Below are 285,514 nucleotides of genomic sequence, written 5' to 3' on the forward strand. Positions count from 1 at the left end.
CGACACAATTTCGTTCAGAAAGTAAAAACGGCGTAAAATTATGTGTAGCATTTCAATAAAGTTTGTTACTTTTCCTTGTTTGGACCTTTTATACCTCAGAGAATTTGATCGACGCGCAACACACTGGCAACACAATGTAGTGCTTGATGAACACTGGAGTCCTCGTTATTGACAGTAAACTCTTGCTTCCTTTGACTTCCACAAGGCGTATGAGGTTTAGCAGCTCTATTTCTTCGGATCTTCCATCGAACTTTTATCATCTTTCACAATTTCCCAGAATAAAGACGGCTTTAGAGGAGATTCTGCGGGGAATATTTCGCAAGTAAACTCCATCTCGCTGTTTCATTCAATTCAAAAAGTGAACACGCGCCAAAAATTTTCCCGCCTTTTCATATCATGACTTCGTTTAGATCAAACTGAAATGACCTCATCATCCACTGTGCTCCCATAACGATTGCCACATACCTTCTAATGAGGACCCCCTGAGGACCGCGATTCGGAAAATCTTTAATCCGTAAACGAGATCACAAAAGACTAAGAGATGTTTCAAATGCATTGCGATAAGCGAAGATAAACAAAAAGCGAAGGATACTCTTTTGATATTTATCAACTGAAGTGGAATATAAATATTATAAATATCAAATAAGGGACCATTTTGATTTTTCAATTGGGTGCCATAAAGCCAAAACCAAAGCACCAGACATCACCCAGGCCTCAGACAATCATGGACACCCGTGGACTCAGGCAATCCAGTGAACCAATCAAAACCTGAAGCAAATACGCGTAGCTGACACGAAGCACGGGAAGACGTGAGGGAATTAGTCACGATTGGCTTTGGTTTTACTTCTGATTAGATGAAAAAGGGGCGCGAGATTTGTAAGCTAATCTCTGAACATAGTAATGCTTAATCAAATGCGAACATCGACATGCAGCCAAGTGAAAGCTGGCATGATTTATTTTTTCTGGCTTTTTTAAACTATAAGAAGAGTTAGATACCAGACAAGGTCTAACAAGAGTGAGAAATAGAAAGAACGCCGATTTACAAAGGAGCAGAAACAAACTTTGAAAAGAATCCATACTTCCATTGGCTAATCAGGGCAAAAATAACGTATCGTAGATATATCGATAGATATTGCGTGAGAGTGGTTTCCCTTTAAGGTTAATTAGATTTCCGACCAGATTATCCCAGACAGTTGTTCTCACCGCAGATTAGATTAACAGGATCAGTTGGTCTTTCTCGAGTAAAAAAGGGTTAAGTCTGCACACGAACCAAGTGACCCATCAGGCCGGCGCTTATCCCGGTTTCTGTAGCATGAGGCGACTAGGAGTTCTACTTTCCCTTGGAGGGGATACTAGTCCATCGCAAGGCTACCCCTAGCATTAAATTTGCCGGTACCCATTTTTACACCTGGGAGGAGAGAGGCACTGTGAGAGTAAAATGTCTTGCCCAAGAACCCTGACCGCTCGATCCGGAGTCGAGCGCACTAACTATGAGGCCATCGCGCCTCCCGGTCTTTCTAGTAACCAGCTTGGAATTAAAATGTTGTTTAGCTCATATAGTCTGTTTAATATAGGAAATTTAAAATGCCACAACAATTGAGGAGTGAGCTTTTGCAAGGAACTACAGTAACGCCAATTGCCTTTGAAGACTCCAAGCCTGTGAACAGGCTCTCTAGTCGAGGATGGGGGCGAAGAGAAAGTGGGAAGGAAGATGATCGACCCTAAACAACTTCACTCGCAGGGAGTTGCCCTTTCAGCCGCGGTCAGACACTTCCAGCTGGAGCCTGTTCACAGGCTTAAGGCTCCCAATGGCACATCACTAAGCCCTCTTTCTATCTCTTCCCCCAAACCCTGCCACAAGAGGACAGCTCAAGGCAATTTCGGCTAAGAAAAATGAATTATTTCGTTATGAAGTTTTCAGAATTAAACGTGACATCTTGTTCATCGTACTGTGGCTGAAATGTCGCATCAGCTAAACCAATTAAAACTCTATAAAGATGCGGTGAAAAACCAACATCATTGATGTTCATTGCCTTTCCGGCAGTTTAACACCGGAAATTCAAGGTATCATATGTTGAATTTCCCCTTTGTTCAGAACCGCCGGAACGGTCCCGCAAGTATGTTATCTTAAAGTGATTAAGCGTTCCAGAATCCTTAAGGTCGGCACACACGAGGCTAGGGGACAAGTCCCTGCGACTAGTCACCGCAACAAGTCGCGGGGACAAGTCCCATCTTGTGAACTGGCCATTTTTGCTCCTAGTCGCAGGGACCAAACTTTGGTCCCTGCGACTAGTCCCACGAATTCAAACCAGTTTGAATTTTTGGGACAAGTCCCTGCGACTTGTTTCTCAAAACGCTCCGTGTGAACTGTTCGTGGGACAAGTCCCTGCGACCAGTCCCCTCGTGTAAACTCTTCAGTGGACTAGTTGCAGGGACTAGTCGTAGTGACTAATGCCCTCGTGTGTGCCGACCTTAAAGATTTCAAGTGCTACCTTCAAAAGCAGTAGCAATCCGGTATGCAGTGATCTGCTTACCCCAGGGAGAGCGGTGTTATAAAGAAAACACACCACTTGAGTAATTTTGTAGGAACACTAACAATTGTGGACATTTGAAAGTAGCTTTGAAGCCAGATCCTTATAAAGCAATTTTGAAAGCTCGATTAACTATCTAGATTTTTCTTTAGTGCTCACTATTTTAAAAAATGCATGCTCTACCCACCTATATTTGGAAACGAATACGTCTCACTAAATTAGGTGGTGAATCTACCGCTAACTGGATGAGCTAAAAAAACATGACTAACGTATTTTTAGTTATAATTGAGCAAGATTAGGTTTCCTGAAAATTGAATTTAAAGTAGTTCTTAGGACGATGCACGTGTCAAAAGAGATTAGCAGTGTTATTAATGACTAAATGCTGACTATCCGCGCAGATTTAAGTAAGAAAAAGTATTGCTATCGAGTTAACTCTGCAAAGTTGGAAAAATATGGAAATAATTACATCGAGCACGAAATCTTAGAATTGAGACGTCATGGATAACAGGGCTACTCAGTGTTGTACTCCGGACCTTTTTTTCACCTTCTGTTCTCTTTAGATTGCAGAGGAAATCTTTTCTTAAGTTGTATGGTTGTGTGGTTTTATTTCAAACAGAGTCTGACAGACTCAGTCTGTATCTCTTACATAACAGAAGGAGTCTATTAACAGTGACCCAAGGAGATAACAAACCCAAGATTATGACCCTACGTATCGAAAAACACATCAATGCTGGCACTAGTATTAGACTGACTGACTGTTAATCTGCACTGTTATAATACAGTTGCAGCAGCAGCATCAAAGCTGCGAGTAAAATCCGCGCGTCTTATCAATCTGCAGTTGACGGTCTTGACGCCTTCAAGTCGAGGGTTTGGTAAGCGGTGTGGGAACAAGCATCGTGGTGTTTGCGTCACGACCTTCAGTGCGAGTTTGTAAACTTTAAAGTCAGCATCAAGGTAAGAAAAGTTGTTATAGTACTGTATAAATCCACTTTTATCGAACTACTCTCGGTGCTTTCGCCAGAAGACTGAAGTATCTCAGAAATCTGTGCCCTAAGGTTAGCGGCTAGCTGTCTATGCCAAGGTCTACTATTGTCAAAGAGTAAAAACTCTTTATTTGAAAAACGATGATTCCGCAATTAAGGTCCTGAAACTGTTACTTAATAACGTGTCAGTAAAATAGAGTTCGTTTGGTCGAAATCAGGAAGACCTCGTTGCTGATTGGGCTAACCAGGAGAAAAGTTTCAAAGTGTAATGTCCCTGTATTGCCATGTAATATGAATACGGTGGTAAAACATTGCCATTTGACAGTGATTTGATTGTGCTTATCGTTATTTCTGTCTCGCATATTAGCTCGTCATTTCAAAAACGTTGAAATTTTCGCCGAAGATCACTGAGCTTTTGTGGTTACAAAAATGTCGGTTGTGCACGTCCTTTTTATTCTGTTTTTTTTTTAATTGCGTGGAACATGTTAATGTTGTCTTACATAATGCCCATGTGAACTCTGATCAAGAAATGAAAGCGCTACATTTTCCATTTATTTTGGTCTTCCAAACAAAAGCATGAAAGATTTTTAAACGATTATCTTATTCAGTTAGACTTCTAGTGATGTTCTGTGATCGGTAGAAGGCGGTGACAGTCATAAAAGCATTTGTTCTTCGTCTCAAAAGGAAAATAAAAACGTTCTCAAGCTAGGGTATTTCACCGATCTAATTTCTCAGTTGCATGATATTTCACCGCTTTAAATTTAGAACAAAACCATGACTTGCGGTTTTTAAAACTTTCTAAGTATGCATTCCATGCGAAGCACTGTGGATTGACCGTTAGCACGTCGAGGAGAGGGTTACCAGAGGAGAGGTCAAAATTGGTATCTAGCCATCATACCTCGAGTTGCATTCTAATTGGGCGTGACATGTTACGGTCGCGTGCCTCTCGGCTTCATCCAGTGGCATGGTAGATAGCAGAATACTGTTTCTTTTTCTTCGAGAGAAAAATGTGGCGGGATACGCAAAGCAAAGTGATGATTGTCGCGAGTGAAGCCTTAGCCTGCGTAGCAGGCGTTTCCGAAAAAGCGCCCAGAGAGAACGAAACTGTCAGCGAGTGCAAAAAATAAGTAGCAGGGGGAAGGTGTGACCCGCTCGCTCATACCCTCCCCGCTTCTCCCCAATTTTTGCTCACCACACGCGCTCTTTCGCTCACTCACTTGCTCGCTCACTTGCTCGATCTCTCCGCCTGCTAAGCAGGCTAGTGAAGCTTGCGCATGAACGCCGTCGGAGCGCGGTTTCTTTGTAACTTCGATCAGGGGATTGAAAAAGAACTCCTGATCGCATTTTATGCTCTGTTAACTGAGTTATTTCAGTCTCGGAGGTCAATTTTTAGTGTGGAACGTTCGTGTCATGAAGGTGGGGAGGGTGCTAGTCTGTCATTTAAACTATTCTAATGATGGTAGCCTGCGTAACCACTGGTAACTGGCGGGATTCCGAGCGCGAGTGCTTTTGTGTTGGCCGCGAAGTCGTGCGTGAACGCGAGAGGCAAAAACGTGAGAGGATTGATGAAGAGTCGAGTGGTTCCGCCACTAAAAATCTCTCTCTCGGTCACGAATCCCGCCAGCTGCGCAAGCTATAATGATGGTTCCGATTAATTAACCAATCGATCGATATCGTTTGCTATCGATTATCGACTTCATCCATACCGTTCATATCCGTATTTATCTAAATGTCAGCGCATGATCGATGCTTGTCGTCCAGACCTAAACTAAACTACTCTCCCTCCCTTCTCCTCGTTAAAGCCATAAACCCTACAACCTCGACAAATGTTTTAGTCTGTCCACAGGCTCAACGAACTCAAGACAAAATAGGGAGTCTGTGAACAGACTACAAATGTTCGCCCACCAGAGTGCAATGCTTGCCAAGAAGCGCACTGTAGGCATGAAAGTACAATGCTTGCAAGCGGAATTTTGGCGCCATTTCTACTAGTAGCTGGTAGTGTCACACAGTGCAACAAACGCCACCAACTGTTTGAGCTTAGCTAAAGGTTAAAATATCATCTTTCTTGAAGATGAGTTGGCTTTCCCTCGAGAAAGTATCGTTCTCGCGGAAACGACCATTTTGCGATAAATTAACTCTCTTAAAATTCCCGCAACCGGTTTCTGTGGTCTGTGGTAACCCGTTTTGGTGTGAAATAAGGAAATTATCTTTTCCGGTTCAAGTCTGTAAAGAATTTTTGTTTTGTTTGCTATAAACTTCATGCTGATTTTTGAGCCTCTGATAAGCCGATAACGGAAACATCAACTTCCTCAAACATTTCAAATATGGGTGACTAAAATTAGCCTTGATATTATACAACCATCACTCTTTTCTTAGCAAAACCGCATTAGCAAAGATTAAAGGGAATGGAAACCATAAGATCATCTGAATTAAATTATATAATCTTTAACGCCTTTGATATCACCTTGATCACAGACTGTTAATTGTTTGTTTCCGAGTTGTTTATCCAAACCGACAAATGGCAATATCAATATTTATTCTTAAGCTGATTAAAAACCAGGTTTCGCGTCATGGAAATTTTGTAGAATTCTTTGGTCAAAGTTCTGATACTATACCAAAGCTGTCTCACTGCGGACAATTTTGATTTGTGTCTTGAATTTCTCTTTTAGTTTTGTTGTCTAAAAAGAAAATAAACTTTAAATCTTAAAAAAAAAAAAAAAATAGCAGTTTTAAATTATTCCATCAGTCCATTTTTGTACCGTTGCATCTGAAACACATATTGAGATATTTCCATACATGGGGCAAACTGATTAAAACTCGTGATTTACCAACCAAAACTTATATAATAATATGGCAATTACTCCTTCAGAAAGGTACCATAAACGCCTGGAAAAATACGAGCTACTGCCATCGATTGCGCGAATTTAAACACGGGCTAGAAGAGGGATAAAAAATTTTGCTTCAGATGCAATGCTATCACGTTTAAACAACAGTTTAGTCGCTTTTAGTTTGGGATATGCTCTGAACCATTGCTTTCATTTTATTTGGACGCCCTGCTGTCGAGCTGATTGTACTCCCGTGTAAGGCAAGGCAGCTCATTTGAAAGTCACTCAAGAATCACAACAAATTCCTCACAGCAGGCCCGAAACCAAAGCCACAAGCTAGGAACTAGAACTTGCGTGAAGGTGCTGCCGGTCGGTCGACTAAACGACTCTTGTTTCAAAAGCTTTTAAGTTGCTCTTGACGTTATTATCAGCGCCTAAAATATTGCCATTGAACAGGTAAATTACAGTTTCATAGCGGTTTTATGTAGCATAACGAAAAGTGGTTTATTTGAAAGCAAAGAGGCATTGTTTAACAGACACGTTTGTTTCGGGCTGCCGCGGTGACAGAACGGAAATTGTATGCACAAGCTGTTGGTGGGAACGTCTGGTTCGCCTAATTTTATTATCCTGTTTATGTGTGCAATACAGAAAGCTACGGTTCTAGACAATTTTTTTGTTTTATGACAGGGTAATCTACGTGGATTTGGTACAGTTTACAGCACTGCACACGAGGGCTCCTAAAGATCAAAGGTAAGGCTTTTTTTGTCATTGAAGTTGCAGTGCTTCATCGAGCATTACAATGTTTGATGGGATACACTTGCCGGCTGAAAGCAAGCGAAACAGAAGCGTTTATCCATCTCGTTTTATCTCCCCATTACATCTTACACTTTATACCTTAATTAATTTGAGGATAATAAACGATCAGACGATTACTGTATTGCCGGAAAAGAGATAAACGAGAATATCTTGAAGAAAGAAAAGCTTTCCCGTCGTTTCAGTCAACACTGTATTATAAAGTAAAAGTATTCCTTTTCTGCAACTGCTTGGTCTTTGTCGTGAAAAGCAGCGAACTTAGCCACAACCCCAAGAAAAATCTCGAGAAGATAGTGCCCTCGTTCAATGTTCTTTTTAGTTTGTTAAGTCCATGTAATAAAAGTGATAAGGAATTCAATAAGTGCCGATCGTTTACTTCGATGATGTTTAATGGTATTTAATAGACGCAAATATATTGCGGTTGTGGTGGTCTCTATCTGTCTGCATCAATTTCGCGCTGCTCGTATTTCGTGATACACTTACTGTCCGTATCTTGTAATGCACACGGATGATTTTGAGGTTTCATGGTGTATTTTAGCCTTCTTCCGTGAGAAACGAACGGTACAATTCTGAAGCTGGTGATCAGGCAAGTCGCCCGGATAGCACTGATAATCTAGAGGCATTTAGGTAAGTTAACGGCATTTGTTAAAACTGAATGAAAAAAAGGACGTTTTCGTTAAACCAGGTAAGATTTTCAAAAAGGCTTTTTGTGTGATCATAGCTCAGAAACAAAATGCTTCCTACCAAGTACAATTTATTTGTACTTGACACTTCGCTTGTACAGACCCTGTACAGTAGGAAGACCGGTTTGCAATGTCTTTATATTTCTAACTCGGGTACTTTCCAATTCTGTTTTTCGCTTGTTAACACTACTTAAGCACGTCTTTTTAATCAGACCGTCCGTTTCTGTTATGAGCTTGTGTGTGTAGTGTTTCCCACGGTGTAACCCACGCAGCAACTTGAACAATCTGAACTCAAACTAAAAACCAACTAAACGATAAAGAAAACTAGTGCAATGTGAGCACAAGTATTTCTTGACGTTTTCCAAGATATCACGGGGAAAAAAGGCCTAACCGATCATTAATTGGAAGCGTACCCGTCATCTACTGTACCTCGATCTGTTTCATCTCTTTTCTAATAGACTTGAAATAATTGAGCGTGTCTGGGCAAGATATCAGATCTAAATATATCTGAACACATCTGTCATAAAAGCAAAATTATCCTTCCAACGAAAACACGAGCTTTATTACTGACTGACTCTACTGCCTACTGTCCTTGGTGTGTCAATTCCATCCCAATACTCAGGCAGGGTTAGCCCTAATGTTGTTGCAGAAGTGCATCTCAGCTGCTCATTCATTTCAACCAGACCTCCCTGCTGTTCACAGGTAAAACTCCCACACACATGTACAATGAGTCCGTCATTTCAAGTCAAAATTTCGTAGCCGTTTCCATGGTTGCTTTAGTGGCGCACAACTAACTACGTTGGGACCATCAAGGCCTCAAAGACAAATAAGCATTTTTAAAACGTTTTTTCTAGTTGCTGGCAAATTCAAATCTGTCCTTTCTCCCAATAGCAATGCCTCAACTTCTACTTCACGGCGATTTCCGTGTAAAAATTTGCCAGCCGGCTGATTTATACACACAAAATATATTTGGGGTGTGGATCTAGGGCCATGTCAGCACTTCAGTATGGAAGTGAATGTGTTGTGGAGACGATGTGGATGTCGCTCGGTTGATTTATTTATACTTGAGCAAGCATGACTTTTTTTCGGCATTTCACTGTTAAGAAAACAAGGCTCTCCCTGCCAAAGGCGACCCAAGCGTTCAATGTTATCCTTTTTTTTTTTCACTTTGCGAACGGTCAGCCTAACGTGACATATGGCATATACTATTACATAACGACCGAATTTGACTACGCGAAACGTGACTCTGGCCTTGTAGCATATGGAGGTGTTGTGTTACAACGGTTTGAATTTATAAAGGTTTGTATGAGAATGCAACGGCTTTGCTTGAAAAGTCAATTATTCTTACATTTTGTGAGTAAAATCTACTTACCCTGTTACTGTGTTGTATTCTTTGTTGTTTGCCTGCTCCTCAGGCCGATCTAACGCGATTTCGGCGAGTTATCGTTCTGTGGGTTTCCACTACTAAAAGAAAGTCTTTCTTTTAGTAGTGGAGCTTGGGTCGCCTGCCCTGCCTGCTGAGAGGCTGTCTTGCTCATGTATTCTGTGGGTTGCTTATATGGATGCAACATGTAAAAGTGTTTGTAGAGAGAATGTGTCTTCGCAACGAAATTTCTTGTACACCGCGGGAAAATAAAGGGTTCTGAAACCGTCTTTAAGTTAATTTCGTCCGAAAAAAAAATTGATTCCCCACGAAAACAATACACCAGCTTTCCATTAGTGACGTTAAAATGTTGCTACTTACCGGGAATATTGGAAAAGAGTATAAAGTTCGTAACCTGTTTTGTTTACCCGATTGACGAAATTCCCGCCATTTTTTCAACCATGGAGCCTGGCGCACAGCCAAAAGTTGCGCATGCCTATTACGTTTTTCCGCTCTGATTTTCGAGATGCACTGCCTTGACCTCCTTGATGTGGTGATGAAAAGCTGCCTCGTCTCCAGTCGCCTGCGCCAAAGAAAATGAATTAAAAATTAAGGCCGTTATTATAACTGGACATGTTTGGAACATCTAAATGCGGGAGAGAAACGGCCTCTACCCAGACAAAACGCCATGAACAAGAAAACTATTTCTTCTTGTCAACGACTAAGAGGCGAAGCTACTTTTCATCGTATCTGCGAAGAAAGAAATAATCGTTTACACTTCCCTATTGGCGCGTGTTCATCTTTGAATTATCACTAAGAGAAAATTTAAGAAAATTTCTAATCGCGTTCTCCTAGCTTCCCGAATCAAGACAAGTCGATTTGTTGCGGTTAAGGGAGCTCAGACACGGTATTTTGAGTTATTTTGGCCACAAACAAAATTACTGTTAAATTGAGATTATGGTCCCATTCATATCATATTCTCTTGATTGAAGTAAACCTGAAAATAGTAGTTTACTAAGAAAATAAAACAAAGTGATAATAAAAAGCCATAAAGAAACAAGGATGGTTATGGATGGAGAAGATTAACACGGATTACAAACGAAGAACGTGAAAAATTTAAACTAAACTTTTCAAGCCGTGCAAACCGTGACTTAGCTACTGCACGCCGGAAACAGTCTCAATGGAAAATCCTCAGCATCCTCTCTGACACACACAGGGCCCCACTTCCAGGAGCGATTACATTGTGCAGGGGAGTAAAGACGACTTCCTGTTTGTTTTTCCTACCCATAAAACTATAATCCGGCCTGTTTAATTTGCTGGTTCAGCTCGGATCACTGCACTTTTCTGTGAAGCTTTAGGCGTGGCGCCCGCTTAACACATTTAACGGAAATGGTTATGTTTTCGATAGCGAGATAACACTCTTGATCGCAGCGTGACGAAACGACACTATCTGAAGAGAAACCCTGCTGTCTGAAAAAACTGTTAAACTGACCTCCTAAAATTTCGGAAGCAAAGCCAGCTTGCGCGTGCGTGTTACTCGTGCACGGCACCCGTTCTAACAAACACCCTCGCCAACGTGTGTCCGGCGAGAACTGAACGAAAGTAAACGGCAACTTATTGGTTTAATTAAGTGACCGAGTAATGGTACCATTCAGTCTGTGATCTTTACCTATTTGTCGTCAAGGTAAGCTTCAGCTAGGAATCTATGGGTTACATTCATTTCGTTTGATCAAGCTGATAAGCTACGCACCAAACTAAGCGTGGACACTGAGACGAAAATTCCTACTACTGGGATAAATAGGGTTGAAATTTCTTAGGGTGGTGTCGTGAATAAAAACAAATATCCAGGCAATCTCATGATCTTCAAGGCTGAAACACCGTTCATAAACCGCTGACTCAATAACAACTGCAGGAGTCCATTAGCGAGAGAATATTGCAGCGAGAATTCCAGATAGTCTATTTTTGGGGTATCATGTCCAGCGAAATGTAGGCGCTTTCCCCAGTTTACAGCATTGGCCTAACTTAGCTGTTTGATCTGAAACCTCTCCACAATGAAATCAGTCTTTACAAAGCCCTTCCGTGTGCAAAATCCCATTCAACCAACTTTAGCGACTGTTTGTTTGTAAACTGGCTTTACAGCTTTATTACCAAAAAAGAGTTAATTCTTCAGCTTAAAATTTCAACTTTAATCTTGGCTGAGAGCAAAAGAAGACAGTGTTAACGGCAAGCAGCGATAAGATAGTAGTCTTCATTGATTAGTTTTACCAGAACACCTGCGTGCTTTATGCTCGATTTTGCCCGCTATTAATCGTCTTTTGTTAGAAGATAAGAAATCCGATTAAAGAGGCCGGTTCATCAGCATTTAAGAATGAATAGCACACCACGCTTGGTTTGCTCTGTGGTCACCGTGTTTTGGTTTCAGGAGTCGTGGTGAGCTGGTTCCAGCTCGCAATACTTCTACCCACGGGACACCGTTTGTGTGAGTTAAACAATAATTGTATCTGTTTGCCAGAGAGGACGTCTTGGTTGAATTCCAGACTGTAGAAAAACAGCAAGCTTTGCCATAGAGCTGCGGTTATTAGTTGGAGAGCGGTACTGTTTCCAATTCCTTCGCAGCAAACTTTGTTCGACTCAACGCGCACTCGACGCCATCAAAGGTAACATTGAACTTTACGCATAGTTGACTTGCTTAGTTTATAATCAACTCTTTCAGAAAAGGGTTCAGCTAGGTTCGATTTCGAGAGCTCAGAAGAGAAAACTTTGACATTGCGTTTTCGTTCACTGTAACTAAGTTACCACTCTTAGGACCTAATAGTGCTGAACTGAGTTGTCGTGGAGTTTAGGCTGGAGTCATGCGACAATTTGATCACCCGTCAAAGTCACGTTATTCTTTAAGATTTATTGTCATTTTCTCACGCCTTATGTCAGTATGTTAGCATTAGCTCGTTGGCAATTTCCATGCTGAAGGTCTTACGGTCTCGTTAATGCGAACCACTAACATTCCGCAGTCCGACGAAAATAGTTGAAACTATTTTAAGCGTGGGTGCAAAATGGCCCACTTATTAAGAAAGAATCATGATTAAAATCAATGCCTTGGGGTCACACTTGCTCTTGAATTAGAAACAGCTATAATCAGTGTGTTACAGGCCAGGTTAAGGCTGTGTAGAAGAATGTAAACTTGAGAAAGACGCGCTGTTTCGTTTAGTTTTTGCCATTAAGCGTGAGTTTACATGTCCTTTTCAAACTCAGCTGTTTATCAGTGTGTAAATTAAGGGAGTTTGCGGTACACTTCATAATTCAGTTTGTTTACTTAATCAACTGTAAATGGCTATTATTCTTTTGCGGTTTGTTTTGTTGCTTTGTTATATTATATTTTTGGCAGGATTTAATCTTTAGCACGAATAAATTTTCCAGTTCTTTGCACAAGAGGTCATCAGAAAAAAATAAGGCTCAGTTCATTATGTTTGTAACTTTGCCATGATGAATCTCGAAAGCAAAGACGGATACTCTATGCATGTGTCATATTAACGTCAAATTGTTATACGCACATCAAATGTTTAGTCTCGGACTAATTAGGACACGAAAACTAATGGGGACTGATCTTAGCAGGCCCTCAGGCAATGCAAAACACGAAAAAAGAAAGGAACAGAAAAATGCCGGCGGAAATATCTGACACTCGCACGCTTCCAGTATGCAACTGAGCTGCATTAACTTAAAATTAACTTTTACAATTTGTCACAGTTCATTTTAGAAAGCTCACCATGTTAGGGAAGGAATGGTCTACCGTTTTACGGAAAAAAAATCGCAAAAGTGCCGCTAAAAAAATAAAGATTATTGAAATTTTATTGTAAACCACACTGTATATTGACGTTGTTTAACGAGCGCTAAATGAACTTGACATTCAATTGATCTCCTTTTAATTGTTTCTTTTGCTGCGCAGTGTTGCCGCAACCTCTAGGAAATTCAAAGTTTCATTGTAAAGGATGTCATTTACAAAAGAAAGAAAATTGTGAAGTCATTTGTGAAAATCAACTGTGTTTGAACGCGCCGTTTTGACAGCCCGTAATGGCCAATTGAGGATTGTAATCTTCGGTAATCAATCTGGTAATCAATTTTAAGCATAAAAGACGTACCCCATTGTCTTGTCCGAGATTTCTAGAACAAGAACTATGTAAAAAAATTGAAACTATTTCGAGGTTTTTAGAAGGTTGGTTGATAGCATTAGAGGTAGTAGCGTCTTTGGTAAAATCTGTAAATTTGTGAATGACTTCTTCAGATACTTCCAGCGTGTTGGTTCGATCCGTTTTGCACATGGAGTGAAAAGGTATCTATTTTTGATAACGGATAATTGCATGAACGAATCCTGCATTTTAACTAACTTGCAAGTAAAAGCAGATAGAATTAGAAACTCCCAGTTGCTGAACTGAAACTTCGATATCAAGTTTTCACTTTTCAGACTTTCTTTTTTTCTGATACATTAACTACCGTATTTTCTCGTGATGTTTAAAATCACTTTCAATTAGAGAGAAACCTCAAAATAACTACTTAAACAAATGATTAACCTAAAGGAACACTTGTAGTTAAGATGATCTTGAGAGGTATGAGTCAAATTTCGAGGGACATCAATTTTTGTCTTATTTTACCCTAGCAGTATAAAATTAATTAATTTTTTAAAAAACTTCAGTATAAATATTAAAACATTTCGATGTTTCTAACATAATTTTCGAGGCAAAAGTGAAAATATTGAGGTGACACAAGGATTTGAATAAATGAAAAGCATAATTTACAATTTTTTTTTGTTTTTGTGCATGTTATATAAATAACTTAGCGCGGATGGAATCTGCTTGCACGTTCAAAAATGATCTGCGTTTGAGTCTGAATTCGTTTATTATTTGTTTAGACTGAAATAACTTTGCGGTGAGTCAAGATAAGTTTCTATATTCTTATTACCTCCTGCTTGTCAATGTATCGGAATTAGAAGGAAAAAATTAGATTTTGATCATTTCCTCTTCGGTTTAAGTGACATTACCAATCGTGACTATGTGCTGAAGCGTTTTCTGTTTCAGTGTCTGAATTATTAAAACCACGCGTGGAATGTGCGAAGACTGAAACAGAAGTTGCAAAGTTCGCATCTATATTTAGCACAACCAACAACGGACTGTTGGCAAAGTCGCAATCTGATTGGCTACGATGGAAAGAAACGTCAATCATTACCGAGGTCTGTCAATATCACGCGCGCGTCTACAGACCAAAATAACCCAATGAACTCCGTGTGAAGAAAACAAAACTGCATTAGAGAGAGATCAAATCTTCTGCTCCGTGGCTTTCATGAAGCTTGAAGGCTACAACTTTCGCCAATCAAACAGCTGATAGGAAACTCGGGTTCAAAGTCTATTTTCTAAAACTTCTCACAAGGATTATTTCAGATTATCGAAGGGAAGAGCTAAATCTGGAAACATCCAAATCAATACGCCCAGCTGGAATATTGTTACAACCTTGTTCCGGTTCACGATACCTAGTGTATATTTTAAATAGTGAAAGAGTAAATTAAAGGTTCCACCCTCGTCTGTCATGATCAGACAGTACGTCAACATTAAGCCTTACCTCAACACCCCGGAAGACGCTTATCTACTTTCTAAATCGTATATCGGTTTCCACAATCTTCTGAAATAGCAGTGTTCCGCATTTCAGTCAAGAAGGAGACACAGACATGACAAGGCAATGACGAGAGATGACTTAGCTGTTACTGTCGATTGATAGAATCAGAAGTCAGTCTTTGATTTAAAAGAAATTTAACAGCAGTTTTATTTAAATTCAACTTTACCTTTTGGAGGCGCGGTGGCCTCATGGTTAGTTCACTCGACTCCGGATCGAACATTCCCTCGTGTTCTTGGGCAAGACACTTTACTCTCATAGAGCCCCTCTCCACCCAGGTGTATAAATGGGTACCAGCGAATTTAATACTGGGGGTAACCCTGCGATGGACTAGCATCCCATCCAGGGGGGAGTAGGAATACTCCTAGTCACTTCATGCTACAGAAACCAGGACAGGCTCCGGCCTGATGAGCCACTTGGCTCTTATGCAGACTTTACCTTAACTTAATAACCTGCTAAAGCTTCCAGTAGTTTTTTAGAATTACAAAACAAGACTACTCCTCCAAAAACCACTTCAGGTCATTACTAATGAAGAAATAATGACTGAAAATCTAATTACTGAAGTTAGTATTTAGCACTGGTGTTGATTTAAATATTTTAAAAACAACACAACCTTACTGAGTTCCAAGTTTAAAACGCTTGAATTTTTAATCATCTGATCAACCTCTAGACAGACTGCACTCTGGGCAGAATTAACCAATAGCAAGAAGATTAAATAGGTGTGTTATTGGAGTGTTGAAAAGAACTTCTAGCTATTTTGATTTGAATTTTCATCTTGTTATCGCTTTGTTTTTAATGAGCTTTGGCAGAAATGCCATGACAAGTCTGATCAATTGGTTTTAATACGATAATCAGCGACTTTCTAACTTTTAGGTCGCTTTGTTGGGGTCAGAAAAAAAATAAATGTCTCATTTTGCTTCTAATAATAACATTACTAAAGATTATTACGCTGATAAGAGTCGACTGGAAAAGAAAGAAAAACAACAACTTGATGTAGAAAAATTGTCTTGATATGCTATGGAATCCACATTACTGTCTTTAAGGAACTGTATTTTAATTGGTAAAGAGAATTACTAATAATAAAACTTTGGGCTCCGAAAGGGGAAAGAGGAGAGTGGCCGCTGTGGAGAGGTGGCCGTTATATATGTTATGTGGAGGTAGGGGTGTAATATGACACCTGTTTCGTCAGTCGTTGATTAACTGGAATTTGTCGAGAGGTTATTTTGGCAGTGGTGACGAGTTTTAGTAATTGTTGGCGTTGTCGAGAGGTGTGGCCGTTGTAGAGAGGTTAAAATAAGAGTGAATGTATGGACCGTCCACCGGGATGACAAAAAGTAGCCGTTGTAGAATTTCGACTGTAATTTTGATACACTCCGCCTCGTATTTGTTATTGCCTTTGTTTCTCATACGTCACAATAAGCCAAGTTGACTTTGAGTTCGCTAGCGCTACTCTCGGAATTCGCTGACAAAAAATTTGATCGCTTCTTTCAGATCGTTTCTTGTTTAGAGGGTACGGTTAACTTCGAAACTTAACACGGGTATTTGATTGAATGTTGATTAATTTGATAAGTCATTCTTAGATTAACCCACGTGTGCATTCAGTTGCAAGCTTCTTTATAGTGTAACGTCCGGGTAAAGAGATTACCTTGTAGATATTTGTATATGAAGTTTGCCATCGGATAACAAACGAAAATCTTGGTTGCGAAAAGCCACAACAAAAGCCACAACAATACAGTCAATTTGAAAGTGATTTTCACACTAAAAAGGTGGCCTTTGACTGGTTTCACATCAGGTGAATATTTTTAACAGCAAAAATTAGCATTGCAAACAAACAACATTTTGTGTTTAGACTGGTTGCGGTATTTTCACGAGCTTGCAGTAAACTTGGCTGAAGTTTAATAACACTTCAATGTTAGTTGCTGAGAGAACTCAACATGCGGTAGTTTGCTCTAAAATGGACTTTCGAAACGCAGTGAGAAGAGAACTAAGTATTTCATTTGTGAATTAAAAACATCTCTTGACTTGCAAATGCCGTTGACCTAATTCAACTTGAGATCATGTGGTTTAATACCGGTAACAAATTTTAATGGTGTCCTTCAGTGGAGAGACGTCTCGTCGCAGTAACTTTAGCATAGTATGTTGTTTGCATCCAAAAGCGCTAATTTAGAAATTTTCCTATGGGAAGAACATATTTGTTCACTGGGTAACCACATCAGAACTAAAAGAAATACACGTTCACTTATTGTTTGCCGCTTTCATGAGCCAATGCAACGCAGCTGGAAGAACCAGGAGCGCATAAAACACAGCTTCATGATTTAAATAAGAAAAGGAAAATCGCTACGAGGGCGAAAGGGTAACAGTGATATGAACTGCGGGATGTTCAAGATGTAAAAAACAGCTATTGAATGCAGATTACGTAGCGAGGTTTTGCTTCGAGCGGTGAACGTTTTGTTTCACAACCGCGTGTTGGCTTCGCCTGTCCGCAGAGAGACGTAAGTGTTGTGGAGAAACAAATTCGTTTCAAAGCTAAAGCAAATACTTCTGATCTTCTAAGACAGGTACAAATAAGTTTAAGTCATTTTGAACAAATGCAAATCAAATTTGTGTAAGTTTAAAAGATTTAGCATACTCCTCCAAACTCCGAAGCGTGCGATATTTAGTTGCAATTCAGTATTCTCGGCTATAGTATTTTCTTGAATTTGGATCAAGGAGGTCACAACTAAGAATGAGTGGGTACATTCTTGTTACTGTCTTCTCAAAACAGAGAGAAATCGTGTTCGAGAACAGAAATATCTGGTAATCGCCGGAATCAAATACTACCAAGCTCCAAATTAATTCAAGCAAAATATTGTTAGCAAATTACTAGCGTCAATTGAGTCATCACATGGACGAATCAATTCTCCATTTACTTGTGTTTTTTTTAGAAGTGGTTAAATTAAATAAATGATGCAAGGTTAAACAATTAGCCTTAAAATGTATTTCTTGAAAATCCATTATCGTTCTTTTGTGGTAAATCATACAATTGGGAGGAAAATTTTGTTACTCGCTGTTTGAATATAAATGTCGACCTCATATACGAGAGATCTGTTTTCTGTATTAGTTTAAACAACGCGCATTGAAAGTCGAGATCTGATGGAGCTATTAGCTCTTTGTTACCTAATACTTCGAAAAAACATTACTGGAAACATCTTTACAAATCCGCCATGTGCTTCATACAAATATCATTTGGGCCGCGCCCTAATATATCGACCGCTGTTTCAACATTTTATTCCCCCGTTTCTGTAGAGGAGAAAAATATTTAGCACTTACTAAAATGTTTACGCTATTATGGTCATCTAGTTAGCGCGTGCAAACTTATTTCTATTGCTCAGTAGTGTTTTAGCTTCATGTAATGATAAGTTAAGTTCTGAACTGACCACAATCACAATTTGCAAGGTCATTTGGAGTAACACTTCGAGCGTCCAACTTCAAAATCTTAGGCGCGAAATAGTAAGATACTCTGAGAATTCTTCAGCAGTTTGTTCTAATCTATATAAACTGATCTATGTAACTGATAAAACTGATTTATATAAAGTGAAATCCTGCTGATGGGACAGTTTTGGGCTTTTCTTTCGTTTCTAACTATTGCCGTATTCGAAGTTCCGCTGTGATTTAATTTTCAGATCATTTCGTCCGGCGAAGTCGTCTAGAAACTAGCATTATTATAAAACATTTCACAACTTTGCAAGACTTACGAAAGATTTTACACGTCGCTCGCTACCACTTTCACTTTATCGCGTGATTCAGTTCTCGCATAAAGATGAATACGCAGAACCGTAACAACTTTAGGCCTCAATAACTAATCCATTGCCATCTGTGTCTGGCCTGTGTTTAATTTTACAAATCTTCTCGACGTTCTTCTAGACTAAAGAGATATTTCCTGTGTATGAAACGGATATGTCAGTAAGCTCAAGATTGTTTTTTTTCTTTTGTCGGAATTTGGTCACTCACAAAGGGACGAGAACTGAAAATATCACAGCAAGCTATGCCGGCGGGAGTTTCTCTTTGCCAAAACCGCAAAAAGCTCACTGATTTTTTCAGTTTTACTGCAAATCTGCTATCCAGTTTGCACAGGATTACGCATTTTATCGGCAGAACTACTTTGAACGTGCATGCTAATTTTAAAAAACTCACAAGTTGTTTTTACTGCGCAAACTTTTCACAAAGGAAGTGCCTTTTACAAACCAATTAGTCGTTTGCGCTCTTTTACTTTCCATTATACAGATTATTAAAATCCGATAATCCGCACTTTTATTTGCTGGGATATTCTTAATCCTTAGCTAATAGGAATTTGATTGCTGACCTAATTATACTTCTTTGTTCAATTTTAATGGACGTTTGATGTTGTAATTTCGAAAAAAGGCAATGATTACATTTGAACTTATAATGTGATATAGAAAACTTGGCCTTTTGAAATCAGGTAGTCACATATTAAAGCTTGTACTCGATTCCAGCCGAAAGCAATTGATTTTCGCGAATAGCTGTAATTGTTTAGTGAATAAGTATAACTTTAGTGTTAGTAAATAGCTTTGTTTGTTGCTTGATATAATGCCGTCTTTAATAATAATAATAATAATAATAATAATAATAATACATTGTCATTAGAAATTCAGGAAGATTTTGAAAGTTCCGTGACGAATCTCATCATAAACCTATTTCTTCAGACATCCAAAATTTAAAAATGCCTGTGATTTTTTAGTGAATCGTCGTGGAATTTCCATCATTGGTCTGGCAACTGCTGTTTCTATTTATTGTCGGTATCTTTGGAAACACGACTCGGCACCGCTGTTGTTTTGGCCGAGTTATGATGCATCCATTCCTTCCAGCTGAGATTCATCGTGGCTTAAGAGGAAAATTACAACGCTATATGAATTGCTGTGGTTTGGTTATATATTTCCTACTGATTCAGTTATAACTGAAAGCGGCTTATAGCGAGATATGCCGAAAAATTATATATCTGTTAGCCCTTGAAAGACACGGAAATCCACATTTTCATATTTTCCCAGATATGTGACAGGAAGCTGTCATTCAGTCGCTTTTTTTAAAACTTTATCGTGAAGGGCTTAAAATTTTTTGGTTGTCTGACTACTGCATACATTCAATACTCTCTAGCATTTTCTATTTTTTGAAATTAGTTATAAAATTTCTCTTAAAAGCGTCTAACAGTATGAGTACCTGCAACATTTTCGTTTTCGATCATCTTCACATCCGCAATTTTTTTGCTTATCACGCGAAGCAACAGTCATATAACCAAATCGAACTTTGATTATGTTTGAGGACTGCGAAGCCGAATCTGCCACCAGAGTAATGTGGTTAAAGAAGGCGTAACTCTTACGAGAAATTCGAAAATTCGGCTAATATCTTAGCCGCAGCACTCGCTGATGCAAGTCACAAGTCGATTCGAGTAGAAGACTCGACCTATATTCTAGAGTGTTCTAAAAAGTACAAGAATGCTACAGGAAGTGTAACAAATTCTCTCCCACAAAAGGCTACAAAATGTATGTTTTGTAGACCGACTAGTAAACTATTTTTGTAGCCTTTTGTGGGAAAGTTCTTTCCTATCTCGTCGTTCCTGTATCCATCTCGCTGTAGACGGGTGTCTGAGTGACGCATTTGGGGAGTGTCCGTAGTATTTTAGAATCATCCCCGCTTCCTTCCCTGGATTGCGGAGGTTTCGGATCGTGTGAGCGCGAATGACAGACGATGGTAACGTAATTGAGCGCTGAAAACCGCATGTTATTGCATTGGCATCATAACAAAATAATTTTTTTTGTTGAAAAAAAAAAAAAAAAAATGCATGAGCTAAATAGAATTTTTGACGGCTTAGGTTGAAGTTGAGAATCAATTGACCTTCGTTCGTAAATAGTCAATTATTTCATGTTTTTGAAGAAAACCGGTAGAATTGTTTGCTTTTCATCAGCTCTTGAATATTTGTCGAAGGACTTCGGAAGACCATTTCGTGTTTTTAAGAAAAGAGAAAAAACAGTAAAATTTGTTACTTTTCACCAATTCTTGAATATTCGAAGGACTAAGCCTTTCTTATAGTTCACCAGCTCTAAACAGTTTATATTCAGCGCTCTTTTTGAAGTACACTAAGTTGTTCTTTTAATTTCAGAGGTATTCTGATAAACCCGTCGGACTGCGGTTTTGCTGAGTGTGTACAGCACCGCAAAATACCTTAATGCTCAGCTTAACTCACGTACTCAAATTTTTAAGGAAATATTTACACCGCGGATAGTAGCACACAACAGACAGGAGACGAACAATGAGGATTAGCCTACGTTTTTCTTAAACGAAGCACGTTCCTGAAATAAGGAGTTTTTATTTCTAGAGAAAAATTCCCTTTGAGAAAAGAGGCCATCGTAGCTTGCTTACAGCTCGTTTAAAACGAAAAGTGCTTACTGGACTTTCTTTGGCGCGGTCGAATGCAACGCTAACACTGGTTTCATTGAACATGCGTTAATAAGCTTAAATTCGGCCGTTTTCCTTTTCGTAAACGCCGTCTAATCGGAATTTTCATAATGAGCGATTTCCTGTTAATAGCCGTGTTTTTCTTTAAGAGCGCGATGTTCTTAAAGCAAAATTACGTAACATAAATCTCATGTTGCCCTCTTATATTTAGCAACTTGTTATCTACATGATCAAAAGCCTTCTTGAATCTCGCTTCGTGTTTCCAAGAGTGCTCTCTCCTACGGCGGTGTACGGTACGTGGCCGGAAAAACTCACATGGGCAACGAGTACTTAAGAAAATTTATCCTCCCTCGACGGAGCTTTTTCCTTGGAGACGACAAGCTTTTCTTCCAATCGTAACTGACTCCAGGAAGCTCAGAAAATGTTGGAGAAATACCAAAGAAACTTAAATAGGTTTATCAATCGATTCGAGTTACAATATTAAAGCTCGAGTGCGTGTCGTACTTAAAACTTTAAGCCTACCGAACTCGGGCTACTCAGCAATCTGGCCAAAACATCGATTTGTTAACCTGTATTTACCTCGATTTGATTGTTATCTTTGAATGAAAAAAATAATGAAATTACGGTATATTTAGAGTCATTGAAGAACAGTTTAAAGAAGAGCCGAAGACAGAAAAAGATCAGTTCGTTTAGCGGGGGGAGGGGGGAGGGCTTAAGTGGATCGTTTTCAAACTTGCATGGTTATCGTTTCAAAGGACAGATGAATGAAAAATCTTTGATGGCTGCGTTAATGAGGGGTGCACTATCAGGAAATGTTCGATACAGCTTTATCTAGAAGCACACACACTTATAACGAAAGGAAGGCGCGGAAGACGCGGAAGACGCACAGACAAACAACTAGAACATATAGAGCAATCAAGTCATTTAAGATACTCCATTTGAACAAATCAAAACATTGTTGACGGCGCAAATAAAAGCAATCGTTGGCTTATTAACTTAGCAGTCATACGTTCCATATATATTCAATGTTCGATATTTTTACATATCGTGACCTATTTATGTCGAACTGCACGCAATTCGTGTGGAAACAGTCTTAGCACATTATCATACATCCTCGATTTCGCACCCGTGTAGTTCTTAAACTGTTTTTTAATTAGAAGCAAATAAATTGTGGTACTTGTGTGCTCTGTTACAACAAGGCTCGGGTCAAGCTCTATGTGACATTCTCGAACATTCAGCTTTATAAAACCGCCTCAAAAGTCAGAAGAGAATTTTTAAAAAAATCAGTGCTAATTCGCGACAAGAAGTCAAGACCAGTTGAAATATGTTGATCAGTGACCTCCCAGTTTTCACTGCATGATCTCTTTACGCTAGCCCGACAAAGCGAATAGGTATCTGTTCCTTTCATCAAAAGCTGGTCCCGTTTCCTCGGGGCTTTGCTGCAGTGTCTCTACGAGTTAATCAATTCTTGATTGTCCATAGCCCTAGAGTTCTCTTCAGCGATATTTACCGATCCTCTCGTAGAAGAACCTCAAATACATTTGCTGTCAACAAACGTGCTTTGCTTTGTACTTTTTCCCGATTACATTTGGTGAGAATTCTTGCAGTCGTTAAGTGGTTTAATTTTTTTTCCAATTAACAGCTTCTTAAGCCCGTCCATACAGCCGTCCGTGCGTTCTTTACTGTGAATAATTTTCTCTCAGCACGTCGTACAAGATCTCACCTGCCTTTCATCGCGCGATGTCATGCAAAGAGGCCTGGCCGGCAGGGAAACAAAATCCGTATTGACTCTCTAATCCACTTTATCTATTAAATTTCACGGCCCTTTTGTGACACCCGAGGACTCTTTCTTATCCAAAGAGTTGATCAAACGCTCAACAGAGTCTTATTGCAGCGAGGTTTTCAAGCACAACTGTAGAAACGCGCGCGCGCGCGTGCGCGGCAAACTTGAATTTAGGGCTGTGCTGGGGAGACGGAAAGGCGTTTACTCGTTAAAGATGTCAGACAACCGCACAAGATGAAAAGCGCGGTTATTTCGAAGTGTGGTCTTTCCTGATCATGCCTTCGTCGATTCCGTCTGAATAGTGTAGGTGGTAGACGTACATACACACGACATTGTTGTCATACTCTCGAGATTTAGCTCGTCGCCGTATCCCTGACCCCCCCCCCCCCCCTACCCCCAGCGGAAAACAAAGCAAGGTAAAACTCAACTCAAGGCTGTTGAAAACGATTTAAAAACAGCTACTGACACTCGGCAGGGCGGGGCGGGTAGGGAAGTGAAATGCGTAGTTAATTACTCGTGCACCTTTAGCTATAAAACGCTTGACGACCGGCCGCCATGCGATCATTAAACAACATCTTCGTTCCGATTGTGAACACCGACGCACTGACGCTCTGAGCTATTTAAGTCAAGACTGAAGTATTTGACCATTCTTCGACAAGCTGTGTCCTATTTGGGCTTCAACCATACCGCGTGCCAAAATTATCGAGTATGTGTGTTTGTCATAGAGCTTGGTAGTTATTTTCGACGCTTTGGTATGGGTCACGACCGCATCGATGTAACCCAACTCGAGGAGTCATCGGGAAATTTTTTATCACTTGATATGAAAAGTACCCTCTGCATGCTATTAATTAGCTTAGCTTATTTATACTCGTGCTCTGTTACTTGGCAGGTCCAAGAGTAATCGCTCTGTGAACTAATCAGTTGGCTGTTTGCGTGAACGGACCTTACACGGCAACATGCAGAATCTGTTTCGCGCCGCTGCCATTCTGCTCGTGTTGAGCGTGTTTGCACAAAGGCTACATGGAATTAGATGGCTGTAAGTAGGCTGAATTGCTTTGCCAACCCTGTTTGACCTCTTGGTGTTTACTGTATTCGTTTTGCCAACTTGCATATCTAAGTTCTGCGCTTTTAGCAAAAGGGAACATGCAATTGGTGCCTCACTCAATTAATGTTCACTTTGTTATTTATTGTGTAGGGCCATAGGACTTCCCTCGGAGCATAACTGGAACAGGTCCGATTGCAACAAATACCAAGGATTTGTTGGCGATCAGTATAAAATGTGCAGAAGAAAACTCCCGATAATGAAATACGTCGCAGAAGCTGTCGAAATGACCAAGTCGGAGTGTAAGTCACAGTTGACGAACAGGCGTTGGAATTGTTCGACCATCGACAAAGCTCCTTCGTTTTACAACGACCTGAAGAGAGGTAGGGATTTATAAAACGTAATCTGCTGTTATTATTTGTTAGAGGTTCAGCGTTCAACGGGTATTTTTGTAAAGATCGGTTTATTTGTGGAATTGATTGAGCTTAATTGGGCAAGGGGTAGCTTTATGTACACATTCTAGCTGACATATGATTGTTTGATTGTGATTTGTGAGTTCTATGGTCAGTGCTGTAACCCGAAATGGCCTCGAGGCTCGAAATCGAAACCCAGCCATCTTGGTGCGTTATCTCGAACCTTGTCTTCAAAGTTATGAGAAAAAAAAATTAATAACAAAAACCAGGAACTGTACTTCAGCAAATAATTTACGACAGACAACGTGACAACATCAGCGTGTTCTGTAATCCATGCAATTGATGTGCACTTCCATGTTCAAAGTAATAGATCTTTTGTTCTGGTAATCAAAATTGTTTTTGCTTTGTTTTAATTCTCGCTTATCGGAAGTCACAGTTTTATTATTTAAGAAAACCAGACGGATAATTCAATTGGACGGTAAACGAATGAGTTCAACATTTATGCACCGCCCTGTCAGTTTTCGCCGACCAGCTTTTGCCCTCCTTGTCCAATATTAGACTAAACATTTTTTCGCAGACGCGCCGGGTATTTTGGAGCTTTGAATTACAGGGGACACCTTTGCCGTTTACAGACTAATCAGCCTTAAATATTTCATCCCCTTAATCACTTTGACGTAGAAAACAAGACGTTTACGTGATGTAGGGCCCACCGGATTATCGAAAATGCGTCTTGCGTTCTGTCGTTTAAACGTTTAAAGCCACTCTAGAGCCGTAGATGGCTTTTTTAAGGAAGCTATATCGGGAACAGGATAAATGATAAATATGTTGTGACTTGTCTTTCCGTTCACATTTACGATAAAAAAGGCGACCCTGGGTTTCACTCAGGAAATGACCAAATTAGAGAGGGGTTTTGCGGAAATCTCACGGTTTACCACGTTGTCAAAGAGATAGTTTGTTACTAGACTTAAAACACGTTTATGAACAACAGATCCTAAATTTCCCGCCATGCCAAGGGTTTCAACCTGAGAAACGAGTTAACTTTGGAAAAGCTCACCTTACACCAGGGATATTTTAATTTCCTCAGAAAAGGAAATATTTTTGCTGCGGCAGGCGTTAATGGCCGCTAAGTAAACAAATAAATAATGAACGAGAACTCAGACACTCGAGATTATCTATAATCAATGCGTATCTCACCGCCAAACGCGTTCTCGTTTTGTACACAGGAACTAAAGAATCGGCGTATGTTTACTCGCTCTCTTCGGCCGCCGTGGTTTACAGCGTGACGCAGGCGTGTAGCATAGGACGGCTGGAGCTCTGCGGTTGTGGGCGAACGCCTAAGATGAAACTAGAAAACAAAAACTGGCTCTGGGGAGGTTGCAGTGACAATATCGCCTACGGTGTGAGGTTTAGCAAAAATTTCACAGACGCTGTTGAGAAAAAACGCATGAAGGGTCAAGAAGCCTCCGCGACCAGCCGCGCGCTCATGAATCTGCACAACAACGAGGCTGGAAGAACGGTAAGACGGTCTTGATATTTTGCCGTATTGACCTATAAGCGTCATAATACCCTTTCATAAAAGGATTTTGTAAAAAGTCAAGGCTAGATTGAAAGAGCTAATCTGGTTTTGGGGACTGAAGTGTGTTCGCTTCCGATTCGATGTAAAGCCTCTTTTAACTCCTTTTGTGGAGCGTGTTTACAACACAACAAATATGCACCACAGATGCTATATATAACTCATTAATCCTCGACTTGATTAATTTGTCAGTTCTCTAAATGTGCTTGAAACAAATTCAAACAGACGACTTATGAGAATAAATGAAGTGATACAAAAGAGCACTGATGTAATTCCCCAAGGATAACTATACTCAGCGACCTTAAACGTTGAGGGCAAGTATTCCCAGTAGCTCTACGAAGCAAAGAAAAGGGGAATTGTCTTGCTTTACATCACTAAAATCAGTGACAGAAAGCGCTTTGAAAACTTTGAAATTATCGTTGTTGTTTCAGGCGACTAAGAGATCAAATCTCGATTGCATTTAATAGCTAGAGTAATGTGGAAAACAGATTTTAGCCAGGCTCGCAACAAGTTGCCTTGTTCTATTTGACCCTGCCGGCCACAAGTGTGGTTCGAAGTTTCTCCTAAAATAGAGATCAAGAGAAAGATAGCCTATCGAGAAGACGACTCGAAGTATTTCATATCGTAATCTAGCGCATATGACAGAGTGACAGTCCTGGAAATCTGTGGTTTTGATTATCGCGCCATCACGTTCGAAGAATTCCACTGTCTCCCTCAACATAAACACTCTGTATGCTTCAGACAGGATCTTTTGTCCAGTTGGGTATCTCACTGAGTTTATTACTGCTACTAATAGTATTCATGGGCCCAGTCGAGACAACTGACTGCGGAAAAGCTTATGAAAATAAACCTGTTCTCTTGTTTTCTATGCAAACAACAACTCTCTAAGTATTAATTATCATTAATGAAAACAGGTAAGCTTTTGTGTGATAACCTGAATGTCACAAAGCATCAACCACATTCCTTTTCATTGAGCAGTATTTGAGGAAATGTTCTTCAGAGCAGTTGAACAGAAATTAAAAGTCGTGTATAGTACTGATTTCAGCGGAAGGATTTGTCATCTAGTTCATCATAACAGAAGCCGCGATATGTCAGAAAACCATAAATTTCTATAGAATTTCCATGAGTTGTTTTAATATAAACCTTACAAACGAGAAACGACTTATTTGACAAGGTGAGTAGGCGACGACTAGAACTGTGTTTCTCAGTGCTCCGTTACCAAGTAAAACGATAAATAGACTGATCAGCTTAGCAGTTTTCGAATTCTCAGACTTGAAGGTAAATACTGGTCCAAAACAAGAAAAACTCCTTTGGCCCGTTTGCTCAGTTCTAAGCCTCCTCTAAGCCCTTTGTTTATTTGCTTTGTCGCAAAAACCACGGTAGCAATTTTTTTCAGGGCTCAAGCGCCAACAGCTCTTTCCATTTGGCGTTAATTTGTGGTAAACAAGAATAAATGTTTTCGAACTATGAAAAATAAACTGAAAAATTACTGACCTCCTGCGAAAGAAAACATGCTCAGCGGAAGTGCAACTCCACACTTGAGCTTATTAACCGTAGTGTCTTTGATAGCCCAATCAATTTTTGAGAGAAAATACGGCTAAAAGTATAATATGAGTACACGATAAACTCCCTTGAAATCAATACAAAAAGCTGGCAAAAAAAAACATGGGTTTATCACAGATTATAGTCTTTGGTGTATCATGATCAAAGCAAGACGTTCTCGACCACTCTACAAAGTCTGCGGAGCGTTTCTATCCCGTTTGTTTTTGAAAGGTTGCCAAATTTACCGTTCTAGTAGTAATGCATTACGTGCACGAAAAAAAAAAACAGTTTGGCGTGCAGGAATTTTTAACCCTTGCTGAGACTTTGGTACTAGATTTAAGAATAACAAAAAAAAAAAACCTTGAGAAACTCGGCGTATAAGATTTATTCCACCAAAGTTTGTTAGGTAAGCCGTTTGGATTTTTGAGGACCGTGTGCTAAGTCAACAGTGAAAGATTGCCTGCGTGGTTTTTGCTCGGTTTGACTTTGCTGGCATTGAAAGCGGATGCTCGGTGGAAAAGATCTTCGTTACATATCGGCAACATTCAGCAATGCCTTAGTTAAGAGGTGACAAAGATCACTTAGCCGAAGGAAATATATGTTTGGAAATATCTTTGTTAATAAAGCTTGCCGAATAAAATGCTTTTAGCCAGAAGTGTATTCATCTCGCTTTGCACCGTCGATATGTGGAGAGACTCAGTTTGACGGGTTGTTTATACAAATAAATACGTGAAAGTTTGCCTTGTCCAGAAGCCAAGATCATTATCGCTGTTAAGATAACATGACTGACTGTGAACATAGACCTTTTTTTCCTATTCATATCTTCTTAATCAGTGCCTCTGGGGTTTCGTGGAGTGAAATTATCATTAGAAAAATTTTAGCTGATTTGTTGGCCTCTTCACAATTGAAATGTTAAGAACAGAGCCGCAAGTTTTGAGATAATATAGTCACGAAATATGCTGTTGTTGACCGTGTTTATCAGTTTGGCGTGGGCTGTGATGGAAGTGCAGCCGGTAAAGAGTCTTAAATGATGAACTTTGCTGTATAAGTAACTTGAGTTGCCGCAAAATATGTCTGGTGTCAAGAGATGCCGACTAAACAGCTCTACATCAAAGTCTCTACAAAAAAAAATATATAGATATGGATCTTTTGTTCAAGTAATTAAGCAACTTTATCCACGAAGGACCATTCATAACTCGGTCTTGGAAGATACTTCTTCAACCTAGGAAAGCTTTAAACCGAAATTTTAACCGTTTTTTCATAGATTCTGGAAATAAAAAAACGGGTACGACGCTTTTTTTACAAGGTTAAGCTCCAGTTTTGAAAACCGGATTCTCCCAAGATTGAGGGTAACAAATTTGTAGATTGTTCTGCAGTTGGGGCTGATAACTGGCTTTAATAAATATGTACAGGGTCATTCAAATCATCGTGTGTCTCACACACGCTGTTAAGCCATTTCGCAGAATGCTACACGAAAGTGAACTACGTCATACTAAGCAATATGTTTATGTTGATTACATTACTTGAAGGAGCTCTTATAATCAATCACTATAAAAACTGTTCCTATTGCTGAAAACTATTCTTAATACGAAATGCCTAGCGCGAAAGGAAAACCTTCTTATACTGTTCCACAGCAAAACAGCAGATGAATATCACAACTCAAGATGTCTTTGTTCTGGATGGTGGGAGTCACTTTACCACAAAATTATCAATATTCTTTTCACAATTACAATGAACGAAACCCAAAAGACAGATATTTTACCTAATGAGCAATCTTCGTGGGGTACAAAGATGCGAGATCTGCTTCAGAGTGCTTGTCATCTGGAACACTTTGATAACTGAAAACATGTGGTCGTAAGCGAGAAACGTAAAGTGGGCTAATCCGACAAATACTGCGTGTTTTTAATCTTTTTAAAGATTACAGATGTAGATCAGAAAGTCTCCCAATACTGCTCTCCTACAAAGTGCCTGGGTACAAAGAATGTTTCCCTTTGCGAAAGGAAGCCAATAAAATGCAAATCATGTGTGAGATTGACATGTGATGTCACGTGTTTGTTGCGCTCAAAATTTTACAGTTTCCTGGTTTTGCATATGTTTCTTTGTCTTTCCTATGAATGTAAACGGAAACACCGAGGTCGAAGTAAAATGATTTCTGTTCGTTCTAACAGGTCTATTTATTGTACAATTCATTAAATCTCATTTAAATCTTTCGAGCAACTCAGCTCTTCGAGTCTGGAGTAGCGTGCTAAAAACTGTACAATTTTATAGACAAAATCTTTACTCGACAATATTCTGCAATTTTGCAGTTTTACAACGTTTTTTCTTTTCGCGGTTCTTTATTTCATTTAACTTGTCTCGTAGTTTTCGAGAAAGTTTCGTGAAATGTTTTTCTCAGTTTCGCGTCAATAATTATTTCGGTTTTCTCGAATTAAAATTTTACCTGAAAAAAACTTTTCTAGAAAATGCAGGTTCGTGAAATATGCCTTTGGCAACTGTGTCTTGGTGATGGCAAACTGTGAACAATAGAAAATGTGGATTTCCTTTGAGAAAATTACTTTCGATTGATGATTTAAATTCGTACCAGCGAGAGCAAAAACGTGTTAAAGCAATTATCATCATTACTCCGCACAACGCACCTTCTTTGACTTTTGCCTAATTTCGGACATGCGTCTTTAAAGTGTGAAACGTCTATAGGGCACACTTACGACAGTAGTAACTCCTGATAATCGGGCTATAATTGCTTTATTTTCTTTAATTTTTTGCTAATGCGAATTTCTTCTGGCTTTTGACCGACCTTCAGATGCGGTTTGTTATCTACTGCATACCGTGCCTTGGTTTCGATCTCTGAATTTTTAATTGTTATATCGCCAGTGCAGAAGCTAAAAATAGTGTGAAACCTTTGACTTCCAAGAGCATAGGAGACACAGCTCTTGATAAACCTCCAAATTATCAATAACAAAATAAGAGAAATGTATGGACCTCAACAAAGATGATTGGCAGTTTCGACATATTTTTTCTAGTTTGCATCTTCGTTCAAAATACTACTTCGTCGCTTGGAATATTTCTGTGGTTCTGGTTCTTTAAGAAGGACTGACGGAAAGAACAAAGAAACAAGAGACTGCAGCTTCATTATTCAAAAGAAAAATAAGATCACACTCCTTTGCGATACGTCTTGTTCTTTCTTTCTTGGGACCTGTCGATAAACCACACTGGTTGCATTCTTGGGCTTTGTTTATGGTCGAATATGACATGCTCAGTTTGGACATTACAGGTCATTGGTCTGTCTGACCTTGACGTGGCGTCGCACAAGCCTTTTTTTCAATTTACAAGGAGAAATTCTAACATTGTTAGAAGTCTGTAGACTTCTGGAACTGTATAATATGCCAGATTAAAACCATCCCTTAGATTAAGAGCGAAAGAAGCTCGAACGGGTGTTTAATTGCGAGGCCTTCGTGCTGATAACCTTTACATAAAGCCCATTAAATGAATAAAAAATAAATAGGACTTTGCAGTGGCATATCCCACGGAGAGGCTTTTCGTCCAATGTTTCCAGATCGAATTGGAATTTAAAAGCCATTTTATTGTCCGACCTTTCATCTCTACACGTGCAGTGGAAAAAATACTTTTTGCGCAGCTCCAGCTCGCAAAATTGGCCAAATCGAAATTAATCAGATTCAATGCAGAACATTGGGTACGCCCCGTTCTTGTGCCATTTGTGGGTTTAATGGATACCGTCAAGTATTGATCAGTTTTAAAAAACCGAAACGAGCAAAATTTCTCGACTTTCTCAGGTGATTGACTTAGCGTAATATTTGTAATACAAGTTGCTATTCCAGTAGAAACTGTGATTCTAAGTAATTTGCAAAGGACTGAAAGATCTCGGAATTCTTAAACTCTAAACTCTTCTGTCTGCACATTGTCGCCGCAAGCGATTTCACACTTTCCTTACTGACATGGAAGAATTATTTTACACCATAAAAAAATGAACTTGTAGTATATCTTTTCGTTTCAAGTTTAACTGATGACCTTTAAACTTCAAAAAGCTCGAATTGATTGAAAACATTTCACAACAGGGTGCCTTCGAAGTGTCAACCATTATTAACATTTAATAAGGGGACTTAAATGGATGGCTTGGATTCCTAGAGAGAGATCTAGAATGGTCGGCTTAATTTGAAAATTGAGAGGTTAAGCACTTGAAATTCCTGTTGAAAGGTCCGGGGGAAAATGTGCAATCCAACACGTTTTGACAGGAACAAGAGAGCACATGGCTTGAATTGTCTGGAAAAAAGATGAAAAACCAAAACACAGAGATTGTGCAAAACCATCAACACTCAGGAGGAAATACTCAGTCCAAACATGAACATTTGAATTCTTCCAACTGATTTTCATACATTCCTTGCAATGCTCCTGCAATGCTCACGTCACTATGGTCTTGTTGATTATTTGCTTTTTTCTCTTTACCTTTTATCTTGACAAGGAAGTCATGTTGTATAGAGAAATAATGCTTTGATCACTCTTGGAAAAGTGAAGGACACAGAGTACTTCGTCTTGTCTTTATTTCTTATATCAGCGTTTACATCGTCCACCGTTTTCAGCTCATCGCTAATTGTCGATTTATAACATTTTAAAAAAGCTAATGAGAAAGGCTAATCCTGCAGAGAAACAATACCGTCACATTATGTCGTTTCTACAGCGTAACTGAATGCTCACAAACCGTGGAAATAGTTCTGATCCAAGTCTGTTCAGTCTCGGGTCATTTGTCATCATCTTGCTGGGAAGCCTCAAATGTTGTAATCCTCACAGATACTTGTTGAAAGTTTACTGTTCCGGATAGTAAAGCCACACTGAAAGAGTAGCTTTTCGCTACGTTCCTGAGCTGTGGGAGGTTGAAGTTTTGAACACGTGCTCAGGCCACGCCTTTCAAGTTCATTCCCCGCGTTCCAACGTGTACTTTCCGGACTGGCTATTTCATCCGATGTCATAGTGCAGTGACTCGGGGTAAAGAGACCCAGTTACGAATGCGCCAGTGCTCATTAAGTTATCATCACTTTCAGAAATTTAAAGCAAATTAATGGAGTACCAGTAGGTTAATTTGAAATAAAATCTCGGGGAAATGCGGAAGGGGTAGGGGAGGGGGGGGGGGAGGGGTGGAAGGGGGCGCGCTGCGAAGGGAAGGGGAATGAATATAACGTGTTAGTGTAGTTGAACGCTATCAAACTTTTGCCCAAATTCTTACCTAAATTGCAAGTCCTGATTGGAAGGTAGTAAGTTCTTTACAAAGTATATTTAATCATGCTTGGTCAATTTAAGAGTAAGGGTGTTAGCTTTCATAGGGCGACTTTCAAATAATTGAAGCAAACTCGACATTCAGTCATACAAGGCATGGCTAGTGCTGGAAAACTAGTTAAGACGCGAAAACACACAACCGTCGAAAAACCCGGAAGAATGCGGATAAAGTAAGTCCAGATGGGTTTGGTTTTGCTCCATATTGGTCGTACAAACAGAACTTTTTATTAGTTTCAGAACAAATTATAGCAATGAAAAGGAAAGAAAAAGCAAGCACATAATGATTTCAAGTATGCAATTGAAGACCAACCTATCAATATTACGCGCGGAGTCCTGATCTTTCACTGACTCTCTTTTTTCAGGCTGTCCGAGACAAGATGGCAGTTGTCTGCAGATGTCATGGCGTGTCTGGCTCGTGCCAGACTAAAACGTGCTTCAGACGTTTGAGCGACTTCAAAGAGGTAGCAACGCTCCTGAAGAAAAAGTACGACAAAATCATCAACGTTGTCAGCAAGACTAAGGGCAGTAATAAGCACATGCTCAGACCGAGAAGAGGAAAACGATACACTCTCCGGGACCTCATCGCTCTGGCCGCTTCCCCAAACTACTGTAGGAAGAGTGAAAGTCGAGGAACTCTGGGTACTGTCGGGAGAGAGTGCAACCCCGAGACCAGTGGGAAGGGTAGCTGTGCGTACATGTGCTGCGGACGCGGCTACAAAACCTTTACGCGGGAAATAGTGGAGCGCTGTAACTGCCAATACGTGTGGTGCTGTTACGTGAAGTGTAAAAAATGCGCAAAGACAATCACTGTTAGCACGTGCAAGTAAGGGAGAGAAAAAACTAAAGAAAGCCTGTGAACTGAATCCTAATTTAAACAAGCAAAGAAGATGTACGAAAGTCAAGTTTATTGAATGGCATGCGATGAAATTTAGATGGAAGATATATGGAACAGAGATGATTCAGAAAGCTCGTCAAAAAAGTAAGAAAGTGGACATTTGTAAAAAGATTAGAATAGCGGACTACTGCAACAGATATTTCACTGTCGTTGTTATTCATTTGGCATTCGAGACTGCTGCTATATTAGCGGTGGACTCAGCCTTTGCTGTACAGATTCAAACCTCAAATATAGTAAAAGAACATTGTCTTTGGAGATAGATTAGCTTCGTATATGGCGTTGCACAGGAAGAACACCTTAAAGCATTCACGGACACAACAAACTTGCACACACGGACCCTCAGGGACTGTCTGTTCGGATCAAGCTACACGTGAGAAGAGTCATTGAGACCGAGAACTGTAAATGAAATGTACAGAGACACACCTAACTAAATGATTTTAGGAAAGAGGTTTCTGGACAATTTCTGATTGCGACTGTTGAGCATTTTCAATTTCTTAATATAACTCCTGGACATTAGTCTAGTTTGACTCTTGCGATCAACTTATATTTTTATTAATTAAGTTCCTTGTTCTAAGTAACAAAGTTCACCGAAGCAAATATGCAAATTTAACAGTATAGGATAATGTCAGTGAGGGAAAGCCCTCACGAGTTTAAGCTACCTTAACTTTATGAATATTTATTTATTGAGACACAACTATTTACACGTTTATAACACGGTCCTACAGTTACTACTTATAAATTCTTAAATAAATAACTCTTCGTGTCGAATGTCTCATAACTTTTATTTCTAGCGCTGGTTACTTATGAAAATTTGAAAAAAAAAAGAAACAATTCTGTCATACGTGTTGGCTTGCAGTCTCCCATCTCTTGCCCTTGCCCTTCCTTTCGTCCGTCTAGACTAAAACTAACAGGATCGCCGGATTTTTTTTGTTTTCAATCATAGAACATCCAACCTTTGCCAGAGCTCGAGTTACGCCACGGGCAAATGGATCGAGCGCATTAGCCAATCAGAACGCGCGCTTCGCTAAGGCTATGTTTTTAAGCTATTTAGAAAATTCCGAGCTATTTAGAAAGGTCTGGGATATTTTAAGCAGTTTAGAGCCTTCCTTTCAAACCTTTGCCAGAAATACACCAAATATCTTGTCCTAGGTTGCACGCTGACGTCAGTTTGTTTCATTTTTCTTGGCAATTTTTTTCATCGATGTTGACACTTTGTAAAACATAATTCCTACTTTTCTTCTCCTAAAATATGGAAAAATCTAATAATTTTTCCGGAGATGAGGATTTTTATTCCTGCGGGCTGGTCTGTATCAACCTTTCGAGGTTAGTGGTACATAGCCGGAATTTTAGAGAGAATATTTTCACTTAGCGATTTGACGACAATAAAATTCAGCACAAGCTTTCAGCGTAAAACTTTTCTGGCATCGCTAGCCATTTGCATGCTTTCGGCGAACAAAACATGAAAGCTTTAACTGAATCTCTGTTTGTGAAGTCTTACATACGAAATCCTATTGCTCACAAAACGTTAAAGGTAATAGTGTTTCTGAGCTTAATAAAGGAAGTTTTGTCAAATATCGGTAGATTCGGATGAATTATTTCAGTTCCCGGGTTTTAGTTTTGCTCGAACGCTCGTCGTCGTTCGATCGTGAATTGAACTCTTGAAGAAACAGCCGCTCGAAGGAAAGACTATATATGCTCAAATATAAGCTTACATTTCTGACAATTTCCTTTAGGCCTTAGTCTTCTGTTTATTTAGGCTTATTTTATCAAGTAACAAAAGTGACAGAGATCATTTTTAAAAGCCATTCATGTGTTCAAGTTCAGCCTTAGACGCGCAACTCATCAAATTTCAAACGAAGTGGAAAGGAAAACGAAACCCACAAACCTGCTATTGAAGTAGAGCATCTCAAACAGCTCAAAGCGAGGGGTGTTTGGTCGCTTTCTTCTCCACTCTCGCTTTTAAGAAATGTCTGGCTCCATATTGTTCTTTTCTTTTGCCGAAGAGGCCATATCCAAGAAAAGTTTTGATGTGTCGCTTTGTCATATTTCCGAGTGAATTTTCACGCGGTTTATCGCGCTTTTGACTTCATGAAAGCCCGACGAGATTCAATATATACTATCTCAAAGTCTCAATGTTTATAAAAGAAATGGTAAGCGTGCAGTGTGCAACTATCGAGTTTTTTTACAATAACTGTCTTATTTCTTGCGCGCTGATTGGCTCATTTTTATCATCAATAAGACTACAGACGGATAAAATTTTAATTTATGCCAGCTTTCAACAGTTCAACTTCAGCTGTCTAACTGTCAACTTTTTAACCAATTCGCCATTTCCACATCCCCCACAATACACCTTGTTTGCCCCCCCCCCCCCCCCCCAAATTTTGCATAAGCATTGTCTTCCAATTTCTCTTGGAATGACTGTAATACCCAGGAGAAATGGGAAACAAAGGTTATGCAGAATTCGGGGGGCGAACAAGGTGTATTATGGGGGATGTGGAAATGGCGAATGGGAATTGACTTTTTTAAATGGCTAATCAAAAAGCGAGAAAAGCTATTGACAGTGTCAAAGTTTACTGCGGAACCACTCGCCTGCGGTTCTACTGCCACTTTGACAATGTTATGACATTGCTTGCATCCTTAACTCGATAGTTGCACGCTGCACACCTACCATGACCAAAACACAGTGAAAAGCTTGGCGGGGTGAGAGAATTGAACGCTGAATATTAAATTTCTTACTCGTAATTTGTTTCCTATGGGCTCCCCAAAATAATTCAAGACCTATAAAAAGGGAAACTACACTCTAAAATGTCTAACGCTAATTTTTTGGCTCGCTTGCCATTAATTTTTGTCGAATTGTGTTCCTGCTGGGATTGTCTTCCAATCCTTTGCAGTGAGTTGATCTTTCAGTTTGCTCCCGACAAAGTTAAAAATTTCAAAATGTTAACTGCTGATCCTATAGAGCTGCACTTTTGAGATATCCTGGACAGCAGATTTTTTGCTCTTTTTTTCACCTCGAGCAGTCCTTTCTATGTTGGTAACACAAAGGGTAAGATTTAACTTCCTCTGACTACGTGGAAGGGAAAGGCAATTTTTTTATATTTTTATCGCTTCAGAACGATAATTTAGTTTCAAAACGAAAGCCAGCGAATTCATAACCAAATTCTGCTTAAGATATTGTGAAATTTTACGGCGATATTCATGGCAAGTGACTCGATGTACAATTATGTTTTAATTTCCCTCTAAGCCCTATGTATAACCGTGAACGTTTAATACTAAAAATTGTATTGGACATTTTATTTTACAATGTCACTTGATGTCTTTGCTCGTCATATGTTTCCTCTGGGCTCAACAAAATACGGCAAAACTTGTAAATATAGAGAGAAAAAATAGAGAGACCACGTTCTAAAATGTCTAAAATGTGTTTTTTTTTTTTTTTTTTTTTTTTTTCATGTGTTTTGGCTCGATTGCCATTTGGTTTCGTATTACGTTTTTGGCGAGTGTTTCATTTCTTTTTAATAGATGAGTCATATTACAGGTGCACAGACGGTGACACAGAATGGGGGTAAAAATAAACGTTCTTTGTTCAAAACCATTTTTAAATGAGGAATAATAATCAAATAATTTATTTACTTGTTTCATTTGACGTTCATGCGTTCAGTATTTCGTGCTTTTAATCACGAACTAATCTAGAGTTTGAAAAAGGTCACAGTTGACGCTCGAATTTCATTTTTGACGCACCGGAAAAAAACTGATCTAGATGCTTATTTCGTACATGAAAATTCCTAGAAAATTTAAAGAGTTTTTCTTGAGCGAGAGCTGCAAGAACAGATGTCCATCACATGAATGCAATTCGCGAAAGTTGAGAATTCAGGGCACGGGCTGTAGACCGCTTGACAGCTGCTAATAATCATACCCTATCTTACTATGCTTCCAACAAGGATTTTAAAGAAGCTAGGGAAAGTAATTAAGAGTTCACTTCGCCGTGTTCTGTTAGTCAAAATTTTTCACAGTAAAAGAGATCCATTTTAAACATCCGTCAGTAATAGCCTTGCATTTCTAATTATTTTATACGTGTAATAAGAAAATTATGATGCATGCAAAGTATAACAATTTTCCAATATGACATTTTACCATTAAGTTGCAATTAGAAAATTGTCACGTAATATAAGGTTTTATTATTATTATTTTTTGCCACGCAGTCACAATATACTTGCGGTGTAAAACACGTTAATGGAATTTGGGGCGAAAAGATGCGACACCCCTTAATTAATTGAAAGGAGCATGAGACAGCTATGAAAACTTTATAACATCGCAATTCTCATATTCAACCATTGGCTGCATCAACCTCACATTTAGCTTGAAAAACGACAAACCCTTATGAGAAAATACCTGTCCAGCTCTTTAAACCAAAGAAAGTAAAATTCCTTTGCTGGTAATTCCTTCCTTGGGATGTTGCGCGAATCATGTTTTACAGTGTCAATTAAGAATTAATATTCAAATACACCGTATACCACTTATATTTACCTTCCTGTCAGTCGTTTAAGGCGTTGTTTTATTGTTATTAGAAGACGCTGTTTTAATAGCGCTTTCAATGCTATCAAAATAGCGCAGAACTTTCTGAAAGGGGCCCACAAAAGAATTTACAAGCCTTTCTCAGCTTGCAGCCATACCGGATGCTGCGTGGACATTCTTTTGTAAATATAACCTTTATTATAGAGAAGAATCTTTAACTTTGTTTTGTTTTTCAATACATCAAGCAAACCCTCAGAAAGCGGGCTATATGTTTTATCAATCATTAATTTATATCATCAGACTACACTTTGTTTTTACGGTGTTGTTTCGTTTATTAAAAATGAAAACCATTACAATTAAACACAGCGTGCAATTGAGAACGTGTTACATGTACAAAATATACAATGTTCTTCACAGTTCATACTGTTCAGATGAGTCCTGATATACCGAAAATAAAAGCGTTCAGGCGTTTCCTTCTCCGTCTTACTAGAACAGAAGCTTAAAAATGCTAATATGAAAATAGATGAATGACGACCTCTTTTTGCTCGGGGCAATTGTTTTTTCATCCATTTTAGATCACTTATCGCAATATAAACCAGAACACTGATAGGAAAACAAAAATAAAGAAATAATTTGAATTCGGATAAAAAAAAACTTTTTCAGTATAGAAACTTATCTGTTTTTTTTTTTTCAACGCCAAATCTGTTTACCACTTTGACGTATCTCAAACGCATTGACGTACTTAGATCGATATATTGAGCACAACATGCGGTGAAGTAAAACCAAAACGCTTGAGGTCTAACTTATCTTGCAGCAAAAGCGCGTCACTTATTCCTTATCTGGATGTAAATTTGGTTTTAATTAAACATTGCGGACTGGAAGATATTTTCACCTAACTTAAAAGCCAGGGCCGTGGCCAGAAAAAAATTATGACTGAGGTAGCGTCCATGGTTCAATTCTTTCCCAGGTATTTAGCAGTGCTTCACTTTCCCCTTCAAAAAAGGAACAACAGAAACGAAAAAAAGCAACTGCCTCGGTTTGCCTCATACTGGCATCGGCCCTGAAAGCATTGTACAAATAGTATTCTGGAAGGATCATGAAGGTAATTCAAACTCACAGAGTTTATTTCCTGGCTTTCAGCGATGTTTGCAAATCATTTGCTAAAATAGGTCGGCCCTGGGTACGTTGCACTATAGTTCTATTTCACTTAGGTTGCTGGTTACTTTTCAGAAACATCTGCATTTGAATCGCAATGAGTTGTTAGTTATAATTCCTTTTTCTTTCCCCGATTTAGGGGTGTTATAAAGAATATGTCGTTTGTAAATTCCAAACATTGAGGTTTTCTTTTCTATCTTTATGCAAGTTCTGTACACGCCTTACAGCAAAAGCGCTCGCCGCAGGCTTTGGAGCCTTTCTCAGAAAACAGCTTCTAAAATCGTTCTAGCCAAATAGATAACCAAAAGTAAGGTTTTAATGAGTGCACACGAAACAACTTGATATGTCCGTAACGCCTCCCAATATAGGCACGACATATTGGAATAATAAATGACGTATACCAAATTATTTTACGACCTTTATGCTCTCAGCGAGATGAAGTTGGTACTTTGACATCGGCGTTAAAAAACTCGAGCAAACGGCGTTCGCAAAATACTGAACTTTTTAGAAAATTATCTAACTTGTGTATTTGCTGCACCAGGAATTAAGATTCATCTAGGGAAACAAAAACACGGTTCGATCTAGTTCTTAAATGCATTCTTAATTTATTCAACTCCTTGCCGGATGGCGAGGGCTTAAAACAATGGTAGAATAGTCACTTAAATTAAAAATCGCAAATGAAAAGTGATATATTAATATATAAAAGAAAGGGGCACGAAATTATCCCGCCAAACAAAAACAGTACGATTTGTCGCGACTAGAAATCGCCAAAATAACAGCATAGAAAGTTTCATTTAGTGAAGTTCCAATTTTATAGATCTTTGAAATTTTTGGTCTGAATTTTTTTTTATCCAGGTCAAGGGCTGTTTCATATTGTCAATCAAACAGAGAGGGTATCTTCAGCTTGCATGTTCGCCATTAATTTATGCTGAGTATCTGAAAGGCTGTTGTTTTCAGTTTCCGTGGCCCATTTCTACCACCGCATAAGTGCATGACTCCGTGGTCGCTGGTGAATATAGTATTTGTATAACGGTTTATAAGAATTCCCAGTCGGTTTCCCGGTGCACATAAACAGAAACCCCGTCACGTCAGGAGCCTTGCCTTTTTGATGTAATTGGACCATGTCATGACCAGCTTTTGATTTGGCTCCGATAGGAGGCCGGTGAAAATAATTGTTGTTAATGCGATAGCAAATGCAGCCGTGCATCTGGATGCTCGCTGGTCGCCGCACGGTCACACCGAGAAACGAACGCTGAACAACGACCTTAGCAGTCACAGAGTCAACCTATCAAGTTCCGCTTGGGAGCAGAAGTGAAACGGCGCACGCCATCTTGGTTTAACTGCCTTGACTTGGGCGCGGCGCTCCATTTTGCTCGCTCTCGATTCGTTGCTGATTATTCCAGCTTGAGCTTCGGTATGGGGAAAAAACAGAGTAAGAAGCTAGATCCCGAAGTCTTAGGCGACCTTCTAAAGCACACGAACTTCGACGAGAAAGAACTCAAGTCGTGGTATAAAGGTTTCCTTAAGGATTGCCCAAGCGGATATCTAACAAAGCAACAATTTATAGAGATGTACAAGAAAGTTTTCGACAAAGGGGATGCTTCGAGGCTCGCCGCTTGCGTTTTTCGACGGTTTGATGTCAATGGAGATGGAAAAATAGGTAAGTCAGGCGAATTTTGATATTTTAAGGTGATTTTCGATTAATCTTAAAAAGAAAGAGATTCACAGTGTTATTTGATCCAATTGCTTTTCTGGCCAACTTTCTTCACTTCGATGAGAATACCCTCCACGCCTGAAAACACGAATAATCTTTTACACGACAAGTCAAATTAAAAACAGCACATCGAGGATGTAAAGGCCGGCGAGATTATTCTATTGTCATATTAGATCAGGAGAAACGATATAAACGGGTTTTATTGATTACAACCTTTGTGAATTGTCGCCAACTTTTCCGCTTTAGTGTTGCGAGGAAAACCATTTCTTCCCCTAGCACATTTTTCGGCATTCTTCGCCGCGAGAAAACTTTTTTCGCACTGAAACAATCGAGGGGAAAAAAGTCTCCTGTTTACAGTGTATGTCAAAGTGTTATGAATAATTAAACACAAGTCAGTAATTGGATTTTCGAGTCGCTTATTGAAGAGGTTTCTTTCATTGGAGAAGTTTTCTGTCCTGTAAAGTCAATGTTTCAGAAATGTTCACTCATAAAGGATACAGGGACGGGACAAGAAACAAAAGTGTTTATTGTATTCAAAACAGCACGAGAATTAAAATCAGAATATTAAAAGTTCTGTACGAAATATATTCGCGCGGAAATGGCAATGAAAACATTTTATCTCTGTGCAATACGTAGCTCAGATGAGTTATCTAGCGCGCGCAACAAACGTACCGCCCTTGTTGTCAACTGCCTAATTTTCATAAAGAAATTTTGTAAATATGCATTTGGCTGACGTGCGAACAAAATGAATGAAACTCGATAACTTCTGAAAGCATTGATGTTCGTTTCTGAAACAGGTGCAAAAGTGAAGCGAAAGTTTTTGTCGCTTAAGTTTTCCCAAAGTGAGGAAACTAGTATGTTCTGTGGAAAGCAAAACAGCGCGCGCCTGCGGGTTTTGTCTAAAGTCCTAATTTAGAATTGTAGATGTCTTATTTTACCATGGAAATTCACCGTCCGTATGATCCCGATATGATTTGATACGGTTTTCTTTGGACGTTTTCTTTTAATTCTTCGTTTGGTTTTGTTTCTGATTGTGATTCTTAACACATCCGAACGCCAACGCCGCTTTATGTCGCCAAATAAATTCCGTGCACGATTATAAGCGTGTTCTTCATTAGCCGCTTGCATTTTCAATGAAAAATGCAAAGTAGAACGTAGCCATAATACAAACAATCGCGCTTTACGGCGACACATTGTCGTTTTAATTTGACGCTATTTTGCAAGATGGCAAACTCACTTTGTACCAAATCGAATACTTGATGTAAAAAAATACACTTTTATTCCTTAATTGACTGCCGGATTTAAAAGGAGTGCATCTTGTTACTTTATTTTGGCTTATTTTCAGCTTTAACGAAAAAAGGAAAAGGATTAACACGGAGAAGAAAAAAAAATTATAACCTCGAGCCACGTTATGTAATATTTATTTTTACCATCATTGTTCCTATTGAAAGCAAGGTTTCTAATTCCATATGCATATGTTTGAGGGCGTTTAGTAGAAACTGCATTCGGTCAAGATGTAAAATATAAAAGCAAGGGTTTTAATAGTGTAGGTTGCAATTGTTATTAATGTTAAGAGAAGTAATTTACAAGCGCACTTAAAATTAAGATTGGCAAGCTTTTAGCCTGCACCCAAACACACAGGGACGTCCGTCTGCAAAGCTGAAACGTGAGTGGAGACAATTCTTTTTCGCATTTCGGCGTGTAAAGATTTCGTCATTTTCATCGAGCAAAAACGAAACTGTACAAGCCACTTTACGGCATATCACATAGGAACATTAACGAAAAGTTTGAGTTATTTTAAGTCACAAGACGTTTGTATCGTATACAACTTTAAACAGCTGAATATTTGCTCTCGCTTACAATCACTTTGTATGCAGCACAACCATTCTCAGGTTTTTTCGTTGATGCTTTGAACATCAAAAGAAACTGTAATTAATTATAAAAGAAACAAGAACCGAATTGCAAATTAACACAACCGTACTTAAATGTTCGTTCTATTATTAAGAAGCACCTTGTTAACGATTAAGTTTAAGTGCTTCGCCGCTCGCACACCGCACCAGAGAATTCTCGAGAAAGATTTAGTACCAAAACATGCAAATAAAGAATCATGGAAAAGTGAAAATGTCTATTGCAATAATTACACTTTTATCGTAGTTCGCTAGTTGCGAGTACAACCTGTTATCTGCCCCATTATCAAGGATTTAAACACACATAACGAGGTCTATTCGTCGATTTCAAATACTGTTTCAGTTTTCACGAGTTAAAGTGAACATGGTAAGATAAGATGTTTGTTCGAGGCAGATAAGTTATGCTTGGAAATTGTTGGCCAATGTCAACCGATTCAGAGTACAAAGCACAGAGCATAGACGTTTCTCTCTAGATATGTCTTGTCAACCAAAAAAGCGTTGTTCTTTTTCTTAAAAACAAGACAGCCCATTCACTCAGCCTCACTCAGTGAAAGCTAGATACCCGGGAGGTACTCTACGGACGCTCCGCCCCGAGGTCTAATCCCTTACCCTTTTGTACACCATTTTCACAGAAAAAGGAACCCCTTTCACATACATCTACAACTAAATTATAAAATATAATACCTTCATAACTAGCACGTATTATGAAAAACCTGCCAAACTGAAAAAAGGAAGTCTTCTTACTATTTTCATGTAGTGCCAGGAGCCATAATCGGGGACGGAGACCGTAAGCGCGCGCCATTTCAAGTATTGGGGTTGTCCCCATGATATGGGACAATAATTCTATTTTTAGAACAAATTGCGCCATCACCTGCGGCACACACGCGTGCATGCTAGTTTGAGTTCCGCTTGAATTGTAAGCAACGCTTGATGTTTCATCGAGGCTTAATAACTTTACGTCCGTAGATACCGCTCAGTTTTATTCGTGTAAAAATCCAGTAAATTCTCTGTTGTCGATGAATGAGAGCGCCCGCCGATGCGTGTTTTGTACAGTCAGTAAACATGACAAATTGTACTTCCACCGCACTTTCGTGTGAAAGCGTACATCGAACTCAAACAATAACTCTATAGTTTTTAAATATGTTTAAGATTGGTAAATGTTTGAGAACATATTAAAAGCTAAGCTGAAAATATGTGAATAAAGCAGAAACAATCAGCAAAGTTACGATGACGCTTTCTTTAATCAACTTGGAATAACGATTTCGATTTTGTTGATCGAGTTATAAAAACTCCTTGTCTATTTTCATTTTCGCAGTGTAAAACTTCACTATGTTTATGTTGAAGAAACACACATGATGTTAGTAGCCTTTTTGGCATTCGTGAAATTTGTTGCAGCATCTCAACACAAAAGATAACGAAAGAAATCTTTGTCAAGATTTGTTGACAATTGAAAACACCGACTCGGACTTGAAAGTGCACGAGCTGCACTATGCAAATGAGCTAATTGTACGCGTCAGACTTTCCTTTCAAAAACCTTTGCAAACTCACCAAACAAGCAGAGACAATAAGAAACCATCAAAACAGGTTTTGGTTATGATTAAACATTGTCTGAGAAACTCACAAATTAACTCGATACCAGAGTAGAGAGTTTTCTTGCTATATTCTTAAGCATACGCGTGAGCTTACAACTAGCGTGCGCAGATCTTATTATTCATTCCCAGCGCGAGATTGAAGTCTTGTTTTCGACCCTGAAAAACTCACCTTTTCCGTTAGCTCAGAGCATTAAACTACATATAAGCGCCCTGGTTCGTATTCCCTGCCTTATTCCCTGCCATCGCTGTGAAAAATACGCAAGAGAATCTCTAACTCTCACCATTTGATCACGCAACGTGACAAAATCCACGCGAGGGCCCCTGACATGTGCGTGAATGCGCGCGGATGTATGACGTCAGGATGGCGCAATTTGTTCTAAAAATAGAAAAATTGTCCCATATCATAGGTGCGCGCGAATCCCGAGACTTACGGTCTCCGTCCCCGATTATGGCTCCTGGTAGTGCTTAATAAATTAAATGATGCAGCCATGATATTTTAATCAAATGCTCTTTAAATAACCAAATGAGAGATTTCCTTACCCTTTGATATGCAACAACTTGTCAAGTCCCTACCCTTTTATATACCCGAAGCCTGAAAAAGTACCCCTTTCGGGTGGAGCCTTCTCGTATGGGAGTAGCCCCCAGGATTTGAAGATCTTATTTTCGAAAAGGGAACGGTGCTCCCTGACGATGAATTTTAAATGTTTTTTTTTTTTTTTTTTTTTTTCTGTTCGCAGACTTTCGTGAATTCATGTGCTCCCTCTCTGTGTCGACTCGAGGTACAATGGAGCAAAAACTCCGCTGGGCGTTCAGCATTTACGACGTCAATGGCGACGGATTTATCACAAAGCAAGAAATGTTTCGAATAGTGGACGCGTTGTACAAGACAATGGGCGACAATCCGGAAGAAACCGAAGGCATTCCGAACTGGGACGAACTCACACCCGAAGAACGCACGCTGAAGGTTTTCCATACCTTCGATTCCAATAAAGACGGTGTTTTATCGTTGTCGGAATTCATCGAAGGAGCGATGAAGGACAAAACTCTTGCGCTTATTCTAGAGCAAGGGGCGGAGAAGACATGAGAGGACTGTGTAGGCTTTCTGTTGGAAAGACGAGCGGCCGGTTGAGGAGGATACGTAGGTCAGGTCATTTTAAATTAGTTAAGTGACATTGAATTTTAATATGGATAGCTTGAAATACGTGTTTATTGTATTAGGCACCCAATTTCTTTATCGAAATGGACAATTTGATGCGAAGGAATCCCTCTTCCATTTTAAAAATAGTCCATGGTATAGGTCACTAACTAGTTTTCTATAATTATAAATCACTTAGGCTCGGACCATTGTGGTAGTATCTGCTGTAAAAAGACTTTTACGGTGCGGCGATATAAGCGTTTCTTTTGTCATTGGCACCATAAGCACCAATTTTGACTTAGTTTTTCCAAGCCGATCAATGGCGATTGCGACGAACATTTTTGACTGATATAAGCTTGTGTTAACTTCTAATCTGAGAAGGTTAGTATTGAGTATCTCCCGCACAGAGTAGGTCTAAACGCGACGAACATTTTTGTCCTTCATTTATGCCCTTGACTAATCCCCCAACTACAGCTTTATGAAAATTTGCAGCTTCCATTAGCAAGACAAGGATAAGTTTGTGTTTAACTATTGATTTTAGAAAGTTAGTATTGAGTATTTCACGCGCGGAGTAGATTTAAAGCTGGCTTGTTAATTGCCGGACATAAAGAAAGCATTGCAGTTTATTGCTCTCTTCTCTCCCAAGCGCCCTTGAATAGGACGCTGGCCAAAATAGCAGTTGATAAAAAAGAAAGATCTGAAAAGGCATCGAGTACTGTCGTGGTGTTCAAGTCCACGCAAGGCAGATTATTGATTCCTGCTCAAATTACCAAGGCCCCGTTCACACTACGCCAGGGGAGTTTGAAATCGCAGCGTCATTTCTACGGTCAGGCGTACCTTCCTAACCGTAATCCGTCACAAAAACGGAGCTCTTCAAATCGGAGGAATTTGAAAACGCCAGCTTTGCGTTTGAGTGTGGACGGAAAACATTTTGAAAACGGAGCTTTTCCAAAACGATGACGTCACGATAATAAAGTGATTTCCCCGCCTGAGTTTTCGGCAACCACGAATCCAAAATGAACGGTGATTGCTGCGTTTTCAAATTTCTCCGGCGTAGTGTGGATGGAAAACATTTGATGCGTTTTCAAAGTGAAATCTCCGTTTTCAAATTCCTCCGACGTAGTGTGGATGGAAAACATTTGATGCTTTTTCAGAGTGAAATCTCCGTTTTCAAATTTCTCCGGCGTAGTGTGGACGGAGCCTAAACCAAATTACGTCACGTTCGAGCATGCCAACAAGTTGTCGAGATACATCATCAAATTCTCCTACCTAACGTCATTAGAAATGCTTCGAGACCAATAAGGAGAATTTGTATGCTGGGGACTCCCATATAAAAAGGAAGGGGGTGCTGGTCGTACCTTTTAGGGGTTAAAAAAGCGGTTTTGGTAACTCTAAGGGTGTGTATCCTCGAAAGGTCGACAGCGGAAACTTTCGCGGTATCTTTTAGGGTACTGATTTAGCGGAAAAAACATGACAGGAGATAAAGTGTTGTTTTAGAATTGGTGCCTCTTAGGGGTGAAAAAAATTTCAAGCCACGCCCACAAAACAGGATCTTGGTTCCTCTTAGGGGTTCTTGTCAAAATTTCCGACGAGCACCCACGTCCTGTTTATATGGGAGTCCCTACCTCCCCCCGCCCTCCGGGGTGTCTGTAAAGAAATAGCTGAGTTTAAAACCGGGTATATTGATACAAAATAACCTCAACCCAAAACTGACTTAAAACAGGCCGATGGTTGGTCACAATTTTACAGGATAAAGATCAGGAGTTTGCTAAACTTCAGTTGATTTACGTTTAGCTTAATTTATACGTAAAACGAGTGCTAATACGACTCAAAACAACTTTTTGGCTCTCTATGCGACTAGAATTCCAAAAAAAAAATTATCACGATTAGTTATTGTAGTGCTTTACAATTAACAAAAAGGCTCTATTAAACCCCCTTAGGCAACTTTAATTCTTTTAGTAAATTTCACTCCCTATTTAGTGAAGTTTGGAATAATAATGTAATCCCCAGGGGCTTAATAGAGTATTTTAGTTCTTTAATAAATTTCGATTTTGTTGAATAAATTGTCAAAATTTAATTCAGGACAACTCACACGACACAATCGTGCTGTTGTCTTTTTAGAATATCAGTTGATTTTCTTGAAGGTGAGGATGACCTTTGTTAATGCTCACTGATTCTAACCAGTGTTTGTATAATAAAAAATCGAAAAGAATCATGTTTCTGTTTGTCTTTTTTGAAGTAAGTAAGATCACAGCGACCTCCTCTAGAGTATTTACATCCCCCTCCCCTACTATTTATCCGTATTTCCGATGGAAGACCTGACGCCCATTTGAAGGCTATGAATATTTCTAAATAACCCTAAATTTTCTAAATATCTTGGAAACTTCTAAATATCCTAAAAGATATCTGAATATTTGTGAAAGGCCCACTTAGAGGCAACACAGTGGTTCTTTCGTTTTGCAATAGATTCCTTGCGCGGTTCAAAGAAGTAAACTTACGTCTCTCATAAAGTGACAAAACTGTTTTTGGAAACTGACTCACCAAAAAGACTCTCAGGTGTTGCGAAGGGTAATCGGTGACAAGGAAACTTCCCAAACTCTGCAGAGTTCATGGCATCTTATAAAATTTATACAGTTTTTCGTTTGTTTGGTTTTTCAAGTCTCAAGTCAGGTAACGTGTTTACATGCTGAACGCACCCAAATCGCAGTAAAAACAAAAACGTCCACAATTCTCACGTCTGATGAAACTGTTATTATTCCGAAAGTAGTTCCGTAGTTTGAAACCTCGCATACTCTATGACCTCGATCGACAGCCTAGTAAAATCAGAAACTTATAAAAGAAACTTATTATATGGCTGTGTCTCACAAGGACTGGGAACTACCGAATTCACGAATTTGATTGGCTGAAATCGATATTGATCGCGGTCTAGATTTTCCCATCTAGACCGTCATCTAGACCGGTTTCATTTTGCGTTGACAAAGTAGCAAACTAAAATACAAATATGTGCACTATTTTCTTTTATTTTCTTCTCAATCATTTATGGAAGTGCCAAAAAGCCTGATGACAAAAAAAGGTAAAGAGGACGAGCAAATTTCGGTCGTGTGTACAGACCTCACTGCGTTCGGTCTGTACTCAAGACCTCGGTCAAGATTCTCCCATACAGACCTTTAGCTCGGTTAATAAGAGCTAAATAATTCTTTCTCGTACGAAAAGTTCTGTGGAGCCATTTAAAAAGGCTCCTTTCAGAGCCACCACAAAAACAAAAGTAGACATTTATAATTCAAGACTAAAGCCAAAAATGTTAACAGAGATGATAGGTTTGAGACGACTGGGTGTAAAAGCGAATGCAAAAAAATTTATAAAACAACTGGAAGTGTAAAACAATGAAAATGCAAGCAAGATATAAATTTCCAACCATATTTATTCGTTGTAATAATGGGTAAAAAGTTAATGGTAATGTTTTAAGAAATAGGTGATGAGTCATTCGAAATATAATATTGGAATATTTTAGGTGTTTAAAAAAATGTTGCCTTTCTTATCGCTGTTGATGTGTAAGCAGGTGCTGCGTTTCCTAGGAACTAGTTCTTCAGCGAAATATTTGTAAATTACTTGACTGTTGTTACACTGGAAATAGTGCCATGTCATCTAACTATTTTGAATGTAGTATCTACTTAAATAATTTGTTAGCCGATTCTTTGTAGGATGCCTTGGTACATTCATGTTCTGCGAGCACCACGCGAGAGCCCCCGACATGTGCGTGGATCCGCGCGGATATATGACGTCAGGATGGCGCAATTTGTTCTAAAAATAGAAAAATTGTCCCATATCATAGGTGCGCGCGGATCCCAGGGATTACGGTCTCCGTCCCCGATTATGGCTCCTGATGGTACGCGATATTCGTTTAAGCAATTCTTTAGTTCGTTCAAAGGCACAAGGTAAGGCTCCTCGGCTTAGCAATTAAAAATTAAACTTATGACAAATGAAGGCGAAGACATAAAAAAGTAAAGGCTTTCGAGCACAAGTGTCAAGGAGTTTGGCTACTACCCGCCCGCCCCTACTGGATGGGATACAGGTCCATTGCAGGGCTCCCCTCAGCGTTCTGTAAGGTTGCTCCGATAATTAGGTCTGCATCAGACCATTGGCTCATACAACCGGAACTTATTCAGTGGCATGAACTGACTAGGACTATTTCTACTCCCCTCTGGATGGGATCCTAGCCCACCAGCGGGTTACCCCCATTACCTGGGTGGAGAGAGGGATTCCGAGATTTAGGTGTCCTACCCTAGAACACATCACAATCAACAGATAAATGTCATAAAGAAATCACAGTTACGGTATGATATTCAGCGTACAGGTTGCTATTCATTGATGAAGCGAGCGCGAAGCACGCGGGGGTGGGGGTGGGGCTTGCGAGTGAAGCAAGATTTGCGCTGGCGTCCATCCGCGCGTTCAACGATCGAATAAAAAATTATGACAAAATAGAGGGCTGTGAACAGTCTATAATTATTATTTGAGAATTCTGACTTCCAACGGGCTTTCCAAAAGACTATTTGAAGACAAAAGGTGTCTAAAAATAATTATCCACGTAAAATACGTTCAATCATCAATGGGTGATCAACCACTCCCGAAAGTAAAACGCTTGCCTCGGAAATCAACGGAACGTTTCCGACAGTACTTGGAAGGCCGGAAACCTCTCAAATCCACAGAAACTATTTACTTAAAATACGATACTCTATAATATTTCGGATTTATCAAGTATGAATACACGAGGTTGCGTTCAGAGGGTGCTCGCGCTTGATTATTTCAGTTTCCTTGTAATTTAAATTAATTCTATATTTATTGTTCGAGATAGTTTCCCCACGTGGGACAAACTTGTCTCCGTCAAAAAGTACCCGAGCCTTCGTTCCCCTAAACCAGCGGTCCGTTGATGAAACAAGGCTTACCATGCTCACCTCCCTTTATCAATTCATCGCACCCCTGACAAATGTGGGGTACGTATTTCCACGACTTCCAAGCGTTTGAGACGGATTCTTACGAAACTTTGCATGTTCACAAAATTCGGCATGATAAATTGACGGTGGGGCTTGGTGTTTTGTTTGAATGAAAATCTCGGAAAAGTGTTACTTCATTGAAGAGGTCCACTGCGTTCTTTTGGCAATCAGGAACTGTTTTGTGTACAAATTCTTTTAGTGAGTTAAACTTGATTTGATTGGCCACAAACCACTGAAATCCTTTTGATAAATAAATATGGTTGTAAACAATTACAGTTCAGCGGCTTAATGAGTCCTTAACCCCCTCCCCCTTTAAAGACCAAACGTCCAGACCAATTCATTTTAAGAAACTTCGTTGCACAAACACGAAGTGTCTTAATATTTGCACAAACACATTTGCCGTCAACGCAAAATGTTGTTAGATTTGTGTTTTCTCCGTTTGACAACAAATGTTGTGTGAGTATAAGTGGAAACAGTTAGGGCGACAACTCTTCCACATGGGACGTTAACAGTATTACTGAATGAAGCTAAGGGTGATAGGAAGAATTACCAAGGTGGAGGTTTAAAGTCATATGAAACTGCATCCAGGATTTTCTATATCCTCTGATGACATCATTTCCTGGTTGTTTGCACTAACAGTCAGTAAAAATGATGAGTGATAGATAATAGAGAAAATGACATGGTGACTTAAAGATATGAATTTTATTTCTTGCATTAGAAACAATATTTTACACACTCCCTGCACTCAATCATAAAATATTGTTTTTACCACTCAAAATAAAATTCATATCTTTGTGCTGCCATGTAAGTTCCTCTATCTCTGTAGACATGAAATCACAATTCACCACCAACCTAAATAAGCTGTATGCCCTTGACAAAAGACAACAGACAGGAAAGATAATGATTTCTACACATTTATTCATTATCAAAAACTACTGCTTTGTAACGTACCAAAAAGAACAACTATAAGATAATAATGAACATCACCTTTAATGTGACAACTTATTTACAGGAATTTTGAGGGGAAAGGCATCTATTGAAGAAAGAACAATGAATGGGAAAAAAGGAGAAAAAATAGGAGAAGATTTAGGACTTCTATATGGTATTCAGTGCTTGAAAACTAGAGTAGAAAGCACGAAGGGGAGAGAATTAATTTAAGAGCATAAAAATAGAAGTGAGAAAGAGGGATTAACCAATTAAAAATACCATGGCCTGCATTAGGCTGTTTTTCCCATGGACAGTGTGGACCTCCAGCATCTGGTAGACCAAACCACCATCATTTTTCAACCCTAGATAATGACCTCTGGGAAATTCATTTTACCAAAGCTGACTGTAGTAAGGCTGGTTAGCAAATTACATGGCTGCTTTGCTCTTGAATCCAAAAGTAAGTTTCTGTCGATTGTTCCTGTTTTTGTTCAGAATGAGGTCTTGTGCAGCTTTTTCCTGCTTTTTGATTTCCCGTTCCAGGGACATTTTCTGCTCAGTTAGCGTTCTCCTTTCTTCGACCATTGCCAAACGCTCTTCTGCCTGCATGACGAAGGGAAAGAAAAGAATGAAAATAATAAAAATGTGTTCTATGAAATGATTTAATCATCCTGCCCATTTTAATCCTGATGGCAAGCAGGCCAGTTGATTAGCATACATGTATGGTAGAACAGGGATTTCACACTCTCTTGAACAAAGACACCTTACTTGTTACACAAACAGATTGCTATATTCATGGTCACTGACAATCTAAGAGATGCTCATCCAAAAAAAAAAACCAACAACAACAACAACAAAAAAAACAACATAACATTTGAAATTTCACTGGAAACTTGGGGATAAATATTGCAAATGGAGATCAACAAGAAACAGGAACAATGAAAATTTCCCCCAAATGTTGTAATTCCATTTTCTACAGCCTTAATTCTCTCCCGCCCCTCCCACCAAAAGTTGAAAGTAACAAAAATAATTAATATCTCTTTCTGACCATTATAAAATGTTAGAGGATTTTGTAACCATGGCAACTTTATTAACCCCTTTGCTGCAGACCTTTGTTTATACCAAAGTTCAGGTGTATGCGTTTGGTCTACTTTCTTCATGCATATGACCGAACTTTTGTTTCTATGCTGGACATTTTCAATAGGCCCTCCAAGTAGTAAAAGGGTCAACTAACAGACATCTCCAGGGTAAAATCTGCCATTAAGAAAATGGAGCACACCTGGTGCAAGATCAGTGATTGTGGGGGAAACTGAATTTCTTAACTTCCTCTAACTCTTTTCATTGGTACATTTTTGCTGTCTGTCAAGAAACACTATGTACTGTAGATGTTCTGGAAGCAGTTGTAGTTAAAGTGTTTCAAGTGTTTTTGAAACATTATGGTGTCGTTTAGTGTCATGAAAATTTTCAGTTAGGCTGTGGCTGGAGTAATAATTACTCCAGCCACAGCCTAACTCTATATGTCCCAGCTTTTATCACTGAAATCAGTTTCAATATATTCAGTTAAGTTATAGATATTGCAGGACACTGAATTCCCACACAACACTATAAATTGAGCCACATTTGCGCCATTTTCAATATGGTGGATTTTACTTTAGAAAGGTCTACAAGTGTAGATCAGTAAAAACAAACCAAACTTGACCACTGATGCAAGATTATTTCTTCCTGCAGTGTGATGAAATAGAAGTACAATTTCTTTTAGTTTTCAAAAGACTAAAGCTAAAGTAAATATAGATAGAACTGATTACTAAATACATTATGCACAACTCAATGTATTCATGTTCAAAACCCAGAAGCAAATGGATTCAATTTAGCCAGTATTAAGGCCGTTTTGCCTCAGGGTTCACTAATGGCAAGCTCACTTACATCTGTAGACCAGATAGAAGATCTGTTACTTTTTACTCGCTTACAGAATGTGAAATAGTGTTTTCAGTCCCTAGTGTTCTAATTCTACTAATATGAGACATTAGCAAACTTGTCATTAGTGAAAAAACTTGTTGGCAAAACGACTGGTTACCCTTAGCCAACATGAAACAAAACCCAAGCAATCAAAAGTAATGTCAATTATGATGTAATGTAAATAAATGCCAAATATCAAGGAGGAAAAAAATCTTTGAACAGGTTTGAATTGTATGTACTCTAAAGCCTTACTTTCAGTAGGATTGAATGCTAACCTAGAATGGTTACAATTTTGCAGAACTGGCCAATCAAAGACTCAACAGAAAAGTGCAGTGCTTTCAGGAAGATTTAAATTAGGTGCCAGCCCTGGTGCAAAAACTGTCAGAGGGCAATAAGAGATGTGCATGACAACTTCATCTAGAGGGCTAATTTCTGAAAACTGCTAACATTATAGCTAGCGATTTAAAACCTTCAGAAAATGTTGTTTGTACCAGGTATACTGGATTACAAAGGACACTAAAACTTCCATTTGTGTTCCAGTGCACTGTGACTTTGCATTTTTTTTGTGATGAAAACTTTTGTAGTAAGGTTTCATTTCAAAATCCTGTGAAATCCATTATGAAGGTAAGGCTTAGAGTTCACAGAAAGTTAAGTCATTACATGGAACTATCCAATAACCTGACACAGTGATTTGCATGAATCTACGAACATCTCACAACTAGTAGGAAACGTACCAGTTTTTGATTGGCATCATCAAGTTGTTTTTGAAGTTCATCAACTTTGTTCTCAAGAAGATGAATCTTACGACGCTCTTCTTCCTAGAAAGGAAAATAGTTACCATTCAAGATATGTCTTTCAACATATTTTCACCTTTTTAGCATGGTACTGTACCACACCAAATACATCACTTACAAGGATGCTATCTGGTTTATTCTACCACCACCATCAAATAAGTTTTAGTAAGAACAAGATGGAATGGCACCAAAATTCAGAACTTTTATTGTTCCCTCTTATGGAAAATTGTCGCTAAAATGTAAAGGTAATGATACTTTTCCAACAACAACGACATACTGCACTAAAATACAAGCCAGTCCAGTGACAACAGAAAATGCAAGGCAAAACAACAAATGCCAAGAAATTTTGGTGCCCTCCCTGTTTGCATTAGCCATGATTATAACAATTCTTTCTCCGATAATATACCACATTGTGATACATGTACAAGTTCAGTTTTTCAATCAAAGCAAATTGAAACAGCATCTTACCAGTTAACACAACACAGTCACAAATCTTGCATAAATGTACATTTGTACACTTAGAAAATGTATGCCTACAAATTGCTTCATGAAGCACATAAACCGCGGTTTGATACCAGTCATACATACACATTTCCGCCTAACAATTCCTATGAAATGCTCCAAGCAAAGGCTCTGCGAAGAAATCCTTCAGAGTCTGTGAAGACTTGAACTCTCCCAGAAAGTTTCACTTATTAGAGGTGGCTCAAGGTGGAATGTTCCTACGAGAGGTGCGCTAAATAATTTTTCCATTAGATGAAAGTTCCTAAACTTTGAGCAATTTCAAAAATTGCGCAGTTCTTGAAAGATTGCAGTCTTTTGTAAAACTCTGAATGTTTGAATGTCAAGTTCAAGTTCAAGGATTTATCGGCACAAGAGAGAGTTAAGAAGGTTTAAATCCAAATGCTTGGAAAGACTGACTGTTCTTGACAATGTTTTCCTTCTGAACTGAATCGCCACCGGAATCTGTGGAAATAATCTGAGTGTTTGCAGAAAAACGACACACATTCACAAGCAAAAAAAGACCTCTGGACAACAAAAGGCAGAATTGAAGGGAATCTGTGACTGTTGGTTATAGAACCCCTCTACATAGCACCAATTTTATTCCTGTGCAAGTGAATCATATAAACAGTTTACATGGAAATTTTACAATCAGAGGGAAAAAAATACAAGACCTTTTTCGTTCTCAGTCACACCCCTTTGCCATCAGTCTAGAACTTGAACTTCCAGACATAAGATAATAATTAAATTCTTCACCTCTTTCATCTGCTGTTCTTCAAGTTGCTCCTGTTGTCGTTTTTCAAACTCTTCAACCATCTGTTTCTCCATAACACTCTTGGCTTCTTCGACTCTTTTCATAACTTCAGCATCAATTTCATCTTTCCTCTTTGCAAGTTGCTCCTCAACTCTCTTAGCAACAAGTTCTTCAACTCGCTTTTGTGTTTCTTCCTCAATGATCATCTTTTCTTTCTCTGTAGCTCGACTAACAAGGGCAAAAGATCATAAGTTTCAAACCTTGTACAGGGTTCTCATTAATTTTATTGTGACAACTTCAAATTTCTTTAGTTTTTGCAATGTGATTGGCATGGTACATGACCAATGTTGACAGGCAGGGTAGGGTGGGGAACATTTTGTTAATGTGATATTACATCACAACACAAACTCAACAACATTTTTAACCTGGATTTTCAAGAAAAAACACCTTAAATTAAGTCAATTTTCAGTACCAGAATTAAACCAATCAAATTATACAAAAGCAGACCTTCGCACACAGACAAAAAGAACTGAAAGAGGTCTAACAATGGAATAATTAATGCCAAAGAAACAAGTTCGTTTAAGAAAAAAAAAAACCTTCACAATAAAGGACTATAAGACCTTAACACATTTTAAAACAATTCGACACACGTTAACTAAGTCTTAAATTGCACATCCTCAAGCTTGCTCTTACATTTTTCTTTGCCGTTCCATTTCTTGCAGTCTCTCTTCCTCAAGTTCCTTTCGTTTAGCGGGGTCATCGTCTTTTCTCTTCACTATCGATCGGCCAAATCTATCAACACTAGGAGAACGACTCCTACTCCTAGAATATCGCTTTTTCCTTCTCGGTGATCTCGAGCGTCGGCGAGGCGAACGATCGCGACTTTTCTTCGACGAAGATGGCGTCGAGCTCGGCGATCTACTCCGCGTTTTCCGACGATAACTGCGATCTTTCTTGTGTTTTCGACGCGGACTTCCACTCTTGCTTCTTGAGCGGGATTTTGACTCGCTCTTGGGCATTATGAAAGACGGAAAAATGGGTTTTAGACGCTGAAATTAACTTCTGTTATACTCATACCACGGTGAAGTAAAATTTATTCTTCATGCTCTGCTTAGTCACCGGGCCCCTGCTACAGGAGAGGGCCACCCCTATCGGGCTCATCTAGGGCTGATCGAAAAGAAAAGTGATTTTACGACTGGAAAAATTACGCATATTCCATAAAAAAAACAGAAGCAATTCTTGATACCTTTCCAGAATTATTGTCTATTTTTTAGATACAAGTTTGGACTTCGTCTCAAAGTCCTCTTGTTAGAAACAAGTTATCCTAACAATGCCCACTCTCGATTTTTTGCTCGCCCCAATCTCTACAACACACGTAAGCCTCCAGTGGTGGATCTAGGGGAGGGGCCCCCGGGGGCCCGACCCCTCTCTCCTTATTTTGGGTAAAAAAGAAGTAATCACAGAGGTGCAATCACCATTGTCACGATGTCTTGTATTTTTAATTATTATATTTTTAGTCCAGGGCCCCTCTGGCTAAAAGCGTGAATTTTTTTTAGCATATTTCCGACGGAAGTGGAAAGAAATTTACCTTATGAACTGGTTTGTGACTTCAGTCTGAACTTCTCTAGAGTATTGTATGTTTCTTTTCCGGAAATGACAAGCGATTCTTAAAGTCAGTTTGGTTTTCTAGTTGACGAATTACCCGAGCTTGGGCATACTATGAAATCGCCTTGTTCTCAATACTAACAAGTTAAAAATTGTCTATTCTCTGAGTCTGGAAGGGCGGTTAGCTGGGACGTGAGGAAATAAACGCTGAAAAAATTGAAGCGTCGAAAGTTTTATACAAGTAAGCCGGGAGCTTTTCCCACCTTACTTGTAAATTTTCGAGGCTTCAATTTTTTTGCCGGATTTATTTCCTCCCGCCCTAACTAACTGCCCTTTCCGACTCCGAGCTAGGATGCTTAGTTTGGAAGATGCTTGACAGGTCGACGAGTACTGGACACCAGTTCGGTATTTAGCTCACGTCCTACCCCACGCTACAAGGGAGCTTTTCTCAGCACCTGAATGAGGCAATTGTTGCTATGACAGTGATTGGATAAAAATGGCGGACTTCTTCACGAAAACATAGAAGTGATCTACACAAAAGACCAAAAAAGAAGATCACTGCTTGCTGAATGAGGTAATCGCAAAGAAATTCAAGAAGTCAATACCGTAAGGAATGCCTCTGAAATCATTTCAAGATATACAGCTTAGATTTTAAGAATTTGCAAGTGTTTTTCTCAAGTTAAATTTGACAGCGTTTGTGGACCAGTTGATCAAAATCTTGCGCATAAACAATGGATTTGGACCGCGAAGACGCAACGAGTTTGCAAGCAGGTTCTACAGATGTTGCATCTCAGGCGGCGGGAGCAGTTACAGTGGCGGATTCCAACTTAACAGTTCCAGATGAGAATAAAAATGGCGGATCTAACTCATCGTCGGAGAGTGGTTTGGAGGTCGACAGAGCCTCAGTTGGACATGGTAGCGCTGGTTCCGATGGAGAGCGAGAAATTGAACCAACAGAAATGGTGAGTTCTGACATTTTGCGTATCAGTGCATACCTTTTAATTAATGGGCAGGCTATTAATAAAAGTTCTTGCACTTTTTTAACTTTACACTTCGCATGATCAGCTGAGTTTACCATGTACTGTCTTCTTACTCTTATAGGAATGCGTATAAGCTTGAGATTTAGCAGATTTAAAAACAATGTTCAAGGTTGCTCTAAAATGTTTTTAGATGTCGGAGTAAATTCTGTTTTCAGTTTAAAGTTTGATAGCACAAATGCTATTATTTTTTCTTGTTTTGATAATCAAAAGTACGAGAGCGGGTAAACGATTTTATCTATCTTCTTATATGGCCTTCCCGCGCTAAGTATAAGCATATTTTTTAAATTTATGGTTAAGTTTTTAGGCGTATGTAATTCCAGATCCTTTCAATTGAGCTTGTAGCACACCAGTATCTGTACAACGGTGTGATGTTATTATTATGAGGCAGAAACTGGAGGTTCCGTGAACAGCTTCCAGCAGATAATCTAAAGTAAAAGAACAAAAACAACAACAAGGATTAATTCATTAAGCAAAAGTCTAAACCAATGATAAACCTATTTTACATTATTTGGCTACTAAGGTAGCCTTCAGAATATGGCAGTAAAATGATATCCTGCTTGTGCAGAGGTACTGGCATAATTGTAATGTAGAGATACTTTGTGCTAACACATTGATAAATGTCTTATTTTTTAAGGTACCTTTGATTAAGGAAAGAGTCACATTAAGCAGCCTGAAATCCGATATGTGGACCGCTGAACATGATGCAACCATCCTCAGGTTTCTGAAAGATTCCACCCTCAGACTACTTGTGGTTTACGTTGACAAGCTCTTGGGACTGCAAGTTGCACTGTCTGTCCCTCCTCACCCAGCGGAAGAAATGACATACATGATCAGGTTTGAGGATGCCGTGCTCAACCCTGACAATATCGAACAGAAGCTTCAGTTTGGTACAATCAGGGCAAACCACATTGAAAGTCTTCTGAGGACCATGACAAATGTCTATGCACCCTTGTTCTTTGGAAATAGATCTTGGCCAGATAGTATCCTTGAAAAATACAATAGATTTAGATGCAGTCCTTAGGTAGAGGTTTCCTTACACTATAGTTTAAAACAAATGAAGTAGTGCTCCAGAAAGGTGAGGGGTCTCGGGTCAAAAACCCGACAAGGTCATGTACATGACCTGACAAATTAATTGGAAATTTATAATGAACTTGGGAATTAGCCCATTGGAATTCCCTATTGACACCCTGCCTTGAAAACTTATCTAGAACCCTGATGAAGTCAGTTTGTCTTCTGTTATTTATGCTATCCAGAGTTTGGCAGGTGCACGAAAAAGGCAAGCAAATAATTGTATTGGAAATGGGAGCTTGAGTGGAATCCAACACAAAAGTTAAGGTGGGATTAAGTGTGCCACAGGGTTTTCAAGGGGAGGGGGTGGATCATGCAAAAGCTTAGGGTTTTTTGAAGCTTGCCAGATCCATTGCATTGAGAAGACAAGCAAATCAATGCATTTGACAAGGGAAATCTACTGGATGCAATCAGAAAAGTTTTCATGAGGTTCTAAAACAGACTCAGGTGTAGCACAGTGTATAAACTTGAACAGAATTTGACTAATTAATTCTAAAATCATTTGTATGAGGTAATACCGTTAAAGGTCTTTAACTATAAACCAGGCATAAAAAACGACTTCTCAGCTCAGCTACACAAGTTCATGGCTAACCTGACAGACACTCGCTATAAGATGCAAGGAAAGACTGTCCTTTATGTGCCAAATGAAGGAACAAGACTGTCTGTTGAGGAGGCTGCGAAGAGTAAAGAATTTGTGCAGCGTCTTGAAAGTGAGTTTACTCAGCAGCAATAGATGATGAGTGCAAGGAAGGTGCCTGTAAGGCTGGTGGAGCAAGGTCCTACAAGCTGACGTTGCAGGGCAACCATGACAACCCTGCGAGCAGCAATCACCAGGCACTGCTATACTGCAACACTTTGACAGTGGAAATTAATGCTTACGCTGTACTTACCTAAGGGAGATGGATGGGGTGGGAGCAAAGCCTTTGAAAGCAACATGAAGGTTCAGAAGGGAAATAGCCTGACGTGAATAACAGAGCTGTGAATTCCCGGGCCTCCTTGCAGAACCCGCAGAATGCCTGAATTAAGGAGGGACACCCTGGCCAACAACTGCTTCAAGTTTAACTTGGCCTAAGTTGCATTTAATCTTCAGTCATGGACAAAAGCAGGCGAGACACTCCCTGAAAAAGACCTGTTTCATTGAATGCGCGAGTTTTTCAATCTCTGATTTTCACATTTTGACCCCCTCTGCCCTTTTCAATGTTGTAACCACGTGACAGTGTCCATGGCACGTATTTCAACATTGGAAAGGGGGAGAGGGGGGTTTGGCTATCGACGAACAAGATGTTTTCTGAAATTACAGAAGGACGCTGATAGAAAGCGTTTGTTTTGCTCTAATGTGTCAACACTTTTGTCCATGACTGTTGCTTAAACTTCACTGCATTACATGCATTACATGTATGATGAACAACTGTTTTTACAACTTTTAACTCTCTTCTGTCTTAAACTAAAGATTTTTAAAATTCTTGTTATGGTTGAAGTTCCTTGAAGTTTTGTGTTACTTGAAGAAAATGTACCCTTGTTGATGCATGTAGTTAAATGTCAGCTTTTTTCTTAATATTACTGGTAATTTTATTATTTTTTAATAATTTTATTAATTATTTTTTAATAATTTTATTATAATTGCTGCCTTGACTACATGTAGCATCTTATGAATATTACATTATACAATGTAGGTGTCAAATTATTTTTCTAGTCTCCAAATTTCTGTAGACGTTCTCACCTGGTATCCAACCAACTACATGAATTTGTGAAATTACATTTTTTTTTTTTAGCTGCCATGATCCACTGGACAAGACAAATTAAAGAAGTTCTTAGTAGTCAAGACACATTTGAGGCAGCAGAGAATTCAGGCCCACTAGAAGAGATTGAGTTTTGGCGCAGTCGTTGTGCTGATCTGTCAGGAATCAGTGACCAACTGGACAAGCCAGGAGTGAAAAGAATACAATCCATTCTGGAGCACTCCAAGAGTTCTTATGTGGCTCCATTTCTGAAGCTTTCAAAGCTTATTCAGGTTTGTTTGTGACTTCTGCAGCCTAATTATAGGCCTTTTCTAAAAATACAGTGTACCATGTGCAGGTTTAGCCTCGCATGGACGGAGTAATTATTGAGTCTCATTGTTCTAGTGAGGCAATGGAATTGAGATTACCTGAATTTTTTTTTAACTAGCAACTAACTTTTCACGCTTTTCACTAAAATACTTTTGCTGGCAACTAAATCTGAAAACTTAGGGGACAAGTGGCCCCATTTTTTTTCCTGAAAGTCGAGCCTTGTAAAGAATGCCAGAATCTTAGAAGTTTTTGAAGCCAGTGGAAATTATGTTACAGATTCATTGCAAGCAAAGAAAAAGCCAATGTATACCATCTAAGAGGTACATGTACTGTAAGAAGTTGTTGCATTGCATGTGCAGCTTGTGTCAAGGACAAAGAACATGGTAAATCCTTGGATCCTGAATATGAGGCTTTATGTGCAGCTCGAAAAATATTATGGTAATTTTATGCCTAGCTACCCCCAGTTTTCCTTGGGGATTCCAATAGCCCTTTCTTAAATCTTCATTTTCAACATAGTCCTAATTTGGGCAAAAGGTCATTGCTTTTTATAGGCACCATCCTTAATCGAGTAAATACATGTAGGAAGCGAATTATTAAAAGCAACATGGATTGTGGACCTGAGTTACTCCAATTTGTTTTGTTGACAGGATGGATCTGCCCAAGCTCAGAGCAACCTGAAATTCCTGTCCACACTGAAACAACCTTGCGAAGAATTGGCTCAAGCACAACCCAAAGACATCCCAGCAATGCTACCTAAAATCCTGAACATCATTCGCATTATCTGGATGAACTCAGAACATTACAGGAGTAGAGAGAGACTCACTGGGCTGCTCAGAAAGGTAGGTTTTACAGTTAAATGTCATTGTACATAACATTCCAAGGACTATAGGAAACATGCATGTTACTGATGTGTTAAATTTCACTTTTTAGAGACAAGGTCTAAGCTACATGTCAATACCAAAAGTACTACCTGTGACACAATAATTTGTAACTAGGTGTCTTTGTTAGAGCGGTTTTCAATTGAGTGTTGAAAGTAATCAGACAAGTACTTTGGTTTTGGCTTTGGTTTTACTTCGGTTTGAAATTGGCTGAGTAGTCTAATTGGCAATTAAATTGGTTTGGTTTTGGTTTTATGACAGTCAATTGAAAACCACTCTAAGCAGGTGTCCCTAAAGTGGGGTTTGACTGTACTTAGCTGATCTCTGTTGATAGCATCTGTGCTAACTCTCTGGGATAATCAGAGAGTCTCCTGGATACAGATTGAATCTTCCAGTCTACCATATGGCTCACCAAATCTCCCGGACAATACGAAGGAAAGCCCATAAAATACAGTTTTCAGACATATTTTTGCCAACTTTTCGCATTTTTGTTGGAAACATTTTTTGATGTGTGATGCATTTTTGTGGTTGAATTGTCGATGTTCTGCTTCAAACAAATTTTTTTAGGGCCAAGGAGGTAAAACTGGTGATCTCCCAGATTTCGATTTTTTTCTACTGTAATTTGTAAAAGAAAGTGAACTAAATAAAAGAAATATATTTAGTTATATACACTACTAAATAAATGTACATGGAATCCTTATTTGTACTCATAATTGAAGAAAAACTGTACATTTTACAAAAACAGTAATATTAAAATTTAAAAGGTTAGTACATGGCTGCCTGAAATAACAATAATGAGATAAGGAGAGACTGGACAGCTATTCCTTGTGATTATATCATATTTATCATAGGGTACAAATACATTCAACACCATACAAATAAAGACTAAGTTACTTACAGATTTACGGTGACAATTACATGGAAACTACTGTGTAACGACAGATTGGGAGACATAAGTAGAGATTTCTTCTTCATGGACAGAGGTATAAATATTCACAAAGTACAGATGTACTGTCCTGCAGCCTCATCCAAACTTGTAAACTTGTCTATTAACTGCAGTTTAGAAGTTTGACATTTGTGTACTTGACTTTGCAGGTGAGTAATGAGATTATCAAGAGGTGCAGCACCAAAATCTCTCTGGAGGACATCTTTGAGGGTCGGATCAAGACAAGTATGCAGGGCTTGCAGGAGAGTATTGAGTGCTGTGAGTCATGGAAACACACTTACAGTAAGGTAAGGCATTCAAGTAGGTTCAAAATCTGAACATAACAGAGCTATTTGTAGGATGGTTGTGGAATGATCGCAAGAGGTTAAGGTTAAAGTTTGTTCCAGTTCAAAGGATCACACAAGCCAGGTGACTTGTGTCATTGAGGTGTCATGCAGTGGACAGGAACACCACGACTCCAAGTGATCAAGAGATGCCTTTAAGCTAAATCTAAGAACTCTTTCAATTGATTTTTACAACAGACTAACAAACAGAGTTGTATACCTAATACATTACCATGTTCAATTGTTTTTTTTTCATCAGATCAAGCTTGTTTTGCTTTTTAGATCAGTAGAATGCATTCTAAGCTGTCAAATGAGAAGTGGATTCTTGACCAGAGCAGCATCTTTGCCCAAGTGGATGCCTTTGTGCAACGATGCAAAGATCTTCTTGAGGTACTGTAATTGTTATAAGTTCTTATTTTGCCATGCATGATCACAATGTATTATTTAATTATGTGTTCCAGAACACTGCGAAGATACGAGACAAGTATTATCTGACATGAATTCAAAGTATAATTCATATATTTGCATACATGTACAGATCTTCAGGATTGCTGGGTTGCATATCAACTTTTTCAATTTTAATAACCTTATCATGTGCTGAGGGCTTGACATGTACAGATCTAGACTATAGTTGCATTCTGCTGGGGAAGCTCTGCCTGCTGGCTGGTTATGTTCAATAACCAATCAAACTGTGCAGCTAGGACTGACAGGATTCAACCATGAAAAAATTCAACTCTTGCTCCCTTAACGTGTCAAGGGACCACCCAAACACCACATACTCCTGCCTTCAACACCTAATGCATGCAGTCAGCACAGCGTAAGCCATGACATCAATACCCACTCAAGTTTCTGCGACCATAGAGGCAGAAATCAGGATGTGACAATTTTTATAATCAAGCAATAGTCAGTGGACATATAAATATTATTTCTAAAATCTTGCCGATTTATGATTTGTGAATTTTCACTTACAGGTGTGTGAGGGACAAATCCACTTTGCTAGAATGTATGATGGAGAGAAGCGACCACTGCCATGCTTCCATGGTGTGCGAGGTCCAGAGGTTGTAAGGAGTCTTCTGGAGATTGAAGCAACATTTGAAAAGAATCTGCAGATACTCAAGGATGTTAAGAAAACTATCCTGGATGTCAAGGTAAAGGAGATCATAGCATAACCAGCAGCAGTTCGTTTGGTTGTCTTAAACAAGAAAATTTAGGCTCCTTACCTTTACAGTACCTGGTTAGGGAGAGGCACAGTGACAGTAAATTAGAAAAATGTTTTGATCAAGATCCCAATCAGAGACCCTGGCCAGCACTTGAACTCAGATCTTTTGATCAGACGTCCAAATAGAACAATTAATTAAACTATGGCATCCCCTGATGGAAAGCTGCTATGTTAAGGTTAAGAAAGACAACATTTTTTGTCAAAATTCCCTTACTGCTGTACCACCTTGTTCACAGGACTTCTCTACAATACAGAGGAAGAGTCTTATCAAAGACTGCTATGTTATTATTAATAGAGCATTTTGTTTTCTTTTTTTTGTATTTTGAATTACAATACTTGTGGTTGTCAGTCTCATGCTTCTTCTTGGGCAAAGTCCTCTTACAGTATTTCCTGTTTGATAACACTGTGATTATCTAATTTACTGTCAGTGATAATGTCATAGACAAGTCCTCCTTCTTACTGAAATCATGTTTTGCTCAACAGGCAACGACGTGGCATGATGATTACAACAGATTCCGTGCTGGGGTGAAGGACTTGGAAGTCATGGTTCAGAATTTGATGTCCTCTGCTTTTGAGACGATAACCACTGTCCAGGAAGGTGTAGAAATATTGGACATCTTCCAGCATTTGTCATCTAGAGAGGTGAAACATTTTAAAGTTACATTGTAAAATCTCAAAGAATGGCGATATACATACTGGTTATACATGTACATGTATGCATTTTGTGGTAGTTGTAACTGGATTATTTACTGTGTTTTGCCAGGCTGAATGTACTATTCACTTGCAAAGAACTCACTCTCAAAAGAGAAATAAGTAAAACCATAAAGAATTGCTGGCCCAGTTGTGTGGGAAATTAAGGTTCAAGTCTTTTAGTTTGGTCTGGACTTTTCCTAGCCCAATTTTTGGTAATCCTTGTATCAGGAGAAGGTTTGTAGAACTTCAATTAACCACCTTTTCATTGACTCATGTTTGCAGGCTATCCGACGCACAATTGACAAGAAAACAGTGGAAGTGTACCAACTGTTCAATGAAGAATTGAACCTGGTGAAGAAAGAATTCAACACCAAAACTGTGGACTTACCGCCCATGTATCCACATTATGCAGGATCTGCCGCCTGGGCAAGGATGCTCAAGAGGCGCATTGACCGGCCAATGAATGTAAGAATTTGATCAACATCAGTTCAAACCCAGTGCTGTCAAAAAGGGTTATAACCCATAACACCTTTTACGGTTGAACATGCTTGATGGGCCCTTGATGTTACGGGTGAACTTGCCTGTAGTTGATATGTGCAATTTACCTACATGTTTATAAATTAGCAAGTTTTTTACGGGTGTGAAGATCAAGGCTACAGTTGAATCAAAACTTAACGACAGCCCTGCAAACCTACTTTGTAGACTAAGCACAAGTTATTATGCTGAATATGCACATCTAGCTTGTTTATGCAGATGTTTTTCCTGTGTCATAGGTTTTGAAAAAATCCTTCTTTTTGCCATTGATTGGAACTGGAGAGGAAATCAGATCACAATATCAACAACTGGCCCAGGTATCTGTTATTTATTTTTAGAGGTGATGGCTAGAATTCACACTTCATCTGCCAAGTTTGTTGCACAATTTCCAGAGAAAGTCCTCAATTTTAAAGGAAATGGGGGCACTGATCAGTGGTGTACATACTTAATGCAGATTTCTCTTGTATGCATTAGCTATGTAGAATTTTGCAGTATCGCTTTGTTGATTAAATGGGGTAGAACTTACATACAACTCTTTATTGGTGACATTTATCTCTTGCAATTCTGTCAGGTTGTTCCTACAATGTCCTAGTAGCAATTTAAACACCTGGGTGTAGAGAATGCCTGTGATGTTGTTAAGTATCAGCCCTTAGAATACAGGACCAGCTTTTTCAAAGCCCGATCAAGTTAACCCAGCGAGAATTTCGATTTCAGTTTTGTAACTTTTCGGTGAGGTTTCCAGTTTGTATTGTTTGTTCTTCTGTTTTGAGTTTGAATAATCTCAAACTACACAAAACATTAGCAGTGAAAAAAAAAAAAAAAAAAAAAAAAAAAAAATTACAAGAAAAATTAATACTTTGGGTAACTTTTAATCCTGGGTTAGTGCTAACTGGCTTTCAAACAACCCAGCCCAGGATGACATGACAAGGCTGGAAATAGTATCAGTGATTTTTGAATGAAGATAAATTTAATAATATTGAATGTGCTAAACATCCAGCCCAAGGTGTTTACATCCCTATTGATAAATGGCTTCCTTCTATCTTCTAATTTATGGTTTTTGATGTTAAATTTACAATTAAAGAACAGCTGTGCTGAACTGATGATTTCTCAGATTTGCAGTCATAGAAGCACTGTAAGTATTTCACATTTTTGACCATTTTGTTATTCTGCAGGCCCTTGATGAGTTTGTGAGAAAGACTTTCAATGAATGGACATCAACTGTTGACAAAGAGGCTACTAGGCTACTAGAAATTCCTCTGATGCGACGCAGCCTTGACAGATCTGGGACTCTTGATCTCAATTTTGACAGGTGAATTTTCCATTTGCTGTTTTGTTACTTCTTATAAATCTATTTATTCAGAAGAGGAGTTGATACTGATCCTGGCTGCATAACTTGTTTTTAGGTGTATAAATTAATGTAGTATCACTATTCACTGTCACTGCTTTCAGTGACAAGTCTTTTCCAATCTCTCCAGTCTTACCGGCCAGTTGTCACCCTCAAAATCTCTTGTTTTCTTTATCCTAAACTAAGTCTGTTTCAAGAATGAATATGCTACACCATTGTATGAAGTTGAAGTCATGGGGGATTGCTTGCCATCAGAACAATGATTCATCTCTCTTCATGCTACCTTTCACGCTCCGCCAACTTCCTTTGGCATCAGTGATAACAGTGACTGCATGCAGAACTTATCAGTTTCTTAAATACGAAAATACTACAGAAAATTTAGCTTTGTGCTATGTTTATTATTGAAAATTATAGTAATGTAACTTTCGAGTTAACTATACAGTGGAACCCTGCCTTGGGGCCACCCCTTTACTATGGCTACTTTATTATTAAGGTCACTGTATTCTCACTCAAACAAAAGCTCAGTCGGTCACTTTCTTATTTAAGGAACCCCTTTAATATGGCCACCCTGTTAATATGGCCAGATTTTTGTGACCCATTGGTGACGGTATTAATGGGGTTCCATTGTAGTTAAATTATTCTAATGATCTATTTTATGCTTTTTTTATACCCTTAGGACCCTTCTTAAGTTATTTAACGAAATTCACTACTGGGAGAAGTTGATGTTTGAGACACCTCACTATGTGTCGGATCTGTACATGAAGAAGGAAGATCTAAGAATACTCCGAGAAAATGTGCTGCTTGTTGTCCGAGATTACAACAGGTTTGTTCCTTAGATAACAAGGTTGAAAATAAAAGCCAGAGGATAGCATTTAATTGTGGAATCTTTAGTATGAAGCAACTTGGAGTATCAGTGAATCTATTGTTAGTGTCTGTCAGGGGGTAATTATTTCCCAGAAGTTTTGACTGGTTGCCTTTAGGCTCATGATTTGTTGGTGGACAGACCTTCTATGAAAGTTAAGTGATTTAATGCAATTTGCTCACAGTAGCGAAATTGAATTGTGTGTCCAGCCCTGAAATTGTTCAATAATACCCAATGTGGGGTAAGTACTGCCGAGAAAAGTTGTCGATTAACCTTACATTATTTTGTTGTTTTCTGTTTTCAGAATCATAGCTGTTTTGTCCCCGGAAGAGCGTGGATTGTTCAGAGAAAGAATCAGGTCCTTGGACAAAAAGATCCACCCTGGCCTGACCAAGCTCACTTGGGCGTCAAAAGGAATCTCTGATTACTTCATTGGAGAGTGCAGGAATAACTGCAGCAAGGTAAGAGGAAGGTTCAAATTTGTGGATTTTGTAGTAAAGGTACGGACGTTAGTTGGAGTCAGTACACGTGTGTTAGCCCAAATTCCTTGCCCATCAGCCTGTTTTCATGTGTGGACTAAAAGAGATTGTGGCACTTACATGTACAGGTTTGTAAAATGCGTGTAAGGAGCGTGTCATTATAGCGTTTAAAATTTATTGATCATGTAATCACACGCATATGGAGAAAAAATTCACGCGTATGCATGTATTGTCTGTATTTAAATTGGAGGAAGAAATTCTGTGTTATTCATTGACACATCTGCGTCTCATTTACTGGTAACTTGTATTTGAAAGACGTGACTTTTAATATTCACTTGAAAAGAAGTATAGTCAAAACAGCGAATAATTACATGTAGCAGACTCGCGCGAGTACGATCAAGCAAATACTGTCGCTTGCTTGCCCACTGCAGTGAGTGTTCTTTAACTATGCCAGCCTTGCAGAAAATCCATTTATTCCACGCTTTCAGACAGGATTTTCTTTGCATCTTGACATATCCTGCAGGGAACTATATCAAGGTCAGGGCTTTCATTAAGGGCTGTAACCCGTAACACCTGTTACGGCTGAGTGTGCTTGATTTTTCCTTGATGCTACGCGTGAAATTGCCTGTTGTTGATGGACTTCACCCACGAACTAGTAAGTATGCGTACAGGTGTGGAGAACAAGGCTACAGGTGACTCAAAACTTAATGACAGCCCTGAAGGTCGCACATGTCAGGTTACAAAATTGTATTTTTTTATTTGCAGGTGCAAGATATCGTGGATGACTACAAGAATGCAAACTTGACCATTTCCAAGAACTGCAAGAAGATCAGTGAGATGTTACTTGTCAAGATTGATGGCAAGAGGGTCTATGACAACCTGGAATTTGAAGAGGAACAGGTAATGCACTGGTGAACGAGCCTGGACATTTATTTGAATTACTCTCATAACTGCTGTTTTAAGAACTTTCTGGCAGGTTGTCAGGCGATTTTGTAGTTTTGAACTTGTGAGTGAAAATGCAATCAATTTGACGATGACCTTTATTTAATCCATACAACTGTGAAGTCTCTGGACTTGTGAGGTCGTGTAAAATTTAATACTAAAAATGCAAGAAATGTAAATCTAAAAATCCTAAAATCTAGACTAAACTCTGTATGCAGATAGGCATACTCTCTGTGGTTGTAAGATTTTGGATGGGGAAATTAATGCAATGTATTTTGTTTTGCAGAAAAATCACCGCAGCCTTGTACAGACAAGACTTCAAGTCACTCATGTGGAGATTGTTGGCATCATGAAACAGACATATGAGGTTTTCAAGCATGATGGGCAAGAGGTAAATGTTGCTTAAATGTAGATTGCAGTTCTTTCCTGATGGCACCGCCTGAAAACCTGAGATAGCATTTAAAAATGTATTTGTAACATTCAGCAGTTGATCTCATGGTATAAGATGGTTTAAACGTGGGAATATATCAATTTAGTAGATGGTCTATATAGGGTGAACATTATTACATGTATTTTTGCACAAAGCAGTTTTCATTTGAGTGTCAAAAAGTAAATGTTAAATACTACGCTACACTATTGGCTCGAAAAACTCGCTCTAGTTTTCATGCAATCAGGAGGAGTAAAACCAAAACCAATCGTGAATCGCTTGCGCAGGTTTTCCCGCGCTTTGCGTCAGCTACGCGTAAGTACCTGGAGTTTTGATTGGTTCACTTGATTGTGTGAGTCTTTTGTGATTGGATATAGTGATTACCTTGGTTTTGGTTTTACGTCTCTCAGTTGAAAACCGCTCCAATAGTAGTCAACCTCATGACTATATCATTGCAGGTACATTAGTAAGCCTAATGGTAACAATAGCACAAAAGAAAGCTATGTCAATTTGTGGATTTGAAACTGGTTTCCGTTTCTTTTGCTTAGTCTTCTTTTGTTTGTACTCCAGGTTCAAGCTCATTGGCTTCGTTACACAGAGAAAATGGATCGCATGGTGGAAGAGGCCTTCAGATTGAATGTCAAGTGGTCATTACAGGAGCTATCTAGAGCCATCAACGGTGATGGAAAGAGTGTTCCAAACCCTCTACTGAGAGTCAAGGTCGTGTTGGAGGGAGATAAGGTTAGTTCCCATGGGGGTACTTCATAGTAATAGGCTAATGGGGAATGACCATAATGGGGCTGCATTTACAATAGAGTTACTAGAATGGGGTCGCTCATTTTTAGGGATTTTGGGGGTAAGAAAATTCTGGCAAGCAGGGATTTAAAAATGGGAAGATTTGCGGTGAAACTGTTGTTACTGTTCTACATTCAGGTTAACAAATATGTCAATTCATTTTAGGATGAAAGCGACTTAGTTGGGGTCGCGGAAATTACATTTGCCCCAAAGTAACTAAAATGGGGTTTATAATTGGCAACAGAATAGACTATAATAGGAAAGGGGTTTTTAGAGGCCAGCGGCACATACCCAACCTAAAATGGACCCAGGTACTACCTAAAGGAGGTTAGTTGTGGGAATGGCAGATGCCTGTTTTGACCAATGTTTAGTGGATTCTGGCTCATCTTGATTGTTTTTTACTTTGAACAGGTTGAATTTTCACCAACACTAAAGAAACTTGCCAGTATGATGGACCAAATAGCTCTGCAGCTAACAACGTGCCTGTCAATCTTCCAGCGACTACCAGATATCCTCACCAAGAAAAGGTCTACTAAAGAGGTAACCACAAATCGATTTAAGCAAGGAATGTAGACGGAATATATCACACACGAAAGACCGTGTTCGACCACATTTCCAAACACCGAGGAGGGAGTTGAAAATACGACGCGCCGCGGAGTATTTTTGACGATCTTTGTGGTGTTTGGAAATCTTGAGTGTTTGATATATCTCAACACCAACACAGTCATGATTTGCTTTCTTCAACCTTGATGAATTATTAATGAGTATTACACATTTACTTGGAGCTGCGCATAAAAAATTACAGACTTATCTTTCAATCAGAGTTTTAGTTGCTTATAAGTGCTTCTAGTATCAATGCACTGAATTATCTTGCGCATAAAATACTATAAAATTGGGATACAAATCGCGCTCAGTGAATAGATGCAAAAATCTCCCCAATAATAAGCTCTTCTGAATTAAACCCACAGGCTTACATTTGGTTTAAGCCTTCCAATCTTCCAAGCCTTCCGACACTCCTATAAATGTTTGATCAAGGCCATGTTCTTAAGGACGTTCGCGCTTATTGTTTCTGCGCATCCTTATTGCGCATGCAAATTCACACGCTACGTCATGCATGAGAGCGCGCGCTAAGTAATAAAATGAACAACGATAGGGCAGATGGCCATTGCTATAGCTTTAACTGGATGGAACGATCTTGGACGTTCGGTGACCCCTACTTTTCTTTCTAGAGACAGATTTTATTTACAATTATCTCCACATTGTCCAAAATGAACAAAAAATCAATGTGGGAAGTTAAAAAAAAATTCAAGATTTCTGTCCACGGAACATGGAACAATCCTGCCATCTTGCGGCTGCAAGTCGTGTGAAACTATGGTCACTAAATGCGACCATGTATTAATTGTTCTTTAAGGAACCTCACCAGTTGACTAAATTCACTTAATAGGTCCACTTTAACATTATTTGGCAGAGAGCATTTCACTTCAAAGATCTAATGGCAATATTTCTGGGCTTACAGACACTGTGGCCTTATTCGTTAACGAAGCCCGATTTTTTCAGACTTAGGGTGTTCTTCCGGGCATGTTCACTCCAAAACAAAGTCGGTGACCCCCCATTTTTTTACATTTCTGACATAACTAACTCATCATCTTACAGTGGTAAAAGTCTCAGAAAAAAAATCAATGTTGGAAAATTTTCGCGCGAACCTCCTTAAGTCAAGGTTTTCAACTAACAGGAATTAGACAAGACTTATGAATATTATTTGTGTTTCCTTCTAGCCTGTGTATGTGATTATTGAAAGGGATGAAGAGACAAAGAAGATTCAAGCGAGTATCAAGGCTGGCATGTCAGCTAACGCCTCTCATCTGCAGTCCTACCTTAGCACCTGGGATAGGTATGAATCATGCACAATTAATGTTCAGTGCTGAAAAAACACACACAGATTAGCCGCTGTTCTGGACAAGCTATGTAAAATGTACAGTCAAGTTGAAAAAAGATATAAGACAATGAAGATTAAGTTGTTTGGTTAACAAACATATGCACTAAATGTTATGGTTGTTTTAACACCTTTTAGACACCTGAACTGTTTAGAAGCAGGATTTTAAATACACTTCCTTTATACCCTTGTATTAGATGTGGTGTGCAAATGGCATCTGTTACTTTATGTGAAATTTTTTTATTAATTTTATGAAACTGCTCATCGATGTAGGCTTACAACTTACCCTTAATAGCTAAAAGTCAGTAAGATTTGAGCTTTAGATGTAAGGTGCTTTGCGTTTCATCCTAAATAGTACTAGTATCTAATGAAACCTCTTACTGTTTAGCTACCGAGAAATCTGGGAGATACAGAAAGATGCCTTCATCAGAAGATACCAAAGACTTAACCCACCAGTGTCTTCCTTTGATGCAGATATTTACAGGTTTGTGAGTCATAATCATTTAATCATAAAATGTTAATTCTCGTTACTGATTGCTAGGCATTGTTGAAGCATTGGTTCTGAGAATTCACAGTAGTGGCTTCATACATGCTAAAAATAGGGAGGTAGGATTTGGTTACGATGTGACTTTATTACATGGCTAGCTCCGTAAGCGGGAAAGATGAACGGAATCCTGTGCCGTGATTGGCTACCTGAGCGGGCAAGATGTCACTCGGGAGTACCCGTTGTGTCCCGCAAGAAAATAGCGTTCTTTTTCGACCAAGCTTGTTCAGTCAAGATGGCAGGATATTGGCAAGTTCTTTTTTTGCGTGTTCATGGACCTCGACTCCATCTCGGTCCATAAGATTTCAGATTTCAGATTTTTTAGTCTATCTATAACACGCATAAAAAAGAACTTGGCCAGTTTGGAGCCATCTTGACCTCACACTTGGTCAATAACCTATATTTCATTAATGAAATTTAAAGAATAGTGTTTACATTTTATCAGAAAAAGGGAAGGGGTGCATCCCCTTGATTTACCACAAAAATAAATGGTTTACACTCCTACGTCGTTCATTTTCCAGGTATACAGAAATTGCCAACAACTTTCAGAAAGAGGAAACGGTGCTAAACATTGATTTTGTGCTGCTGGACAACTCACCATTGAAGTTCGCTCTTTTAGGCCATTGTAACGAATGGCAAAACAAGTTTACTACCCTCCTGCGTGAAATGGGCAGTCAGAAACTGCTGGAACTGCACAACTTCCTAAAGGACAATGCCAAGAAGTAAGTATTGTACAGTTAGAAAAAATCGATTTGTACTTTCAGGTTGTGGTTCTCTCAACCCAGCTACACGATCTTACAAGACATGATGACATAACGACTCAATCGCTTATGTAGATAATGTGAACATCGACACGAAGACTTCAGGAAGACATCATTTCTTTCCTTATGTCGTTATGTTCGTGCCGTTATGTTGCTATTAAGTCATCACGAGAGCATGTTCACACTGCAAGCAAAACGACATAACGTCCTTTTCTAGGTCTAGTTCACACTAGCGGCTTAACGACATTAGGACTTAAGAAAGGTCGCTATGTCACTATGTTTGCAGTGTGAACATCCTGACATAATGACATAATAGCCACATAACAGCATGAACATAGCGGCTAAAGCAAAAAACACTGATCTCACCTTACGTCTCAATGTTCACATTGCCGACATAAGCGATTATGTTTTTATGTCATTGTGTCAATTGTGTCGTTTTGTCGCTAGTATGAACTAGGCCCAACAGATGCCTTTTTTTCTGCATTGTCTTATCAGACTCAGTGCTCCACCAGAAACACTTGATCAGCTTGGTGATAGTCTGGCATTACTGGAACAACTCCAACAAGACTTGTCCAACATCGAGGCAAAGTTTCCACCTCTACATCAACAGTTTGCTATTCTTGAGAAGTACGAAGTTGCTATCCCTGAGGAGGTAAGAAGACATAAGACCTTAGCAAGAGAGAGGTGTTACCTTGAAACTTGTTTTGAATAAAGTTTAATTACGTCTTTATGAAACTCTGGTGTGTGACCTTTCAAATGAAAGCTATCGAGCAGTACTTTCATTTGGTAATGTTCATTATGCTTTACAAAACGCATCTAACTTTCAAGTGTGTGGATAAATCTTTATCTTGTGTGACCATTCAACTAAATGCTATTTACACAACTGTAATCAAGTGCTACTTATCTAAGGCAAAGATTGAAAAAGTAACTAAAGACTGTATACCTTGTTTAAACAATTAGTTGGAGATTTTCTTTGGTATGACAATATTTTTCGTCATTGCAAGACTAGTGTGAGTGAAAAAATATTTGAATGTAGAACACCGATTTATCACATTAAAAAGTACTGAATGTGAGTGGTTTTATTTTTTTACAGGTACAGCAGATGCTTGACCAGCTTAACGGCGAGTGGGTGTCCTTCCAGCAGTGTTTGATTGACAGTGACGCCATGCTGAAGAAAAGCAAGGAGAAGTTCAAGACAGGACTCATTCACTCTTCAGAGGACTTCAAGAAAACTGTCACAACACTGTTTGATGAATTCCAGAACAAGGGTCCATTCAACAGCTCTATAGCTGTGAAGGAGGTTTGTGAACTAAAAGGAACTACTTCACGGTTTGCACGTTTTGAAGCGTTTAGCCTAAATTTTTTTCAAGTTCGTCGTTTGTAATCCGTGTTAATCTTCTCCAGCCTTAAAGTGCACCTAACCCCCCAAATTTTTTTTTTGCTAAAACGAATCCACTTGTTATTTGAAGCATTTGGGCGAAAAAATTTTTGAATTTGGTTGAATCCTCGATTTTCTATGCCCTTTCAAAGTCGCGCCTGAAGTGTTTCACGACCGCGTTTTAGGGAGTCTGGGGCGGCGGTACCTGATGACGTCTACCCAGGAACCAAACACAATGGCGCCTCAGTCAGCTCTCTGTATTTGCTCGAGAAAATGGAAAACAAAACTAATCGTTCCAATTTATTTTGGGACTAAAACGTCCAAGTTTTGTTTCAGAATCATTTCTTTTTCGTCACTGGAGTCAGAGTTAGGTTTCGATTCGGAAGACACCGAAATAAACTTCGATCGAGCACGTTCGACAACTGTGAACCCACTACTTAGAGCTTTGAGAACAATTTGCAATATTTCAAGCGACGACGGGGAAGACTTCTTTGCGGACGAGCTACTTGCATATTAGGAATGGAAAGCTAGATACGAAATGGGGGAGCAGGCAAACGAAAAGCAGGAAAGAAAAGTCAAGGACTGCTTTGGATGGTTATTTCGTCACCTGAACACAAGACTCCCACGCGTGTTTATAGCCCGTTTACATTTGTCCTTAGCGAGAATATAATGTTGTCAAGATATGGTTGTTCTATTAAATCCAGTTTGTGTTTTACTTTCTGGAATGCTTCATGTTTATAAGAGCGACGTAAGTATTGCAGTCTTCGAGACTTGATGACCTCCAAAACACTGGCTTCGATCGATTGAAAATCGTAGAATTGTTTGGAACTGTGTTTTTGAAGCTGTGGGAAGCAAAGGCGGAAGGAAACATTTCATACAATTACCGATTTCACATTGTCACACGTTTTAAGTCGTAACTCCAAATAACCAACGTAAATTTTTCTTAAAGTTTGCAGTAAAATTCGTCGGATAAGCGAAAAGGATGTGTTCCCTAAGCGGTCCGCATATAATGTTACGCGGCCATATTTTCGACACTATTGTATAGAATGTTTATCGCACTGCTGATTTCCAGACCTTCGAAAAACTCTGTGGGTGTAACAATTTTGTTATCATGTAATTCTACAGGATTAATCTTCGACTTTTATGTAAATTGCAAGAGAAATAAGTGCTGGTTGACGGCGTACAGTTGCGACCTATTTACACATCAGTGTATTTGGTCGTAACGCTTCTTGATTGATCACTCAACTTTGCCGGCTATTTTACAAATACTGCGGGACTGGAAGATATAGGTTGTCGGTAGTATTTCGACAAATTGCTGGTTGGCTTTAAGCAGGAAATTTTGAAAATAGCATTTGAAAGTCTGCGATACAAATTCCAGTGAGAGTTCTCCAATGGTTCTCACAGACTCAGTTCGCTTGTTTCGGTTCGACAAAATCAACCATCGTTTATGTCTTTACTGTTCCATTGACCGATCATCGCCAGTAAATTGTACAGGATATCTTTTTTTAGATCTGGGATATTGCTACAACAGCCGATAGCACTTCTGGAAGGCATTTCTGCGCACTTTTCGAATCTGTATTGCACCATCCTGAAGGAAATGAGAGGACGTGAGATATTCGACCTTCCTGGGTAGACGTCACAACAGCCGCTGGACCCATTCTCCTCAAACTCGGTCGTGAAACAAAATGGCGGTGTTTTGGGGCTATTTTCGAGATTTCGTCGGGGCACAGAAAATCGAGGATTTAACCGAATCCAAAAATTTTTTCGCAGAAGTATTTCAAAGAACATTTAGATTCATTTTAGCGAAAAAAAAATTTGGGGTTTAGGTGCACTTTAACTATCCTTTTTCCTTGAGGGTTTATTCAGGGTTCGAAGGCAATTTAAATTTGAAAGTCAAAAGCAGCATCTTGAGAGTCCGTGGAAAGTAGATTGGGTGCTTGAAAAACCTTGAAATTTATTCTTTGACTGTTTCCACTAAATGGCAACGAAAAAAAGAGTTAGACTTGGAGCTGTTATTTCTTAGACCCTCGCGTCTGGTGTCACACTGTAGTGGATTGAATTCTAGTGGATGGAGTCCTTGAATTTGGAATTTTTCCCGGGGATGGCCTTGAAAAGTCCTTGAATTTTTAATTATATTTAGTACTAACCTCTGGCCACAAATACCTTGAAATGAGGTCTGTGCTTTAATTAGCCCATAGTGGCCTATGCTCCAGGAAGTTTGCTTCGTTTTCAATGCAGAAACAAGGAGCACTGATACTACCCCTGGATGGGATGCTAGTCCATCCGGGTTATGCCCAGTCTCAATGTTTTTGTCAAATTAAACAGTTTACGATTGCCCATTAGGGTCAAGTCTTATTCCTGATGGAAAGAGACGAGGACATTGTGAATTTTTCAAACTTCTTGATCAGGAGTCCATAGCCTGCGAAGGGAACAAAGCTGTGAGCGAATGCGAAAAATAAGGAGCCGGGAGAGGGGGTGGGGCAAAAGAAAAATGGATCCTTTCATCTTCACCCCCTCCCACGTCTCCTGTTTTGATCACCTCTCCCCACTTCTGCCCATTTTTTGCTCACCTCTCGCTCGCTTGCTCGATCTCCCCAACTGGAAAATAGAAAGAAAACCTCTGCTACGCAGGCTAGGATCCATTGCAATAGTCATTAAGTGAGGTGCTTACTGCGCTCAATTTTCCTCAGGCGTTGGAGGAGGTCAGAACTTACCACGAGCAAGTCACAAACCTTAAGTCTCAAGAAACAAAGCTCAGACGAGGATTGAACATCTTCAAGATCGAGCAGCCTCCTTCAAAGGATCTGCAGGGATTGGAGAAGGACTTGGAATTCCTGGAACAGGTTTGGACCATCACCAAGGAATGGGAAGAGCTGTGGGATGCCTGGAAAGTCGGCAAGTTTGAAGAACTGGTCACCACTGACATGGAGACTACATCACAACTGTTGTTCAAGAGATTGAACAAGCTGGTCCGAGAAGTGAAGGTACAGTGTAGACAGAAAATGTTTGAACGCAAATTTTGCCGTGCGTGAGTTAAACCATTCTTGTTAGAAGGGTGGTTTTCAATTGAGTGTCATAAAACCAAAACCAAATCAATTTACTTGCCAATTAGACTACTCAGCCAATCTCAAACCATAGTAAAACCAAATCTAAAACCAGAGTAATTGCTTGATTACTTTGGGCACTCATCTTGAAACTACTCTAACTGACTCAAGTAATTTGAGAAAGTTGATGAATTGTTGCAAAAATGTACCTGTTCAGGAAATCTCACGCTACTTTTAGAGTTCCTACAAGGGCAAGAGAGTGAGGGAGGAGTGGAGAGGACAGATAGGGAAATATCAAAAGGTTTATTCTTGTCCCCGCCCATGTTCTTATGACTAGAAGATAAAGTCCGCCTCTGGCCAAGTGACCCATAAACCCGAAACTTACCCCGGTTTCTGAAGCACTAAACGACTTGGAGTATTTGTACTCCCCCCTGGATGGGATGCTAGTCCATCATAAGGTTACCCACCAACGCTACCTATTTATACACCCGATGGAAAGAGGCACTGCAAGAACACAATGCAATGACCCCGGCCAGCGCTGGACCCCTGACCGCTCGATCTGCAGTCCAGCGCCCTAACCATGAGGCCACCGCGAGACTGCTACATTTGTAATCTCCCCGTACTTTCCACAAGCTGACTATTGACTGCTGTTAACTGACAACGGGCTGTTTCAAGAGACGGATAGCTCAGAATAGCTACCTTATTCTTTTCTAAACTGATTTAAAATTGCAATTTCAGGACAAAAACTGGGAGATCTGTGACTCCATCAAGTCTCGCATTGAGCAGTTCAAACGCACCATGCCTCTAATCCAAGACTTGAAGAACCCGGCCATGAGGGAGAGGCACTGGGCACAAATTAAGTCTGAGGTGCAAAAGCCCTTTGATCAGAATGGTAAATATCTTCCGTTCTCTAATCTGCTTTGTAAAATGTAATGCTGAGATCACATTTATCTTCGTATGAGAGATAGTTTAACACGGCTACGTCTCGTTGACTGTGTCACATATGAACGATGGTAAATGAAACAAAAAAAGGCTAAAAAATCTGATTTCTTTTATGGTCTTTCAGCCGAAGACTTTACTCTTGAAAAGATTATTGAGCTCGGGCTGGATCAGTTTGCTGAGCAGATCAGTGAAGTGTCTGGTGCTGCAAGCAAGGAGCTGTCCATAGAACAAGTAGGTCTCTTGTACTCAGTGTCTCTTGCATTAAGCAGATGGCTCTCTGGTTGTCTTCTAGATGGTCCCTTCGCTTCGTGGAGACAATAGTGTTAAAGACGGATTAAATTGTTTTAAAGAGCTACATGATGGAAGGCACAGTTTGAAATATTTAGTAGATTGATTGTTTCAATGTTACACTTCTCGATCTTTCCTAAACTTCCCAGTCTATCATAGTTGTCAAGCTCTTTTGCTATGAGCCTTTGTGATGTGTTGTGTTTTGTCTTGCTTTGCTTTGCTTTGTTGTTTTATTTTGTTTTCCGTTGTTTTGTTGGGTTATGTTTTGTTGCGTTTTGTTGTGTTGTTGGCTGTGACGTTTTGTTGTGTTGTGTTTTTCTGTGTTGCGTTGCGTTGTGTTGTGCTTTGATGTGTTGTGTTTTGTTTGGTTGTGTTCTGCTGTGTTCTGCTGTGTTGTGATATGTTGTGTTGAGGTGCACGGTATTTAAGATTTTGTTCAAGCTGAAGTTATGGTTTATTTAATTGCATACCAATTAGATACATGAAATAAATGGCGGTCTACTTAAACTTGCTGGGAAGAGAAACGAAAATCGTCAAATTATTTTAAGAACTTAAACAGATTTATCACGAGTTGAATATTGAGTCTAGCATGCTTATGATAATCCAGCAGCGCATTTGTATAGGAAGTTTTAATTATGATTGCTTTTGGTTGTCAGGCTATCGCAGGCATTGCTGAGAGCTGGGAACAGATTACTCTGGACATTGGACCTTACAAGGACCGTGGACATTTTAGACTGAAGTACGTGTTAATTATTCAAGAAGAATGAAAAAAAAATAATTCATTTATTAGTGTATTAACTCATATAGCAATGTTAGGGCTTGTACAGTTTCCAACAGCATGTCTATCCTCAGTGTACCCTAGCCCTGTAACTTGTGCCCTATTCACATCAAATCGTTAATGGGCGTGGTTAAAAGCTGTTTTACAGTAGAACCTCGCTATCAGGAACTCAAATCATTTTCCCTTGAATATACTTTTTCAGTCATTTACTATCGGCTATCTGGAACATCTCGAACTATTTTTCGTTTCCCTTAGAACTTGTTAGAAGTTGAAGGATTTGTCACAAAAAGATCCTATAATGAATCCAGTTGTAATTGGATTAGAATTGTATGGTTGTTGAGATTAGGGTACTGGACAAGTTATTTTTATTTTTTCATTCTCTGGTGCAAAATCCTAATGCATTTTTCTGTTCTGCAGGGCAACAGACGATGTCTTCCAGCAGCTAGAGGACAATCAAGTAACTCTGTCCACCATGAAAGCATCACGATATGTCAAGGCTTTTGAGGCAGAGGTAAGACTCGTAATGAAGACTCAAAATGTCGTGGTGTTAAAAGTCTGCATAGAAGCCAGTTGGCTCATCAGGCCGGAGCTTATCCCGGTTTCTGTAGCATGGAGCAACTAGGAATATTTCTGCTCCCCCTGGATGGGGTGCTAGGCAATTGCAGAATTACCCCCAGGGTTAAATTCGCCGGTACTTATTTATACACCTCGGTGGAGAGAGGCACTGTGAGAGTGAAGGGTCTTGCCCAAGAACACAACACAATGTCCCCGGCCAGAACTCAAACCTGGACCACTTGATCTGGAGTTGAGTGCACTAGTCATGAGGTCACCGCCGCCTCCACCCTTCTCAGTAGGGAACTTAAGCAAACCACGACGACGACGGCAACGAGAACGTCACCAAACAAAAGGCTTAATGAACAAAACAATAGCTGTGCACGTGCGTTATATATCTTTGTACATTTCTTTGCCGTCCTCTACAAAACAAGATCATCAAATGGCAAAGTTCTGTGTCGTCTAAGGAACGTAGACGACGACGGCTATTTTTTTGTATTTCCATTTGGAATTTAACGCTGTCATTGCATATTTAACCTGAGCGCGTTTTTAGAGCCACTGGCGTACCGAACAGATCATGAAAATCGCCAATTTCGCCGGTAAAATATGAATTAATTTTTTACTAGGCGTCGTCCTCGGCGTCGTCGTCGTCTTCGCTGCTTAAGCTCCCTAGTGTTAAGCCCGTGCCAAATTCTTGGTCTAGAATTCACTGTGCCATTACATTTTCTGTAAACATGGCAGAGCTGCAGGGATGGCGTAGACTGGTAGGAGCGCTCGGCTCTCACTAATGTAACCTGAGCTGGAAGTTTGGACCTGGCGTCATAACAGGGTTAAGTTTGTGTTGATCCTCGTCTCTGTTCCGACGGTTTTTCTCGGCTCCGAGTCCTTTGGCTTTCGTTCCTTCACAAAAATCAACACTTCTAAATGCCAGTTTCATCTGCAAACAGTGGAAGAATAGCCTCTCCTTAGATGTGCCATTGCTAATTTTTATTTGTTATTTGTTGTTACAAGTCGTGAAGGATTACTTGTTGACTTATCTAGTAGTTGTCTGAATGGAAAAACGAGTGATACGTAACATGATGCAAAATCTTTCCTTGTATTTTACAGGTGGACAAATGGGAAAGAACGCTGTCTCTCATTTTAGAAGTCACTGAAATGATACTAACAGTCCAGCGACAGTGGATGTATTTAGAGGTATTAATCTTTGTATACAGGAGGATCAATATGTTATACACGAGAAACTGTGTTTCACAGGCACAGTAGAGAATTGCTTTTTTTAAAGCAGTAAACATCAGTTGATGCTAAGTGTGTTGAATTTGTCTCCATCTCTTATACACCGTGTACCTTGTTTGACCCAAAGAACATCTTCCTCGGTGAGGACATCCGTAAACAACTCCCCAGAGAGTCAGCGGAGTTTGATGACGTGAATGCCAACTGGAAGGTAGGACTACTTCAAATTAGACACAGTGTTCTGTCCTTCCCTACTTAAAGATGTTTGTAGGTTGGCAGCATCCTCAAATCTGTGATTGTTGTGTAACAGGTGATCATGCAGAGGCTGAACAAGGATAACAATGCATTAAGAGGAACTCATCATGCAGGTATTTTTTGCAACGTCTGTTCGTTATGTGTAGTTTACTTAAATGTTACCTACGAGTTATTACAAGTTGCCCTTAAGAAGCAAGAAACAAAAGCAGGAAAATCCCTGGACACGAGGGAGGGTAGGAGGTGAATATAGCCGCCTTTCATCACCTTTGGCCCCTAGGCTAGCGACTATAACGAGTATGTGTGGAATGCAAGTCCATTCCACGTTTAATGGTCTGATTTTCAAGCTAAGCAAAATCAGGCTGATCTTAACTGAACAAGTTACAGGTGCGAGCGGACTGATAGCTAATTTTGTCACCCGGAAAAGATCTTATCACCTGACATTTTTATGTCGAAACAAAGACCTGGTTGTAAGTTTGAAGGTGCAGCATCCAGAAAAGCTGGTCGAGTTTGTTAACGAGCCAACGTAGTGTTTCCGTAGCTACACTCCCGATCAAGCCAGGAAAATTTTCTTTATCCGGAAAACATTTGCGATTGACTGGTTGTCTTCGATATTTAGGACTGCTGGATACACTCAACGACATGAACTTGAAATTAGAAGAGATTCAGAAGTCACTTGACATGTATTTGGAGACAAAGAGGCAGATTTTTCCTCGCTTCTACTTTCTCTCCAATGACGATCTTCTGGAGATTCTTGGACAGTCCAAAAACCCTGAAGCTGTAAGTACTACTAAAACGCATTTAAAATAGCTACAAATCTTTGAACACTGGCATCACTTTCTTTTGAGAGACAATAAATAAGCAACTAAACAACGAGTGGTCTCTCTTTTGCTTAGTCCGTCGTGCGTGACGCGAAAGAAAACTGCGAGAAATTGCACGGCCTTTCTTTTTTCCTCGCGGTTTTCTTCGTGTCACGCACGATGGACTGAGCAAAAGAGAGACTACTCGTAATAAGTAGCACGCTGATGTCACAACGTGTTGAGTAGTCACGCAATTTTAGATAATCCAAGAGAAATAATTGTAAACTACAGTAGACAACCATGCGAAAAAGAATTTCTCAGTAATGACAGTGCCTGGAAGGTAAATTGCCGATCTCTCTCAGGAAAGAAACTCACATTAGTGAACGAAACCCTTGATTATTTAGCATCAAAGCAATACATCATTCAAACATTCCGAATTAAATATGCTCTTGATTTTTTTTTTTTTAGGTTCAACCTCACTTGAAGAAGTGCTTTGACAACATCAAGTCCCTCAAGATGGCAAAAGTACGCAAACAAAACAAAATGTTGTTTCGTTCTTTTTAACTAAGGATAAAGTTGTTACATGAAAGTGTATTCTTCACATCAAAGTTGCTACAGGAAATGACGACTACACTTTTGCCACCAGAACAAATTTTAAAAATGTACATACCCTTTTACAACACTAAAATGAGCAGAAAAAGGCAATGTTTGGCATTGAATCTAAAGTAACTGTGCGTTGCCCGATAGATTGCATTCAAATGTAATTTGCACTTTTTAAAGCTATTACAGATCACGTAAAATGCGTGAAATGTTTGTCTTTTGCTCGAGCAGTCTTAACCCTAGCGCGCGCTATCTTCGATACTGTTGCGCGTGCTTGACGTCATAATGGTAACGGTTTCCTGATCTTCTGTTGTCAACTGACTAGTCTACGAGACGAAAAAAGTTTAAGACATGCGTTGGATAGATGCGATGTCCCGGTAAGTGAACATTTTCATGGCTTTTCACTTTTAAAACGTTTTTTTTTTCTCTCTTGTTTTAATAGATGGGAATCACACAGAAGACTGAAGCAGTTGGCATGTACTCGGCAGAGGGAGAATTTGTGGAGTTTGGACATTCTGTACTTTTGGAAGGACCGGTTGAGGTAGAGTTTGATTCACTTATGTTGAAATTCGAGATCGTGAAAGGCTGGTTTTTAATAGCGACGGAGTCGTAATCAGAAGCGTAGAGCCGTATGATCTAGTGAGAATCAAACTGACGGATTCGGAAGCAAAACACTGATTCCACTTAACTGCATTGTCGGAAGAGGCGGAAGAGTAAACCAATCCCAATACTAGATTCCGTACCTTGTGATTGGTTGGTTCTTCCGCTTCTGCTTTCGACTCCGACAATCTGGTTTTCACTGGATCAAATGCGACGGAGTCGTAAGCGGAGTCGGAAGAAAATGGAAACGTTCTGATTTCTTCTCTCTGTGTTTCCGTCGAGCTCATGACAACACTTACGACCCTGATTTTCAATTGACACTAGCTCGTAAGTGTTCTTCCGACTCCTTCACTCCGTGACTAGTGAAAGCCACCCTTAAGTGATGGTCATCTTTTCGTTTTCATAACGTAATTACAAAACGATCCCAATTTATGATCCACCTTAGCAGGGAGCCTTTCTGCTGAACATACTGAACTTAATTGTTTTATTGGGTAGGAGAGGTAAAACCTAAACAAAGTGCGTAAATTTAAAGACTTGGCGATCCCAGGTAGCCATCTTTCTGTAAATTGTCAACTAAACGATTTTCAGCTAATTTAGAGATATCTTGTGTGGTATGAAGTCAGCAATGCGGTTCTGCCGACATTGAGTGGTGCTTAAACTCTATACATTAACATATATTTATGCAGCAGGCCTAGTAGAAATCGGATGTGCATGCTAGCGTCATAAGTGAATGAAAACCTGCTCAGATCTCTCCATTACTTTTTTCTATAGTTATTGAAGTTAACTGTTGTGTTCCTGTCCACTAGGCGTGGCTGTGTGACGTCGAACGGAGCATGCGCTGGACACTGAAAGAGCTGCTGAAACAGTGCAGGCTTGCACTGAAGAGGAGCACCAGTAAACGTGACAAGTGGGTGAAGGAATGGGCTGGACAGGTAATTACTATAAAAGGGAAAATCAGTCAGTTATTTCTATTTCACTAATTGGTACCGTTGTCTCAGTCAGAAACACGTGTTGAACGCCATGTGTTTTTGCATTTGTAAGGCAAAGGTAAAGTCTGCATATGAGCCAAGTGGCCCATCATGCCGGAGCTTATCCCTGTGTCTGTGGCATGAAGCGACTAGGAGTATTTCTACTCCCCCCTGGATGGGATGCTAGTCCATCGCAGGGTTACCCCCAGAATTATCGGTACATTTGCCGGTACTCATTTATACACCTGGGTTGAGAGAGGCACTGTGAGAGTAAAGTGTCTTGCCCAAGAACACAACACAGTGTCTCCAGCCAGGGTTCGAACCCGGACCGCTCGGTCTGGAGACGAGCGCATGAAGCACTTGCAATTGACCACCGCTTATCCCACAGTTGTAGAAGTCCGCAATTGAAAAAACAAAGCTAAAATATTCATCTTCTTTTAAAATTCATCGCAGCTGACGATCACTTCAAGTCAGATGCAGTGGACGAGTGACTGCACCAAAGCACTGGCCAGCACTAAAGAAAGAGGCGACAAGAAAGCTCTCAAGAGTCTTAAAAAGAAACAGGTGAGTCTGTTGTCTTTTCGCGTCGTTCTGTCTCGTTTCCTTGATTTTGTCTGTCGTCGTCTTCCCAGGCTTGGGTCCTGTCGCGTTCCTGCGCCGGAGTTCGGGAGGAGGAGCGCGGGCTCCTTTCCCGAACAGCGACCTATCTTCTTCCTCGCTTTTTCTTTTTCGTAGTCTTTCCTTCCCATTCTCTTTGTTCCCGTCCTCCTATTTGTTGTCATGTTGTCCTTTCACCATACCCAGATTTCGGACTGCTGCTTCTGGCAAACATAGCCTGTCTTATTTAGGCCCTGTCATTTGGTTCAAACTCGACAAACCTATTCGATTGTCTGAATCACTGGACACTTTTAAAAAGCGCATCAAATTGGTTAATTTTACAAGCCTGCCGGACAGTACTTGTAAAGCCTTTTTTTATGTAACAACCAAAAAATTGATTTTATTGCGTAACATATTGTTTGTTTTGTTTATTTTTCAATACTTACATATGAACATATATTTCATATTTTATTGATTATTAGATAAGTAATTGTAGTTGGGTGTCACTAATAAAGTTCTTATCTTATCTTTTCTTATCATGGTCAACTAAACAGTGTCATCGCCTCGCCTCTTTCTCTTGTTTTGATGTTCTTAAACTTGATAACACTTCTTTCACGAAACATGATAAGCATTCTTTCCAAATAATCAATGTCATCTTCTTGTTTACAGATTTCTATGTTGAACAAGTTTTCGGAGATGATTCGTGGTAACCTGACCAAGATCCAGCGACAGAAGATCGTAGCTCTTGTTACAATTGAGGTGCATGCCAGAGATGTGATTGAAAAGATGATCAAGTCTGGCTGCGGTGACGTCACAGCTTTTGAATGGCTCAGTCAGCTGAGACTCTATTGGGACAAGGTTTGTGTTATTGGAGCGGTTTTCATTTGAGTGTTGAAAAGTAATTGGTTTGCATTACTACGCTACACGATTGGCTTAAAAAGCACGCGCCACTTTTTCATCCAATCAGAAGTAAAACCAAAACCAATCGTGACTGGCTCGTACACGTTATTCCGTGCTTCGCGTTGGCTACATGTATTTCGTTCAAGGTTTGATTGGTTCACTGGATTGTCTATATCGTTTGTGATTGGCAAGAATGATTACTTTGGTTTTCGTTGTGCGACACGCATTGAAATCTGCTCTAAAATACCTCACGTCTTAGGTGTGCAATACCAATTATTGACTTGCGGAAGTTCCTGATAAAACTCTTTAACTATATAACGTGAAAGCAGAACTGCCGAAGTGCATACGCGAACTAAAAGGACGGAATAACAAAGACAAAGGAAACAATACTTTAAAGTAGAAACAAATCTTAGCTCAAACCTACAACCGCCAAAAAATAAAAGCAAAATTGACGACGCAAATGTACTTCACAGATATGAAGAGTTCCCAAATAGCGAAGAACAAACACGCTACTGGTTACTAACTCAAAAGAAACCTCTTTTAAACTCCTCAAGGAACGGTGCAAAACTCAACTTACAGAAGAATTACTACAGAACGAAAACAGAGAACTAATAAAGAAGTCTACGTGAACCTTGAGCAAAACTACTGTGTATTTGTCTTTTTTTTCTTGTTGCGTTTGAAGGACCATTCGGTGATGAAAACGTCTTCGAAATAATTAGTATAGTGCATTCAATTTACGTTGTATCTCTGATTCACGATTGTTGTTTTTTGGTTGTAGGATATTGATGATTGTGTGGTACGGCAAACAAACACTCAGTTTCAATATGGTTATGAGTATCTAGGCAATTCTGGCCGACTTGTTATCACTCCACTCACAGACAGGTTTGTTTTGAGTAACTGTAACTATACACACTTGCGCATACCGTTTTGACTTACCACACAAATCATTGACTGAGTGACAAGTCAATGAACGTTCGCCCCGCAGGCCACATTGATTTCTTATGTAAGTTATGTTTTTTTTTTCAAATGAGCTGTAACCCGTTATAATGTGATTTATATCTGTCTTATATACAGATGTTACATGACTCTGACAACAGCTCTTCATCTTCACCGTGGGGGTAGTCCTAAGGGACCTGCTGGAACAGGCAAGACTGAGACCGTCAAGGATCTTGGGAAAGCTCTAGGAAATTACGTCATCGTGGTGAACTGTTCTGAAGGTCTTGACTACAAGTCTATGGGGCGCATGTACAGTGGCTTGGCACAGGTACACTTCATTGCAGTTACACAACATCGTATTACGAATAGGAGGGCGAATATGTAAACTTATTTAACGACTCGTGGTCTCGTAATTATATAGAGTCAAAGGCTGAGTAAGGAGTTAGGAAATTGCCGTTTAACAAGGAAACAATTCAATCGAAAATATGTATAGGGCAACTGTGGATTTTTACGCGTCATTCCTCATTTATTTCCTTATGGCTAAAAGAGTGAAATTCGTCGTAAAACGGCTGTATTACTCGACTTTCTGTTTAATTCCATTTTACGGAATATTCCCCTATGAGTACGGTATTATAAGAGCAGGATTGTTACATTGCAACAGAAACATATTCATCGATAAACTCAGAAAAAAATCTGAGTGATACCAACCTTAGTATACTGCCTGTTGGTACGCTTCGCTGAGTTTGAAGCGGATTTTTGAGAGTTATAGCTCCGTCCACACTACGCCGGAGAAATTTGAAAACGCAGCTTTATTTCTACGGTTAGACCTACCGTCCACACTAATCCGTCATGAAAACGGAGCTTTTCGAAAACGCTGTTCAAGGCGGAGGAATTTGAAAACGCCGGCTTTGCGGAAAAACATTTGAAAACGGAGCTTTTACAAAGCGGTGAAGTCATGATAATCACGTGATTTCCCTGCCGTGTTTTCCTCAAACACAAATCCAAAATGGCCGGTGATTGTTGCGTTTTCAAATTTCTCCGACGTAGTGTGGACGGAAAACACTTGATGCGTTTTCAGAGTGGAAACGCCGTTTTCAAATTTCTCCGGCGTATCATGGCGAGTTCTACCGCATTTTGTCATACTAATTCTCCACGTTGTCTGTTTTTGTAGACTGGAGCATGGGGCTGCTTTGACGAGTTCAACCGTATCAACATTGAAGTGTTGTCTGTAGTGGCACAGCAGATTCTGTCCATCCTGTCTGCGCTGTCAGCCGGTGCTACACGATTTGTGTTTGAAGGACGAGAGATCAACCTGGTCTGGTCATGTGGTATCTTTATCACCATGAACCCTGGTAAGATATGACTTTAAATCAATACATGGATAATAAGACATTATTTGTGCTGTTCCGGTGACTGATGTACATGGCTTCTTTTCTTACAGTCAGATTTGATTGAATTTGCGTTTTTGAGCGATGAGATTGTCAATACTCATAGAACTTTACCTTGCATTCACTTCTGGTCTTTGATTGAAATAGAACAAGAATCTATCGATTATTATTGTTATTAGATCGAGTGCTTTGCTGACTTTGACCTGTCCCCGCGCCTGCTTCTTTTCTCACACATAGTCTTCATTTCTTCCTTCACCAACACCTTTCTTCTCTTATGACTCCACTATTTCGTTATTTTTCTCTTCATCGTTTGTTTTGCTTCTTTAGATTTATGTTTCCGATGTCAATGCAGTCAATAGGGCATTTCTGAATTACCTTTTGCCTCTTTCTCAAAGCGAGTCTTGGTGCCCATCCTTTCATGTGAAAAAGAGATTTCATTCACATGCAAAGTAAACTCATCTTCATATGAATGGTTGTGCGCCAGGCCTCGCTTTGATAGAGAGGCTTAAGGCAACCCAGAAATGGCCTATTGCAGTCAGAAGGAATGAATTTAAGTTACCTTTTTCTCTGTGTAGGATATGCCGGTCGTACTGAATTGCCAGACAATTTGAAGAGCATGTTCAGACCTATTTCTATGGTTGTACCAGACTCGGCCATGATTGCAGAAATTATCTTGTTTGCTGAGGGATTTAATAACACAAAGGTATGTCTCAAACAAGACAGGATTTAATACAATACGATACAACACGAAACGAAACGAAACGAAACGAAACAGGTGTTAGTAAAACGAGGACTTGGGGCCGGCGCGGTGGTCGGGGTCTTTTTTCTCCCTTCTCCACGCTGGAACTATGCAGAAACCGATTGCTGTTAACAAGCTAATAGTGATGATGTTATCAGATTTACTACCTTGTCATGTAAACATCAATTGCAATCCCTCTGACTTCTCAATGACCTACCTACAAGTTTGTTATCCCATGCAACGGCCGCAGAACTCGAGATATACCAAACTGCCATCATATCCAATGCCTTACCCGAAGCCCGCGTTACCCTTGAGCAGTTGCTGTATACGAAACAAATATCAGGCAAACATGGCAAGGTTGAGAATCTCAGGCGGCAAAAGGCTGAATAACTGGGCTGGCTGTTCACATGCAGGACACGGGGAAGTTTAATTCGCAACTACCAAACAAAAAGAGAGAGTGCCATGAACTTGGTACCTCCTTACCGCAAGCCCATGTTACCTCCTTGAGGTAGAGATAAGCTGATTTGTAGGGACATTTTGTTTTCTTCTTGTCAGGTGCTCGCAAGGAAGGTACACACGTTGTATTCTTTGGCGGTACAACAGCTGTCTAAACAAGATCACTATGACTTTGGTCTCCGAGCTCTCACGTCTGTGTTAAGATATGCTGGTAAGAAGAAGAGAGCAAATCCAGACATGTCTGATGAAGAGGTAAGAGAGAGAGAGAGACGTAATATATAAAACACGAAAGACCGTGTTTGCCCACAATTCCAAACACCGAGAAGAGGGCTGAAAAAACGACGCGCAGCAGAGTATTTTTGACTAACTTCGGGGTGTTTGGAAATATAGTCAAACGCTGTCTTGAGTGTTTGAAATATCTTCTCAATCGAAACTAAAGGTAAGAAGAAAATGTAGAAATAAAATCCTAAAAATCTATATCCAAACACCATCACAGACATGATTTCCTTTGTTTAAACTTGAAGAATTATTAATGAGTTTGAGAAAGAAATTTCAAAAGAATAAAAGTTGAACATTGTGTCTTAGATTGTGGTAACGAATCTGAATGACTCTTCTTTTAGAATTATGCCTTTAATTGGTCTTGTACGGCTGCGTAGGGGACGCAAAGAATAGTGTTCTATTAGTTCCTTTAGCGTGGAAGTCAATAGAAATACAGATAACGTTTCTTTATATCAGCTCAATGATGAAAAAGAGGAAATGTTCAATATGTCCGTGCTGCAGGACGGTTACAGTGACTGATCCAGCGAGAACTTTGTATAGAATGATAACGTGAGTTAATGACTTGGCAAAGTAACTAAACGTGCTCCAGTATAGTTTTTGTGGGGATGGTTGGGCGGAGGAAGAGGATTTTTATGACTATTCATTTTGTTTAGTTGTGAGTTAGGGCTGAGGACGTACTTACTTGCTGCTATCTTTTTTTTCTTTCTGTTAGATTCTGCTCTTGTCCATGAAGGACATGAACATTGCCAAGTTGACTTCACAGGATCTTCCTCTGTTTAATGGCATTGTGTCTGATTTGTTTCCTGGAGTTGAGACGCCCACTATTGACTATGGCAAGGTGCGTTCAACCAGTCGTTTATAGCCGTTTTCATTTGAGTGTCGAAAAGTGATCGGTTTTGCATTACTACGCTACACGATTGGCTCAAAAAACTCGCGCCACTTTTCATCTAATCAGAAGTAAAACCAAAACCAATTGTAACTCACTCGCACGCGTTTTCCCGCGCTTCGCGTCAACTACATGTAATTACTTCGAGTTTTGATTGGTTCACTGGGTTGTCTGTGTCCTTTGTGATTGGCCAGAGTGATTACTTTGGTTTTGTTTTTACAACATTCAATTGAAAACCGCTCTTTAGGTGACAACCTCACTTTTTATGTTACTACACAGTTACATGCTAACCTAGCAGTGCGTCAGGCTGGTCAGCATAATCATAGGTTTTGAGCAATCATGAACCCTCTAAGCCTTCTTTTTTGCTGGAAAAAACTCAAGGAAGCGCATAGCAGGATTTTCCTTTCTTAACCAGTAGAAATGACAAATGAAAACGGGGAATGCGTTACATCTATGCAGAAAATATGACAGATTGAAAATTCTTTTAAGTCTGAAATAGTGACACATCGATATTTGTCCTGTTCGAAACCAGTTAAACAGGTCATTCGTATCAATCGTAGTCCTCTTTGTCCTCCTGACCACGGTCAACGTAAAACTCACCTCTAAGTTTGGTTTTCGAAAAAAAAAAAAACCGTTGAATCAGTAATATTTTTTTTTGTTTCTATTTTTCATTTTAGCTTCGCACTGCTATTGAAAAAGACATCAAGGAAGCCGGCCTCAAACCACACCCGTCCACCATACTGAAAGTGATCCAGTTGTACGAGACCAAGAACTCAAGGTACATACGTTATAAAGAACCTTCACAGCTAAAACTACACTGCCAATAAATTATTAAAACACTAAGATTTTAAAGCATGTACACTCGATAGTTCGTCTTGTCTGTTCGTCTGTGAGGGGGTAGTTCTGAAAAGAACTGTTAAAGATGGTTTCCGCTCAAGTTATCTAGCTAAACGTCAATCACTAACAACAGTTCTTTTCAGAACTATCCCAACCAGAGCAAGTAAAGGTAAGCCAAGTGACCCATCAGGCTGGTGCTCATCTCCGGTTTCTGTAGCGTGAGGCGACAAGGAGTATTTCTACTCCTCCCTGGATGGGATGCTTGTCCATCGCAGGGTTACCCCCAGCATTAAGTTCGCCAGTACCCATTTATACACCTGGAGGGAGAGAGACACTGTGAGAGTAAAGTGTCTTGCCCAAGAACACAACACAATGTCCCCGGCCAGGGCTCGAACCCGGACCACTCGATACGGAGTCGAGCGCACTAACCATGAGGCCACCGCGCCTCCCACAGGGACTAGTACATAGGACGAACTACTGATGCTCCTGGGTTCTTATCATGTACTATGAACACTCAAGTCGTCAATACCTTTTTTTATAGACACTCGACCATGTTGGTGGGTCAGACAGGCTCTGGGAAAAGTGTATGCTGGAAAATTCTGCAGGCGTCCATGACACGGATGAAGAGAGATGGAGATTCAAGCTACAACATTGTTAGGGTAAGTCAAAAAAAATGTTGAATGTTGAATGTTTATAGTGGTGAATGTGCTGAGCTACAACTAGCTAGTTCACAGGTATGCCACTTAATCTTAAAGAAACAAATGTATCAACTAAACATAATAGGCTTAAAAATCCCAACTGGTGGGAGGCAGACCAGTTGGTTATTTGCAAGCATGACCGCGAGGAGTTGAACTAGCGTCTACCGAGAGACAACTCAAGCTTAGTGGTCAGAGCGGAACTTGAACCCGCGGCTTCCGGATTTCAAATCCGGCGCCTAATCTACTCGGCCACGCCGCCTTTGTAAGAAATCTTTAAAGTGTCGTTGATCAGTTTATTTCTAAAGAGACGCATATACCATTCCAGAGATGGAAAGTTTCTGTGATTGCAATTTAATTCCAGTCACAGAAACTTTTCGTCTCTAGATTATTAAAATACTTGAGTTTGAGTATCTAAGAAGTGGAACAAAAAACGAAGAAGTCAATTTTATCAAAATGGCGAGAACTCAGACGTGCAAGGTGGCTGAACAAACAAATGAATCTTTGTCATGATCAACCACAGTGACAACTACATGCAGCCAAGATGGGAGCAGAGTTGATCAAGTTGTGATTTCTCCTTACACTATATATACACTGTCAAGCAACTGATAATGAGAATTCATAAAATCATCAAAGGGGATATTGCCTTGTTATACCAACAAGTTCTAACAAATGAAATTTGTGTCTATCAGTAAAGGGAGTGACTATATTGCTCTTGTGGGACTGTAAAACAATTAACAACGATTGATTTGTCTATGGCGAGCAGATCAATTATTATTATGAAATAATTGCATTGCTCGTCCTTGACAAATCACGATATTTTACGATAACCGAGTTCAATAATTATTTATCATTCGATCACCAAGTTTGTTTTCATATTTAAATCACTTTCTCACAGCTTAGGGAAGCGATCTGCCATTTTTCACACAAGAGCGCGGTTATTTGTAGGCGGATATTTGCAGGTCACGTGGTGGGCTGTTGGCCAATGAAAAGGAAGGAAAACGCATCGAATGATAAATAAGCAGAAGTCCTGGTTTGTTTGAATGTTTTGGTTTATTTTATCACGTAGGAGTTTCCCATAAATCCCAAAGCTTTGTCTCTTGGTGAACTGTACGGAGAGTTTGATCTCAACACAAACGAATGGACTGATGGAGTACTGTCCAGTGTTATGAGACTCACATGCTCAGGTAAATTACTTTGATATCAAGTACAGTGTTGCTAGTTTTATAATGCCAGGTCAGCTTATTTTTGCGGCGGGGTGAAGCGTACGAATATACTGTTTTCGTCTATGCTTGTCACTGTCCGCAGAGTTTTATCATACTAGGGACTTTTAGATTCGACTACAAGTAAGGCGTTCCATTTTCAAATCAGTGATATTTGCAGAGCCGTCGCTTTTCATGTTGGTTTTCGGTAGAGAGGTTAGCTCATGGGATGGTATGGGCATGAGACGTGATAATGTGAAGCAAGAAAACTAAAATGGAAAAGTCGTGCTTTTATTCGATGTCGTTTTCGTACTCAAATCTTAAAGGACCTCAGTCACGGTATTTTGACTTATTTTGGCCACATACAAAATTACCTTTAAATGGTAGGAAACCTGAAAATAGTAGTTTAATAAGAGAGAAAAACACCAAAAACATAATGATAAACCATAAAGGAACAAGGATGGCTAAGAATGGAGAAGATTAACACGGATTATAAACAACGAATTTGAAAAATTGAGGCTAAACTTTTCAATATGCGCAAACCGTGACTGAGCACCTTTAAGTCTCCTAATGAGTTCAGATGGTTTTGCACTATCTTGATTCCTCTTCACAGTAGTAGATGTTGTTGTTTTGCTTTACTGAGTCTGTTTGACCAACCCTTGTTATTTCCAATGTGCGTGTTATTAGATGAGCGATCAGACGAGAAGTGGATTTTATTTGATGCTCCTGTGGACACGCTGTGGATTGAGTCAATGAACTCTGTGATGGATGATAATAAAGTGTTGACACTCATCAATGGCGAACGTATCGCCATGCCTGATCAGGTGAGGAGCTCGGTCACGGCATTTTCACTTATTTTGGCCATGTAAGAAAATATCTGTAGACTGAAGGAAACCTGAAAATAGTAGTTTACTAAGATAGAAAAACACCAAAGAGATAATAATAAACCATAAAGGAACAAGGATGGTTGAGGATGGAGAAGATTGACACGGATTACCTGCCTGATCAGGTGGGGCCATCATAGACCTTTACTGCGTCTTTCGATAACATGCGGACTCCAAAATTCAAAGCTTAACCGACAAATGCGCTTTTCGCCGCTACCGTCAATCAAATGTTCGGCGGCTCCTCCCAGCTTCCGACTACTGCTTGGCGCGCGGTAATCAAATCGTTGAGCACAAATCAGACAACGAAACAGCGCTCGGCGGTAGGCGGAAGCTGGAAGGAGCCACCGAACATTTGATTGACGGTAGCGAAAAACGCATTTGTCGGTCGAGCTTTGAATTTTAGAGTCGGCAATGTTACTGAAAGGTGCAGCAAAGGAACTCAGTCACGGCATTTTCAGTTATTTTGGCTTTGCAAAAAAATATCTTTAGATCGAAGGAAACCTGAAAATAGCAGTTTACTAAGATAGAAAAACACTAAGGAGATAATAATATACCATAAAGGAACAAAGATGGGTGAGGATGGAGAAGATTGACACGGTTTACAAACGACGAACTTGAAAAATTTTAGGCTACTCTTTTTAAGATGCGAAACCGTGACGTAGCTCCTTTAACCACGGACTGTTTTGAGTCAGAAGCGGCAGCTAGAAGTAAAATTTTCTCTTCGTGAGTTGTATACAGCCCTATAACTCAGCTATTGTACCATTAACAATTGCATAATGGTACTGATCTTCGTGTTGTATACAGCCATCAGAAATGGTAACTTAGCTTTGCTGTCTTGGTGGCTCCAAACTAATCTGACAATTTGCTGGTCGCTCTAATCTCGGTGTTCTCGATCCCAGATCTCCCAGCGTCAAACAGAGTGAGACCTGGGTACGAGATTAGTCTCATAGGCTAACCTGTCCGTGACGTGGATCAATGATTTGCCTACTCTCCACGATCTTTGGACCTTGAGCACAAAGGCTTCTAAATTTGATAATATGATTCAGAATTCCTTCTTACTTTAGGACAATTTTGAGCCTTCCCGTTCTTAAAGATAGAAGTTTTCTGTTACGTTAGGGTTGCATTTATGTGGAATTTTTTTCCTTCAGGTTTCGTTACTGTTTGAGGTGGAAGACCTTGCCGTGGCGTCTCCCGCTACAGTCAGTCGGTGTGGTATGGTATTCACGGATTACAAAGATCTCGGTTGGCAGCCTTACGTGGACTGTTGGCTTGAAAAGCGACAGGATAAGGTATGTGGTCAATATATGAGGGCTAGGTTGGAAAATTTTCCGTATTCCCAAAAGTTAATTAAGGTTCCATTTCTCCTTAAAATGTCAAAATGTTATCAACAAGAAGGCAGACGATGAAAACTAACAAAACTCGTCAACTAGGAGGTGTTATATTGATGGGTCTCAAAACATTTTGAACTCGTGACAGTGTTTCATCGGACCGAGAAGAGAGTTGAAAATACGACGCGCAGCGGAGTATTTTTGACGAAATTCGAGGTGTTTGGATAGCCGATGAAACACTGTCTTGAGTGTTTGATATATCGTCTCAATCGAAACAAAAACTAAGGAGTAAACGGAGAAGTAAAATCTTCAAAATCTATGCTAATCAAGACCGGGTATCCAAACCTCCTTCACTGTTGTGATTTTCTTTGTTTTAACTTGATGAATCATTAATGAGTTTGATAAGTTCTGAGAAGGTTCTTAATGATTAAGTGCTCTTATGAAAGCCTTAAAAGTGCCAGTATTAATAGTATGTGGTTAAATAACTGTTTACAGCAATCCGTGGAACACCTTCAGAGATTGTTTGAGAAGTTTGTTCCCAAGGTTTTGGATTTCCGAAGTCACCACTGCAAAGAGCTTATTCCAACATCAGAGCTGAACTCTGTGGTGTCCTTGTGTGTGTTGTTTGACGCCCTAACAACGGAGGAAAATGGAGTTAGTGACAATCTTTGAATTCACTTGTCGCCAGCGAAGAGATTCTTTAGTAATGCTTGCATTAGGGGAATTATTTAATGTCAATCGAACTCTAGCCGAGGTTTGTAAAGAAAGAAACTTAGCACTCTTTCTCCTCTGTGTTTGGAAATGTGATGCAAGCCTATCTCTCGTGTTTGATATGTCATATGGAACAGAAGTTTCCAGTTGAGTTTCATGAACCAATCTGACGTATTTCCACAGGATAAGTTCGGTTTGTTTGTGAATCAGACAGTCGTTTTGGACTTGCTATCATTTTGACCATTGTCAAGTAACTAATCGTTTTTTTTTTACCGTTTCTAAACGCAACAGGTGCACCCACACGAAGACAGTTACCCTCGCATGATCGAGTTGTGGTTCTTGTTTTCGTTAATCTGGTCCATTTGTGCGTCAGTGGATGAAGACAGCAGGAAGAAAATGGACAATTTCCTTCGCGAAATCGAAGGACAATTCCCTGCAAAGGTAATAATCCAAAAATGTCAAAAATTTTTCGTGCTCTATTTTAAAGTTAAATTTGTTCAAATGTTCGTCGAATACAGCTGTATTCCCTCAACTTCTGGTCAAGGGCTAACAAGCTAGGGGCCAAACGACCTACATTCGTCTGCGAATTTTTTACACCTCAGTCTCCAGGATACGTCGTGACCTTAGACGATCAGACTTTCCCACACCCTGTCTTTCTATTACGACCTACTGGAAGCATTCCATTCGAAACCTTGGGCCGAAACTTTGGAGCCGTCTGCCGGCTAGAGGAAGATGAAGTTACTTATAATAACCTAAAATTCCCATTTCATTTGCTCGGTCAAGCAGCCATCACTATCTAGTTATTGACCCGAGACCTGTCACTTACCTGGAACGCTTATTGCAGATAACTGATAACTGATGCTTATTTTGTTTCTTTACAGGATACTGTGTATGAATATCATGTGGATGCCAAACAGAAGGCCTGGGCATTGTGGGAAGACAAGCTCAGGAGTGGTTGGCGATACACACCCAAGTAAGTGAGAAATGGCCAATTACCTCAGCGAGACACGCCTGCAGGGAATCATGGTAGTTGTATTCGTCATCTGCGACTGAATATTTGTTTTGATGAATACAGCTATACCATGATTCCCTGCAGGCGCGTCTCATGGACGGAATGGGCCATTACCAGCGTTCATTCCTCAAACCCTAGATTGCTTTCACGTTTGAAAGCCAACCAACTCTCTGTGGGAGCGTTGCCTTGTGGTATCTCAACCATTAGTTATTCTTTTGCCTGGATAAACATAACGTTGTTTCTAATAATTAATTTTAAAAATTGTCTTTCTTATAGCATGCCATTTTACAAGATCATGGTCCCAACTGTTGACACCGTACGGTACGACTTCTTGGTCTACAATCTGCTTCAGGCTAAGCGACCTGTCCTTCTCACAGGTCCTGTGGGCACTGGAAAGACCTCCTTGGCGCAGAAGGTACTGCAGAGACTGGACCCTAAGATGTATAGTCTGTTGGTCATCAACATGTCTGCACAGGTGCGTCAAGGTTTAAAACTCCACGTTGCTTTTCTTTCTCCTCCCTGGGTTTTCGCTAATTTTCAGCTATTTCTATGCTATTCTTTAAAGTCAATTGTGGTGAAATAAAGATTGCGATCTTACCTCGTCTCTCCAGTATTTCTTATTTTGTATTTAATATTTAGTATTTATTTACATTGTTTTCTCCAGACAACATCTAATAATGTTCAAGAAATCATCGAGAGCAAGGTGGAGAAACGAACCAAAGGTACACTGTTCACAAGCAGTCCCCCTATTTCACCTCTGATATTTTCACTGAGCCACTCACAGCTAATTCCAACAATTGTTCTTGTCAGCAAACAACTTCTCCTTTTTGCTGTGCTTATACTTCGTTTAGGACAAGTTGGGAGAATCTGATCAATGTAACCCTCGAAAACTGAGCGTCCAACTCCCGGATAATGTGCAAGTTCTTTCATTCGTGTTTCATGTCGCCATCTGCATGGCATTTTAATATTCACCCTCAAAAATTTCCTTCTAAATGAAAGCGCATCCGCATTTGAGACGAAAAATTCGTTCTGACAGTAAGTCTTCGCTCCCCCAGAATGTGAGCTTCAGGACGTTCGCGCGAAAATTTTCCAACATGCCCGGAAGAACACCCTAAATCTGAAAAAAATGGACGTCGTTAGCGAATAAGGTCACAGTGTCTATAAGCCCAAAAATATTACAAATAGAACTTTGAAGTGAAATGTTCTCCGCTAAATATTGTTTAAGTGGACCTATTAAGTGAATTTAGTCAAATTTAGTTAAAGAACAAGTTCGCATTTAGCGACCATAATTTCACGCGCCTTGCAGCCGCAAGATGGCAGGATTCGATGTCCCGTGGACAGAAATCTTGAACTTTTTTTAACTTCTCACATTGATTTTTTGTTCACTTTTGGACAATGTGGAGATAATTGTAAATAAAATCTGTTTCTGGAAAGAAAAATAGGAGCCACCGAACGTCCAAGGTTGTTAAATCCAGGCAAAACTATAGCAATGGCCATCTGCCCTATCATTGTTCATTTTATTACATAGCGTGCCCGCTCATGCATGACGTGGCATGTGAATTCGCCTGCGCAGTAAAGATGCGTGGAAACAATTAGCGTGAACGTCCGACCTTAAAAGAGCTCAGTCACGGCATTTTGAGTTATCTTGGCCACGTACAAAAAAAATAGTAGTTTATTAAGCTAGAAGAACATAATAAAAACAACATAATAATAAATCATAAAGGAACAAGGAGGGCGAAGATTAACACGGATTCCAAAAGGCAAACTTGAAAGAAATATGTAGGCTAAACTTTTCATGATGCGCAAACCGTGGCATAGCTCCTTTAATGAAAACAACTACAACAACAACAACAACACCAAAAATGCTTTGGTCAAGCATAAGGTCTGTGAACTCATTTTCCAAATATTTCAATATACATCTTGACGACCAGGCCCGGGTTGTTCGAAAGGTGGATAACGCTATCCACCGGATAAATCGCTATCCAGCGGATAGCGTGGTTTGTTTAGTTAACGCCTATTCACTGGACAGCGATTTATCCAGTGGATAGCGTGATCCAGCCTTCGAACAGCTGGGGCCTGACTTCAAACATGACAACGTTTTGTATTACAGTTTTGATGGTAGTGAGATTTGCATTCTGATCAGTATACCTTGTATCTATTAAGGTGTTTATGTACCAATTGGCGGTAAGCAGCTGATCAACTTCATGGATGACTTCAACATGCCTGCAAAAGACACGTTTGGTTCCCAGCCCCCGCTGGAGCTCATTCGACTCTGGTTGGACTATGGCTTCTGGTACGATCGACTGAAACAGACTGTCAAGTACATCAAGGTGAGGCTGTAAATTATGAAGGAAAGATTCCATCATGGTGGACGCGTGATATAAACAGTATTTTATTATTATTTTTTTATTATTTCTTTTTTGTTAAAGAACTATTTTGTGGTGTTTGACTATCATACTTTGGTGGGACATTATGGCCATATGAGCCAAATTCTGGCGAACAGAGACGATAGATAGATATTTCTTTGTATGTTACAAAATTCGTTATTTAATCTGATGCAGAGCGGTTTTCAAGTGAGTGTCGAAAGTAATCAGGCAATTACTTTGGTTCAGGTTTCTGTTTTACTACGATTTGACATTGGCTGAGTAGTATATAATTGCTAATTAACTGGGTTGGTTTTGGTTTTTCGACACTCAAAAGGCCATATTCGTATTCTCGGTATTGGACTGGAACTAGCTTGAAATGGAGGCTCGTGGCGGGGGTGGGGTGGGTGAAATATCATTAAAAAGAGATGAATGTCATTTGTATTTGAAAAGACTTCCCGCATTAGCCTCAGTTGCAAGCTAGTTCCAGGCCAACACCGAGAATACGAAGATGGTCTATTGTAAACCGCTTTATTGATTTGTTAATTTATTAGTTTTGTTGTTGTTTTTATTGGCTCTTTACTGTCACTAGTTCGTGTCCTTAGTCTTATCAATGCACTTTTGTTCCACTCTCAACAGGGAATGCATCTACTGGCTTCCATGGGCCCACCAGGCGGCGGCAGGATGGTGATCTCCAAGAGACTGCAAAGCAGATTCAACCTCATCAACATGACTTTCCCTCAGGTAAGCAACACAAGTAAAGTTCTCTCAGGTAAGCAACGCAAGTAAATTCCCCTCTCTGTAGAGTCACAGCGGTAGTCATATCAGAAAATAAGTTGTGTAATAATTGTAGTGGGTAACACATGCTTGCTCAGTAACACCGTGATAATGTATACGGAGAAAACGCTTTTTGATACTCTTCCGAGAAGTAACCAACTCCTGCTGTATAGCTGCCAACGAGACAAGAGCTAAAAGGTACTTGCAGAACAGTGTAATATTTACACCCCTTCCCTCCCTTCTCCTCTCATTTTCACCTCTTCGCTTCTCCTTGTTCATTGTGCTTGGTATCTTTGATTGCAGGAAAGTCAAATCAAGCGCATTTTTGGAACCATGATCAACCAAAAGTTGCAGGACTTTGAAGAAGACGTGAAGGCTCTTGGTGATCTTATGACTCAGGTAACTTGAGATACTGCGGCTTCTAGCTGACAACTCATTAATAGTCTATGCACAGATTCATCATTGCGTGCCTATGTTTATCTTATTGTGTGTCTCTTTCAGGCCACCATTGACATCTACAACGCCATCATCGCTAAAATGCTTCCGACACCAACCAAGATACACTACTTGTTCAACTTGAGAGACATTTCCAGGGTATGTACTTTATCAATGGCAGAAGAATCTGTGAATTTCCATTGACACCTCTTGACACTGTCAATCTCTTTCTCTGTATTAATTGTTTGAGGGTGGGCACCCCCTTTAAAGTTCATGAGAGCTCTTTCGTGTTTCATGGTTAAATAAAAATTACATTTACATTTATTGTTTTACATTTACATACTACTAGCAGGGTCATATCATTTTCTTCTTAGCTCGACTGTTTATGTTCAATATTGTTTTTTACCACAATTGCTGCTAATCTCGCAATCTGATTGGCTAATTTGCCGTTGTCGATAAGGGTCCATACCACGCTGCTCGCGTCAATGTGTCGCGCAATGCCTTTTTCAGCTCGCGTTTTTTAAAAAGAAAAAACGGTTTCTTTGACGTTGATATTGTGGTAAAAAACAAATCGAAATGTGGTTTAGCGTGGTCTGTACTCTTATCGACAACTATACGCGTCATCACAGTGGTCAATATGTTTTGTGGACTCACTCGGCTGCGCCGACCACGCCAGACCACGCTAAACCACGTTCGATTTGTTAATCCTATTTTAATTCGATGAACAAATCGAATGTGGTTTAGCGTGGTCTGTACTCTTATCGACAACGATACGCGTCATCACAGTGGTAAAAATGTTGTGGACTCACGAGGCGCAAAAATGTTTTGTCAGGTTTTCGTGGTGATATTAACACGCCATTCTGTGACCATACCTGGGCTTGAAGAGTTTTTTTTTTTTAGTTTTCTGTCAATACCAGATTTGACCCTCCCAAAACTTGTAGAATAGCCTGTACTTTCCCGTTAAAATTTTCTGACCATTAGCCAGTTAGTTGGTTCTGGTCAACGCTACCTTCTCTTTCGAATTCATCTTATAACTTAAGGTATTCCAAGGCTTACTCCGCGCCAATAAAGACTTCCATGACACAAAGACGGCAATATCCAGACTCTGGGTTCACGAGTGTTTCAGGTGAGCGATGTTAAAGGAACTACGTCACGGTTTGTGCATCTTGAAAAGTTGAACCTAAATTTTTCAAGTTTGTTGTCTGTAATCCTTGTTAATCTTCTCCATCCTTAACCATCCTTGTTCCTTTATGGTTTATTATTATCTCTTTGGTGTTTTTCTATCTTTGTGAACTATTATTTTCAGGTTTCCTTCAATCTAAAGGTAATTTTGTACGTGGCCAAAATAACTCAAAATATTTTGACTGAGCTCCTTCTTCTAAGATTTATCCGTTGATTCGCCTTAAATGGGATGCCCTCTTTTAGTACACTAAAAGAATTAGAACTGTCCGTAATATTTGGTGATCGTATTTTAAGATTTTTGTTTCATTTCTTTTCCATTTTCAGGGTATTCTCTGACCGATTGGTTGATGCTGGAGATCACGAGGCTTTCGTTTCACTGTTGAGTGACAAGCTTGGCACTATGTTCGATCTCACATTTCATAATCTCTGCCCCAACAAGCAGCCACCAATCTTTGGTACGTTACTGTTTGTGAAAGGACACCCATAGAAGTAATCAGTTAACTGTGACATATTAAGAATGAATCCACCAGAAGTTCGAGTAACAAATGGACAAAAACGTTATACCGAGATTATTTGCATCGTATTGCAAACTTCTGTGCGACTGTTTTAAATATGTTCTCAAAAGAAATCAATTCTATCAACGCCAAATGTCCAAAACAAATTTTGAACTTCATATAACACGCTTGAAAGTACTGGTGAAATGAAACTGATGATGATGAAATTTTACCTGTGTTTGCGTAATTTCTCTGAGCTTTGAAATGTAGTATCTCGCGTTCCATGGAAAATTGTTTTTGGTGTTATTTCAGGCAACTTTTTTATCTTTAGCTGTTTAAAAATGCAAAAAGGACAGTATTATATTTAAAATTATTCTGGTACAAGGTTTTTGTTCACTAAAATCTGAAATTGCTCGATTTCCTATTGGATTTCGTCTCAAGGATCTGGAGTACTCCCAGACAAAGTGAACAAGAAACAAAAAATGTTCTCTTTGTTTTAAAATGTGACAAAAACCGTCCACAATAAATTTAACGTCAGGTTACTAACAGCGTTTCAAGAATCCCCTTAAAGCTTGTAGATTTTACACCGTTAAGTGACCGTCAATTGACACTTTCCAGTGTTACTTACATTGATTTCATTTTGCAGGCGACTTCATGAAAGATGGCGCAGTGTATGAAGACATGATGGACTTCAAGACACTGAAGAAATACATGGAAGATCAATTAGAGGATTACAACATGGAACCAGGAGTCATTGCTATGGATCTGGTGCTGTTCAGAGATGCCATTGAACATGGTAACAAAAATCACAAATTATTTTTTATCTTTTGAATCATATTTTAAAGGACTTTTAGTTTCTTGGATAGCTTTTAAAGGCTCCGTCCACGCTACGCCGGAGGAATTTAAAAACGGAGGTTTCACGCAAAAAAACGCATCAAATGTTTTCCATCCACACTACGCCAGAGGAATTTAAAAACGCAAAAATCGGCGGTCATTTTGGATTTGTGTTTGAGGAAAACACAAGCAGGGAAATCACATGATTATCGTGACGCAATCGTTTCCGAAAAGCTCTGTTTTCAAAATGTTGTCCGTCCACACTAAAACGTAAAGGCGGCGTTTTCAAATTCCTCTCGGGTTCGAAGAGCGTTTTCGAAAACCTCAGTGGACGGTAGCCTAGCCGTAGAAATAAAGCTACGTTTTCAAATTTCTCCGGTCAAGTTTTATGAAAAAGGCGGGCAAACAATTGTTGATGTAGAAAATGTTACATGTTTCATTTTAGTTCTTCACGAAATATCAAATAAAGACTAGGGTATCTAAAAGATAGTAATGCTGCGGCACATTCTGTTGATAGTGACATATTTAACGCCGTGATTCATCTATCTGCGCGTTTCAAGACTTAAATTAACTGTTATTTCTCAAAGTAGTGTCAAATCGTGGTGTCACTTAAAATCTGTCCTTGTATGCATCAACTTCATGCATGATGACGCATCGATGGCGAGGTGTGACAAAGGATCGAGACAAAAAAGCACATTGTGATCTGAAGTATGTTTGGACATAAAACGATGCACATCAGCCTCCCCTTTACCAGATCGCGAAAATCGAAAGATGTGGAAATTGTAGGAGCAGAAATCTAACTTATAAATTCTGTACTGGTACGCATTAAATATCTCTAGAACTTGACAGACTGTGTCGAGAACGTGTCCATCGCGATGTGTGAAAATGCTCAAGCTTTAGCTTAAATTCATGTTTCGATGAAAAGGAATAGATTGCAGCATATATGAAATCAGCGTGTTCCACGGTTTTCGTTTGTTTTAATTATTCTACGGGCTTTAGTAACGACGATTTCTCTTCATTTAAGAACTCGACGAAGGAGGCGAGACTGCTAAGAAATGACATACTAAGATTAAGATGTCACAAATAATCGTCCAGATTTACAAACTATCACATACCGCATAGCAAGAGTTGTGAAAGTCAAGCACGATCTCCTTCACCTCGCTTTACAGGTAAATCAGAGCAAACTTTCTCAGTGGAATCCACGCGAAAAAGGACGACGGCTCGACGAGTATGAGATCCTCGTGTTGTTCGAGGCGCAATGCACTCTGGTAAAAGTGGCGCAGTGCAGTCTGGTTAACTGCAATGCATTCTGGTAAAAAGTGATGAATTCGAGAATTCGTACCCTCTTCTATATATTCTTTTTAAATCCTGATTATGTTGCTGCTCGTTCGCTACGCTCGCTCCGCAGCAATAATGACATACGATTACCTATACTAGTTTCTGGCTACAAACTACTTTTACATCTGATCTTGGAATTGTTTGCGTTTTTCTCCATGCAGTGACTCGTATAATCCGTGTGATTGCTCAGCCGCGTGGTAACATGCTGTTGATTGGTATTGGAGGCAGTGGACGACAGAGTCTCAGTCGACTGTCAGCCTACATCATCGGCTTCAAAGTGTTGCAGATTGAGGTCACTAAACACTACAGGAAAAATGAGTTCAGGGAAGGTACGTATGAGAGAAATCGTGCAGGAGGCTTGACTCTTGTCAGTTTGTGTATTTGCTAAGCTAAGCTGTCGTTGATTCTAAGAGCTTTAAAGTGCTTCTCAAACTCATTAGTAATTCATCAAGTTTAAACAAAGGAAATCATGACTGTGACGATGTTTGGAGATCACAGCCATTAGAGGTCAAATTAGAACTAAATAACAAAGATAATTTATTGACCTCATGATAACTTCATGATGACTTAAAGCGATGATCTTGGTTTCTCTTTAGATTTGAAGCGTCTGTACTTTCTGACTGGAGTGGAGAACAAACCCACAGTGTTCCTGTTTAACGACACCCAAGCTTTGGAAGAGTCTTTCCTTGAGGACATCAGCAACATTCTCAGCAGTGGAGAAGTACCAAATCTGTATAAACCCGAAGAGTTTGAAGAGGTGGGCGTCGTTTCCTGTTTTTCTCTTTGTTTTTAACAGCGTTGCTCTTGAGCATCTATTGTTATCAGTTTCTCCTACATTTCCCCTAGACTTTTGTATGTTTTACCTTAAACAGGGGTTAGTTTTTCTTGACAGTCTGGTATGTGTATGTTTTCCCTAGGAATCGCACGGTTTTCCCTGTGAGTCTCGTATGTACTCTCTGGATTTGTATCGTGTGTGTTTTTACCGGCGAAAGGGGCGTTTGATCGCAGGTGTGGTTGTTAAAGGCCAGCAGATCCTACGTGGATGTTAAAACGGTCTAGCTGGCATAACTTGAATGTCGTATGTCTCGTAAAGTTTCAATTGTACACCTGCCAACACAAAAATGGGCATGACTCAAGAAATTTACTGAAAGATTAAACACAGGGCCGGGTTGTTCGCAAGCGGGTTGTTCGCAAGCGGGTTGTTCGCAAGCGGGTTAACGCTAACCCAGGATTAAAAGTTAACCGAAGCTTTAATTTTTCTTGTATAAAAATGTTCTTCGCTGCTTATGTTTTGTGTAGTTTGAGATGATTCAAACTCAAAACTGAAGGACAAACAATATAAATCGAAAACTTCAGCAAAAAATTGCAAATTTGAAATCAAAATTCTTGCCAACCTTGAGTTAGCGTAACTGTGCTTTTAAAAACCAAGCCCCGCTGCCCTATAACTGAATACGAATAAAGAAAAATACAAAAGGATTCAGAAACTAACAGAAATCCTGCTACTATCCTGCCACAGGTCCGCACCACACTGTCAGAGGAGGCTCGTAAGGAAGGCATCTTTGACACGCCAGAGACAATGTTTAATTTCTTTATCGAGCGAGTCAGAGCTAATCTTCATATCATCTTGTGTATGAGCCCAGTGGGTGATCCGTTTAGGTAGGTTAGCGTGAATGGTGCTTTGCTGCAAGTCGCGTTTTCTTGTGGTGTAATTCCGCCAAACTGCTAAGCTAAATGCTGGGATTACTAAACCGCGATGGACTTGGAGTAGAAATGCTCTTAGGTCAGTCCCGTCCACACTAAGCCGGAGAAATTTGAAAACGTGGCTTTATTTCCACAGTTAGGCCTGCCGTCCACACTAATCCGTCACGAAAAGGGAGCATTTCGAAAACGCTCTTCAAACCGGAGGTATATGAAACCGACGGCTTTGTGTTTTAGTGTGGACGGAAAACAGTTTGAAAAGGGAGCTTTTCAAAACTGATGGCGTCACGATAATCATGTGACTTCCCTGATTGAGTTTTCCTCAAACACAAATCCAGAATGACTAGTGATTGTTGCGTTTTTAAGTTCCTCTGGCCAAGTGTAGACGGAAAACATTTGATGCGTTTTCAAAGTGAAACCTCCGTTTTCAAATCTCTCCATCTAGTGTGGATGGGGCCTTAGTCGCTGGACTGCCAAATAAATGTTGCACAGCATTAAAGTGGTAGTAACCCTTATTCTCTTTTACCTTTTAGGAACCGCATTCGTATGTACCCAGCATTTGTGAACTGTACAACTATTGACTGGTTTAGTGAGTGGCCCCAGGACGCTCTTTTGGAGGTGGCCGAGAAGTACGTGGAAAATATGGACTTGGGCGATGACGAGGTAATGTATAATGCACCTTGCTAAAGCTTTAGTAATTAGAATACAGATGGGTCAGCAGTCTACTATAAATTTGTCAGCTATTAATTTCAATTCACTGTCAAATTGCCTAAAGCGCGCTGTAAGGATTTCATTTTCTAAGCTGCTCCTTAGGATAAACATCCCACTTTCCGTTATGGAAACAATTCTTCGGAATGAAAATCGTGGCGGTTATATTTAAACGGAAGCTAGAATGATATCAATCTTGATGTAGACATTAGATTGGTAAAATTGTTCAGTAAGTCGTGTGTTCTTCAATGACAGTTCTCTTTTCTTTGTCTTCCAGACCAAAGGCAATGTGGCTCAGATTTTCGTCACAGTTCATAGGTCTGTTGTGGAGACCAGCAAGAGAATGCTGGTTGAAGTGAAGCGCCATAACTACGTCACACCTACCAACTACCTTGAGCTTGTGTCAGGATATAAAACGTAAGTGTCGACCACTCCCGGGGATTGAGGGGGGGGGGGGGGGGGTCGGACTCCTATGAGAAAGGGTTGCGGATGTGCTCGATAGAAAATTTAGATTAAACCCCAAAAGGAGACCAATCTGAGCATGGGTGTAGCTTTATTTGACCGCTAAAAGATATCACTTAAAAACAGACTTAACAGAGCAACCCTGAAAGATACCTTGCCGTCTTAAAATAGTAGCGTTTCATCCTGAGCACTCTAACGGAGACCAAAGTCCGTGATTTACAACCCGAAGCAAGACGACGAGATCCGCGAGCTTTTCACGTGGGAGTCTCCCCCCCCCCCCCCCCTCCCTCCCTCCGTCCTTACCTCCAGGGAACCACTCCGGGTCGCTATTAACAGCCTCAGAATTGACCGCAGTACACAGTGCTGTAAATTTATCTCGTCATTTTGATTGGGCTACAACCATGGGTGAAGTATGATGTCGTTTATAATTCCTGTGAAATTATATTAAACTTGCCTTACGGGATCAGCCAATTCTCGACAATTCTAGAAGTATAGCCAAGTTGGGCGCTTACGAGATGCTTCACTTGCACTAGTTTGATATTCACGAGGATTACATGCGGGCACCAGGGAACTTAAGCAACGCCGAGGACGACGCCTAGTAAAAATGAATTTATATTTTACCAGTCGCTAAAGAAGGTTTGACTGTTTTCACACTGTGCAAAGTATTTTTCTGGTGAAATTTGATTAAAGCACTTTCATTTTTTGCTGTGAACAAAACGAAATAACTTAAAGGTATACACATTTTTGCTTCCGTATTTAGTTTGCTTCAGGAGAAGAGGAAAGAGCTGGGAGATGCAGCCAGTAAGCTCAGAAATGGTTTGGACAAAATTGACGACACCAGAGCTAAGGTATTGATTGAGGGGTGTTGATATCAGGTTATTGACTGAGACTTAGGTCACACGTTGATCATACAGAATGTCATACAGCTTGTTTTCTTGGATGAATTCCGTGACATTTTTTGGTAATGTAAAATTGCTACGAGAGGGACTCTGGAGGTTAATGTTTCTGTTCCTTGTCAGGTTGAGTCGATGTCGATCGAGTTGGAAGAAGCCAAGACTAAAGTAGCGCAGTTTCAGAAACAGTGTGAAGAATACCTTGTGGTTATTGTGCAACAGAAGAGAGATGCCGACGAACAGCAAAAGGTATGGTGTGGTTTTCTCTATCGTCTGGTGTTCGTTTGGCCTTTCCAATAAATACCTGTAACAGTGAATAGCAGTCTGTATACGAGTTAAGTGGCCCATCAGGTCAGAGCTTATCCCGGTTTCTGTAGCATAAAGCGACTAAGAGCATTTCTACTCCCCACTGGGTGGAATGCTAGTCCATCTCAGGGTTACCCCTAGCATTAAGTTCGCCGGTACCCATTTAAAAGATTTACACACCTGGGTTGAGAGAGGCATCGTGAGAGTAAAGTGTTTTGCCCAAGAACACAACACAATGTCCCCGGCCAAGGCCCGAACACGGACCGCTCGATCCGGAGTCGAGCGCACCAACCACAAGGCCACCGCGCCTCCCACTTAGCGCGGAATAGTGAACAATAACTACTTGCATAGTTCTGCTGACAAACACGTCGATTATCGATTCTTTTTAATCGCAGATCGTGCAGGCCAGAAGCGAGAAGATTGCCGAGGAGGAGGATAAATGTCGTGTCATGGCCGAGAATGCCCAACACGACTTAGATGAAGCTCTGCCTGCCCTCGCTGAAGCCACAAAGGCTTTGGAGTCATTGAACAAGAAGGACATGACTGAGATCAAATCGTACGGTCGTCCACCAGCCTTGGTTGAGAAAGTCATGGAGGCGGTGATGATCCTGCGAGGCGGTGAGCCTACCTGGGCTGAGGCTAAGAGACAGCTTGGTAAGTTCCACTAGTAACTTTATTTAAATTCAGATTTGAGAGTAGTATGTGTACAGACTCCCGATTGGGTTATACGGCGTAAAAAGAAACCGGCGAGCGGTCGAGCGGAGCTAGCCGAGTGAGGTCTAGGGCGAGCGGAGCTGGCCGAATGAGGTCCGGGGCGAGCGAAGCGAGCCGAAAGCGAATTCTTTTTACGCACGCCAATTTATTTCGCCATCGCCGGGAGCCTGTTTTCAGGCAAATTTGAGATTAACTTTAGTGCTAATGTCTCCGAATTAAAAGAAAAAATTATATATCAACACCCAAATTCCTTTTACTGAACTCCATATGCTTCTTACAGTAAGGTTGGAAGAATTTGTTTAAATACGAAGGCAATTTCCTACAGGTGATCAAAACTTCATCAAACAACTAGTCAACTACGACAAAGATAACATGACGGACAGAATCTTAAAGAAGATTGGTACGTATTGCGCTCAGGCAGACTTTCAGCCAGAGATCATCGGCCGCGTGTCACTGGCAGCCAAGTCGTTGTGCATGTGGGTGCGGGCCATGGAGGTGTATGGCCGGATCTACAGAGTGGTAGAGCCTAAAAAACAGAGGCTCGCACAGGCTACATCCCAGCTGCAGGAGAAACAGGCCATATTAGCTGATGCCAAGGCAAAGCTGAAAGAGGTAGGGCCGACCAAACAAAGGTTTCGGGATATTCACACTAGCGACATAACGACATAAACATAACGGCACTAAAGAAAGACGTTATGTTGTTATGTTTGCAGTGTGGACATCCTGACATAATGACATACTAGCAACATAACAGCATGAACTTAACGACATAAGGAAAAAACTGATCTTTCGTGTTTTTATGTCGATGTTCATTACCGACATACGCGATTATGTCGTTATGCCGTTCTATCGCTAGTGAGAACCAGGTCTCACAAAGTAAAATTCCCTCAAATTTCACGTAATGTTATAGTGATCACTGGAGTTGACAAAATCTAATTTGTGGAGTTACACAACCAAAGAAGAACTCACCGCGATAGCAGAGTATAATTGCGTTAAATTAAAAAACAGAAATTAAGAAGAGGGTTTTTCGCTCAAATTCTTAGGCTTTTGTCACCTTAAAAAGTTCAAGTCGATTCTAATCAATTGTTTTGAATTTTAGCTAGATTTTCGCGCTCTCGAGGGAAACAATTTTCGCGTGCATTTCAAGATCGAAAATACCTGTGCATGATCAAAGTCTGAACTTCTTCTTTCGTGGACAGAATGTAGTTTGGTTTTGAAAAATCGTTTCTTTATGTTTCTGTTGATTTTACTTGGGATGAGTGAGTTATTGATTACGAATACTTCTCAGACTCATTGATAATTCATTAAGTTTAAACAAAGGAAATCCTGACCGTGACGGTGTTTGGATATCTGATTTTAATTAGCAGATTTTTACGATTTTACTCCTCCGTTTTCTCCTTAGTTTTAGTTTCGATTGATAAGATCTATCAAACACTTAAGAGGCCCTGCGCCTAAGAAACGACCGATGATTTCCGGCTAAAAAATAAAATCGGCCGATTTTTATCTCCCAAGTAGAGGTTACCGAATACTATTTCAAAATGAATTTCTTTTGTTTCAGTTTAGCTTTAAACCAAAAATATCGAGCCGCAAACTTTTTCCGTCTGATAGCAGCAAAATCAGACCGAAAATAAGGCCCCGCAAAATACTGTTCAGAAATTACTATCGCAACGCAAAATAATGAGAAAACTACACAGTGTTGAAGAAAAAGGCCTTTTAATGCAATATCATTCGATAAACATCAAAAAACTGCCGAAGCGATTAAAAAATAAAGTTTCAAATGTTGCATACTAAATTAGATGGAGCGTTGGAGCTGATTTTAAAATAATTATTTCTCAAAAGTTCAACGCTTTTGAAAGCAATCACAGTGATGAATTAGACATTGGAGGGATACACATCACGTCTCTGGAAAAACATTTTTCGGCCAAAGTATATTGACCTTGTACAAAGCGTTCAAAGTTACCGTGTTTACCGTTATCCTGCTACTTCGGCGAAACACTTCTCTTTTGCCAATACGGCCGTGGATAGCGTGTTAAACGCCACTTTAAACCTTGCTAGGCATTCAAAGACCATCCTGAGTAGTAGGACGTAGAATTGAAAGAGACAGGAAGATGAAAAATACGCAGAAAAAGAAAATAACTCGAAATTACCATCTGCTAACGAAAGTTGAATCTGGAAAATGTCGTCGCGTGACAGCGGCCATTGACGTCATTTGTACAAATAGCGGCGGAATGCAAACGAATGCACAAATAGGGAAACAATTTTTCCCGGCCAGAAAACGTTTAGTGGAACAATGTTATGTTATTTTTCACCAATGATGGTCACTCAAAAAGAAAAACTTCCCCAACCGCCACACCGTTTTGGCCGCAGCGTGATCTGAGTTATGGGGTCACGACTGGATCCCTAACCGCTGACCGCCCGAAGGACATCGCAGACTCGTTTTCCCACGCTCTTGCGACTTGACGTGACAAATGACGTTAATGGCCGCTGTCACACGACGACATTTTCCAGATTCAACTTTCGTTAGCAGACGGTAATTTCGAGTTATTTTCTTTTTCTGCGTATTTTTCATCTTCCTTTCTCTTTCAATTCTACATCCTTCTACTCAGGATGGTCTTTGAATGCCTAGCAAGGTTTAAAGTGGCGTTTAACACGCTATCCGCGGCCGTATTGGCAAAAGAAAAGTGTTTCGCCGAAGTAGCAGGATAACGGTAAACACGGTAACTTTGAACGCTTTGTACAAGGTCAATATACTTTGGCCGAAAAATGTTTTTCCAGAAACGTGGTGTGTATCCCTCCAATGTCTAATTCATCACTGTGATTGCTTTCAACAGCGTTGGACTTTTGAGAAATAATTATTTTAAAATCAGCTCCAACGCTCCATCTAATTTAGTATGCAACATTTGAAACTTTATTTTTTAATCGCTTCGGCAGTTTTTTGATGTTTATCGAATGATATTGCATTAAAAGGCCTTTTTCTTCAACACTGTGTAGTTTTCTCATTATTTTGCGTTGCGATAGTAATTTCTGAACAGTATTTTGCGGGGGCTTATTTTCGGCCTGATTTTGCTGCTATCAGACGGAAAAAGTTTGCGGCTCGATATTTTTGGTTTAAAGCTAAACTGAAACAAAAGAAATTCATTTTGAAATAGTATTCGGTAACCTCTACTTGGGAGATAAAAATCGGCCGATTTTATTTTTTAGCCGGAAATCATCGGTCGTTTCTTAGGCGCAGGGCCTCTTAAAAAAGTGTGTTTGAACAAATTTCCGAACACCTCGAAGTTCGTCAAAAATGCTCCGCTGCGCGTCGTACGTTCATCTCTCTTCTTGGTGTTTGGACATGTGGTCAAACACGATCTTTCGTGTGTGATATATTGCATGTATTCGTCAGGTCACTGATCGAATGGAAGAGCTGAAAAGGCAGTACGATGAGAAGTCTGCGCAGAAGGAAGAACTGAGGAAGAAAGCTGAGATCACTGAATTGAAGCTTGAACGCGCCGGCAAACTGGTGTCTGGACTTGCGGGAGAGAGGGACCGCTGGGAAGCTAGTGTTAAGGTGAGAAAAACTTAGCATTGGAATAGTTTTGTTACGTCTTCACCTCTGTGAGCAGCTGTGAATAACGCGACGACTCAGGACTAGAATCAGAAGCTTGCAACCGCTTCCAAACGCGGGAAATTGTACATCTGTTTAGTCACGTGTGGTTTTGGCTTTGCTTGTGATTGGTCGAAACACGTCGTGTTTGGTCTGATTGGTTGAAGCGTGTCGCATGAGCCACACTGTCCACCAAACATAAAACTCGTAGCAAAAATGTGCAATCAATGAATTGAAAAGTGTCCCGCCAAGCTATCTTGCATCTTTGTTCCAAATGTTTGTTTTAGCTCCTTTCCTATGTGTGTGTAGATTCTGGAGGAGAACATTGGCTACCTTGTGGGAGACTGTTTGATTGCTGCTGCGTTCTTGTCTTACGCTGGACCATTCCTGTCCAACTACAGAGACGAGCTGGTGGAGAAAACATGGCTGGCGCAGGTATTTGTTGTCTAGTAACTGTAGCGTCTGTAACGTTAAAATCTTTCGCTTACTGCGATCTGATCACTAAAAGGCACTATCAAACGGAAACCGGAGTCACCCGAAACTTTGGACAAAGGAAGCGTTTTTAGTCATCAACTGAACAAGGTTGAAACTTGGAAATGAAGACGAGAAAGATTGAACGCAACAAAGGGTTAAGTAATCATAGTTGGACTTCTACATTTGTGTTCAACTCCTGTACCGTTCACGTAAACGTTCAAATAAATCCGAGTCAGTCATGAATTCTACGTGTTTTATACATTTTATACAAGTTTAATACATTTCCATTCTCGCAGTCTTTAGTCATTTTCGCTTCCTAATGGGTTCCTTGTGTGATGAATGCTATTCTATAAAATCAGCCACTATCACCAAACCATTTGATCTACTTGTCAATTTAGTGTGTTTAATGAGACCATGCCTCTTGTTTTCCAGGTGCGCCAGCTAAATGTGGCTTGTAATCCAGACTTCTCTTTCTCCAATTTCCTGGCCAAACCAACCACTGTCAGAGAATGGAATATCCAGGTTTGTGTAATTCTAACAAATTAGGCGGCTTTCAGTTTATTTTTCGTTTGAAGATAGAACTACAGTACGTACAAGACGAGCCATGGTTTAAAAAGAGAACGGCTTGGGACGAAACGAAGGTGCGGCCGAAACCCCACTCGTCCAAACCGCTCTTTTTGCGTCGGATGTCTGACCCAAAGCGGAAAAGCAAACTGCAAGCAGTCTACTAATAAGTGGTTTTCTCACAGAAGTTTCCTTTGCCGTTATGTACCTAGCGAGAACCTTGCATGTACCCAATTTGTTTTATTTTTTAATCGTTTGACTTAATATTGTGTTTTTTATTGTTATCAGGGTTTGCCCTCTGACTCGTTTTCAACAGAGAATGGTGTTATGGTGACACGGGGCAGCAGGTACTGGCAAAAATACAAGATACACTCAAGTTATTTTAATCGCGTCTTTGTCTGCCAGAAGTGATTTTATTTTGTATTTGCTGATTGAAATTTCTTTCTCGATGGGACGTTTATGGAGATCTTAGAACTGGCAAACTGTTCGCGACGGTTAGTCTCATGGACTGGGTGAAATGTCGGAGCTCAAAATATGGCCTCAATTTTTTTCTATGCATGTGAGGACTGATCAAGGGGGAATTTCCTGAAATTGTATTTTGCGCTACCAATTCAGTGCGCTGTGAAGGTACTTTCTTGCGAACATACAACGGAGACAGAATCTTACAGAATTACCAGAATGCAGAGTTGTGATCGATTTGATGTGCCCTTTAGGTGGCCACTGATGATTGATCCACAGGGACAAGCTATCAAGTGGATCAAGAATATGGAGACTAAGAAGGTCGGTACAGCAGATACTACTGAGTCCTAGATATTAGATATATATTTCAGTAGTTTACTTATACCGGAATTTCGTCCAATGTTCTACTCGCTTAAAGGAGTTCGGTCACGGTTTATTGAGTAATTTTGGCCGACACCCTGAAAATAACAGTTTAATAAGATAGAAAAACACTAAAGAGATTATAATAAACCATAAAGAAACAAGGATGGTTAAGGATGGAGAAGATTAACATGGATTTCAAACGACGAACTTGAAAAATTTAGGCTAAACTCTTCAACATGCGCAAACCATGACGTAGCTAGCTCCTTTGAATGTTGGTCACGGAACTAATGCCCTTTCTTGTCCATTTCTTCAGGGTCTAAAAATAATTGATTTGCAACAGTCGGACTATTTGAGGACATTAGAAAACTCCGTTCAGTTTGGTAACCCGGTTTTGCTGCAGAATGTGCAAGTAAGTGTGAACATGCCTCGCTCGCTTGTAGTATATTTTGTCGAAAGTCGGTTCCAGTATTGCACTTTCAGTAGTGGAGCAGTCAGCTTGTTTTTGGTTCATTTGGTGAAGGTGCTGTCCTTTAAGACAGTCCTCGAAAGTTAAAAGGTTTTGAATTTTGAAAATCAATTCCATTAAAGCTTAACAGGGAAACTGGGTGGGAGGGATCGTCGTTTCATAGGAGGATCGCATTTACAGTGAAATTTCAAGCTAATGAAGTTAGATTTGCGGATAATACGATTTGTGTCCACGCCTTCAGTTGGTAGTCAAGTCAGCTGAGAATCGACATGGCCGTTTATGCGGAAATTTTGCAAGCACAGCAATCCAAAATACGTTGGAAAAAGGAACCGAGTTCCTCAATCAACAGTATCTCTGGAAGTGGCGCCTTGAAGATTTTCGACTTGTAGTCATTAGAGTGAATGCTAATTTCATCTTTCAGGAGGAACTGGACCCATCTCTGGCGCCTATCCTGAACAAGTCTATAGTAAAACAAGGTAATTGACGATAATACGTCCTCGTAATATGAACTAGTTCCCCGCAGAAGTTCTAAACCTAACTCGCAAAAGGAGTCACCAATTTCCCGGGAGGGTTAAACCTTGAATATTGTCCAACTGCAGCGAATATCATACAAATAACGCACGAAATGTTTCAGGGTATTTTCGGTCAACTACGTTTCTCCAAAATACGAACCATGGCGAGACCAAACTCGCCTGATATGCCACCGAAGCGTACCAAAAAGGTACGATTAGGTTTTAATACTACATACCACTGAAAACACCTAAAAAATTTATGTATTATATTTGCACTACTGACTCAAGATACCTCAAGTGTACCTCAACCCTGCGATATTTAAAGGACGCATCTTCTTTCTCTAGTTAGGTCTGTTTCTGGGCATGAAACAACTAAGAATATTGCTATTCCCCTTGTATGGGAGACAGGTCTATCACAGATTACCACTGTGAGATTAAAATGTCTTAACCAAGACCTCAACTCAAACAACGCCAACCAGGGCTCAAACCCGGGGCGTTCGATCCGGATTCCATCGCGCTATCCGTTAGACAACCGTGCCCCAGCAAGAGAACAGATCAAATATTGATTGCTATATTTTCTTTTGAAAATAAACTGTAATGTTATGGTATTTCTTTGGCAGGTGGTCGTTGGTTGATTCGGCTTGGTGACAAGGAAGTGGAGTACAGTCCTGAGTTCCGTTTCTATATTACAACGAAACTGAGTAATCCTCATTACACGCCCGAGATCTCCACCAAGACTACCATCGTCAACTTTGCTGTGAAAGAACAAGGTTGGTTTATGTCTTACTAATAGGATTGCGGTCAAATGGATTTGTAACAAGCAGAATATCGCCCAAAACAAATGACTCTGAAAAAAAATTAAGCTGTTGATGTGAAACTGCAACTCTCAAAGAAGGAGCATTAAGAGCTTTGTTCCTGGCTGAAAGATTTCTCATGAAAACTGAAAATGAAGGCAATTACTATCTCAACAACTTCAGACGAAATCTGCGTCCCAGAATTGACTGCGCGCCCAGAGATGTTGCTAGGAAAAAGAACATGTACAACTGCGTCATGCTTACGTGACAATGGTGGTGCACGCGCATTTTCTTGTTCGTTGGGATTTTTTTATATGAAGAATGAAACGCGAGAAACTTCGAGTGTTTCTACAAGAATTTGCGAACAATGGCTTTTCATCCTGACTCAATAAAGACAATAGTCTTAAATTGCACTTTCAGTCACGAGTTTACATGTCTTCTGTGGAAATTCTTCGATACACCGGCGGAAATTTGAGGGTTTGTGATGATTTTACAAACCCGGATTTTTCGTCGTGCGCAATTTTTTTTTTTTTTTTTTTCAATGAATGACTGTTTCGTTTGTTTGTGTTTTGCAGGTCTCGAGGCTCAGCTCCTTGGTATCGTTGTTCGTAAAGAAAGACCAGAGCTAGAGGAGCAGAAAGATGCACTTGTCATTAACATCGCAGCCAATAAAAAGAAACTCGAGGAACTGGAGGACGAGATCTTAAGGTAAAGTGTTGCTGTTGTACGCGAAAATGTTTGGTGTGATTTTGCTAAGCTAAAAACGTACTCAGAACATGAAAAATAATAATAAAAAAAAGGCAACAAGTATGGTTTAATTCTGTACAATGTAATTATTTTTCAGGATTCGTTTACACAAGTGATTTTTAATGCAGTTTTTGTCGAAATTTCCTCTGCGAATTTTGTCGCGCTTGTGTTGCAACTCTGGCAATTCTCACTTGTGAAGCAGAATTTCGGTCCGATTCGGTCGGGTTTCAGCGTGGTATCGTTGGAGGTTCCAAACATATGACAAAAACGACACGCTTTGATGCAAACCCTCTGTTAGTTTTATACCGTGTCCTAGAGACTGTTTAAATGGCGCTGAAATTGCAGCTGAATGGAACACAAGCACTTCAAGAACCCTAGTGGAAATCACCATCAGAACCGTACCAAAACTCACGGTGCAATAAATAACCTAGTCTCCCTTTGAGTTGTTTTTATTGTGTTCAGTCAGCCTAACAATAACAAAACAAGAATGTAATCGTTTTTGTTAGCCAGTGGTTAAGTGTTTTAACGTAGTCAATGTGCTATCGTCCTTTAGGTTGCTGCAGACAGCTCAAGGTTCGTTGTTGGATGATGAACAGCTTGTGAACACGTTGAACTCGTCCAAAACAACTTCACAGGAAGTAGCTGAACAGTTACAGGTCAGCGAACAAACTGAGATCAAGATCGACGCTGCAAGAGAGGTAATGGCTCTGTTACAATAACTCGCTGCTATTATAATAAGCGCCCGTACTGCAATAAATGTGTAAACTCTATAATAGCAATCAAATTAACGTGTTAAATTTCGTTTTCAGTCGAGAAGAGTTAATTTTTACCAAGAGTTGATTTTAGCTATCAATTAAACTATAATTAAGCTTGAACCAAATTCTACCTTAAATTTTGGGTAAGCTAATGAAACCTCTCTTTTCCTCCATGCCGTTAGTGCTTCTACCTCGTTAATGCGACCAAAACTTACGACCCCGGCCTTAATTTTCTCTATAATTTTACCCCAGCATTTAACTATTTGAAAACCTTCATGGTAAATGAAAAAACAAGCAGAAAAATTGTGCTCAGTTTAAAACAATAAAATGCATCACTTGTGTTCAACAAACTGCGAACAGGAGTCGTCTAGACGAATTTTAGATGGCATTAATTCTAGCTTCACGAGTTGAACTGGTCAATTAGTGGACGTATAAATGAATTTCACTGTGCAGGGAGGTCAAAGAAAAAGGAAATCATCCAGAATAGGTCCCCATTTCCAAGGACTGCCTTCCCAAGAGCTCCTCATTTTTAAGGCTGTGCCTTGAACGCGACATCATGATATAAAATCTATATTTAATGAAGAAAAAGTACAACTAAACCCGGCTCGTATTTCGTCACCAGGGCTACCGGCCGTGCGCACAGCGAGCCTCGATCCTGTTCTTTGTCCTGAATGACATGGGCAAGATAGATCCTATGTACCAGTTCTCCCTCGACGCCTACATTGACCTGTTCAACAACTCCATTGAGAAGAGTCAGCGGAGCCCCAACCTGGAAATACGAATACAGAATCTGAATGACTACCACACTTATGCGGTGTACAAGTATGTATTAAAACAAAATTTAGTGCTTTAGTCTATCTCTTTTCGTGAAAGGAAGGAGTGAGTCACATTGCTTCAGTACGTCTCGCTCACCCGGCAACTATGATTGCCTACTGTAGGTTCAACACACGGATTATCTTAAAATGAGTAACTTTACTTACGGTGTACTGTAGTGAATTTGGTGATTCACTAGAGAGTACCCTCGAAGAGATCGGCTGATTAAAAACAGTCAATGTACACCAGCCAGAAACCGCTTTACACCATAGAGCATTTTCTCTCATGGCCGCATGCAAATTTATTGGAACAAAAGAGTGTAAAGACATGAGTGATCAAAGAAAAAGAAGTGTGTACATAAGAAACAAGTTCAACTCCCACAGGACTGGTTTGGGACACCAACATAACCTGTAGAGCAGCTCCGGCTGGAAGGGTCTGACCGCAATGTACGGCGTGGCTGTTTTTTACAAATGACTTTTCTCCTCAGGTACACCTGCCGCGGTTTGTTTGAGCGTCACAAGCTGCTGTTCTCTTTTCAAATGTGCTCCAAGATTCTTGAAGCTGCTGGGAAGCTCAATATGGACGAATACAACTTCTTCCTCAGAGGGGGAGTGGTAAGTAACAGTTAGATGTCCTATATGGGTTAACTTATTGACCAAGATGGCTGGATATTGGCCAAGTTCTTTTTTTGTGTGTTTATGGACCGAGACGAAGTCGAGGCTCGCAAAAAAAGAACGAGGCCAATATCCAGCCATCTTGACCGAACAAGCTTTTTGGTCAATGAAAGATTTACTATACGGCTTTCGGGGAAATTTTTCTTGCGGGACACAGCGGGTAGTCACGAGCAGGCAAGATAGCGCTATCTCGCCCGTTCGGGTAGCGAATCACAGCGCAGAATTTCGTTTATCTTGCCTCCTCGCATAGCTAGCCGCAGATTAAGTGCTGTTAATGTCATATTCTTGTCACTACAACCAGTGATTTGACGTTTCAACTGATTTAACCGTGGAGATGTTTGTTTTGTTTGTAGATATTGGACAGGGAAGGTCAGATGGATAATCCGTGTACTCAATGGCTAAATGAGAGTTCGTGGGATAACATCACAGAACTAGACAAGTGAGTTCTCACACCTTCTATTCAGGGTGCAGAAACGATTTTTTCCCTGCTTTTTTAGACAACAAAACGGCTGGGTTGCTCCATCTAAAGCTATAACAAGTCATCACATTGACGTGCAAGATCAAGGCATCCGAGGTTTTTTAACGACGAAAATATTTGTCAAATTGCGACATATTTGACGCGGTGGTCTGTTGGTTAGTTTGCTATACTTCGGAAACGGAGCACCAGAGTTCGAACTCTAACGGGGGTGGGGTCGGGAGGAACACGTTAGAGCCTCTCTCCGTTCGGTGGTATAAATGGATAGTGGCAAACTTTGGCATAAGCAAAGTGCCAAGGGAGGGGGGGGGGGGGGGGCGGGGGCGGGGGCGGGGGCGTGCTATGGACTAGCATTAACTCCTTGGGGGAGGAGTGATATCCCCTATTAGGTGTATGTCACAGACACAGTGAAGGTAACTGACCGTCGACAACGAACATTTAGAGGCAAATTTATATTATTTTATGGTACGTCCTCCATTAACACATTGTCGTTCTTTTATTGTCAGACTGCCTAATTTCCATGGTATTGTCACATCGTTTGAACAGTATCCCAGAGACTGGAACATCTGGTATACCAGTGCTGAGCCTGAAGTCACACCGCTACCGGGTGAGAGGAGCTAAAACTGCTCAATAATTATTTGTTTATCTAAGCTTCATTTTGAAGACGTTTGTCTTGTCAATTCGTTCTTTCCTTCAGTCACGCAGGACTGAAGGAATGACGTAGTTTTATTTTCAATTTTGTTGTATTTTCAACTTCGTTCAATGCTGTTGTCGCTCTTGTGCTACTGTTGTTACTGTTCTCGTTTTTGAATAAGACTGCTGACAGGCAGTCCTTAGGGTCAGTCAAGGGTTGGCCCGTAAACACGAACGCGTAAAGGCGGTACGGACAATACAGGGTTGGGTGAGACGTGAGTCCCGCGTCCATGTCTCGTCCCAATCTCTTTTAGTCTGAAACGTCTCGCCTCATACTCCCTGGTTTATTTCGAGGGAAAAACAGACTGCCAGAAGTCTATTTTTTATACTTGTCTCTACGGCTATCAAGGTTGCAATGTGTCTGTCTCAATACATGCGAAGTAACACTTACCCTGGTCCAAATAAAACATCTACGAAACAAGGTCTTGAAAAATCAGCTTAGCTTCTTTCTTCTAATTCTTTCTGTAATGTTCTCCATCCATCCTTCTGAAGAATTAAGAACCGCATCCCTAATTCGTATTTTCAAAAGTAGTGTGAACTCATTAATATTGCCTATGCTGTAATATTCTGATAATGTTTTCTGTTCCGTTCTTTAGGTGAATGGGAGAATGCGTGTAACGAGCTACAGAGGATGTTGATCGTTCGATCTCTGCGTCCTGACCGAGTGTCTTTCACTGCTACATCCTTCATTGTCAACAACCTGGGCTCCAAGTAAGTTCTCTTTTTTTTATAACTTCGTGAAAGGCTGACTCAGAGGGTGTCTTACCGGAAACAATAGCCTCGAGCAGTCCTGTCATAATGCACCACGTCTCATGGCTTGCAGTGGTTTCCCGCCACAATGTCGCGCACTCGTCACAGCTTTCATTTTTCCCGCCATACCTAAGGTGTCGCGTTTTGTCACAGTTTTCAGTTGTTTCCCGCCATTCTCTTGCGTATCAGTCCCAGTTCCCAGTTTTCGCGCCACAACTGAGCATGAACATTTCCAGTCATGCACTACTTTTGAGTGGTCTCCCGTGAAATATGCTTAAGTGACTCTTTACTCCTTTAAACTGATAAAATGTCATTTTGCTCTCGAAATTCAGGTTTGTCGAGCCTCCAGTGTTAGACATGGCGTCGGTGGTGGAAGACTCGTCAACGCGTACTCCACTAATTTTTGTGTTATCTCCCGGAGTGGTAAGTTCATTTTCTCGAAACGAAATTGTTACTTCTGCTCCTGTGCGACTTTCTCGCATTGTTCTATGAAAAGATGGTGAATATTCCTCAACCTTTTGTTATAAAATTACTGGACTGACTTGTGGTTTAATTTCACCTTTGACTAAACGATTTTTACTAATTTTTTCAACCGCTTTTGTTTCATTTATCTCACAGGATCCCACCAGCGCCTTGTTACAGCTTGCTGAGAACTCTGGGATGTCAAATCGGTTCCATGCCCTCTCTTTGGGTCAGGGTCAGGCACCAATAGCCACGCGCATGATCAAAGAAGGAGTGAAAGACGTAAGTTTACTTCCGCCCTTACATCTAAAGACGTTCTCTATTTTTCCCCACCTGAACTACGTGGTTCTAACTTTTATGTCTCTGGATGAAACTTAAGTGTGCGACCATTCAAACGAAAGCTACCGAGCAGCACTTTGATGTTGTGCTGTTTATTATGCAGTATAAGGTGTTTCTTTTTTTATTTTACAGCGTGAAAACACATTGTGTCGGTGCCCTTTTAATTGATAGCTTTTTAGTATTTCTTTCACTTGGTGGTGTTTGTTTTTCGACAATTCAATTCAACAACTGTCGAAAGAGATACAACACAGCATGAAAGTTTACAGTTGCATAGCCTTATTTCTCAATTTCGTTCTTGAGCGCTCTTGAGACTGAAGGCGCCGTTGTTTAAATGTTCAATTACCACTTAACCTTCTGATTCTGACTACACTAAAACGAGACATTCAATGTGAAAAATTTATTGAGGATGCGTCCGCAGTTAGTCTGTCATCTGATGCAGATGTATTCCGTCTGATAAGATAGTCTCTATCCTTGCAAATTACAACTATTGCTTTTAACAATTTGAACCTGTGCTACGCCAGATACGAAAAATCACTAAAAAAACCACCCTTTAAATGTGGGCAAAAAATATGTGGGAATGTGTTCCTCATCTAATGCAGCAAAACGAGATCCCGATGAAGGGGTACAAAATCAGTAAGGTAGAACATTTTACAATTACACAGCTTGATAAAAAAAAAAGTGGACGAACACGAAGACTGACCTACCCAAAATGACCTACAATGAGCGACAAAAGTGTTCAGACACTTTGTAATAAAATTCGATTTTCGAGCGCCTTGGGAACATTTCCCCCCTTACCCCCTATCCCCTACCCCGCCCAAACAATGTTGATTTTTTTTATTTCTAGGAGTGCACAGACCACAGCGCCTACACAACATTGAATTGGGGGACTGGGGATATCAGAGAATCAACGCTAGACGCAAATAAACTAGAACAAGAGATTAAATATCGAATAGAGTCATTTTCTATAAGTGTCTCAATACTTTTGTCGCCCATTGTAGATCTCCCGCTAAAAGCCTAAAAAGTCCCAAACGTTCTACGATGGTATAATAATTTCTGACTAATTCGTCCCTCAATCGTCAGAAATTACAATACTGATCTGTACCTATTGTTTCAGGGTAACTGGGTATTCTTGGCCAACTGTCACTTATCCTTGAGCTGGATGCCTCAGCTTGACAAGTTAGTGGAGCAGCTACAGGTGGAGGAGCCGCACCCTGACTTCAGACTGTGGCTCAGCAGCAGCCCTCATCCAGAGTTCCCTATCTCCATCCTGCAGGTCGGCATCAAGATGACTACAGAGCCTCCCAAGGTCAGTACAGCGTTACAGTTTTCATAATTCGTCTTATGCAAAGGACTAGGTTTTTAAAGGAGCTCAGTCACAATATTTTGAGTTATGTTGGCCACGTACAAAATTACCTTTCTATTAAAGAAAACCTGAAAATAGTAGTTTACTGAGATAGAAAAACACCCAAGAGATATTAATAAACCATAGAGGAACAAGGATGGTTAAGGATGGAGAAGATTAACAAGGATTTAAACAACGAACTTCACAAATTTAGGCCTAACTTTTAAAGATGCACAAACCGTGACGTAGCCCCTCTGACTTGAAGTCGAGTGATTTAACTGCGCGTGTTTCTAAGGAAAAATTCCTGCCATGCACTTGAGAGGCAATGAAATCGTTGAATAGTCTTTGGTGATGCTAGTATATTTAAACAACAACTCCAACAACTCCAGCTAAGTGGTCAGAGCGGGACTTGAACCCGGAACCTCCGGATTTCAAATCCGACGCTCTAACCACTCGACTACGCTGCCTCCGTTTTCAGCTTATACAAATCATTCCGCAGACCGATGTCTAACCTTTGGAGTGACTTGTCTCCACAGGGCTTGAAGGCAAACATGAAGCGATTGTACCAGCTGATCACAGAACAACAATTCAGCCGCTGTCACAAGCAGGAAAAATACAAGAAGCTGTTGTTCTCGCTGTGTTTCTTTCACAGCGTGTTATTGGAGAGGAGGAAGTTTCTTATGCTTGGCTGGAACATCCAATACGGCTTCAATGATTCTGATTTCGAGGTCTCAGAGAACTTGCTGAGTATATACTTGGACGAATACGAGGAGACACCTTGGGACGCCTTGAAGTATCTGGTAAGTCTCGTTTTATGTGGTCAGTCTGGTTTAACAGGGTTGCTTCAGGTCAGGAAATGGTCTCCGGAAAAAAAAAAAAAAGGTCTTAAAGATCAGGAAATTGTCAGGGAATTTTATTTTAAGTCAGAGAAAGTTGACGTTTTGAAGAAAAGTCAGGGAAATTTGAAATTGTAACACCGCTAAGACCAATATACCATTATAATGCCATTGAAGGCTGGAAGAAACACCTCAGGTCATTGTGATCTCAACGATGTTTTTTTCTTAATGATGAAAGCGAATTTGTCGAAAACTTATCAGTCTTATAATAACGGCTCTATGCGGTATTCTGGAGACCGCTGCTATATCTGACATTTTGTATATATTTGGCCAGGGAAATTCTATTTTCAGCAGCCGAAAGTGAGAGAATTTTGAAAACTGATGGTCTCGCTTAAACCTATACCGTATTTATTTTCATCAACTTAGTTAACTAAAAAAGAGAGAGGGGAACCGGGTTTTGACAGGTTCTACAACATCAAAATTAAGTGCGAGTGGTCCTAAGTTACATGTACATTCCATTCTCTGTGGATGATTGACAATCAAATTGACATGTGTTTAGGTGGCAGGTGTCAACTATGGTGGTCACGTGACAGACGACTTTGACAGGCGTCTTCTTCATTCTTACATCAATGAGCAGTTCTGTGACGTAGCCATTCAGACACAGTACTACAAGTAAGTCCGGGTTTTTTTATAACTTTTTTTTTTTTTTTGCTGTTAGAGCATTTTTCTCTTGAGTGTTGAAGAGTGATTCCTTTTGCATCGCTACGCTACGCTCTTGGCTTAGAAAACTCGCGCCACTTGTTCATCCAATCAGAAGTAAAACCAAAATCAATCGTGAATCGCTCGCACACGTTTTCCCGCGCTTCGCGTCAGCAACACGCATGTACTTCAAATTTTGATTGGCTCATTGTTTTTTTGTGTCCCTTGTTATTGGCTAAAGTGATTACTTTGATTTTGGTTTTACGACACTCAATGGAAAACCGCTCTATAATGTTTGTATTACAATCCATGTTCATCCCAGATATCGGTAGCCTTACGTATTGTTTAAATGTTTTGTGTATCAAGGCTGAGTTTGGTTTATTTTATCAAGTTTTGCCAAATACTAGTCTCCTCCGCAGCCGTTTTTTGGGATGTCACGCAACGGGAGGAGCGTTGCGTGACATTCCAAAAAAAAAAAACGGCTGCGGAGGAGATTAGCCAAATACTTGCTATGATAAGTAAAATAATTCTATGGATCTAAATGACAAAACCATAACTTCCTTACAAACAAGTACGCGCAAACGAGGAGAGGGCAGTACCCTAAATATCTCGGTGCTTTCCGAATTTTTTTGTTCATTCTCTGTTGCTAAAAATAACACACTGGATGAATGTGATGTCATGATTGTAGTTGTATGATGACTTAAGTTGACGATCGTGTGTTTTTTTCCTTTTAGGTTGTCTTCTCTGCCAACCTATTACATCCCAAAAGACGGTCCTCTCACTACCTACAGGGTAAGATAATCAGTGAACTCCTCGTTCCTGCGTTGTTTAGGAACCCACGACATATAAGTGACTTTTTCTTTGACTGTGATCTCCAGTGAAGTTCGAAACGCGCTATTCGCTAGCTCTTTGTTTTTGCGTTGGTTAAGGACCTGAGAGAAAAAGATGAAAATTATTTTAAAAATGCCATTGGTTGCTCCCTTTTCCTTAATGATAACATCAATTAAGATTGATAACGTGGTACTGGGTATCTCATTGCTCCTGGGTTGGTTAAGGTCCTGAGAGAAAGCGACGTGTTTGACTCTGACTTTGACTGGATGCCAACTGATGTTCAAAACCTGCTACTCGTTAGTTCTTTTTTACTGCGTTGTTTAAGGAGCAGAGAGGAAGAGATGAGACCTTTTCTAAAATGCCATTGCTTGCTCTCTCTCTTCCTTAACGACGACGTATATGACTGACCTTGGCTCCGATGTAAATTGAGTCTGAAAACGCGCAATTCGTTAACTCTTTGTTTCTTCTTGTTTAATAACATGGAAGCAAGGAATGGGGTTTTTTAAAATGCGTTCGCTTGCTTCCCTGTTCTTAGACGACGGCTTATACGTAGCAATGATTTTGACTTTGATTCTACTGTTAAGTTAGGCAGAGAGCGCTCATCAAGTCGACCAAACAGACAGTCCGGGATGCACCTCAAAACGATAATAAATCGGAGAAAATTCTATTTACTGTTACCTACCATCAACATAGCCACGAATAACATAATTTTATCTTGCTTCGGCACTGCTCAAACGTGGAACCGACTTCCCATGAGTGGAACCTAATGCGGATAAGAAAAAGAAGAGCAAAAACAGTAGCCTTTGTTCCAACCACTGCCAAGCGCGGGAAAACATGCAATCAACCCCCAAGAGCGGCAAAACGCGCGCAAGGCAATGTTGCCTCTGATTGGTTGAAAACATAGCAGGTTTGCTGTGATAGGTTTCGGCAAGACGCACGATTTTTTGAACAAATTGTAGCGATTGGCCAGTGATCTGCAAATGCAAAACCAATGAGTACATGATAACATCCGACAGTCGATATAAAAAGCCGCTCTAACAGCTGAAGCGATTTCCATTTGCAGGAATACATCAGCATGCTGCCTAATGTGGACCATCCAGAAGCGTTCGGTCAGCATCCCAATGCAGACATCGCCAGTCAGATCATTGAAACAAAGTAAGGCATAATAAACAATGTAGCATTGCAAGACGTGCATTATATTATCATTCAAAGTTGAACTAAGGGTAGGACAGCCGAGAATTTTTAATGATCTTCCGATATAGTGAAAAAAAGGTTTGCGGAAATTTTCGGGTAGCCGATGGTAATCTTCGGAAGTTTTCAGGGCTTGCAAGTGAAAAGTAGAAGCCACTGCTTACACTGCATCAGAAAGGCACTTGTCCGTGAATTTACTTGAAGTGATTTAGCCGTGAAGTGCAAAATATGTGCTACGTACCAAATTATAATTTTCGTAAGTAACCTTGTAATCCATCTTGCTAAGGCATCATTTCTTTTTGCGTGTTCTACTTTTTTTTAATTAAATCGACATTTTTTAACCCTGTAATTTTTTACTGTGTTATCAGTCTCTTCAGGGATACCGAGTCTTGTTTACTTACTTCTGCTTTTATTTGCTTTTCATAGAAACCTGTTTGGCACGTTACTTTCGCTTCAACCCCAGATCCCCTCTGTTGGACAAGGAGAAAGCAGAGAGGAAAAGGTGATAAAACAGGCCTTAACCTGATTCTTAATGATATGAATGGTACATATAGGGGTTATTGACCAAGCCTGAGGAAAATATCCCGCCATCTTGACCAAACAAGCTTAGGCAATAAAAGATTTATTGTATGGAAAAAGAACGCTATTTTCTTGTGGGACACAGTGGGTAGTCCCGAGGGAGCAAGTTAGCGCCATCTTGCCCGCTCGGGTAGCCAATCACAGCACAGGTTTCAATTCATTTTGCACGCTTTTACGGGCAAATGTAATAATGCCTGACGATATAATCACTTATGTCGGTAATGTGAACATCGACGTAAAGACATCAGGAAAAGATCTTGCTACACCCATTTAAGGCTCTGATTCTCTAAGAGTAAGAGTACTTACAGTACAGGTTATTATTATATGGCTAGCTGCGTGGTTTTTATTCATTAAAAAAACAACAAAAAGACGTAACACCAAGCTACAGGCTTAACAACAAGATGCACAACATGAGAGTTGTCACAAGGTTCTGATTTCGCTCTGTTTGTTTGGCAGGTTCTGGAGCTTGCTGCTGATGTACTCAAGAGAGTTCCTGAGGAGATCGATTACGAACAGACAGCGAAAATCATGTCGGACGATCCGTCTCCTCTCAACGTTGTATTACTGCAAGAAGTAAGCGATATTATTTATCCCACGTGAACGATTTGAGAGATTTGCGCGAAAGATTTCTACCACTCTGATCGACTATCACCTACACGTAATCAACCAAGCTGAAACTACCCTAGGACTGGCATCATCTGCGTATCAAACAAGCAGCAAAATTCACTCCGTTCGCAATGTAAACATGCTCGTTTGACCAGTGGACCTTCTACGATCTCTAGCCTGGATATGTCCAAGACTGCACGCTCCCTATGATAAGCATCACAAAGTGTCCTCATTCATAAAAGGTCACCAAAACACACATAATTGTGAAGAAATGTGGAAACGACGCTTTGTGATGCTTACTTAGAGTATGCATCTCATTAGCGTGCAGTCCTGGGCATAATAGTATAGCCTCGCTTCACTCGCCATTCGCACTGTCGACTTGCTTCGCTGACCGAATTTTTTTCGCCCTCGAAGGGAGCTTGTTCACAGGCTATCTCCAGCCATTAATCTCGTCTTTGTTTTACCTTTGTAGATTGAGCGTTTCAACGCCCTGTTGCGGATCATCAAATCATCCCTAATCGACCTGGAAAAGGGAATCAAAGGTCTTGTTGTCATGTCCTCCGATCTGGAAGAAACATTCAATTGTATCTTCGATGCCAAAGTTCCTCCTCTCTGGGGAAAGGCGAGTGACCTTATACAACCTACATGATTACTACAGTCGCTATATGACAAACCTGATGAGCGCTAAACCGTTTGTTCGTTGATCGAAGGTTCATTGTAACCATAACTCGGGTATGATGAACTATCGATCTTAAACGAAGCACCATAGACTTCTGGAAATAAGCGCCTTCGTCGTAGAGGGAAAGGCACTTAATGAAAATAACCCTTCAAATTAGATGGAGCTATCAAAAAATTATGTTACATGTACTTCTTTCGATGTTAAGTACGGCAAACTGGTTGAATCTGGACAAGGGGTAATCGCGAGATGCTAACTGAAAATGCAAATTTATTTTTGTTTTGCTTGGCTTTTGTTTATGGTGACCAAAAGGGTACCATGCCACGGATTTCCCATCTTGAAAATTTGACCTAACGTTTTTAAAGCTGGTCATTTACTATACGTGTCAACCTTACCTTGATCCGAGTCAGCCATCTTTGTTCCTTTTTGGTTTAATATCACCGCTACTGTTTCTTTACCTTGGTTAAGTATCATTTTGAGATTTCTTTCGATCTTAAGAAATTTTGTTCCAAAATACGACCTAACACGACTTACACGACTCCTATCAACTCCCCGATTTTTTCCAGGCCTACCCGTCCAACAAACCGCTGGGTAACTGGACACGTGACCTGGTGCTGCGGGTGGAACAGTTTGCCAAGTGGGCGACCACAGCTCACCAGCCTGTGATATTCTGGATGTCTGGCTTCACCTTCCCCACAGGCTTCCTAACCGCTGTGCTGCAGACATGCGCACGACAGAACAACGTGTCGGTGGATTCGCTGTCGTGGGAGTTTGTTGTGTCAACTGTGGACGACAGTAACATTACACAACAACCAAAGGTAGGAGGGACTGGATAGGGGAGCGTACCCTGGCCATGTCCGAGGTACCTTGTACCTCTGTTTCAAAATGAGTCCTCATGCAGAACCTTTCATATGAAGATGAGTTTGAATTGTATAGTCATTGTGTTAACTGACAATCTGGAATTTGTAACTTAGTGGTCATTTTTGGTTGCCAGCACCCTTGTTTTTCAAAGCTGTATTTATGTAATCTAGCAGCTAATTTAAAGGCGATGAAAGAAGATGTTGTGTATAACATCAGTGAAAATGAACCTGAGGGGAAACACACTCGTTTTAACAGAGGCAAAAGGCACCTCGGAGATGGCCTATAACTACAGGCATTTTTACTTGTACGATTGCAGAAAGTTGATTTTAACGAAGAATTTGCTAATGCTCAAGCTCTCTTGTTATCGAACAGATTGTGAAAACTTAACTTAAGTGAAAAAAATTAGCCCCACAAGCAACCTAACATCAGAAATAAAAAGTCGATTCAGCGTTTTTGCAGAGCTTGTTTGTTGAAAGTAAAAGTAATTAATGATTTCGTAACTGTCCAGTGAAATTGTTTTTTAGAGTTTGTGCGAGACTTTTCTTTGTTCAGTGCTGCCTTCGTCATTTTCTCATATTTTACAAAATCTTGTATTAGTGCAGTTAAGTTAGTTGGAAATGCAAGCCACCATGTCCTTGATTGAGAATCAGAGTGAGGATAGGCGTTCGAGAATTTCATTCCATTCTCGTCCAGTTTGCGGACGATGCCATCAACCTCAAGACATTGCGCAGTCAGTTTGACAAAGTTATTTGTTTTGGGTGCTGTGGTAGTTTTGATGATTGCCTCTGACGGGCAGCCTTAATTTCCCACTAGCACTAATCCATAGTTTAGCAAACACAACGTTAAATATAACGCGAACAAAGTTTAACGAAGACTTTTTTCTTCTTTTCATTTTCAGGATGGCGTGTGGATCCGTGGGCTCTTTTTGGAAGGAGCTGGCTGGGACAAGAAGAATGCGTGCCTCATAGAAGCAGAGCCCATGCAGCTCGTTAGCGCCATGCCCACAATTCATTTCAAGCCTGTTGAAAACAAGAAGAAAAGTGGCAAGGGTAGGTCTTTCCTATAAGTATTAAGAGAGTCAACAAGGTGTCATAACTACCTTGTGGCTAAATACGAAGAGACGTCAAATAGAAACATAGATTTACAGAAAATTCAACGACGTGGTCATTTTACCGGCGTCGTCAATTTGTAGCAGACGGTTTAGAGATGCACCAAGATGTAAAGCGTATTTGTAGAGCCATTATACCTCTTTGTACTTCAATTATAACACGAATTTATATTTTAGCTAACTCAGAAATCTCCAGTGCAATTATTCAAGTCTGTCTGGTGTGTCTATCGTTGACAGAACTACCCTTCAGCAGGATACGTTGATAGAATAGAATCGTGATAAGTTATCCTTCGCGGTTCTCCTCCAAAAAATGTAGAATTTGTTGAATTAACGCTGCTTTTTCACGTTGTTCTTTTCACGCAAACGCCGACCAAGACCTGCTCAGATTTTAGATATAGCGGACGTGTAGAAGTATCGAGGGGTTGTTGTTACACCTGATCTTTAGCGACGTAAGATAAACGCTGGAAATCTGTCTGTGTTCGCGGGCTATGTTCTCGTTGGCCTAGCTGTCGTGTTTAGGGCAGTCGGGTTGTGATCTAAATGTAGCTCAATCTGGAGATTGGTTTCATTGTACACTGTTAGTTATCTGCTCATGAGAAGTCCCTAACCATTTTCTCACGTGTTGCAGGTGTATACGCTTGCCCGTGTTATTACTACCCTAACCGAGCAGGCACGTCCGGCCGAGCGTCCTTTGTGGTGGCCGTGGACCTGAAGGCAGGAGCTATGACGTCAGACCATTGGATCAAGCGCGGAACGGCGATTCTGATGAGTCTTGACTATTGATCTGCGGTTATTCGACGGGTTCGAACTTCTTGCGTGTAACTAAAGCATTGTGTGACTACAGTATGAACATTACCAGGAGTACAAAAAACTGAACGCAATATTTTTACGTTCTTGTATTGTAGAATAATTTGTTGTAGTCTATTGTCATTCAAAGTTCCTAAAATTGTAGTAAACGTAAGATTCTTTCTACTAGTCTTGTTGCCATTACAAAGCTGCTAGAATGAATTAGTGTTGTCATTTATGAAGATTAGAGAGAGAGGTCATCGTTTTATAGCACTCCTTCGTTCGTGAAAATTGTAAATCTCTGTCATCGTCATACATGTACGTTTTTTCTCTCAAAGAGTGAAATAATTTATTTATTAATTAGGTTTGTACCTGTATTAAAGAGTATTTTTCCACACCATTTCAAACTACTTGCAGAGTATTGTGTTGTGTAGCTTATAAAGCCTTTCCCCTCATATTGGACTTTGTTGTTTCTGAAACATCAGCCGCCCCTTCATCTGTTCACAAGTGTACTTTTAAAGCCAGTACTCTAATTGTCACGCAACCCTTCTACCTCGTACTGAAAAGGAGCGTTGCATGACATTCTCATGATATTGTCTGGTCTCCAAAAACAGGTCATTTTCCTCCATCATGCAAATTCTAAAAAAATTCCTGTCCTCAGGTCTCAGTGGTCTCTCTCTTGTTACCTTTCTGATTAACCCCTCCTGTACTCCAAATTCATCGCGTAAAAGATCTCATGATTTATTTTAGGGTGAAACTGCTTGAATCTTTTGTTCATCAGTAGTCAATTGTGAACGAGATATACTCATGTCAATCTTTGTGAACAGCGAACACATTGGCCACTTGCTAGGGTAACCAAGCCTTCACATGGGATTTTTCTCATTGTCTCTTTTTACAAGATGCAAATGGTAACAGAAAGCCAAATTGCAGCATTTTTGTCCAGCTGCGTAAAATGTTTAATGAATGTTTAGCATAAAGACAGGAAGGGCCAAAATTTGTAAGAAACCCTTAAAAGTAGCCTCAAATTAATTTTCAGAGTGAGACAGTCACAGAATTCTATTAACAATTTCCAAATCAGTGTTCGTGTGTATGCTTGCACATCTGTCAAAAGTTACACCCAAACCCCTCTCTTTTCCTCTTAAGGTCACTCTAAAAAATATCTCTGGTGGCACAGACATCTTGCTGTTCACTGAGGCAGCCATCTACAAGCTTTTGACTTCATATGCTTGTTTTGCGCCAAGTTTAACACAACAAAGTATCTTGCAAAGCAGTCAATTATTCCTTTCCCAAAGTGCGTGCAGCTCCTTCCCTCTCCTCGCATGTAGGAGAGCAATAAACAGTGATGCAGGCTGCGAACGAAGGCAACCACAAAACAAACAGATCAAGGTGATAATTTCAGTTTATTTACAAGTGATTTTAAGGGTACTCAGAATTACATGAAGTTTACGAAAGACCTGGCAGCTTCATTAACACAAGAACATATTCCCAGCATGAAATTTCAAAAGTCCACAAACAGAACTACAGCACTTCACTTGGCCTTGCTCCTCTACAAAGACTGTAGAATAAAAAAAACAAGAAGATCAGTTACGATCAATATTGTCTCTTATCACCCAGGAATCCAGATCAGTGTTCCTAAAGTAAACAAAATCTATATGTTTGTGACATACATTGAAGTTTTGCAAAGATTTGATGTAAAACAATCAGGGTTTAAAGTGAGGATGAAAGCTTGATGTATCAAATACTTTTTGCAAAACGCAGGTTTAAGAACTCAAGATTTTACAAAGAATGTATGAACTCATCAGCACTTTTGCCACCCAGAAATTTTGCAGTTTTTGAAAGCCAATTTCTCCTCAAATGTCAGGGGCACCCAACAGATCGTTTCGGTAAATTATCTGTTCGGAAGGGCTTTAATCCCCTCTGATTTTTTGAAGAGAATTGTCCCCTCGAACTTTCGTAATATGGGAAATTTAATATCTGTTGTTTTCGGATTGTAAAAAATGTCGTTTTGGGTACCGAAAAAAGGTCAGCTATCATTTTCAGAAAGGCGATAAGACCTAAGGTTTTCGGGGAATGAACAAAAAAGCCCTAATAAATTCGAGAATACTCAAGTTCCCCTAGAATAACCGAACAGATAAAAAATTCTTAGCGCAACCTAAAATTAACCTACAGAGCTTTAAAAGTACTCCAGATGGCCTCAAACAGCGTTTAAAAGCATTTGAGAGAAAACAGTCATTGGGTGTCTCTGAAATGTTACACCCAAAGAGCCAAACATTTCACCAACTACTAAGTTTCACAAGCTGTTTAAATGTTTGTAGTCAATTTGTGTCTAGCATGATGCTTTCTCTGTAAAAAGACATTTGTTCATGAGGAAAAATGTAAACAATTATGTCAGCAAAGATTATCCTACTTCAAATGTTAATTTTTCTTAAGAATTGGGGTACCCCAGGGTAGAGAGGGCTTTTTTCTCCAAGGTCCAACAGAATGTCACGCTGGCAACCAAAGACTGAAGCCACGTTCCGTTGCACCTTGGAAACATATTCCTCTGGCATGCGCACCCAGGGTAGAATTGTGGTGTTTATTAATTAGCAACCCTAAGCACTACACTGACGACAGGTCAAGCCCGATTCTTACAACTGTTGAACCTTAATGTTGCTAATTGAAGATTAGACCCGTAGCCCTGGTGGGCTACGGGTTAATAGCCCATGAAGTGAAGCCAAATGGGCTATTGACCCATGGCCCTTGAGGGCGAAGGGTCTAATTGCATTAGTATCACCCAACTAGTCGGACAGAAAAGGCAATAGTAACGTTAGCAAATGCAAGTTGAAGAAATATTTATTTGGGAATAAAACAAAAGAAAGCGTCACGCTCAATTACTAATAGTCCTCTAGTAGAATAGCCAATTAAAATGCAGGATTTGCATTAGTCCACTAGTTGAGTGATACTAATTACAATTAAGCTTAACTGTTTGTTTTCCTGACCCTTTTCAGAAGCATATCTTTACTTCTGCTCTAATTACATGACCAAGCTAACCTTTTGTCTGAATTGAGATCCAGTAATCTTTTCATCCCTGTCAATCATTCTTTGGTCAAACTTATCCACATTGTATCTGCTAGGCTACAAAAGAGTTTGAAACAGGTCCTGAAATTTATAATGTGAACTGAGCTCTAATTGTTTGAAATCAAGACAACAGCGCTTCAAGGCCAAATCAGAACCGACTGTTGTTTTTCTTCAATTACCTTGCCTTCCTGAAACAATCGGTCAACAACCTTCAATCCCCAGCCAGTGAAGGCTATGCAACTTCCAATGATTATCAACCCAGGCAAAGCTTCGTACCACATTTGGAAAGACAGTGAATTTCTCTTGCTACACAAAACACTCCAACAAAATTCAAAATGGCCGTCGACGGAGCCTCGTCCCCAACCTCGACGGAAAATGAGAGACACTGGGAATGAGGTTGCCTCGTCTCCAGTTTCAAGGTCTTGTACGCTGTTTAGTGGAGTGTATCGCAGGCTCAAAATACACCTTAGTTACCAGGGTGACTCTGCCAATCTTTCAAGGAATAAATCGGAGATGAAAGCAAACATGCTGAAGTCCACGTCTAGTAGTTTGGCGTCGGTGTCTTGCAGTAATTCAACAATTCCTTCCATTTTCCTACAGAGTAATGTTAAAGGATTTTCATCATAAGAAAAGAGCATCAGTTTGGTATCTCTCCTTCATCGCAATGTTGGTGTTGGCGAGATTGATTGCAGCAACAACGAGAAGTTGTTTGCCTAAAAATGCCTGTACTACTTCCTCAAGCCGAGTTTTCCTGGACGTTATCGGAATTACAAGACCTGCTGTAAGCGTACAATGTGCAAAAAGGAACACGTCGACGACACCTCTGGAACACTGGACTGATATAAGTATCACAGAGTTGAAGGCGATGTTAACAGCTAACAATGTTCAGCTGTTTGATGTTCGAGAACCTCACGAGTTGGTGGAGACAGGAAAAATCGCTTGTGCTACGAATATACCATGTATGTAGACTTACATGTAAGTTAATGATATAGTCTGAATTTTTATTGTAGCTCACAGATCTGTGTGTAGCACGTCTGATTGGTGTGTTATTACTTCAAGCGTTAATTAATAATATTATAAGTAAACTTAACTGTTGCTCTTTTGAAAAAAAAAAATCGTTAGTTTTAAATGTTCATCACCAGTGTGATTTTTAGTACTCCAGTGTCTCATATTCATTATCATAATCTGAAACAAACTGGTTTAAAAGACTGCTTGCCAAAAAAAACAAAAAAAACATGAGGAGTCAGGCCTTGATTGAGCACACTACCATTCTCATCCCCCGAGCCGCTATCCATTTGGTCAGCACCAAGAATCATGACCTATAGCCTGACCCGATTTTCTGAGCGCAAGCAGAGTATTTGTTTTGTATTCACAGCCAATCATTCTCCTCCCCAGAAGGAGCACTCCTTTTGGTCAGCACCAAGAATCGCGACCTCTGGGAAAGTCCAATTTTCTGAGCATGCACGGAGTAATCATTTTGTATTCTCAGCCAATCAGATTTGTCAGACTTGACTCTGAGCTTGCTCAGAGTGATGGGAAGTCCATGAATCACGGACTTCTAGTGTTGGACTAGGCCAGAGGTCATGATTCTTGGTGCTGACCAAAAGAAGTGCAGCCTCTGGGGATGAGAATGACAGCCAATCAGATTTGTCAACTTGACAGGAAGATCATGATTCGCGGACTTCCGGTGTTGGACCAGCCTAGAGGTCACGATTCTTGGTGTTGACCAAAAGGAGCGCAGCCTCTGGGGACAAGAATGGCTCACTACAAGAACAACTAATGCATAAAGTGTTTCTTTTCCCATCATGCAATCGACAATGTGTAGCTCCAGAAAATATCATACCTCCCCCGCTGGAAATTCTGATTAAGCTTCATACATTTCTTTAAATTTTTTGGTCTAACAGAACCCCCCACCCCACCTCCAATCTCTTCTGTGGGTGAAGTATGGATATTTTCTGTAACTGCACGATTTTGTTTTTTGTTTTTTTTTTCAAAAAGGGAAAAAAAGAATGTTTGTGTTTCATTGCCTTTACTCTTTTTCATGTACCGTAAATCCCTGAATTAGTGCCCCCCCCCCTCAAATAAGTGCCCCCTTCGAATAAGCGCCCCTCCTATTGGCCAAGATTTAAAATAAGTGCCCACCCCCCCCTCTCAAATAAGCACCCTCTCTTCCCTCCCCCTCTTACCTTCCTTCTCTTATTTCTTCTTTTCTTACCCAAAATAAGGGGGGGCCTGGGTCCCCTGGGTCCTTCCCCTAGATCTGCCACTGATCATCCACTTATAAATAAATATTTTGCCTCATATATTCATGACTTTTGGTAAAACTTTATTTATTTCAGTAAGAAAAGTTCCTGAGGCCTTTACAATGGATCCTGAAGAATTTGAAGAACAATACAATGTTAAAAAGCCAAGCAAGAATGATGCAAATATTGTGTTTCACTGCTTAGCAGGAGTTAGGAGTAGAGCAGCAATGGAGGCCGTCCATCAGATTGGCTTCACTAAGTAAGATACATGCAAATTCTACTTTTCTAGATCTATTAAATTTTTTAACTTTTTAATTTTTTGTAATTTTTTGTAATTTTTTAATTTTTTTAATTTATTTTTTTTATTTTTTTTTTATTTTTTAACCAAGACTAGTGAGCAGCGCAAAGGAACACTTCTTGTAGTTGTAAGCTTTTTTGTTTATTTCCCTCGTGTTTCATCTCTGTCTGAGAAAATAAACAAAAAGCTTGCAACCAGGGCTCTCATTAAGGGCCATGAGCAGTAACACCTGTTACGGCTGACTATGCTTAATTTTCCCTTGACGCTATGGGTGAAATTCCCTGTTGTTTAGAGAATTCACCCACAAAGTAACAAATTTGCTATGGGTGTGGAGAATAAGGCTACAGGTGACTAAAAAATTAATGACAACCCTGGCAACTACTAGAAGTCTTCTTTTGTGCTGCTCACTAGTCTTCGTTAAAAAATTTAAAAATTACAAAAAGCTATATAGTTTTAGTTTTTTCTGAAATATATTCTAATTTAACAGCAGCTGCACTGCAGTCACTGCTTTCAATAAGATCTGGCACCTGCCAGAACTTTGGCAGGTCTTTTGTTTTTCATAACCATATTTATAATGTCGGCTGTTTTCATAAACTGGGTGTCTCTTATGACTCTCTCACAAGTGCTTCAGCAGGGACTGCACCTACTTCAGATTTACATTATTTGAAAACACTAAGGGTAATGGAATTGAAGACATTTCAGCTTTTTATGCTTGTCTGTAGCAAGTTATGAGTTTTCTAAGAAGCTAAAAACAGCTGTGTTGGCTTGCAGCTTGGCACATTACGAGAAGAGCCCAATCAGCCAAGTTTTCAAATTAGAATTTAAGGCTTTTCTGAGATATTTTAGAGATTATTAGACTGTCTTGTCAAATGCCAGAATTTAATACTTGGCTCTGATTTGTTGACAATCGTGTATTGTATTCTATGACTTCTCTGCATTGTGTAGTTCCTGAAAATATCCACACCCCTCCTACAGAGAGTTGTTTGGTTTGAGCCACCCCATCCCTCTGGAAATTCCAGTTTTGGTTCACACTTTTACTTCAAAGTATTTTATCTTACAAGACCCCCTGCCCCTTGGAAGGGTATGGATATTTTTTGGAACTGCACATTCCAATTGGATACTAGAATTGATGGTGTAACCATGAAGTTTATATAATTATTCTTAAGGACCTTCACTCTTACATGCACTCTCTAAAATGTTTTTTTTTTCTTTTTTTTTTAGGGCAAAACATTATCCTGGAGGTTTTGTAGAGTGGGCATCACAAGTCGATTATACAGAAAAATCCAATGCTTAAATTGACACAGGTTGATGTAAAAGTTCATTGTAATTTATTGAGTGGCTCAAAGGGATAGCAAGTTGCTGGATTTTAACTATTTTGGTGTAGTAAAGCAAATAAATTCTTATAGTGTTTTTCACCAAATAAAATTGATAGTTTTGATCTTAAACTGTTTTTCATTTCAGTAGTAACTGACTAAACATATCATTTTCATATTCAACTAAAGGTGTTAAAATATGTATATTTCCCCATTTTGGCCCCAGAATAAAATGTGATTAACTACCCAAGGGTTATCCAGCTTTAAACTATACCAGGGATGTAAGTTGGTATAAAGTGTACTGTTCTTGAGTTCCGACAGTGCCCCTCTCTCCTTTCAATTATTATTACTAGAAAATTGTTGGAGAAACCTGACATATACCACCAAACTACCTGTTATTGAATAACATCCCATCCAGGGTTAGTAGTAATGTTCCTAGTCACATAAGATTGGAGCAGACTTTATCCATTCTATATAAAATTACTGTTTAGCTCAATAGGCCATTTCCAAGTTACCTTGAGTTGTGCCTCTGTTTCAAGACAAGTTTTTTTTGAAAACCTTTCATATGAAAATGAATTTGATTTGCATGAAAATGAACATGCAAGTGGAACACATTTCCATGTCAGTGGTTTGGCACGAAGACTCGTTTTGACACAGAGGCAAAAGGCAACTCTGAAATGGCCTATTTCTGCCACTCTCTTGAGTCCAGTCTCCATTTCCCCCCTCCCCGCCCCCCTGAACAGTCACCGGTATTGGAATTTTATTGTTGATCAAGACCACCTGACAAGGAATAATAAAGTCATACTTCTGCACATGTTTCATTTTTCACCATTTCTTCCCTGTATTTAGCCTCTGAACAGGGTCGTTGGTCAATGGTGGAAGATAGGACAAAAAGGAAAAGCCAAAATGAAGTGAGCTGGAGGGAAACTTCACCCACCTTCCTTTTCCTTTGCTCTGTTTTCCAGCTAAAACATGCTCACACGTTAGAAATGTGATAAAAAAGTAATCGCATCCCTTGTAGATCTGGTCCATTGCTCGCTCCAAGAAGTTTTTAATTGCAAATTACTCACTTCCAAGAGAAACCCATAACAGGTTGAAAGTTGACTGTCACTAATTAATTTTTGTAAAAAATTACTGTTGCTTGCACCAGTTCTGTCAGTCCAAATAACGTCTCAGTCACATTACCATGCACTACTTCAACCTCAATCGTTTAGGCTCTCTTTCTTTCTCCTCCCTTGTGCTTGTCGTTTAGGGGGCAAGAGAGAGAGAGCCTGGAATCGAGGTTGGCACTGCTGACGCTTTCTTGGGAGGTCACGCAATCTTCCTTTCCGAAACGAACGATTGAAGATTGCGTGACCAGTCAAGAAACGGTCACAAAAGTCGATTTATTGGTATAGCATTACTTAAAAATACATTGGCATTAATGAATATTATTGATTTTTTTTCGCAAAAAAAAATAATAATTTGTTAGTGCGTGTCAAGCTTTTTTGTAAATGCTTGTTTTTATAGAATTCCGGTTGTTTAGGGGCGGCATCGTCGAGGTGTGAGGCGTCACCGTGCTTCATATGGGCTCGACCCCTGTCGGACACGGGATTATGCCTTTGTAGACTTTGTAGTCCTACGCACATGGCAAATTAACTATAACCACGCTTCATTTCTTTTTTGTTTGTTTGTTTGTCTGATTGTTCAGACTGCAAAAATGACACCTTTATTTTGAAGGCGACACATGAATTTATCGGCCACTTCTTCGCCCTCCTCTAAAATTGGGCATCAAAAAAAAAATTTGAAAAAGGAAAATTCCAAGATATTACACTTCCTGATTTGGAGATATTAAAACGGGAAACGTTCCATGCGTAACCAATTGTCGCAACTCATCAAGAACTTCCGAAAGATAGATGATAGTGAAATGGAAAACAAAAGTTTGATGTCAAAGACCGTCAAATAGCTCCGTCAAATGATTTTACGCCATGGGTTTACGTCACGTTTAAAACAGATTTTCCAGTCCATTTTCTTTTTGTCTTTACGGCCTGTCAGTGTGTTTATAACATATCTATATATATTACATGACCTTGCCATCACTGATTGTATAATGTGTCCGTAAAGTTAAAGCGTGCAGTAACTCACCGGCATTTGGACAAGATTACGTTACAACCGTTACACAGTGTACTCGAGGTGTGACTAAATGCACGTTCTCGATTGCGTTACTTTTTTCGGCGCTTCGAAACTCGGGCTATGAGATGGCTTTTTTGGAGAAAACATTAAAATATTTTGTACCACTCTCGATATAAGCACAAAATGAATTTCGCTCTCTCAAATGAAAACTTAAAATCGTTGATTTTTTCACAACCGCACACCTTCTGTTCACCTTGGGAAGAATTTCCTCGAAAACGATGACGTCATTATTAGATGATGTAAATTTTTCAAAAATGTCACCGGAATGCTAATAAAAGAAGTCAAAACCGCTCGAGCTGCATAAACTTTTCAGTCACCCTCAGAAGAAGAGCTTCGAATAATTTCATAATGGCCTCACGCGCAGTTGCCCGATTAACCAAGTCTGTACTTTCGGAAAGTGTTCTACCCCGTGTTCTTATCGCAAAGGCGCTCTCAGCGAATGCTGGACCCAAAGAACGAATTTGGTCCTGTAGCAAAGAAGCTGATCAAAGCCAGATCGGCCTCGAATGTCTGAAAGATATGGTTATAGATGGTGATATACAACTTTTTGATGTCAGGGAGCCCCACGAACTTGCCTCACTGGGAAAAATACCAAAGTCTGTGAACATACCCTGTAAGTAGTTGTAGGGAATATTTGATAAATTTCGCTTGCTTACAAGTTCGGTTTCAATCTCGGGGTGTAAACTTTTTCGCCTATGATACGCACAGCTGCTCATCATTCTCGTCAATTTTCAGGAATGTTTCGTCTCATTTTCATGATCCACTACGATTGTCACGCTCGAGTTTATTTTTATTTTTATTTTTCAGTGTCACAAGTCGTTGAGGCATTTAGCTTGAGCCCGGCAGAGTTCGAACAAAAATATGGAGTCCAAAAACCAGATGTAAAAGATGATAATCTCATCTTCCACTGTCAATCGGGAAGGAGAGCAAAGAAAGCCATGGAAAGCGTGAAAGAACTCGGCTTTGATAAGTAAGCTTATGTTTCTTGTGCATGTTATTTCATTTGAGATTTGAGCAAATTTTGAAAATGTTGTCCTACGGTGACCGTTGGACAAATATTTCAAAATTCGCTCAAGTCTCATTAAACTCTCCAGGATGAGAAAAAATGACACCATTGAATGTTCAAGAGTCTTTATTCAGTAAATTACCCATACATTGAACGAATTTAATGTCAACTCCTGATCTCCATACAAACTCTTTTATTTTAGCCACAGTTCTCCATACAAACTCTTATATTACGCTTGGGTGACCTGTGAATTAACCTTTGATAGGCTTCAGTCATCTGACTTGTACCGTTTGCCCACAACCCTTCAAAATATATGAAAACTATACAAACTATTGATTCCAGGGAGGTTTTATTATGAACCAAACATGAAGATAAATTATTCATAAAAAAGCAGACTTTGTAACAATACATCTGCATAGGGCAGCCTCTACAATGTAATCTTCATTCATTTTATTTTCATAAATATTTACCTATCCCCAAATGTCCAAGTTTATTTGAATTAATGTATAAAATCATTTAAATTTTTATTTTTCAGGGCCACTCATTTCAGTGGAGTCTGGTCTGAATGGGAGTTTTATATCAAACGCAGACCACAAGCTGTCCAACCCAAAAGGCCGCCAATACGCCGAGAAAGATGATGCTGACTTCAATGTTTGCAGGATCAAATTAAGTTACTGTGCAATAACTAGTTATGAACAATTGTTTTTTTTTTCTCTGAGAACAACGATGACTTTTTTTCTTACATATTTAGTAAAATTTGGGGTTCTTAAGTTTTGGAAAAGTTTTGTACTGTGTGTTTTTTATAAAACTGTAAAAAGTAATGTACCTTTTTACTGATGTCACGCAATATCAATAATTTTTTTTGTAATTTTCAAATAGACAGAAATCACCTCCATAGTTCAATTTATTATTCCGAATTTAGTAAATCCTCAAAGTTTCATAAGAATCTGTTACAAACTCATAAAAATATAGGACCCCAAATTTACCAAGAAATGTATGCCAGGGGCAAGTGTTGTTGTTCAATCAACTAGGTGTCACATAAGATCTCAGATGTACATAACTGGTTATTAAGAGAATGTTTTTTAATTTATTTACTTGGAAATTTAGTTTCAACAGTTGAAACTACTTTGGTATTCTCTTAATAAGCTCACTGATGCTAATAACAGGTTGTTGTAGATCTATATTTGTGAATATCAATTTTATAATTTCAGCTATTTATTATCAATGACTTGTATGAAAATGTTTTGTTAGTGTTCAGCCTTTGCCTTGTGCAAGGTGTGCAATTGAAAAGACAAAAAATAATAAAATATTAGAGTAAAAATTTCTCGTAATAGTTTCAATGTGCTAAATTAACCAGTCCTAGGTGAAGTTGCTTCATTAAGCGAGTTACGTACAACTCTGGGCAACCCAGTTTAGCTTTCCAGGTTGACTTTCTCTTGGTCACATCATAACACTTACAACACTCTGGGGTTGAGAACGGGTCAGTTTGTGAGTCAATGGGTTAAGGCCTTCTTTTCTCTCCCTTCAAAAGAACTTGAAGGATATAAACCACTCCTAAGTTTGTAGAGAGTTTACATTCAGCTTCAGGTTTACTTGTGCAAACAAAGACAAATCAATCATACCTTCCTAGAAACCTTTGTAACAATCTCATTGTGATGCAGGCATATTTCGTAACTTCAGCTGGTATATATTTTCCCATTGTGCAAGAGCCATTAACCCAGAGTCAGCTTCATGCAAATTATAAAAATATTGAAATGAACCAATATTAAAATTTTCTCGATGTTTTGAAGGTAAAGCTTTCAATACATATTTGTTCACATTTACATAGAATACCCTTAGCTTGTTAGCCATTAGATAGAGTAATACCATATTAAAAGGCCTCTGAAGACAAGAATGATTCTCCGAGATAATTTCTCTGTTTATAAAGTCAATACTTATTTCCTGGGAAAGATCAGATTTTTAATTCTCTTCACCTACCAAATTGAATTTCTAATCACATAGCGAGGAGAAGTAGGATCATCATCACAGATGACGTTCCGGTTAAATAATAGCATCTTTAACGTTTGCGTGCTGCAGTTGTAGGTCTCTTGTTGATAACAGATTGATGGAACAGCTGGTAAAATATATTCACTTTCTGATGGCCACTGTTTACATACAATTCAAAATCAGTAAAACGTATTTGCTACAGGTTAGAACTGAGGGGGGTCAAAACAATACCTGGCTGACGTTAAATCAGTAGATCTGTAGAACTATAAGTTCACGAAAGTTGTCTGAAGTTTCACATTTGAGCTCACCATCTTGTTACTTATACACGAGGAAATGGATGTCTTCTGAATCGAATTTGTAAACTTAACACACGATATAAAATGTCTAAGTTTAAATTGACTTTAGAACGAGAGGTTTCCACAATGATGTCCCACAGGCGAGCCGCCACTACAAACTTAGCTAGTTTAAACATCTTTTATTTCCTGCAACATCGTGAAACTCGTCGTGTAAAAACCTGACATTGAATATCCGGGTGGACATCCTTCTAACAAAAAGTCAAAATCAATCGCTACTTAGCTAGAAGAGAAAACAAGATACACCGTTTTGAGAATGAACGATCTGAATTACCAACACAAAAAATAAATTATCTTAGGCTACAACACAAATAGAAGACGTGCAAACCTTAGCAAATCACAATTTCGTCAACTTATTTCGACTTCGCACCACGTTTCTGGAGAACAAAAGATATTTATGGCAAACTGTCGTCAGTGGAGGATTATGGTATATCCGAGGTCACGTGGTGTCGCCACATCGTGGAGGCGCTTGAGCTGCGCCCCGAAGCAGCTCTGAGTGAGGGCGCCATAATGAAGAGGGAAAAAGTACGCGGTCGTTCTCGTAAACGAAAGAAGTTTCATTTCATTTAAACCCATAAATCAATGTGTAAGAGTTCTACCAAGAACATGGTAATATTTGTTTTCGTTGTCGATACCTCTGCGTCTATGAACCAGAGAACGTCTATAGGCACTACGTTGCTTGACGTCGCGAAAAATGCCGTGGAAACCTTTACAAAGGTAATGAGTTTGCCCTCTGTTCAATCTGAGGCTTAGAATGACAGTTGTTTTATTTGCCTGACCCGTAAAATTTGTCTTGTTTAGTTTCGTCAGCGAGATCAGGCGAGTCGAACTGATCGATATATGTTGGTGACGTTAGAGGAGCCGCCAGGAGCAATAAAGGTATGGCCCTATTGTGAGCAGCAATGAAGCTCCCATCGCCGAGATCGTTGGACCGTATTGTACCTCGGACGGCTCGTGTCAGCGCAAAGAAATCGCACATGAAGGAAATTTATCTCCGGAAAAAATGCATTTCAAGCCTTGGAAGATTGTTGTTGTTAATTTACCGGAAATTTTCGTGTCTTTTGTGACTTTGTTTAGTCATGTTTACGACCCTAAAGGAATTATGGGTATTGTTTTGAAGCGATTATGTTGTAAACATATAATTGTTTATATTGACTCCAAAGGCTAGATTATGTTCTTAGATTGGTGTTTTCAGTGTCCCATTAAAAAAGAAAGAAAGTAAAATTGCATTTAGAAATATATTTTAACACGTTGTTCTTATCATTTGTCCTAAAACTGGTCGCAGGCTTATTTCCTGCTTAGAATTTTGAGCCTATATAGCCAACTCTTCAATTAGTCTGTCACTAATTTCAAGATGTATGACATCAGCCAAACATAACAATCCCCTTTTAACTTGTGCAATATTATTATTTATGAGGTTGATATATTATTAAAAATTTTTTTTTTTTTTGCAAGGCTGGTTGGCGAGAAAATCAAGTAACTTTCATGAATGAACTAAAGAATCTCCAAGCAACTGGACTGTCAACATTAGGGACTTCATTGAAAGAAGCTTTCGATCTTTTGAATTTGTATCGTCTACACTCTGGAATAGATAACTACGGAATGGTAAGATATGTACTGTAATTTGCGTAAAAAGTTGAATTGGAGCAAATCATGATTGGGTTACCGGGGTATACCTGGGTTAGGTATACATGAATTTACAAGATTTACAGGGATATTTATGGGTAATGGAGACCTGTATTAAATTGAGAAATATCAGGATGACTTTATGGTAGCCAACAGTGAATTATATAACTCACTAGCGCTGAAAATTTGACTTTCTGTTATTACAGGGACGAAATCCTTTCTATGTTGAGCCAGCGATGGTAATTTGTATTACTGATGGCAGCAAACTTTCAGGTCAAGGTGGAATACAGGATGAGGTAATTAATAGAATTGATTAGTCACAGGTATATCAAAAGCTAATAAATTTTAATATAGGTATGACATGGCCTGTTGGTGTTTTTTTTTTTAATTTATGGTGGGAGGTTTTCTGATTTATTTTCCCCTGCAAGCTTTTAGTTTCTGTTTTGGATAATGTTGTAGTCAAATATGATAAGTTCTACACTTGAAAATCTAAGGGAGATTTTTTCCCTTATTTGGTAGAAATGCACATGCTTTGCAGTCACTGTTGTACAGTTGATGAGGTGTTGCTGTTTACTAAGCCATAACTAGTTACAACCTACTTTTTAGTGGTTGGGTTAGTCAATCTAAGGAAATGGAGTTCTTGTAACTTTGACTTGATCAATAGATTGGTTAATAGAGAATAGACATTGAAAAGTAATCCAGTTTGTTACTGTGAAGGAAATAAAAAGCACTGTAAGTGATAAAATTTTATATGATTGATTAATTTTCTTTTTTTAGCTTCATTTACCCATGCATACGATGTTGCCAGGACATGAACTGACAACAGAACCATTTCGTTGGGATCAGAGATTGTTTTCCATCATATTACGCATGCCTGGAACCAGAAGTTCCATGCCAGGAAAGATCGGAATACAAAGCAATGAACCTGCCATTGCTGCCATGTGTGAAGTCACAGGAGGTAACATCACCTTTTAGGATTTTTTTTTTCTTAATCATTTTTGATTATTCAAAGATGCAATTTTCTTGATAGAAATTTAAACTTGTCTCTGGTCATGATTCATGTTTATTTTCAGGGCGATGTTATAAGGTTACGTCATCAAAGTCTTTGGGACAAGCTTTAGAATCTCTTGTGCAAAAAGTCCAGTGTGGTGTGGTAATTAACTTCGAGAAGATTGGTGGAGCCAATAATCCCCCACCACCACCCCCTGAAGGTAGAGTAACAATCTTTGCTTCCAAATCAGCAAGTACCAAACATCACACAGTCAACTATTGAAGTCAGATGTCTGTCCTTTCACTTCATACGATTTGGCTAATTTTCACTGCCCACACCAATCATTACAATTTTTCAATATCTAGATAAAATTAAAATATAAAAAATATTTTTGCAAAAGATTAATTTTTTGCAAATTTGTGCATTTAACAGAAATCAATAGCACAATAATTTTATTCTAAAATACACTTTACAGCATTTATAACTTGTCTGTACTTTAAATTGACTACTTTGAGATTTTCTCTGTAGTTAGCTATTTGTAGGTCTTGAAGTGCCGCTCAGTCGTCCGAGACAAGTAGATTTTCCTGCTGGGCAAGTAGCTTTTCACTCTCAGTTGCCCAGTGGACAAGGGATTAGGCAAGTCGCCTGCCATCTAAAGTAGAAAAGGAGTAAACAAAAACTTGCCCAGGGCAAGGTGGAATTCAAGTTTTTTTTTTTTCAAGTCCTTTATTTTGGCATTTCATTTTGGTATTTCAGATGGAAGTGTTTTGTCATTTTATGGCTGAAATTTTCTTACTTTATTTTATTTTGTTTTATTTTCACTTTTTTTAGTTGTAAAGAACAATATAATGGAGGCACGAGAGACTGATTCTCCAACTCCTCCCCTCTTGATTCATAACCATGTCATGAACAATGTAGACTATGTCAAAGATGAAATAAAAGACAAGAACTCATTTAATAATGAGGAAAATCATGTGAAGATAGAAGGGTCATTAGCAAGGTTTGTCTCTCGGAATGAAGTGTTTTATTTTAGACTGTGCTTAAATGCTGTCTGTCACTCTAGTAAGAGTTGGTGCTGTAATTAATGGTATTTCTTACTCTGTAGTCTGTTGACTGATCTGTAATTGTTATTTGTATATGAAGTCTGCAGTATCTTTCAAACTTAGACTGTACATACATGTCTAGATGTCAAGTTTGCAAACTCTAACTAATCTCTGTGGCACTGAATTGTAATCTCTCTACATGTATGTGAACTCATTTTTGTAGTTATCGCATCTTTTGAATATCAACTTTCGATTACAGGTAAGCTCTATAATTTAGACTGTTTTTACCAAGTACAGTGTATAATAAGAAGTTTTTTTCCACCTATCTGTAGATGTCAACAGGCTGGAGATAGCATAGCTCCAGCACCATCAAACAGCTTGCAGCCTGATGATGCTCTTGGTAGTATGGGAATGACAAGATCAACAACATCCTCCCCAGTGCCACCAAGTGCGCAGACTACAGCATGGATGAGTTGCCGCCGAATGATTTATATCAAAAGCTCTCCACCATCTGGTCACTGGCCTGTACCAGAATCATTCTGGCCAGATCCATCAATGCAAATACTGGTAATCATTTTCTTGCATCTTAAAGGTTTAGATCTCAAAGGTTTAGGGATGTAGCTGAGATAAAACAAAGGTGGCTTCTTGACAAGTTCAGCTGGCTTCTCTGGCCTGTACACCTTCAAAATTATGCCAAGGTTTTTTAACCTCTCCAGTGAAGTTTCAGCCAATGATAAACTCTCCCTTCAGCTGGTGAAATTAGCTAGTAGTCAGCTCTTAGCTATATCTCAGATTGTTAGTGCTTCATACATAATTTGTGCAGCAGTAACATAAACAGAAACATGCATGTACCAATGATAACCAAAATGGCAGGGGGAGAACATTTAGAGGGAATGCTGCATTACAGAGTAGTAACCATTTTAAGGGCTCAAAAAAATGCCTCCCAGTTGTCCAGAGGTAGATTTTACTTCTGGGCAAGGAACATTTCATCTCACTTGCCCAATGGGCAAGGGATCAGGCAAGTCGTCTACCAACTAAATCATTAAAAGAGCAAGCTAAGACTTGCCCAGGGCAATCATTATTTGTGAGATACTTGTCCTAGGGGTTAGCTGTCCAGAATTTAAGTTTTTTCGAACCCTGCATTGTGGGTGTAAATTGATTAGATAAATCCATTACAAGTATGAAGCATGCTTGGTAGTTTGGGAACCTCTATGCAGGAACATTAGCAAAACAGTGCTTGAAAACAGAACTTGTTTCAATACTCAGAAATAGAATGAAACTTTTGGAAACAGGCACATCACTGGTGAATGGTCTTATAAGTCCTCATCACAGCTTGAACCTCCCTGTTGTGGACACCATTTAGTCCAAAGTTGACATTTGTGGTCCCTAGGGTATCCACTTGGGAAGTACCTTGATTTTATTCAAGTTGTCTTGTGATGCTAGTCACTTAATAATTTTTTATAAATATAGATCCTCAGTTTGAACGCTTACTGTAAATTGAACTTTTTTTTTTACCACAGAACAATTTTAGTAGCTCATTAACGTCCTAAATGATTTGTTTTTTATCAGCCTTCACGAGATGCCCATCCCAGTGTGTTTTTTTCATGCAACAATTCAGAGCCATTGGTCCTTGACAATCTGCCATTTGACAAGTATGAGCTGGAACCATCACCGCTGACACAATACATCCTGGAGAGAAAATCACCATCAAACTGTTGGCAGGTAAGTTGGTAATGTACGAAGTTGTTGTGAAAATCCTGGTAGTTTTGAGAAGGTCAAACTAGTTAGGCAAAATCAATCCCACAGCAGATCACAAGCCCTGTGTGTCTTGAATCAACACCCCTTAAATAATGAATAAGCACCAGTATTGAAGTATATTTCCAGAAATGACGACAGCTGTAGCTGAAGCTAGGATGCGTTTATATTTAACAATTAAATTATGAGTTGTGAGTTGTTTAAAACTTTGTCTAATTCCTCTTCACATGGACTTCAGGAATGCAAAGAATCAGCTGCCATTTTGTTAATAACAGGGTTCGTATGGGTCCTGGAAAACCTGGAAAGTCCTGGAATTTTATTGTGGCATTTTCCAGGACTGGAAAGTCCTGGAAAAGGGTTACTGGTCCTGGAAAGTTCTGGAAATCTGTTAAACTCAAGTAAAAAACATGAAATGTATGGCAGACAGTAAGGAGAATTAACATTAAGATAATGGGAGTGAAAGGGTTAATGTGAATTTTAGAGTCCTGGAAAAGTCCTGGAAAAATCCTGGAAAAGTCCTGGAAATTTGTTTCTGAAAAAGAGTACGAACCCTGTAATAACTGCGCACTGCTAGTCTACTATAACTATCTACAACAGAATATTATAGATAGTGAGCAGCATAGCCAATAAGACAACAGCATTCTCGATAGAATGCTAATAGATTTATATGAAGAAGTAGTCTTACACTGTTGATAGTGACACACTCTCGACCAACAAGTCAGTTGTGCATTTAAATTTTCTTACTGTATATGCATGTGTTCATCTGTTCTACGTACTGTATGATTCAGTTTGGAACAGTCATGTCTATGGGAAACTTCTATTTCCTAGCTTTCCTTTTTAGTGAGAAAGTTGGTTTTACTTGTTATTTTCAGACATTCATTTTGAACAGCAGCAAGAAAGTTGGTGATATGGGATTTCCTTTTGGTTACCTAAAGGCTAGCAGTAACCTTCAAACAGTGAATCTGTTTGTTATGCCATATAATTTCCCAGTGCTATTTCCTATTGTAGGTAAGAATATTGCCAGTGAAAGTTGTAAATATGTTAATTTTTTTTTTTTTGCAATCATTGACAGTGAGTTTTTATGGAATCATTATCCATTTTATCTTTGTCTGGAATTGATGAGAAATTTTTGAGCTTTTGATAAGATTTAGATTCTGATAGGCAATGTCTAACAGTTTATAAGAGAACCATTTGCTCCTTCTCTGGCTTTGTTTATTTATTTTTTTCCTTGCAAAAGAAAATTACGAACAATCAAGAAATAATTTATCCTTCATTCTTGACTGTATGTTAGAAGCACTCCTAAATCAAACCAGTTTGTGAACTAACTGTGTTTACACAGAAAAACTTGTTAGCTAATGTTTGTTAACTGTTTAAAGTCATTTTCCTAATGCTGTGGATTCCAGAGAAGTGAAAAATGGCTAATGATTCTGTCTACTTTAAGAAACTTCATGTTTCCAAAGTTTGATCAGAATTACACTTTCATCAGTTTAACATGTTGCATGAGATTCTGTAGCAGTAAATAGCAATGTTTGTTGCAAGTCTTGAGGGATGGGCTGTTACATTTTTTGAAAGATGAGCAAAGTATCTAGAAAAGAAACATTCATTTATGATGATCTGGCTTTAAAACTATTCATTCCTTTTGGAGATTGTTTAGAAAAGAGAAACATCTCTGCCGTGTCGATGATTGAAAATTAGGTTTGTCACCTAAGAGTCTGTTCTGGTTCAATCAGCATTCTATTGACTCTTATGAAACTCAAGGTAATGTGTTGTAGATGGGATTACTGTACCTTTCTGTGCTCCAAAAACTTAACAGCCCATCCCTTGTCGAATTTGTTTGTCTGGTTGTAAGTTCTTGTTTATTGAGTACATTTTACAAGCTGGCTGCAACCTCTGCAGGAGACTCGCACAGCTTCTCCTTGCAAATGATGGTCTTGTTGGCCAGATATTTCCTCTTCACATCTGAGGTTGGTTTGTGCATGTGTGATCTGTCATTCACTGTCGTTGTTTGTTGTGATTTGATGTAAGTGTGGTCATGTCATGTATACATGGTATGTGATGATCTTTGTTATGTAGTTGTTTTAGTATGAAGTTTTAGTGTAATCCCAATTTTTCAAACCTTCAAAGGAGACGAAAATTGGGTTCAAAAACTAGGTAGTTTGAGAAATTGGGGGGTAAAATTATGTACAGTGTTTGATTGAGGGAAGGGAAACAACTTTTGGTTCGAGTTTTCAGGAGGTTCAAAGAATCGTCACCATCATGACATATTTATTACAGAAATATTTATTATAAAATGCTGCTTCTTGTTAACATAGCTTGGTGCAACAACTAAAGAAACTTTGCAATAGTTTTGAAAAAAAGCCTTGCCTGCTGTGCAACTTACGTTTACATAAACATTGATTTCCTTGAAATTTTTATCTCGTGTTTGCATCAATCAGCCTATGTAAACTCATGTGGTATTTCCTTTTCAGTATACAGGTGTTATTGTTGTCGTTGTTTTTACTTAATTTCTATTTACGCACATGAAAATGTGGAAAATAACATAATACAGAGACTATGACTGTTACATTAAGATGAACTTAACAAAAAAAGAAACAAAATAATATGGATGGCAGACTTTTTATTTTCCATTGATGCTAAAATTCAGAGAATGGTGATTGATTGTTTAAGGCAGAACTTACAGGTTAAATGCCACAAATACCCCAAAATAATACGGGGTTTTAAAGAAATTGTGAGTGGTTTCTGAAGAATGCCTTCAGTTGGCCTATTAAAACAGTGTATTACTCTCTTTCAGATGAACTAGTTAAAGTTCACAAGATGAAACCAACTGCAAAGTGGAAAGAGAAATTTGAAAGCTATCTTTCAACAATGCCAAACTACTATGCAGGGGTGAGTATTGTACATGTAGTACTGTCTGATTATTATTTTATAATGATCTTGCATTATTTGAGGTCATTATTAAGGAAACACCCCTTAAATGTTGAACATCGTGGTTGTATAATTTAGCATGTTGTACTACAGATTGAGTGGTATCTGCTTAAACACTGGTCGAGGTCATTGTGTTGTGTTCTTGGGTAATTATGACTAAAAATGTTTAGTTGAGTTTTTGTTTTGATGTTAAAATTTTTGTTTACTCACTTACACATTTTTATGTTTTCATTTCATGACCAGCCTCTCCGCAATGCATTTCGCCGCATGGGCATTCCTCCAAACATTGTTCCAGATCACTTGGACTCTTTCCTAAGTTACACAGTTGTAAATTATCTGAAGAAGGTCAAGCAGCAGGTGAGATCTGGAGCGAGGGAGATTCAAGAGGGCTAGTGTGAGATCAGAAAGAGCAGGGAGGGTGCAAGGTGGGAAGGGAATGGAGGTTTCAGGATCAGGAAGAGACAGTAGGGAGATTAAAGAAGGTTGTGATAAGATCTGGGCCACATTTCTTGGAAGCCCCAGAAACTTTTCAGGCCCATAAAGATATTTTAAGTCAAGTGTATACCGGTACACCTGAAATGTCTTGTCCTCTTTTCAAATTAAGAATATATGAATAAAACCGCTCTGTAGTCATAATGTTTGAGAATTTGCTAGCTACTTGTATGGCTCTCCGGGTGTGAAAACATTTCAGGAATTTCGAGAAACGTGTCCCAGGACTCAAGAATGGGTGTAAGATAAGGAGGAGAGGGAGGCAAACATCAGAAGAGTAGTGTTTCAGTTTCATTTTCAGTTATTATTATTTTACCATGCAATATATTAATAAAAATAACTGTGCAAATGTCAAAACTATGAGGCCAGGAAGCCCAAGGATGCCAAAATGCTTACAGTGTATGTAAAGGCCCGCCTTTAGAGAGAAGATGTAGGACTTGTAAATTTACATTTTTTTTTTAGTTATATATTACTAGAGTTAGGGGCCTGGCTACCTGAAATACCAAGAGAGTTAAAAAGGGCAGGCAGCCAGGTCTACAGATGTATTAATACAAATTTTAGGTCGGTACACACACACACACACAACACATAGCAAGCAATAAATAACAACAAAAACAACACCAAAGGCCAAAAAAGTACACACAAGCACACCATGAAGAAGTAAAATATGCTTATACCAAGAGAAATGACTTAAGTTTAGAGGTGAAAAGAGCAATATATATAAAATTCAACCTGTGTAAAATTAAATTCAGAAATGTTGACATGGTGGCTGTATGGAATGTGCTTGATGTGTTGCTGTTGTGGTTTTGTTTTTAGAGCAAAATGGAGACTGATAGGCTGATATCCCTTGTCGGCAAAAACCCTGCTGCTAGAGAAGCAGTACAAAGGCCACTGAGGTTAGTATTAATATTAGAATATTGATATTGAACTATGAAATAAAGGTGATTGTATAATATTTCGCTTTATTGATATTTTGATTTGCATTGTGCAAAGTGCCTCTTGTCTGGAAAATTATGATTGTGCAATTAGAAATGCTATTTACTTAAAATTATATTATGCAACTTCTGCAGTAATCTTTTAGACCCAAGCTTGAATTATTATTATTTATCCAATCATTGCTGAATGCCATGTGTACATATTTTGTACTCTTTATTTTGTTCTTAATCCTAAAAAGCAGTGCATGTGTAAACTACAATTTACAATATGAATCTGTAATTTATTAATGGTGTCTGTTATTCTTGTGTCACCTGTCTGCTTGATTATAATGTTACTATTAATAATAAAGTCATTATTGAAGAATTATTGAATAAATGTTGTGTGGTCAATCCTTGTGAAACTGAGCCTTTTGGTCATGTACCTTCACATCACTGTAGAACCCTGCTTTCTCGAATTTGGTTGTTTTGAACTCCCGCTATCTGGAACTCAAATCTTTTCCCTTTGTTTATGCTTTTTCAGTCACTTGCTAATGGCTATCTTGAAGCACTGACATCTCAATCTATTTTTCTTTTCCCTTAAGAGATCAAGATAGCAGGATTCAACTGTAGGGTGCTTGGAAAATATCCCCATTTTTGGGTCTACGCAAGCTGTGGTGCATTTTTTTCTTTTGACATATTGTGATTGCTTTGGCTACATTCTCATTTTTCAGTGTACCAACACGACATCTGCCTAAAGCCAAGAAACAGGACTTCCGTAAGTTACTACACAACAACAATTATTCCTCCAGTACTGATGATAACCGAGTGTCAAGGTGAGTAAAAATGAAATTTTTATAAAATAGTAATTATTACGACGACTGAATGGTTCAAAGCCTTTTCTGCGGTGTGATTAAAGTATTTTTAAAAGGTTGGGAAAACTTGGAACAATAGCCTACGTGAATGAGACATCTCTCTTTATTTGCTCTCTTCATCCCCTGAAAATGATGTCTGAAATATCATGCCCATACTGAGTAGGTCTGAGTAAAATCCCTTTACAGCTGTAGCATCTCTGAAATTGGTGGTAACTCGCCAGTGAGGTAGACATGATTAAGCATTCAGTAGTTATCTTTAGCTCATGTAATGCCAAGAGGGAATTTGAAATTTTGGTAGAACTTCAATTGGACCCTGCCAATTCAAACTCGATTCTTTTGAACTCCCCATCATTTTGAACTCAAAACCATTTCATTTGGATTTGCCTTTGAGTCATTTTCTGCTCCTACTATTCTGAAAAATGTTTTGTTTCCCCTGAGAATTCAAAATAGCAAGATTAAACTGTATTTGAAATAAAATGCATTTAATCACTGCTGTTTTTTTTTTAAACTATTTTCAGTGAGACAGATATCAACATTCCAAATGCGTCATCTCATAACATTAAACAGGTTTGTGGAAGAAATAAAATAATGTTATGCTTGGTAGAAGTGTGGGAAAGATTTGTGATCAATCATATCAGCTCTTTGGGAAAAAATTTCAAGTTCTCCCAAAATGAGTCACACTGTCCAGAATCCACTGGTATGTGAAAGGTCTTGTGTTGTGCATTTTGGGAGAAGTAAAAGAACTTTTAACAAGTGGCTTGTGTCACTGATTGATGAAATTGTTTTCTCAAGTTGAAGGGGTGCGTGGAAAAAGACCCTACATGACATCTGATAGACTGGAAGATTCTCCCAGCAAACTGCTTTTCACTTCCTTGTACAGAAAAGCAGAATTTGACATGATCAAGAGTCACTTGGGGCTTTTTCCCCACACCCTTTCAGTTGGTGTATTGAACTTGACCTGTTATTCTATCTGTCTTTAACGAGATCTAAATTTTTATCATGATATCCTTACAGTTGTAATAAATTCTATTATTTATAAGAATTTGGCAGTACATCAATGCAATAATAACTCTACTTACTGCAGAGCAAAAAGCATAATCCAACTTTTTGTCTGCTGCAGCTGAAAAACATTTCACACCTCAGTAAAGTTGTATGTGATGGAAAGGTGGATTAATTTCAGTGCCAGCTAGACTCCAAAGTCATCCATATGTTAAGGGAAATTGTAGCTTCCCCCCCAAAATGAACAGAGCTTGCAGATATCTCACAAGATCACATAGTTATGAGAAACTCAGTGCCTAGTCAAACGTTTATAGTCCAACATAGTTCGTTTCTCAACTTTCCTCTTTTTTTACTTTAGAATGTCAGAACACAAAGCTACAAAAATCCATTCGACATTTCACGAGAAGAGCTCTTAGATCAGGTATCTAGGATGAGAATAAACTTTTTCCACACAGCGGCAACATCAACAAGACTACAAGATGAAGGTAAGTTTTCCGTACCTTTGGATTTCTACAGTAACTGCAGATCCGACTCATCCCAACCCTTTCCTCAGCCACTGATTTTCTGCTCTCTGGTTTAAGGAGCAGCTCACTGCCAGCAGTGATTATTTCTTTCCATTTTCTTATCTATTAGTGTCAGTGTAAAAGCAAGCTTAGTCGTGACTTATGCTAGCCAGTTTTTGCATTTTACAAGACTAGCTTCAAATTACCTTACTAATCAAAATTAAAATTGACAAAAGTAGAGAAATACTGAAGAAATACATGTACCCATACCATGTTGGAAAAGGAATAAGAATGGTGAAGCATAGGGTAGCTGTGAAGTAGCGCTTTCAAATTAGGTATCTGAAGCATATAAAAAAAATATATTATTCAGTTTTTTTTACTCTATTTAATCCCCTAGTTTCTTGGTGCTTATTTAGAATCCTGGCAGAGTAGAGATTGGCACTATACCCTATTTCTGGTTACTTGCACCACTTGCTTTTCAACCAGAAAGAATGGCTGAGTGGTGAGAGAGTTCACCTCCCACCAGTATGACCCAGCCTCTAGTCCAGTCCAGTGTTATATGTGGGTTGAGTTTGTTGTTGGTTCCTCCTCTGCTCCAAGGGTTTTCTCCCCTCCTGAAAAACTAGCCTTTTCATGTTCCAATGGACCACTTTCAACATATTAAAATTCAGCTTGACAGCAAGGCCTACACGACACAAACAAAGGAAATTGAATGATATGTTTATTCATTTCTTACGTTTGTGTCCTCTGGGCCTCACCATCAAGCTGAATAATATTATTATTTTAATATATTGAAAGTAGCCTATCCAGCTGGAATTGAGGGTCTGAAGAAAACTGGCCAGTGAGAGCTGATGAGCTCCCCCTCTAAAAAAAAGTAATTTTTTTAGAATGTATTTTTAACCACTACAGATGCCCGTCACAGTGTAGCCATTGCAGATATGGGTAATTATCAGGAAGTGCTAAGACAAATGAGTCCCTTGCGTGAAGTTGATCCTGGACAGAACAGGGTGCACATGTTTGGAAATCCTTTTAAACTGGCTAAAGATCAGGTACAGTCATAAATTAAAGAAGAATTCTTTTCTTTTATCATTAATAGCTTCTTAAAAGTGCCATTTATTGTTATACCTTATGCTTCTCACTGTTGATCAAAATGGCTGAAGCATTTGCCTCACCTATTGACAATGATAATTTAGCTTTCATTAATTTATGCGATTTAATTTCTTTGTTTTAAATTCCCAATCTTCAGTGATATAGTCATTCAACTTGAACTTCACTTCGTTTTTGTGTATACTGAGTGAACTTTGAAGAACTTAGTTTACATGTGCATGCTGGAGAATTAATGCATCAAGATTATTTCATTCTAACACTGACCTTTGAGCTGAAAGATTTTACAGGTGTAATACTTCATGACTAGCTATGTACTTACATGTAGCTTCTTATCAACCACTGCAAGTAAAGCTGACAGTTTTATCAGAGCAAGAAGAAGACATTTTTGAAATTGTTGACTATAGTCACTCTAGAGGAAAACTCTCACATTTAACAATAATAGGAACTTTTGGTTTGTCACATTTAACTGCAAATTGATTTTGCATTAAATTTCCAGCGAGTGATGGTTGACGAAGCAGATGTAAATGAAGCCATGGCAGGTCCTCCATCACGTAAAAGACCTCCTATGGATAATAGACCTGGCTCTCCAAGGGACAAAAAGAGACAGCAGGAAACACCACCTGTACGGTGGCCCAATAAAATGAACCAAAATGGAGGGCCTCTGATAGGTCCAATCAACAACAAAGTTCCACCTGACAAAAACTTGTCAAACCAGGATGTAAAAGCGAACAATGTCTTTCCTGGTCACCATGGGGTAAAACGGAAACACAGCGAAGGAGGTGATGGAGTGCACAAGTCACGGAAGTCATCAAAAGGTTTAATAGACCCACAACTTGCAAGGCTTCAACGGCTTCAAAACAAAGGAAGATTAAATAGGAAACATCAACCTGTGACAAAGACTGATTCAGTTAATTCTTCCAAGAATGACTTTGTCTCGTCAATTCTTAAGGAGGCAGTGACTTCTCAAACTAGAACGTTCTCAGGTCAAGGGGGGCCTTTGCTTCATTCCAATGACAATACGCTTCTTAAAAACAAATTCACAAACTCAGAAGCACCAGAGGTGTTTGTTGATGAAGTTGTGAAAGAAAGAGGCAAGGGGCCTTCGCCAAGATTGCTGAAAAAGCAACTTGCACGAGAAGCAATGGAGGAAAACAGACTCATACGCAACACCATATTCAAGGAGATCAGACTCCCTGAAAGAAGTATGTTTGTTTTCTGTAGTGTTGTTGTTGTTGTTTTGCTGTTGTTTTTTGTTTGGTTGTTGTTGTTCTTTCTTCTTCTTCTTCTTCTCCTTCTCCTTCTCCTTCTCCTTCTCCTTCTCCTTCTCCTTCTCCTTCTCCTTCTCCTTCTCCTTCTCCTTCTCCTCCTCCTCCTCCTCCTCCTCCTCCTCCTCCTCCTTCTCCTTCTCCTTCTCCTTCTCCTTCTTCTTCTTCTTCTTCCTCTTCTTCTTCTTCTTCTTCTTCTTCTTCTTCTTCTTCTTCTTCTTCTTCTTCTTCTTCTTCTTCTTCTTCTTCTTCTTCTTCTTCTTCTTCCTCTTCTTCTTCTTCTTCTTCTTCTTCTTCTTCTTCTTCTTCTTCTTCTTCTTCTTCTTCTTCTTCTTCTTCTTCTTCTTCTTCTCCTTCTCCTTCTCCTTCTCCTTCTCCTTCTCCTTCTCCTTCTCCTTCTCCTTCTCCTTCTCCTTCTCCTTCTCCTTCTCCTTCTCCTTCTCCTTCTCCTTCTCCTTCTCCTTCTCCTTCTCCTTCTCCTTCTCCTTCTCCTTCTCCTTCTCCTTCTCCTTCTCCTTCTCCTTCTCCTTCTCCTTCTCCTTCTCCTTCTCCTTCTCCTTCTCCTTCTCCTTCTCCTTCTCCTTCTCCTTCTTCTCAGTTGTGACTTTGGTAGCTTTTCGTGGTTGTGAAAACATGCAAAATGTTGTCATTGCATTTGATTACTTGTTTGTTACAGGAAGCAAATAATAAGTATGTTGAACACATTGTGTTATCTTTGGCAGACTCTTAGAAAGATTAATATATTTTATCTTCCAAGGTGTATCATTGTAAACTTCCTTGAAGTTCTTCAGAAATGTGAAGCAGTGAAAACTGAGGCTCCACTCTGCAACCCTAAACTCCCACAATTGGGACCATTAATAAGGAAAATTTGTATTCCAAGGAATAGAGTGCATATCAAAAATTAGGAACCAGTGTACAAAAAACGTCCTGTGAATAGCCTGACAGGGCTTGTGGATATTCCATATGCATTTGGGTTTGTGGATTCTGTCTTTCACTTGCCTGATGAGCATATGAAGCTTCTTGGAAATTTTTTGAGGAAATTCAGATTACAGAATACTGTAAAGCCTGGTTTTCACTGTGACACGAGCACAAGCATAAGCATAATGGTACTAGGACACCCACAACACAAGCATGCACATAGTCATGCACAGAGTGAATAATTGCTTTATTTTTGGTTTCATACATGTACCTCTGTGATACAGTAAAACAATATGGCGGACTTTCACTTATGCTTACAGCAGTATGTTCTCACTTCACATAAGCATAAGCACAAGCACAAGAAAAACAAAAACTTTTATTCTTCTTGTGCTGATGCTTGTGTCATGCATGTCTTCATTACGATATGCCTGTGTTTATGCTTGCTGTTGAAGGCGTCCTCACTGTGGTCGCGATCATGCTTGTGCTTGTGTCGGAGTGAAAACCAGACTTGACAGATGAACTATTGTCAGTGGGAGCTAGTGAGGGATAGTACTTCATAGTTTGAGGTTCCTGAAAATTTGTTCTCTTTACACCCTGTGAACTCTAGGAAGAGTAATAGTATTTGCAGAATGTTATTGTCAAAAGGGAAAACCAGTCAGATGTGAGATTAAAAAACCACAAACACTAACTGACTTTATTAATAGAGATTCTTTTTGCCATGCAGGTGACGAAGCTATTTTGGATCGTGTAGGGAACTTAAAAGGCTCACTTGAAGTTCAGACTTCAGTGGTGCAAGAAATCATTGAGGAGGCAGAGTTGTTCAAGAAGAGAGCATTAATTGAAAAGCTCTCAGCTCACCTTGGACACCTTCAAGAAAGACTTTCCCCAAACTCTGATGTGATTGAAGTTTCAAAAAAGAAAAGATAGCACTTGTTGTGTTGAGGCATGGAAAATTGTTCATAGCCACTCAACCTCCTGTTTGTTTTTTTCTCAGTTTGATAAATTGACAAATGTAAATATTGATGGCATGTGGTGAGTTGCATCAACTCATATGGCAGACTGTAAATTATAACAAGCTTAAAGTAAAAGAGTTCTGGAGTCATTTGCTACCTTGTTTGCCAAAGAAAATAGTATTTTCATGTCTTCAATATGTGGAGCCAAGACCCCCTCAAAGTCATTTGCAATGGATGGTTAAAGTCCATGACAAGTAAAATGGATGTTGTTTGTCAATTAGTTAAATTTTTAGCAGTTGTGTACAGTTTGCCCAAAAGAACCACAATACAAATTTGACAATAATATTTTTCTAAAGTTTTCACTCAGGAATAATTGAAGAATAAACTGTAAACTTACATGTACACTGTTCAGTGTAATGGCCTTCATTTGAATGTTCACAGTGAAAAATCTCAGTCACAGAGTAAAAGCTAAAAACCTCTTGTGCAGCATAGAACTTACACATAGCCACATAAAGTACTTTGTTGTGACGTCATTCAAAGACTGTTCCAACACTGTCTAGTTTTGCAGAACAAGTTCGTTCAGAAAAAGTGTTGGTAGAAATTAAAACACGTAGAATGTTTTCAGTGCAAAACTTTCTCATTTTGTATCTCATGGCCAGTGTTTTCACTTCTATGGCAATTTCCTCTTTGGTAAAGTCGTGTCCATAATAACATATTGTGTTTGAAAATAAAGCTACCTACCAGTTTTAATATGCCGAGTCTCAGGGGTGATGTGTATTCAAAGTGACAAAAAGTTTCAAATGCCTTTCATAGTGATTGCAATAATCCACTTTGGTGTGGTGTGATGTAAGCTTTGTGCCATCCTGTCAATTACAAACAATGAGCTTAACTAACTACTTCTGTAAGAAACTCATCAGAGTTCCCTGCTATTAATAATGTGAGTTGTTGAGATATTCAACCCAGTTACACAATCTTGGCATTAAATTTTCAAAGGTTGTCAGGCCTTTCATTAAGTTTTGATTCACATGTAGCGTTGATCTTCTCACCCATTAGCAAACTTGTTACTTTATAGGTGAATTGTATCAACTACAGGCAACGTCACCAGTAACGACAAAGACCCATCAAGCATACTGAGTCGTAAGAGGTGTCAAGTAACAGGGCTCAATAACGTGCGCTTACTGACAGTTGTGGTTGCAGCTTCCCCTCTTTTCCTTGGTTACTTGTGTTTGAAGGGTTGTGTCATTCAATAAAAACACAGAACTATGACTAAAGGCATTTCATAGTATTGCGAGAATTATCAAAGATGTGCTCTTGACAGGGGCACAGTGACCATAATTATATGCTTGTATGCATGTGCATAGCTCCATAAATCCAGAATAAGTAAAAATATACTTATTGGCAATAATAATTAAGTTACCTGGTTTGACAGTCCCTAGTCTCTCCTATTAAACCTGCTATCATTTACCCCAATGGTTAACATCTAAACAACACAGGCTACAACATGTAAATACTCCAATGTTTTTCCATGTTTTGATTAATGAAACTGTTCCTTGGAATATACAGAAAATGGCATTTCTGAACCCCTAAAAATGAAAATTTTCTGCAGGAGTGAAAAGCTCTTCAAACCTGAAGTATGTATGAACTGCATACTAAAATTCAAAACTCTTGAAGACCTGTTAAACCCCTAGCTAGTCCTGACAATTCAAGAGACATTAAAAAACAACCTTTACGTGAATTTGCACATTTAACTATATGCATACCTTTACTAAGTTGCTCTTTTCACTGGGGTCATGTTCAGATTTTATGAAACAATTCACACATGGGCTTTCAACGTATTTGCACTAGTAAAGTGAACTATGTAAAAAGTAAATATATTTCTGATAAATGTAGTCCTCCTTTATACCATCAACAAGGTGTTAGCTTCGCCCTTAATACAGAAGTGCGCTTAGTCTTACAGTTTTTTCGTAATAGTGTAGTTCAGTAGGCAACATTTTAGTCGAGCTTTAAGTCAGAAATGACTTTTTTTTTTATTATTGAGTTAATTCCATGAGTAATAACACATTTTGATGTTAAATGGAAAAACAAAATGATAAAAATTATGAATGCCTTGTTTCTAATAAGCTACCTTCCCCAAATTCTAACTTTTAGTGCCCTGGCCTAGCTTGTTTGAAAGGTGGATAGCACTATCCATCAGAGTCTGAAGTCACTATCCAGGGGATAGCATGGTTTGTTTTGTCAACACTTCTCTGCTGGATAGCAATTTATCCAGCCTTCCAACAACTAGGGCCTGAACAAATCAAATATAACATCCTCGTGTGTCCAAAACCACCATTGCATGATTCATTATGCAACCTTTGTCTACTTCTAGGCCTCGATGTTTTGCTGTGGTCAATCATTTTCAGGTCACATGGTCTGAGGTAATTTGTGAAAAGTGGCCGTTTGTCTCGGTCATGTCACCAAAATCAATTGAGCGCGAAGGCCTGGGAGAAAGCCATATAGAAACTGGGCAAATGCAACCTCAAAGTGCTTAACTAACTTGAACAGCAGCAACTTGAACACCTGGCAAGCAGGCAAAGTGTCATTCAATTTGCTTTTAATTACACTTATTTTGACTTTCTTTACTTAAAACTATTATCAATTTTTTTTTTGGATTTCACTCTTAAGAGATTTTGATTATCTAAGTGTCATTCTTTATCAGGGTTTGAGATATGTTTTCAAAGCAAGGTGTCAATGAGGAACTGAAACAGGTCAAAAGATATGATTTGATATGATTTGTTGGTTCAGAGGTCCCTGTCTAATCTGTTATATTTATGCTGCTATTTGACTTTTCCCTCTTTGTTGTGTGACTTGTCTTAATTCATTACTGTGTAATACTCATGTTATTGTTCTTGCCAGCACTGAATATGTTCATACAAATCAAATAAATGAGATATTGGAGCTGCTGATGGTTGTGGCAATGGCTCCTCTCTATAGAACAAGTCATGGTCAAAATGTGCCATTTGCGTCTCAAAATCTTCTGAAAAGAAAGCCATGATGTCTGGCTCCTGTGAAAGAAGCTTGTTTGTCTTGTTTGTACTGCTCCGTGCCTTTGGATGAGCACACTCAGCAAGCACTTCTTCCGCATCAACATCAAGGGAAACCAAGTCCGAATAAATGTGATTTCCCTTCTTTACATTGACTGCCTGAGCAACTCTTTCTCCCAGGTTTGTTCGTGTAGTTTCAGATTGTTCAAGTTCTTCAGCTATTGCAGCAACTGCATCAAACTGCTCCCGTTGAAGAGCCAGAAGTTTTCTACTAACTCGTTTGGTGGAGTTCATTGATGGTTGTGTCAGGCTGAAAAATCATAAGGCAACAAATTATAAATGGAAGTTAAATTACTTCATGGCATCTTTTAGGGGTCAAATAGAGCTTGAGCCACGCCCCTTGGTCTCTGTTGGGAGTATAATTCAAATTTTCTGACGAACATCCCCAACCTTTTCACATGGTAGAACTCCTGCCTCCCCACCCCCTCCTTAGGCTACAACCACACTTTGAACAGCTGGTTGCTAAATAGAGAGAGGCTTTGTGAGTGAAGTACCTTGCATATTACAGGAACAATTCACACAAGGACTCTGCCGTGAACACAGACCTCCTTATTAACAGCAGTAAATAAATGTACTAACCATTTGGTGTGTCTTTCAATGGTGACTGTTAATTAATTTCCAACTCTAACAACTGTTTCACAAACTATTTTCTCCTATTTACAATATCAATACAATAAAAAGAACACAATTGAATAAAGAGAACCATCGCCTGCCGCACATTAGATGATGTACCACTAAATTCTCTCAGACATTAAAGGGAATGTATGTGAATTTGTAAGGAGAGTATACGTTTTGAGCTTCGGGTTGAAATCTATCGATCTTAGTAACCATATGAACTTGGTAAGCTACAAAAACAACAAAATCTCTTGCCCAGTTCTGACTGTTCTCGTTGGAAGTACAATATTTCATCGAAATAAACGTACCATGCATAGATTTCCTTGCTTTCTTCCGTCTTATTTTCAGTGGGCGCCTCTGAAATGTTCTTTTGGCCATTCTGTTTGGGTTTCTTTGCTTTCTTCTCAGGAGTGAGATCTAGCTGCGGACTCATGAACAAGGTAGTCGAAAGCTGAGGCGCTGGCTTTGGAGGCCGTCGAATGCCATCAGAATCCATGATAACGACTAACGTTTTTGTGCTTTAAGAAAACCATGGGTTTGAAACAAATTGTCGAAAACTTTCGGGACCATGAGTCGCCATTTTGAAACTGCCCGCAAACTGCGTGCTAGAGTAGTGTTCCGCTGACCAAAACTTTTCTACACCCGTGTCGTGGCTTCTCCGATCCTCCGAGACTTCTTTCGAGGAGATCGGCTTGTCTTTCCATCCCTCCAAAATTTTGTAATCCTTACAACCATGTTTATAAAAAAAACAATTCTGTCCTTTTCTCAATATACAGGATGCAACAAAGTGTTTTACAGTCATATATCGTAATGAAAATTCAAACTATTACGAACTAGCTTGTTTGATAAACACATCTATTTTAAAACGCTCCAGATGTTTCCTTCTCTTCGGCAACCTCCGCAAACAAGAATGAGAAATTGCAGCGAAAAAGAAAAGAAAAGACTCGTCCCCGGGTGGGCTTGAACCACCAACCTTTCGGTTAACAGCCGAACGCGCTAACCGATTGCGCCACGGAGACTTAACTAGTAAAAGTAGAATTTATTTGCAATAAAATCCTTTTACCCACAATGACTTGCTTTCCTTGTGCCTCTGTTTCAAAACGAGTCCTCATGCAAACCAATAATGTCCTCGTGCAAACCATTGATATGAAAATGAGTTTGATTTGCATGAAAATGAATCTGTAAGGGAAACCCATTTTCATATCAATTCTTTCGCACGAATACTCGTTTTGACACAGAGTCAAAAGGCAACCCAGAAAAATGACCTATTCCCAGAATTTCTGCTGGCGTTGGCCATTGATAAATACATATGAGTTATTGACTGAAGAAACGAACGAGCTTGGTCAATAAACATAACAAAGAAGCAAGGATTATTACAGCCTTGCTTCATTTTTATGTTTCTATTTTTTGCTGATCAGATCTTTTACAGATCCCCAATACACCGGCAGAATTTTCGTTTGCGGTCTCTTGCATCATTGTATTTGGTCAATAGAGGATTTATATGGCCTTCGGGGAAATTTTTCTTGCGTGACACAGCGGGCAGTCCCGAGCGTTCTGCCCGCTCGGGTAGCCAATCACAGCGCAGGATTTTGTTCAGCTAATGTGGCATGTAATATGTCAAACTCCAGATTACGTTAAATCGCCGTAAAGTGAGCCTTTTGAAAAACTGATTACAAATTAAAATAGCTGCTTAGGGCAATAGCGCCCGGCCCAGACAGATAGGCTAACTAAATAAGAACATAAAACCACATGAAATGAAGGTCTACATTGGAACACTTTGCAGTTCAGTCAATTAAAATTTCAGGCCGTTTCTCATCTTGGTTAAGATTTTAAACAATTTTCTGCAATCAGTTAAACCCCATCCACAAGCCCTCTAAAATCGGCGAGCACTAAATCGCTCAGCCTTCGCCTCTTTTTTTTTTTTTTTCTCTCGTCCTTCTAATACTGCATCAGGAAGCCTGTTCACAAACTGTTTGAAGAAGTCCCATTGACTGTTCTTCCTTTCATTTTGAAAGCCTTTTTCACGGTTAATTTGTCTCTCTTGGATTACAGTCTAATCCAACGTGAGTTCAAGGCAATTTCGGGCAAAAACAGTAACTACCAAAACTGCCCGAAATTGCCTCCCGTATTGTAATGCAAATGGCAGAAAATTCTAATATTGTCTTTGTTCATTTTACAGAAACAATCAGTGGGTGTCTGTGAAAGCTATGATTCCAGATTTAGTGCAACCTCACCGGTTTATGTTCTGAATCGCTTCTGAACGTTCAGTTTTGCTTAGTCTCTTTTTTATTCAGAAACTTTCCCTAGCAACATTTCAAGAACGTGAGATATTAACTTTTTTAATTGTCTTCAAAGTGAAGTGTCTCACCAAAGGTATTGTATTTCAAACAATCTTTGATTATTTTCCACTTCATTAGTGCACGCATATTTTTCGGTTCGATTTCTGTTTACCTTTAGCAACGTACAAGCAGAGAAGTGGCTTTTTGTTTACAGTACATTCTGCCACTCCAACCGATCACAAGATCAACAGGATTTCACCGTGAATCAGTTTCTCCGTCAAGATGTGGTTTGAAGTTCTGCTCTGCCTCTTCATAAGCGGTAAGTACAATTGGTCTGTAACTCTCTTCTTTGAGGCAGAATGTCCACGCTAGTGTACACTTTCTGAGGTGCTAGTATAGGTGTGTGTTTCCCGTAAACAAAAAACGGCCATAGTGAACTTGGTCTCCATGGTGCGAGGTTGTATACACACTGACGGATCGACCTAGAGATTCCCAGAACGAAGCATAGTTTTGCAGCCGTTCAAACTGGGTCGTGAACGCCGGGTCTAGAGGCTTGAAAACTACTCTATCCTAAAGATTTATGTGTTTCATAGGAACAGTTGCGCCTCGCTTGCATTGGTAATTGCATTGTTAATTAATTACCGCACAGTGAGTTGTGTTAACTGCTGTAGATTCCGGCTGTTTGAACCGACGAAGGAAATCTTATTGTTGCTAAGAATAGATTTTTAAGCTGTTACGGTATCTCTGACACTGCTTATTCTTTTATCAATTATCTGTAATTAGATGCAGGAACGTTTGGAAAAGCCAGAATTTTATTTCCAATCGAATCCTCAGGTGAGAGTAAGTCATGAGTTACATTTTACAAGTCAGCAAACGTAGAGAAGTAAAAGAACTCTTTCAATAGCTGTTCTCTCTCCGAGTTCTCGTTTCTCTCCTTGCTCGTTAGTTGAAGCGCTAGCCTCTCGTGATTTATTCCAGTGTCATTTTGAATAATCCATCAATTCTGTCAAGGTTGTCATTTTAATTTTAACTTGTATCCAACAGCGTTTTCCGTTTTCAACACCTTCAGTGTTTCTACAATGTCGCCCGTCAATTTCATTGGTCGGTTTGGAACTAAAAATCGTTGCTCTACAAGATCCCCCGGCTTGGCCGTTTGCTCCCGCTCAAATTGTGACAATTCTCAACTTATAAAAACAACTACCTGTTTAATGAATCAGTTAGTTTACTTTAGGGTGAATAAAACGTCATAAGGGAATTGTCAGGTTTGTATTTACACACAACTGCCAACGGAAATGCTCGTGGAGTGTTTATTTTGGCACTGCCTTGCTCGATTAATAACCACTTGACATGATCTACCTTGATTCAACACTGAGCATAGAACTGATAGAAACAGCAGCTGTAGATACGAGTAAAAACCAAAACCCTGAACAAGGAGATTGCGGTATTTTTTGTACTGTCTTGCCGCTCATTTATTCCATTATTTGCATAATTAACTGTCTGATTCGTTACATAGATTACGCGAGGGTTCTAAAGACAAGTATTTGGATATAAATTTCTGGTTTCGTGAACAAATTGTCAAAATTTCCCAGAGTCTCTTGGACATCAGGAGACTAATTAAATAAAAACGTAACAAACACGATCGACATTTTTCCCTTTGCAGAATCGTTATGCAACAGTGAACTCGGCATGCAAGCTAACTGGATCCAAGACGCGGCCATTACCGCTTCGTCGATTCGCGACCTTGAACACGATCCTGGGCGAGCACGTCTCCATGGTAACGGAGCGTGGAGGCCGCTGATTCAAAGCGCCGATCAATTTTTGCAGATTCATTTCGACGACGAAACTAACGTGTCAGCGGTGGCCATTCAGGGGCATCCTGAAAACGAGTTCTGGGTGTCGAAGTATTCGTTGTCATTTAGCATGGACGCTAAGCGCTGGGAGGATCATTCTGAGGTATCTAGTATGTGTAACAGAGTTCGCGAGAGGTGTGTTTTCACATGACGTCACGGCAGCCAATATAATTTATAGCCTCTCCAGCGCGTAGGACACGAGCGCTAAAATGCAACGAGGTGTAGCGGGGGAAAGATCAAAACAGTTTTAAAAATTTTTTTCGCCCGCCGCGCTCTCTTTAACGCGTGCTCGACGACGAAAAAAACCTCGTCGAAAAAGAAAAGTTGGTGGGCAGGCTACAAAATAATGAAACGGCGGACGTGTTGGTATGCCAACTGAATCGATTCTGTGGAAGATGAACTATTTTCTTATGTAAACACTTTCTTTGGCTACAATAAATTTGCATGGCTGCTGGCTTCGTGTGTGAAAACGCTCCATAGGCCTTATTCCCAAAAGCCAAAAGCAATCCCTTTCAAATTATTTTAGGTCCCTCCAGGAGGGTATAGAAATAGCCAATCCTTTGCCCGGGATGTTGGTCACGTGGACAGCCCAAGAGGCTTACCGCGAATTTTTATCCTTGACGAAAATATTTACGCATCGCGAATCGTAAGATTAACTGCGAAAGAACTGGGTAACATGTCTAAAAATAACTTGAGATGGATTACCTTTAGAATAACTCTATTACCTTGCATCCTCTCTTGTATAAATCTAAATTAAGCATTTATAGCGGCATCTTTTCTTATTACTTTAAGAAGCAAAAGATTAAATCGCAACTGCCCATTACAAGTCGCGACAAACGCAATGAACTAATCAGAACTCGAGTAATACGTGCTACCGGTGTCGAGCGCAGGAAATCTATTTTGGCTTTACTTCTGATTGGCTGAAAAGAAACACCTCAGCAGACCTGTTTGTATCTGATTAGCTAAACGGCATTGCACAAGACGCAGTTTTTACCCAACGAGAGAGCCAACCAGACGCTGAACTAAAGCAAAGCATGCCAAGTCTTAATTAACAGTTAAGCAAAACGGTTTTTTCCTGAATTTTTTTTCTGTTTTGGTCTCTTATGTTGCCTCGTGTTACATCACACGTTTACTAATAACAATATTTAAAAAGGGACAAGTTTCTTCCCTAGGTTTTTGACGGCAGCAAAAATAAGCACGAGATTACAACATCTCAACTGGAAGAGCCAAAAATGGCGCGGTTTCTGCGAGTCAAGCCAATAGAGTGGCATGGTGACATTGCTCTTAGAGTCGAGATTTATGGCTGCATGCGAGGTGAGCTGTTTATTCCAACTTATTTTTTTGTGGGCTGTAGTCGAGGGTCGTCGGAATACGGTCGGTGAATTCGTGGCCCTTTCGATCGGTATCCCGACTCCGAGAATCCATCGAGCACGCAGTTTAGATGGCGTACTCTTATGACGACAAAATCACGTGCCAACTTTTAGAGACCACGTGCTACTGATTTCTGGTTTTCATTCTAAAGCTCTTGAAGAGCGACCGATTTAGTGGAAAGACAACGTTGCTTGTCCACGTTAAGAGCCTAAAAGACCAAATTATAACAAACAAAATGAACAGGCTCGTGCTACAGAACATCAGTCGTTAGTTATGAAATGTGGTGTTAAGACCTTTGTCGATTTTGTTTGAAATACAGTGATGCAGTCACTTATTTGTAAAAACAATTTACTCTTCTGTTACAAAAGGTGGCACATAAATTTCACCAACATTCTCAAAAATCCTTGTTAATTCCATTCTTATTACACAGAAAAAAAGAACTGATTCTTCTTTAATTTTTTCAGATTTCCCAAAATGCGGAATTCGACGTCAAGAGGAGAATCGCCATTCTCGCCAAAGGCGAATTGTCGGTGGCAGCGAAGCCCGTCCAAACTCCTGGCCATGGCAAGTGGAAATTTTGGTGAATGGTACAAGTCATTGGTGCGGAGGATCACTCATTCATCCGCAGTGGATCATAACAGCAGCGCACTGCGTGGATAAGTTTTACTCCCCCTACCCCAGAGAAATACGCCTCGGGGAACACCACAGTAAAACACTCGAGGGTTACGAGGAGGTTGTTGAGGCCGATAAATCTTATATGCATCCTGGATTTACTCATGATCGCCCAACGTTCATCAGTGCGGGGGATTATGACTTTGCGCTTTATCATCTCAAAAGACCCGCCACTTTTTACAGCCGTGTTAGCCCAGTGTGTCTGCCCGACGAAGACTCCACTATCGCCGAGGATGTCGGCCGAGTCTGCGTCGTGACTGGTTGGGGGCATACCAGTGAGAATGGCAACTTTTCCGATGTCCTGCATGAAAACGAAGTACCTATAGTTTCGTGGGAAGAATGTAACAAAGAGAGGTCATATAACGGGTATATTAAAGAACGCTTCATGTGCGCAGGATATGAGGAAGGAGGGAAGGACGCCTGCCAAGGAGACAGCGGAGGGCCCTTGGTGTGTCAAGATGACGCAGGAAGATGGGTCCTCGCTGGTGTGGTGACTTGGGGAGTGGGATGTGCGAGACCCCTCAAGTTTGGGGTGTACAGTGATGTACGCCGATTCCTCCCCTTCATTGAAAGCACCATATATGGTATGCAATTAATGAGGCTATGATGTTTAATTAAAATCATTGCTATAAAATCACATATTTTCTTGTTTTCGACATAGTTAATGGAGGGGAATGGTTATGAAACCCGACAAATTTCTTTGTTTTATGTTTTTGTTCTCTTTTTTGGCCTTGACCGTGCACAGAACACTTGTTTACTCCGTTCTGAGGAACTAACCAATAGAAACGTTTTGGTTACGTAATTCATACATAGTGTATGAGCGCAGAACAAAAGATTGTGCACCGTCGTGGACCTTCCAACATACATTTTGGCATCTTTGTTTGCTCCTTTGATTTTTGCCGGGCTTCAGAACCATTTCCCTCTAAAAACTATGTTTTCAATTTAGGGTTTTCCGGGAAATCTTTCTAGCAAACTAAATCTTGCCCAGCTTGCTTAAAATACTGACGTTGAAAAATGTAAACAAGTATTAGGGAACTTTGATTTCAGTTGTGACCATATAAAGAAAATAATAAGAAAATAATGTGTTTGAGGTTACAAATGGTCCAGTTTCGAGTTAATCGAGACCGCTGAAATAAAGGACTAAAGACATACATGTAAAAGGTCAGTCTCGATCTGAAGTAAAATTTTCGCAAATACCGGTGAGGCCGTGGAGTGCTTGCTGAAAAGTCTGTACATTGTTTTGACTTGTTTCATCTTTCGTGATAGTCAATGATGGCGGATTCTCCCCTAAATATCACCAACTATCATGAACTACCATGAGCGTGGTCAAATGGGAAATCCCATCATCAATAATCATGGAGAATTTGAAAAGGCTTAAAATGAATGAAAGTTGATGACTGTCGATGATGGTACATGATAGCTGGTGATCAAACTGAAGCGCGTGCTACAACTATCATCGACTATCATGAACTATCACTCGCGGTTTAACCAGGATTTAACACTGTACTGTTTAATGTTTTCTTTATTTGTTCACAACTGAAATCAAATTTGATCAATTTATTGTTTATTTGAAAGTGTAGCTTCGACTAATATGTATATCTGCATTACCCGTGCCAGGTTACCCAGAGTGTGGAGTTCGACCAGTGGCCTCCATTTCCTCCCGCATCGTGGGAGGACGCGAGGCTCGCCCCAACTCCTGGCCGTGGCAAGTCGATCTTCTGGTCAATGGTACTGCTCACTACTGCGGAGGCTCTCTGATTGATCCGTCCTGGATTGTGACGTCAGCGCATTGTTTTTATTTATATACCCAACCGGAGCAGTGGCAAGTCAGGGTTGGAGAACACAACGAGACAAAATTCGAAGGTTACGAAGAAATGATCAATATTGATACGATAACAATTCATCCCGGATTTATACTGGGCAGCGCCGAAGACACTGGCGATTACGATATTGCGATCATCAAACTCAAGCGGCCAGCGGTGTTCCACAAACTGGTGCACTCTATCTGTCTGCCTGAAATGGAAACTCGTTTTGCAACCGGTAAAACCTGTTTTGCCACCGGATGGGGAAAGCAAGACGAAAATGCGGCTGAGTACTCTGACGTTCTTCGCGAAGTGGAGGTGGACCTGGTATCTAAAGAAGTCTGTAACAGCAATATTTCCTACAACGGCCTGCTAAACGAGCGATATTTTTGCGCCGGGTTTCAAGCTGGCGACAAAGACGCGTGCAGTGGTGATAGCGGAGGACCGCTGGCTTGCCAGATTGAGAATGGAAGTTTCGTTTTGACGGGTGTGGTTAGCTGGGGAGAAGGATGCGCTCGAGCTAATAAATATGGCGTGTATTTAGATGTACGGTTCATGTTGCCATTCATTGAGAGCACAATAGACGGTACGTTTCGTACTAATTAGAACATAATACCTTCATTTAGCTGAACCGATCTCAAAACACCTGAATTATGAACAGTTCGTCCAATCTTAATCTCAAGTACTTTGTATAAAATTCTGTTGTGGCGTATAATTCCACTCAATAGTTAATTATTTTAAGAGTGTATGTGCACTGTAATGGCAAACATCTTAAGACTCTTAAGACATAGTTGAAGACGTTCGTAAAGCCTGGTTTTCACTAGCGACGCAAGCACAAGCGCGAACAATAATTCTTATTTCACTGTGAAAACGGCCTTGACGCAGGCATACGCAGAAGCGCAAGCGCAAGCACAAGGATCAATCTTTTTTTTCTCTTGTGCTTGCGCTTATGCTTGTGTTTGCGCTGCAACAAGTGAAAACGAAATATCGCCCAGGGATAACACGAGCGCAAGGATATTTACCACACGTGGTTATGTTTGGCCAGGGAAAATGCTGGATCCAGATATTACCCCACGCCCAAACAGTTTGGAAGGTTCGGATGATTTTGCTTGTGCTTGTGCTTAGGTCGAATTTTGTTTTCACTTGAGTCATTCCTATTACTTGCGTTTGTGCTTGCGTTTGTGCTTGCGCTTGTGCCTGCACTTGTGCTTGCGCTTGTACTTGCGCTTGTGCTTGCGCTTGTGCTTGCGCTTGTGCTTGCGCTTGTGCTTGCGCTTGTGCTTGCGCTTGTGCTTGCGCTTGTGCTTGCGCTTGCGCTTGCGTTTGTACTTGCGTCGCTAGTGAAAACCAGGCTTAAATGACTGGCTAAGGGGCTGTTGCATAAAACTGAAAATCTGATCACCCTTGCTCAAAGCGCATATTTCTCACCGATACTTTGCGTTTCGAAATTAAAACATTATCTTCCTTTATGGGAATCTGAAAAGCCAACATTAAGCATGCCGGCACTGTTATTATAAAAGGTGCAATTGTGTAAGATCAAAGAGGTTTTGCTAAGGTTGTTTTATTCGTTGATTTGCTAGGATTCTTAGTTTTGATTTTGGATAAGAATGTTTTCTTTTATTCCGTGTAGATTATCCAAAATGTGGCACTCGCTTTCTTACCGCGCAAAGTTCTCTCGCGGTCAGCGGAAGCGAGGCTCGGCCCAACTCCTGGCCGTGGCAAGTTGAATTGCTCTTCAATGACACGCATGCGTGTAGCGGTTCTTTAATTGACCAGCGTTGGATCGTGACGTCAGCAGCCTGTGTGAACTCAAGCCATAATCCTGAAAACTGGAATGCACGACTCGGTGAGCACAATAGAACAGTCCTTGAGGGATACGAAGAAACTATCAAGATTGATAACATTTTAACAAGTCCGCTGGGTCACATTACACTGATGAAAATGAAACGTGTTGCAGTTCTTCACCAGCGTGTGACTCCAGTGTGTCTTCCAGAAGAAAATACAACGTTTCCCGTGGGGTCATCGTGTTATGTGAGCGGTTGGAGGTCTAAGAAAAAGGAAGGAAATCCCACAGTTGTGTTAAACGAGGCCCAAGTTGAACTGGCCTCATCGGAGCTGTGTAATACGTCATACGGTGGAATGGTTACCAAGTATGAACACTGTGCTAGTACCCTCCCAGGAAAGGATGAAGTTTGTAATGTCGAGAATGGTACGCCACTTGTTTGTCCGGGGGGAAATGGAACATTTGTACTGGCAGGAGTAGCGTCTTCCGAAGATTGGTGCTCAAACCCTGGACAATATGGCGTCTTTATCGATGTTAAAATGATGCTTTCGTTCATAGAGAGTACCATTGCACCGAAAAAGGAGGCAATTAGTGTTTAGCTACTTTGTTCCATCATATTTTAGTAAAAAGAGACTTCTTCATAACTGTTATTTGGGTCGTCAGCTGCAGTCTAAATTAACCTCCAAAACAACAGCTGCGAAGGGAACTTTAGGGCTTTTCTCCGTTAAAACAAGATTTTGTTGAACCTTTCATTCAAAAACAGGAAAACGCGTTTATTATCAAGGAACTATTGACGTCTTGTACAAAAAAGTAAGCTGTGTCAAAATCTTCATGTATATGCAACTGTCCTTTCACAAGGTTATGGTTTACGTGTTAACGGAGCTTGCAACCTTGAAAAATTCATTTCTTTTACTTTGTATAGTTTGCGAAAACTCTCCAAATCTAGCTTTTGCAAATAATTTGTAAAAACGATACTAACCAAAAAACCTGGTTTACATACATATCATCGTTTGTCTTTTCATTACCATATTAATCGAAACTAAGTCAAGCCTATTTCAGTATGCAGCAAGTGTAAAACACAAAAGCAAGTAAAGAGCAAAATAGACGAGATAAAACAGCAAATATAAACTCGAACACATTCAAGTGCAATGCCATCTTGGAGAAGTACCTTATTAAAATTCTTGTCGATTTGTATCACTTGCATGCATAGACCAGTTTTCTGAGCCGTCGAAAACTGACTCGTTTTGCTCTTACTATGCCACACGATTGGCTTAAAACTTGCACCACTCTTTCATCCAATCAGAAGTAAAAGCAAAACCAATCGTGACTCACTCGCACGCGCTTCCCCGCGGTTTGCGTCAGCTACTTGTAATTACTTCGAGTTTTGAATGGTTCATTGTATTATCTGTTTACTTTAGAGCGGTTTTCAGTTGACTGTCGAAAGTAATCAGGCAATTACTTTGGTTTTGGTTTTGGTTTTACTACGGCCGGTTCAAGTTTGGTTGAGTAGTCTAATTGGTAAGTAATTGGTTTAGTTTGGTTTTACGACACTCAACACTCAACCGCTCTATCTTTTTACTGCAGACTAGAACGGTTTTCAATTGAGTGTCGAAGATAATCAGACAATTACTTTGGTTTTGGTTTTACTACGGCTTGAGATTGGCTAACTGGTATGTAATTGGTTTGGTTTTGGTTTTACGACACTCAACTGAAAACGCCCTATTGGATACGTTTTAAGGCAGAACATTACAGCCTGGCCTAAAGTGGACACCGCTCGCTCTTTCTGATGACCATTGTTCCCCTAGAGGGTAAACCACCAATGATGTCTCTCCAGTTTTCGCTGTTTGAGCTGGCCTCTGTACTGGATGACGTTCACTATTCAGTCGTGTTTAGTAATCTACTGGATATTGATTTATTCAGCGGTTAACGTTATCCATCCTTGAACATTCCGGGACTGCAATTTATAATTTTGCTAATTATATAAGGTCTTTGGCGTTGCTCGTTATGACCAATAATCTCGCCAATTGAAAACTTTCGAACTTAAATTTACCGCTCAATCCGCAGCCATTTGCTTTCTTTTTTGTTTAGTAGTGAAGAGTCTTGCGCTGTAAGTCCGAGCTGTCACGATTCTTGAGTCTCGTCTCCATTTGTTGACTCCTCCGACACACTTTCTGCGCTCTCAGATCTGCTATCTTCGCTAGGTGGTGGAAAGTTCTTCAATCCGTCAAGTCGCTCACGAGCCGTTTTGAGTTTCTCCTCGAGAAGCATTGCTCTCGCCTGGGCCTCAAGCATGTCCGTTTTAGCTGCACCCTGTTCTTGTAGCTTGCTTTTCTGCGCCAAGGTATCGAGATAAGCACTGGTTCCTCTCGGTTTTGCTTCGTATTTCGCAAACGTTCTCGGCGATATTGGCTTTGTGCTTTCTCTGCGAAGATTGTCACGCTCCAACCTTACAGCTTCATACATTGTATTTAAATCTTGGATCTTTTGTTTGCCCTCATCGAGTTCTCTTTGGAGAGTTTTTATGGTATCGACCGCCTTCTCGTCCGCTTCCAAAATCAAGAGCCTTTGCTGCATCATCTTCAGTTTCTGCTCCAGTTCTTTTTTCTCTCGTTGAACTTTCTCCTTATTGTCTTTTAGCATTGCCAACCTCTTGTTCGCTAGCTGAACCTCATTGTTCAGTTGATCCTTCTCCAGCATTGCCTTTTGCAGCTCGGCTGATTTGAGCAATTCCTTGTCTTGAAGTTGGTCTTCAGAATTGTTTATCTCCTCCAGGAGATTGTCATAGGCAATCTTCAAATCTTTGTACAGCTGGCGAGTGGCGGAAATCTCCAACCTCAGTTTCTCGTTTTCTGCTTTTTCTTTCATCGAACTCGACTCGAGCTCAGGAATCTTTTGTCTCAACGCGTCGAGGTCCTCTTGCACTTCCTCATGCTTGTTCATCAAAGTCAGAAATTCAGTTGCCTTTGCACTCATTTCTTTAGTTGCCGCTGAAAGTTCGTTTTCAAGCTCGCCGTTTTCTCTTTGTAATTTCTTTATTGTTTCATTTTTCTCTCGGAGTTCTTTTGCGTCTATATCACGGTCGTGCTTGTCTTCTCTCAGCCGACTTTGCAGCTGTTGCAACTCCTTTCTCAGTTTGCCATTTTGCTCTTTTGCTTCTTTGACCGAGAGATTTGCCTTTGCTTGTTCTCTGGCAGAATTGTATAATTCCTCCTCCAGCGACGAAATCTTGTTCTTGCTAGATTGCAAGTCCCTTAGCAGCTCGTCTTTGTTACTGGCGTTTGATTGCTTCGTGCTCTCTAACTCAGAAACGCTCCTCAACGCCTCCAATAATTCCTTTTTCTGAGAGTCCAACTTGCCTTGACTATTTTCCAAGGAGTTTTCAAGCTGTGAATTCTTTTGTTGAATCTCTGCTAGTTGACTCTCTAAATGGTTAATCATTTCTTTGTAAGTGGCATTGCATTCTTCCAATCCGAACACGGTGTTTTGGGTGGAGTTTAACTCTGATTCAATTTCGTTCATGGTTTTGGAAACCGTCTGCAATTCATTTCGGTCGAGTTCAGTTTTGCGCAACGACTCTTCGAGCTCGGTTATTCGACTATCCTTCCATGCGATTTCTTTTTCCAAAGAATCTTTCACTGTAAGGTAGGTGTTGTTTTCTTGTTCCAGCTCGAGAATCTTCTCTTTCAAGCTAGTATTCTTGTTTTCAGCGTCTTCTTTTTCAAGTGCAATGTTAGAATAAGCGTTCTCCAGCTCAATTAATTTCTTATGGCTGACGAAGTCTGGCTCCATTTTGTTCGTGGGTGTCTGTGGTTTTTTCACGGGTGAACTTTTAGGAGTATGAACTTCATTCAGTTTGCGCTGCAGTCTGTCGTTCTCATGTTTTAAAGCCTCTATCTGGATTTCCTGCTCTGAGCACTGCCTCTTCATTTTATTGAGCTCATCTTTAAGACTTTGTTTACCTTCATCAGACACGGCGTTTTTGGCCTGGAGTGCTGCGATAACGGGACCTTGCGACATAAGTTCATTGTTCAGTTTCTTGATCTCTTTCTGAGCGTTTTGGAGTTGCGTTCTGTGCTCACTGGCGCTCGCTTTAAGCTCAGTTAGGTCCGTCTGCAACTTTTTGTTTCGCTCCTTCAACTTTGAAACGCTGTGATCTAGCTCCGAGATCCGATTATCCTTTTCTTGGATAAAACCGTTAAGCTTTTGCGCTTCTTGATCAAAAGCTTCTTGTGCTTGTTTGTTTTTTAAAACTGCTCTTCTCAGATCCCCTTCCAAATTCGTTTTCGTATTTTCCAAGAGGAGAACTTGTGCGTCTTTTTCCGTCAATGCTTTTTTGTAATCTTTTACTCCGCCTTTGAATTGTGAAATATCCTTCATAAGGCTGTCGTAGTCTTCTCTGGCTTCCGTCAACTTGTGACGCTCATTTTCCAGCCCTTCTCTCAAGGCAGCAATTTCCCTTTGTTTCTGTTGGATCTGCAGTTGCAGTTCTTTTATCATCTTCTGGTGTTGTGCTCCGCTTTTGCGGAGCTCGTCATTTTCTTCACTAAAGTCCTTCTCTCTAGTTTCATATTCTGCTATGATTTTCTTCAACTGGAAATTCTCATGGTCGAGCTCTCTGTTGTTCTTTAAAGTCGAGTTCATCAAGGCGTGGGCCGAAGACAGCTCGTCTCTTAGTGCCTCAATGTCCTTCTCCAAGTATTTCTTTTCGGACTTAACTGTATCTACAACAGTCTCATTGCCTTCAGCTGTCCTTGCACTGTGGTCCCATTTAGTTTGTAGTTCCTGGAGCTTGCATTGAACCTCAAGAAGCTCGTCCTCGGCTTTCCTGAGCTTTCCTCGTTCTTCCTTCATTTCTTCAGCCAGAAGAGTTTTGGCAGCTTCCAGTTGGTCGTTTTGTGCTTGAAGCTGAGGTACTTTCCCCTCCGTCATCTCCAACTGATCCATCGCTCTGTTTAATTCCTCTTTAGATTTCAACAAGTCAGCTTTCATTTTGTCGACCTTGTTCTGGGACTCATCGTTTCGCGCTTTCAAAACATTTTCCTTGTCTTTCAAGGCGAGCAAGTTGTTTTCCAATTGGGAGCTCTTAATCTTTACCTTCGCAAGCCGATCTTGTAAACTATGTTCGCTTGCGATGCTTTTCTGAAGATTTTCTTCCGTTTCTTTGAGGCTTTCTTTCAATCGCGTTAACTCCGATTCTCCATCCTCGAATTCATCTTCGTCGTATAAGCTACTCTGCAGTGGAGCAGACTGAACAATCACCTGGTTGTCTTGAATGGACTCGAGCTCGATTTTCAACCTTTTCAATAAATCTTTTGTTTGATCCAATTCTTCCCTTAATGTATTATTTTCAGTTCTCAAGCCTCCTAACTCATTTTCCTTGATCCCCAAATCTTTCTTGCTTTGTAACATTTCTCCTTGAAGTTCTGCAATTTGGTTCTCAGCAATAGCACGATCCTCACGTTGCTTGGAAATGGTGTTTTCCAATCTTTTCTCTTTCTTTCTTAGTTCATCTTTCTCGTTGTGCACCTTCACCAATTCTTCATTGATTGACTCAATCTCCGACATCTTCAACTGAAGCTCCTCTTGCGCCATCTGTTCGGTCTTCGTAGCTTTCTGCAGTCGGTCCTTGAGATTTGAAAGACTCCTCTGCTGTGTGATGATTTCTTCTTGAAGCTGTTGATGTCCTCCTCGAAGCTTCTCGCACTCACCGATTGCGCTGGTCAGATTGCTCCTCAACTCCACGGATTTTTCTTCCAAATGTGCCTTTGCAGATTTTAACTCTTCTATCTGGCAATTTTTCAGTTCATTTTCCTTCACGGCTGCATCCAAAAGAACCTTTTGTTCCACGCATTGCTTGCTGAGCTTCAGTATCTCGTTCCGATTTGTATCCCCTCTGTTTGTTGCGTCTTCTAACTGACTTTGCAGAACAAAGTTGTCTCTCTGCTCGTTCTCGTATTTGAGTTCTAAGTCTGATATCTTTCTGTTCACTTCAAGTACCTCTTCACGTAGGGCCCTTCTTTCCTTGTCGCACAGTTCATGTGCTACCTTTAGATCTTCAAGGATTCTTTGAGACTTTGAATTTTCGAACTGAGAGTCGAGGCAATCTTGCCGAGACATTTTGAGGTCATGATCCAGTTTTGAGATTTTGGCCTTATTGTTCTCGATCTCTTTCTCAAGAATGGCTTGCCGTTCTCTGCCTTGTTCTAATAACATCTCAAAGTGCTGCTGATGAGGACGATTTTCCTGTTCTTTGTCTTTGTCGTCTCGTTCTTTTACGAGAGCATCAACAGTGGTCTCATACTGGCTCAGCTTACATTTCAAGGAAGTTACTTCGTCTTGAGCACCTTTCAGCTTTGACTCGCTGGACTCGTGATAGAATGCTGTGGTTTGTAATTCCTTTTTCAGCGCGAGGATTTTATCTTCCATGGAATCCTTCAAGGTTTTGAGCTGCTCCACATGACTGTCCTTTTCAGTCATCTCAACCCTGTAGCTCTCCGCGATTCTTTCTTTTTCTCGAACTTGGTTATGAGCTCGCAGTAGGTCCTCTTGAATTTTCTGAATTTTCTTCTCTGCAGCCTGTAAATCCACTTTCAAACGCTCTTTTTCTCGAGTTGCTGATCCCAGTTGAAGATGAAGGTTATTCAATTTCGCTGTTTGGCCTCCTAGATGGGCGTTGAGGCGTGTGTTCTCTTCATTTACATCACAAATTTCCTTCTCAAAGAGACTTAATTTCGCCTTTTGCTCTTCGATCTTCCTGGCGAGCCTATTGTTTTCATCCAAAGCGAATTCCTGGGACATTTTCCTTGTGATCAAATCGTTTTTCACTTTATTCAATTCGGCCTGCAAGCCTTTGATTGTACCCTGGACGTCTTCATAGTCTTTCGTCTTTTGCTCCAAGTTGGACTGAGCATATTCTAGCATTTTTCCGCTCTCAGTGGCGACGATTTCCAGCTTCATCAACTCATCCCTCTGGTTAACGATCTCAATGTTTGCCTCAACAGATTTTTCTTTTAGTTCTTCATTCTGTCTTTTCAAAGATTCAATCTGTACCTCGTATTTGGTGATCTTGCTCCATAAATCCTGAAGCTCTTGCTCGCATTGAGTTCTTGTCTTGCCGGATTCGTCCAGATCCTGTTGCATTTCAATTATCTTTTCTTCCATTTCCATTCGCCTTCTGATTGCTTGATCCCTTGAAGTCATAACTTCGCCCATTTGGTGTTTCAATAAGTTTGATTTCTCCTCAAGATCGTCAACCTTGGAACGAAGTTCTTCTTTTTCTTTGGCATGGGTTCCACTCTGCAACTCCAATGCTGCAATTTTAGAGCGATATGAAGCAATGTCTGTTTCCTTGTAGACGAACTTGTTACGTTCTTCCTGCAGAGTCTTCACCAGATTGTTTTCCTTCTCCCTGTTTTCCTTCAGATTAGATTCCATTGTCTCAATTTTCTTTTTGGCCACTGACAAGTCGATCTCAAGGCTACCTTTCTCTTGCATTGTGTTTTCGCATAGGTCTGTTAGACGGGTGATCTCTTCCTCGCTACTTTTCAACTTCAAGGCAAGTCTTTTTAGCTCTTCTTTGCTTGTTTCATTTAGCGAATCCTTATAGGACAACTCGGTTCTCAGTGTACCCAAGTCAGTTTCCAGAGAACTTATCTCGTCCTTCAGCCGCTCAACGACTAGCTCCTTCTCTGCCACTTGTTGTCTAAGACCCTCGCACTCTCTTTGAAGCTCCTCCATTTGCCTCTGTATAGTGCTTTCCTCGTCATCTTTTCTTCTCGCATTCGTATTGCTCTCGTAAAGTTCCAGTTCCAGATGGGACTTAGTTTTGGACGCTTCTTCCAAGTCTTCCTCCATCCTTGTCAGTCGTTGTATATTCAAAGACATTTCATGTTCTTTCTCCCTGATGCCTTGCTCAGCCATCTTGACCTTCGACTGTAGATCAGCAATGGTTTTATTAGCTGCTTGAAGTTTTTGGATTAGGTCTTCTTTTTCATTCTCGGCCATCTTAAAATCCACTTGCATATCTGCCATGTCCCTTTGAGTCTGTAAGAGGTCATCTTCGATTTCTTGGTTTTCCTTTTTGTATTGCTCGTGCAGCTCTTGAATTGCGGTGTATTTTTCACTGAGTTCGTGATATTTCAACTCCATGTTTGCAGTCATGGCCTTCAGCTCAGCAATAGTCGTATCTTTAATTGCGAGGTCCTGTTTGTAAGCGTCTTGGCTTGCCCTGTCTTCTGAAAGGTTTTTCTGAAAAGTTGTGTAGACTTTCTGTAAATTTAAGAATTGTTCTCTCTCTTTCTCAAGTTCTTCTCTAAGCTGAGATCTTTGTGCTTCACTGATGTTCGTTTGGACTTCCATTTTATGCATTTCCTCGCGAGTTTCTTTTAGCTTCATCTCCAGATCTTTGTTTTCTTTCTCTTTCCTTTGAAGTGTAAAGCGAATTTCTGTCGACTGCCTCTTGGCTTGTTGTAGAAGTGTATTAGCATCCATTCGTTCATCCTTAGGGTTCTGGACATTCACAGAGTGCGACTCTAACTCTGCAATTTTGTCTAGTGATTCTTTTAGCTGCAAGTTGAGCTCTTCATTTTGTGATAGACTGCGACATAATTCGGCTTCTTTTTCAGAAAGCTTGCGACTCACCATGGACATACCGGCCTCTAAGTCCTGATTCTGTTGTAAAAGATCTATTGTATCCGCTGGTGATTCCAATTCCGTTTTGAGAGACTCCGAATTAGATAGGTCATCGGACTCGTTGTCTCTCTCCTTTTTAAGATCACGAATCATCATTTCGAGGTCTCTTATTCGCTCCTTGGAATAAAAGCTTTTGACTTTCAAGTCGTTTAAATCACCCTCTGAGCTTGTTAACCTCATTTGTGTCTCAGATAACAGTTGGTCAAGTCTTGCCTTGTCTTGTCGGGTAATATCCGAGCTTTCTTTTAACTCAGCAAGCTGAGTTTTATTGGCCTTTAGTTCCCCGTTACAAGCATCAAACTTTCCTTTATAAATCTTAACTTCGTTTTCTAATCCAGAACAGTTTTCTCGATACATTTGAAGTTGATTTCGGATGGCGTCTAGTTTCTGCAATAGAGAGCAATTTTCCAGCCCACTTTTCTGCATTTCCTGAAATCCTTCTTCCGCCTGCATTGCCGCTATCTTTTTTGCAGCCTCATGTAAATCATGTTTCAGCGCCTGATTCTCTTCCTGAAACATTTTACAACGCTCCTGACAGTCTTGAAGGTCTTGCCTTGCTCGGGATAGTTCAGTGCTCAATTCCACAATATCATCGTTACCATTTCCATTGGACAAGTTAAGACTTACCAGGTCCCTCTTCAAAGCTTGCAATTCTTTATCTAACTCTTCTTTTTCTTCTTGTAGCTTTTTTATGATACTGTTTTTCATCTCCTGGTTACCGCTGTTCCAGCTTTCGATCTCCGTACATCTCTGTTGGCTCCTAAGCAGGTCTTCTTGGTATCTTTTGCCATTCTCTCGCGCCTCTACAACTTTGTCCTTCAGTCTCATGTTTTGTTCGGTGAGCTCTTTGATTCGCATTTCCAGATTGTTAACCTGCAAATTATAGTAGAAAGAACAGTTAAGATTACCATTTCTTCATTGTGCAGGTTATCATGCAACAGTTTTTTTAACGGATGGGAGTGGACCCTAATCGTACGAATTCCGTACTCCTTAGCTTTTGACAGTTACTAACAGGCTTATATACCCTTATATTTAACAATGCAATTATGAGCTCGAGAATTCTTTCGCATGATGCAGTAAAAACTCGCGTGTAAGAACCTAGTGGTTTAAGAACCTGCTGTCAGAAATTTGTCATTTTAAAACCCCAAAATATAAGAACTTGTTTAGCCCAGCAATTATTACGCAGGTTCTTATACGTGGGTTAACAGTTAAATAATGAACGCTTGTCGTAGAGGCAAGAGTACCATCCTGTAATCCGTTGTGTTAGGCTTATCACTATACAATTGTGAATAAGTACTGTATATTTGGAGACCAAACCCAAGTTTATTGATTTTTCTGGTAATCAACTATGTCTCCTTCATAGAAATTACGAACCTAATAAGAACCTACTTAGCCTAACTTAGCCAATAGCTACCCCAGAATAAAAGAACGTATTTTGCCAGACTTGAAGGTTCTTACACGTGGATTTTAACTGTAGTCAACTATTACGCAAAGAAATTGAGAGCGAGTAATCTAATTGTTTTACTATAAAACAAAACATTATCTAAATCCTCTTCACATACAGTTCGAAAACGCGAAGAAGCGGCCGCCATTTTCTTAACAACCGCACACTGCTATGCTACTCAGTACCTACAACAGAATACATAGCGAGTAGTGTAGCCATTAAAAGAACGGGATTCGTGATAGAAAGCTAGTAGATTTTTACTTCGATTTTTATTAAAAGTAAAAAAAAAAATGATATCCTAACTTTGAGATCTCGAGTGGTAAGAGTATTTATTATTATTATTTTGTTATTTCTTTATTTATAACTCCTGATTTAAGGGCATTAGACGAGCGTCCAAAATAGTTTTGGTGGGATGCAAAACTAGAAATTTGACGGAGTGGGATTCGAGATGAAATAGCCATGTCGGAAAGCAAAATATGCTATATTGGTAGCCAACATGATACGTGGGAAAATATTGAAGCATTCTGCCATAGAACACTTGGCACGAGAATTCTGAGAGGCGCGGGACGACGGGACGGGACAAACATTAAAGGCATAAGGCTGGAATGAAAAATCCAATTTTGCACCCTCCTAGACCTGTTTGTAAACATATGATGAAAGCGTGTTTTAAAACGACTGTTGATTTTAATTCATCACAGATCACTGAAAACAAGCAAGGATTGCGTTCTGACTCGACAAAGGCTACATTAGCAACTAGGCTTTGCGAAATATCGAAAACAGGTTGAAAAACTCGACTGCAAGTTTTTTTTTGTAAAGTCTTGCTCAAGAATGAAATGCCTTAACTCTTCGTGTGAAGTCTGTGATAAGCAAATCTTTTGTGTTGGATAGTAACTGGAAATATAATTTGTGTGCCGTAAAACAAGGCTGGAAAAAAAGTATGTTTATCTCACTCACCTTATCGTCATCATTATCGTGCCACTTTTGCAAGGTTTTCTGTCCATGGCTTCCTTCATCCACAAATAAAACGTTGTTATTGACCAGCTCTCGATGCGTGTCAGCCATGTTCAAATCTGGCCGTTCGTTTTACAGTTTGAAAAAAGTGTATATGCGTCCGGTGTTTATGGTAGGTTTTAACCCGCCATGAAATACAAACACGCGCGAAAATGCACTTTCCAAAATTAACACTCCTCTAACAACTTTGTCACATTCTTGTATCTCCACTTGAAACCTCACACTTTTCACAGGCAGCGACGTCAAACAATTCGTTTTGAAGTTATCGGTTTGAAGGCGTACTATTGTGTTAGTGGAATCTTGTTGGTAATGACATGCAAAAGTGCCTGCTACTACACAATGCGTGTTTATAGGAATCGATCGATACGATATCTCATGGGAGTTAAGCGGGAAAACAAAGACCTGTATTGTTTTCTTCTTAAGTTATTTGTGTTGACTGGACACGTTTTACAATTCAATAACAGAGGTTGACTCTCGAAGGGACATTTTTTTTTTTTAGGCTTAGTCGTTTTCCAGTTGATCTATGACAAGAATCAAATATTCGTTCTTTTCTTAAATTTGTTGAAGTGTCCCCGTAAACCGAATTTTGCATGCTTCGAATATCTCGGAAAAAAAAAAACTACTTGAATTCATGCGTGCTGTCTAAATCCTTGTCAAGTACGGTCTTTTCTGAGTCTTTTCAGTTGCTGGTCATGGGTGCGCGTGCGCGATCCTCTCCACATCTCAGGAATACCTAATTATAGCAACATTGGAAACAAGCTTGTGTCTTCAGTCGCAAAATGTTGGAATGTACTCGTTTTGTGTCAGTGATTAGGAGCAGCGATCCATTTGACATTGAAAAACAAAACCAAACAAACAAAAACTGAGCACAAAAAGAGGAACTATAATAAGACAAGCTGAAGATGAATATTTGGATTTTACTGCTTTTAGTTTAAAAACAACAACTGCTCCTCCAGTAAACGTTACATAAATATCCTACGTGAAAGCACGATGGTTACAAGGCTATGTGATAGCTTATTTAACAGTGGTAGCGCTGGTAAACTCTGGTTAAAAAGATCCTAAAACAACTGATGCCCTGTTTTCACGAGAGAAGTTTACTACGGTTACTGCTTACCGAGGTTTCGTAACTAAACCGCAGTTATTAGAAAAGCTGTTTACACGAAACTAATTAACTAAAGTAGGTCGCATACAACGGACTGTTTGAGGTTTTCTCGGAAAGCAAGTGCTGCAACGTTGCTCAAAAACTATTGGAAAATTATAAAATTTGACTTTACTCCAATGCCAAACGCAGGTCGTTGTCAGTTTGCTTGCGGTGATGTCGAGCCAAACTCTCCTTAAATGTAAAGCTTTGTAGATGAATAGTGGAAAAAAAAATTGATATCTAGCTGAGCCACTTCCCGCAAAAAACCTGAAACGGCATCTGCCACGGAACCTGGGCTACGTAAATGTTTATGGGTACTTCTTATTCGGGGCCGCTTTAAATTCTAACATTTGCTTTTCTTCTCCATAGCCCTCAATTATGAATTTTTTCTGTCTATTTGTGGTACGCGTTCTTCTAGTTGTATCTGCCTGTACACTGCTACTAAGCCACTGACCTTCTAACAGAAAGGAAACGCTTACGGTACTTGACGATGAACGGGAAACAGCAGTCCGGGATTTCTTTGCCTGAACATGAGTTTATTTAGCTTTTTTGCCCGTTGACTTCAAACCTATTTACATTAGGAGTAATCTGCCAAAATATATATTGCGACAACGTCTGCTTTTCCTCGGTTACCTTCGATTACTGAGCTAAACCATGCCTGATGAGGCGTTCAACTGTCGACAAACCTAGGTTGGCTTACTTTTGATCGATTTTGCCGCCATTTACCGAGGGTTGCTACTGTGTTTACATGATTAAAAATTTCACTTCAGTAAAGTTAAAACAAAACCAAGGTAAGCATCTCTCGTTAAAACACGGGCTGAGACGGTAAAGATGACTAACTAAGAGGATACTTGCAGGCCATCGGCTCTTCGGAAGTCTTCGGAAGAGTTTAAAGGGTCTTCGGGCACCTTCGAAATAGCCTAATTTGTTAGAAGGCCCGAGTTCGTAGCTAGCCAATCCTAGACTCGGATCATCCGACCTATCAGGCTACTGGAACTATTCAGGGAAGTATCTCTACAAACGCACAAGGTACTCATCAATTTTGCAAACATGCGTAACCGAAGAAGAGACAGTGAAAATGCATCTGCCCTGAGTCTCGTACATTAGCATATTGTCTTCCACTGTATTTGGAATATCTTGAGCAAATTGCGTTTTCGCATCTATTCAATATCCTGACGGAAAAATCTCTTCCTGTCCAGAGCAAACAATTAATTTATCCTTGTGAGAAAGTGTCAGTCTTTTCCTAGCTTTCCACTTCAACGTAATCGGCGCACAGAATTGATGGATAATGAGATTAAATTTACAATGCTCATAAATTTCTTCTTTATCCGACCAACATTAACAGATTAAGCTGAAGCTGTAACAATATTGTGAATGCCCATCGTTCAAAACAAAACTTTCAGTTTGTTTTTCGAGTTGCATACAGCGGGATAAAAATTTTAATTTAGTGCTTGTTTCCTCAGCTGAGCCTTAATTCGATATGCTGCAGGTTTCTATGACAACTGACTTGTCACGACTTCGCAAGCAAACACAGGGAAAATAGTAAAAAAACAACCAAAATACGTGTAATTACAGAAAATTAAATGATAAATTATCAAGATTTCAAGGCGAGATAATTCAATTTCTGAGACTAATAATATCATGATTATCGGAAAGTTTTTTTCTCAGCTTATGCAGGAAATCGCGCGAAAAAGTGTTGAGTGAATTACTTGAAAGGGGATACCTTTTTTACTTAATGTCTGTGTTTCCATTTGCTTTTGTCAGCAAAGATTTCATGTTCCTTTATTAAGCTCCGTCTATTTCAAATTCTAGAGCAATATACGTCTAATTTTGGGAAATATGAATTGCTTGGGATAGATTTTAGATAAACAAAAAATTACAAAAATAAACAACTGGATGAAGGCAAGTATTTACATCAAACAAAGGTAGGTTATTTTGATTACAAGAACTCAGAGGATTTGGTATGAAAATCGCATTTGCTACACCACTAATCGGATTTTTCTTTCACCCAGTAAGTTGTTCGGCATCGGCTCGAGTATTTAAAGTTTAATCTCGACTGATTGCTTCAGAGCTGACATATCCGTTTTCAATATTTCGATGTTTGGCGATTAATTTTGGGATTAAAGTGTGGGCAGCGAAAGATATCGGAGGGACTTTAGACAATTCGATCATTAGTTTTGTCTCTTGGTTTCAAAGCGCAAGATAATTTCCTGATCCTTGACGGTCATCGCCTCACTACGACAGAGAGAGCTAAACAGTACACCTTTTGCAAGAAAGCCGAGGAAAAAAAAAAAACACCCATTGAAAATTAGACTTAGTGAGAGACAGTGCTAAGTTGGCGTTTACTAGCCTGATTTGGACTGAAGAGCAAAAGTCTGGCGATATATACAACAGCATGCTTTGGACAAGCGGACGGACGATTTACTCGGTGGCAATAATATTCCTCGCTGTTGCGGAAGCCACAACCGCCAGCAATTCGACCAAGCAGTCGCTGACATTTACCACTACGACTGTAGCTGTTTCTACCATGGCTCTTGCTATTGTGATGGTGTTGGCATTATTGGGCAACACGCTAGTTTGCTTCGCATTTTATCATTCAACCAACCTCAGGTGCGTCACAAACGTTTTCATCGTCTCGTTGGCGATAACTGATATCCTAGTAGCGTCTGTCTCCATTCCGATCTGGCTCGTGATTCAGAACTCGGAGTGCATTAACAACTGGTCGACTTGCGATCCTATTCTCATGGCGTTTTGGAAATGCTTGGACATTCTGTTTTCCACCGCTTCAATCATGAACTTGTGTGCCATCAGCTGCGATCGATACATAGCTATTACTTCGCCCTTGAGGTATTCTCAAATTATCACCAAAACCCGCGCAATAATCGCATTAATTTGCCTGTGGTTGTACTCAACATTCATTGCCACCATCAATCTACACGGAGGGATCTACTACCCAACCCTGGTTTTCGTGGTTTCCTTCCTCCTTCCTCTCTCGGTGATGATTTACTCGTATTCTCGCATCTTTCTAGCGGCTCTTCACCAAGCGCGTCGTATTCAACCGATGCGGCAAGCGTTCTACTTCAAGCGTGAGATAAAAGCGGCCAAGACTCTGGCGATTGTGATGGGCGCGTTTATCGTGTGTTGGACGCCGTTTTTTGTGATGAACATCCTGGTGCAGTTTGTCACATTCTACGTGCCACCGATAGTGACTCTAGCAATAAAACTGCTCCATTACGGAAACTCCGCGTTAAACCCTGTCATTTACTCGAGTTCCAACCGCGATTTTAGGCACAAGATTTTGCGCGTTCTTCCATGCAAATGCGGTCAGCTTCACAGCAATCTTGGCGACGCTGTTGCCCAGTTTTGGACCGCCAGTTTTCGCACTACTTTCGGTGTGAGCACTACCTTCCGTAACGAAAGCGCTATCGAGAGAAGTAATAGTGTCGATGGAGAGATCACAAGCACCCGGGGACACACGAAAGACGAAAACAGCGTTGACGCCCCTAATGGAACCAAGGTGATGCGTCTTTGTAGCTTGTGAGACCTGCCGTAACTTGATCCTTACCAGTTAACACATTCAAAATTTAACTTGCAATGAGCTCCCTTTTGAAAAAGAGGCCTATGTCGGGTGCCGCAAAAACACACTCGCAAAAAAGAAAGAAAAATTAAATTAACAGAAGGTGTGTGGCATTACAGCTTGTATGTTCTCATCTAATGCACCATAATGATTTTGTTGCAAAATGTTCCTTGAAACTTGAGGCATATTTTTTTTTTTGCGGTTATTACGGTGGTTTTCAAAGGTTTTATTATCACATACAAACCTAAACATTTATTTCATCGCCTCTCCCATGAACTTAACATTTTTTTGCGCTAAGACTCGCTGTAATGTATGCAAGGGATAATTCACGAAATTACTTGCTTTTGTAAGTTTATCTTTTTCCCTCATGTGTGCTGTAAACATTCACGAGAAATTAACATTTTGTTTCCATGGAAACATCGATATCAGGACAAGTTGATAACCTTTTCACTAGGAAGATTAATTTCATTTGTCATTTCCTTCATTGGTAAGATATACGGTCATAAATTTTGCACTCTTCCAAACCCAATTCATTATATACAATGAAGAGAGCAGATTTTCATGCAATGTTTAGAAGACTCGCGTGGTATATGAAGTTTCCCTTTTTAATTAATGTCAATTTTCAATAATTTATCAGTGAATTTTTTTTGAAATTTTATGATATAAATGTCCATGCGATAATTAATAACTTAAATATATGCGTCCCTAAGATACCAAACCTGCAAAGACAGCGTATTTAATAAAAGTTCTGCCGAACGTGTTTGCGATTTCTTTGAAATCAAACAACACTTTGACTGAAAGTTGTTCTCTGAACAAATAAAGCTGCTCCAAAGCAGGATGTCGCTTCACGCTTGTTCAAACTATTTTAGCCTACGATACATACCTGTCTCAGGATTCCAGACACTTAAAAATGTTTCACTACTTTTATCATATTAAAAAAATTGGGTTTGGTTGCGGGGGCTAAAAGCCAGCCTCAGTAATTTTTAATGTCCATCAAATTTCAATCTTCCAATTCTTAATGAGGGTAATCCTTGCTCTTGGTGTGTATTGAAATCTCTTTGACGTTTCTGATCGTTTTTCTTTCTCAAGAAACTCATTACTTTTTCGAATTTACTTTTCAATGACAGCGGGTGATATTTTTTTACACCACAAAAAAACTCTCTTGTCGTTTTTATATCTTGACCGCCCTTAATGTTTCATTACTCTAGAAAAGGCGTGATTTACCGGTTTTGCAAAGTTGACTTTCAAAGCAATTTAAATGATTTGTTAATTAAAGGGGTGCCATGGAAATCGTTAATAAACTACTAAAATGTTGAGGCAGTTTTTCTTGGTTCATCCGTTCCTACTAACTAAACCAGCTGGTTGAAAATTTCAAAAAGTTGGTTACTTGTAGCTTCTTAAGGTCGTGAATTGTGAAGGGTTGGAATCGGACAAGTGCAATAATGCAATCACAACCTCGTTCCCAGGAACCTGGGGGCGGTAAGATGAGAGACTCTGGGAACGAGGTTGATGCAATCATTGCCTGTTTCCTCCACCGTAAAACATGATCCGCGATTTAACGCAATCGAAAAACGAGAAACATTTTTTGGGAACTATTCTTCTGTAGACGTCATCTGCTATTGCGTCAAAGATCGTAAATTGGGTAAAACGCGAAGTGACCGTGTTACCGTGAAACGTGATCCCGCTTTATCAAAGATTGAGATCTGGATAAAACGCCAAGAGACCGTTTTGTACTTCGTGAAACGTGATCCCGCTTTATCACACTCTTTGATCACGGGGTCACCTACCTCAGTAATCTCTACGCAAATTAGACTTGCTTAATTGCTCTGAAACAAATAATAGATTCTTGCAAGGCGTAACATGCTAAATATCTAATCGTTAAAATTTTGCCATTAGCAACAAATGGTTACGACAAGGAATAACTTAGTCACATCTTGTCACCAAGGAAGGTCACCTTGTACTGGGACACTGTAGATACACTTTACTAATCTTTTACCATAATTTTTAAAACAATTTAGATTTTATTGGTCGATAGGTGTGTTTTGATTAGAGTAACGTATTTCCTCGATTAAACGCCGGCCTCGATAAAACACCGGGTCCAAACTGCCGATTTTAAAATAAACTCCGGGTGCGTTTAATCTGGGCTCCGGCGTTTGATCGAGGTCCCGGCGTTTATTTTTAAATTTTTCCCTAACCCTAAAAGTTCATAAAATATATTTATAAAACTTTGTACTCATATCATTTACTTGCTCCTGCATCATTCATATATTGCAATTGTTCATGTTTTGTTTGTTAGTGATACAAATCTTGATTGCAACATGGTACACGTGCCGTATGTACGGTACCATAATACTGTAACTTCGAGTAATCCTGGCGCAGGACCCCCCGGGGGTACTCCCAGAAAAATTTGGTGGGGGTGTGCGGCCCGCTTCCCAAATATGTTACCCTGTTTATGACCAAAAACTGCCAATTTCCCTACCCTATTTATGACCTGACCCAAAATTCGATATCCTATTTATGACCGTTGCGGCTGACATAGTTGCCATAAACATAATTTTTGAGGGGCTTTTGTCTATGGTCTTATCGATAATGATGAAAAAGAAAAGTAGCCTCTTCTAAAAAACATACCCAATTCAAGAATTGAGTGCAAAAACCATACCCTATTTATGACCAAAACGGCTGAAAAATCATACCACCCTTTAGGGCCGCACGTACCTTTAGACGGTAGCCCATATAAGGGAGTACCCCATTCGCGCTTATTTTTGAGAAATATTTTATAAAAGCTATAGAGCACAACCTCCGAACCTCCTTCGTGTTTAGATGAGGCTATGTAAACACGAAAAAAGTGCTCTATTGCTCAAATACGGAAAATTAAGAACAGGAATGTCCCCGTTGCGAGCGCGTGGCTCGCTACTTTATCTGGACGCCAGCAAGTCCCAAGCAAGCTTTATAACTCTTTTATAGAGAAAAAAAAAAACACAAACACAAACACAACAAAACAAAAAAAAACTATTTACCTTGGTGAAAACAGGTTTAAGGATATCGACTTTTTTCAGCTTTGCTTTATTTCTTATTACACAGATACACAGATACAGCAAACTTTCAGGACTAGCAATTCCCTGTCACTTAAGTGTCCAACAAATACTTCAAGAAAAAAACAGATCCTGCAAAGATTATCAAAGGATTCAGTGATCTGCGTAGAAAAAAATAAAAAAACATCTGTTATAAGATTGTAAATAATATTTTCAAACTATCATGCTTTGGACACCGTGCATGAAGGGAGAGCTAATACATATTGACACAATTTTCTCTTGAGTAAATACTTTTGTAGTGTCGGCCATGATTTCAATACAAAACTAGGCGCTTTCTGAAATTTTCTGTCTTTCATTGTCCGCTCATATACGCATGCTCCCTTCTCTTCTCGCCCAAGACAACAGGCTAAGGGTGCTCTCGTTTTCGGAAATCAAAGAGACAGAGTTGTGTTATAGCTGCTCTCCGAGTATTCATGGGATAAATATTTGCCCCTCAAAATACTAAAACTGTTTTTTAACCTCTTCGAAATATCTCAACTTTTCTCACCCCTCAGTTAAAATCGCTTGACGTTTTGAAACTGTTCTCAAAACACCTAAAGTTTAAATCCCCTCTAAAATGCCTCAACTACTATAAAACCTCAAAAAGCCAATTTTCACATGTAAATCCATTACGTTTTTGACACCCAAAAATGTATCTGAAAGTTTCAATGTCAGGTCGTTGGACTCACCTAGTTACCACTCCACTTTGTACACATAGTTCGTGCTTCCTTTTCCGACACCGCTCCAACAAGCCGTGCTCGGTCCGTGCTTCATGTAAGTCGAGTCATCTTTATCTACCCAGCATTCGCCATAAAACTGCACGGCAAAGTACTTCTTGCCGGCCTTCTTTGCGGCCTGATAGCACAAGTCAACTGAAAGATATCGAGAGGGTATTTCTTTTCTAGTGCTTCAACAGTTCTAGACTGATGTCTAAGTCCGTGTTACGTTGCGCTCACACTTGCTCCGAGACATGTTTAGAGTGACAACAACGTTTTTATAAATATTGTTTACACTGGATGTCTGATTCCAGACACGTTTCATCGCCAATTCCATACTACTCTTTCCAGTAGACCGCGGCACCGACGATTTTTTTTTTGCCGCCATTAGAGAAACGTTTTTGATACCGCGAGTTCGTTTCGAACCAATCACGTGGTACATTTGAAACGCTGATTGGTTTGAAACTAACTCGCGGCATCAAAAACGTTACTCTGAACGCGGGAAAACATTCGTGGGTGCCGCAGTCTACTGGGAAGTAGTTTGAACAGGTACAGTTGTAAAAGACTGTTTTACTTTCCACAGTGAAACGCCCAGTGAATGCGTATGTCTACAATAAAATTTTAACGCGAGGACGGAAAAGGAACTGAAATGAGAGGGTTAAACTATTATTATTAGCGGACACTTAGTAATGGTACCAGCCACATACAAACACCATTTACAGTTCTAGATAAATAATCGCATTTTTAACCCTCATGAGCGGACACGTCTTGAAGTTGACATGTTTTATGGTCCCAAAGCTGCATTGGTGCGCTTGCATCACTACAAGGTAGATTGAACACTTACCGGTTTTACCGATGTTAAACCAGTCAATCTGGAATCGCAGGTTGACGAGCAGCTGAGACATAGCTCGGTCAAGTTTGTTATCCCTCCAGCATCCCAGATCCGCCCATGGTGCGAATTTGTAAACAAAATTAGCCCAGTGCATACCGGTGCCTTACAGAGAGAGGAAATTAGCAGTCAAGTTTAAAATCATGTTTTATCAATCAGTTCGAATATCAATCCGATTTTTTCTTATTTTATTTCAGTTTTCTAGATTTTCGTTGTTATTGTCACCTTGAATTGTAAGCACTGTTTTCAGACTTTACCGTACCTAAACTCGTAATTAGCCAATCAGAAGCGGTGCCTACTATTCTGGCCCCAGTTGTTCGAAGGCTGAATAATTGCTATCCACCGGATAAACGGCTATCCAGTGGATAAGTGTTAACAAAAAAAAACAAAAAAAAAACCACGCTATCCGCTGGATAGTGATTTATACGGTGGATAGTTTTGTCCACCTTTCGAACAACCCAGGCCTGACATCCTGCGATACCAAGTCACTGAAAAAAATATAGCTGTGATATCACGGTCACTTAGACTAATCTGAGTACGATAAAAAGGTAATCGTACCTTTTTGGTACGCTTCGGTGGCATGCTATCAGACTCGTTTAGTCTCGCCATGGTTAGCTGTGGGTATTTTGGCTCAACCACACCTCGCCAAAATACAAACCATGGCTGGACCAAACTCGCTTGAAATGCCACGTACCGATACGTTCCTTAAAGACACGATTAGTTGCAAGTATCAAGAAAGCTGAAATTTATTTCAAAGCGGACGGCTAGAAAAACGAAAACCGAGTAAGAAACATTAACAGCGAGAAAGAAACAAAGACGCTAAAAGGGAAAAGACTCAGGTTAAAGATGATATCCAGTCCGTACTACGCACTCTCGAGAGTTTGTTTACGTTTTTTGTTTTGTTTCATGTAAGACATCACAAAATGTAAAAATTTAGCAACTGGTTACATGAAGTAAATTCAAAGTTTCATGTCAACCGCCATTATGGATGCGAAGCTTTATGCTTCGTTCTTTCTCATATCACTTTATGAAACAACTTCGCAGCTGTAAAAATCAATGAAGCTGTTGGAAAAATAATTTGAAAGGCCTCAAAGATAAGGTATGTGGTTCGTAACGAATAACATTGATACGCATTCCATCGAGTCATAATAAACATAATGGCGCCGAGACTACGCAGTACGGACTGGAAATCATCTTTAAACCGTCTTACTTAGTTTACTGATCTCGGTCTGCGAGGTTTTATTGCTCGTTTCTTTTTTCATCAGACGCGGTGTGTATGTTTATCTTAGTGTTGTGAACTTCGTTTCAAAGCCCTGAATCTGACAAGCGTCGAAGGCCCTGGTGGATAGCTCTCAAACTAAGGAGTTCGATTTGGCCTCTCGACAGATTTTGAAGTGCAACGGTCGTCTGATTACCGACCTTCAAGGCAGTTCTGTTCAGTGTTTGATGCATCCACCTCCCCGTGCATAGCGTATCGAGTCTCTGCTTCCTCGTCACTCCAGCATTCTCCATAGAATTGGATTCCGAAGTATCTGCAACAGATGGAGATCGAAATCAATCTGTGTCACAATTATAGATTAATAAAATTAATCTCAAAGTCTACTTTGGGCCAAGTGACCAATACTGCCGAAGCTCATCGCAGTTTTCTGTCTGGTGGACCGAGAGAGACCTGGTGCAGAACCGCAGAGAAAGAACAGCTCAATATCGTTCCCAGGCCCTGAGGGGGAGGCAAAGGAGAGAGAGCGTGAGAACGAGGCTGAGGATAGCCTTGTGTTTTACGTCGTGGAGTGAGGCAGCAGTGGTTGCACGTGACCGAGTGGAATGGAAGAATATCCCGCCCATTATCCCCGGGGGGTAAGAGCAAAAAGTGATTTTTTTCCTTCCTGGATGTAATTCTAGGTCATCGCAAGGTTCTATGCAAAATAAATTCAAACAAGGTTAGTGGTCGGCAACAACAACAAAGTAATGTCGCGTTTTAGTTTAGCTTGAGCAAAGAACGATCTATCCAGATGTGGGTGATACATGACAAATTGCGGCTCAGGCAAACATGATTGCAGCAGATTACAACCAGGCCGAAATTACGTAAGCAAAACGTTTTGGAGAAAACTAGTTTTTCAGCAAACACTAGGAAACGGGTTGGTGATGTTTCGTCTGATCTGGTAGACTAGTGTCCGTATCACGAAGTATCGTGGCGTACATGGATTTCCTTGAGGCAGCTACGATTGCTGCGACTTTATACTTGTTATGAAATGCTTTCGAGTGGTTTACCTTGGAATATCCCACGAATCACTTGAATTCTCTTGCTATACACATGAGCGTACCTTAGAAAATACAAATGACAAGTGGGATATTTCATGGTATACCATGAGAGAGCGTTACATAACTGTTTTATACCACGCCATAGAAATACAGTGGCCAACACAATCCATGGAACATCTGCGCGGTGCATGATGGGAAGGTTGAATGTAATGCCGTCGAATACAGAACGGCTCTCCTGTATTCTTATTGGCTGTATTTTCTATGGCATGATATAAAATGTAATCTCTACTCAAACCACATTTACCGGAATCCTCGACTCCAAGCTCTTTCCGCGCACTTCGTTATCATGCTTCGCAGGTTGTACCAATCGATTTCCAGTCGCAAGAACGCGTACAAAGTTCGCAGAGCTCGGTTTGATTCGCTGTCTTTGTAGCAGCCAACCTCAATCAAGCGTGGGAGGCCTGGGAAATGGTATAAAGCATTTAGTACGCAGAATAGATAATTAGCAAGATCATGTTTGTTGTTTTATGGAAATCAATCGGCATCAGTTCAGATAATCGTGTCCTTTTTTTTTTTGGAAGGGGTCAGGTTAAGTCGCGACACTATGAAAGAGATTTATTAAGTGCGAACTCTTTAGTGGCATTGGAAGAGCAAGAGCTGTGTTTCCCAGCACACCACACAAATTGAGTAAATTGGTGCCTTCAGAATCCACCAGAAAAAGATAGTAAGACTTTCATGTTACGGGAGCCTTAACGGATGTAACGGAGAAAAGAGAGGGCTGTTTTGCTAAGGATCTAGAGTATCTAATATTCTCTATGTATGCATTGCGCTCCTATTTTCTTACCTGTTTGCAAACACTTGACCCCAGCATCATTGCCATGCGCACAACTGCCCACATTTCCCCATCCAGAGTGGGGACAGTCTAGCAACGACCTCTCTCCTCCCGTGCACTGCACGTTATTGAGCCATACTGGACCTATTCCCTGACCATATTTAGCCCTTTTGGTCTCGTGGATCGCTTTGACTAGTCCCAGTTCATTGCAGACGACGAACGCGTCTTTGCCGTCCCAGGATCTATCACACACAGTACCCCACTGGTTGTCGTGATAAACTTCCACACGGCCTGTGCCATTCTCTTTGGGGAGACTGTCAGGGAAGTTTAGACGAATCGTGTTTCCTGTAGAAAGGAGTCTTGATATGTCACCGCAATAGAGGATGAACAAGGGAAAGAGAGTGATGGTTGTTTACCATTTACTCAAAATTCCGGAAATTTTGATCAGCTTACGATGGAGGCTTATGCGGGGAAATATTATTGAAAAGAGATTATTGTCATTTGCATTTGAAAAGACTCCCCGCATTAGGCTCAGTTGCAAGCTAGCTCCAGTCCAGTACCGAGAATACGAATATGGTCTATTGACTGAATTAGTTAGATGTGATGTGACCTAGATTTCTCACCGCCAAGCTGGAGGTAGATTTCACTTTTCAGCGTCAAACAGAGAGAAATCTAGGTAGGAAATTAAGTTAGATTGAACTGGATTTTAGGTGTCTGGTGTCTTACATTTTTGCCCCAAACTTCAAGACTTCAAAAATATTTATGGCGTTACTCACGTTTCTCTGTCGTTATTGATCTCTTCGTCAATGAAAACTGGTTCCAGGCCGACTCGTCTTCAACCGCCTCTGCCTCTTGCACTGGAGGACCTGGGAACAAGTAAGAAGAACCTGAATAGCGAATAGATTATTTTTACACTTTCTTTTTGTATTTTCAGCGGAGATCTTTATATTTTTTAATTCTGTTCTCTTCGGCTTCTCTCTGCCCCTTTTCTATTTTAATTCGTTTTTGCTGCCATTCTGGATCTTCCTTTTCAGCGAGAAACAAAGGATTTTGAGATAACTTTTTATGAACTACAACAGTCAATACATCATTTACATTAGTTTTAATCTTTTATTTGCTTTGGAAATCTTCGGCTTTTTTCTCCCCTTTTATTTTTTGTTTGTCGCGTTAGGCTTTCCTTTCTAAAAAGAAAGAGAAGATTTTGAGCTAACTTTTCATGAAAATCCCATTTAAAATAAAATTTGGACAAATGATAAGTTATGACCAAAAATACACCTTTGACTTTTATATAAATTTATGTTTTATCACTTTTTTCGATTGAACAAACCCTAAAGATTAGGGACGCCTAATTTTTCACAAATGTTTACCTTGATCTCCTCGCAATCCTAAATTTTTGAGATGATGAATAAAATTAAACGTATCGAGCTAAACTGAATAATATCAATTTCGGCATGCCCCTCCTAATTCATGAATGTCGCATCAGCAGAAGGCCGCCGACCGCCTCCATTCATCTGAAATCACGTGATTCACGTTAGGTTTCTTGACGTCACACTTTAAGCGGAGGGTAGAGCCGTGGCCAGCCTATCCGGACATGTTATTCTGAAATAAATATCACGCAAAATGTAATAATCATTTACATTTTACTCTGGCGTCCGAGGGACAGCAGCTAGCGCTTGACAACGAAAGAGGCTATAAGGAACAGCAATGTCGCTTCCTAACTTCTCATTTTACAGCACCATACCAGAAAAGTACGAGGTGATCATTCAAACAACCCTTCTGGCAGTACTGTTAGTCGTCTTGATATTAGGTAACTCGGTTATCTGCGCGCTTGTTGCCAAGTATAAAAACTTACGCACTTATGCTAACTTTCTCGTTGTTGAAATGGCCCTGGTTGATCTTTTCAACGGTGTTATCAACATCCCGTTGTTCATTTGCTATCAGTTGTTTCCCTCGCCCGTTTTCAGAGGCAGGTATCTCGCCATAGTCTGTTTTTTTCTTCGTAGAGGCTTTCTGCTTCAAAACGCTCTCTCCGTCACCACTATTTTCTTAGATCGCTACTTAGTGCTCGCTTACGGTCTACGATATACTTCGTGGAAAAGCAGAAAAAAGCTTTTTGGGATCATAGCCTTGAAGTGGCTTTTAGGAGTTTCTCTGGTGGGGGGAATTATTTTTTTTCACACGGATTTCGAGGATATTGGTGACGCCCCTATTGCCAAGTACATTTCACAATACGAGGACAGGGGAATTTTGCCGTTTCCGAGAATCATTTTGCCAGCATTTTTGATAATGTTTTGCGCTGTGTTCTATTTGAGTTCGAGAGAGATTAAAAAAACTGTATCGTTCAGGAAGGGTCTGAAAGGGTTAGACATGAAACGTTTCCAGGATCTAAAAGCGTTGAAAACAGTTCGCTATATCATCGTGTGTTACGCTATTTGTTTCCTTCCCGATATAACCCGTAGTATCCTGCTTCTGACTCCGGTTCAACTGGTAGAATTTTGGCTCATTTTCTCGGCGTTCTTTTTCTTACTTTTAACAAGCGCAGTTAACTCAGTTATCTATTATATTCGGACGGAAAGATTTCGCCGCGCTCTGGTGATGTTTATCAGCAGCCCCTTAGAGAAAAAGGAACTTATAGAATTGAAAACGTACGATCAAGTTGTACCAAAGATTGTACAAGACGCGAAGAGATTGGATCATGAGCCTCAATTTGCGATGGATGGGCCGGCAGAGTCCTCAACGTCAGTGCACAAGGACTGTACGACAGAAGCAACAAAGACAACTGAGGAAATCACCATATATGATAGTGATCAAGGCTGCTGGGACACGAAGCTGTAATAAGGATGAACATTCAAGTCTAACTAAAGCGAACGAATAAACAGTAATAGAAGCGAAAACCTCTGACTCTATTTAAACATCAGTTTACCAAGGACAAGCGACTTGGGACGGAAAAGAAACAATGAATTAATTTTGATTTGGGACAAACTATCACAGGTTATGAACTAACTTACATTTAGAAACATAGAAACTCTTTTCACACTTTAAATGCTCCAAAAAGCAGAAAAGAAAGGAACATTTGTTTGAGAAGGCTTTGGAGCGAGAACTTTTATTTCTTACAAAGAAGGAAAAGCGACGAGTTGTACCGGCTCGAATACTAGACTACAAAGCAAGCTTTCTACCAGGAAAATAAGTACCCAATGAATTTAAAAGCAGTATTTTATTTTTTTATAATTTTATCGTAAAATCCTCAAGATTTAGATTATGTGAAAAACGTCACTGCAAAAAAGGCATTCTTGTCGAACTTGAACTGATATTGTCATTAATACTTAAAGATAATTAACTATCTCATTCTAACGTTGAAAATTCATTTATTAAAGTAGGGAGTGTTAAGTGTTATATGTTGTTCAAGCTGTCTTGTCATACAAATAGAGCATTTTTATTTCCCTCTATAGATTTTGTTGTTTTTGCGCGACTAAGAAAAGAATGTGCGCTTGACTTTTTATATTATCCTTAAAAATCTCTCACATCAACCCTAAAAGCGCACAGTATACTAGTTTCGGATAACCGTTTTCTTATTTAATTGGCATATTTCGGGCAAGTTTGGTTTCAAAGAGTAACAACCTAACCGAGTTGACATGGCGGAAACAAAGTACAAAAGAGATAGCCCTGTTTATACCACCTTGGGGTTAGAAAATTGTGTTTGTATTTTAGGGGTTCTTTAACACAAGAACGTGACTGACGAAGGGTTTTTCTTCGACCAAGAATTCGAAAAGCCGAACCGGCTGGATTAACGGGGAGTTCGTAAGGCGGAGCCCCACTGTATTTTTCTTCTATTTTTCGTACCAGTTGGTTTGATATTAAAGAACGTTCCCGCACCCATTTTGTTTTTCTCCGTCCTATGCTAATACATACAAGTCATAATTTATTAAAGTTTACCGGCTACTTCTTTTTAAGCGCATTATAATCTTGTTTGCGCAAAAGTATACTTTTAAGACGATACTAAAAAGGTAATGAATTTGCAATTCGCGGTAGTTAATAACTTGGCTGCACTAATATATGGCCTCTGTTGTGATCAAGGTATTGGATGTAATTATAGCATCTTGAACTGAGGAAAAATAATTCTCGGAACAGGCGTTCAGAGCTGTTGTTCTTTCATCGTCTTTTTTTCATTTGTTTGCTGCATGTTTAATCTGGGCGAAATTTAAAAAGCGCGGCATTTATTTTTTAGGCCCCATCCACTCTACGCCGGAGGAATTTGAAAACGGAGGTTTCACTCTGTAAACGCATCAAATGTTTTCCGCCCACACTACGCCGGAGGAATGTAAAAACGCAACAAGGATTGTCGACGTGACTACATCATTTTCGAAAAGCTCCGTTTTCAAAATGTTTTCCGTGCTCAGGAAAACGAAAAACCGGCGCTTTCAAATTCCTCCGGTTTGAAGAGCGTTCGCGAAAAGCTCCGTTTTCGTGACGGATTAGTGTGGAGGGTAGGCCTAGCCTTAGAAATAGAGCTTTCTTTTCAAATTACTCTGGCGTAGTGTGTACGTCGCCTTAATTGTGGCCACTCGCGTACTGAAAATTGTACCTACGGAATGACCATACTTCATGTTGCCAATAAAAGAAAAATGTAATACTGAAGTGTTCTGTAATAATTTGACAGGCTGTTGTAATGTAAGTCCTCTTGGCATTGAGTTGAATACCCGCGCAAAAATGAAACAAAACTGATATTTTCTACTGGACGAAGCTTGAAAACAAGATTGTGCAGAACTTGGGCCAACCATCTGGAAATTACAACGCTATGGTGCAGGAAGAGAGAACGTCTTATTTTATTTTATTTTATCTTTTATTTTAAAGATTCGCCATGAGGCTGGTGGGCATTCAAAAGATAGCATATAAGGATGTAGGAAATTCAATCCAACTTGTTTTTTAATGTGGCTAAATATGTCCAGTATATTCACGTGTAGTAAATTTGTAACCCACATATATGGATTATTGACCAAGCGTGAGGTCAAGATGGCTGGACATTGGCCATGTTCTTTTTTTTTTGTTTTTTGCTTGTTTATGGACCTGGACTTCGTCTCGGTCCTTAAGCACGCAAAAAACAGAACGAGGCAAATATCCAGCCATTTTGAACGAACAAGCTTGGTCTATAAAGGATTTATTTTATGACTTTCGGGGAATTTTTCTTGCGGGACACAGCAGGTAGTCCCGAGCGGGCAAGATAACGTCATCTTGCCTGCTCGGGTAGCCAATCACAGCGCAGGATTTAGTTCATCTTACCCGCTCACGGGGCTAGCCATATAGTAAGAATCAGTATTGCATATCAGGCAGGGAAATCAGTGTATAGTGTAACGAAATGACTGAAATGTTTTTGGGTTTCCTTTTCTTACCAAACCAAAAAATTAGTAAAAACCTGGTTGCATGGTTATGTTACTGAACTGACTTGAGGTACGTATTAGAAATCTTGATTGAGGATTTTTCTGTCGTTGAAATTTTGTGAACCGAGCCTGAGAAGGCCACGGTAGTCCTATACAAACACAAAAACCTTGAAAAAAAAAAACATTCTTAATGGGTTCTGGCTAAAAGTCAGTTAATAAAGATCTTAACATGACAATTCGCACGACATTTAGTGGAAACAAAATTCTCCCAGAAATAACCAAGAGATTCCAATTAATTTCCTTACGCATATTTCAGGAAGGCAACATCAAGACTCACAAAAGTAACCCATATATATCCTCAAATCCTCAATCACACTTTGTAAATAGCCAACTGGTCTGCTTTCTGTCAGTTGGGATTTTTAACTATGTTACCCTTATTTGAAATATTTGTTTCCTTTGTTTCAGTGGCACGCCTGTAAACTAGGTAAGCTTAGTGCTTGTATAGCTAAGTGCATGGCCACTATAAATAAGATTTAAGTTTTTTCATTTAAGGGTACCATCAGCGGTAAAACTTTATTGGCTGCTCTGTCATATAGAGCCTTTCACCTGACACCACGGCAGCCATATTGGTGTCTCAAATGAATGAAACGGGGCCATTTTGGTGTCCCAAACCAAACCTGTGCGAGGTAAACACTTTCTTTTGTTCCAATAAATTTGCAGGGCTGCTGGCCACGTGAGTGGAAACGCTCTGTAACGGTGCCTAGCCGACTACGCCAAGAGTATAGCGACCCGGGTAACCTAACCACAGAAACCGTATTTTTGTTCCATTCGAGCGTGCACCGTGGTTGCTCATAAAGAGACAATTTATTACCTTCGTCGCCTACTATAGAAAAGGGAAAGCTTGGGACGGGAAGATGGGGGAGCGTTGATAACACTAATTAAAGGGGGGAAGGAGAATCAAAAATGCGAGTCCAAAATCTAAAATGAGTCCGACGCTACGAAAAACCTAATTACGGTGTTGCATGCGGTTCATTTATTCTAGTTATTTGATTTAGCGTCCTCCATCTAATAAGCACCCTCTTTCTAACATACGCTCCTCTTTGAAAGCGTTTTCATCAGTTTTGAATTAAATCTGCGGACCGCGTAGAGCTAGTTAAACGTTTGCTGTCGTGAGTTCTTTCGAATTTTGGGTGACACTTAAAATGTTCTTCGACGCGAATTTCCCGTTCCAGTACCATAACTTACTTGCTACCTCTTACATCGACTTACCGTTACCTGGCCCACTGGAGGCTTCTTGGCGGTCTTTCTCAAACTGTTTTAATGACTGAAAGAAAGCCTCCTGGTCCACCAGAAAGTCTGAGAAAAAAAAAAAGGTTTACGATCAATGTTCAATATAAACCTTAACATCAGATAATGATTGCAACGGCAGATTCGATGCTTGATCAAAATGTGTCAGTGAAAAACGTACAAAGAATAGAAAACTTTTCTTTTACACCTCGCGAGCAACACATTGATTCACCTCAGATCCTGAAGAATGTTTTCCATTTCGTGATTGTCAGAGTGCGAGCTTATTCACCTTATTCTTGAATTTTTTTTCCAATTTTTTCTACTACAAGGCTTTTGAAAAATCGCGTAATAAAATAGAACACAAAAGAGAGGATAGGACATAACAGAGTCAATCTCCTGTACAGGCCTTTTTCTCGAGTCATTTTTGGGCAAGGCACCCAGTTCTTCTGAGGATACTTTTAACACGCGCGTTGCGTGGATGTTTTCGCGGAGGATGAATGGGCCAGTAAGGCCGCTTGGGCGTGTTCACCTTAACTAAATCCACGTCACATTGGCTATTTCTAGACTCTCGTAGGATTCACGAAACCCAGAGTGATCTAAGAAAAGCTTGAGGGAGATTACCTTGGGAATATGGCCTGCATTTAACAATTATTCCACGAGCGCGAGTCGGATATGAGATGGTAGATAGCCAACGAGGCGCGTAGGGCCGAGCTGGCTGTAATCATCTCATTTCCAGCAAGCGCGAGTGGAATAACTGTTTTATTAAGAACGCCCCCAAAATATAGAAAACTAGACTAAAGTAACCCCCCCCCCCCAAAAAAAAAAAGAAAAAAAAAAAAAGAAAAGAAAAATCACGCATACCCTTACCATATTTGTAGATCATGGTATAATGGCTCATAACCCATGATGGCTAAGCCAATGAAAACTCTCGAATTGCATTACCCAATGATCCAGTTTTTAATAAAAGGGATTAAATCTCTTACTCTTCATCCAGTATGGAATGGATGGCAATCAATTTCCATCGAGCACTAACACTGAAAGATTTGTATATAGTGCAACTAACGAAAATCTGAAATCTGAAATCTGAAATCTGAAATCTGAAAAAAATCTGAAATCTAAACGCAAGTTCGCGGAAATATGGTTACGACCGCGAAGCCCTTCCTGGTGCCAAGCCCATTTACGATGTATCCTGATATGAAAGAATGAAGTTTCGGTAGCCTTACAGAGAAATGAAGACTACAATTTTCCCACCAAAATGACATCTATACGATGTACGCGCTGTAACTACAGGCTTGTACTAACGTGAAGAACCGGTAAATGGAAGGACGTTGTCTTTAATCTGCCTCTGAATTCGTTGCAAATTGTTTTTTGTTAACGAGAATTCTCGTAAAATATATATGGATGGAAGATACCATGTAAAGCTCTCGAAGATAAAATCCTCCAGATGCTGTAAACTTCCATAAATATGCGCTTCCCGCCTAGAAAAAACTCACGTGAAATGAAACTCCTCCCTTTTTCGAAATGTCCGATTTATTTTAAAAATCAATTTAATAAGGAACAAAACAATTTCTTTCTTAAAGCCTTTGTTACTTTGTATTTTTTTTTTAGTGTGGGTTCCGTTTACTCAGGCACCCTTATACACACCTCGCTTTTTGGACGCAGAGTACTTTCCTCGCCAATTATTTTTGACATGCTTTGTATCTTCTATCAACAATACTAAGCTAGACTTCCGCCTCTCTCATCCCGCCAAAAATGACTTGGACAGGCCCAAAATTTGCAATGAATTGAATAAACTTTTAATTATATTGAATATGGAAAAAAAGGTCTGAAAGTAATCCTTTCTTGCATCGAAGCAAAAGGCTTGGGAATGATAAGATTCAACCAAGCTTTCATTCAAACCATCATAGTCACGTTTTGAAATTTTGTCAAGGTTTTCAGATTCTAAAAATCATGCGTAGTATAGGAGAAAGATGTCTCTTTTAATCTCTAACAATTTTTAGTAGCAATAGTGCAGTTATCACTGATAATATCGATTGATATGTCATCAATATGTCGCTGGAAATAAGGCGAAGAAAGCCGGCCTGTCACTTTTTTGTTTGCATCAGTTTTGCACCTGGAAAAAGTTCAAATATTTTCTTTTTTTTGGAACGCCACATGAAAATTATGTAGCATCGATTCATTTTTTTTGGCTTGTCTAAGTCATTTACAGAATTCCTTTTCTCCTGTCAAGCTTGGGTTCGGTTTTATAACTTGCTTCGCGCTCTTCTTGAAAAAATTATTTCGTAAAATAGGTGCAGTACAGCTAGGTGAAGGATACGTCTCTGATTAACCCAGCCTGCAGTCAATACATTACTCGGTAAATTCCTGACCTTAGATAAAAACAGGATCTTTCCGAGCCTATGTTCTTAATTTCAAATACCGCATGGTTGATTCAGTTAGACTTTTATGCTGTCTTGCACAAAATTTAAGGTAATAAAGAGGCCCCATTAGGGGTTTCTGAGTATCCCACGTCCCGTTAATTTTTGGTCTAAATTTCCCGTAGCCATTAATGTACCAGGAGCAAAAATAATTGATTTTCCTATTCGATATCCCGTTTTATCTGATCTTAGATCCCATATCCCATTTACGTTTTCCCCAAATATCCTGTATCACATTAACTTTTTACCTATATATCTCGTATCCCAAAATCCCTCAATAGGGCTTCAAAAGTACACCAAGAGAACATTGTCGTAGATTTTACTGTGTGATGGAGAAGCCAAATTTAACTAAGTCCACTTTCAGTTCACTGCCTTAGCAAGGCAAACGACTGCAAAAGATCAGTTCTTTGTGGAGACTTAAACAGGGTAAAGTAAGGTTGCTACATTTTGTTGTCGTGTATCCTAAAAGAAAGAGTGTGTCTCACAACATACCTGCTATTCCTTCATGAAACACAGTCGCAAGAAAAACGACCAAAGACAGCTTCATTTCTTTCTTGATTTTCTCCAAAATTCCCAGCGCACAAACAAGCCAAGGCAAATGTGTTTAGTTTTAACTAAATAAAAATACGTATAACTATTATGAGGAGAAAATCTTGAAATAACAGATTTATGCTAAATACATATCTCTTGTTGTCCGAAATCCGTCGGTTTGCTATCACCTGAGGGATTTGTCTAAATGAAACTTTCACATGTCAAAATCAAGTCAAGTCGAGTAAACAATGATTTTCAGCTCTGGGGATCATTGAACCAATTTTTACTCTGGGCAAACGAGAAATTGTGCTTTTGTTTGTTTTTCTTGAATCTCAAGTCTTATCGGCTCACGTATCTTGCAATGTTTTAAAATAAACTAAAATTATTTCTTTTTTTCACCTTTGCAATTTTCGGTTGTCGTTTCTATTGGTTTATAAACGTTAAATAGCACTAAATTGAAACGTTTTATCCCTGGCGAAAAATGAAACCTAAGATGAAAATAACACCTAATTTAAAAGGGAAAACTGCTAATTGGCAAGTTAACAAATTTAAGGAAGAAAGCAATAAAAATCCAAGCAAATAAACAATTTCCTTATTGACTGTAAATGTTAGTTTTGCAAGCCTAAAAATCATTAATAATTTTCTCTTCTTTATCAAGTGATTTTTTAAAGTTTTATGGATTTTTTTTTCGTTTTAAAAATCTACACGGCAGATATTTTTAAAACTGAAGACTCTCTAAGGCACAAATAAATGAGTTTCACAAGAAAAATAGCAAATTCCTATTGCAAAGAGTTTCCTGGAATCAAGAGAGACCGGTTTTGGCTTCCTCCTTATGAAGGCTGTAGAAGCACGCCACCTTAACTGTGAAGCACTTTCATACTAGAGCTTCGACTAGTTTTGTAAAATGCAGTTTTAACTACATTTTACAATTAAAATTCCAGTCTAGTTTAATGCGTTTATTTATTTAGGTGAACAGGGGTAACGGTGAAGCCGGGCGTATTTCTGAATTAACTTTGAAGGTTTTAACGATTTCATCCAAATCCAATTTATTTTACTGATTCTTGAGGCTTTGTTTTCCTTATTTAGCGGCGTTTCTGTAAGATTCACTTGCGTTGTGAATGCTCACTCAGTTAGAAACAGAAACTGACATGGTTATTTTGGAAAATTTTCTCTGAGTTTTCTCGGGTTTACAGGCAAATAATGGCACATTGAGTGTTTGGACTTGTTGAGACATCACCACGATGTTAATTTTTCAGGTTGTGATTGTTTGAATCCGTTGTTTTAATTCCACCCCAAAGTTTGTTTCACTTAAATCGCTGTGGCTAAAGTAGATATTAATTTTATCTCGTTTATATGCCGCCCTATCCTTTCTTTTCAACACTGTCAACTCAGCCTACGCTGAAAACCCAAAGAAGCCTCTTCTAATGAAAAACAAATATTACTACTTTTTTGACAGCTCGATGCTCCAAACTGTTGTCACTTACACAGATGGTTATATAAGCTGACGTGCGAAAGGTTAAACAAAAAATTGTATTTACTCATCGAAAATGTATCTGTCCCTTTTCAGTCTATCACTCTGTCGATTCTCTTCGGAAATATGATCAACACTTTTCTGATTTTCTGCGTTTTTCCTGCTGCTCTCGTAGGTAAGTTATTACCATCGTCTCTTGCCATTTCTTGTTAACTTCATAATTGTTCTTTGCAAGGCAGGCAAGAGAAGTTGAAATACAGGTCGCGAAAAAGCAAAATTTCGATCGATTGCGGCCGCTGTAGAATACAAATTCGACTAAATATCGTATTTCAAATTTTAAGGGAAGGATGATCATGTACATCATGTGGTTTGGATTTGGGGAGCTAAAAAGGGTCGGTATAAATGATATACGATGAAAACCACCCATTAGAAGACAAATCAAATGACAGTAAAACTAAAACCAAATTAAACGGCTTACGTAAAATTGCTTTGTAACTGTAATAAAGAATCATATATCAGGTTGGTGAAACAATATCTTCTATTACAAATAACCCATTTGAGAGAAGTACATGGGCTGAATATTTCAATGTGAACTTAATTGCGATAAAATGTACCACAAAATTAGGGATAGAATTTTGTTCATGACTCGTGGGTGTAGATCACTCACAAACCCACAATATACCTGTTTTCAAACCTGTAGACCGACTTGCTGGAGCCTGGGTATAACTTTTTTCTTTGTGATGGGTTTGAACAGACCGCTGGGCATGGAGGAGCACAGGCACATTTTTTCAGTGCGCCGGTCTCCTCAGTGCCCGCCGGGCAGAATGCTCTTTGAAATGCTGGGACTAAAATGTAATCCATGCTAATGTAAACTCCCAAAGAGAAACAGTGAGCTCGTAGTCCAGTTTTCTCAACCCCTCTGGGTATTTTTATAGTTGAACTTGGTGCCAAAAACTTCTCTACACCTAACCAAACCGTATAGGATTGGTAAGATCTTACCTCTTTAAAACTTACTCGATCTAAAAATAATTATCCAGGAAGGCAGGAAAAATCCTATCCTTAAGCTGACTTAATTTAAAATGTTATACAAGGCATTACATAGTTGTTAATTTTTTTTTACATTTTGCTAACAGGGCAAGCTATCAGGCTTGTGCCGCCACCAGATGCAACTCATGTGGGGCAGGGTCGAGTGGAAGTTAAACATGAAGGGACCTGGGGCACAGTTTGCGATGATGAATGGTCGATTGAAGACGCAACTGTGGTGTGCGAGCAGATGGGGTTTCTGAAAGCGATTTATCAGGCAAGGCAATTGAATTACGGACGGGGTGGGGGGGTGGAGGGGTGGACAATTACCAAAGGAAAAACTTCCGGCAGAGCAGAAAATGGAAATAATCGAGCAGGTGCTTTCTATTATCCACTCCTGTGCTTTACTTTAAAAAAATTCTTGCGCAGGCTATTACTCACCAAAAAAAAAAAGCACAACCTTAAGGTGAGAAAAAAAATTCATACCTCAGAAAATTGCCCAACCCTGGTGGTTTGCAGGAAAGGTTTCCATTTGATGGGTTTCCCAGGAAAGACTTACAATCGATGGGTTGATAAGGCAAGGTTTGCGGCGTTTAAGGGTTTTATCAGGGAAGGTGAAAATATCAAGAAAGGTCTGCATTTACACTGATTTATCAAGCAAGCTTTTCAAAATTGTTAACCATTGAAGCCAGAGCTTGAGTTAGACGGTTTGCCACATGGATTAGATGAGTTTTCCAAAATGTTTTCCCCAAAATTTCAAAAGCTAACCTGGCAAAACAGTTTCAAGAGTGCTATCGTGCTAACGTAATGCTAAGTATGTGTATTCATCCAACAGGCCAACCGCGCTAAGTTTGGCCAGGGCACTGGGCCAGTGCTGCTGAGTAAGATGAGGTGTACTGGGGAAGAGAAGTCACTGTTAGACTGCCCCCACCCGGGGTGGGGGCAGAACAGTTGTGACCACGAGAGAGACGCTGGCGTCAGTTGTCTTGAACAAGGTGAGGAAGAATGCTGAAGCCACATGAAAAAATTCTGTTAATAGTCTATAACTTTATCCCATAAAAGTCATGAATTACAGGAGAACGGATAGAGCGGGAAACATAAACAATATTTTTTTGCACCTCAGTATCATCAGATCAAATGAATAAATCAATAATTCCTTAAAAACCGTTCTGGTATGACATCGGTGAGGATACGCCTGGAGGCCCGTAGAGTCATTCTCAGGGTAACGGGACACGTCCCGTAAGAGGATATTGGTTCATAACCCTGGCCATACCGCAACATTACATTTTTAACCTTCAGATTATGAATTTTGGCATACATACATCTTACTAACCTAGTTCGAGGGCTGTACTGTAAGTTACGGACTGAGTTTTTTCCCCATTGATTTATAACCCAAGCGTGAAGTGCGCGGGTCATGAATCGAAGGGGAAAAACGCGAGGCTGTCCTCTTTTCCGGAAATTCCAGAAGCGCTGTTCCATTAGCCACAGGAGATGTCCGAAAATGCAAATCGGAAGTCTTGGTCGAATGGAAAAGCAAAATTATCAGATCATTCCGTTACATCTTAGGTACTTATATGATTTTGTAGACATGTATACGCCTTAAGGCCACAGTGTCTGTAAGCCCAAAAATATTGCAATTAGATCTTTGAAGTGAAATGTTCTCTGCCAAATATTGTTTAAACATTTTTTCAACTGGTGAGGTTCCTTAAAGAACAAGTTCGTATTTAGCGACCATAGTTTCATGGGCCTTGTAGCCGCAAGATGGCAGGATTCGATGTCCCGTGGACAGAAATCTTGAAATTTTTTTAACTTCCCACGTTGATTTTTTGTTCATTTTTAAACAATGTGGAGATAATTGTAAATAAACTCTGTTTCTGGAGAGGAAAGTAGGGGCCACCGAACGTCCAAGATCGTTAAACCCAGGCAAAGCTACAGCAATGGCAATCTGCCCTATCATTTCTTATTTTATTACTTAGCGCGCGCACTCTCATACATGACGTGGCGTGTGCATTTGTGTGCGCAGTAAGGATGCGCAGAAAAAATTAGCGCGAACGTCCTTAATTTAAATGTCAGGTATGTTTTCAGATTTACAAAATTGTACTTAAATGTTAACACAATTCCTGAGTCCGTATATTTTCTTTCCTTCAAACGAAAGGTGTCCCACAAATCCTAGAGGTCGGGTGCTACCGAGATAAGTCTAGTGACCGGGCCTTAGACAATCTTTACGCTAATCTCCGAAAAAACATCGATTGGTGGAACAGGCGAGCGATTGTGACGAAGTGTGCCGAACGGGCCTTCGTGCGTGGTTATAGGTACTTCGCGGTGCAGTTTTATGGAGAGTGCTGGGGAGACGATCGACCCCGACCGACCTACGATAAGCATGGTCCTGGGAAAGGCTGCACTGACGGTGAGTGTGGAATACATTAAATACATTAAATATGAGATCGTAACCTTGGAAAAATGTAGCTATTGTCCTACCTACCTATACCTATATCTCTTCATGGCATTAGGTAGCTAAGCCCTCGACAGTTCTCTTTCCACCCACTTCGATTTGTTGTTAGAGCCCTGACAGTCGCCAATGACTGCCACCCAACTACGCTCCTTTCTTCTTCAATCATTCTCCTCCATGTTGTTTTGGGTCGACCTGGTCTTCTCCTCCCCTCTGGCCTCCACTCCAATGCTGTAACGGAATGTTCTTCTCTGTCCTTCCTCATTACACGTCCTTAGCTTTTGTCCAGAGGTATGAAAATGTTCAGGGAATAATCGGTCGGAGATCCCATCTCATGACCTTTGGGATGCCATTACAGATGCTCTAACACTGAGTCATGAAGTCACTATAGCTGGAACTGATCAATTACCAGGTCTAGTTATATATACCTGTTGAAGGGCGCATATAAGCAACAAGTTAGACCAGTGGATTGAGGAAAAACGCCTGGACAAAAAAGGTCGTAGTGTTCTTGCTAATTAGATAGTCCTAAGCAAAGAAGTGTTCGAATACGTTTGAAACCATGCCGTTAAGCCTGCTATTGATTACGACATGAGCGCACGCACAAAACGCCCACAGCATAAGCATAAGCACGTACATGCGCAGAATGGACAGTTGCTTTATTTTTGGTTCATAATTCTTCGACACAGTAAAACAAGATGGCGGACTTTCGCCTATGCTTATGCTTATGTTTATGCTTACAGCGTGCTCACTTGTCAGTCACTACGACTGTGCTTATACTTATGCTTGTGTTTATGTCGTAGTGAAAACCAGGCTTTAGTTAACAACATTCCAGCTGAAAACTGTGTTCGATCAATAAATGAAGGTAACTCTCCAGAAGCAGGAGGGGACGTCTCTTTCAGAGTCCCTTGATTAATTATGCACGCTTTTCTTGACGCTCTAGGTGTTGGTGACCACATTCACAACTTTGTTTACCGCTTTGCTCCGTGGCACGACCTCGGATGCTGGCGTGACACGGGTGATGGTCGTACCATGACTCTGCTGGCTAACTTCCGAGGAAAAATCGATTGGTTTCATATGGAAAAGACAGGTAAGTATGAGTAGCAACTAGCAACAGCCTATCCAAACCGAGCGTAAGACTGGACACGAGTCTGTATCAATGGCCGAATATGGGGCGATCCTTGATGACCTCATTGTTTACATTTTGCCTCATTAGCATATAACTTTGCGTCGAGAGGGGATCTAGATCGATATAAATTGACTTCAAAAATATAATGAGCTTATGAAACTTAACACATGGTGAACATTTTTAGCTCCTTAGGTGTAAAATTTGAGGGACATATTGGCTTTCAAAAACTGCACAATTGCTATGTGGTAAAAGCGCTAATGGCCCATACATTCTTTGTAGAATTTCATGTTTTTAAACCCGCGTTGCATAAAAAGTATTTAATACATCTTTCTCAAATACACTGGGACAATTACAGTTTTCTTGTTATGATCTTTCAATGTTTAGAACTGTTTTTTTTTTTGTAGCTCGATCTGAAACTAGATGGCCCATGCTAATGAAGAGGTTATTGTAAACAAAGACTCACCTTTCATTCGCTCCTTTAGTTAGTGCGCATACCTTCTGCACTTAACGTGTGAGCCAGAGTTTTATAAACTCTCTCAAATTTTCTCAAGACCGTAAGAGAAAGTCACCAGTGCGACTGAACTACGCATATTTACTATATCGCTGGTTCCGTGAGCGAACAAGATGAACTAAATCCAGCACTGTGATTGGCTACCAGAGCAGGTAAGATGGCGCTGTCCAAGCTTGTTAGATCGAGATGGCTGGATATTGGCCTCGTATTGGTCGACTCCGTCTCGGCCCAAAAACACGCAAAACAAAAATAAGAACTTAGCCAATATCCAGCCATCTTGATCGGACAAGCGTGGTCAATAACTCATACATATTTTGTTCAGTCGAGATGTGTTATGAAGCTTCAAAAAAGGCCAAGAAGAAGTACTTCGCCATTCAGTTTTTTGGCGAGTGTTGGGTGTCGGACACGGAGTCTTACAAGGCACATGGTCCATCCACCAACTGCTGGAATGGTGTCGGAAGAGATTACGACAACTACGTCTACGAGGCGCTTTGGTAAATACAGGTAGGACAGGATATCTTTAAACACGTTTAGCCGGTAAAGCAAGCATTTCGTCCTTATGGCCAATGACGTTTTCTATCTTAAAACCTGCGCTTGAAACTTAAATCATTCTGAAATAACAAATAGAAATAAAAACAATTAGCGCTCATGCACAGCCATTGTTCTGAAATGGAACCTTTGGTGACGTTCTCGTTGCCGTGGCCTTCGTGGCTTGTTTAAGCCGTTGATCGGGCTGGAGACATTCGTATGAAATTCACCGGGGTGATCGTTAGAATTTTCAAAAGAACTCCTAGGATTAAAGTACCAAAATCTACACCAAGATATTGTTGATAGTAACTCAGGTCATCCTTCAATCCTACAGGTCATGGGAGAGACGACTGCTCAATGCGACCAGGCCGTGTAGGTTGTTACTGAACTCAAAACAGCTGTAGCTTAACCATATGACAAGCCATGCCTTAAATAAATTATACTAGTACTGAGGTCTCTGTGCATTTTTTTTTTTCAGTTCTTAGTTTCAATTCAGTCCATTGAAAACTGGTCTACGATACGTCTTGATCGGTTTCATTAGGTTACGATAGGTTCCTTTAGGGGTTCGATATTTGAGATACGATCCCAAAAGAGGACCGAATTGCTCTTTCAAAGCATTACATTGAAGGGAACAAAATCCAGTGAGAGTAACAGACTCACCATGCCATTGACCGTTTATCACGGGTAAATTGTAGAGTTTATCTCTCTATAAACCTGGGATATTTCTGCAAGAGCCGATAGCTCTTCTGAAAGTCGTTTCTGCACACATTTCGTACGCGTATAACACCATCCTGAAGGAAAGACATGTAGATAGCCTCTGGGCCCATTCTTCTATTAAAAGTTTGGCGGTGAAACAAAATGGCAACGTTTTTGGTACTATTTTCCAGATTACGTCGGAGCACAGAAAATCGAGGATTTAGCCAAATCCAAACGTTTTTTCACGGAAGTATTTCGCATAACAAGTAGATTTGTTTTAGCGAAAAAAAGGAAGAAAAATTGAGGGGGGGGGGGGGTAGGTGCACTTGAAGTTCCCAGGTATCGACACCTACTCTCGCCATTGCGTAACAAGCTGCAATGATTCCATTTCTACTGGAATACTCACAAGCTGTCATCACGCATGACAGATCAAAGGAAAAAAACATTAGAGGATAATGCAGGGATGATTGACTATCTTTTCATGGGTTCGAATCCCGTTCAAGCCTTTCAGGCTTTAATTTCACAACAGCTTAAGTTGTGTGTATAACTGCGATGATCAATCATGTCTTCATATCTTTCTCCGCAGTTCAAATATATGGTCTTTCATATATTCACTTGTACTAGAGAATCATGTTAGAAAAGTTTCCTTTTGCCGTTCCCTCTGCATAGTGGCTACACCGCCTACGTGTGTAGCCACAAAATTCAACCGTTGCTTGTATTTGAAAAAGCATGAAAATTGCTTGGCCAGTTCACTAGTTGGCTTAAAGAGCCTTTGATTAACGGTGGACGTCTTTACCAAAGGAAAATTGGGCAGAGAGAGATTTGTCGAGGTAATGTTTATGGCCGAGCCGAACAAATATTGTCAGCCTAGTGCAAATGGGCTCTTTAGTAATAATTAAGATGATCATCAAACAAACACGAGATTAATTATATTTCATTATACATTGAAGTCCCTATCTCTTTTCTGATTGGCCGAAAGCGAACAGTGAATGTTCGAAATCAGCGCCTGTGACGTCATCTAGCAGCAGAATATTCAACAATCATGTCAAGGACACTCAAGGTCACGGGTAATCATGTCATGTATGTCCGCGAAGCATGATTTCTAAGAGTAATCATGTCAGGTTCGCGCGGAAAGAGTTATCAACCTCAGCCTTCGGCTTCGACTGATAACCCCTACCTTGACCTTGATTATTCTGGATATCACAAAAACCTCATCCAATAATTGTTTAAAATATGTCGAAATCCCCCATATTTATCCCATTTTTAAAAGTCCATCAATTCGTAACGAATGACTTTTGTTCTATTTAGCCAGAATTGTGATTCTCTTTTATATATTAACAACGGAAAACCTTATTGTTGAGCCAGAATATTGATTCCTAATTTCTCTCAAGGAAAATCTCACACTTAAGGTAATTCCCGTAAAATAAAATTGTCAATAGATTTTTGTTCAAACTTTGGCCACTGAATATTTATCATATGAGAACTTTAATTATAAATAAAAAAAAAGGGGGGGGGGGGAGGGGGGGGAGTGAATTCATTTGATCTCGTTACCATTGTTGATTATTGTTTGCTCCTTCTGGTGGAGCCGAAATTGGAATGAATAATTACTTCGTTACAATAGTCGATTTTGCGGAGAGCATTATGCATCAGTCAATTCCAGCAGTGCCCATCCCCCCCCCCTCCCCCGGGTAACCGCGGAGCATTTGCTCACGATGTCAGTCCCGGGGGTGAGGCATTCGCAATTTTATCGAGGCTCGGGAGCTGGGCATTTGCGCACCCCGGGGTGACCCCCGGGCATTTCACACACGTGTTTTCGAAAGTGCCATGGATGAGTTCATCGGGAAAGACGAGGTGTTTGTCGAACATAGGGTGGCCATTTTTGTGGATGGAAGGGTCCAGCTTTGTTACGTGCATTTGACACTGTTGAACAAAAAAATCTAGGTTTAAAATATTTGGTTACTGATTCAACTCACTGTTTATAATCAAGTATTGAAAAAAAATATTAAAGTTGTGAGATTTCTAAAACAATGATAGTTGTTTCATTGTAGACATTGTTAACGGGATTGTCGTTATTCTAGTCGAAATATCCAAAACAAATGGTTTTTATACAACAAAATATTTAATGTCACGCTATCCTCTAGAAAACTGTTAAAAACAAAGTATAAAGAAATAAAAGTAATCAGAATCAACTAACACGTACTGTTGTCCTTGAAGTCTTACCGTTGCATTAAAATACTGAACAGTTGAACGTTTTATTCACTGATTAATAAGAAAACTGCAGAGGTGTTGGAAGGCGACGATCCCGGGGGCGGGGCATTTGCGCTCTTTCTTCGTCCCCACCCCGGGGCATCTAGACAGCTTAAGTTTTCCAACCCCGGGATATTTGCCCATTTTTTTTTTTTTAAAAAGCTAATGCCCGGGGATTAGCCTGGGTGGGGGGAGGGGGCGATGGGCACTGCTGGAATTGACTGACGCATTACACAGACGGTTCTGTCCACCGCAGAAAACGGCAGTACACGTCAGATACAGTCGCAGTTCTCGTAAGCGACCACCTCGGAAATTCGAAAAAGTGGTCATAACTAGAGCTTGTCACTTACAAGAATGAGCTCTCGAGAGCGATCGCATGATAAAATGATAGAGGGTGAGGCGCTTACGAGAGCTTCAGAAACTCATTAATAATTCATGAAGAAAAAAAGAACAATTAATGTCCATCTAATGAGTGTCTTCATATCTGTTATAGACACGGCTAATCTTTACGTTCAATTTTTAGACCGAAATAACCCCAAATCGAAATACTAGTACAGTACAATAATGAGGTAATCTACATCAGAAGATTTTGAAGGCGTTCAATAAACTTACAGTTTGTGTTTTATCGTGTCTAAAAGACTCTGAGTGGTCGCTTATAAGAGCCTAAAAACAAAGGAAAAGTCCAGTTGGGTAATCCCAAAAGTAGTCGCGGTCGCTTACGGGAGCGGTCGCTTATGAGAGCTTTTCATTACAAAGTTTAAGTCACAGTTCAAACGGGGGTTGACAAAGGTGGTCGTAACTAGAGCTGGTCGCTTACGAGAGTGGTCGCAAGGAGAACTTCGACTGTATGTTTGTAATGGAACTACATTGTAATACTAATGTGTGCGTTTTGATCTTGTTACTGCCAAGCGGCTCTCTTTATATAATCAGTGATTTGCTCAAGTAGTAACTATAAAATAAAAATGGAAGTGGAGTATTAGTTGCGCACGTGACATGTACGCGATATATGAAACAATCAATTAATAACATTGTTTTTTCTCTTTCTGATTTTTATGAACATGCTTATGCAGGTGCAAGCTTTGCTAAGTTTAAAATTCAAGGGAGTTTTGTTTTGAGGGTTTTTCACAAAGAAAGAACTTGCTTAGTAATGATCTTAAACAGAGACCAATGACATTTATTTCTTAGTTTTAATGTAAGCGGTATTTCGACACCTGTATGTAAATTAAAAATTTAGTTTTAATTTTGACGGTCAATATAATGAATTGCTCACTTTTATTCCGGAAACGTGAGCAATAGTTTATAAAATAATGCACCTGAAATGTTTATTTGTGAAATATTTTATTGCCATCTTCTACTGACAGAGGATAATCGCTTTAGTAACGAAACGAATATCTAGCCTCGTAAAAGATCTTTAATGTCATCACGCGTTGCCGTTAATGGACGTAATGAAGAGCCCATCTTGTCACTTGTTGTCACGTAGTTATCCAAATGTCTCCGAAGTTGAAAACCTTCGTTGGAGCAATCTTGTTAATCTTATGTTTAACAATTTTCTGTCCTATACCGCCATCACGTTGAACTTTATAACAATCCACGCTATAAGAAAAACTTCGTCGTTGCCAAACACTTTAATTTCACTGCTCCTGAATCTTGCTGTTACAGATGCTGGTATTGGATTGATTGTTCAACCAAGTTACACTTCGCTCCTGGTCAAATGATTACAGAATAGTGATGACTGCAATTTCAAAGGTGCATTTGTCATGATTTCCTCCACGTTTTGTCTCGCTTCGTTCTTGGGTGTTGTGGCTATAAGTACAGACAGATTTTTGGCGATCCATCTTCATCTCAGATATCAGGAACTTGTGACTCCCAAGCGTGTGATCTCTATCTCAACAATGTAATTAATGCAATTCTAGTATTTACTTTAAGTCCTGATGTTTTACCTGTGTATAAATAAAGTTAAATAAATAAGTAAATAAATAAATAAATAAATAAATAAATAAATATGGCTGCTTAGTGTAGTTTTCCCTGTGGTAGTGTCGTGGCTGCTGTCGGATTTGTACTCACTTTTGACATTTATTCTTGGAATTTTTGGTCTAGTTCTTTCAACATTGGTTAACATCAGAATTTGCTTAACCGCGCGACGCCACAGATTCATAGCCTGCAATTACAAGACGTTGGAGACAATAGCGAAATGGCAAGATTTGTTAGCCTCGTTAAATCTACAGTCGGTATATTATACGTACGCCTCCTGTTTTTGATTTGTTATCATGATGGGACGCACGGGGCTTCTAATGTAAGTACTGCAGAGAAATGGTAGGAAATTTTCCTAGCATTCCTTACAAACTCTCACTAGGGTTATTCGTCTTGCGGCCAGGGAAGGCGTCATAATCTGTTTCAGTGACATGTCGATGATATTACATATAAAAATAAACTAGAAAACCATGAAAGCCATCACAATAAACTCTGAGCTTGCATCGAGATGCTTGTCCGGGCGTAAAGGAGCGTTTGATTAATCAATCTAAAACAGATCTTAAGGAATAGAAACCCAGATGATCTGGAATACTTGTCTGAGTATGTCTTTGGTAGTGGGAGCCACGTACAGTATTATCATGCTCGGCAACTGAAGTTATTTTGTAGAAAATATCGCACAATTACACAGCCGAGGGCAAAAAAACAACAACAACAACAAAAAAGCGAGGAGAAACTTAGTACATGGAGCTAAGATAGATTGTCAGTACTTTAGGTGACCATGCACGGCTACCAATGGCTTGCCCAATGGCTTGGCCAATGGCTTGGCCAATGGCTCGTACACGCAACGAATCGTAAAAGCCCGTAAGTAACGACCTCCGAAAGAAGTGAGCCCACCCCCTATCCCTTGAAGACAGAGGAACTAAGGTTCAAAAGTATAATTATTTTTCCAATCAATAACCTGAATAACGTACGATAAACTGATGACGATTCAACTATGAAAGCTATAGCTTATTCCAGGAGACGTCATGAAGCGCCCTGGTAAAACAAACCCCGCAAAATTTTCATCAAGTAACAAGAAGTTACTAACAGGACCTTTTCTTCAAATTGTAATTACTAAAATTGACAACTTTGCATCATTTTAAACAGGAACGCATAAAAAGAACGTTTAATCATATTGAAATTAAAAACTCGACCAGAGCAGTTAAATATTTATAAAGCAGACTAACGCTGCAGTGCATCATGAACAGTAAAAATAATTTAAGGTATCTTACATCACGGTCTACATATAAAGTGCCCACCGATGTTCCAGCAACATAAATTTGAACTGGAACGAAGTATTTCTAAACGATTTATAACAACTCAGCGTTTTTACGAATTACACCCACAGCCTTAGAGGAATACAGCTCTGTTCTCAAAAAAAAAAAGACACCAGTAGGAGACATTTACCGTAGGAGTCATTCGCGTCCCCTCATAAAGTAATAGATTCTCGCCCATATCAACTTTCTTTTCTCTTGTAAGTTCTCGCGCGTTTAGAAATGTGCCAACCCGCGCTTTAGGTGCAGGGATGCCAACCAATGCTTACCTAACTTTGTAAAGATGCTACTTTTCGTTCTCCCCCAAATCTACACACGTGTATTTCACTTGTGGAAAACAATCGATTTACAGAGTCTTTGGGTTGGAGATTCTCGCCCATATCAACTTTCTTCTCTCTCGTACGTTCTCGCGCGTTTAGAGATGCGCCACAATCGCGTTTTAGGTGTAGGGATCCCAACCGATGATTACCTAACTTTTTAACGATGCTACTTTTAGCCCTTCCCAAAATGCTAGATTTGGCCCTCCCCCGAATCTACATATGCGTCTATTTTACTTGTGGAAGTCTGTCGCTTTGGACAATGCTTGGGATGGAGATTCTCGCCCAGTATATTTTTTTCTATCACGTGTTTTCGCGCGCTTAGAGATGTGCCAAACTTGCGATTTTGGTGTCGGCATCTCAAACTATGCTTACTGGACTTTTTAAAGATGCTACATTTGGCCCTTTCTCAAATCTACACACGTGTATTTCACTTGTAGAAGTCTGTCGCTTTGGACAATGCCTGGGTTAAAGACTCTCGCCCAATGATATCGTTTTTTCACTTGCGTGTTTTCGCGCGTTTAGCAATGCGGCACACTCGAGTTTTTGGTGTAGGGATCCAAAACTATGCTTACGGGGCTCTTTAAAATGCTAGTTTTGGTCCTCCACCAAATCTGCACAAACGTATTTAACTTGTGGAAGTCTATCGATTTGGACAGTGCTTGGGTGAGAGATTCTCGCCCCTATCAACCTTCTTTCCTTTTGTAAGTTCTCGCGCGTTTAGAGATGCGCCACACTCGCGTTTTAAAAGCGGTGATCCCAACCAATACTTACCTAACTTTCTAAAGATGCTACTTTTAGCCCTCCCCCAAATCTACACACGTGTATTTCACTCGTGGAAGTCTATCGATTTCGACAGTGCTTGGGTGAGAGATTCGCACCCCTATCAATTTTCTTTCCTCTCGTAAGTTCTCGCGCGTTTAGAGATGCGCCACACTTGCGTTTTAGGTGCAAGGATCCCAACCAATGCTTACCTAACTTTCTAAAGATGCTACTTTTAGCTCTCCCCCAAATCTACACACGTGTATTTCACTTTTTGAAGTCTATCGATTTGGAGAGTGCTTGGGTGAGAGATTCGCGCCCCTATCAACTATCTTTCCTCTCGTATGTTCTCGCGCGTTTAGAGATGCGCCACACTCTCCTTTTAGATGCAGGGATGTCAACCAATGGTTACCTAACTTTCTAAAGATGATACTTTTAGTCCTTCCCCAGAACTACACACGTGTATTTTACTTGTGGAAGTCTATCGATTTAACCAGTGCTTGGGTAAGAGATTCTCGCCCCTATCAACTTTCTTTTCTGTTCTAAATTCTTAGGTGTTTACAGATGCGCCACACTTGCGCTTTAGGTGCAGGGATCCCAACCAATGCTTACCTAACTTTTTAAAGATGCTACTTTTAGCCCTCCCCCAAATCTACACACGTGCATTTTACTTGTAGAAGTCTATCGACTTGGAGAGTGCTTGGGTGAGAGAGTCGCGCCCCTATCAACTTTCTTTCCTTTCGTATGTTCTCGCGCGTTTAGAGATGCGCCACACTCGGCTTTTGGGTGTAGGGATGCCAACCAATGCTTACCTAACTTTCTAAAGATGCTACTTTTAGCCCTCCCCCAAATCTACACACGTGTATTTTACTTGTGGAAGTCTATCGATTTGGACAGTGCTTGGGTGAGAGATTTTCTCCCCTATCAACTTTCTTTTCTCTTCTAAGTTCTCACGCGTTTAGAGATGCGCCACACTTGCGTTTTAGGTGCAGGGATCCCAACCAATGCTTACCTAACTTTTTGAAGATGCTACTTTTAGCCCTCCCCCAAATCTACACACGAGTATTTCACTTTTAGAAGTCTATCGATTTGGAGAGAGCTTGGGTGAGAGATTCGCGCCCCTATCAACTTTCTTTCCTTTTGTATGTTCTCGCGCGTTTAGAGATGCGCCACACTCGCCTTTTAGGTGCAGGGTCCCAACCAATGCTTACCTAACTTTCTAAAGATGCTACTTTAGCCCTCCCCCAAATCTACACACGTGTATTTCACTTGTAGAAGTCTATCGATTTGGAGAGTGCTTGGGTGAAAGAGTCGCGCCCCTATCAACTTTCTTTCCCTTCGTATGTTCTCGCGCGTTTAGAGATGTGCCACACTCGCCTTTTAGGTGCAGGGATGCCAACCAATGCTTACCTAACTTTCTAAAGATGCTACTTTTAGCCCTCCCCCAAATCTACACACGTGTATTTCACTTGTAGAAGTTTATCGATTTGGAGAGTGCTTGGGTGAGAGAGTCGCGCCCCTATCAACTTTCGTTCCTTTCGTATGTTCTCGCGCGTTTAGAGATGCGCCACACTCGCCTTTTGGGTGCAGGGATGCCAACCAATGCTTACCTAACTTTCTAAAGATGCTACTTTTAGCCCTCCTTCAAATCTACACACGTGTATTTTACTTGTGGAAGTCTATCGATTTCGACAGTGCTTGGGTAAGAGATTCTCTCCCCTATCAACTTTCTTTTCTCTTCTAAGTTCTCAAGCGTTTAGAGATGCGCCACACTCGCGATTTAGGTGCGGGGATCCCAACCAATGCTTACCTACCTTTTTAAAGGTGCTACTTTTAGCCCTCCCGCAAATCTACACACGTGTATTTAACTTGTCTATCGATTTGGACGGTGCTCAAGGTCGCCGAGATCGGGCTACGCGCAGCGTGATTTTGATTAGCTTTGGGTCGATTTCCAGGAACTTGGGCGATATTTCCGAGTCTCAGGGACTCTAAACTAATTCGACAAGACTTTAATTTTCAGTAAAATGGACAGAGGAAAACTTTTTGAACACTTGGTTACAAGCAGTCTGGCCGAAATATAGCCACTTACTGACTAAAAGGTCGCCTAGACCGCGCTACGCGCAACGTGATTTTGAGCAACTTTGGGTCGATTTCCAGAAACTTGGGCGATATTTCCGAGTCCCAGGGACTCTAAACTAATTCAAGAAAACACACAAAGTTGCAAAAAGATATAAATGGGCGAGAATCTTTACCCCAAGCATAGTCCAAAGCGACAGACTTCCACAAGGTGAAATACACGTGTGTAGATTTGAGAAAGGGCCAAATCTAGCATCTTTAAAAAGTCCAGTAAACGTAGTTTAAGATCCCGACACCAAAACCGCGAGTGTGGCGCATCTCTAAACGTGCGAAAACGTATTAGCGAAAAGAAAATTGATATAGGCGAGAATCTCTTACCCAAGCACTGCACAAATCAATAGACTTCCACAAGTGAAATACACTTGTGTAGATTTGGAGGAGAGCTATAAATAGCATCTTTAAAAAGTTAGGTAAGCATTCGCTGGGGTCCCCGCACCTAAAACGCGAGTGTGGCCCATCTCTAAGCACGCGAGATCTTACGAGAGAAAAGAAAGTTGATATGGGCGAGAATCTCCAACCTAAACACTGTCGAAATCGATAGACTTCCACAAGTGAAATACACGTGACTAGATTTGAGAAAGGGCCAAATCCAGCAGCTTCAAAAAGTCCAGTAAGCATAGTTTGAGATGCCGACACCGAAATCGCGAGTGTGGCGCATCTCTAAACGAGCGAGAACTTACTAGAGAAAAGAAAGTTGACATGGGCGAGAATCTCCAACGCAAACACCGTCCAAAGCGATAGACTTCCATAAGAGAAATACACGTGTGTAGATTTGAGAAAGGGCCAAATCTAGCATCTTCAAAAAGTCCAGTAAGCATAGTTTGAGATGCCGACACCGAAATCACGAGTGTGGCGCATCTGTAAACGTGCGAAAACACGCGAGAGAAAAAAAATATAAATGGGCGAGAATCTCCAACCCAAGCATTGCCCAAAGCGAGAGACAGCCACAAGTGAAATACACATGTGTAGATTTGAGAAAAAGCCAAATCTAGCATCTTTAAAAAGTCCAGTAAGCATAGTTTTAGATCCCGACACGAAAACCGCGAGTGGGTCGCATCTCTAAACGCGCGAGAACTTACTAGAGAAAACAAAGTTGATATGGGCGAGAATCTTTTGCCCAAGCAATGTCCAAATCGATAGACTTCCTCAAGTGAAATGCACGTGTGTAGATTTGGGGGAGGGCTAAAAGTAGCATCTTTAAAAAGTTAGGTAAGCATTGGTTGGGATTCCCTCACCTGAAACGTGACTGTAGTGCACCTCTAAACGCGCGAGAACTTAGGAGGGAAAAGAAAGTTGATAGGGGCGCGAATCTCTTGCCCAAGTACTGTCCAAATCGATCGACTTCCACAAGTGAAATACACGTGTGTAGATTTGGGGGAGGGCTTAAAGTAGCATCTTTAAAAAGTTATGTAAGCCTTTGTTGGGATTCCCGGGCCTAAAACGCGAGTGTGGCGCATCTCTACACGCGCAAGTACTTACGAGAGAAAAGAAAGTGTATATGGGCGAGAATCTCCAACGCAAACACTATTTAGTCCTGCTGTTAAGAGCCAAAAATAACCAGAATTGTTCATTTTGTGATAAAAGCATGAAACTTCCCAGGATTACTAACCTCTATAAGGCAAATATTTTCTGATATGGAGCCATCCCAAATTTTCACCCAGAACCACGCTACGCGCATGTCAGAAAATGACATATTAGGCCCCTACATGGGAACGAGGCTGAGTTATTTCTATTTCTATTTCTATCTTTCTTATTTCTATTGCCTTCGCCGGAGTTCTTTGCCTAGATTTCTTGCTTTTTAATATAACAGCAACTTATAAAGTATCTGGGAGTCGAAAAATTTGTCACGTGATTAGTCACGTGACCATCATTTTCAATAAACAATAAAATAATACCGAATATTGCATTGATGCGATTCATATTTTTTCTCCTCTTCTTTCTCGTTCCTCGCAAATAAAAAGAAGTAGTCATTTTGAACATTACATACAATTCCTATAAAATACCCTATTTTTGTTAAAACCTGTCAGAGCTAACTTAATATATTTAGAAAAATGACAAATTACAGAATATTGGAAAAACCGTCTAAACAACCTTGACTTTTTTTGAATTCAAAATGTCATGCAATATCATTTCCATGATGTAGCAAAGTATGAAAAACTTTCACCGAAGGAAAGTATAAATATTAAGGAGTTTAGGCCAAAATGAGGAATATATCTGCCTGTCATTAGATGAGATGTTGCCATGGTAACGGCCTTAATCCAAAACTTGACAACCAAAAAACGAGCCTTATTTTAACAGTACCCACACTGGTAAATCTCTACAGGGAAAACTTTAAGAGAAATTAACTAAGTTTCCTGTTCTGTTCGTGAATACTCTAGGGAGCCACCTTAAGGACGTTCGCACTAATTGTTTCTGTGCATCCTTACTGCGCACGCAAATTCACACACCACGTCATGCATGCGAGTGCACGCTAAGTAATAAAATAAGCAATGATGGGGCAGATGGCCATTGCTATAGCTTTGCCTGGATTTAACGATCTTGGACGTTCGGTGACCCTTACTTAATTTTCTTTCCAGAAACAGATTTTATTTACCATTATCTCCAAATCGTCCAAAAATGAACAAAGAAATCAACGTGGGAAGTTTAAAAAATTTCAACTCGGATTTCTGTCCATGGGACATCGGATCCTGCCATCTTGCGGCTGCAAGGCGCGGGAAACTATGATCGCCAAATGCGAACTTGTTCTTTAAGGAACCTCACCAGTGAACTAAATTCACTTAATAGGTCCACTTAAACAATATTTGGCAGAGAACATTTCACTTCAAAGATCTACTTGGAAATATTCTGGGCTTACAGACACTGTGGCCTCATTCGCTAACGAAGCCCGATTTTTTTAGTTTTAGGGTATTCTTTCGGGCATGCTCTACCCAAAAGGCAGTCGGTGACCCCCATTCTTTTTAAATTTCTGACATAACTAGCTTATCATCTGACAGTGGTAAAAGTCTCTGAAAAAAAAATCAATGTTGGAAAATTTTCGCACAAACGTCCTTAAGCCTGGCTTAACAGGATATAACTAATTTCGGTGCGGAACTCATGGGAAAACTCTTGATTGGTCTAAATCGTATTTGACTAATCGCACACAACGGTGCTCCGTTAGTGGCTGTCTCTCTGACCTCACCGCTCTTAAATGTGGTGTGCCACAGGGAACGATCTTTGGTCCTCTTGTATTTCTAATTTATATTAACGATTTGCCTCACTGTTTATTGTTCAGCGTACCTACAATCTCAGACAAAAGACTTGGGACACGAAGCAAGTTCTCCCCTCCCCCCACTTTCAATGTTGATAATCAGGTGATTTTTCCCTTTTTTGTTGGAGAAAACGCGATATTTTCCAACATTGATTCGGGGGGAAGGGGGATACGTGATACAGCTCAAGTGTCCCAACTACTTTTGGCCGGGATTGTCTGAAAGAGATATGCGAGGAATTTTCCAATAAAGGTAACGCCAGCGATCGTCATGGCGTCACGATATTTTAGAATTTAATTTCGGCTTAATGACGTACACTTTGTTTCTGGAAATTGGACAGAACTTTTTTACGTTAATCTAGATTAAGGTTCGGTGCAGATATTCGTGGAATATAACCCGTAACCGCCTGTAGCAGAACGAAATTTGGGACTTGCTTCAAGTAAAATGGCATTTAAGGGAAGGTTAGAGCTCGTGTCTATTACTTAAGACATTTTCCAGGATTATCAATTCGCAAAGTAGCAGATCTTTGTGTTGTTTAACGGAATAGTGTTAAATAAATTGGCTTAAACCCAATGAAATGCTTATCGGTGTAGAGTAATCATATATATCACCATTACACGCGACACGACAGCTTCCGGGTTCCATGTGTTTTATGAACGCGCACGAATAACCACAACCATTTGAAAGTCAGCGTTTTGCAACCTAGCCTTCCCTGTTCTTCCCAATTGGCAGAAGGTTCAAAAATTTCTCACTTCACATTATTTGAAATGCAGGATGGAAGCAATTTGGTGGCAAAATAGTCGAGTTTGACACTTGAAATACGGTTAACCGTTTGCCGCAGACAATAAGTTAACTACGTAACTACCCTTTTTATTTCAATTGAACGATTAACCATATAAACCTTCTCGGAAGGCTCTCTGTTGCTAGTTCTTGATCCCAGACAATGTTAAATGGTTTTTCGTAATTCCTATAAAGCGGAAAAAGGTATAATTCGAATGACACGTAGCAGTTTGGAACCAAAAAGTGTTACCAGAATGGTTAACCGTAAGGGTTAATCGCGGCGGTTAACCCGGTGGCACTTCTGAAGCCGAAAACACACCTCGCTTTATACGCTTTCCGGTATTAGAGGGGAAAACGAAGAAAGACATGCATAATTTAACCGCGTTTAGGTAGCAGCAACGCTTTATTGCTGTCCACAGATTAACTCCGCGAAACGGCGAGGACACGGGCGAAAATATCCACTTGCCCGGCACCTACTGTTTCAACCGAATTTGCATCATTTCTGTTTCGCGCCAATCAACCACCCCTCTAAAAGACGTAGACAAGGTCGTATTTTTCAGTGCAGGAAATAGAAACATCCTTTTTAAACACAACATCTTGTGCAAAGTTGCATTTCACGGGCAAGCAAGTGGGCCGTTTGCCCCTCAAGAGGCAACAGAAGGTCATGCCACGGACTTACCAATCACCTACCGTAGAAGGTCATTTAGAAAGATGACTTTACGTTTCTTAGTGCCCGACCAGGTAAAACTTGTCATTGTATGTTGTTTCTTTTTAGTAGCGCTCGTTAGCTGTACCCGCGAGACGTTACAACTCCCCTCTTCTCCAAGCTTTGTTAGAGCGAGTGGTGTGACATTCTTTAAATTCTTCTTTCAGACAATCCCAGACAAAAGACTTGGGACACGAAGCAAGTTCTTCCCTCCCCCCACTTTCAATGTTGATAATCAGGTGATTTTTCCCTTTTTTGTTGGAGAAAACGCGATATTTTCCAACATTGATTAGGGGGGAAGGGGGATACGTGATACAGCTCAAGTGTCCCAACTACTTTTGGCCGGGATTGTAGAATGTATGCTGATGACACCCACATTACTTGTGCTGGTTCTGATTTGCATCTGATTCAGTCTAGTCTATCTCACGACCTTGAAAAGCTAAGCAAATGGCTTGTGTCTTACCTTGAACGCTACAAAAATGGAATTTATGTTGATCGGCTCCAGGCAAAGATTAAGTACTCTATCTGATACACTCGAACTCTCCATTGATAATGTTCCGATTGAACAAGTTTCCCCTGTGAAATCACTTGGAGTATATATCAATGAAAATCTAACGTGGCATTCCCACATTGATAACTGTCTAAATAGATCACTTAGAACTGCAATTGGAGCCATAAAGCGAGTTAAGCCATTTGTACCTCAATCTACCATACTCTGCATATACAACTCACCAGTTCAACCTCACTTTGATTACTGCAGCCTAGTCTGGGGTAATTTTGGCAAAACATTATCTAACAAGGTACAAAAACTACAAAACTGTGCTGCCCGAATAATAACTTCATCGGGCTATGATGCTGAGGTCGATTCCTTGTTTCACAAACTCAGCTGGAAAGACTTGCAATTTCAACATCAAATTCAGAAAGCCCTAATTAATGGTTTTCAAGTCTTTAAACGGTCTGGTTCCCAAATATCTCACTTCTAAATTTGTAACGCGAAATGAATCAAATTATGCTCTGAGGGACTCGGTTAACAAACTTGTTGTTCCCTTTCCGAGAACTAGCTACATGAAAAAAAGTTTTAGTCACAGCGGCGCAACCCTTTGCAACAGCTTACCCTGTAACATTGGAGAGTTTGGTTCATTAAATCAATTTAAATGCTTTCTCTATCGTAATTTTTAAACACACGGTATTTGCGGAAATCAGGTTTAGAAGTAGAATATTGTTGTAAGTAATTACGAAATTAACATATGCTTGCAGGCTAATCTTGACTGTACCAGTTTGTGCAATTGTGGTGGAAATTGCAACTAAAAGAACCTTTATTCAGCTGGTGTTTTTAAACGCAGGCATAGGAATGTTGTAGCCAATGAAAGCTGCTTTTCAAAACGTTTCCTTCAGACCAAAATGTCCAGCAAGTGTTTATTGTAACATACCTGATCTATTCCGGCATATTTGAAAGTTTCAAATGGGAAATAGAAGGTGTCTCAATCACATTAAGCAAGTAACTCAAGAAAATCATGTCAATGAAACCTATATAAATTGACTCTGTATCTCGGCCTCGATTTGATGCATAGTTCTGATATTACGGTTTTGGAACATCCCAAACGTAAATTTAAGGTTTGAATTTCCTAGTCTAGATAATAGAATCTACATTGCAAATGATAAAATTGGCATGTAAAAAATGTTAATGATTTCATCAGTGCCTATTGCTTTACTGGTAATTGAAAATACTGGTCACGCGACTATCACGTGACATAATTTGAGACTCAAAGGCACTGGTTAATTTGTTGTTATATGAACGAGACCGAAAAGCGTGCAGTATTATCATGCTCGGCGATTGAAGTTATTGTGTAGAAAATATCGCACAATTACACAGCCGAGGGCAAAAAGCAACAACAACAAAAAGCGAGGAGAAACTTAGTACATGGAGCTAAGATAGATTGCCAGTGCTTTAGGTGACCATGCACGGCTACCAATGGCTTGGCCAATGGCTCGTACACGCAACGAATCGTGAAAGTCCGTAAGTAACGACCTCCGAAAGAAGTGAGCCCAACCCCATTCCCTAAAAATAATTTGTGAGAAAAGTGAACTACGATAGTTAACTTCTATTTTTGAATTTGGAGCTCAACGTTCGACTTACACTGATTCCAAGTCGTACCCAGTCTTCGTTCACCTTAACCAGCGGTCGGTGAGCGCACGACCCTGGAAAGTTTTGTTCCGAAGTCCGAAAATATCGGACTTCCGGTTGAATTGCGTATGCCTAGCTGACAAACACGTGGCTCAATCAAGTCGCCAGTATTCACTTCCGGTCATTTTTATTGTTTTTAAAATAAACCAATCAAACTCGAGCCTGTAACGGAACCCTCGGGAGTTTTGACAGGTTTGCGAAATTTCCGTACTACTACTTATTTATTTATTTCCTTCATTGTTTGTATACATGTGAGTGAATTATATTCAATATTTGTTCTGTATTATCAAACCTTAATTAAGAATTTAACATTTAGATCGACAGTCTAGTTAAACCAATCTTCTGCCTTTTGTAAGCTAGTTAAACTTTTTAGAGTTATGTTGGATGACAAGCTACTGAATGTATTTACAATTTATATAACATATTTATTCTTGTAAAAAAATCAGTACAAAAATAAACGTTGTCTTGTCTTGACGCTGAATACGGGTAGTTCCTTTTTAAGTTTGTTCTTTTTAATCCAGTCATTTGAACAGTGATATATCATATGAGAATTTCAATCTATTTTAAGCCATCCTTTATCAAATATCTTTTTCGAATGTTAAAGAGAAATTCCCCATTTAGCCTCTGCTACGTAAGTCAAATGTAAATTTACTTTTCAGTTGGGGATGTTCATGGCTTCGCCTCCATCAGCCACAACCTGTAAAACCCCGTAAGACAAAGACTTTTCCAACCGAATATATAAAATTTTATTTGGAAATTTTGACTCGTGTATCCATTGACACATTTTACAAAAATTAAATTCAAGTTGACATGTTAATCTATACAGTAAATTTTCAATTCGCATACAAAAATAGACTCAGTCACAATCGAGAATGCCAGAATCTCGAGAGGGGAATGGTAAAGACTACATAAACGATGCGCGCGGCGAGAGGCCTGAGTCAAAGAAAGCTCACCTAGTCTGGTGACTAGTCTGTACCAGGCTCTCGGTCAGTGAACGCGACGAAATTAAAGAGCGAGAGCTTGGAACGTGCTACAGAGTGACAAAAGCAATAAAATGCTTGACAAAATAAAATAAAACCCTCCCTCTATATAATGGCAGTTCCCGATTATGATTTTTATACTTGAAAGTTCAAGAAGAATTTAATTATCTTCCGAAACTAGTATTAACAGTAACTAGAACTATTTTAGTCGAGGGAACAAGTTCTATCTTCGGCAAATCTTCAGCGACTCAATTTCCGATTCCGACCGAACCGGGTCGAGCACTCACGAGTATACGTCAGACAACTCCGACCACAAGGAACAAAAATCGCGGGCTCATTTAAGACTTTTACCATCGACTGGTACTCGTTCCCCCGACTGACTCGACCACCCTAAGGTGGGCTGGGGCGCACAGCACATCACGTGACGCGACACAGTCGCTACCTGATTGGTTTATGAAAACCACGTGGTTTATTATCTCATGAGGGTGAGACATTCTGTAAAACGTTGAGCGCTCTCCTTTGTAGACTTAAGAGGAAAAAATTAAAAGAGTTGAAAGCTGGTCGCAAAAGAAGGAATTAAAAGTAATAATTCATTCATCACGCACCATTCAGAAGTAAAGAGAAATCGTTGTTCAAATTTTGGCCGTCGACGGCTCGTAATTTTTTACATAATCTTTCAGTCGATAATTATACATTACCCCCGTATCATAACACAACATTTATCACGGAAAACCAACGTCAAAGACAATTTCAACCTAGATGAATCTCTAAAGGAGCTCAGTCACGGTTTGCGCATATTGAAACGTTTAGCCTCAATTTTTCAAATTCGTCGTTTGTAATCCGTGTTAATCTTCTCCATCCTTAGGCATCCTTGTTCCTTTATGGTTTATCATTATGTCTTTGGTATTTTTCTATCTTATTAAACTGCTATTTTCAGGTTTCCTACCATTTAAAGGTAATTTTAATGTAGTCAAAATAACTCAAAATACCGTGACTGAGTTCCTTTAAAATTGCAATTCTTCAGCAAAGCGAACAGGCATGATGCTCGAGGCTCAAACTAAAATATGAAAAATAAAAAAAATACAAAACTTTTGAATTTTAAATTGTAAAATAATAATGCCCATAGTTAAAAACAAATGTACCTTCTCTATAGCTGTCACGAAGTTAGCTAATTACATTTAAAAACATAAAATACCGACTATGACTCACTGCGACAGATGTCGTCTTGACCTTCTAAGACAGTTGTTAACTTGCCTAAACGTAACAACGCATTCAGTAATAAATAAGACTTCAAATGAATTCCTAGAGACAAGGGGATTATTCGGAATCGGAACAATCCACGACGTGACATCTCTCATGTGATTTGAATTCTTCTCTCGCCCGTGATCCTTGTACTCTCTTGGCAAATCCAAGATAAACTGAAATCACAAGAACAGAAAGACGAGATCAAAGTCGATAGAATACTCCACCACTGAGATGATCAGCAGGTTTTTTTGAGACACGAACCTACTAGATCAGAAGAAACAAACGGTAATGGTATGATTTTCTACACCGAACTGCATTCGATATCAAGGATGCAAAGAAATAACGATCACGTAATTGAAGATTGACTCTAAAATAGGTATCAACCAGCTTAAATTAAAAAAAAAAAAACAGTGTAGAAAAACACCTGTTTAACACGCAAAGCCCCCGTCCACACTCCACCGGAGAAATTTGGAAACGCAACAATCACCGGCCATTTTGGATTTGTGTTTGAGGAAAACTCGGGCAGGGAAATCACGTGATTATCGTGACGTCATCGTTTTCGAAAAGCGCCGTTTTCAAAATGTGTTTCCCTCCACACTAAAAGGCAAAGCCGGCGTTTTCAAATTCCTCCAGTTTGAAGAACGTTTTCGAAAACCTCCGTTTTCTTTTCGGATTAGTATGGACGGTAGGCCTAACCGTAGAAATAAGGCTGCGTTTTCAAATTTCTTCGGCGTAATGTGGACGGAAGACAAAGAAAGACGGCAACAGAAAGGTCAAAAGAAAATTAATATTAGGCCACAAGTCCATATTTACAAGTTACCAGTAGTCTGGAAGCCTGCGGCTTAAAATCTCGCCATTTTGCTCTTTAAAAAGTGTAACTTTTGTCGTCCAGGTATTTAATTTTGCGCTTTCTTCGACGATTAAAGACTTTGGTGATTTCGAGTGAAACTTGTGAGCAAGTTTTAAAACTAGCGAGTATTCAAAGCAGCAGTGGGTTTTAAAATTGTTATATTGGCTAAAAGCCGAAAATAGCAAGCGCAAGTTATTTTAAATTCGTTTGCCTATCACGAAAAGACCTTTGTATCCTCCTTATCACAGATAGTATAAATCCACCTGCGTTCTATCACCATTCTCGTTCTCTTATTGGCTACGTTACTCACTACCTATTGTTTTAGTATAAATCTACTAGCGTTCTATCACGAATGTCCTTCTCTGATTGGCTACGCTACTCACTTTCTATTAAACAATTAGATTACGAGCTCGAGATTTCTATTGCGTGATAGTTGACGAGGGCGCAGCCCGACTCAACTATCGCGCGATAGAAATCGAGAGCGAATAACCTAATTGTTTTAGTATAAATCTATTAGTCGTTCAAAATTTAAACTAAATCCTCTTCACAGACACTTCGAAAACGCCAAGAAGCGGCCTTCATTTTGTCAACAAGGGCACACTGCTACGCTACTCACTATCTATCACAGAATAGATAGTGAGTAGCATAGCCAATTAGAGAACGGCATTCATGAAAGAAAGCTAGCAGATTTCTTTAGATTTAAAGCTCACCTGGTTAACTAAAATAAGTGAAATCTCCTCGGTTAAAAATCTTTAAACGGCTCCAATAATTTCCCAGAGAGGGGCGGCGCTGCTCTCCAGTCCTCTTCTGGATAGTCATCAAAATTCCTCGTGTCGCCCGGGTGCGCGAGCTTTGGAACAATTGGCGCCTAGATAAACCAAAGTATTCATTACTTGTTATAGTTTAATTATCAGTCGCGGTTAAAAGTTTTCACTAGGATGTGTCAACGCAAGTCAAATTGTGACGAATTCTGAGCGCTTGACATGATACCGACATCGGAGAATAGACACCAGACAGAGCGCGCGATTCTCGTCAAAGCCATTGCTTAGCAACAGCATGTTCTTATAATGTCATGCTCAAGTGACAAATGTAGGAGACATCGCAAAAGTTTAAATTATTTCCGATTTGAAAACAAAGATAGAGCACTTAACTACACGATTAATATCCCAGGTCCGCAGTGCGTGCAGAGGGCTAGCTCATATTGCAAACTCCTCAGAAGCTAGTTTCATATTTTGCGGGATAAGAACAAGAGGACCACCTTACAAATAAACGTAAACTTTAATCACACAAGTGGAAGGAGAAGGGAAAAAATCCTCAATCGTATGCTTAGCTCTCAAGCAGCTTGAGAATTACCACTGTTATTTCATTACTAAGAAACTTACTTCATTGCGATTGGCTCGGAGCAGGCCAATTTATCGTTAACTTTTAATTTTTGTACTGCAGTACAAATTAGTGTGCACGCTTTCATAATTTTCCCAGTCAATTAATAAATGAGTAATCATATCGAAACTCTAAGGACTTTAACACTTCTCATGACATTTGAAAGCGCAAATCCTTAATTGGACTCGCATCCATACGATTATCTACCTATTTTTTGTAACATACAAGAGTCTTGAACAGTAACAAACATGTTTTATGCTCATAGAAAAAGAATACTTCTATTGTATTTCACCATAATAATAATAATTACATTTCCTCCACAGTACACTTGCACTTGTTTAGTTTTTCCTATGTGTATTGTGTTTGTAAATTAATAATAATAATAATAATAATAATAATAATAATAATAATAATAATAACAATAACAATAATAATAATAATGACCATGAGCCGCAAACAGTTACAGAAAACGAGGATGTCACGATATTATGGGACATGCCAATACACACAGACAGGAAAATAACAGCCAACAGACCCGATATAGTGATTAAAGACCACAAAACGAAAACCTGTAAATTTATTGACATGGCAGTACCATCAGACAGAAACACATCCGTGAAAGTCAGTGAAAAACTATCCAAATATAAGGACTTGGAAATCGAAACAAGCCGAATGTGGGGCATGAGAACGGAAACGATACCAGTTATCATTGGAGCACTTGGAGCTATCAAAAAGGGACTAGAAACTTATCTTGGAAGAATTCCCGGCCAATTAAGCATCAGTGAACTACAAAAGATAACCTTGCTAGGTACAGCACACATTTTGAGGAGGGTGCTATCAAGCTAAAAACTGGCTATCCCCTAGTGCCCCAGGACCATGGTTTGGTCTCGGCCCTAAGGACTCTAAGCAAACATTACGTGAGGACGATAATAATAATAATAATAATAATAATAATAATAATAATAATAATAATAATAATAATAATAATATTTTTTTTTAATAAAAAAAAAAGTTTTCGGTAATTATAATAGTAATAATAATATCAAAATAATAATAATAATAATAATAATAATAATAATAATAATGATAATAATTTATTATCATCATCGTCATATCATATGTCATGATATCATGGTTACTACAACTAATGCTAATACTACTACTACTACTTTTTTTTATAAATAAGGTATATACAAGGTAAAAGTAATGATAATAATAATAATAATAATAATAATAACAATAAAACAACAAGCAGATGCAGAGGGCATTTCCTTTAACTTCTAATTTTTATTTTTAAGCAATAGAGAACTTTTTCCGTGTTTACATAACCTCATCTAAACACGAGGAGGGTTGGGAGAATTCGAGACAGTTATGCAAACCCGAGCCATAGCTGAGGGATTGCATAACTTTCGAGAATCCTCCCCCTCCCCCGAGTGTTTAGATCAGGCTATGTAAACATAAAAAAGTGCTCTATTGCTTTTATAAAATAATTCTCAAAAATACGCGCGAATCTGAAACGTCACAACCGTGTTTACATGCTCTCATCTAAACACACCTATCGACTAATGAGAGGGCGCGTAGTAGCTCAGTTATTTTATAACACATATTACTATTCAGTTATAATGGCGATACATCATGTCTAACTTTGAACAGTGATAAGTCAACTGAAAGTTTTCACTTCATACCTTAAGCTTTCTTTGATAAACTAAATTCCAGTCAATCACTTTGAACCATTTGTGACATTTGACATCTTCTGTGCCATTCTAAAAGTAGATCAACATTTAACAGTCAGATGATTAATGAACTAAAAGTTCAGGTTCTCTTAACCTAAAAAGGGCCCTGTCACCATATTTAGCATGATTTTGGAAATCTCAAAAACATATATAGATCTTTGGAAGCTGAACAATAACGGTTTTGTTTTGTAGAGCAGTACTCAGTCGACAAATGATTAAAACCCATTAAGAAGTGAAGATGGCTAACGACGGCGAGGGATGGAAACCGATTGTGATATGGAGTTTTGAAAAAACGTCAGGATGTCAGTTTTTCAAAGGTTCAAGTTTGGCTCGAAAATCATTGAAATTTTGTAAAATTGTTGCTGCAGTGTGGACTTTCTTCAAGAAATTGCTTTTAATAATCGTTTAGTCAGAGCCAATTAAGTTCTTCTTACATAAATTTAGGGACCATTTTGTGAATTTATAACAGTTTTAAGCAAATATATCGTGACAGTGTCCCTTTAACTTCTGCGAAATTGTAAAATCTCCTTCCAATTGGTACACATTTCTTACAGTATTAGTTAAGAGAATTACCTCAACTATGAAGACAATTTCCCACTGGTGATGATTTGGTAAATTCTCCCAACCTGCATAATGGAAATCTATAGGCATTTCAAGGAGAAAATCAGATTTGATTTACTAACCTTCATACTTCCTAGTCGTCTTGTTCTATCATGTACTAATAACTTTTTGATCAAGTCTCTGTCAAAATAAATGAGACAAAAGCATAAGTACATAATTGGTAACTTCTTTTCAATGCGACGTCATCCATAGCCTAAAAATGCTAAATCTTCCAAAGCACTGTAATGGCAAGGGCTAAGGGTTCGAATCCCAGTGAATATCATTACATGTATATAACTTAATAACTGGTCCTGAGCATTTGTCATCATGCATCATGTTCCTTAATCCATTCTACTGTGGACAGCGTATCTTGCCTATGGTAGCCTGCAATGGAGACTCATTTTGATCAAGTGGGCACCATCTTGGATTCAAACTTGGAAGGGACTTGGCTTGAAGCATCCTATGAAGTAGGTCAGTGAGGATGACGGCAGCAAATCTACTCAATCACGAGCCAACGCTGATAACTTGTGAACACACGGAAAGCACTTGCACTGCAGGCTATGCTTACGGTTTCTTTCGTAACTGTTTGTGTTGCTACTGTAAGACCCTGATACTGAACATCAATAAAACTTGCATTGCCAGGTAAAATGTGGTAAATATATCACACATCCAAACATCATGGCCAACCAAGTTTTCTGAGTCCAGGAGTCAAGATTATGTGTTTTGTTATACTTCCCACTTCAAATACATTTTCTGATTGGAAGAGAACGTGTCACGTGTCATAGGTCAAAACTCACTAGCTCCCTAGGGAAACAACAACTTGAACTTACAACTTGCATGTGATCAGGTCAAGCACCTTGGAAACTTGGCAAATTTGCTGCACCAGTTGGTGTCAAGCAAATACTTTTTTTGTATTTTTTTTTTAAATTTTCTAGTTGGGAGGTATACAAAACACTTAATGACTGGCCTTACAGGAAACAGTGAGTTTGGTTTCCCCAAGATCTTCAATGTTCCACTCCGCTTCACCTTGGAGAAAATTGAGGGTCTTGGGGTAACAAAACTCACTGTTTCCCTTGGGCACTGTGTCCTGTTCCATCATTTCATTGTCAGTACTGTTGGCAGTACTGTTGTATCTTTGGTTATGTTGAAACAAATTGTTTAATATGGCTGGACTCTGTTATCAGAGGGTTCATTATATCCGAGGTCCACTGTACATTAGAGCAGGCAGTGTGGTTGTGGCAGTGGTTAGGGCGCTGGACTTGAAATCCAGAGGTTGCAGGTTCAAGTTCCGCTCTAGCCACTAATTTCCTTGGTAGACCCTTGTTCAACTCCTCAGCCACATTTATAAATAGTCAACTGGTCTGCCTCTTGCCAGTTAGGATTTTTAACCATGTTATGTTCATTTGCATTATTTGTGTCATCATTTGTTTCTATTGGTCCTGGAAAGCCCCACTCGGGGAGTGGTCAATTAAGATATTTATTTTATTTAATTATTTACATTACTGCTTGAGTCCTAAGTCCTTTTAAGACATATTCATGAATAGTTTTTGACCTCTTGCAGGAATGAAAGTCAATTACTTACTTTGCTGATGTTGTTTCCATGTGTTTTGGCCACTCTACTTTGCCTGACAATATCTTCTCATAAATTCCAAAAGGGTTGTCATCGAAAAACGGAGGATACCTAAAAGAGAGATTTGCTTAGGCATTTGAAATATTTCCTAGTCTCAGGTTATATTTCACCAAAAATAACATATTGCCAGACAAGTATGTACTCCCTTGAAAATTAGACAATTGAAGAAACTTAAGCCAAGATTGGACTGTCTTTGTTTGTTCCTGCATTGATTCAAGTGCATCAGGGGTTGGGTCAAATAGCTGAAAATGTTTCAGCTGGGTGTCAGATTTTCATTCATAGGCACGAGATAGAAGTTTTTAACCTTGCCCAGGTTGTTAGAAAGGTGGACAACTCTATCCACTGGATAAATCACTATCCAGCAGGGCTGTGCTGTATACAATGTATGAAGCATCTGCGTGCACACAGGAACCTAACTTTTACCTTTGGGTGACTGGAAAAACTTAGTACACTTTTTTCACATAATCTTAAGTGCTGGGCACTTGGGATTTCATGGTTAGGAACCTTTGGGCTACATGTAATTTTACTTACTTACAGACCACAGCCTTGCTATTTAGTGGATAGTATGGTTTGTTTTGTTAACACTTATCCACTGAACAGCTATTTATCCAGTGGATAGTGTTATCCAGCTCTCAAACAACCGGGGCCTATACCCATAGGTGTGAGACTCATGCCTAAGAAATGAGAGTTGACAGGTACATGTACAGGTTGAGTTGCAGTCCCCTGGAATTTTAAGCTATCATAAATTCTTACCCAACAAGCATTTCATAGATAAGAATTCCTAGTGCCCACCAATCCACTGCTTTATTATGACCTTTGCTTTGTATTATTTCTGGAGCAAGATATTCTGGAGTACCACAAAGAGTCCATGTCCTGAAATGACAAAATATGGCAAATGTATTCAGTAATAAATGGCACGCAATGCATGCAGAAGCGATGACATTTCTTTTTGCTGGCACTAGTAAAATTGGGATACATTTATAAGGGGTATTTGTAAAAGGAAGTTGAGTTCATTAATCAACAGGGATGTGAGAGCAATTGTCACAAGTTAAGAAATGAATAAGTTAAAAAAAAAAAAAAGAAAAAACCATCAGTAGTCACACAATATTTCCTTAGGAGGAATGTGCGATACTGAGCATCTGCCTAGGACGCTAAGGGATGTGTGGATGAAAGTAGGTTCCAATTAACAAAACATTTGTTTTTCAACCGGTTCTACATTTAGGCTTGCATTACAGCTCATTTAGTTATGGCAAGATAATCTGCAAGCATTTAGTTCATGAGGGTGCTGGCCAAATCAACTATCAAACAAAATGAACCTACAATACATGACTCCTACTAAATGCAACTTGTTCATTGTGTCTGCATTTTCAGAGCTCAAGTAAGTGTTCTGCAATATATTGTTGCAGATGTAACCATTATTTTATTCAGTTTGCAGTGTGACAGGCTGTTTTTAGCACTTAATTTTGTTTCAGTTCACGCAACTCGCTTATGTTTAAAATATATTGGCAACAAACAATGAGCTTAAACCATTAAAGTGACGGGTTTCAGTCATGCAGAAAAATCTAAAGATGAGAATGAGTGGTTAAAAACTAACCCCTCAAACACATTTTCTGAGAATAAGCAAACAGGTGTAACTCACAAAAATTAATTGTTAGGTCTATGATCAAAATCTCAATGTATATATACAATGTGGGTCAGATTAGGCTCGATTACCAGCCGCTGTTTCTGGAAATGAGCCCGTGCTCAGCAAGCGGACAGGAGAGAGCAGGGGAAATCGAGCCTAGGGTCAGATCAGGGCATCCAGTTAAAATTGCATTCCGCAATGCGAACGGAAGCGTAACACTTTCATTGTGTTTACTTTGATAAGGTTTTCAACAGCATGACCTGTTGAGCGAAAAGTCAATGAATTTGTGACGGCACATGAGAACAAGCTTAAGTTAAAGGCACTCCGCAGATCCTACCAGCTGTAAAGCTCAGTCCCCAAGGACAAGTTTCTCACTCCCCGAAACCAAAGATCGCAAAATTTGGTGTGTCTTTTAAATACTAGCTCCCAGACAACAAATAGTATTCTCATTGTTTCTCTCTGAAATCAACACCTTATTATCTTTAAGGACATTTTGCAATGCTAATTACCTTACCAGAATTAATTAATTTGTTGTTTTAACCATATACCTATTATCAATGGACCTTTGACCATATTATTGTGAGTTTGCCGTGAGTGTAAATCTATCTGATACTGGATAAACCAAAATCCACCCCAAATTCTTCGTTTAAAAGCTGAAATTAAAAGCACTCCAGATAAATTGTGTGTGCAGTAAAACACACTGCTGCACATTGTTTATCAACACTCATTCCAAACAGTGAAATGACACCTTGATGATAGTCAGCAGTGACAGTTGACGAATCCACAGGGTAACAAGACCCAGGATTCATTTTCACATCATTAGCTAGTAAAATCAACAAAGGAATGCAAAAATGATACACACACATTTGAGGGAACCAAAACCTTGCATAGTGAGTCATTTGCCAAGAGCGAATTACTTTTTTTAAAGTTGGAAGATATATCGCTTCCAGGTAAAACATAAACAATAGCATAGACCAGAACGTCCCTCTTACATGGCTTGAGTATTCTTTGGCTTTCAAATCAATGTTGTGCAATGTTTCACATTCCCCATTCAAAAACAACCGCCGCTCTGTATTACATTAAAGAAACCATGATCTAAGCTACATTAACCAGTTCTGATCAAGACAAAACCTTCAGGTAGCTCACCTTTTCGTTACACTATTCTCCATTACTTTCTGCTATCTTAACTGGTTTCACAGTGAACTTCTGCAATGCTCTTCTCCAATTCAAGTTCAATTTTACCGATATTTCAGCCCACAGATAAGTTTAGTTCAGGCCTAAACAATGCCCACCAATACGTAAATGTCACCTGAAATGTGGACCCTTGACTTATCACATGTACCACACATTTAAGTTTAGTTCAGATATTTCAGTGCTCATACAATGCCCATACAGTGCTCTGACATTGCTCATTCAATTCAACACAAGACAGGCAATGGTCCAGCCTAAACGATGCTCATTAATACGTAAATTTAATGTGGACCCTTGACCTATTGCGTGTGCGACTTGCTTGTCAATCTCAAGTTGTATAAATGGACGATATATTCTTATTTTGAGTTTGTCTGTGAGCGTAAATTTTTCGGATACTTGACAAAGTACAATCCACACTCAAAATCTTCGTTTAAAAGTTGAAAATAAAGGCACTCCGCCGATCCTACAAAGCCACAAAGGTAGCTCCCAGAGTGCATTTCGCTTCCACAGAGGGATAAAAAGTGTGCGACAAAAGCACGACGGACATAAGCGCAACAAAATAACTGAGAAATCACCATCCAAAGGAATGCAGCACGCCAGCTATAAGCGCATGACTACGTTATCGCTTAAAAATGGAACCATATCTGCCTCATTCAATAAGTGTACAGAGATTTGATGGTCTACTAAACCAGATAAATTATTCAGTCATATATGCCAGCCTAAAAAATAGAAACCAAATATTTCTTTGACTAGTAGTTATCTCTTGCTGACCCCTCTAAATGACTAACTGATACAACCATGTCAGATATGTTAAGCTTTATCTCCCAAATCTCAGTTTGCCTGTTACCTGAGAGACCAGGAGATCAGGGACAGAAGATTTGGATGGGAGGCTGAAGGGACCGTGGCCCCTTTTTTTCATGTTTTCGAAAAAAAAAAAAATTACCAGCCATCTTTAGAGGGCAATTTGGTTATTGTGAATTTTTTTTTGGGGGGGGGGGGGGTGGGGGTGAAGGGGGGGGGGGCAGTTGGCTTGCAGTCTTTGTCCCAACCTCTATCCGAATTTTCTAGATCCGTTCCCCAGGGGACGTGGAGATTGACTGTAATCGGACCAGCATATGGTACACGAAAGTCGTGATAAGAAAATGGTCCTTTAATGCAATTTAAGGTCTTTGGAACTTGCAATTATAAAGATATAGTTTGGAAGATATACATGCAAGATACCAGGACCTGATAGCCAGAAAAAATTATGACCAAGGCAAATTGGCCATGGTTAAATTCTCTTCATAGGTATTTAGCAATGTTTCACTTTCCCCATTCAAAAACAAGAAAATTAAGACAAAAATCAAAACAACAACAAAAACAAACACTGAGGCATGTGCCTCATACTCGCCATGGCTTTGGATAGTGCTGCTTTCCACAGGTGAGGACATAAGTGGAACTTAGTTACTGACATATTAATAAAACTCATTTAATAATAAAACATACTTATCCTGAACTTCTTTGGCAAAACCAAAATCTGTGAGTTTCACATGTCCTTCTCTGTCAAGGAGAATATTCTCGGGCTTGAGATCACGATACACTATACTATTGTGATGGAGATAATCAAGGGCAGATACTATTTCAGCTCCAAAAAATAATCCTGTCCCATTGTTAAATCTTCCTGCTGTACGAAGGTAAGTGAAAAGTTCACCACCGCAGGCATACTCCAGAAGCATATACAAGAATGTGTTATCATGATGCGTCCATAATCTGCAAAGTACAAAGAAAAAAAAAAAACTGTCAGCAATGGAAGGAATCTTGCATACGGCTGGCACGCCTGAAATTTGAATTGACCAATCATGATTCAGCAGGCGGCGATAACTTTACTGTCCTGACGTCAATGTAAGTTAACAGGAAAGGCATTGAAATCAGGCCACTTTTCTCACTGCAGATTGCATTAAATATTCACGAAAAGGGATTTACAATTCCCTAAACCATATTATATTGTACAAAGTGAAAAATATGAAACATTTTGTGTCTCTAAGCTTCTAATTTGGCACCAAAGGGTCCCCAGCGTCCGGCATGGCAACTCGCTCGTAGTTCATCAAGTGTCGCCAGGTAGGATAATAGTTGTCTTATTTTGAACAAAATATGCTGTTCCTTGTCAAATTAAACTCAGAATTCTCAAGTTAACTATGAGAAGAGGCCAAAGCAACTTTAGCATTGTCCTTATTTTTGTAGGCGGCAAAGAAAAAGGCTATTATCATGTTGTTTCAGTAGGACAGCTCAGTTTTAACTGACACTCCTACTGCAGGAGCAACCACCATATGCAAGGTATACAGAATGCAATCGCTAATTGTGTGAACATTGCAAGGGTGTACGCTGGGCCTGGGCAGAGGGCTTGAAGCTGAACGCTTGGAAAAACTTTTGCCAATGGGTCTTTTTAATCGGATGGAGCTCAAACTTTTCACCATGATAACTTATTATGCCAAACAACCATATTGATTTTGTTTTTTTTTTTATTTTAACAGTTTCTGGCAGAAAAATGATGTCACAGTGCTAAAGGCAAATTCCCTGTTATGGCACAAAAAGTATATTACTCTGAAAGAACTCATTAAGATAAAGTGAAATGCACAAAAAAACATTGAAAAAAGCTTGATCTGTCTTAAAGATATAAAGTTTGTAAGTTTGAATTTTCTGTGATTTTGTTACTATTTTCAAAACATCTACAAAATTCGGATCTTTATATCTTCAAGACGGATTGAGATGGTACATGTAGCTAGCTCTTTCAAATTTTACCCAAATTTTTCTGTCACTAATAAATATTTTTAAAAATACATTTCATAAATTTATAAATTCACAAATTATATGTATGTTTGTGTTTTAGTTACTTTTCATATGCCAGTCAAAGTTATTTTTGCCCTTATTACATATCAATCCTTGGCTTACCCACAAAATGAGGGGGTAATTGCCACAAAAATACCTATGTGTAGTTCAGAATATGATAATACACTGTAAATATAAGAGTTTTCTACGTTGACAGTCAAGAATCGCACAACCAATCCAGTCTAGTCTCGCCTTACAGATACTCCTCTGTTATGGACAACCACTATTACAGACAGAAGTTACATTTCCCGGCTGACACTACAAAGAAATGTATGGAAACAACTCCTGGTATTACATGTAAGGGCTTGTGGACAATTCATATGGTCCTAAACTCACATTTTTATTGCTCTAAGTTCTCTTATAACAACAGATAACTAATGGATGAATTGAATGACATTAATTATTAAGCACTCTTGTAATAGTACTTGTTTGTAAACTACTATTTTGACCTGTATTATATGACTATGTATCTAAGTACAAATTAAAAGAAACTAGGGATTTGCAGAAGATAATCCCTAGGTACTTTTAGTTTCCACTAAAATGAGGTCTTCCGAGGCGGCACATAGTGTCGCTCTGTCATGTCACTTGTTTTTAAGCCTGCCTGTCGCCTATTTGGTTACAGACAAATGTCGCTGAACATTGCTTTTTCACAAGAACACACATGTCACTGCAAAAACTAAATTTATGTGCTCCAGAAGATCTCAATATTAAGGTTACTTCCCACCTTCAGAGGCCAAAAAAATCGTTTTTTCTTTTATTTGACAAAATTTAAGTTCGTCATTTTATCTAGTGTTTCCAAAAGAAAAACATTAAAAATCTCAAAAAGCGGCCGAGTTATTTAGAAGGTGGACTAGGAAGGTGTCACAATCTTGTCAACGGACAAGAACCCTGGGAAATTTTCGCAGCAAACACTCATCGCTCGTATTTCATGTCATTTGCATATTTTTATTTACATCACGCACTTGACAAAAATTCCTATGTGGAAGCTCTTTACGCTAACTCCTATGGAAAAATCAAAAGCAGAAAAAAGGCCTTGGGTAAAGAAAACAAAAAAACCAGCCCAAAGAAGAAAGAAAAAGCTCCATATTGTCAAGGTAAGAAAAAAAAACCTTGCTGAAAGCGACAAAGGCCCTTGGTTTGGCCAAACGCTTTCGACAATCTCGGCGTCTGCTGAAGTTCCGGAGTGTTCGAATATCCTTGGAGCAAGTAGCTTAAAAATCAAAGTTAACGTCAGTGCAGGCTGTGAACAAGATTCTTCGTCGGAATCTGGGGGAAGTGATGAAGAAAATGAAACCTACCCAGGGGAACTCATTTCAACAATAAGAGTATTTCTTAAGCAGTCTGTCGATTCCTTAACGTCTTGTTTTTCAGTGGCACATTTTCCCCCTTTAACCTTTTTGGCACGGGTTTTGCCTTTGCCTTTGGCGTCTTTGCCCATTATATTACGTCGCCGTCCTGAATTGAACTCCACTGAGTGAGATAAAAAAAACATGTTGCAATGCGATGCTTTTCCCGGGAAATCTTGATCCATTGTCATAGGCACTAGGAGGTCCTGTTGTTCCATTGGTTTCCGGTTTAATTAGGCGTGATAATCTCTGGGCGTGGCACGAGTTGTTTACAAACCTTTACAAGCTAAAATCTCGCATTTGATTTTTGGAGGAATACATCCATTTTGAGCGAATTTATAGGGTATGCAGATTTGACGGATTTTCGTGAAATTTTGCCAGAACATTTCAGAGATAATGACAAACCAAAGTGTGTCGGGAAATTTTGATATTTAACACATTTTTCCTGTGGCGTCCATTTACGCAACACGTCTCGCATATTTTTAGCTACTCCAACTTTAGAAGCGGATATCTAGACAACCAATCAGAATATCGAAAAAAGCCCGACACACTTTCGTTGACTGATGCCTTGTGCATAAGACTATGCAGCCATTTTGCTCGTACTGTGGAATCTGATACCCGATAAATTCAATAGAAGAAGCCTTGGTCGTTTCACACCTTACTGCCTCCTGACACTTCCTAAAAGAAAACATTGCTGAAATTGTATTTTTTTCGTAAAGTACATTTATTAAGCTTTCTTACGATATATAGTTTGTTGGGGTTTTATTGAAACTGGCGCGCGTACGATTTTTTTCCTGAAGGGCACCTGCGAAGGTGGGAAGTAACCTTAAAGTGGGTGCCTGGAAATAATTCTAATAGCTCACTCTTAATTACTTGGTCTTCCTTGATTACCAATATACCTCACTGCGCTTTGCTAATTTGTTTTCTTTCAGTTTTGATCAGTACAGTGGTCTTGCTTTCTTGCAAGCTCACCTCTCCCCAGTCTTACAGAACATTTTCACTCACATGGCCAGCATCCATGAAAATTTATTGGAACAAGAGAAAGTGTTTATATAAGAAAATAATTCAGTTCCCACATGATTGGCTCAGGACACCAATATGGCCACTGTTTCAACCTTTTGGGACACCAATATGACTGCCGTGATGCCATGCATGTGAATACACTCTATAATTAAATTTACACATGGTTTTACATGAGCACAATAACCTTTGGATGATAAATACCGGTAATTATTGTACACGTTGATCTTTTGAATAAAGAGGCCAAAGAGGCTATCAAGGACCAATATTTGTCAGTCTGTGTGTAAAGTTTGACAAATGAGGTATATCAACCTGATCAATTTGGACCAACCTTGGAAAGCCCAGTTCAAATGTCGCACTCTTTTGGTGCTGAACTCAATTGATCAGACAAGTAACTCATAAGTTCTGATGTTTGTACCACAACAAGTAATAAAAGACTAACTACTTGACAAGATCTAAAGAGTGTTACGAGAAATGGTCAGAAATGGCACAAAAAAATCGCAAGAGTCATACTAGCCTTGTCCTGTCGCTGTCGGAAAAAAAGTGAAAAGATGTTGCTTTATCAATATTAAAAATTGATTGTCACTGTTGTAAATTGAACCCTTCTTCTGTCAGTTCTTGGCAGTTGTTGGAGCTTTGGAAAAAGATTGTTGCCACATTTTGGAGCACTACAAAGTCATCTGTTTCCAAGGCCTCTAAAAAGTACTCACTTTTTGAAATCTCTAACTTTTGTACCTGATGCACACATTTTTGTGTACACTAGGCCAAGAATACTTCTGTTTCCAGATGCTCCCCTTTAGTTTCAAAAAATATGAAATTACTGTCCTGGTACAAAATCCAATCAGTATATGGTAACAGGATAGTGTAATAGGCTGTGTTGATTATTCACGCAAGAAGACCATTTTGAGCTATTCTGTATTTCTTTCAAAGGGGGGTCATTCTTACAAGACCCTATTTTAAGAAAAGGTTCAATTTGAGGAACAGCTCTGGACGAAAACATATTTACTCCTCCTTTGTTTGCTCCCTATTTTCACCACAATATATTCCCGGCGTTGAAATCACAAGAAGAAAGGGAAAATAAACAAAAGAAGTTTGCAAGAAGGAGTTACGACAAATTAGATTATAGCTTTCCTATGTATTCCAATTAAACTACGTTTCATTCCATTACAGATTGCTTCATTGAGGAAACGATTTACACAAGAGCAACGCGCTATGTCAACCATGGAACGTTTCTGCAAAAGGTGTTTGTTCTTTCAGTTTCAATTGCTGCGATAAATGATCGAACTTTCGATTCAATCAAGTGTGACGGAGACGTGACGAACAAGCCACAACGAACAACAAAAGCTGCAACCGAAGCTAGAAAGTGTCAATTTCCAAGTTCTAAAAACGTCCATTAAAGCGAACCTCGAACGCTGAACTGGACGCGAGTTACGAGAAAATTCAAACGCGGTCACAAACTGAACATTGTCAAACAATATTAGAGTCGTATTAACATTAATATGCAAAAACATTAGTCTTTGGAATTCCGTTTCACGTGGTTGGAACGCGAAAATGGCTTCCTATCAGAGCCACCAAAAGTTCAAGATCAAAGATGACAGTCGCGCAGAAAGACGTTGATCGCAATACTTCCTAAATGTATTACTAGATGAGCAAGCTTAGCTAAACCCATATTCACACAAAGCTAACATTTACTACCTTAAGCATATGTACACAGACTTCTACACGAATCGAAGGAGCTTACTTTAAAAAAAATCGATCATGGTTGCTTTGTATACATAACCCCATAGACTGCGTAAAAAGGAAACCTAGAAAGGAAGTCGATTGAAACATGCATTAAATGGGAAACTGTGACTGGGAGACTTTGCAACGGAAAGATTTCGGATTTAGACGAGAAGCGAGCGATGTACTCTTCAGATATACAGAGCGAGCAAGCTCATTCATAAGTAATCTAGTTTGCTGAAACACTAAGTGTTTACAAGTCTATACTCACAAATTCACGATAAATGGATGCTCAATCTTGGTTAGAATATTCTTCTCGTTCTGTACATGTTCAACTTGTTTAAGTCTGATTACTTCTCTGATATTCATTATCTTCAAGGCATGGTATTCACCGGACCTCTGATCGCGGCAGAGTAACACTCGTCCAAAAGTGCCCGTACCTGTGTGCAAAAGGACTCCGTCACTCTCTAATACCTCCATAAAGCGCAACACTAACGACCTCATTAGAGATGAACTATTCTTAGAACTGTAAATAAAGTCGCCAAATTCACTTTTCAGAGACAATTCATCTTTCTTTGCTTACCTAGAGTTGTTGTCAGGTCGAAATCAAGCAGTGTCGTTCGCTTGTCTTTCTTCTTGGAAGCTGCAGTGCTACTTGCCATATGTAATAAATTACGACAAACGACGCTAAAAATCACAACCTTCTATATGCTGCTCGTGGATAACACCACACATTGATCCTTCCGGTAATCTATTCCTCTGCTGGAAGATTTTTCTCAACTAGGAGGCAAAAACCGCGGATATAAACGGACATATTGAGACGTGTGTGTTGAGACGCGCTTTTGGAAGGCCTGGTTGTTCGTCTGTAATGAATGCCGGTCAGAGAGGGCGCGCTCAACCGCGAAGAAATTACAAGGATAAACAAATCAAGCGTGAATTGTTTACTCGCAACTTGCCTTGTTTATTGAGCTAGGTTGATGGACAGCTTGTGTGTGCGTGCAGGGTCTACAGTTGAATTTTTTTAAATTGAACAAGAAAAAAAAAAATTGTCACAAGAATGAAAGAGATAAACATTATCCTCGACTATACAGAAACTTCAGTTTGATGTAAAACCATCAGTGGTCCCTGAAACGCTTATCTGACAGATGAATAGATCGAACGAAGGATGACGTTGGCGAAACTATTTTATTGTTTTCTAACTTTGAAGGCATGATAAAATCACTGCTATAACAAAACGAGGTTTGGGGGCTTTCTAGAAGAACCCAACAACTGATTAATACTAAAAATCGAAGTAATATAAGTTAAGTTACCTGATAAATAGAGTCCAGGTCAGTGTGCCCCACAACAAACAGAAGTTGAGTATAGCGTCTGATCCTAACTTTCTTTTTGAGAAGTTTTTTTTACCTGCCACAATTCTCACTTCCGGTCGTATGATGACGTCACTAATGAGAGTTTCCGCTAAGAATCCCACGATCGTGACGCGCGGGCTTTGAATCTGAACGCCATCACGAATGAGGCAAAACAATAATTTTCAAAAAAATAATAATAATCATAATAACCTCGTTAAATGCAATTGCAAGGGGAAGAAGTGACGAGCAGCATAGACGTCACACGAATTTCTAGATCTGCTTTCTCGGCCGGCTAAAAACGGACCCGATCACAAATTTGTACATTCGTAAACAAAGCAAGGTGCTTGAAAATGTAAACTTTATCGATAATAACTTCCTACTCACCTACCACGCTTATAAAGCCTTGCTTCGTCAAAGAACAGCTAAGTTAATATCAAAGCCGATCCATTCCGTTTGATCACGTTCAAATATTCAGAAATATCTCAAGTAAAAAAGAAAAAAAAAATTGTCTCCTAGTGGACCGGAGATCAAGAGCGGAGATCAAGAGCGGAGATCAAGTGCTCTGAATTCTCGTAGTTAAGACCACGACCACAGTTATGATTCAATTTAACTCGGCAAGTAGCTGGCCAAAATCATGCTAAAATTAAACGTAAAGTGTTTATCTTTTGTTTTACGGTGACCAGTAGCCATCTCGATATGAGTATATTTTTTTAAAGCCAAAATATTACTGTCGATTTAGTTTGGGTCGCAGTATCACGAAATCCCGACTTACAACACGAGATCTCGACTTACAACCCGAGATCTCGACTTATAACGCGAGATCTCGACTTATAACACGAGATCTCGATTTATAACGCGAGATCTCGACTTAGTAGCACGAGATCTCGACTTATGATGTGAGATCTCCTGTTAACAACGCGAGATCTTGACTTAAACTGTGAGATCTCGAGTTAATAACGCGAGATCTCTACTTATAATGGCGTAATAATACAAAATGAAGTAACCAACATGTTCAAATTACATGCGGATAACAGCGGAAACCACACAAACCTATGACCTCCAGCGGCTCTACTCTGGTGAAATGTTCTCCTAAAAACACAGGATTATTGCTTACCGAAATAGTCAAAGACCCCCCCCCCCCCCCTATCGCACTATACAAAAGGGGCAGATCGTTAAAGATATATTCTGAGTTAGAACAAAACTTTCAAAGCAGTTTCCATTGAAATTATTTCTGGATGGAATGTAGCCCAAGAATGAAGGAGTAATTTCTATATAAGTCTATTGTGGACTTATTGGTCGCTTATTTATGTGTACTGGATATATTTAACATCACAAAGACAACCCCTACCTTTTAATCAAACATATCAGAGGGCGTTTAAACCCCGACCAGGAATGGCCTTATGTCTCGATTGATCTTTTATTCTTGAGAAAATAAAATATCAGTATCAAGATTCCGAACACACCCACACCGACGTGGTCTTCTGACCAAAGGACCGAAATAAAGTCCTTGTGTTCAGAAATAGTTCTTATCTTCCGCCTTAATACCGCGGTGGTGCTAATTTGAAAAGAACTGGAAAGATATCATTGTTATCTAGTGGGAAACCACACCGCCTACTACTCAAATTATCACTTAGATAAAAGCAGCGACCGACATCTGCACGACACTAAACGAAAATATATTAACTCATTTTCATTCGGTAAAATTAAAGGCCCTTGCCCTGTTTCAGGCCTAACTTGATATTTTCCCAGCCGTTTCGGACTGGATCGAACTCGTTGGGCACTCTCTTCATATATTAGACTAAAACGTACCGAAAAGCGTGGAAAATGGAAGTGTCCCAGACCATGCTTAATCCCCCTGTCCATGCGGCATTAGAAAAAAAGAATTAAAAAAAAAAAAAGAAAAGAAAAGACAGATGTAAATACAGATTACATAAGTACGCTGTTCATAAAAGATCCAAATAATATTAACATGCAGAAGGCCATACAGCAGCGTGGGAAGCTGACAAGATTTCGCGCGCGCGCGCGCGCGTGCGCGAGTGTTTTGTTTTCGATATTCGCCGCCCTCCCTACGCGAGCTAACCATGTAGCGAGGAATCAAACTGTTTCATTTGTGTGTTCTAGTGGATAGAACACACGAATGCACCTCACAGACTATGGAATTCATACAGTATCCATTTGCACCAATTCCGGGGCACAAACAATTTCCGTGTGCAACAAAGTCCGCGCAAACTTAGCTAGCAGTTTCAGAGATTCCTTTACTGAAGTGACAGCAAACCACTCTCTGTCCAAGTCGTCTTGTGACCAATTTCTTAAAATATGTTATATCCTGATTTATTTCTTTCTTTTCTTGTGTTACTCCTGGGAGAGAGAGAGTCTTCAATTTCTGAGTACCGTCACTGCTTTCCTCCATTGTAGCTGCTAAAATCTGATCTTACTTAGTAGGTAGAAGGACCAGATTCGCTCTACGAATGAAATTAGGAACTACTATAATTCTGATTTATGTCCTGGTATTGAAACAACAACGTTTGTGCGAAAAGCAACGGCGTAACTGACTGAAACTGCTGGGTCGCTTCAGTGACGTCATCAGTTTTCTGTCAACAGCGTAAAACATGGAAGAAACCTTTGAAACATACATGCAGGCACAGTATATATTTATAGGAAAATTATGAATCCAAATCGTGTTTTGTGACTTGAATTGTAAATGAAAACTGAAACACGAGGAAATATGAAACGTGGCAATTCTGTATCAATGACACATTCTATAAATTTGATACTTGGCTGTGTAAAAGAAGACTCCATGAACAGTCGAAAGCGGAAGGTTATCCCATGGTTCGAAAGTGTAATAATTTTGTCGTCATTGTTATTTTGAAGTCGATCCCCTTTGAGCTAATGCAGACTAAAAATTTGAATTTCATTCTGATCTGAAGTGGTGAGTATGAATTTTTTTATCGTTTTAGTAATAATGGCCTTTTTATATCGCTTATTGATACGTGGATATGATCACATGCGCTTTACAAAATTATTTATAAAATTATTCACAAATAAGAAATTAAAATGAAAATCATAATCCTAATTCTAACTTATACTAATTCCATACCATCACAAAGAGATAGGAAAATGCTCAAGAGTTAAACACGTTGAATTACTTAATTTAGACATTGTAATACATGTTTGCTTGCATCTTTATTATATTGAAGGAAATTCTTGTTTACTTGACGAAGACTGTTAAAAGGTGGATTTAATCTATCGATTTAGACGTCTAATTGAAAGATAAGTGAATAATGTTTTCAGACCTATTATACAGTTGCAAAACATCAGGAAATTCTGTACACTTTTGAGCTATTTGAGCTGCACGGTCAATCTGAGGGGATGAAATAACTTAATTGCTTTTGGATTGGGATTAAGACCTCTTATAGAGCTGCAAAACATCAGTAAATTCTATAAACTTTTGAGCTGTTTAAGCTGCACGGTCAATCTGAACGGATGAAATAACTTAATTGCTCTTAGATTGGGATGCTAGGCGTGGTAATCGGCGTATACAATACCTGTTAAAAGTGCTCGGGTCTTAGTAAATATCCGCTGATAACCGGACCTCACTTTCCTGAATGAGGAGAAGATCAAGGTACTTACGTTGATCTTCACTTGCATCAGTGAAAATAATGCCAATCAAACGTTATGCACACAGTACGGAAGAGATGTTTTAAAATTACCAAAACAATTGGAAACTCTGCACCTCGATTCTTCTGTATTCGAGCTAACCGTACCACTGAATTTTGTTTCCAGAAGCATTTGTAAGGAAGGTGATTAACCTACAGTTCATATAAGACGTGCTGATGCCAACTGTTCGGCGCAGGAACTAGAAATATTGTAGCATGGTATTAGAAATTAGTACATTGCCACAACTAAACTTAAGAATAGATGAATGAATTAATCGGTACCGGGTTTTGTCGAAAAAACTGTCTGTTTTTAAATTTATGCTGCTCCTTCTAATTTCTTTCTGTACAGCGACGGAGAAGCGACGGAGAGTACAGTCGTAACTTCATTCGCGCTTAGAAGAGTCAAAGAACTCTAGACATACTCCATTGGTGAGTGTGTAACTGGCCCGTAACCGGTTGCTTTTTCTCGAAATAATTTATCTTGATTAGGAGGGAATAGAAGATGACGGCTATACTCAAGATAATTGGGAACAATGTCCAAAAAGACTGACATACTCTTTGAATTCTAAAGATTCAATTTTTAAGGTAAAGGAATCGTATAACTGCCAATCGCAATGGCAGCTTTGTCCATCATAGTAAAGCCAAAATTGTGGCTCGGAAGTACGACAGGTCAGCTATGGACTGAAGGAAATGCTACATGCTTAGCTTTAGTTTATCGAAATTCACCGGATACCGTCTGTAACTGCAGTAGGCGAATATGAAAAGGCCATAGAACATATCGAGAAATCACTTGCAATCCACAAAGAAATTGGTGACAGACAGGGAGAAGCCTCTTGTTATGGAAACCTGGGAAGTGTGTATGGATCAGTAGGAGAATATGAGAAAAGCAGAGAACATATCGAGAAATCACTTGCAATCCACAAAGAAATTGGTGACAGACAGGGAGAAGCCTCCTGTTTTGGAAACTGGGAAGTGTGTATGGATCAGTTGGAGAATATGAGAAAAGCGGAGAACATGACGAGAAATCACTTGCGATTCACCAAGAAATTGGTAACAGAATGGGAATCGGTCTTTGTTACCAAAAACTCGGAGGAGTACTTTGTAATCTTCGTAAATATGCAGAGGCTAACAAGAATTATGAGAAGGCACTTGCCGTCACAACAGACATTGGAGCCAGAGAAGGGGAAGCGGCCTTTTACGGAATCCAAGGGAGTATTCTTGTATCAACTGGTGACGTTGCTAAAGCTAAAGAATATTTTGAGAGAGCGCTTTTGATCAACCAGGAGATTGGGTGTAGGGCAGGAGAGGCAGAAATTAACTTGAATTTAAATTAATTAGTAATTAACGATTTAGCCTTTTGATCAAAATTACACTTGCCTAATGGCTCGATCCTGCAACTTTGAGAGAGTTTACGAATATAACTCCCAGTGTAAATATTTAATTGCACTCGCATTCATACGATTAAAAATACCTAATCATCTAATCACCTAATCAGTCACGGAATTGACTCATTCAAGCCGCGTTTAAACTACTACCTGTGCTCACGGTGAAAAAACGTGAGAAAACTGTGAAACCGTATTTACCAATCATTTCAAATAAAAAAGAAATCAAATGGCAGACCGTCACAGCTGACAGCTGTTCTGACAACCTCTGAGACTAACGTGACACATCAAAGTTAGTTTTCAAAATATTTCCCTTTGTACAGACAAAACGACTTCGCTGGTTGCGTAGAGAGTGGAATGCATCAGGTGATACGCTTGACACCATGACGAACCGTATAATTTTAGTTTTGTTTTCCAGATGAAATACAAATCTTGTAGGATAAGCTAGGAAACTCTCGATCCACTGATGCAATTTTGCCTAACAGATGAAGAATAAAAGACTTATCGAGAAATGCATGATAACATTTGAGTTTGAGTCCCATTGGGTACGTAGATTGTTTGTTGACGTTGACTTGAACTAGGAATGAAAACTGAAACACACGCATTAGAAAGTGAGATCATGTGAAGACAAGTCTAGCAATGACAAACATTTTTTTTTTCAACGTGGAATTGAATTGTGCGTTAAATTTGATTTCGGGCGACAAAGTTTAGATTTGTACTTTAATCACCGCAATCAAACTCGGAATCATCAGAAGTCGTCGTTTTTCCTACGATGTCAAGGCTCTTTCGGTCTCGCCATGGTATTTTTCCTTGACTACGTGTCGCAAAAATAAGAAAAAGATGCGATTAGGTATATGTAGTGAAAATAGTTACGTTTCTTTCCACCCACCCTCTCACCCTGGGTGGTTCAAATTGCATTGTTATCATGAGGGTGGGAGAGAGAGGTCTATGGACATATCATTTGTTTTTGTTTCTTGCCGTGAACTCCATAATCTACAAACTTCTGATTCGATACAAACTTGCTTTATATTTGACTTCTCCCTAAATTGTTTGTTTTTTTTTTTGCCGACGAAAAGGGTGACCGAAACTAACATACATATCGAAAGTGAACCTCATGCCCGCACCACTAGTCGTCATATCAAGTACAGTGCTTCCTCGATGCTTTCTTGGTTGTTGTGTTACTTACAGGCAGGTAATTTGTAACGCGCCCCGAGAAGGCTTGGCAAAACGCAGACCATTACACTCAAGTAGATTCCACTCGATCGAGAAAAGTTGACAACCGCCATCTTGTTCATCTTGTTACGTCACACTGCTGTTGTTATTTCACATCTTTATAAGCGCAAGTACTCTCGACTGATAGCTATATTTATTACACGACTAAGTTTATAGTTCCAATCACAGAAAATCAACCAATTAGATTACTCCATTGCCGGCCAAATATTCTTTAAGTGTTGGACCGGGCACTATTCGGAATGATCCATCTCGATCACTCTCTCTCGGGAAATATGAGTAAAGGTTGGGTTCCGCGGCTTCCTCGGATTCCTCGTTTTCCCGGGTTTCATAATTTCTACGGTTCCTCGATTTGCAGCTCCTCGGATACTCCAGCAAATTTGCATTTCGAAAAGTAGATAGGCTCACCAGCATGTGTTATCTGAAACTGACAGCAATAAGGGGAAAAAACGACTATTTGTGCAATGTTGTTTTGGTTTCATGGCTAAATTTAAAATTGACACACCTGGGAAGTCGTCAACACACTCCCCTTCGCTTCGCTCAGATTGCATCGATCGATTCGCGCTCTGCTATCAAGCCCGAACAAACCATAAACTAAACAGAAGTCTCTAAGTTATCTTTTGAACAAATTAAAAGCAAGTTGATAAGAACTTGAGAATTACCTACGACGCACACAAATTTAAAACAGCTTTGATTGCCCAAGGTCCGTCCACACTACGCCGGAGAAATTTGAAAACGCAGCTTTATTTCTACGGTTAAGGCTACCGTCCTAACTAATCGAAAATCGGAACTTTCCGAAAACGTTCTTCAAACCGGAGGAATTTGTATCTCGCGTGGACGGAAAACATTTTGAAAACGGAGCTTTTCGTGAACGATGACGTCACGACAATTGTGCGATTCTCTGCCCCAGTTTTCCTCAAACACAAATACAAAATGACAGGCGATTGTTCGTTGGATTTTAAATTTCTCTGGCGTAGTGTGGGCGGAAAACATTTCATGCGTTTTGAGAGTGAAACCTCCGTTTTCAAATTTATCCGGCGTAGAGTGTACGGGGCCCGAGCAAGAACAATACTTGTTATACCCCCCAACTCAAAGACGTTTTCCGATTGGAGGAGAACGTGCCACGTGTCGTTGGTCAAATCTCGCCAACTCCCTGGGGCGAAAAAAACTCACTAACTCCCTAGGGAAACAACAACTCTCGACTCGCACGTGATCAGGTCGTGCTCCTTGAGTGTGTGTGCCAGCCGGCGTCAAGGAAACGATTTTTCGCAGTTTTGTTTTCTATTTTTGAGTCGGGAGGTATAACAAAACACGTAATAACTGGCTCCCCGGGAAACAGCGAGTTTTGTTTCCCCTCGACATTGAGGGTCTCGGGGAAACAAAATTTACCGTTTCCCTTGGAGCCAGTCAGTAAGTGCTTACTGTAACGACCTACACGGGGGATTATACGACTGACCGTGTGATTGCATTTTCCCGCGCGACTTTTTTCATGTGCGCAATTCTGACCTGTATCTATGGTTATAAATGGCATTCTGGACGACTAAGAAAGACAAGTGGCCAGTGCCAAGCGCGGTGGTATGCACAAGAAAATGACGAATTCACGATAGTTTCGGTACAGAAATTTCACCCTGATTGCTCTGAATAAGTTTATGACAAAGCAATTGTACAGCTCACTGAGCAAACACAGTCACGAGTAATGTAAGAAACCACTTTATTTTCAACCGTCAAAAGTTAGATGTGTATCTAACTTATTTGATAATTACAAGACCGGATATTAGCAGGCGAGAATTTAATATCGGAACTTCACCTAATGTAAATACGCCACTGGCGATGACAATCGCGTGGACGACTTACCAATCGTTACTCCCGGGGGGAGAGAACTCTCATATATAAAGGACGTTGGTGCTCATCGGTAATTTTGAAAAGAACCTCTAAGAGCTACCAAGACCCTGTTTCGTGGGCGTGGCTTGAAAATTTTTTTAACCCTTAAGAGGTACCAATTCTAAAACAATACATTATCTCCTGTCATATTTTTTCGGCTCAATACCCTAAAAGTTACCGCAAAAGCTCCTGCTGTGGACCTGTTGAGGCTGACCATTCTAAGAGATATCAAAACCGCTTTTTCACCCCTAAAAGCCACGACGAGCACCCCCCGTCCTTTTTGAATGGAAGCCCCCCCGGGCCATTACTACAACTAAGAACGTATTGAACCGGCGTTCAATGAAGTTAGAATGAATTCAGCAAACCCGTGAAAAAAAAAGTTCACTGATTAACGAATTCTTTATACCAGAGCGCGCTCTCATTGGCCGTGTAGTTGCTTTGTCTGAGACCGTGTAACAAAAATCAAAATGGTGTACAACAGACCTGATATTAACACTAGAGAAAGTTTCACAGCGACACGAACGTCTACGTCAATATTCTATATGTTTAATCTCATGCTACCAACGAGTTCCAGGTCGATGTTGCATTAGCCTTGGTTTCTTGAGATATTATCACTCACTTTGTTTAACAGTACTTCAATACCCGGCCCTTAAAATAGTAGTTCTCTTGAAATTCCAACAACCGTTGTAAAGTTGAAGGAATGATGCCACTTTATTTTAGGCGGTATTTTTATGCAGATTTTACAGACGTTTTAAGACCTCTGTATGTGATGATAAGCTATGGGCTCAAATTAATAATTATATATATAAAAAAGAGAGAGGGAGAAAAAAAAAGAGAGAGACACAATTCGCCCAAAATGGTCCATTCCAATCCCTTAACTTGACATGGCTGTTAGAAAATCCAAGCTTTAACAGGTTCCGCATCACTTTAGTACATGAGGGTAGGCCAGCGCTGAAGCTCTGTAAGTCTCCGGGAGCTGAAAGTACTGTAAAAAAAAAGAACGCAGCGTCAAGATTTGTAATGGACACTGCATGTTTTGGTTCATTCCAGTTCCCAGGAGGCAGCCTGTTCCAGGCTCTCGGTCAATGGGGACCATCAAAAATGCGGCCGGGCGACGAGCGTGGTCTGGTAGAGAAAGTCCCCAGTGACCGAGAGCCTGGAACAGGCTACCAGGAGGAAGCATCTTGGCCGAATAATGGGGTAGAAGAGCGGGGGGGGGGGGGGTGGGGGGGGGACTTTACGTGGCTCGATCAGATTTTTGAAACTGTTCAACTTTGAATGACTAGAGCACCACCATTCTCAATCCAACAGGAAATTGAACGTAACTGGTGTACTAGCAAAAGATGAAAGTCTCAAATGAGATTTTGCTGCAAGTATGGCCACTACAGAGCTCTTATTATGACTGAGTACTTCGTTCACAAATTGCTTTTGATCACCAAGATGATGTTAAGTGGATCGGGGAAGAGCAAACTGCAGTTAGTTTTAAGTGGTTACTCCAAAGCACGACGGCAGAATCATTGAAAACGTCTACGAGACTTTTCCATAAATTGGCATCAAAAGCCTGTGTAACTCATTACAGCATTCCTATTATAGCTTTAATGCATTTAACTAGCAGTTTTAAACATATCTTGACCATTATTTTGGGTTTCCATTAGGTTTCTGTAGGTTTTGACCATTTGAGGTCATGATAATGATGGGACCTCTGTAAACTGACAAGAACTTGACGTCATCATCTGGTAGATTTGTCCCGAGAGGGGCTCCCATATGAAAAGGTCGTGGATGCTCGTCTTCTCGCTTAGGGGTATGAATCAAGGATTCTGGCCTCACTTAGGGTGTTCATGACGAATCGCCATTGTTTTTAGCTGCAAAAGTATATTTAAAGCCCCGCCCAAACGATCGCAACATTTCAACGCAACTTTGTCGGGAGTAACATGTTGCGTATGTTTGGCCACCCTGTTGCGACGTGTTGCGACATGTTGGGTGTTGTTGGCTCGAATTTGAAAATGGTCAAATTTTTCATGCAACATTTGTGGTTGTTGCATGATGTTGTGGTCGTTTGGCCAGGTCCGTCCAACAATGTTACGCCCGGGCATGCGCATTAGCTCGATTTTCAACACCCAACATGTCGCAACATGTCGCAACAGGGTGGCCAAACGCGCGCAACATGTTGCACCCAACAATGTTGGGATATGCTGCGTTCAAATGTTGCGATTGTTTGGCCGGGGCTTGCAAATTCTGGGTTAACAATGTTGGGATATATTGTGTTCAAATGTTGCGATCGTTTGGCCGGAACTTAAGGGTGCACTCGAATGGTCACAAAAAAAAAACCGCTCTTATTTCCGTTTTTAGGCTCGATTTTTAGTGGTATCTTCTAGGGGTCAAATAAAGCTCGAGCCACACCCAGATTGGTCTCCTTTAGGGGTTTAATTAAGATTTTCGACGAACATCCCCGAGCTTTTAATATGGGAAGGCCCCCCCCCCCTACCGGGGGATTTGACACTCACCTGTTGTCCAACACGAGACAGAAAGCGCAGCCGGAGTTGAGCTGCGGAGCGAGGAGTTATAGGACTAACACCATAATCTCTCTTACGAATTTCTTCTTCTTCTGAAGATACACTGGGAAAAAAATGATCAGTTAAATTACTTTTTGTCACATAACCTACACGTGGCTTTTTCTACTTTGACAGGTTACGCGCTCTACCAAAAAAGAAAAACTTATCCCCAAATATACGCAACGTTATGGCGAGTAAAGGTAACTAAACACCTCGTTAACTGATGCTCCTCAGAGTTCAAGATCGGAGATGAATCTGTACGGTTTAATGACCGTACTATTTTTATCAGGGAGAAGCGGTGGCCTCATAGAGGTGCACTTGCCTCCGGATCGAGCCGTCCGGGTTCAAGCCCTGGCCGGAGACATCGTGAACTTGTGTTCTTGGGCAAGACACTTTACTCTCACAGTGCCTCTCTCCACCGAGGTGTATAAATAGGTACCGCCGAATTTAATGTTGGGGGGTAACCCTGCGTGCACTAGCATCACATCCAGGGGGAATAAACATAATCCTAGTCGTCTCATACTACAGAAACCGGAAATAAGCTCCTGTCTGATGGGCCACTTGGCTCGTATGCAGACTTTCTTACCCACATTATTTTTATCAGAATCGACAAAGCAGTTTTATGCGAAGAGACTGATCACCCTGAAAATGATACAATTTCTTTCCACATGAATAACTTACAGCGTTACTCTGCTCTGAGCTGCTAACTGTTTTCTCTCTAGAGTGGAAAGGTTAAGCCCTGTTCCTATTTAAAAAAAGACAAGCAAGCGTTAAGAAAAAATTCTGCTTATCCCCCTTATACCGTGCTCCTTTATATGCAGCTTGTTGCGCGGTTGCGGCAAGACCTCCCTCCCCCTCCATCAGAATCTCCCAGCAAGACCTCCCCTCCCTCCCTCCCTCCCTCCCTCAGAATCTCCCAGCATGAACCCTGCCCTCCTACCTCAGAATCTCTCACATTCTATCACACGATAAGATTATTCGCTCTCCAGTTCTATCGCCCGATAGAAATCGAGAGCGAATAATCTAATTGTTTTAGTACAAATGTACTAGTCGTTCAAAACTGGATCTAAATCCTCTTCACAGACACTTCGAAAACGCCAAGAAGCGGCCGTCACTTTGTTAACAAGGGCACACTGCCACGCTACTCACTATCTATCACAGAATAGATAGTGAGTAGCGTAGCCAATCAGAGAACGCCATTTGTGATAGAACGCTAGTAGATTTAGACTAAATTAAGTTACGAACGTCTTCACAGAAAATTGTACTTCAACGAGTTTCAACCTGAATGCAGATCAAAACAAGTGTTTATACCAAAATGGCTTTTGTACAATAAATCTCTTATTAGAGCCATTTATACTTCTTTTTTTCCCGTCGGCTCATTTCGCAACGGTCTTTTATTTCGTTTTTAAATATATTTTTCAAAAAAAGCCAATGACAACAACAACCACAACAAAAAGCAAAATGTTGTAGCGTAGTTACTAAAGTAGACTTACTCTTTGAAGAATCCACCAAGTACAGCAATATGCTGGCAATTAACGCGACTGTTGTAGAAAAAAAAAACAAAACAAAATCACAGTCTCCCTCAAGAAAGTAAATTTTCGAAAATTTAAGGTGGTTCTGAACCCCCTCGACAGAATTTTTTATCACTTTGCCAAAAGTTGCAACTTATCCTGCTAATCAAAACTAGTAAAAAACAATAGGGGTCACCGAGCTAGCTTCTGAGTTAGTAACAGTAAAAGCTAAAATTAAGGGTGTTTTTAGCAGGTCATACTGTTGCTACGGTAACCTGTTGTCTCACGAAAATGATAACAACGTTTCCACCAATGATTGAGTAGTTTTTTTGATACCATGATTGTAGTATCAACTGATAAAAACTGGTTATGATGACCCATCAAAATCTAACTCTTGGAAAGTGCTAGAAACTGTTGCCAGCCACCTTAAACTTGACGAATTATTAACGAGTTTGAGAAAAGCTGAATCTCATCACATCGCTGCTTTTTATGAGTTGGATGGAAGTAATTTGAACACGTACCACACAGCCAAGCACAGAAAAACACTTCCAGCACTAAATATCCTTTTTGGTCGACGATCGTCCCAGCCACTTGTGAAATAACAGCCAATCCCAGGTTTTGAATAGACTGCATGCTGAAAGAACAGATTAAACGCACGTCTATTTGTATGCAATTTGCGGTGAAGAAAAAGCTCATTGTTTGTTTTGCCTCATTACTGCATACTAGTTTGAGAAGAAAAGGCATCATGTTACAAAAGAAAAAAACTCAGAACATTTCATTGAAGAACAAGGGGAGGAGGGGGGGGGGGGGGAAGTCCCATACGAAAAGGACGGCGGTGTTTATTGTACCTTTTAGGGGTTAAAAAGGCGGTTTAGGGTGTTCAGCCTCAAAAATTCCACAGCGAGAGCTTTTACGGTACCTTTAAGGGTATTGAGCAGAAAAAAAATTATGACAGGAGACAATCTTTTGTTTTCTAATAGCTGTTATTGCAGTTATCAGCGGCTTGACACACAAACGAGGCGAAAGGGTCAATTCCGCATTGTATTGACTCTTTCGCCTCGTTTGCGCGCCTTTTAAAACAAAAGAATATTTGACCGCAGACTCAACTGCAATAACAGCTATTGTTACCTCTCAGGGGTGAAAAAATATTTCAAGCTACGCCCACAAAGCAGGATCTTAGTACCTCATGGAGGTTCTTTTCAAAATTTCCGACGAGCGCCCTCGGGCATTTTATATGTTAGTCCCCCCGGGAATAAATGATCGAATTTCTGGCTGGCAAAAGCACTAATGAGCTCAGGCATTCTTTGTCACATAAAAAAATATGTACAATGTAATAAGTCTAGCTTATTCCGCGGGAAAGTAAAACGCGCCATGCTCTTTCAGTATTCAGAGCTGATATTTTGTAAGTCGACCAGTAACTGAAGTGAATATTCTAAGATGCAAATATCGTACACAAAGATTCCCCTATACAGCCAAACAAAAAATGACGAATTTACAAGTAGAACTGCTCTAAGAATTGACGAGTTGCCTGCCAGATGTTTTTCTGATGCAAAAGTTGTCGAGATTTACTTACAATCCATAAGCGGTGCCCAGTTGATACTCTGGTACAACTAGAGAAACAAGCGGCCAGAGTGCACAAGCCAGCATGGAGTATGATACACCCATGATACTCTGCGATAAAAATAACACCACGTGAATTAAACGCCGTCCAAACAAATTTACAGATAGACAATCAATCTAGATTTAAAATGCAACTTAATCCTCTAATCGACGAGTGGTTCTCGTACATGTAGTCAGTGTGTATATCTAGCAATTCTAACAACTGCATGTCTTAGGCCCCCTTCCACACTACGCCGGAGAAATTTGAAAACGGAGGTTTCACTCTGACAAAGCATCAAATGTTTTCCGTCCACACTTCCGGCTGCTGAAAATTTAAAAAGGCAACAATCACCAATCACGTTTGAAGGGCGTTTCCGAAAAGCTCTGTTTTCGTGACAGGTTAGTGTGGACGGCAGGCCTAACCGTAGAAATAAAGCTGCTCTTATTCAAAATAGAGCCAGTGCAAAAAGCGAGAATTCCATGTCAATGACAGCCAGTCCCTCAGTCATTCGATCTTCAAGAGAAAAGTAAGGGCGACGACGTCGTGTTTGGCGAAACAAATCCTGCCTCTGTACGCACCGGGAAATGTTCGGAACGCCTTCGGAAATCTTCGAAATGTCTTCGGAAATCTTAGAACGCCTTGGAATATGATCGGGTCGTTAAATTTCCCAGGATAACAAACTTACAATTAAAGTGCCTATGAAATGAAAAATAATTGCTGCGTATTTGAAAGGTTTTTCAGAACAAAGAAGAATGGCGTTTTCGAGATATTGACGTTTTTGTATTATGCAAATTAGGAAAGTGATGATGTTATGAGGTTCGCAACTAAAATGGTAAAATACTGAATAAAGAATATCTCTGGAGATATTGAAGCAGTGTTGTTCAAACTAGCACCAGAAATGTTCATCACAAATGACACCTGCTGTGATGACAGACTTCTAAACTATCGTCGTTGTAGCTGTTACAGCGTTGTTAGAATAAGACAAATGGAAGGTAAATGGAAGGCAAATGACCTACCATGGCAACAAATGGATTCCAAAATGTGAATGCCATCATACAATGACAACCTAGGGTTACGGCCACTGATAAAATCACTACCACAAAGAGAAAACGAAAATCGTTACGAAGTGAATTACATTCAAAATATCAAAACAGTGTCCAAGCTATACAGCGTTTGGAATGTAAACATAAGCTAGCAACAAGGAGTATCTCTACTCCCCCCTAGACGGGATGCTAGTCCATCACAGGGTTACCCCCTAGCATTTAATTCGCCGGTACCCATTAATACACCTGGGTGGAGAAAGGCACCGTGAAAGTTAAGTGTCCTGCCCAAGAACAGAACACAGTGTTCCCGGCCAGGGCTCGAGCCCGGGCAGCTCGATCCGGAGACGAGTGTACTAGGCTTGCGACAAAGTGAAGAAAAAATTTTTTTTTTCATGGAGAGGCTACAAAAACTACTCACCCCAGAAGACATTCTTTCCAACTCTATCAACCATAAAACCCAGGAAGGGAGAAGCACAAGCTGAAATTATGAACACCACACTGCAAACGAAGAACAAGTAGTTTTCCTTAGAATGAACTTTAAAGCCTAAAGAAGCTGCGACACGGTTTGAAAAGTTTAAAAAGTGTTCATATGTAATCCGAGTTAATCTTCTCCATCCTTAACCATCTTATGATGATCTCTATGGCGTTTTTCTATCTTAGCAAACTTCTATTTTCAGGTTTTCTTCAATTAAAAGGTAATAATATTTTGTACGTGGCCAAATAACTCAAAATACCGAGACTTTTGTTACTGGCAGAGGCGACGGCAAAATAGAGGAAGTGGTATTTCTGTGGAATTTCTATCTCGTTAATCAAACCTTGGGTATAGAAAATGGCACTTACGGTTCACAGACTTTCCAAGGACTATTCAAGGTCTTTTTAAGGACTATTCAGCAATATTTTAAAAGGACTCATTTCCCTATAGATCACATGTAAAATTTCGTTGGGTGAACTCATAAAATTAACAAATTGACGTCAGCTTTTTCATGCGTCTGTCTGTCTTTGAAACCAGAGCGCTTAGCAAACCAATTTTGGGGACAAGCCCTGGCTATGATTTACTAGCCCGAAAGTTGTTCTCACTTACACTACTCCATAAAATATCATTTCTTACACCAGTTCTGTAATTTCAATCTCCTTAAAAATGTTTCCAAGAAACTTCATGTCGGGCAAGCGATGGACAAAATTGATGATAGCCCCGATGCACAATACACTAGCCCGGGGCTATCAGACACGACTTTCTTTGCATGTCAACTTCTCAACAAAATTCAGCCACCACTGCTGAAAATTGGAGATGTTTTATTTTCAAGGATATGGCAATTTTTCAAGGCCTTCTCATGGCCTGTGCAAACTATGCAGTTATTAAGGTACACACGGCACACAAGGCACACATCAGCAGCAAAAAGAGAAAAGAAATTATGTAAAGCAGTTGGCGTAAGGTTAAGCTAGCAAGTATGTCCATTTTCTTACCTGTTCACTGCTCCAGCTTCACTGGGAGCCAAATCAAACTTAGCTTCAAAAAATGCACTAAGAAGAGAAAACAGGAAACGTCCACTTCAAACCATGTTCCTATATTCTTCACTTCCACGGAACATTGTACAAACACTTGCTCAATATACCCCTCAAATGAAAAAGTTGACAACCTTGACTCGATCCTCTTTACCCTATTCTAGTGTAAAGTAATGCAAATGTTAATACGGCCAACGGCTACAGAGCACTCTGAAATCCCAACCTGTATAATCCTTTATAATTTTACCCCGTTTATACGGCCACTAAACTAGTTGTGTTCATCTTTCCATTGTTAACATTTTACCCACTGATTTAAGTTTCAGTTCTCTAAAATTATATCTGCATTCCAGAAGCTTATTAAAGAACACTTGTTAAGGAGTGCAATTATTGTGAAATACCTGTAAAGATGTCATTTAATTTAGACCAATCATGAGGTTTGACCCTACCCCGTTGATACCACCAAATTTTCATGGCCTGTTGGTGACCTTATTAAAAGGGGGGTTCCACTATAAGTGCAATTGGATACAAGTTTTTTTTACATGACTGTTTCAGTACAAATAGAATATCTACTTACAGACCAAGTGCAATAAATGGAAAAATAGCCACGTAGTAGGCCACACAGATAATGAATATCAGCCACAGAGTGGCTGGGAAATCTTTGACATCTTGTAAACGGATGACCTCCCCTGCGAGAAGCAACAATCACAATTGACTCGTGTGATTTAAGTCAATAAAACCCTAAGCCAAAGGGTGAAAGGTTATACAGTAAAGGCCTTACAATACCAGTCAAATGTAAGTTGGCAAAATCAAATCAAAATTCGATACTTCAATACTTGACCCTCAATACTTTCAAAAATTGAGAATCGATTTTCAAGGCTCAAGCTTCAAGATTTGAGTTGAGTCTTGAGTTTTGAGTTTTGAGGAAATAATGTATTTCTCAAATACATACTGTAAAAATGGCAACGAATGATGGAAACAATAGCAAAAAAACTATAGATTAAGTACATAAGATCTTTATTTCTTTGTTTCCTTAACTTGAAACTCTAACTACTCAACTTGAAACCTGAATGCACTGACCCCAAGACGCGATGCTCAAGGTTGTCAAGTGTCAAGGATCCAGGAGTGGGTAAAGTTGTTCGAGTTTGGCAGGACTGTAGACTTACATTTGACCAGTACTGTAATTTTGTATTACATGCCACAAGAATGGCAGGTAATGATCAAGATGCTGAAAAAATGACACTGAGAAAAGGCTATTGCAAAATGCTTGAAGAATTGTATGTCTAGTTCCCTAGATGTACTTCAACACTGCATTACAAATAGTTAAAATTGTTTAATAGTGTGCAGCCATACAAATTTTCAATTGCTATGCACTGTTCAACAAAGATTTTGGTCTATTTACTTTTATTAATAATTCTCAAGGTAATTTCATTTTTCACACTGGAATCTTGACATTTTGAATCACCTAGGAGAACAGAAACTGGTTTGAAAAATTGTGAAGTTTGAAAAATCATTATTGGGTAAGTTTCTCCTAATGTTTTTTGGCCAAGGGAGCAAAGGACTGCTTTCAAAAATCTGGAGGGTTGAAAAAAATCGCATTTCACTGAAGCAGTTATGAGATCTGTTTTTCTATCAAAATTTGAAATGAACAAACATCATTCAATGTACATGCATGTAAACAATAACATTACAAAAGATCAGCTACAAACCTGTTTGTCCATCTTCCTTTTTGAGGATACGAGCTGCTCTTTTGTCAAGAAAGCCCAACAGTAAACCACAGCCAAGAGAAAACAGGCAAACTGCAGCACCTAATCAGACATCAAAAGTGTTTCAACCCATTCAGAGTACAAACATTTGTTATGTGTATACATGTGTAACTGAAGTACTGGATTGAACAATCATACTGTATTATGGAGGACAAAGAAGAGCACTGTGGTACAGCATTGGAGTGGAGGCCAGAGGGGAGGGGAAGACCAGGTCGACCCAAAACGACATGGATGAGGAGGATTGAAGAAGAAAGGTGTGAAGCTGGGTTGCAGTCATGAGCAACTGTCAGGGCTCTAGCAGCAAATCGAAGTGGGTGGAAAGAGAATGTCAAAGCCTTATCTGCCTTATGGCATGGAGAGATATACATGTAGGTATAGGTAGGTAATAGGAAACAATTTCCAACAAAAATTGAAAATTGAAAAATTGAAAGGATGGTTTACTGTGGTTTTGTATGTTAGCTGGTTATATACCATAGCTGTCAAACTATAGCAACAAAATACAAAGTTAGATGTTTATTGCTGACAATAAGTATAACTTGCTGATTAAATTTTGCTACATCACATGACCAGCTTTGTGGCCTCAAAATTTCCTCAGAATTCTAATATTTGAACTATAACAGTCATTTTCCAAGCAAGTTGCCAGCCCCATGAAAAGGATCTTGTGACCCTGCTGGTGCAGATACAGGATTTTGGAGAAGGGGGAATGATATACAGACTGCCTTAGGTGGTCCCCCTCGGGAGGTGTGGTGGCCTCATGGTTAGTGCTCTCTTTCCCAGAGCCCTGGCCAGGGACAATGTGTTGTGTTCTTGGGCAAGACACTTAACTCTCACAGTGCCTCTCTCCACCCAGGAGTATAAATGGGTAACGGCGAATTGTTGGGGAAACCTAACAAATTGCGGGGGAGTGACCTGCGGTGGACTAGCATCCCGTCCAGGGGAAGTAGAAATACTCCTAGCCGCTTCATGATACAGAAACTGGGATAAGCTCCGGCAGCTATGAGCCTTTCGGCTCCAAGGCTTCACTTTTCTTTTTTTAGGCGGTCCCCTAGCAGGGGGTTCCTGAGACATCCTCCCCCAAAAAATTTTTAAAATTGACGTCCAGCATTCTGAGGCTAAGTCAGCGTGTTATAATGTCTCCTTCATTTTTTTAATTTAGGGAGTCGACCGAATCCCCCTAGATCTGCCACAGCACTGAAACCTTCACCTTTAAATGGACTAGTTGGGATCACACCTACCTATAAATAAGGTCATTCCTAAGGCTTTGTAGCTTTCCGTGGGATTAACATGGTTTACAAATCCCTTATAAATTGGATTGTTGACATTCATGTTTATTGTACTACCCTACAAAAATAATAATAATAAAAAAAACCCCAGCAAGTTAGGGCTTTTTTAGTGGAGCTACTGTGTGCCAAAGGCACGTGAGCAGAGTCTCATTGATTAGAAAATTTGGTAACCCATCGACATGCAATGCATACAAAGGGCTATGTGGTGCTCATTTACCCACTGGATGTGCTACTATAAGTATGATTTGGAGCCACAAAAGGACTGTTGAAGTTGTATCAGTAAATGCTTCTATCTAGCATGTAAGAGAAAACACGATACTTTAGAGGTAACAAAAGACTTTGAGCTAAAAACTAATGCAGATTAGCAACTGCAAGCAGTGGGATTCAGCTCTTTGCATAAGCAGGTTGAATTTCCATTCTGTTCTTAGACTAGTGTACTATTATTTAGTGGTAACAGTGCTAAAAAAAGAGCCATCTGGTCATATGGGACAAGTAGATTTTCCTGCCGGGAAAGTGCTGGGTCAGTGTTTAAAAGACACTGAGAAGCTAACTAAAGCCGTTCTCATCAAAAATCTTTGCTTTTGCATGTACTGTAGCAAAAGCCTAAGGTTACACTAATTGAAATATTTTCTGTTAAAGATGAGCTGACTTCTTTATAAGACAACCTGGGTTTTTGTGCTTTAATTTGTTTTCTCAGACAGGGTAAAAGTCTGGATTAAATGTCTGTTACTCTTGTGTATTACTTGTGAAAAAATCCTTTTCACAGCTGATTTGCTATTGATCCTTGAATGACAGGCCTACAGACTGTATTGCACAGAGTTCATGAAACATACCACTCTGGAGAAACTAAGCTGAAGACCAAACACCATGTTCAACTCTTTTCCTTTGAACCAGCTAACAGAGTAAGTGTTCTGAGCCACAGCCAAATTTTCTCCTCCTAGGCTGGGGAAGAAAACAAGAAATATAGCAGAAGCAATGATAGTAGTTATTATGGTTTTCCCAAAGTTTGAGGAATCTCATAAAACGAGCTTTAGTCCCATGGTTTACATTTCCTGTTGCAGAGAACCGTAAAACACACTTACCCAAATACAAATCTGCCAACTTCCATCACTGTGAAGCTATGGATATAAGCTCCAAGTGCAAAAATGAGCTAGAACAATAGAAAACATTCATTCCAGGTAAGTCTTGTTTGTAACAAATAAAATTAGAAACAAGGCAATTGTAACACCATCTACTTGAATACCAGGTTTGCATGGCCACTTCATTTGACTACAACTTCCAGAATTCCTTTCGTATTCAAATTTTGATGACCCAGGCTGAGTCTAAGAACAGTAACAATTGCTTATTAATTAGCACACTGTAAGAAAAAGAAAAAGTGAAGGATTCTGGTAGTTATACATTTGATGCCATCATGCAAATGGCCTGTTGCTCAAAGACATGAAAGAAATTCAACAATCAAAGAAGTTTTTTTTTCTGCATACAATGGTACTGATTAAATACAGCAGATTGCAGACATTGTACCATTTCACCTTACCTGACCAGTTAATACAAACAAACTGAAGATAATAGTTCCAAGTCTAAAACAAAAAAATTAAACCAACAATGGTAAGCAAAGGTAAGTGGTGACAGGTGGAGGATAAGGGGCGCGGGGTGAGGGTCAAAGAGTTAGAGATGAGGGGTGAGGGACAAGGGACGAGGGACAAGGGGTTAGGGGTTAAAATGTGAGGGATTAGGGGCAACGAACAAGGGGCAAGGGACAAGGGGTTAAAGGTGAGGGGTGAGGGATGAGGGATGAGAGATGAGGGATGAGGGATGAGGGATGAGGGATGAGGGATGAGGGATGAGGGATGAGGGATGAGGGATGAGGGATGAGGGATGAGGGATGAGGAATGAGGGGTGAGGGATAGTGGGTGAGAGGTGAGAGATGAGGGACAAGGGGGTAGGGATAAAAGGCGAGGGATGAGGTGTGAGGGCTGAGAGGTGAGCAGTGAGGGGCAAGGGGTGAGGGGTGAGGAGTGTGGATTGAGGGACGATGGACGAGGAGTGAGGCATGACGGACAAGGGGTGAGTAGTGAGGGTAAAGGGGTGAGGGGTGAGAAGTGCGGATTGAAGGACGATGGATGAGGGATGAGGGATGACGGACGAGGATTGAGAGTGAGGATTGAGGGATGATAGACGAGGGGTGAGGAGTGAGGGTTGAGGGTTGAGGGGGGAGGGGGGAGGGGTGAGGGGCGAGGGGTGAGGGGAAAACGGTGAAGAGTGAGGAGTGAGGAGTAAGGAGTGAGGGATAATGGATGAGGGGCGAGCAGGCTTTTAGCCAGATGGGCGTCCAGGCATCCTGTGGATGGCCACTTAAGAAAATTGGTTTATTTTTCATATGTTGCCTTATAAATTGTTCATTTGAGCAGGCCATATAGTGCATTTTGGATGCCCACTTTTCAAATCCTGGCTTAAAGCCTGGAGGTCAGAGAAGGTGAGAATCAGAATTCTTGAGAAATTCAGAAATAGATCTCACCTCATACCAAAGACTCTATCCAGTAAGAATCCACCAAAGAAACATAGAATGACATTGGGATATGAATATAGTGAATACAATAACACATAGGAATCAGCTTGCACACCCATGTCCTATAACGAGTAAAAACAAGAAACTGTGTCAACTAGTAATTTGTCGTTCCAAGGAGGGTTATTGAAACTTCCAAGGGGGGGGTGGGGAGGAGAAAATTTTTAGAGTAGAGTATGAACCAGATGGGGATGGGAAGGTTCAACCAAGAAACCCTCTGGGAGAGGGGTATGCATATTTTCTGGAACAACACAATACCCCAGACCACAATCACTCAAGACAATAAAAATCTTCAGTAATTAAAAAAGTTACACAATCAAGATATCGAACTTGCTTAAGCGGCTCCCCAGAAACAACATTTCAAAAGAAGTACAATCTGGTGTAACATGCAGCCTGAAGAATTAGGGGAATAACATTATGGTCTTTGCTTACAGTACACAGTGTACATGTACATGTAGTTGATCCTGAGAAAAGTTAACGATACAGGTACATTTCAGTCACGTGCCTGGCCAAGTGTTCCGCCAAGTGGGAGCATGGGCTGAATCACCAAAATGGATTAGGAACCAGGTTTACCCCGGGCTGTCCAATTAAAAATTAAAAACTACTCTTGAGTCATAAATTAACTAAGCTCGTCCCAGGTACCCAGTTAAGAACCTACTTGTTCAATAGTCTTCTCCAATGCTGCGGGATTGTCATAACAGTAGTAACTTCCTATATGAAAAGAAAAACAAAAAGAACAACAAAAAAAAAAGGTTACAAAACAGTTTGGATAATGAGCCCTCCTAATCAGTGGTTTTTCCATACAGCAACAACTGCCTCTGGGCTACCATCACAAAATGTGTTTACCTGGGATGTTTTTGTTTTCTCTATGATGCAGTCATTCTATTGTCAGAGTACCTCAAGCATAATCCATGCACACATTTGGTTTAAATTAGTAAATTTCTGGGTGATTTAAATATGGGCATTAAAATAGGCTTACTTATAATAATAGGCTTACTATTATTATTACTTTGTTGAGCAAGTTCAGAAAATAGTGAATCTAAGAGGCCCCCATCAGCAGAGGTCTGACTATCCCAGATCACAGGGCTCAAAATTATCTTTTTCGTTCAGGAGCCAGCTGGCGACTAACGGAAAAATTTTGGTCACCAGATCGTAAATTTTGGTCGCCAACTTATTTTATTTTGGTTGCCAACTTGTTTTATATATAAGAACACGATTTTATACGTTACTTTGCATGCAAGAAAAGTCACAACTGAAGAGCGAAAACAATTAGAAACAACATGAGTAACACTTAGTTATAAAGCTACCGTTGTTCTCAGGCGATATGTCTCTGGTCCGAAGGTGATGGTTGTCTCCATAGTCATTTTAAATGAAGCGAAGCATAAGACATTTTAAATCTGTGGTTTTCTTTAGTTATCGGACAAAACCTGAGTCATCAGCTGGCGACCAGCTCTGAAAATTTAGTCGCCAGTGCTCAATTTTTGGTCGCATTGGTGACCAGTGAGTCGCAATTTCGAGCCCTGGATCAGATGAATTTTTGGCCTAAATATCCCACATCCTGTAAAATTTCAGTTGCAAAAATTAACAATTTTCTCATTTGATATTCTGTTTTATTTTTTTCTCAAGCATCTGAGTGGGCCAGAATCCTAAATCCTGGAATTTGATTGGCTAATCATGCGCTCCTGACCGTTTCCAGCTTTTTACGATATGGCCCACGGACCGGATACTTTCCCTGCTGTAGTGATTATGTCTCACAAATTTTGCTCCTAAAGTTTGTGGTAATTGTCAACCTTTTGCCTTTTTTACACTTCCATTGACGATTAGTGAACGCAAGTCTATCTCTGTTCACTTTAAAATGGCAAGGAAAGTAAATTCAAGTAAATAAGTAAGTCAATTCAATTGAGTGTTTTGAGGTTGCGAGAGTTTGCTTGGCTGTTTGTAGCTTGGTGCTGTAATGGCCCGTAATCCTGTGTTTCTCCCGCTGTAAAATTTGAGTCAATTTCAGTCCAGTTTACCTCTCTGATCGTTTCTGTATTTGAGAGAATTTCTGTGGAATACACTTAACAAATTTCCTTGCTTTCTGCTATTCAATTTACAGTAGAAAAGTCTGATTTCACATGATTTTAATAGCAATGACTGACAGAAATTGTTTTTGTAGTAAAACTTCAAACTTCACACGAAATTTCACACTGCAAAAACAAATTTTGGAGGACTTAACTGGTAAAATAAATGCAACTAACATAAAGTAGTTCCAAAAATTACTTTGTCTACTAGCTGAGTTACTTGCTCATTGCATTAATAGTAACTTAATTAAGTATTTTATTGTAAATAATATCGTATTTTAGCATTTTATTGTAAATAATATATTTTTAGCACTCTAATTATTTTAAGCTGAGGGCCCCAAGTTTATCAGTAACTTAAGTTACTGTCACGGGTCACCCTCATTAAATAAAGTCTTTCACTTCACTTCATTGCGAAGATTTTATACAAATCGTTAGTAGACGGCTCATAAGCAGATTCAATGACAAAGTTGCGTAAACAAGCCTATATGTAATCTGTAAAACCAATTTTCTACAGGAAAGAAAAAAACATGTTATTTGCCAGCTTAGGTTGGTCCGTAGAGTGAAAAAGTGTGACCTTGGGCTTGAAAATGCTGCCCTCACCCCGCGGCCTCGGGCAGCATTTTCAAGACCTCAGTCACAGTTTTTTACTATATGGACCTTCCCAGCCGGCAAATAACATATATTTCTCTGATCTTAATGTCCCATATCCCAATCATTTTCCCTCCAAATATCCCGCATCCCGTTAATTGTTTCTACCTAAAATATCCCGTGTCCCGTAAGCCCCGAAATAGGACCTCATCTAACCCTAGCCTTTCAGGCAACGTAAAAAAACGGCAGATAAATAACCTAGATGTCTCACGCACTAGCCTGAGCACTGTCGTTGAGAGACATTTGCTTTAAAAAATAGTGGTAAAGAACTGCATCAGCAAAGACTGCATGAATGCTGACTAGTCTTCACTCACAATGACATCTCGTTTAAGCCTTGCAGTGGAACTGATAGCGCTCCCGTGTCCATATGATCTTACATGTTTAGAAATATAGAAACCTGTGACGGCTACATTTAAATCTTAAGTGGCCCAATGTGGAGAAAATCGAAATATTTCGAGTATACACTGTTGCAAAACTTCCTCGGCCGGAAGTGAACAGAAACTGACGAAGAGACGTGACATTCAAAATTTACTTACCAAAACTCAAGAAACATATCAGCCCCAGTACAAAATAGCGATGGAAATTTCTTCTCGGATCACAGCAAGCTGTCGCTCCACAGCCAGTCAATTCCTCCTCGGAGTCTTCGAATTTCTTATTTATAAGTGGAGTCTTTTCTCCACTATCCTCCGCCATCTTGAACCTCACGAACGATCGCGTCCCATGACCAACACGTGACCTTTGCGTCCAGAGGACACCCAAATGATACCATCAGAAAATAATTAATTGGGTAACCAGGGGCCGTTCAGTTTCGCGAAGGTTTCGCGCCCGAAAAGCCATATAGAGCAAAATCTCGAACCTTATGATTACAGAGCTGTTTTACTCGCATATTCTTAATATCAACAGAAGTTCCCTTCATACAAGACGTTTCAGGTGTATACACCTCTCCGGTTTTAGATACAGATGAACTAAAAATGGCTTTACGGGCCTGAAAAGTTTCGAGAAACGGGCCCCTGAATATTTGCTAGTTGCAACGCTTTGAATTGCGCTTTCGAGTGGGGTATTGTATATTCCATAGACCTCTACCTTTGCAAAAATGGCGCCGATTTTTGAATAACAATACCTGTACATCCTAAGCTTGACATTCATGTGAATAATCCTTTGTCTGGAAACATGAGTGTGAGGCTAAGGATGTACAAAGTATTGTTAGTCAAATCTAGGCGCCATTTATGCAAAGGGTTTATTAAAAACTGAATCATTGGATAATGCAGTTCAGGCGTTTTCATTGACTTAGCCATCATGAGCGATGAACTATCATACCATGCTCTTTTGGGACGTCTTTATTTTCATTTTACTCTAGTTTTCTATATTTGGAAGGCGTTTTTAATAAAACAATTATTCCACTCGCGCTTGCTCGATCATTGAGATCATTATAGCCAACTCGGCAATCTACCTTCTCATATCCAACGCGCGCTAGTGAATAATTGTGAAATACCCCCACGAGTCACTTCACTCACTTGTATTTTTTCGGTATACAAACGGGCCTTTAGGCGAGTGTCCATATCGGCCGAGAAAATATAAGTGGGATATTCCGCGGCATGGCATACACTGACTCGAAAGAGTGTTGAATAACTTTTTTATACCATGCCATATAAAATACAGTGGTTAGCACAATAGCGGGCAATAGCTCGTGCAAGAATTATTTTAAGGTCAATCACAGGACCTGGGTAGTGGAAAGCAATTGCTCGATTTGTTTTCCGCATGGCTCCCCTTGCAAGAGGGCAGGACGATGAATCTTGCAATTTAATTGGTTCTTAACTTGGTCCCGGGTTTTCCTATCTCTGTCCACCGTCACGGTAACGACTTTAAAAGTGATTTGAGTAGAGAGAGGAAAAAAAAAAAATCATTTACCGGCTAAGAGTCGGTACGCATAGTGAAAAACTGTCACATCTGAATTTTACATGCCGCCTCTGGCAGTATTTTCAAGACCTCAATCACAGTCAATTTCACTATGCGGGCCTAACATATGTTTATTTGTCGCTCGGTATTTTCAAAAGAAACGACAAACCGCCTCAGTTCTCCGTGTCTTTATTGCGCCATAGAGAAATCAAAATTGTGAAAATCTTTAAACAAATGTTTGCCACCGAATAACTCACCCGAGGCTCGTGCACAGCAACCTCAACGGCATGGGAGGCAAAGGAGACAGAGCCTGGGACCGAGGTTGTTCCCGCAGTATTTCCTCCATGCCCTCTCTCGTTTTGTGGTAACGCGATAGAAATTTGAAAAACGTTTTAAATTTGTTAAATAAAGGACCATTTTTTATGATATCAGGGAGAAGGCATTCACGGGGGCTATGCCAAAAACATGAGGCTTCAAAGGGGGTATGGCCGAAAATATAGGGTGTAGAAGGGGGGTCGGCGGAAAGGGGGGCACATAAAATAATTACTGTATAGACGAGATCTATTGTATTGTGAAAAACAAATTCTATCAGAAAGCCCAAAATAACGTTTCAAGTCTGTACGGAAGTAGACATATTTTATCATACCAAAGAAAAGTAAACATGCTTGTTTTTGTATAACCGAATTTACCGTATCACAAGTGTATGGAAACTGGAATATTGAGTAAAACAAGAGTTTACGAAGAGAATAAAACAGCTTAACAACTAACGGTCACGCAAACGATTCAAAGTTTTATTCCTTTTCAAAAATTTACATCCATGAATTTTAGATTAATGAGTTGTTTCCGTGTACGTAACGTTGCCATTGCAATGCTTTAATATTTACCTGACTTGAAATATATTAGTGTTTACCAACAAAAATAATAATCAAACAGAGATATTGATCATCATCGTGTAATGTACGTTCTCACTGGAATCGCCATGACGCATGCCTAGACGCCTGAAGAGAAAAAACGGAAAAAAGATTCCAAATGTTTGTAGTTAAGTAGTTCTGGCCCTCCACTTTCAGTGGAAGTCAAATATAAACAACAGCAAAAACAGCAAAGGTCTTGAAGGACTAGATGAGGACAGATTTATCTTACAAGGAAATTACATCGCCCTCTGGATAAGTGTTAGCCGTCTACGCAGACGCTCTTTGGGCTCGTCATGCAATCTTCCTGGAAGATGGTGTGACGAACCCAAAGAATGTCTGCGTAGAAGGCTAGATAAGTGCAAACTGAGATCGAACAAATTTTCGTGCTCACTACCCAGTCTGGCTCAGGTACATTTTTTTTGTAGGGGGAGGGGAGGGGGTGGATATGCTGGCAAATAATGACGCGAAACAAGTCTTGTCATAAACCCTGAACAAAAACTCATCACAAAATAAAGCTAATAACAAAAGCAAAAAAAAAAAAAAGCTATAAGGATAAAATAACACAATTAAAGAACCCTAACCCAAGTGCTACCAAATATACAAGTACTTCACTTAAAGCGAGTTCTAAAGAGCAAACAAGAACAAGTATTTTGAGGTAGAGGTATAGGATTACAAGGATTGAGCTGGATTACAGTTCACCAAGTGCGATTCTATGACTGGATGTCGAGGATTTAACAAATTGACGTCAGTTTTTATGCATTTGTCTTGTTGTTATCATTTCGTCACAACATTAAGTAGTTGTGGATCCGCAGACTACTTTGACAATGTTATGGTGAAGTTTATTATCATTGACAGGACAGACGCATGAAAACCTGACGTAATTTGAAATTACCCTAAGTTCCTGGCCAACAGCAGAACTCAGCCGTCAACACATAATTCACTCTTACCTTACACATGTATCTTGTATACGTAGTTGGACCATTGAGTGCCAACTCCATTGTAGCAGTTTGTAGCTTGGCCGTAATCTCTAAATTTCTCATCATCCGAAGCCCAGCACTCCGTAAAGAACTGCACCGCAAAGAAGGTCTTCCCGGCATCCTTAGCTTCCTTGTAACACGCGTTTACTGCAAGAGAAAATTCCCAGTCAAAGCAGAGAATTAGAGGTGCTTGCAGTGTAATTCTGACGGTATCTCAGTCATAATTTACAGTTCTACAGGATACAAACCCATTTTGCTCATGCATGTGTTCCTATCGATGAAACCGCGACTGCGAAAGCTCTTTAGAAGAGTCATGGTTCGCCCTCTGCCGGGTTTGTCTTTCCAGCATCCCAGATTATAATAGTTTCCAAATCCATATACGGCATTGTGTGACAACTCGCCAACGCCTGTCACAAAAAAAAAAGAAGAAAGAAAGAAAGAAAAAAGAAAAAACGCACAATTTGCACGGTTGCCCACGTTTTGGGTTTTTTCCCTCAAACCAACAAGCCAGCCAACAAACCAGTCCGTCCGTCCGTCAGTCCGTCAGTCCGTCAGTCCGTCAGTCCGTCAGTCCGTCAGTCCGTCAGTCCGTCAGTCCGTCAGTCCGTCAGTCCGTCAGTCCGTCAGTCCGTCAGTCCGTCAGTCCGTCAGTCCGTCAGTCCGTCAGTCCGTCAGTCCGTCAGTCCGTCAGTCCGTCAGTCCATCAGCCGTCAGTCCGTCACACAGTCAATAGTCAGTGAGTCATCAGTCAGTCTATCAGTCAGCCCATTAAGTCCGTTAGTCAGTCAGTCAGTGGGTTAGTCAGTCAGCGAGTTAATCAGGAATTGATAGGCAGACGTACCAAACACACACGCATCTGGAGCGGCCCTCATTTTCTTGTAGTCAGGATTGCCTTCCGCTGAAAAACACTCGCCATAAAATTGCACGGCGAATAAGTTGTAGTCCTTGCCACTGTTAATAGCATCATAGGCACACTTCAAAACGGTTTCACCGAGATTGTGCCAGTCGAGATCTTTACCCCGGCGGTTGGAATAAAAATCTGGCAAGATCCTCTGTTTTATTGGATTATCAATCCAGCAGCCCAGATATTCAAGCTCAGGAATATCTGAAGAGAGAAAGCCAATTAAATCTTAAGAGTAGCTGGTAGGTATGAAAATAAGTCGCATTAAAAGGCTAGTCATCGAGAAAATGTATACCGTGTAAAATGGGGGAAGGCGGGGGAGAAGTGGGAACGATCACGTTGTGGGTACAGGCATGGTACAAGAAGTAGGGTTTAATTGAAGTAATGTCATATGACCACTAGCCCTGAGGACAGACCATGGAATATTAAATAAATGTTTTCTAAAGGTAAAAATGGAGGCTATATTTTTCAGCGTCACAGAAAAAGATGAAATACTGCCTCCCTAGGGGAAAGGGGAATACATGTTCCCTTTAACCCGTTAAAATTTGTTCGTCCTGAAGGTACCCGTTAGTACCCTTCCCCCTTCAAATTAATCCAAAATATGCCCTTCTTCCCTTTTGAATAAATGATCAAGTTGCCTTGTTCTCTAAAGCTTCTCGTTCTTCAAAAATCAATCTTCAATATGTAGTATATTTGTGCAGTGAAAGCACTCAGTTCAACTTAGCCAGTGCTCAGCGTTCATGGGAATCGTTCATAGTTAGCCTCCTGAAGATGGTTAGACGTTCAAGTCTTCACGGATAAGGCCCCATCCCCCGCTGCATCTTCATGGCCTCATAGTTATCAGGGGATGTCATAGAACTTCCGTCACAAACTTATCGCAAAGATTAGGGCTTGGAGTTCCCTGTACTGTGTTCTGGCCTTATCTCACGGGTTGGTGCTTCACATGGGGTTAACCTCATTGCACCTTTCCCCCCCTTGGAAAAAATCGTTCAAGAGAAATTGCTATGTGTATGTCTATGTCTAAGACCAGGATTCGGAGTATGCCGTAAAGGGAGTAGTCCAGTAGCTTTCGTTCAATAGAACTGAATGTGCTATTTGACAAAAATAAAAAAAATGGGAATCGACCGCTGTTTGAGCAGCTACACATTCTGTACTCTTTGAAACTTGTGTAACTATTTTAAGAAACACACCTGCCCTGATACATCTGACCCCGGCGTCGTTTTCGTGGGTGCAGCTACCTATTACACCCCATCCGTCATGTTTACATTGAAAGATGGAGTGCTCTGAGCCATCGCAGATCACATTGGACATATGAATCTAAAATAAAACATATTTGTGGCTAATTTTTACAGTATTACATCTGTGGTTGGAATTACGATTATATATGGGTAATTCAAAGTCCACGGAAAAGTATCCGTGCATATTTTTGTACGGAACGGAGGTTATTGCTTTTGACATTATCCACACTAACAGAACAGTTTCCAACTGAGTGACGATAGATCAAAGCCAAAGAAACAACTTAGACCAATCACAAAGGACACAGACAATACAGTGAACCAATCAAAACTCGATCAAAATTAAAAGTAGCTGACGCAAAGCGCAGGAAAACGTGTGCGAACGAGTCACGATTGGTTTTGGTTTTACTTCTGATTGGGTGAGAAGTGGCAGGAGTTTTTTTTCAGTCAATCGTGTAGTGATGGAAACCACCGGCTAATACCAAGCGCTATGACAAAAATACACAGTTATCGTTTCATACCGGACCAGTCCCCTTTCCAAAGTAGGCATTTTTGACAGCGAAAATCGCACCGCTGTAGCCAAGCTCCTGGCACACCACTTCAGCGGCCTCATCGCCCCAATTTTCATCACAAATTGTTCCCCACTGACCGTCGTGGTACACTTCCACTCGCCCGCCTCCAATATCGTCCTCTGCAGTTATCAGACGGATTCGATTTTCTGAATAATAATCAGGTGTTTAAGATATTTAAGAGGAAGTGTTAAAATTATTGAACTCAAAAAACCTAGCAAAATATTTAGGTGTATATTTTAAAGTATTTCCGGTGTACAAATGTTTAGAAACTCCAATTTTTACTGGTTTGCCTGCTAAACTGTTGACTACTCTGATGCTACTGGTGTGAGAATGGACTTGCATCTCTCATGGCTCAGCCAATTAAAATTTTTATCTAGACAAGGCTGAATTAAAGAATAGCTTTTTAACTGACCTTTTTCGACGGTTCCGTGGCTGTTTCCTATAGACAAAGAAAAAAGATATTAAAAATGTGTGTACGCAGTCTGTAAGCACCGGTCATTTTGAATTTTTGTTTGAAGAAAACTAGGTTAGGGAAATCACTTGATTATCGTGACGCTATCGTTTTCGAAAAGTTCCGTTTCCAAACTGCTTTTCGTCCACATTAAAACGCAAAGTTGGCGTTTTGAAATTCCTCCGTTTGACGAGCGTTTCCGAATTGGCGAAAAGCTCCGTTTTCGTGACGGATTAGTGTGGACGATAGGCCAAATTTATCCGGCGTAGTGCGGATGGGGGCCCTTGCAACAAAATTATTTTCTAACTAGCCGAATACAGCCTGTTCCAACCAACCTTTGAGCTTCTCCTGTTTTTATTTTCGCCAGCATTTTTATCTGATAATATCTGATATTATAATCCGTCAAATATTTTCGCTCGCGCGGGTTTGGTCTAGACATGTCGTGTGACTAAATACGCCCCAGCTAAAGCTGGGGAATATCTGAGTGATATTCCCCATTTTTCTGAAACTACGCGTGCTGCGAAAAATATTTGAAGGACAATAAACACGATAGCCTCCATTTGGCACGGAAATATGCTTCAATAGTTGTCCCTGGACGTTATCTGTTCCTCAAAGCTCACAGTTTTCCTCAAGTTGCACTCTCGAAACACTGCTCGCTTCTCGGAACAAATAGTGTCCGCGGACAAATTTCCGTGGATACTTTCGTGCCAAATGGAGGCTATTGATTATATGTACGCCTGAGTGTTGAGCAGTTGAGTTAAACCCGGCGGTACTCTTTTAAAGTTTAATTTTGCTAGAGTTATGCGGCCTTATTCTCCAAACCTTTATCCTATACTCCAAACTCAATTGTGGACCTGAACCAGAAAGCTACTTTCTGCTGTCAGTACGTTTCGAATCTAGAACGTTTATATTTGGTATTGATTTATTTCCATCTTGTTCTCTCATGGGAATTAACATGTTGAAAAAACAGTGGCAATTTTTGGTCAATAATCTCGGAGTCATGTTGGAATTTTGATCCATTGGACGTGAGCTATTGAAGTAATATATTAATCACGAAAGACCGTGCTTGCCCACATTTCCAACGCCGAGAGGGAAAGAAAAAAACACGACGCATAGCAGAGTGCTTTTGATGAACTTCGAGGTGTTTGGAAATGTGGTCAAACACTCTCTTGAGTCTGTGGTGTATCTTTTCAATCGAGGAAACGTAGAAATAAACTCGCAAAAATCTGTGATGATTAAGATGAGATATCCAAACACCGTCACGGTCGTGATTTCCTTTGCTTACACTTGATGAATTAAATTAACAAGTTGGTGAAAGGTGTTTTAAAGTTCTCGATGTTAATCACGCCAGGCAGGCCTCACTAATTTCTCAGTCTTCGAAAGATTTGAATAAGTACTTTTTTTTTTATTAAACCATGCCCTGTTACATTCCAGTACAAAACGCGCAAAGCATATCTGCTTCTTAATTTTAGGCCGAAATTGCTCAAACCCTTTGCCTCATCCTCAGGCACGTGCACTGTTTTGTCAGTGGACGGTGTGAAACTGGCAGCGCGCGCCTTGATGCCTCAGGTACCATGCATACGCTTTGGTGCTGTAGATACATACACTGAATATACACTCTTTGCATAAAGGTGATATATAGGAGCAACCATAGTTATTTCAGGGTGCTGGTACCCTTTAAATATTATAATTGATGTCTTCTCGTTACTCGGCCTTGCAGTGGAACTAACAGCGCTCACATATAATCTTACATGCATTCAAATATAGAAACATTTGAAGGCTGCATTTAAATTTAAAATGCCTCAAAGTGGAGAGAGTCGAAATACTCCTAGTGTACGCTGTTGCAAAACTGCCTGATATCGGCCGGAAGTGAACTTAGACTGATGAAGAGACGTGACATTCAAAATTTACTTACCAAAACTCAAGAAAAATATCAGCCCCAGTACAAAATAGCGCGGATGGAAATTTCTTCTCGGGTCACAGCAAGCTGTCGCTCTACAGCCAGGCAATTCCTCCTCGGAGTCTTTGAATTTGCTATTAATAAGAGGAGGTTTTTCTCCACTATCCTTCGCCATCTTGAGTCTCCCGAATAAACGACCGATTGCATCCCAGTACTAACACGTGACCTTAAAATTTCATTTTGTACCTCCACAGGGTACCCAAGTGATACAATGTAATAAATGGGTAACCTGGAAACAACACGAGACATTTGACGTATAAGGTCCTTCTTAGGAACAGCTTTCCAAATTTTAGGAACAATTCTTTTAAAA

General features: G+C 39.8%; 16 protein-coding genes, 1 long non-coding RNA gene and 1 other non-coding gene across 26 annotated transcripts; 9 read left to right on the forward strand and 9 right to left on the reverse strand.

Annotated features, from left to right (window-relative positions):
• Positions 1-3,093: 3,093 nt before the first annotated feature.
• LOC110050272 (protein Wnt-4-like) lies at positions 3,094-34,605 on the forward strand. 5 transcript variants are annotated; one of them, XM_089293818.1, is made up of 7 exons: positions 3,094-3,485; positions 7,027-7,089; positions 7,691-7,779; positions 23,976-24,122; positions 24,282-24,511; positions 25,765-26,057; positions 33,305-34,605. In XM_089293818.1, the coding sequence occupies exons 4-7, from the start codon at positions 24,043-24,045 to the stop codon at positions 33,767-33,769; spliced, it is 1,068 nt and encodes a 355-aa protein (XP_089149944.1). In that variant the 5' UTR covers positions 3,094-3,485; positions 7,027-7,089; positions 7,691-7,779; positions 23,976-24,042; the 3' UTR covers positions 33,770-34,605. The 5 variants fall into 5 exon arrangements, with proteins under 5 accessions (XP_089149944.1, XP_020611839.1, XP_020611840.1 ...); XM_020756180.2 differs by lacking the exon at positions 7,691-7,779; XM_020756181.2 differs by lacking the exons at positions 3,094-3,485; positions 7,027-7,089; positions 7,691-7,779 and adding an exon at positions 11,575-11,855.
• Positions 34,606-39,272: 4,667 nt separating this feature from the next.
• LOC110050316 (neurocalcin homolog) lies at positions 39,273-48,064 on the forward strand. Its single transcript, XM_020756235.2, has 3 exons — positions 39,273-39,451; positions 40,360-41,164; positions 45,455-48,064. The coding sequence occupies exons 2-3, from the start codon at positions 40,921-40,923 to the stop codon at positions 45,799-45,801; spliced, it is 591 nt and encodes a 196-aa protein (XP_020611894.2). The 5' UTR covers positions 39,273-39,451; positions 40,360-40,920; the 3' UTR covers positions 45,802-48,064.
• Positions 48,065-51,741: 3,677 nt separating this feature from the next.
• On the reverse strand, positions 51,742-56,918 carry LOC110050292 (uncharacterized). Of its 3 annotated transcripts, XR_002296837.2 has the most exons (5): positions 56,463-56,918; positions 55,772-55,997; positions 55,106-55,480; positions 54,458-54,541; positions 52,316-52,370 (listed from the first exon to the last, which is right to left on the reverse strand). XR_002296837.2 is itself a non-coding variant. In XM_020756205.2 (4 exons), exons 1-4 carry the CDS (start codon positions 56,786-56,788, stop codon positions 52,197-52,199), a joined length of 810 nt encoding a protein of 269 aa, XP_020611864.2. In that variant the 5' UTR covers positions 56,789-56,918; the 3' UTR covers positions 51,742-52,196. The 3 variants fall into 3 exon arrangements, 1 of the variants encoding a protein (XP_020611864.2); XM_020756205.2 differs by lacking the exon at positions 55,106-55,480 and having other exon boundaries at positions 51,742-52,370; XR_016208525.1 differs by having other exon boundaries at positions 54,458-55,480.
• An 893-nt stretch (positions 56,919-57,811) lies between these two features.
• Positions 57,812-133,551, forward strand: LOC110050321 (dynein axonemal heavy chain 2-like). Of its 2 annotated transcripts, XM_089295029.1 has the most exons (98): positions 57,812-57,948; positions 58,054-58,336; positions 59,049-59,394; positions 60,028-60,192; positions 61,255-61,493; positions 62,178-62,369; positions 63,504-63,641; positions 63,960-64,067; positions 64,649-64,825; positions 65,380-65,538; positions 65,872-66,054; positions 66,363-66,440; positions 67,296-67,432; positions 68,145-68,291; positions 68,635-68,791; positions 69,575-69,709; positions 70,038-70,142; positions 70,749-70,919; positions 71,385-71,513; positions 72,749-72,864; positions 73,295-73,390; positions 73,972-74,172; positions 74,707-74,863; positions 75,305-75,511; positions 78,280-78,573; positions 79,372-79,525; positions 79,700-79,806; positions 80,520-80,602; positions 81,059-81,152; positions 82,301-82,387; positions 82,554-82,634; positions 82,734-82,791; positions 83,295-83,455; positions 83,944-84,000; positions 84,518-84,616; positions 85,482-85,607; positions 86,097-86,207; positions 86,910-87,098; positions 87,919-88,022; positions 88,215-88,404; positions 89,248-89,428; positions 90,040-90,167; positions 90,759-90,911; positions 91,651-91,776; positions 92,502-92,602; positions 93,203-93,320; positions 94,426-94,543; positions 95,246-95,382; positions 96,591-96,731; positions 97,266-97,424; positions 97,773-97,922; positions 98,363-98,454; positions 98,770-98,968; positions 99,158-99,215; positions 100,657-100,823; positions 101,496-101,600; positions 101,937-102,032; positions 102,135-102,227; positions 103,109-103,194; positions 103,575-103,705; positions 104,391-104,540; positions 106,078-106,245; positions 106,513-106,673; positions 107,433-107,572; positions 108,148-108,277; positions 108,600-108,739; positions 109,545-109,632; positions 109,804-109,926; positions 110,379-110,637; positions 111,023-111,309; positions 114,086-114,250; positions 114,596-114,721; positions 115,193-115,282; positions 115,613-115,671; positions 116,038-116,104; positions 116,460-116,555; positions 117,034-117,088; positions 117,745-117,894; positions 118,494-118,626; positions 119,219-119,363; positions 120,043-120,242; positions 120,721-120,847; positions 121,261-121,346; positions 121,889-121,989; positions 122,672-122,786; positions 123,158-123,248; positions 123,444-123,569; positions 124,741-124,932; positions 125,505-125,768; positions 126,364-126,476; positions 127,238-127,295; positions 128,398-128,489; positions 128,952-129,027; positions 129,561-129,677; positions 130,183-130,332; positions 130,953-131,204; positions 132,146-132,296; positions 132,984-133,551. In XM_089295029.1, exons 2-98 carry the CDS (start codon positions 58,106-58,108, stop codon positions 133,136-133,138), a joined length of 13,506 nt encoding a protein of 4,501 aa, XP_089151155.1. In that variant the 5' UTR covers positions 57,812-57,948; positions 58,054-58,105; the 3' UTR covers positions 133,139-133,551. The 2 variants fall into 2 exon arrangements, with proteins under 2 accessions (XP_089151155.1, XP_089151154.1); XM_089295028.1 differs by having other exon boundaries at positions 57,812-58,336.
• A 971-nt stretch (positions 133,552-134,522) lies between these two features.
• LOC110050192 (NADH dehydrogenase [ubiquinone] 1 alpha subcomplex subunit 1-like) lies at positions 134,523-136,585 on the reverse strand. Its single transcript, XM_089295030.1, has 3 exons — positions 136,378-136,585; positions 136,172-136,255; positions 134,523-134,696 (listed from the first exon to the last, which is right to left on the reverse strand). Exons 1-3 carry the CDS (start codon positions 136,477-136,479, stop codon positions 134,688-134,690), a joined length of 195 nt encoding a protein of 64 aa, XP_089151156.1. The 5' UTR covers positions 136,480-136,585; the 3' UTR covers positions 134,523-134,687.
• A 92-nt stretch (positions 136,586-136,677) lies between these two features.
• On the forward strand, positions 136,678-140,184 carry LOC110050190 (thiosulfate:glutathione sulfurtransferase-like). The gene is made up of 3 exons (XM_020756080.2): positions 136,678-137,157; positions 138,538-138,700; positions 139,961-140,184. Exons 1-3 carry the CDS (start codon positions 136,803-136,805, stop codon positions 140,031-140,033), a joined length of 591 nt encoding a protein of 196 aa, XP_020611739.2. The 5' UTR covers positions 136,678-136,802; the 3' UTR covers positions 140,034-140,184.
• Positions 140,185-142,299: 2,115 nt separating this feature from the next.
• Positions 142,300-144,561, forward strand: LOC110050189 (thiosulfate:glutathione sulfurtransferase-like). The gene is made up of 3 exons (XM_020756079.2): positions 142,300-142,837; positions 143,032-143,194; positions 143,766-144,561. Exons 1-3 carry the CDS (start codon positions 142,573-142,575, stop codon positions 143,866-143,868), a joined length of 531 nt encoding a protein of 176 aa, XP_020611738.2. The 5' UTR covers positions 142,300-142,572; the 3' UTR covers positions 143,869-144,561.
• A 1,272-nt stretch (positions 144,562-145,833) lies between these two features.
• On the forward strand, positions 145,834-162,681 carry LOC110050186 (integrator complex subunit 6-like). The gene is made up of 19 exons (XM_020756075.2): positions 145,834-146,286; positions 146,371-146,448; positions 147,025-147,174; positions 147,402-147,491; positions 147,973-148,153; positions 148,269-148,406; positions 149,018-149,186; positions 149,562-149,796; positions 150,799-150,951; positions 151,857-151,992; positions 153,776-153,870; positions 154,153-154,266; positions 155,215-155,294; positions 156,044-156,145; positions 156,703-156,751; positions 157,542-157,668; positions 158,596-158,735; positions 159,290-159,995; positions 161,701-162,681. The coding sequence occupies exons 1-19, from the start codon at positions 146,152-146,154 to the stop codon at positions 161,901-161,903; spliced, it is 3,081 nt and encodes a 1,026-aa protein (XP_020611734.2). The 5' UTR covers positions 145,834-146,151; the 3' UTR covers positions 161,904-162,681.
• Positions 162,682-163,431: 750 nt separating this feature from the next.
• On the reverse strand, positions 163,432-166,357 carry LOC110050188 (uncharacterized). The gene is made up of 2 exons (XM_020756078.2): positions 165,936-166,357; positions 163,432-165,262 (listed from the first exon to the last, which is right to left on the reverse strand). The coding sequence occupies exons 1-2, from the start codon at positions 166,121-166,123 to the stop codon at positions 164,809-164,811; spliced, it is 642 nt and encodes a 213-aa protein (XP_020611737.1). The 5' UTR covers positions 166,124-166,357; the 3' UTR covers positions 163,432-164,808.
• Positions 166,358-166,572: 215 nt separating this feature from the next.
• Positions 166,573-166,646, reverse strand: Trnan-guu (transfer RNA asparagine (anticodon GUU)). Its single transcript has one exon. It is a non-coding gene; the product is annotated as a tRNA-Asn (tRNA).
• Positions 166,647-167,529: 883 nt separating this feature from the next.
• On the forward strand, positions 167,530-176,578 carry LOC110050320 (transmembrane protease serine 9-like). The gene is made up of 7 exons (XM_020756239.2): positions 167,530-168,225; positions 168,690-168,740; positions 169,567-169,859; positions 170,929-171,070; positions 171,592-172,383; positions 173,417-174,187; positions 175,232-176,578. Exons 1-7 carry the CDS (start codon positions 168,189-168,191, stop codon positions 175,981-175,983), a joined length of 2,838 nt encoding a protein of 945 aa, XP_020611898.2. The 5' UTR covers positions 167,530-168,188; the 3' UTR covers positions 175,984-176,578.
• Positions 176,579-177,451: 873 nt separating this feature from the next.
• Positions 177,452-187,133, reverse strand: LOC110050263 (uncharacterized). The gene is made up of 2 exons (XM_020756169.2): positions 186,474-187,133; positions 177,452-184,948 (listed from the first exon to the last, which is right to left on the reverse strand). The coding sequence occupies exons 1-2, from the start codon at positions 186,579-186,581 to the stop codon at positions 177,506-177,508; spliced, it is 7,551 nt and encodes a 2,516-aa protein (XP_020611828.2). The 5' UTR covers positions 186,582-187,133; the 3' UTR covers positions 177,452-177,505.
• A 2,265-nt stretch (positions 187,134-189,398) lies between these two features.
• LOC110050267 (histamine H2 receptor-like) lies at positions 189,399-192,564 on the forward strand. Its single transcript, XM_020756174.2, has one exon. It carries the CDS (start codon positions 190,067-190,069, stop codon positions 191,210-191,212), a length of 1,146 nt encoding a protein of 381 aa, XP_020611833.2. The 5' UTR covers positions 189,399-190,066; the 3' UTR covers positions 191,213-192,564.
• A 1,726-nt stretch (positions 192,565-194,290) lies between these two features.
• On the reverse strand, positions 194,291-208,820 carry LOC110050266 (galectin-3-binding protein A-like). 2 transcript variants are annotated; one of them, XM_089293901.1, is made up of 9 exons: positions 208,587-208,820; positions 205,666-205,746; positions 199,792-199,881; positions 199,028-199,360; positions 198,488-198,644; positions 197,344-197,456; positions 195,880-196,029; positions 195,009-195,191; positions 194,291-194,441 (listed from the first exon to the last, which is right to left on the reverse strand). In XM_089293901.1, the coding sequence occupies exons 1-8, from the start codon at positions 208,639-208,641 to the stop codon at positions 195,013-195,015; spliced, it is 1,158 nt and encodes a 385-aa protein (XP_089150027.1). In that variant the 5' UTR covers positions 208,642-208,820; the 3' UTR covers positions 194,291-194,441; positions 195,009-195,012. The 2 variants fall into 2 exon arrangements, with proteins under 2 accessions (XP_089150027.1, XP_020611831.2); XM_020756172.2 differs by having other exon boundaries at positions 205,660-205,746.
• Positions 208,821-210,163: 1,343 nt separating this feature from the next.
• LOC110050270 (neurotrypsin-like) lies at positions 210,164-216,186 on the forward strand. The gene is made up of 7 exons (XM_020756176.1): positions 210,164-210,271; positions 211,230-211,396; positions 211,955-212,114; positions 213,275-213,526; positions 214,509-214,655; positions 215,528-215,709; positions 216,068-216,186. Exons 1-6 carry the CDS (start codon positions 210,223-210,225, stop codon positions 215,701-215,703), a joined length of 951 nt encoding a protein of 316 aa, XP_020611835.1. The 5' UTR covers positions 210,164-210,222; the 3' UTR covers positions 215,704-215,709; positions 216,068-216,186.
• Positions 216,187-232,813: 16,627 nt separating this feature from the next.
• On the reverse strand, positions 232,814-251,685 carry LOC110050269 (cAMP-dependent protein kinase catalytic subunit PRKX-like). The gene is made up of 10 exons (XM_020756175.2): positions 251,585-251,685; positions 250,858-251,054; positions 250,546-250,714; positions 244,810-245,073; positions 241,263-241,382; positions 240,462-240,560; positions 238,963-239,020; positions 238,232-238,309; positions 235,877-236,034; positions 232,814-234,489 (listed from the first exon to the last, which is right to left on the reverse strand). The coding sequence occupies exons 2-9, from the start codon at positions 250,934-250,936 to the stop codon at positions 235,909-235,911; spliced, it is 993 nt and encodes a 330-aa protein (XP_020611834.2). The 5' UTR covers positions 250,937-251,054; positions 251,585-251,685; the 3' UTR covers positions 232,814-234,489; positions 235,877-235,908.
• Positions 251,686-259,585: 7,900 nt separating this feature from the next.
• On the reverse strand, positions 259,586-277,033 carry LOC110050265 (lysosomal dipeptide transporter MFSD1-like). The gene is made up of 18 exons (XM_020756171.2): positions 276,838-277,033; positions 274,249-274,301; positions 273,543-273,655; positions 272,562-272,604; positions 272,110-272,177; positions 271,861-271,969; positions 270,980-271,085; positions 269,688-269,786; positions 268,556-268,667; positions 267,943-267,999; positions 266,897-266,976; positions 266,452-266,528; positions 265,409-265,506; positions 264,357-264,469; positions 263,818-263,865; positions 263,006-263,069; positions 262,277-262,388; positions 259,586-260,757 (listed from the first exon to the last, which is right to left on the reverse strand). Exons 1-18 carry the CDS (start codon positions 276,992-276,994, stop codon positions 260,695-260,697), a joined length of 1,572 nt encoding a protein of 523 aa, XP_020611830.2. The 5' UTR covers positions 276,995-277,033; the 3' UTR covers positions 259,586-260,694.
• Positions 277,034-278,967: 1,934 nt separating this feature from the next.
• LOC149108832 (uncharacterized) lies at positions 278,968-280,547 on the reverse strand. The gene is made up of 2 exons (XR_016208514.1): positions 280,056-280,547; positions 278,968-279,195 (listed from the first exon to the last, which is right to left on the reverse strand). It is a non-coding gene; the product is annotated as an uncharacterized LOC149108832 (long non-coding RNA).
• Positions 280,548-285,514: the final 4,967 nt, after the last annotated feature.

Source organism: Orbicella faveolata, unplaced genomic scaffold (genome assembly GCF_042242905.1).
Source record: "Orbicella faveolata isolate gen_17 unplaced genomic scaffold, um_ofav_v1 contig_25, whole genome shotgun sequence".
NCBI classification, from domain to species: Eukaryota; Metazoa; Cnidaria; class Anthozoa; order Scleractinia; family Merulinidae; genus Orbicella; species Orbicella faveolata.

Bases quoted from the DNA above. Each gene is read 5' to 3' on its own strand.
- LOC110050192 (XM_089295030.1), bottom strand. From the start codon at position 136,479: ATGTGGTACGAAGCTTTGCCTGGGTTGATAATCATTGGAAGTTGCATA. The intron at 136,256-136,377 runs GTAATTGAAGAA...ACTCTTTTGTAG, and splicing joins GATTGTTTCAGGAAGGCAAG to CCTAGCAGATACAATGTGGA.
- LOC110050321 (XM_089295028.1), top strand. From the start codon at position 58,106: ATGGATTTGGACCGCGAAGACGCAACGAGTTTGCAAGCAGGTTCTACA. The intron at 68,292-68,634 runs GTTTGTTCCTTA...TTCTGTTTTCAG, and splicing joins GTTGTCCGAGATTACAACAG to AATCATAGCTGTTTTGTCCC. The intron at 109,927-110,378 runs GTATGGTGTGGT...TTTTAATCGCAG, and splicing joins ATGCCGACGAACAGCAAAAG to ATCGTGCAGGCCAGAAGCGA.
- LOC110050320 (XM_020756239.2), top strand. From the start codon at position 168,189: ATGTGGTTTGAAGTTCTGCTCTGCCTCTTCATAAGCG. The intron at 171,071-171,591 runs GTGAGCTGTTTA...TAATTTTTTCAG, and splicing joins GATTTATGGCTGCATGCGAG to ATTTCCCAAAATGCGGAATT. The intron at 174,188-175,231 runs GTACGTTTCGTA...TATTCCGTGTAG, and splicing joins CATTGAGAGCACAATAGACG to ATTATCCAAAATGTGGCACT.
- LOC110050269 (XM_020756175.2), bottom strand. From the start codon at position 250,936: ATGGCAAGTAGCACTGCAGCTTCCAAGAAGAAAGACAAGCGAACGACA. The intron at 250,715-250,857 runs GTAAGCAAAGAA...TTTTGCACACAG, and splicing joins CGACCTGACAACAACTCTAG to GTACGGGCACTTTTGGACGA. The intron at 245,074-250,545 runs GTGAGTATAGAC...TGTACTTTGCAG, and splicing joins CATCCATTTATCGTGAATTT to ATTATGGACGCATCATGATA.
- LOC110050189 (XM_020756079.2), top strand. From the start codon at position 142,573: ATGGCCTCACGCGCAGTTGCCCGATTAACCAAGTCTGTACTTTCGGAA. The intron at 142,838-143,031 runs GTAAGTAGTTGT...TTTATTTTTCAG, and splicing joins AAAGTCTGTGAACATACCCT to TGTCACAAGTCGTTGAGGCA. The intron at 143,195-143,765 runs GTAAGCTTATGT...TTTATTTTTCAG, and splicing joins AAAGAACTCGGCTTTGATAA to GGCCACTCATTTCAGTGGAG.
- LOC110050270 (XM_020756176.1), top strand. From the start codon at position 210,223: ATGATCAACACTTTTCTGATTTTCTGCGTTTTTCCTGCTGCTCTCGTA. The intron at 211,397-211,954 runs GCAAGGCAATTG...TTCATCCAACAG, and splicing joins TTCTGAAAGCGATTTATCAG to GCCAACCGCGCTAAGTTTGG. The intron at 212,115-213,274 runs GTGAGGAAGAAT...TTCAAACGAAAG, and splicing joins CGTCAGTTGTCTTGAACAAG to GTGTCCCACAAATCCTAGAG.
- LOC110050267 (XM_020756174.2), top strand. From the start codon at position 190,067: ATGCTTTGGACAAGCGGACGGACGATTTACTCGGTGGCAATAATATTC.
- LOC110050190 (XM_020756080.2), top strand. From the start codon at position 136,803: ATGTTAAAGGATTTTCATCATAAGAAAAGAGCATCAGTTTGGTATCTC. The intron at 137,158-138,537 runs GTATGTAGACTT...TATTTATTTCAG, and splicing joins TTGTGCTACGAATATACCAT to TAAGAAAAGTTCCTGAGGCC. The intron at 138,701-139,960 runs GTAAGATACATG...TTTTTTTTTTAG, and splicing joins CATCAGATTGGCTTCACTAA to GGCAAAACATTATCCTGGAG.
- LOC110050292 (XM_020756205.2), bottom strand. From the start codon at position 56,788: ATGCCCAAGAGCGAGTCAAAATCCCGCTCAAGAAGCAAGAGTGGAAGT. The intron at 54,542-55,771 runs GTGAAGAATTTA...TTTCCTTTCTAG, and splicing joins AAGAACAGCAGATGAAAGAG to GAAGAAGAGCGTCGTAAGAT. The intron at 52,371-54,457 runs GTACGTTTCCTA...TTCGTCATGCAG, and splicing joins ATGATGCCAATCAAAAACTG to GCAGAAGAGCGTTTGGCAAT.
- LOC110050272 (XM_089293818.1), top strand. From the start codon at position 24,043: ATGCAGAATCTGTTTCGCGCCGCTGCCATTCTGCTCGTGTTGAGCGTG. The intron at 24,512-25,764 runs GTAGGGATTTAT...TTTTGTACACAG, and splicing joins TTACAACGACCTGAAGAGAG to GAACTAAAGAATCGGCGTAT. The intron at 26,058-33,304 runs GTAAGACGGTCT...CTCTTTTTTCAG, and splicing joins ACAACGAGGCTGGAAGAACG to GCTGTCCGAGACAAGATGGC.
- LOC110050188 (XM_020756078.2), bottom strand. From the start codon at position 166,123: ATGGATTCTGATGGCATTCGACGGCCTCCAAAGCCAGCGCCTCAGCTT. The intron at 165,263-165,935 runs GTACGTTTATTT...ATGATTTTTCAG, and splicing joins AGCAAGGAAATCTATGCATG to CCTGACACAACCATCAATGA.
- LOC110050265 (XM_020756171.2), bottom strand. From the start codon at position 276,994: ATGGCGGAGGATAGTGGAGAAAAGACTCCACTTATAAATAAGAAATTC. The intron at 271,970-272,109 runs GTAAGTGTGTTT...TTTCTTCCCCAG, and splicing joins GTTGGCAGATTTGTATTTGG to CCTAGGAGGAGAAAATTTGG. The intron at 266,977-267,942 runs GTAAGAAAATGG...CTTCGTTTGCAG, and splicing joins GAAGCTGGAGCAGTGAACAG to TGTGGTGTTCATAATTTCAG.
- LOC110050266 (XM_020756172.2), bottom strand. From the start codon at position 208,641: ATGAAGCTGTCTTTGGTCGTTTTTCTTGCGACTGTGTTTCATGAAGGA. The intron at 199,361-199,791 runs GTGAGTAACGCC...TCCTTTCTACAG, and splicing joins ATCAATAACGACAGAGAAAC to GAAACACGATTCGTCTAAAC. The intron at 196,030-197,343 runs GTCGGTAATCAG...TCTCTCTGTAAG, and splicing joins TGAACAGAACTGCCTTGAAG to GCACCGGTATGCACTGGGCT.
- LOC110050263 (XM_020756169.2), bottom strand. From the start codon at position 186,581: ATGGCTGACACGCATCGAGAGCTGGTCAATAACAACGTTTTATTTGTG. The intron at 184,949-186,473 runs GTGAGTGAGATA...TATAATTTGCAG, and splicing joins ACGATAATGATGACGATAAG to GTTAACAATCTGGAAATGCG.
- LOC110050186 (XM_020756075.2), top strand. From the start codon at position 146,152: ATGTGTAAGAGTTCTACCAAGAACATGGTAATATTTGTTTTCGTTGTC. The intron at 147,492-147,972 runs GTAATTAATAGA...TTCTTTTTTTAG, and splicing joins AAGGTGGAATACAGGATGAG to CTTCATTTACCCATGCATAC. The intron at 155,295-156,043 runs GTTAGTATTAAT...CTCATTTTTCAG, and splicing joins GCAGTACAAAGGCCACTGAG to TGTACCAACACGACATCTGC.
- LOC110050316 (XM_020756235.2), top strand. From the start codon at position 40,921: ATGGGGAAAAAACAGAGTAAGAAGCTAGATCCCGAAGTCTTAGGCGAC. The intron at 41,165-45,454 runs GTAAGTCAGGCG...TTCTGTTCGCAG, and splicing joins CAATGGAGATGGAAAAATAG to ACTTTCGTGAATTCATGTGC.